Here is a 288358-nt window from a genome sequence, read left to right as displayed (position 1 = left end):
GTTAAAACTTTATTAAATGGGAAAATGAGCTATGTAACAATTGTAGATCTTGCTGAGATGATCAAACTTGGTATTCAGAGTTTTTTCATCTGAGGTCATGTAGTGTCTCATTTGAGCAAGTTTGACCAAGTCAAATTTGGTCAAATGAAAAAACAACACTTTGACTCTAGTATTATGAACTCTAAATGACTTCAAATTGAAACATTTTGAATACCAAGTTTGTTAAACGAATCAATATCTACAATTGTTGTTTTGGTCAACTTTCCATTTGAGAAAGTTTGGATGGTTCAAATTTGTGATTTTTAAATTTCAACGCCTACAAACTAGTTTTCGGAACCCTAGGTTATCTCAAATTGAAAAGTTTTGAATACCAATTTTGTTCGGTTCATCAAGATCTACAATACTTATATAGTGCATTTTTCATTTGAGAAAGTTTGAACAAAATGTAGTTCAAATTTCACAAGTGTGTGACATAGTTTCAGAAAGTCTATGAGATTCAAGAATTTGTGACTAGTGTTTGATAAAACTTTCTCAAATGCGAAAATGATCTATGTAACAATTGTAGATCTTGCTGAGATGATCAAACTTGGTATTCAGAGTTTTTTCATCTGAGGTCATGTAGTGTCTCATTTGAGCAAGTTTGACCAAGTCAAATTTGGTCAAATGAAAAAACAACACTTTGACTCTAGTATTATGAACTCTAAATGACTTCAAATTGAACAGTTTTGAATACCAAGTTTGTTAAACGAATCAATATCTACAATTGTTGTTTTGGTAAACTTTCCATTTGAGAAAGTTTGGACGGTTCAAATTTGTGATTTTTAAATTTCAACGCCTACAAACTAATTTTCGGAACCCTAGGTTATCTCAAATTGAAAAGTTTTGAATACCAATTTTGTTAAGCTCATCAAGATATACAATACTTATATAGTGCATTTTTTTATTTGAGAAAGTTTGAACAAAATATAGTTTAAATTTCACAAGTGTGTGACATAGTTTATGAAAGTCTATATGAGATTCAAGAATTTGTGACTAGTGTTTGATAAAACTTTCTCAAATACGAAAATGAGCTATGTAACAATTGTAGATCTTGCTGAGATGATCAAACTTGGTATTCAGAGTTTTTTCATCTGAGGTCATGTAGTGTCTCATTTGAGCAAGTTTGACCAAGTCAAATTTGGTCAAATGAAAAAACAACACTTTGACTCTAGTATTATGAACTCTAAATGACTTCAAATTGAAACATTTTGAATACCAAGTTTGTTAAACGAATCAATATCTACAATTTTTGTTTTGGTCAACTTTCCATTTGAGAAAGTTTGGACAGTTCAAATTTGTGATTTTTAAATTTCAACGCCTACAAACTAATTTTCGGAACCTTAGGTTATCTCAAATTGAAAAGTTTTGAATACCAATTTTATTCAGCTCATCAAGATCTACAATACTTATATAGTGCATTTTTTCATTTGAGAAAGTTTGAACAAAATGTAGTTTAAATTTCACAAGTGTGTGACATAGTTTATGAAAGTCTATATGAGATTCAAGAATTTGTGACTAGTGTTTGATAAAACTTTATCAAATGCGAAAATGATCTATGTAACAATTGTAGATCTTGCTGAGATGATCAAACTTGGTATTCAGAGTTTTTTCATCTGAGGTCATGTAGTGTCTCATTTGAGCAAGTTTGACCAAGTCAAATTTGTTCAAATGAAAAAACAACACTTTGACTCTAGTATTATGAACTCTAAATGACTTCAAATTGAAAAGTTTTGAATACCAAGTTTGTTAAACGAATCAATATCTACAATTGTTGTTTTGGTCAACTTTCCATTTGAGAAAGTTTGGATGGTTCAAATTTGTGATTTTTAAATTTCAACGCCTACAAACTAGTTTTCGGAACCCTAGGTTATCTCAAATTGAAAAGTTTTGAATACAAATTTTGTTCAGCTCATCAAGATCTACAATACTTATATAGTGCATTTTTTCATTTGAGAAATTTTGAACAAAATGTAGTTCAAATTTCACAAGTGTGTGACATAGTTTATGAAAGTCTATATGAGATTCAAGAATTTTTGACTAGTGTTTGTTAAAACTTTATTAAATGGGAAAATGAGCTATGTAACAATTGTAGATCTTGCTGAGATGATCAAACTTGGTATTCAGAGTTTTTTCATCTGAGGTCATGTAGTGTCTCATTTGAGCAAGTTTGACCAAGTCAAATTTGGTCAAATGAAAAAACAACACTTTGACTCTAGTATTATGAACTCTAAATGACTTCTGTATGTTGCAATAGAGTGGATGTTCAAATAGAGTCATCTAGATGTTGTAAAGGTTGTCTCACACACATGCATAAAATGTAGTCTCACACACATACAAAAATATGTAGTCTTACACACGTACATAAATATATAGTCTCACACGCATGCATAAATGAAGCCTTATAAACACACACTTACATAAACACTCCACGTTCAACAACTAGCTAGCCCGCTGTAACGACTTTCCCCTTGACACCTTTTCGTTCCCATGGCATTATATCTTTGGGGAGGTTCTTTTCCACAACACTGATCTTCTTAGGAAAGTCTGTGAATAGCGGCATCTCATCATAGTTATTGTAAGCTTCAATATCGTCCACGCCATCAACTCCAATAATATGTTGTTTCCCGGAGGCAACCACGTGCTTTGTCTTCTTCTTCAGGGGGAGGTTACTTTGTGGGTCAGACATATAGAAAACTTGTGCGACACGTGAAGCGAGCACCCAAGGGTCATCTTGGTAGCCGAGATTCTCGAGGTCCAGGACTCTCAATCCGATCTCGTTCAGTTGGTGTTGTTTGATCCAGCGGCATCGAAATAGGGCCACCATTATATCCCTTCCATAGTCAAGTTCCCATATCTCTTCAATGATGCCAAAGTATTGGATCTTTCGCCCTAATCCATCGAGAGCCTCTATTCGAACGCCGCTGTTTTGGTTCACATATTTACTATCCTTTGCGTGGGTATAGTACGTGTACCCATTGATGTCATAAGCATTCCAAGATGTCACTTGTCTCGATGGCCCCTCCGCCAACCTACTGATGGTAATAGAGTCTATGATTTCTTCAGGCGGTATGTTTTGGTCCTTCAACCATATAGTTAGTCGTTGCTTGTGCTGTTTCATGACCCAATCATCCGAACGGCCATTTCTCTCCGCCATAATGATAGCCAAGTGTTCATCAATATACGGTTGCATCAGTTGTGTACTCTGCAAGACACTGTAATGCGCCCGACTCACCTCTTTGTAATCATGGTCGATGAACACTTTTCTACCACTGGTGCCCTTCCCAGCCAGCCTACCCTTGTGACGAGAATCGGGTTTACCAATCCCTTTCTATACTTTTAGGTACTCTTGACAGCACTTGACGACTTCTTCAGTACTGTAACCCTCTATCATGGAGCCCTCTGGGTATGCTCGATTATGCACGTATCGACTTAAAACCGACATGAACCGCTCATAGGACCACATTTCATGCAAGTAGCAAGGGCCAAGCGCCTGTATCTGATGAACCATGTGAATCATGAGATGTGGCATTATATCAAAAAAGCAGGAGGTAAACACATCTCTAGTTGGTTTTGTGTCTCCACCACAAATTCATGTAGGTCACTCAGCTCTTCCTTGCCAATCGTCTTCTGTGAGATCTTCGAAAAGAAGTAGCACATGCGGGTGATTGCCATTTTCAAGAACTCTGGCTTTATAGCCCTGATTGCAATAGGTAGAAACACTGTCAGCATCACATGGCAATCGTGAGCCTTGCAGTGTGTTATTGACAAGTCCTTCGTCGACACTAGCTTGTTCACATTTGCTGAAAACCCAGTCGGGACTTTGATCCCCCTCAGGAAAGTGCATATAGCTCTCTTCTCGTCTAGTGTTAGGTTGAAGCACGCCGCGGGCAGAGTGTATTTTCCATTAGCCTCAGGTACCGGGTGAAGCTGTGGCATCATGTTTAGCTGCACCATGTCTTTCCGTGCTTTCAGACCATCCTTTGACTTGCCTGTGTCCATCAAGGTAGCAATGAGACTCTCAAAGACATTCTTCTGCACGTGCATAGCATCAATGGCATGGGGGACCTCCAAGTCTGGCCAATAAGGCAGATACTGAAAGAAGATCGATTGTTTCTTGAAAGGTACGCCTTCGATAGGAGGTGTGCTTCTAGCTCTATTCATCCCATCCGGATTCTTTTTTCCATAGATGACGCGTATGTTTTTCACCATTCTGTACACATGTTCTCCGTTATGACGTCTCTCCGGAGGGGGTTCAATCTCTGGGGCGTTGTCATAAAATCTAAAGAACAATTTGCTGCGGTACTTGTGACTTGTCTTTAAGAAACGTCGGTTCCTTAGGTAAACTATCTTCTTGGATGCATCCAGGTGTCGATGTTTTACCACCGGCAACCCGTCACGGGGTACCCGGGACGGTGATTTGTTCGGAGGGGTATCGGCGTTTGCAGGAACTCGATGGTAAACGCAGGGAGACAATGATTTATACTAGTTCGGCACGCCAGAAAGTCACGGTGCCCTACGTCTAGTCTGGTGTGGATAGTATATTGCGCCCTGCGCTATTTGTTGTGTTGCGAGGTATGTTGTGGTTGTGTCGGTGCCGATCTCCTCGGTCTAGGGACCCCTGCCCTCCTTTATATAGTCCAGGAGAGGCGGGAGTCCTAGTTGGTTACAAAGTAAAGATCCTAGTAGGATTACGTGTAACTAGTTCTAGTAGGATTACATGTAGGGAATCCTAGTTGGACTAGGTCTTCTTCTCTTTTCTCCATGGAAAACCCCATGGGTCCCGTATCGACAAGCCCCCGAGCATCTCATGGATGAGCTTCGGAAGCCTTCTTGTTCTTTTTGGTCTTCGTTGAGTTGTTGTAAATCCATTCCAGGTTCTTCTTGAAGTGAAACCTTGAGATGGTCTTCTTTGTCATTTCGTCGGTTGATGTGCACTTTTGGACAAAAGTGCACTCAGTGAGTGTAGCCCCCGAGCCTCTTGTTTGTTGGGACAAGAAGCCAGAGGGTCCCTTTAGTCTTCTTGGTTGCTCCGAGTTCTTTTTCGGTGGGTGCAATTTTTCGTAAAAATTGCACTCACTAAGTGTAGCCCCCGAGCCTCTTGCTTTTGCTTGCAAAAGTTGGAGGGTCCAGATTCTTGTCTTCAAATTTTTTTGGGGGGGTTATGTATCCCGCAGCCCCCGAGCCTTCTCCGAGTACTTTTCTTTAGAATAGAAATCGGATGAAGGGTCTTGATGTGTTGTCTTTGTTGTAGTCTTGAGTACTTGTATTCTTGGTCTTTCATCCTTGAATTCGAGCCCCCGGGCGTAGTTGAAGCGAATGCCGAGCCCCCGAGCTTAGTGTTTGACTAAGCCGTGACGCTCTTTCGAGTTGTTTTTATTCATCCAGGTCATTTCTAGACTTCTCTGGTTCTTGATGTACCTCTTCCAGGTTGTTTGCACTTCGTCCACGTTCTTTCTGAACTTGTATGTACCTTATCCGGGTTGTTTTCTAATTTGACTAAGCCGTGATGCTCTTCCGAGTTGTTTTTATTCATCTAGGTCATTTCTAGACTTCTCTGGTTCTTGATGTACCTCTTCCAGGTTGTTTGCACTTCGTCTAGGTTCTTTCTGAACTTGTATGTACCTTATCCGGGTTGTTTTCTAATTTGACTAAGCCGTGATGCTCTTCCGAGTTGTTTTTATTCATCTAGGTCATTTCTAGACTTCTCTGGTTCTTGATGTACCTCTTCTTGGTTGTTTGCACTTCGTCTAGGTTCTTTCTGAACTTGTCTTGGTACTTGCAACACTTCTTCGGGGTTCTTTTTTTATTAATCCGGGTTCTTTCAGAGCTTGTCTTGGTTCTTGCCGCACCTTGTCGGGGTTCTTTTTGATCAATCCGGGTTCTTTCTGAATCTGTCTTGGTACTTGCCGCACCTTGTCGAGGTTCTTTTTGATCAATTCGGGTTCTTTCTGAGCTTGTCTTGGTTCTTGCCGTACCTCATCGGCGTTCTTTTTTGATCAAACCAGGTTGTTTCTGGACTTGTCTGAGTAAAATAGCTCTCAAGAGCGTGTTTTTCCCGATCTCATGGTATAGATGTAGCTCTCCTGCATGTTAAACATAAAAATATATTGTAAATGACATTCCGGATATGAAGTCGGGAGGATGTCCCATATTTGAATAATCAATCAGGGGCGGGCCCCAGCATTATGAAATGTATATAAACTTTTTGCGTCTTGCTCTTGCTAGGCCATGCAAATTCCTCAGGTAGTGTCCTGTTACGTTTAAGCACTTGAATCTCTGGCGTATGGTTCAGAGGTTCATGATGTGACCATGTGAGCCTGGCACTCGGTTCGTGATCGTCCATGTGAGTAGACAAGCTTCACGGATTAAGGCGTGTTCTACCTGAGGAATTCGGCGACCGTTAAGAGAAGACCTAGAGCACTATGTTTGCTCGCATGATGATTTGACTTTAGAGCACTATGTTTGCTCGCATGGTGATTTTTTGTGTCTTCCCTTGCTAGGTCGGTTAATTTCCTGGGTAGTAGCCTGTTACGTTTAAGCACTTGAATCTCGCGTATGGTTTAGAGGTCCATTGATGTGACCACCCATATGGTTCAGAGGTTCTTTGACGTGACCATCCGTATGGTTCAGAGGTTCATTGACGTGACCATCCATTCGAGAAAACAAGCTTCATGAATTAAGGCTTACTATCCGAGAAAATTAACAGCCGTTAAGGGAAGATGATATGGCCACAGAGGCATACGAATAATATCCAGAATATATAAAAAATGAGACGTGACTTAGCTTGGTTCGTGGCCGCGTTGTCGATCACCACAGCCGAGTTGTCGGTCGGTGTGGCAAGTAATCAGTTTGCAGCCGAGTTGTTGGCATAGCATCCGAGCTGATGGAGGCGGGGTCGACAACTTGCTTGATGTAGTCGAACAACATGATGAAGTCATCGAACAACTCGTCCGAGTTGTTTGCTGATGAGTTTAACCAAACGAGTGACTGTCATGTCGAGTACTCGAAACAACTCGAAACGTGTTGCCGGGTTCCCAGAATTTGGTTGCTTGCTCGTGACTTGTCGGCTTGCTGTAGGTGGTCTTCTCTTTGTTGACCGTATTGCTTGTATTTCTTGACCTTCTCTCATATGAGTATGTCGTATGTATAAATCAATGCACAAACACCTTTGGCTTTGCTTGGTTGCTTCCTTTGTTAGCTTCTTGCATGTCCGTGATGTATTCGTATACGAAGTTGACTTGGAGACGGGGGTGTGTGCGTGTATGCACAGGTTGATCCATTGATTCCATATATCCTGACTGACTTGTATGTCGTTATCCTTTTCTGTCCAATCTCATAGCTTGTATATCTCTTGGATGTGTTGCTTCATAATTGGCCCGCACGTTGTTGGCTTCGTGTGGGAGCAGGACTCTTCTTGTGTCGGAGTTGGACTTGAATCCGCATATAGCTGAGTTGTGATGGAGTCTGAGTTGCAGTCCGACTTGTACTCGTATCAGGCATGTTTGATGCTGGTTGGCGTGTAGTAGGAACGTGATACAGTCGCGCTTCTACTGGGATCTCGCTGAGTTGACGAAGTTGGAGTAGATGTTGACGAAGAGGTCTCGTGCTCGCACGAATCGATGCCGATGCTGAACGTGAATATGGCGGGTTGTCGATGAGGCCGACGAGAGCCACAACAAGTTGTCGAAGAGAGCCGATGAGTGTCGCGGTGAGTTGTTCTTGAGGTGTGCCGTGGCGAGTTATTCTTGAGGTCTTCTAAGCCGTAGTGAGTTGTCGACGAGGGCCGACGAGTGCTGCGACGAATCTTGATTTTGAGGTCCACCGAGCTCTCGAATGCAAAGCGCTGAGAACCCCTACCTGGCGCGCCAGCTGTCGATGTTTTACCACTGGCAACCCGTCACGGGGTACCTAGGATGGTGATTTGTTCGGAGGGGTATCGGCGTTTGCAGGAACTCGATGGTAAACGCAGGGAGACAATGATTTATACTGGTTCGGCACGCCGGAAAGTCACGGCGCCCTACGTCCAGTCTGGTGTGGATAGTATATTGCGCCCTGCGCTATTTGTTGTGTTACGAGGTATGTTGTGGTTGTGTCGGTGCCGATCTCCTCGGTCTAGGGACCCCTGCCCTCCTTTATATAGTCCAGGAGAGGCAGGAGTCCTAGTTGGTTACAAAGTAGAGATCCTAGTAGGATTACGTGTAACTAGTTCTAGTAGGATTACATGTAGGGAATCCTAGTTGGACTAGGTCTTCTTCTCTTTTCTCCGTGGGAAACCCCATGGGTCCCGTATCGACAAGCCCCCGAGCATCTCATGGATGAGCTTCGGAAGCCTTCTTGTTCTTTTTGGTCTTCGTTGAGTTGTTGTAAATCCGTTCCAGGTTCTTCTTGAAGTGAAACCTTGAGATGGTCTTCTTTGTCATTTCTTCGGCTGATGTGCACTTTTGGACAAAAGTGCACTCAGTGAGTGTAGCCCCCGAGCCTCTTGCTTGTTGGGACAAGAAGCCAGAGGGTCCCTTTAGTCTTCTTGGTTGCTCCGAGTTCTTTTTCGGTGGGTGCAATTTTTCGTAAAAATTGCACTCACTGAGTGTAGCCCCCGAGCCTCTTGCTTTTGCTTGCAAAAGTTGGAGGGTCCAGATTCTTGTCTTCAAATTTTTTTTGGGGGTTATGTATCCCGCAGCCCCCGAGCCTTCTCCGAGTACTTTTCTTTAGAATAGAAATCGGATGAAGGGTCTTGATGTGTTGTCTTTGTTGTAGTCTTGAGTACTTGTATTCTTGGTCTTTCATCCTTGAATTCGAGCCCCCGGGCATAGTTGAAGCGAATGTCGAGCCCCCGAGCTTAGTGTTTGACTAAGCCGTGACACTCTTTCGAGTTGTTTTTATTCATCCAGGTCATTTCTAGACTTCTCTGGTTCTTGATGTACCTCTTCCAGGTTGTTTGCACTTCGTCCATGTTCTTTCTGAACTTGTATGTACCTTATCCGGGTTGTTTTCTAATTTGACTAAGCCATGATGCTCTTCCGAGTTGTTTTTATTCATCCAGGTCATTTCTAGACTTCTCTGGTTCTTGATGTACTTCTTCCAGGTTGTTTGCACTTCGTCTAGGTTCTTTCTGAACTTGTATGTACCTTATCCGGGTTGTTTTCTAATTTGACTAAGCCGTGATGCTCTTCCGAGTTGTTTTTATTCATCCAGGTCATTTCTAGACTTCTCTGGTTCTTGATGTACCTCTTCTTGGTTGTTTGCACTTTGTCCAGGTTCTTTTTGAACTTGTCTTGGTACTTGCAGCACTTCTTCGGGGTTCTTTTTTGATCAGTCCGGGTTCTTTCTGAGCTTGTCTTGGTTCTTGCCGCACCTTGTCGGGGTTCTTTTTGATCAATCCGGGTTCTTTCTGAATCTGTCTTGGTACTTGCCGCACCTTGTCGGGGTTCTTTTTGATCAATTCGGGTTCTTTCTGAGCTTGTCTTGGTTCTTGCCGTACCTCATCGGCGTTCTTTTTTTATCAAACCAGGTTGTTTCTGGACTTGTCTGAGTAAAATAGCTCTCAAGAGCGTGTTTTTCCCGATCTCATGGTATAGATGTAGCTCTCCTGCATGTTAAACATAAAAATATATTGTAAATGACATTCCGGATATGAAGTCAGGAGGATGTCCCATATTTGAATAATCAATCAGGGGCGGGCCCCGGCATTATGAAATGTATATAAACTTTTTGCGTCTTGCTCTTGCTAGGCCATGCAAATTCCTCAGGTAGTGTCCTGTTACGTTTAAGCACTTGAATCTCTGGCGTATGGTTCAGAGGTTCATGACATGACCATGTGAGCCTGGCACTCGGTTCGTGACCATCCATGTGAGTAGACAAGCTTCACGGATTAAGGCGTGTTCTACCTGAGGAATTCGGCGACCGTTAAGAGAAGACCTAGAGCACTATGTTTGCTCGCATGATGATTTGACTTTAGAGCACTATGTTTGCTCGTATGGTGATTTTTTGTGTCTTCCCTTGCTAGGTCGGTTAATTCCTGGGTAGTAGCCTGTTACGTTTAAGCACTTGAATCTCACGTATGGTTCAGAGGTCCATTGACGTGACCACCCGTATGGTTCAGAGGTTCTTTGACGTGACCATCCGTATGGTTCAGAGGTTCATTGACGTGACCATCCATTCGAGAAAACAAGCTTCACGAATTAAGGCTTACTATCCGAGAAAATTAACAGCCGTTAAGGGAAGATGATATGGCCACAGAGGCATACGAATAATATCCGGAATATATAAAAAATGAGACGTGACTTAGCTTGGTTCGTGGCCGCGTTGTCGATCACCGTAGCCGAGTTGTCGGTCGGTGTGGCAAGTAGTCAGTTTGTAGCTGAGTTGTTGGCATAGCATTCGAGCTGATGGAGGCGGGGTCGACAACTTGCTTGACGTAGTCGAATAGCATGATGAAGTCGTCGGACAGCTCGTCCGAGTTGTTTGCTGATGAGTTTAACCAAACGAGTGTCTGTCATGTTGAGTACTCGAAACAACTCAGAACGTGTTGCTGGGTTCCCAGAATTTGGTTGCTTGCTCGTGACTTGTCGGCTTGCTGTAGGTGGTCTTCTCTTTGTTGACCGTATTGCTTGTATTTCTTGACCTTCTCTCATATGAGTATGTCGTATGTATAAATCAATGCACAAACACCTTTGGCTTTCCTTGGTTGCTTCCTTTGTTAGCTTCTTGCATGTCCGTGATGTATTCATATACGAAGTTGACTTGGAGACGGGGGTGTGTGCGTGTATGCACGGGTTGATCCATTGATTCCGTATATCCTGACTGACTTGTATGTCGTTATCCTTTTCTGTCCAATCTCATAGCTTGTATATCTCTTGGATGTGTTGCTTCATAATTGGCCCGCATGTTGTTGGCTTCGTGTGGGAGCAGGACTCTTCTTGTGTCGGAGTTGGACTTGAATCCGCATATAGCTGAGTTGTGATGGAGTCTGAGTTGCAGTCTGACTTGTACTCGTATCAGGCATGTTTGATGCTGGTTGGCGTGTAGTAGGAACGTGATACAGCCACGCTTCTGCTGGGATCTCGCTGAGTTGACGAAGTCAGAGTAGATGTTGACGAAGAGGTCTCGTGCTCGCACGAATTGATGCCGATGCTGAACGTGAATATGGCGGGTTGTCGATGAGGCCGACGAGAGCCGCAACGAGTTGTCGAAGAGAGCCGATGAGTGCCGCGGTGAGTTGTTCTTGAGGTGTGCCGTGGTGAGTTATTCTTGAGGTCTTCTAAGCCGTAGTGAGTTGTCGACGAGGGCCGACGAGTGCTGCGACGAATCTTGATTTTGAGGTCCACCGAGCTCTCGAACGCAAAGCGCCGAGAACCCCTACCTGGCGCGCCAGCTGTTGATGTTTTACCACCGGCAACCCATCACGGGGTACCCAGGACGGTGATTTGTTCGGAGGGGTATCGGCGTTTGTAGGAACTCGATGGTAAACGCAGGGAGACATTGATTTATACTGGTTCGGCACGCCGGAAAGTCACGGCGCCCTACGTCCAGTCTGGTGTGGATAGTATATTGCGCCCTGCGCTATTTGTTGTGTTGCGAGGTATGTTGTGGTTGTGTGTCCTGTCGGTTATGTGTCGGTGCCGATCTCCTCGGTCTAGGGACCCCTGCCCTCCTTTATATAGTCCAGGAGAGGCGGGAGTCCTAGTTGGTTACAAAGTAGAGATCCTAGTAGGATTACGTGTAACTAGTTCTAGTAGGATTACATGTAGGGAATCCTAGTTGGACTAGGTCTTCTTCTCTTTTCTCCGTGGGAAACCCTATGGGTCCCGTATCGACACCAGGTAAACCCATGTAGTACCATCCAAGCAAACCTCCCGTATCGACACCAGGTAAACCCATGTAGTACCATCCAAGCAAACCAAGCATCCTGTCTTCCCTTTGATCTATCCAGACAAAGCAAACAGCGCGGGGTAATCATTGGTAGTAACAAATATTATTGCTCTACATATGAAGTCCTCCTTTCGGAACGCATCGTACATCTGCTCTCCATGCCTCCATAGTCTCTCCATTTCTTGCATCAAGGGCTCGAGGAACACATCTATATCAATGCCTGGTTGTTTAGGGCCAGAAATAAGAATAGCGAGGAGAAGGTACTTTCTCTTCTGACACAACCATGTTGGGATGTTGTACATGGTCAAGATCACTGGCCATGTGCTGTGGTTGCTCATCCTCTCATTGAAGGGATTCATTCCATCGGTGCTCAGGCCAAACCATACATTCCTTGGGTCATCGCTGAATTCTTTGTGCTTCTCATCAAACCTTTGCCACTGACTACAATCAGCCGGATGTGCAATCTTATCATCATCCACCTTGCACTCATCATCCCACCATGTCATGAGTGCGGCTTCTTTAGGGTTTTGGAACATACGTCTCAAGCGGTCGGTCACTGGCAGGTACCACATTACCAGGGCAGGAATTCTTCTCTGCTTTGCATGGTTGCCTAATGGAGTGTCCTCTGGGGGTTGAGATTCTTGTACCACCTTTTTTATACCCTTCTTATTCCTCTTTTTCCCTGTGGATGGTTCGTACCCACCGTAAAGGTCATTGTTCTTGTACCGGCTGGCCCCACACCGGGGACATTTATCCAATGACTTGAACGTTTCACCATGAAAAAGTATACAGTGGTTGGGGCATGCATGTATTTTTTCAACCCCCATTGTCAATGGACTTATGATCTTCTTCGCTTGGTATGTGTTGGCGGGAACTGAGTTTGGTTGTGGCAGCACCCATGACAGGAGATGCAATAGATCATTGAAACTACAGTCTGACCAGCCGTACTTAGCCTTCAGGATGAGCAGCTCAAGCACGAAACGTAGCAATGTCCAATGTGTCGGACAACCCTTTTCAATACCATACACAGTCTCCTTCGATGCTTTTGTCACTCTTTCTAAATTTTCTAGACCTTTCGGGCTATTTAGTAAAATCTCTGGTCCAAGGGTTCGAATCATGTCATCTAAATCATCTTCAACTCCGACACGTGTTCCACCATCATTATTGGCACCACCTTTGTCGTTACCATCCCAACCACCAGCATCACCACCTTATTCATTGTCAAACTCGAAATCCATTTGTGCATCAAGCTCGGCTGAATATTGGGACAGGGATTCTATGGTTTCATCGTCGTATTCCTCCTCATCCTCGTCGTTAACAATAACCGTTTCACCATGATGAATCCACACTGTGTAGTCCTCAACAAATCCTCGTATAATCAAATGTGATCTGATGATAGTCACATATGTCCATGCCATACGGTTCTTGCAATCTTTACATGGGCAAATAATTGTATCCTTATTCTCTTTCAATGTCGTTGCATGCTTCGTTGCGGCTTCAATAAATTTATCCACCTCTTCACGGAAACCTGCCTTGAACCTTAACGAACCATACATCCAAGAGTTCCTGTACTCCATCTTTTACAACAACAACAAAACAAACATTAAAGGACTACTTATTCAGATATATATAAAAATTAATCAAAGTAATAATTATTTGAGAATAATTGTATATACCTCAGATATATATGAATATAAATCTAATATAATTACATGAAGCATACAAACACACCATGGTAGAGGAAAATTAATTAATGGCCTATTTATCCATAAATAATTAAAATACATATTTATTGATTACAATAAACAATTTCAAAGACAACAATTAGCAATAATTATACTTTACCCAATATCTTTCGTACAAACCCTAGTCCAATTTTATCAAACATAAATTTACAAAAACAAAATTAATAAAAAAAAATCAAACCCTAGATCTAGATCACATGCACATGAAACATCCATAAAACTAACTAATGGTTCACTAAAATCAAGAAACATGGACCAAATAAGGGTATGGTCTTGTTCCCCTCCCTAATTTACCCTAGTACATTTAAAAGTTGGGTCTAATTTGCTCATAAATAGCTCAAGCACCATAGAAAAGAGAGAAAAACAAAACTCTAATTATTCACTAATCAACCATTAAAACTTCAAAAAAAAGTGTGTAATAGCATTTTCTTACCTTCTACAACCTCTCCACCAAAGGATTTGAGACCAAAACCTTCCCCCCTTAGTAGAGCAATTTTTGGAAGGTGCCCAAGGCCTCCCCACCTTTCTTTCACGGGTTGGAGTAAGTGACCCGAGGAGGAAGAAGGTGCTGCCTCAGTTTTATATGGGGGCCATTTGTAGGGGCGGCTGGTGATTGAGCCGCCCCTACAAATAGGAGCTATAAATACGGGGCCATTTTTAGGGACTGCTCAATCACCAGCCGCCCCTACAAATACCATTTCCAGGGGCGGTTGGTGATTGAGCCGCCCCTACAAATCAGACCCTATTTGTAGGGGCGGCTCGTAACACCGGCCGCCCCTGCTGTTCCATTTGTAGGGGCGGCTGGTGTCTGGGCACCCGAACACGCCACTGTAGGGGCGGCTCCATAACCAGCCGCCCCTACAAAAAAATCGATCCGTTGCTAAAAATCGTTTTCTACGTAGTGCCTCGGCGTCGTCGTCCTCGTCGGACCACAACAAGATGGCGGTCTGGTCGCCGTCGTCCTCGTCCTCCCCGCAGCCCGCCAAGAAGCGCCCCGCGGGGCGCACCAAGTTCCGCGAGACGCGGCACCCGGTGTTCCGCGGCGTGCGCCGCCGGGGCGCCGCGGGCCGGTGGGTCTGCGAGGTGCGCGTCCCGGGGAACCGCGGCGCGCGGCTGTGGCTCGGCACCTACGTCGCCGCCGAGTCCGCGGCGCGCGCGCACGACGCCGCGATGCTCGCCCTGGGCCGCGGCCGATCGGTGGCGGGCTGCCTCAACTTCCCGGACTCCGCGCGGCTGCTCGCCGTGCCGCCGCCGGCCGCGCTCTCGGGCCTGGATGACGCCCGCCGCGCCGCCCTCGAGGCCGTCGCGGACTTCCAGCGCCAATTCGAGGCCGCCGCCGTCGACGAGGTGACATCGCGCGTGTCGGCTCCGCCGCCATTGCCGGACATTGTTTCCGGCTCGGCGGCGACGTCGCTTGAGCAAGTACCTGTGAAGGCTGACGAGCCGGCGGCACTGGACGTCGAAGCGTTCGAGCCCGACTGGTTCGACGACATGGACTTGGACACGTACTACGCCAGCCTCGCGGAGGGGCTGCTCATGGAGCCGCCGGCGGCGGCAGCCGCCTGGAAACATGGCGACTTGGCGACGTCGCGCTCTGGAGCTACTAGCAACTTAACAATAAGCTTTGACGATCCCCAACTGATTGTACCCTGTTATGACTCTGTAACAAAATTCAAATTGATTCCTGGCTAATTAACTTCAACGGTTCAAAATTTTCGTGTCAAACTTTTCGATCTCTGCTCTTGTCTTTTGAGCATCGACACCTCGAGGTTCGTCCATGCAGTTTTTAGCCATAAACAGATTTTAAAGAGAGAGAGAGAGAACAGGAAAGCAACACATGCCTCAAAGAGTCCTTGCAAGAAAGGGCATCCGTTCATTTGCGAATTTTGCGACTGTAACTTTGTGAATTTGTGATGGTCCCATAGACAAGACACGAGCAAATAGTGGAGGCAGCTTTCACGTGCTGGTGATCCGGTCCCAGTGACTGATCCAGAAGATGTGGCCATTCCACTTCGGACCCAGTCCGGTCATTCAACCTGCTCTGCTGGCTGAAGCCACTCGTTGAATCTTCTTTCCTTCTTGCAGTCAAAATCCTTCCAGTGAGTTACGCGAGCTGTCGCTTCACTGGGCGGAAGGGAAGCAGCAGCGGCGCTCTTTTCCCACTACGCGGTGAGGTCTCTTGTCTCATCGCCCGTTTCGGCCTTTCCCGAATCCCTAGAGCCAAGACCCTAGAAGGCAAGAGACGCAAGCTGTGATGCGGGTTAAAGAATATAAACGAAGAAGGACAGTAGATTAAATACAGGAGACATGAGATTTTAAAGTAGAAAATTCTTTAAAAAAAGAAGGAAAAAAAACCATGAGCACCCGTCAATAAATCTTCACTATATCAGGTAACGTCGGGGATTTATAATTTTTCTTATCCCAAGACGACAGCTTACAGGAGGTATATATAGAGATGAAAAACCATAATAGCCTCTCGGCGATGGGCCTCGCTTCGCTCCGACAGAAGTTAGTCTTTATCTTATACATAACTGAATTTGGATCACAACTCAACAAATTACACCTTGAGACAAATTCCTTCTTATAGCATAAAACGAACCTTCACCCTGAAACAACAAAGAAATATTTCCGGTCCCAAATAGCCTCTTACCAACTAAGCTTGAGCAAAGCTCAAACTTAGCAACAGGAATTGGCTTTGTCAACATATCAGCAGGATTATCATGTGTGCTTATCTTGCATACTTTCATCTTACCTTATGCGACAACATCGCGAACATAATGGTATTTGACATCAATGTGCTTCGTTCTCTCATGGAACATCTGATCTTTAGTGAGACATATAGCACTTTGACTGTCACAAAATAAATTAATGCAAGAATTATCTCACAAAGCTCAGCAAATAAACCTTTCAACCAAACCAATTCTTTACATGCTTCAGCAACATCCATGTATTCTGCTTCAGTGGTAAACAGGGCAACAACGGGCTGCAATGTTGCCCTCCAACTCACAGCACAACCATCAATAGTGAACACATAACATGTGAGAGATATCCACTTATCCAAATCAGCAGCAAAATCTGAATCCACGTAGCCAGTGAGTCCTTATCAGTCTAGCCAAACTTTAAATAAGCATTTGTTGTGCCACGAATGTATCTGAAAATCCACTGAACAACCTTCCAATGTTCTTTACCAGGATTAGCCATGTATCTACTAACCAAACTCATAGCATATGATAAATCAGGACGAGAGCAAACTATGGCATACATCAAAGAGCCAACAACACTAGAATATGAAACTCTTGACATCTACTGAAAATCCTCATCCGTACTAGCACATTGTAAAGCTGATAATTTAAAATGAGGAGCAATAGGAGCACTAACAGACTTTGCATCATGCACGTTGAAACGATGAAGAACTTTCTTAATATAACTTTGCTGACTAAGAAATAACAAACCAGAATTTCTGTCTCTTGTAATCTCCATATCTAGAATCCACTTCTCACGGTCACCAGAAACAACAGCTTTAGTGTACGTAGCCGGCTCATGAATGTTCTCCACCTGTTCAGCACAACTAAAAGCATAATAAACCATATCACATTCCTCAATTAAATATGGACGAGGTCCACAATTCCTCTTTGTTCTGCAATCTGCAGTAGACTGATTTTTAGGCTGCAAAACAGAAGGTGAGTGCTGAACAATATCATGAACATTGTTATCAACAATTTCAGTTTCCTGATCATCTACGTGCTCCACCTGCACGCTAACATGTTGCTGCTCCTCATCAGAACCATCTGGAGAAACATCTGTAGACAACCTGTCTGTCGGTGTTTCGTACAAGCACCGGCAAGTAAATTTATAGTAATGCGCGTTAGGCTCGGATGGTGCGCTAAAGGACACAAGATTTATACTGGTTCGGGCCGAATGTCCCTACGTCCAGTTTGTTGCTGCTCGTGTTATTAGCACCGTGAACGGTCTATAGTAAGGGGTACAAACGATCGAGAGAGGGACTGGTCCCAAGTCTCTGATGGAAGGGTTAAAAGGAGGTCAAGAGCTTCGTAGCAGCTTGACTGTGTGTATGTGTGTGTTGTCTTGTTCGGTCCAAAGTCCGTCCCTTTGATGGGAGAAGCGCATCCCCTTTTATAGATGAAGGGGCTGGCTTTACAAAGATGAGGGCTTTACCTAATCTTGCGGCTCACGTCTACCCGGCCTGGTTCTTCATTCTGATGAGTGTGAAGGAAGATAAGTGCCTACAATACTGTCGATGTCTCTGTAGAATGTCAGGTTGATTACAGAATGTTGCCCTGCGCAGGGTATGGACTGTAGTACAGTGGTTTTGACTTATTAGCCTCTCCCAGCCTTGCTCCGCACGCCTTCTGGTTCCTATGAGTTTTCGTCGGAGGGACGAGGGGTCGGGGTCCGGAGTAACGCCATGGTCAAGGCCTTCTGACTTGGCGGACCTGAGGGGTCGGGATGCGGGCGCCGCTCCCTCGGGTCCATAGCGTGGTGACGGAATATCCGTCGTTCGTGGAGATAGCAAATCCTTTTCTGGAGCGTAGCGGTTGTCGTATATCTTCGTCGGGTTCCGTGTCCCAGGGCTGAAGGCGACGCCTACAACTCTACAGGGCGATGAGCATGCACCTGTACAACCTTTCGGGCTCTGCGGCGCCTGGAAGGGTCTAAAGCACCTGTCCCGTCATCCCCTGGCAGTACTTTTCCTGCCCGGGCGCAGGGTATGGTCCTTGGAGCCATGGTTGACCCGAATGTCTTGTCTTGCCCTGTACCTATCATCCTGAGGGAACGGGGAGAAGTTGTCAGGTAAGATGAGTCCAGTCTTTAGATATGGAGTAGGGTGAGGCTCATTCCTTGCCGTCAGGCGAAACAGAGACCAATCCCTATCTCTTGGGCGAGACCGACCCTGCCCCTCCGGGGTCGGGCGAGGCGGAATCTATCCCTCAGCCCTCGGGCGAGACCGAGCCCGCCCTAAAGGCGTCAGGTGAGACGGAGACTAGCCATGAGCCCTCGGGCGAGGCAGAGCCACCTCAAAGGCGTCGGGCGAGACGGAGTCTATCCCTCGGCCCTCGGGCGAGACCAAGCCCTCTCAAAAGGCGTCGGGCGAGGCAGAACCTAAAACCTGTCATTCGAACAAAGGATGAAACGGCGCTCTTATGCGTCCAGAAGTTTTTAACGTTCGGTGGTTATTGGTTCCCCCTTCTGGGGTACCCCTGTATTAGGTCCCCGATAGTAGCCCCCGCGCCTCTAGGTGATTCGAGTAGAACTGCCTGGAGGGTGCTCTTTGATTTCGTCGAAGTTACTTTGCCAAAGGGTGCGCGCGAGCGCACCCGATGGGTGTAGCCCCTGAGCTCCCGGGTGATTCGAGTAGAGTCGCCCGAGGGGTTGTATTAGTCCCTTCGTGGGTAAGGCTGAAGGACTTAGTTTTTCGTCAACTGGATGTTTTTCCGAGGGGATCGTGGCATCCCGTTTGCGGGGAACTCATTTAGGGCTGACCTAACTGGTGCTTGCGCGCTTGATTTCGGATCATTCGCGGATCCTTCCTCAGTTGGGCCGGCCGCCGAGCTTCTGGGCCCTAGGTGGGCCAAAGAGAAAAAAGGTCTTCGTGGCTTGCGTTTCTCAGGTGGGTAGAGAGTCCGGATTCGCCTGAGGAAGGCAAACCGTCCACCGTGATTTTTGGGGGTGAGAGGATAGGGACTGCGAGCGCGTGTCCCACGATGTGATGCGGTGGTGCGCGTGGCAGGCCCGGAGATCGAGGCAGACGGTTGCCCTTCTCGCGTCCGTCGCCCCTATAAAACCACGGGGTTCGCCCCCAAGGTTCCGTATTTCGCTCCCCTGCCTTTGCGTTCTGAAACATCCACCGCCAATCGCCCTAGCCTCCTGCGCCTGCATCGCCACCGTCGATCGGCCTGCGTTCGTGTTACGGCCGCCGTCAAGCTCGCGCCTGCCCTTCTCCCCAATTGCTTTAATGGAGTTGTGGGGCAGATCTAGCATCACCTCATGGCGTTTGGAGGGCCTCGTCTGCCATGGCCTTCTTCGCCCACTGTTTGCCGTCCAGGAGTGGCTGCTACCTGGCGACGAGGGTGAGCCGGTGCCACACGAAGGGTATGTCGTCTCTTTCGCCATCTTCCATGAGCGGGGATTCGCGGTACCCGCGCATAGATTCCTTCAGGGGCTGCTGGATTATTATGAGGTGGAGCTGCAGCATCTAACTCCCAATGGGGTTCGGCATATGGCGGCGTTTGTTGCCCTGTGCGAGGGTTTCCTAGGGATCGATCCCCACTTCGATCTGTGGCGGTATTTCTTTACCGTTAGTTTGTCGAAGAGGAAGGTTGGGGGCAAGGATGTGAGCATGCCGATGGGATGTGCCAGCGTTCATCTACGCCATAACCGGTCGAAGGGTTACCCGTCCATGTGTCTGGCGACCTCCAACAAGGGATGGCACTCGCAGTGGTTTTATGTCAGGGATGATGTGAGTGCCACCCTGCCGAGGTATACCGGGCGCCTTATTGAAAAGGCTCCGGAGTCGTGGGCTTGGGGCGTCCAGTACAAAGACAAGAAACACCTCTCTGACCTTCTTTCCGCCCTCCAAGCCCTGAAGGAACGGGGCATAAAGGGGACGGGGATTATCGGCGCCTATCATGCGAGGAGGGTGGCGTCGCTGATGGCGCGCGTGCTTCCCCTGCATCGGATGATGCCCGGGATGTCGTTTGAGGGGACGGTGCTCGTTGATGAGGCGCTCCCTTTCTCGGAAGTGGCGCAACGTATTAAGGAGGAGATGGAGCCGACGAAGGATTCCACAGGCAGCGTCCTCGACATTGTGTATCCGGTGCCCGGACATCCCCCAATGCGGCCGGAGCCTGGGTTCTTTGAATTCGTAAGCCTTCTTTTCTCGTGCTCTTTTCTTTTTTCTGAATCTCTATTTTTTTGATACTCGCCTTCGTGACATTGGAACCAGCCGAGGGGGCTAGTCTTCAAGGACAGTCCAGTTCCGCTGCCCAAGGACAAGGCCATGGCGGCGGTGAATCGACTCGCGGCCGAGCGGGACAAGAAAGCAAGAGAGCAGATGAAGAAGGCGAAACGACTGAAGCAGGAGGCATAGGATCAGGGAGAAGACGTGAGCAGTGATGATGACAAAGATGATGATGATGACGACGATGAGGTAGTCATCGACGTGGATTGGGGCATCCTAGAGGATGAGGACACGCTGACAAGTGCTCACCTGTCCGTGCAGGGACCCTTCCCGTTCCACACGGAGGGAAGTGAGTCGGTGGAGGCCGGAGAGTCCGCCGCTTCGCACGGCGTGCCGGCCAAGGATCGGTGGATGGGGGAAGGCGGGCCTGCTGCTGCTGACCCCATGGTGATGGTGGAGGGGGTGGCTCTGGTACTGCACCCCATGAGACGATGGAGGGGAGCGACTCTGGTGCCGCGCCCCACGAGGTGAGCCCCCTGCCTCGGAGCAGGGGGCAGGCTCGAAATGGTCCCGCCCAGACGAGTCGGGGCAGGGATCTGGGGATCCGTCCCCAAAATGCTTCCACCGGCCGAGGACGTCAACGTGAGCTGCTGATTCCCCTGTTTTCATCCTTTTCCATTTCTATTTTGATCTAATGGCTATTACCTTTATGTAGGTTCTTGCAAATGGGTTACCCCCTAGGGTTGGCGCCCAAGAAGAGTCTCGCCATTCAAGTGGGACAGATGGCGTCGCCTAGCGTCACCCCTGTTTCAGGCGGGAGTGGTGCCGATGTTGGATCTGCGTTGGCCAACCCGACGGCGTCTGTGGTGGCGCCCATGCCCGCGGAGTTTACTGAGCAGGCGGCTTCCTCCATGGCGGACGTGGTACAGCCGGCCGAGGGCCGCATACCACCGGTGGAGGTGGTCGTGACCGCGCCAAGCTAGGATCAACCGGGCGCGGCCGTGGTGGCGCTCGAGGGCGTAGTGCAATCCGCGCCACCGGGGGCCCAGGTGGATCCGCCCGTGGCGCTCGAAGCGGCCTAGATGGAGGAGGGTCTAGTCGGAGGGTCCTCGAGTGTGGCGGTGGTGCCGCATAGGGTCAGGAGGGAGCCGCCCCCGACCCCTTTGTTGGGAGGAAGCCGCTCCCCTGCGCGGGGGGAGCCGCCGCTTTAGTGGATGGCCGCTCAGGACCCGACGTCGGCTCTTTTCTCGCTCGATGATCATTCCGAGAGCATGGAGCGGGAGGGGCTTGACATCGGAATTTCGACCATGCTGGAGGCCCTAGACCAGGCCAGAGGAGCCCTGCATGAAATCATTGTTCCTACTACCCAGGTATTCGCTTGATTTTCTTCTTTCTTCGCATGTTTTTATGTTTTCGCATTTTTGATACCAATCTTCTTCCTCTTCAGGTTCTTGTTGCTCGTAGCCGGAATAAATCCTAATTCCTCCGTGAGCAGAAGGCGGAGTGGGATCGCCTCTCCGAGGAGGCCCGGCTGCGAGCAGACATGGCCGCACAGCTTGCTGCCGCCCAGGAGCGGGAGGCCCAGGCGCGTCAAGACGCGGAGGAGGCCCACGGGATGTTCGAGGATTTGTCGGCGAGGTCCAAGCTGGATGGGGAGGAGATCGCCAGGCTCCAAAAGGAGCGAGACGAGCTGCTGTAGAGGAATGCCACGGCTAATGAGAAGGCTGGCGAGGTCCTGAAGGAGCTGGAGATGGAGCGGGACCTCCGGCGGAAGGCCGAGAGTAGGGCCATGGCCCTTCAGCAGAAGGTGGACGAGGATGTCGAGGTGGTCCGCTCTCTCTGGGTGGATCTCGGTGACGCGGTGAGCCGAAGGTTGAGCGCCGAAAACGTCTCCGCTAAGCTGGAAAAAGAGGTTGCCCATGCACGAAGGGCCCTTCAGGTTGAGAGCGATGAGCACAATCTTCTACAAGCTGTGGTCGGGGTGGTCCTTGATGCCCTGAAGGTGGTGGAGCCGGTGGAGACCAGCCCGCTCGTGGCTCATGCCGCAGGTATCACGGCTCGGGTGGGCCAGCTTGAGGAGAGTGCTTTTCACACCGGGATCACCTAGGCCTTCACCGTTGCCCATGCCCATTACGAGAAGGAAATCAACCTGAAGGTGATGAGCGAAGGTTTCCCATCCACCTATGAGGATGATGAGCTGGAGGCAATGGAGAAGATGGTTGCTCCCCTTGCGAAAAACCTAGCGGATAATCTGAAAGAGATGGTTCACCCTCCGCGGGAGTAGTTAGTCGAATAATTTTGAGAACAACTTATATGTAATATGTGGACAAGTGTCGGTATTTTCGAGTCTGGACGCGGTTTTGTGATTTTGCGTCGTAATTTCGTTTTGTTTGATTTTTTGCGATCTTACCAATCTGTTCCCCCGAATCTTGCCGCTGGTCTTGATGCGAGGAGATTGTTCTGAAAGAAAGAAGGGAGGTAGCCGTACCTTAACCATCCCCCAAGTAAGGTCCGCCCCCTGCATTTGCTGGGGTCGAGGGTTACTGGAGATCGGAACCATGGTATTGGTGACAGGTTCGACGAAGTCCTTGGATGGTATTGCAATATTCCCCGCCCTGTCTTCCAACAGAAATCCCCAACTGGGGACTCTATGGGCTCAGTAAGGTAGGGCCTTCGAACCTGTGTCCCTGTATTGATTGGCTCGAGCCCCGGGGCCTTGTTAGGGTCTGATAGGGGTCGATCGTAATTTGCGTGTTACCCCGTCCTCGATTTTCGCAATCAGAGGGGATGAGTAAACGACACTTGCCACGATGGCTCGAGTATCACGCTCAAGGAGCTCACTAACGGGTACGTTCGTGTGGAATCCGGGTCCATCATTTGCTGATGGGGTCGACAGAGCCCTCTGGTGGCACTCCACAACTTCTTAACCCGCCTCCCGACAGATGCCCGAGCCATTCGATAGGCTCAGGCGGCCCGATGGGCTCTCCTCGATGGAGATTCTGTGGGTTTGGCTTGGGGTTAGAATCGAACGAGAAAAGATTGAGACGTCCCTGTCCGCTTCTGAGCAGGGTCGGGCAGGGCCGCGGGGGCTTGTCTCAGTTATTTCTCCCTGGCTCTGTTCGGCATGAGGCGGCCTCAAGCCCTTCGTGGGCCGACCTTCGAACCTTAGCCTATGGCCGCCTATATCGAATGAGGCGACGACCGTTTCGTGATGCGACACGAAGCGTTGGGATGTTTTGCATATGTATAATACAATCGAAATGAAGGCGGGGTCGGTAACGTTACCTTGGCAGTATGAGTGCCGAAAAGCTCCTACCAGATGTGTCCGTGCGGGGTTCGGACCCTGATGTTCGTGATGAGGTTGGAGTAACCTACATAAGAATCGCTATTCTTTGTTTTTCGTATCTCGGTGGCGGTCCGAGCCGTTTAATTAACTTGGGCAACCTGACAGCTTCTCCTTTGGGGGAGATTCTGTAGGCGGACCCCTCCGAACCCTTCTTGAGAAGGCAGACGTCGAAGCTGGAGACACGAGGGGCGTTGAGCATGATTTTTCTGGTGAACAGAAACACCGTAGCTACCGAGGCGTAGGGTCTGCTAGTTCGTCCAGTTTTACTCAAAGTTTTATGCCCGTATTTCGCGTCCTTAGTTTCAAGCGTATGGAGGGGGTCGGGTGAGGGGGATGTCTAGATTGGTAGACATCCTCGGCAGCCCCCGAGTGATGTTCGTGTCCCCACCATTTGACGGCGTCGGAAGCTCGAGAATGAATTTTAACGCGTAAAGTAAGAAGGCAAAGATGCTTATCTTTCTTTGGACGTTTGTTCGTCGTCTCTTCTGGGCCGAATGGCCGGCCCAGGAGATCCGAAAGGTCCTATCGTCGGATCGTCCCATGGTCCTGCATGGGGAGGCAAAGGGTTGTCTGCCTATGTGGGCGCCTTAATTGCCGCGTCCGGAGCGGGTCAGTGGCGGGCCATACCCAGGCAGTGTTCAGTTTGACCAAGGGGGGGGGGGACGCCTCGTCGACCGGGGCGCGTCCTGTCAGTTCCGGCGTGTCCCCTCAAGTATCAATCAGCATTGATTCCGTATTTAAAGAGGGGAAGGGAGAGGGTTTTTCGTCCAACCTTTCGCCTTTCCTTAGCTGTAGTGGCTCTTCTTTAAATAGGGAGGGGGAGGGGAGTTCTCATCCCACCTCTTCTTCTGCCTCTAAGCCGCTATCTCTCCTTCTTCTTCCTTTCCGCCGAATGCATCCGTGCGTCGCGGCGGTTCCTAAGTGAGGAAGAGTAATGCCAGAGAGAGAGAAAACTCACAAATCCACTCGTGAATCTGGAGCGTGATGTCGAGCCGGAGGTCATCCAACGTAGATGAGATGGTGCATGCCGCCCTTGCTGAGGAGTCGCTGCTGCCGAAGGAGAAGGGGCGCTGGTGGGCGTCGTGTGTCGTCGACTTCGCTGTCATTCGATGTGCTCCTCCTTTGGCGGGAGGGGTTCCCTGCCCTGACGCCGTTGTCAGGGTTGTGGCTGGCGATGATGGCATAGTCCCCGGACGCCCTGGCAGAGGCGTCGCTGTCAGGGTCGCGGCTGACAACGATGGCGTAGTCCCCGGACGCCCTGGTGGAGGAGTTGTAGATGACGGCGTCTTCGAGGATCTTGCGAAGCAGTGGGATGTCGCCGATGGAGAGCGTGGCGCGGTGGCCGCAGTAAACGAGCTGGCCCGTGTACACGCCCTGGGCGTCGCCGATGGAGAGCGTGGCACAGCGACCGCGGTAGACGAGCTAGCCCATGTACATGCCCCGGGCGTCGCCGATGGAGAGCGTTGCGCGGTGGCCGCAGTAGACGAGCTGGCCCGTGTAGATGCCCCGGGCGTCGCCGATGGAGAGCGTGGCGCGGCGACCGCAGCAGTACTTGTAGTAAAGCTAAGCAGAGACTGTAATTGAATAATTTTGTGGGGGAAGCCCCCGAGTAAACAGTCCTGAATTTACAAGTATATTAGTCCTTTTTGTAATGAAATCACTTTGTAAGTGGTGAATTTATGCAAAAAATGAACAAATCTTCATCTTTTGCCTATGGCAAGTAGTTTCATAACTTTCTCTCTTTTTGTAGAAACGGTTTTAGTGTCCTCCGACCCTTCTCACGGTCTAAGTCGTAAGAAACTAAGAACGTGGGTGAACCAATTCTGATTTGAGCTGGTGAGCAAAGAGGTTGCAGCCGCTGGGGCGTGGGTCTCCCGTAGTCCTACTAGTTGTATTCAGAATTGGTTCCCAAAATCTTAGCCCTTAGGACTTATTTATGAGAAGAATGGAAAACTTAGCGAATGTTTGCAAATATAACGCAGGAAGTTTTTTGCAAGTGTAAGCGTAATACATGTATTACTCATGTCATAGATCGGGGTTTTGTTATGACAAAAACTGATAAGGAAAAGTGTATGCTTATTTTAAGGATAAAAACAACGTAGCTGCTCAATGTTCCAGGCGTTGGTGAAGACCTCGCCGTTGATGGTTTTCAACCGGTAGGCGCCTGGGCGAAGCACTTCCACGATGACATAGGGCCCTTCCTAGGGTGGGGAGAGTTTGTGGCGGTCCTTGTTGCTCTGCACAAGATAGAGGACGAGGTCTCCGACGTTGAAGGCTCGACCCCACACCCGTCGGCTGTGGTACCGTCGCAACGCCTACTGGTACTTAGCCAAACGGAGGAGGGCGATGTCGCGGGCTTCATCTAGCTGGTCCATGGCGTCTTGGTGAGAAGCTTCGACCCCCTGTTCATCGTATGCTCTGATTCTTGGAGCTCCATAGTCGAGGTCCGTTGGGAGAACGGCCTCGGAACCGTAGACCATGAAGAAAGGTGTGTAGCCGGTGGCCCAGCTAGGAGTTGTCCTTAGGCTCCAGAGCACGGTCGGGAGCTCAGCGAGCCAGCGCGCGCTGAACTTGTTCAATCGGTTGAAAATTCTGGGTTTGAGGCTCGTAAGGAGTATGCCATTTGCGCGCTCGACCTGCCCGTTCGTCCGGGGGTGTGCGACGGCTGCCCAATCGATCCGGATGTGTTGTTCATCACAGAATCAAACGAATTTCCTACCGGTGAACTACGTGTCGTTGTCTGTGATGATGGCGTTCGGTACTCCAAAGCGATGGATGATGTCGAGGAAGAACAGCACAGCTTGCTCGGATTTGATCGTGGATATTGGTCGAGCTTCAATCCATTTTGTAAACTTGTCTATGGTGACAAGCAGGTGGGTGAAGCCCCCGGGTGCCTTTTTGAGTGGCCCAACCAGGTCGAGCCCCCAGACCGCGAAGGGCCACATGATGGGGATCATCTGGAGAGCCTGGGCCAGGAGGTGTGTTTGTCGAGCGTAGTACTGGCACCCTTCGCAGGTGCGTACAATTTTCTCGGCATCGGCTACTGCGGTGAGCCAGTAGAAACCTTGTTGGAATGCATTCCCAACCAAGGTTCTTGGTGCGGCATGATGACCGTAGACTCCACCGTGGATGTCGCCCAGCAAGAGTTTTCCCTGTTCGCCAGGGATACAGAGTTGCAGAATCCCGATGTGACTTCGTTTGTAGAGTTCGCCCTCTACAAGAACGAAGGACTTGGCACGTCGTGCGAGCCGTCGGGCTTCCGTCTTGTCTACCGGTAGTATGTCGTGGAGGAGGTAGTCGAGGTAAAGCGTTCTCCAGTCATCGGGAGGGTCGGACTCCACTGCTGGGTCCTCTTCAAGCTCCATGACCTCGGGGTCGGGTGGAGCAGTTGGCGGATCGGCCCCTGGGGTCGGACTAGATGGCCCATCGTCGGCTTGTTCCGACCCTACGTAGCGTACCGAGGGTTTGTGTTGATCATTGGCAAAGATGCCTATCAAGACTGGCTCTCGGCCGGACACTACTTTCACAAGTGTGTTAGCTGCTTCGTTGAGGCGCCTTGGGATGTGATTGAGTTCGAGGCCGTCGAATTTGTCCTCCAGTCGTCGGACTTCTTGACAGTACGTCTCCATCTTGGCGTCGTGGCAGCATGACTCTTTCATGACCTGGTTGACGACCAGCTAAGAGTCACCCCTAACGTCGAGGTGTCGGATGCCCAGCTCGATGGCGATTCGTAGGCCGTTGACGAGCGCTTCGTATTCTGCAGTATTGTTTGATGAGGGGAAATGGAGCCGAACCATGTACCTCATGTGGACCCCAAGGGGAGATACAAAAACTAGTCCTGCTCTGGCGCCCTTCTTCATCAGCGATCTGTCGAAGTACATTGTCCAGTACTCTTGATCAACGGCTGTTGGTGGCATCTGAACCTCGGTCCACTGCGCGATGAAGTCAGCCAGTACCTGAGATTTGATCGCTATTCGGGGGGTATAAGAAATGCCCTGATCCATCAGCTTGAGTGCCCACTTTGCGGTTCTTCTCATAGCGTCATGGCTATGGACGACCTCGCCGAGGGGGAACGACGTCACTACTGTCACGGGGTGTGACTCGAAGTAGTGGCGTAGCTTCCTTTTGGTGATGAGGATGGTGTAGAGGAGTTTCTGGATTTGGGAGTAGCAGGTTTTGGAGTCAGATAACACCTCGCTGATGAAATATACAGGGCGTTGCACCTTGAAGGCGTGCCCCTCTTCCTCTCGCTCTACTACTAAGGCGGAGCTAACCACTTGGGTGGTGGCCGATATATACAGTAGGAGGGATTCTCCATTGCATGGAGGCACTAGGACCGGAGGTTTAGTTAAAAATCGCTTAACCATGTCAAGCGCCTCCTGAGCCTCGGCTGTCCACTTGAAGCGGTCAGATTTCTTTAGGAGTCGATAAAGGGGGAGTCCTCGTTCGCCGAGGCGTGAAATGAATCGGTTGAGGGCGGCAAGGCACCCTGTGATCCGCTGAACCCCCTTTATGTTTTGGATCGGGCCCATCCTTGTGATGGCTGATATTTTCTTTGGGTTGGCTTTGATGCCACGCTCGGAGACGATGAAGCCGAGCAGCATGCCCCTCGGGACCCCGAAAACACATTTTTCAGGATTGAGTTTGATGCTGTTTGCCCGGAGTTTCGCAAAGGTTTGCTCAAGGTCGGCGACAAGGTGGTCAGCTCGTTTGGATTTGACTACGATGTCATCGACATAGGCCTCAATGGTTCGCCCGATGAGGTCTCCGAAGCAATTGAGCATACAGCACTGGTATGTTGCCCCAGCATTCTTCAGACCGAACGGCATTGAAATGTAGCAAAATGATCCGAAGGGGGTGATAAAAGATATCGTGAGCTGGTCGGACTCTTTCATCGTGATTTGATGGTAGCCAGAGTATGCGTCAAGGAAGCAGAGGGTTTCGCACCCTGAGGTGGAATCGACTATTTGGTCTATTCGTGGCAAAGGAAACGGATCCTTTGGACATGCTTTGTTGAGGCCGGTATAATCGACACACATTCTCCATTTCCTGCTCTTTTTTGCACAAGAACGGGATTTGCTAACCACTCTGGGTGGTATACTTCCTTAATGAATCCTACGGTCAGCAGTTTGGCTATCTCCTCACCGATGGCCCTGCGTTTCTCCTTGTCGAAGCGGCGCAGGCGTTGCTTCACCGGCTTGGAGCCTGGGAGGATCTGGAGAGTATGCTCGGCGACCTCCCTCGGGATGCCCGGCATATCCGAGGGTTTCCACGCAAAGATGTCTTTGTTGTCGCGGAGGAAGTCAACGAGCGCGCTTTCCTATTTGGAGGAGAGCGCGGTCCCGATACAGACTTTTTTGCCCTCGGAGCTGCTGGGGTCCAAGAGGACCTCCCTGGAGCCTTCTGCCAATTCGAACGACCCGGTTGATTTCTTCGCGTCAGGTGCCTCTTCGACGACCTTCTCCCTGAGGGTGGCGAGCTCTTCGAAGGCGATGACTGCGGATGCGTGTCCACATTATTTGACCTCGCACTTGTAAGCGCACTGGAAGGAGGTGCCGATGGTGATGACCCCACGGGGGCCCGGCATCTTCAGCTTAAGGTACGTATAATTGGGGATGGCCATGAACTTCGCGTAGCACGATCGTCCCAGAATGGCGTGGAAAGTCCTCGGGAACCCTACTACGTCGAAGGTGAGGATCTCAGTCCAGTAATTGGACCGATCCCCAAAAGTGACGGGCAGATCGATCTGCCCCAGTGGCACGGCTTGCCTACCAGGCATGACGCCATGGAAAGGCGCTCGGATGGGACGGAGGTTCGTTCGGCCGACGCCCATCTCATCGAGCATCTTGGCATACATGATGTTGAGGCCGCTCCCTCCGTCCATCAGTACTTTCGTGAGCCACTTTGGGCCGACGATCGGATCGACGACAAGCGGGTACCTTCCCGGGTGTGGGACGACATCCGGATGGTCGGTCTGGTCGAAGGTTATGGTGGATTCCGACCACCAGAGGAAGGCCAGCGTGATTGGTCCGGCTGTGTAGACCTCACGGCAGGCGACCTTCTGGCGGCGCTTGGAGTTGTAGGCCGTTGATCCTCCGAAGATCATGAGGGCGCCGGTCGGCGTTGGGAAGGCATCGTCCTTCTCCTCTGCGTCATCTGTAGCGGGAACAGGTTCCTTCCTCTACTCCCCTCTGTTAAGGCCCCCGGCCAAGTATTTGCGCATGAGGCCGCAATCCTTGTATAGATGCTTGGCCGGGAAGGTGTGGTTTGGGCATGGCCCCTCGAGCATTTTCTCGAAGTGGTTCGGAGTGCCCTTCGTGGGCTTCCGACCACCTTTGCGGTCGGCCGCGGCCACGAGCGAGTTGTCGCGTCGTTGCTTCTTGTTTTTCCTCTTGGCAGGACGGTTGGAGGCGCCTTCGTCGGCGTCCTCGTCCCGCCTCATCTTTCCGTCGGAGCGATCAAAGATGGCTCCGACCGCCTCTTCTCTAGAGGCGTGACTGGTGGCGATGTCTAGGAGTTCCTTGGTAGTCTATGGGCCCCTGCATCCTAGCTTGTGGACCAGGGATTCGCAGGTTGTCTCGGACAGAAAAGCTCCTATCACGTCGGCGTCGGCGACGTTAGGGAGCTCGTTGCACTGCCGAGAGAAGCGCCGGATGTACCCGCGAAGGGTTTCATCGGCCTTCTAGCGGCAGTTCTTGAGGTCCCATGGGTTTCTAGGGCGTTTGTACGTGCCCTAGAAGTTGCCCATAAAGTTCTCAGTCAGATCCGCCCAACTCTGGATGGCATTGGACGGTAGGTGTTCCAGCCATGCTCGCGCCGAATTGGCCAAGAACAACGGGAGATTGCGAATAATGAAATCGTCATCACTCGCACCACCGGCCTGACATGCAAGCCGATAGTCTTCGAGCCAAAGCCCGTGATTTGTTTCACCAGAATATTTAGGGATGTTGGTAGGCGGTCGATACCTTAGGGGGAACGCGGCGTTGAGGATGTGCCGACCGAAGGCCTGAGGACCTAGCAGACCGGGGCTCGGGCTTCGGTCCTCGTTGCTGTCGTAGTGTCTACCATGTTGGGGATGGTAGCCGTGGCGTGCTGCTTATCCATCATCGCCGTGGGCGCGTCTCTGAGCGTCGATGATGTTGCATACGTCGCGGCCATGGCCGAGGCGTTAATGCACTAGGACGGCAGAGGGCAGCCTGCCACCTGGCGGCGTTTGGTGGACAGATGTGTCCTTTGTGGAATGCACTAAGGGTGTGTGCTGGCTGGTGTTGGGTTCGCGTCGTTGGGACAATGAAATTTCTACCTGCTGCGCCGCCGCACGCTCGAGCAACATGTGAATTTCTTGGTGAGCGTGGCGATCCTCAGACGTCGCGGCCTCCGGAAGGCCATGCAGTAAGGCGGTTGCTACGGCGATGTTCTGGCTGGCTCGGGCAAAGTGAGGAATGGTCCCATCGTCGGTGAGGATCCTTTGATGTATGGTACGGGCCGTGGCGCGCGCGTGCCCCCCGTCTTTGCGTCGTTCAATCTCTCGATTGATGTCCGCGTACTCCCGGACGATCCCTTGCCCGACCTCATCGATCTCTTGCTGATGGGCCCTTAGCTGCTCCATCCTTAGGTGAGATGGGGCTGCCGTCTCCTCCCTGGATCTACCATCAGGGTTGTTTGTACGGGTGACCTCTTCCCTGGAGGCACTTTCGACGTGACCCTCGGGGGTCTGTGCCATGAAGCATTCCCGGGAAGGGTGGTGGCTCCCCCTACTGGAATATGAGCTGGAGAATGATCCTGGCTCCTCGTTAAGGAGCCCGTAGAGGGTCTCCGTATCATGCTCAATCGCCCCCATGAACTTGATGTCCATGGGTGACTGAACCACACGTAGTGCCAGAAGGTGGCCAGCGGTCGCCGCAGCGTTGCGGAGACCGAACGGAAACGTTGTCGGGGCGCTCCGTACGGGACCTTCCGGACATAGGGTGACGTTGTGCGAGGCCTCCCTTGATGACTGGGGTCCAAGGGAGTTGCCCGGCGGGCCCTCAAGCCTAAGACGGCTGAGGTCGATGGAAGGGAGAGACGGGGCGGCTGTGTGAGTCAGCGCCAGCTCTCCTTCTAGTGTGATGATGAAATCTAGGTCGCCGAAATGCACGTGTGCGCCCGAGGCCTAGATGATTGCGTGGGTGGCCATCTGAGGCCTGATTTGGAACGCGCAAGCTCCCCTACCTGGCGCGCCAACTGTCGGTGTTTCATACAAGCACCGGCAAGTAAATTTATAGTAATGTGCGTTAGGCTCGGATGGTGCGCTAAAGGACACAAGATTTATACTGGTTCGGGCCGAATATCCCTACGTTTAGTTTGTTGCTGGTCGTGTTATTAGCACCGTGAACGGTCTATAGTAAGGGGTACAAACGATCGAGAGAGGGACTGGTCCCAAGTCTCTGATGGAAGGGTTGAAAGGAGGTCAAGAGCTTCGTAGCAGCTTGACTGTGTGTATGTGTGTGTTGTCTTGTTTGGTCCAAAGTTCGTCCCTTTGATGGGAGAAGCGCATCCCCTTTTATAGATGAAGGGGCTGGCTTTACAAGGATGAGGGCTTTACCTAATCTTGTGGCTCACGTCTACCCAGCCTAGTTCTTCATTCTGATGAGTGCGAAGGAAGATAAGTGCCTACAATACTGTCGATGTCTCTATAGAATGTCAGGTTGATTACAGAATGCTGCCCTGCGCAAGGTATGGGTTGTAGTACAGTGGTTTTGACTTATTAGCCTCTCCCAGCCTTGCTCTGCATGCCTTCTGGTTCCTGTGAGTCTTCGTCGGAGGGACGAGGGGTCGGGGTCCGGAGTAACGCCATGGTCAAGGCCTTCTGACTTGGCGGACCTGAGGGGTTGTGAAGAGGGCGCCGCTCCCTCGGGTCCATAGCGTGGTGACGGAATATCCGTCATTCGTGGAGATAGCAAATCCTTTTCTGGAGCGTAGCGGTTGTCATATATCTTCGTCGGGTTCCGTGTCCCAAGGCTGAAGGCGGCGCCTACAACTCTACAGGGCGAGGAGCACGCACCTGTACAACCTTCCAGGCTCTGCGACGCCCGGAAGGGTCTAAAGCACCTGTCCCGTCATCCCCTGGCAGGTCCTGCCAGGGCGTAGGGTATGGTCCTTGGAGCCATGGTTGACCCGAACGTCTTGTCTTGCCCTATACCTATCATCTTGAGGGAACAGGGAGAAGTTGTCAGGTAAGATGAATCCAGTCTTTAGATATGGAGCAGGGTGAGGCTCGTTCCTTGCCGTCAGGCGAAACGGAGACCAATCCCTATCTCTTGGGCGAGACCGACCCTGCCCGTCCGGGGTCGGGCGAGGCGAAATCTATCCCTCAGCCCTCGGGCGAGACTGAGCCCGCCATAAAGGCGTCGGGCGAGACGGAGACTAGCCCTGAGCCCTCGGGCGAGGCAGAGCCACCTCAAAGGCGTCAGGCAAGACGGAGTCTATCCCTCGGCCCTCGGGCAAGACCGAGCCCTCTCAAAAGGCGTCGGGCGAGGCGGAACCTAACTCCTATCATTCGAACAGGGGATGAAACGGCGCTCTTATATGTCCAGAAGTTTTTAACGTTCGGTGGTTATTGGTTCCACCTTCTGGGGTACCCCGGTATTAGGTCCCCGACACTGTCATTAACCATAACAGATTCATTGAAAACAACGCTCCTACTCATGAAAGTCTTTTTAGTTTTAGGATTCCATAACTTATATCCTTTAACTCCAGAACCTTAACCAAGAAACAGACACTTAATGGCTCTAGGTTCTAGCTTTCCATTATCAACATGAGTATAAGCAGTGCAACCAAAAACTCTGAACTATGAATAATCAGCAGGCATAACAGACTATACCACAATGGGAGTTTTCTTATTAAGTGGGATAGAAGGTGACCGATTGATCAAGTAACAGGCGGTGTTAACAGCCTCAGCCCAAAAACGCCTGTCCATACGAGCATTGGACAACATGCAACGAGCCCTCAAGATGATGGTTCGGTTCATGCGCTCAGCCACACCATTTTGCTGAGGACTGTACGGGATGGTGTGGTGCCTGATAATGCCTTCTTCCCTGTAGTAATCATTAAAAACATCCGAACAGAATTCACCGCCATTGTCATTATGAAGCAATTTTACCTTCTTTTCAGTTTGCCTTTCTATCATAACTTTCCACTCTTTAAAAGCAGCAAAAGTATCATCTTTATTTTTAAGAAAGTAAGGCCACACTTTTCTAGAGTAATCATCAATAATGGTAAGCATGTTACGAGCACCACCATAAGAGGGCTTATGAGATAGCTTGGGCACGCATGCCGACTACGACGATAGCGCCACTGCCTCTGCTACTGCACACTGCTTTTCTCGAGCCAGATCTGTTGGTGTTGGAGCCGTGTGCGTGTACGGGGCCTCCCGCGTGGGTCGACGCAATGCTGGAGGAGCTCGCTGCCTCGCTAGTTGTGAGCTCCTCAGCACGAGCGCTAGCCCCTAGATGCTCGCCTGCTGCTGCGGCAGCCTCTCTAGTGGACGCATCGCTGGAGGACTCCCGCTCCCAAGCGAAGACTGCCCAGTGGACGACGGACTAGTCTCCATTGTCGCCTATGCAGGGCCCACCATAGGTCATGTTGCCATGGAGGGGACAGCCCAGCGTCATGGATGCCGAGGCGCGCCCTAACCTAGCGTTGGTTGGGGCAGCCACCCAAGGAGACCTGACGGATGGGGCTGCCACAGACGCCGTCAACCGCACTCCATCTCCTCAGACAACCTTTGCCAACAGAAGCCTCAAGCGCTTCACCGAGCGAGTCACAAAGGCGAGGCAGCCGCCACTCCTGGAGCTTCCTGGAGGCGATACGACCAACGCCGGACGTACACCGCCCATGCTTCCAAAGAGGAGCAGGCGGATAGCGGCGAAGAGCATATCACATATCCCAACGTCCAAGCAAGGTGAGCACCGTGTGCTCAAGTGTCTGGGGTTAACCAGTGGAATGCCATCGCTGTCAACGTCGGCCCGGAAGGCATACGATGAAATCTTCAACGTTGACCCCGGTAATATGCAGGCGCTACGTGAGTTGTTCCCACCGGTCGGCGACATGGGTGCACGAAAGCGGTGCCGCTGCCGCTCGGCTGCCAGGGCATAGACCTCATAGCCAATGTCGCTAGTCGGGTTGATCAGTGTCCAATGTAACAGCATAGCTTTCAGTACTCTAGGGAGGGTCCGAGCGTCCATGTAGTGCACTTATGACCACCTAGGGCGCCGCTAAGACGTGTTGTATTAAACTTTTTCTTTACCTTAATACAAAGACGTGCAAACCTTTTACATGATTGAGAAAAAAAACTACTCGTAATTATAATTTATCCAAATAGTTTCGTATATGTTTTTTTCCTATACTAATGTCAATGATTTAGGCTTTTAGGAAATAATATTAGCATTCATATATTTAACTTATGAGGACCTTGATGAAACTATTTTGATGTTTGTAGGTGTTAGTAATTTTTTTAGAAAAAAAGTTTACTTAGAGTTAGAGAAAATTTATTTATGACAAACTAAACTAACGTGTGCTTGCAACCGTAGTAGCAAGAAAGAGAGTTCATATGTCGCTCGCTCGGAGACAGGACACTGTGCTCATGCAATGCATCCGACGGGATGGGATGGGAATTGACCTCTCTCTTCTCCCTTTAGCAACAGTGCAGACGTGAGAAAGCTGCAGACAGACCTCTGTCTGCAGCTTTCTCACGTTCTGTCTGCAGCTTTCTCACGTCTGCACTGTTGCTAAAGGGAGAAGAGAGAGGTCCATTCCCATCCCATCCCATCCCGTCGGATGCATTGCAAGGTCTGTCTGCAGCTTTCTCACGTGTGCACTCAACGGCAAATTTGCAGGCACAAGTACATGTGCAAATGCAGGCACAAGTTGTTGGTTCAACGCGATTGGGTCGATCAATCCCAAGCGGCAAGGTGTCGGCGAGAGAGGCAAAGCGTATTCGTGCATGTAGACCAGTGGCATTGCAAATTTGCAAGACCCGGCCCCGGCCGTATACGATTACACGAACACGCACAGCGCGCAAGCCTCTCGTAACTTTCCTCCCACTGGATCACACAGGATCAGCTCAGCCAGACGGAACAGATACATGCATGTTCCGGTCGATAAACCCCTGCTACGGGATCCATACATCGGACCAAAAGATCAGTATGAATAATGTGCAGAGAGTACTCAACGGCTGCGACGCACGCTCTATCAGTGAGTGCAGCGTATGAAAAAGGATACAGGTCGTGTCACGCGGATGTCAGGATATGCCTGGGAGGCTGGGTCGCACGTCGCGGACAGGACTCGCTGTCACAGTGTCGCGTCTAGTGCTAGGTTATCTGCAGGGTAGAAAAGGCTATGCGTGTAGGCGATGCCTGTAGCTTCCGCCGCCCCATGCTCAGGCCGGGTTTAGTTTCAAAAAATTTCACCCCAAACTATCACATCGAATCTTACGACACATGTATGGAGTATTAAGTATAGACGAAAAAAAACTAATTACACAGTTTAGTTGGAAATCGCTAATGTTTTAAGACTAATTAGTCCATGATTAGCCATAAGTGCTACAGTAACTAACATGTGCCGTCAGCCGATTGTGGTTGTCATTCCTTGAGGATCTGGAACTGGCATGGAAGGAACGGAACGCGAGGATATTCAAGTGGATGGCCCGTCAGCCGATTGTGCTGGTGGAAAGCATCATGGAGGAAGGTGAGTTATGGAAGAGGGGGCTGGTCTGTTGTCGGTCGCGCTACAGTTTAGAACACGAGTAGTTTGCCTGTGTGTTTACCCATTGTCGTAGCTGTTCTTTTATTCTCGTTCTTTTAGTTTTGTGGTTCTGGTCGCCATTAATGGCCTGTAATACACAATCTGCGTGTGTCTGCCGTTATTTTTCAGGCTATGGGCATGTGGTCATTGTAACTTTTCTTCCCTTCTTCTTATGAAAAGCGTGCATTGCAAATTCTTTTAAAAAACCCCACAAATGTTGGATCTCCCCCAACGCGGCGAGCGATCGGCAGCTTACTGCCTGCTTAAAACGTCAATCCTGTGCATGCTTGTCTTCGAGCCCTTTTCCCATTTTGCTATCGCCTATCGGAGGGGTACTGGCAGGTAGATGAGGACATATTGGCTTCAAGGAATAAAAAGATGTAATTCTGGATTTGGATTGAGTTAAACTTTCTTAGGCTTGATTAAATTTATAAAAAAATATTATGTACTGTAACTGTACTAGTAGTACAGTGCCATTTGCAAAACAACGGCCAGGACTAACTCAAATTTAAGCTACTTGCGGTAGAGCTTAGATATGGCACAGTAGCACACTTGCAACGTACTGTCAGGTGGGAACATGATGAAAAACAGAGGTGGACAAGGCTGAACCGACCAGAGGCCTAGCCTAGCTAGCAGCCTGCGTCCGCCACTGCCAACTCCAGCAGCGGCGGTTTGTCACTTGTGCACGCCGGAAGCCCAGTAGTCCATCATCACAGTAGAGGCGTGGTCATGCAGTGACGCACTACCTAATGTACATTCTCCAGATGCCAGGAAAGACACAGAATGACCAAGCAAAAAAAAAAAAAAAAAAAGCACCCCCAATTACTAAATCCCAATAACATTCGTCAACTAAAGCCAACAGCCATCATGAAACCATACACAGTAACATTCTGAAGCAAATGCAACAAGAAGTCAAATTATGGCCGAGGCCAATGGTCATCCACTTCCCTCAGTAGAAAGCAGTAGCCACAAACCAATGGGCTCCAGAAGATGCGGTTGCATGGATCCTCAGCCTTACAAATCCATTAGATGAGATGAACTTCAGAATACATAAAAAAAAATGACCCTACATATGATCCTATACATAGCACACCCAGCAGCAAAAAATCACATCAAAATCCTGTCTCCCAACTCCATTTATCTGCTCCCTCGGTACGAACTGTTACACTTCTTATACCAGTCCCATACAGGATATAGCCTACAGACACAGAATGACAATTAGAAGCCAACAAAATAAACAGAAAAGAAAAGCAAAATGCAATAGCAGAAAGCATACGTACATTCCATTCATAGCAGATGATCGAATCAGATGAAACAAAGCCCGGCCCACAGCTAACTCAAGACAGTATGCACCAGCAAGCCCTAGTTCATCAAGCGATTGCATCAACTGTTTACGAGGACCATCCCCACGCCTGGCTAATGGCCTATGCTCGAATGAACACTCAGTACCACGTTGAGCTAAGTGCCTTGCATGCTCAAACAAGAATTCCAGCTGTTCTTGGTAATAATAGTTCTTAGATACTCCGAGTGCAATCCTGTCTTCTGGGGGGTCTTTGTACCCGAAAATTTTCAAAAGCATTGGGTTGTTTGTCTTCAGCAAATCTTTAGTCCATTCACTAGATTCAATCTCCACGTGCTCCTTGAATTGAGCGGTATCATCACCTGCATCATAAGCTCTGCAAGGAGAGTGGATACCGCACAACAAGTTCGCTCGGGCCATCGACACCTTCAAAAATGGATGGTGTTGTATCTATTCCTGCAAAGCCTCGACCATGGTTATGTTTGACCACCATGTAGCATACTGGTGAATGCCACTCAGCAGATTTGTAAAAGGTTTATAATAGGGCACATAAGTCTGGTGACTACTGAATCTCTTAAGAACAGCTGTAAGAATTTTAAGGAAATCCTTTTCCATGGCAACAATCATATCATCTGTGATTTGAGGTTGTATCTCAAACAACTTGGGATCTTTTGTGATAACCACCCTACCATCGTAGACATGCAATGAGGTCTTGGACCAGGGCACATTTCTCAGGTACTGGTATTGTAATCGGTTTCTCTTCATGACCAAAAACATCAACTTTTCTAAGCAAATCAGTGCTTAGACATTGCCTAAGTTCTTCATGCCTGCAAGTGTATATACAATATTCTCCAAATGAACATGAGGCATAGAGAGAGAGACAGAGACAGAGAGAGAAGGGGGGTTGAGATCATTACTGTTTGGGCATTTCCAGGAATTTTAGTTCCAGATGCTGCATTAACTTCCTGGCACTTTCTGTCACATTCAATCCCTCGACCTCTACAAGTTTCTGCATGTACACCCTCGCGGTTTCCGTTAACTTCACCCTCAACCTGTTTTACAAAAAATGCTGACCTCAGACCTTAAATGTCTTTTATTGCTGGCGTTTGTCTATATCAGAATTCATGCAAGGATAAAGTGTGGGATGAGCTGCTATGGTTGTTAGACGACTCATACTTGTAAGTACATCAGAATCATCTCGTCGTTTATAAATTCACATTAGTCTTTCGATATCGACCAGAATAATGTCTACTACTAAGATATTAAATCAAGAAATCTTAAAGAAAATATGGCGGATACTAACTTAATAGATAATAAAAGATAAGATTGAAGAGACAAGTGAGTCAAAATGGCACCTGTGATAGTTATTGCAGACTTCCATTGCGAGATCTTTTGAGTGACTCAACAGATGTGAGTAAGGAATATTCAGCTCCCGTGATTCAAAACCCTTCTCAATCATGGTCGTCAATAGAAAACGGTAATACGGCACCGTATCTCCAGAAATAATAAACCTAAGCAACCAGGAGATTATTGAATTTAGAACTTGAAAATCAGCAACACGAGAATGAAATCACACAAAGGAAATAAATGTACCCATCAATAAACACCCAGATCTTCTTTGCCACTCTGGCGTCTTTCTTAGCCAATTCTTCTTCCTTCCTCATATCCCGCTTCCTGTACCGCTGATGTTCCCACAACTCATCTTCATTTGGGGGCGGGGGAATTGAACCATAGATAGGAGCTCCTGTTTGGGCCAAAGTGTCGGTATTGGTGAGCTGAGATTCCTCACCCATGACATTGGCAGAAGACAGAAAATTATTGGGCGAACACTGCAAACAGTAAAGAGAACATTGACATTTATCGGAACAAAAGAAACATGTCTGTGGTATGGTAAACACATCCTATAGAAGTCTTAGTCTCTCACCATTTCATACACAAGTATGTAAGCCTCGCAGCCAAGAACTTCCTGAAGAGAAGCTTTTCTGATTTCACTATCACTAGCACAAAACCATGACTTTGACTAACCGCCCTGCTCCTGTTGGCCCTCCATCTTGGCAGCCCTCACGTATGCAATATAATGACCTCCTTGAAGGGTTCCTATGTGCTGAGTAACGCCAACTAGGCGGTAAATGTTGTTGTCTGTCGTATTTGATCTGTATATTACAAGAAATAGTGATGAACAGAACAATCAGTAGATGTTCAATCACAGAAGCAGCAGTCAAAATTTTAGTTGGCAAAAGGCAAAAAGCAATGGTAAAAATCGGTACCTTTGGTCCATGTACAGCTGCATATCAAGCATCTCCTTAAAATGCACATGCCCTTCCAACTTCTCAAATCCACCATTAGATATCGGTGCGTACCTATTCAAACTAACCACCAATATATCAGGATCCCTGGTTATGAGATTTCTCTTCTCTGCAACTCTATAAACTTTTTTGTCTTCATCCTTTTTTCCTTTGTTCTTCAGATATGTTGTTCTTGGCTGCATTCGTGCACTCCTCACAATGCCATGCAGGTAGAAGATCTGGCTTGGTATACAACGCGAAGCAGTCTTCTATAGACACAGGAGTACTGTCTTGAAGCTGTGGAAGAGTCAGTTGCTAAAGACAGAAGCCTTGAGATTTAGGGGACTCGTGCGGGCACTCTCTGCTGGACACAGTACTGCACTCCTGGCCCCTAAACATTGAATCAACTAATGTTGTGACCTTTCCATTGTTGGAATCATCCATTGAAATTTGCCATGAATCAGTTTCCTCATCGTGCAAACTACCAAGAAAACGGCCAAACAACTCAGCGTTGTCGTGAATGGTGCCACCACTGAATTCAGGAAAATTTTGGCAGATAATTGCAAAAAGGATCTCTGGGTTATGTGGGACTCCTGCATCATATGAAGTGCTAGTCTCCACAAAGAGCTGCTTCAAACACGCAACACGGGGCCCCATCCAAAGATCTGATCCTAATATCTTGCACCGCAGTGAATCAATTCCAAGCAGATTCTGGAGCATCACATTGAAGAAGCAAGAATTTCCAATATTTGGCAGCCCTTTAATGACGTTCATGCTGGTGGCAGCTGATCCGGGTATGGCAATATCCTGATTGTCTATAGGCCGAGAGAGCTGGTTTATTTCTGTCTTGTCTGAAGGAGGAGATGACACTTCACCGGTATCACTGGTTCCCTTGTCCTCCTCCCTGGCTATAGGCGGAGAGAGCTTCAGGTCCATCTCCGGGATTGCCATCTGATCTGATGCTGGTGGCTCGGCTGCCAGGGCATAGGCCTCATAGCCAATGTCGCTAGGCGGGTTGATCAGTGTCCAATGTAACAGCATAGCTTTCAGTACTTTAGGGAGGGTCCGAGCGTCCATGTAGTGCACTTATGACCACCTAGGGCGCCGCTAAGACGTGTTGTATTAAACTTTTTCTTTACCTTAATACAGAGACGTGCAAACCTTTTGCATGATTGAGAAAAAAAACTACTCGTAATTATAATTTATCCAAATAGTTTCGTATATGTTTTTTTCCTATACTAATGTCAATGATTTAGGCTTTTAGGAAATAATATTAGCATTCATATATTTAACTTATGAGGACCTTGATGAAACTATTTTGATGTTTGTAGGTGTTAGTAATTTTTTTAGAAAAAAAGTTTACTTAGAGTTAGAGAAAATTTATTTATGACAAACTAAACTAACGTGTGCTTGCAACCGTAGTAGCAAGAAAGAGAGTTCATATGTCGCTCGCTCGGAGACAGGACACTACGCTCATACAATGCATCTGATGGGATAGGATGGGAATGGACCTCTCTCTTCTCCCTTTAGCAACAGTGCAGACGTGAGAAAGCTGCAGACAAGGTCTGTCTGTAGCTTTCTCATGTCTGCACTGTTGCTAAAAGAAGAAGAGAGAGGTCCATTCCCATCCCATCCCTTCAGATGCATTGCAAGGTCTGTCTGCAGCTTTCTCACGTCTGCACTCAACGGCAAATTTGCAGGCACAAGTACATGTGCAAATGCAGGCACAAGTTGTTGGTTCAACGCGATTGGGTCGATCAATCCCAAGCTGCAAGGTGTCGGCGAGAGAGGCAAAGCGTATTCGTGCATGTAGACCAGTGGCATTGCAAATTTGCAAGATCCGGCCCCGGCCGTATACGATTACACGAACACGCATAGCGCGCAAGCCTCTCGTAACTTTCCTCCCACTGGATCACACAGGATCAGCTCAGCCAGACGGAACAGATACATGCATGTTCCGGTCGATAAACCCCTGCTACGGGATCCATACATCGGACCAAAAGATCAGTATGAATAATGTGCAGAGAGTACTCAACGGCTGGGACGCACGCTCTATCAGTGAGTGCAGCATATGAAAAAGGATACAGGTCGTGTCACGCGGATGTCAGGATATGCCTGGGAGGCTGGGTCGCACGTCGCGGACAGGACTCGCTGTCACAGTGTCGCGTCTAGTGCTAGGTTATCTGCAGGGTAGAAAAGGCTATGCGTGTAGGCGATGCCTGTAGCTTCCCTCGGCCCATGCTCAGGCCGGGTTTAGTTTCAAAAAATTTCACCCTAAACTATCACATCGAATCTTACGACATATGTATAGAGTATTAAATATAGACAAAAAAAACTAATTGCACAGTTTAGTTAGAAATCGTTAATGTTTCGGCCCATGCTCATCCAAATGAAATGGAGTAGTTGCTGCAATTGAGAGCCATGCTATCTGTTCGATTCTCCGGATTCTGAATCAATATGCTTACTCCCTCTATTCTAAAAAACAAGTGTGTTTTTAGTATTTAAAATTTATTTTTAAATACATTTTTAGTTTTGGATCCATTAGAGTTAATTGCAAGCACATTTAATTACTTATTTCTTCAAATTTTTCAAGGTACATGTCCCTTGGTGCCTTTCTTTTTTTTTCAAGTGCATGGACCTTGAATTGTTTGGTTTTATTTTCCTTTTTCAAGAAACGGTTCATTAAGGTTTATGTGAACATTAACAAAATTAATAATATAGATTATTTCTTATGACTACTATTGTGTTTTAAAAATTCTATAAGTCTTTGTTGCTGAGGCGCCATTGGCTACCATGCTGAGTTGCTGACACGCTCAGGCGATATATCCGATGAAATCTTTTGCTTGATTGAGTTTTTTTTTGGCAGACCGAGCGAGATAGAGTTCGATCCGTGGTAGTAAGGCCCCGTTTAGATGCCAAAATTTTTGGCATTTGGCTACTGTAGCACTTTCGTTTGTATTTGACAAAAATTGTTCAATTATGGACTATTTAGGCTTAAAAGATTCGTCTCGTCAATTACGGACAAACTGTGCAATTAGTTATTCTTTTTACCTACATTTAATACTCCATGAATATGCCGTAAGATTTGATGTGACAGAAAATCTTAAAAAAATTTGGATTTTATGTGGGATCTAAACAGGGCCTAAGATGGCAGATGCCTGGGTGGTAACTAAACAGGCCCAAGCTAACCAAAGGAAAACTTGGCTGTACCCGAGGAAGGCAACTGTGGCCAGCGCCAAGAAGACAGAAGAACTCCTCTGCTCCCATGGTGGTGCTGAGATCCATTGTCCATCTGCCTTCATGGATGTCATCCAAAGTCCATGCTTTTATGGTGAAAGGAGGACATTCGGTAAGAATACAGAGGAGCTTAATGATGCCAGTGTCAGTGACACAGACAGAGCGCAACGGGTCAGGTTCGTCCGCATCCTTGTACAGGCGCAAGAGACTTCAAAGCCTTGTTAGGCAGAGGGATGTAACGGAGCCATTGCTGATGATCTGGGTTGCTGTTGCTGTCAGTGAGGACATCAATGACCAGCATGCCCTGGTGGTTGTCGACCCAGCACAAGCATGTACCAATGGGCAAGACGGCGTCAGTCATCCACAAGTAGGTGTTTATCTTCGTGTCAGCAGGGATCTGCACCTTCTTAACATTCCATTCCATTGAAGATCCTGCAGGACGTGGATTGTGCAGCAGGCATAGCTCAATCTCATCGCGCTCGGAAAACATGAGTTCTGCAACGTGAACTGCCTTCGTCGCCATGGCAGAGGATACCCATATCTTCTGGCAACATGGTGCGCTGTCGCTGCTGCCGATGTGGTTTGCAGAACTTATCAAGCTGGGGGTTGATGTGACCACCGTCGAAGCAGGGGGGAAGCAGAGTCAGTGAAGGCGGCGACGAGGAGCGGCAGGAGTAGACGAAGTAGTCGATGGGGAAGGAGTAGCTGTCGTGCCACCACATAGGATCCTCGAAGGGGACAGTCAGGCGGAAGAGGATGGAATTGCGGTGGGCTGCGATGGCGGTGGGCCCCCGGAAGCTGATCCCCGGCCTGCCCATCAGGTGGAGGTAGAGACGGGAGACCGCGGGAGGTTCGGCGATCCTGAGGTAGAGACGGGAGGCCGTGGCGTCGTCTTCGACGACCCCGCAGCGCCTCCTGCTGCTGCGGTGGACGATGCGGTCGAGGATCAGCCACCTGGGGACGCGCGGCGGCGGAGGCGAGGCAGAGGGCTCCCCCTGCTCCGGGGCGGACGACCTCGTCGGAGAAGGGGATACCTTCCTCACGCCGTTGCCGGGGGCGCGCTTCCTGGTGCCGTTCTCCGCTTCTTCCATTCTTTCATTTCAGCTCCAATTGTTTGTGCAGAAAAAGTCAAAATCAAACCGAACCACGTTTAAAATTCAAATCAAAGTCGTTCTAGATTTATTTTCTCTCTGATATACATTAGTGGTAGCTGAGTAATCCCCGGCCTTCTCAGGTTGCCGTAGATTGTGGTCGATGAAACACTCCGCGACAAGAATGGCAGTTTAATTTCATGGTCAGAGCACATGAGACCAAAGTATGGCCAGCACGTCGTCGAGCGGCGCGTTGACATAAGTTAGTAGGTGGATCGCTGGCTTGAGCGCGTGTTCAGTTGCTACCCCAAAATTCCAAAAAGTGCTACAGTGCTCATCACATCAAATCTTGCGATACGTGTATGGAGTATTAAATGTAGACGGAAAAAAAACTAATTACACAGTTTTATTGGAAATTACGAGACGAACGTTTTAAGCCTAATTAGTCCATGGTTAAACACTAATTATCAAATAAAAACGAAAGTGCTACAGTAGCCCAAATCCAAAATTCACCCAACTAAACACCCTCTGAATGGCACAAGGACCTCCGCGAACCCACCAATGACGACAACGCCGGCGAGCATGTCCGCTGTAGCGGTACCGAGCGACAGCAGCTGTCTAGAAGGACACGTACTGCAGGCGAATCTGAAAGTCGTGCTAATGTACACGGTTAACATCCATCCATCACTCTGTATCTCAGAAGTCTGGGTCTTTGTATTTATCATCCATGCAGCGGTGATGTAGACAGCAAGGTCTAGGTGATGGGCCTGCCGATCAAGACAGGTAATCTAAACCAGCAGCCTGCTGACTGAAATTACTCACAAACTGTCCCGTGAACACATATCATGCATCTAATGGTGATGAAATGACAGTTGAAACATGGAATGCAAAGGAGATGAAAGTGCTCATGGTTGAGCTACAAGGGGCATTCCCCCTTCCCCCCACCCAAAAAAAGAGGTCTCCTTCGGGGAAGAGCACAACTGCATGTGTATGTGCGCGCACTGGATATCGGGATCGTCCACTCTCTTCTCTTTCAACGTGCTTAAACTAAATTGAACTGTCAATCGCACTTCTATGTTTCAGTGCAAGACGTTGCCTCTGATTGAGGTGAAGCAGGAAATTGATTTGTTAAATGTCAAAGCTACCGAGGTACGATATGAAAATAGTGAACAAACATGCTTGTAGCTAATAATATGATAAAAGTAGATACTACTTGGACCAAGTAGAGAATCAGAGGTATCATCATACATACATTGGTCTAACTAACGCTCCTCTACGAATGTAGCATAAAACCTGATTAAGTTACAATAGTCTGAATACGAATAGCATAAAACCTGATTAAGTCACAACATTCTGAATACGAATAGGTACGGTTAGATTTGTGTGCAAAACAACAGGCATGACATCAATCACAAAGAGAACACTAACGCTAGCATCAATCCATGGACAGAACCCATGCGCTCTTGTAACGAGTACCTTCGGATCCACCTGCAATGATAAAAAAGCAAAGCTTCAGACAGTGTCCATCTACAAACATAACGTCTTGATCTTCACAGGTGAAATGTAGACATTATTATAAGTAGCATCAAAAGATGGTACTGTCCATCAGCAAACCTAAACAGTGTCATATATATTCATATCTGAAACTAAAACATTATAAGCAGCAATCAAAAGATGACGCTTTTCACATAACAATAAAATCAGAAAGTTCCCAATAGTAACACATCCTGCAAGCATCAGACCTAACGCCTGCCGCATGCATAAACCATAAGACATTGCAACCCTAACATTGTTTATGTAAGATGTCATCTTGCAAGCCTATGCCATCTCTACATTCAACTCTTGGTTAAAAAAGGATGTATACTTTTACACAAGTTGGCAAACAAACCTGACTATTCTCAGAAAATGCCAAGTTCTCTAGGACAGGCTCCAGATTATTTATCATCAATCATAGCAAAAGAAAAATACGTGTAAACTAATAGCTGAAGAACATCCAACAATGAAACAAATTTGATATAACTTTCTGATGCTAAATCAAATATGACTAGCTATTGGACGTTTTGAAATTTGGTATAACATTCTGATGCTAAATCAAGTATGACTAGCTATAGAACGTTTTGGTGCTAAATCACGTATCACTAGCTTCTCTTCAATTCAGATTCAATTTCTACATACAAATTAGATAGGAGATAGCGTTCTCGATTTCTCTATGACTTGTTAATTAGCTATGAAACATTTCTATGCATTCCACACACGCACCTTACCGATCAGATCGCTGTCCACCAGAAGTTCATTATAGGTTGGCTGTGGAAAGCAATAGAATAGAATAGAGATATCATGCAGGGGTAACTGTATCTCCTAGCACTTGGATGTGAGAGCAAAGGCCACACAGGGGCATGATGCCACTGCACTTATTGGAACAGGGTCTAAGAGAGGGGCCGGACAAGACCAGAACTTACAGAACCTTGCATTGAGGTAGCCTACATCAGGAAAGGACCACAGATCTAAACAAAAGCAGGCCGTTGAACCAGACCTGGCTCAAGGTTCACACAAGAAACCAAATAGGCCACACTAGTAGTGCTTTAATATTAGATTATAAATCACAAAATATATAGACATGATTCAGTATAAACTGAAAAGAGCATAGAGAGTACCTAATGTTAAGAATCACATATGTTGCAGGCACACCGAATAGCTGCTGATAACCTGCAGGTAATAATAAGTTAAAATTTCTATATAAACCTGGCTAAAAGTTTTAAAGTTCAGATAAACATACTCTGCGCTGAGATCAATTTTCTCCTCGATTAGGTTTTTGATGATGTAAGGAAGAAACTCATTTAAATGTTTATTAGCAGGTATCATCAATTCAATGCCATCAGCTAACTCTGGTGCATTAGCATTTTCCTGAAAATAAAAAACAAGAACTCAGTTTGATATTGCACTTTAAACTTTAATAAACTATTTTTTCTTTTTCAATCAAGCCTAAACAAATTCTTTATAGGACTAGCATGAAGCTAACATGACATGACTTTATGACAGTTAACTCAAGTCACATGATGTCACAACTATTCTCGAACTAATTTTTTATGTTCTTTAATAAAGAAATAGATAAACAAAGGTAACCAAGCCGTACAGAGAAGTTGACCGTGCAAAAATAACTCAAACCATGCAAAAATAGCAAACTACTCTCGTACCTGCCTCTTTGTTTTAGAAAAAGATTATTATAGCTAAAACCTATCAGGAAGTTATCATACAGCACTAGTTTTATTGGGGTCAATAAATATATCACTATGCTGAAACAACAGTTCCTCTAACTAACGCCCTGTTCCCCAATATCACAGCGCGTTAAACACAACTGAGCAAATAAAAAAGATGCACTAAGTGAAGAGAATTAAAGCTCAACTTACACTACAATCTGCAGCATGCATAACCACATCTCTCAAAAGGGTAAAGGCGCCAGTTTTGTCTTTTGGATATGGTTTGCCCGCGCTGATTTTTTTCTGAATAAAATCATTGAACATTGCACTCGTGGAGAGATCTGCGCGCCATGTAGGTGGGCAAGGCGCAGCATTTATTGCACTTTTCCAAAGTGAAGCTTCATTTTTATCCGCACCTTCATACTTACGGAATAACTCAATAATCAGTCTTTCTCTGGCATAGCTTGTCATACAACATACAAGTGTGTCAAGAAGTAGCTTGTACTCATTTGGCAAGGGACCGGTTACAGCAGCTAAAGGTCCTGTTACACCAGGTGCCACAAGACCACTCAAAATCCTCAGACAAGCTTCTACGTATGGTGGATGATTTGAGACAACATTTTGCATGTCACTGAATAGAAGGATGCTTTCCACTTCCTTAACAAACTTAGTGATATCAGCTGCCAGTGAACCAGGTTTTTTAGTGTGTCTTGATGGTTTCGTTTTTGAGCGGACGTGGCCTTGAGTAAATATAAAGTCTACTAACTCAAACTCACCATTCCAACTTCTGCTTGCAATAAATGCTGTTGTAAAGCAGTTTATCCATGACGAAAGGAACTGACATCCTAGTCTGGTCATCTGTATTGAAGCACGACCATCAGGGAGAGGAACCACTTGTACAAATTTGTGTTTGTTGTTGTTTATATAGTCTTCTAGGTTTGGATCATTCCTGAAATGTATGCAATTTAACTATTAGTGAAATAAAGATATAAGTGTAGCAAGATATAAAGTGGTTTGGTAAATCTTAGATATTGGTTATACATGTTTTTTCTTTAAGTAAGAAAGTTTAAGTTTCTAATCCAGTAAGAAAACAAATAATCTAGCATAAAAGGAACACACTAAATATTAATTGACGATTCATTTCTATAACTGTTGTTAAATGCTTTTGCCATGCAAGTTTAAAGTCTATTTCTCTTTGTTAAGCGAGGGCAATTTTATTTTTTAGTTTACTGTGCAGAAAACAGAAGAAATATCAAATTTAATTCGACGTGCATACTAATTATATATACTCAAGTGTTAATGAAAGAAGACATGAACTTGAGTATATAAAGGAAATAAATCAGGATTATATTGAACTTACGCTCCTCCAAGAAGCCGGGTACATACATGTACCGTAGTGTCCCTCTTTAAGCCATATGACAACCAACTATGATGAGGCTCAAGTCTTTTCCTCTCATACACAAAATACTGACTGTCCAGTTTTGTCTTTGTCTTCTGTGCATACAGTTGCATCAAGTCATTGATAGACTGATCCATCCTGATAGTGAAGGTCAACTCCCCAGAACCATGCCTCACGAAAATAGGCATCATCATGCTATCATTACCATCAGAATCACTATCCTGGCTAGGGATCAGAGTCTCCAGCCCGTCTGCATCTTCACTTGGTGCAATCTGAAAGGAAAGAAGATGAGATGATTAAGCTACATTCCGTTCAACAAGGAAACAGTGATCTTTATATATTAAAAAAAGGAAAAAAGTGATGCATTAGTTTAGTGAGACATGCCCATTTTTTTTAAAAATTGCAAAAGAAAAGACTCATTTTCCTATTATATATAACATTCAAATCAAAACAAACATGTAGTGAACTAACTTTTTTTCTCGAATGCGCAAAAGATTTGCGTATTATGGTATTAAGAAGAAGAGTTTGAACATACATGTAGAACTAACTTAGACTCCTTTTTATTAGCCTATTCTTATTCTGAACCCTTTAAACAAATTTCCTTATCCTTATGTCAAAGCAGTAAGCAGACACTTACGGCAGCGCGGCGATGGGTCTCCGTTGGGTCGGACATCCCGTGGGAACGATGAATCAGGGTATGCTCTACCATGGTCTTCCCTATCCCTGCTACTGCTGACGAGGAACGCAGTGCACTTGTGCTGAAACCAGTCATGAGAGTCTCCGACCCTCTTGTTTCTTGGCTCGTTGAAGTCTGAAGAAGGAACAAACAAACAAAAGATCTGATGATTATTCTATTCTAATTCTACACCCTTTAAATGAATTTTCTGAACTTTAAAAAGTAGGAGAGGATATACGAAATCAACTAAAAAATTCCAATAAAAAAACCAGGATATATATACACATCTGGAAGGAGTAAGCACTAAACAGGCACTTACGATAGCACGGTAATAGATCTGGCATCCTCCATCAACGAGTGCCGCACCGCTGCGCTGGGCATGAGGACGACGACTCTCAGAACCAACATTGGAGCAGAGAGGTCCCTCAACCTGAACCTGAAGAAGAAAGTCCTCCTCCGCTGGCCCAGGACAGCGTCTCCGGACCGATTGCTGCTTCACTTGTTGCAGCCCGACTACTTCTCCACTCGTTGTGGTCTAGAAAAAAAGAAAGAAAGATGTGAGGATTAAACTACTTTCCCTTCAATAGGAAACAGTGAGCGTCAGTCTAGTGCGAGATGCATATTATTTTTGTCTGAACAGTAAACTAAGCACAGAGTTGAAATTGCAAAAAAAAAAAGGTTCTTTTTTCTGTTAATATATGCTGTAGCAGTCAACTCAATACTTACTGAACTAATTTTTCTACACCCTTTAAATAAAAAATATAAACTTTAAAAAGCACAGGTTGATCTACGAAATCAACTTAAAATTTTTCATGAAAAAAACGGTATACATACAGATCACATAGAAAGGAGTAAGCACTAAGTGAGCAGGCACTTACGGCAGCGCGGCGATGAGTTCGCCGTTCTCCATCGATGAGTGCCCCACCAATGAGCTGGGCATGAGGACGGATCTCAGAAGGGGCATTGGAGCAGAGGAGTCCCTCGACCTTCACTGGGTCGTGCATCCCGCAGGAATGGTGAATCGGGCTCGCATCTAACATGTTGCCGAGCTTGCACGGGGACTCCATCATGAATTTCCCCGCTACTGTTGGCGAGGTATGCAGAGGATTTGTGGGGCGACCCATCATCAGTGTCTCCAATCCTCTTTTTTCTTCACTTGCAACAGTCTGAAAAAAGAAGCAAACAAAAAAAAAGACCCCACGGTTAAAACAACTTGTCTTCCCTTCAACCACAGTAGAACACATATATGGAAGCAAGAAGCAAGCGCACACTTACGGCAGCAAGGTGGCTATGTGTTTGCCGTTCTCCGTCGACGAGCACACCGAGTTGGGCACGACTTGGACGCCTCACCGCCGCCACCATGTCCGCGCCAAGAAGACGATGGCGACGCTCCCTGAGCGCGGCGTCCTTCAGCTGTCCGAAGCCCATGCTCGGCTCTCAGCTAGCTGATGAAGCTCCAAAGATCACAATGGGGGAGAGAAAGCTTCGAAGCTCACAATGGGAGAGAGAGGGGAGGAGGGGAAAGGGAACGAGAGGGGCAATGCAGAAGCAAGCGAAGGCAGCTGGGTTTGTGCGGTTTCCTCTCGTCTCTCCCTAAAGAATGGGCAATGGCCATCAACGTGCCTCCTGTGTGCGATACAGCAGAGCGGGCAGCGGCGGATGGAGTAAAGCAAGCGAAGGCAGCGGCCGATGAGGTAAGGAGAGAGAGGAGAGAATAAAAAAAAAGCTGCTATAAACTGTATATAAACAATAAATACGTCTGGTGCCAAACGGGACCGCAATACAGTAGAACGGGCAATAATGGCCAATGGAGTAAAGGAAGGGAGAGAGGGGGAGTGGAGAGAAGAGGACAAAGGTCTGTCTGCAGCTTTTCTAGTGTGAGCTCTCTCTCTCCGCACTGTTGCTAAAAGAGAGAAGAGAGGTCCCATTTCCATCCCACCCGGTGGGATGCATGGATTGCATGAGCGAAGTGTCGTGTCCCCGAGCGAGCCATATAAACTTTCTTTCTTGCTACCACGGTTCAAAACTCAAATGCAAACGTTAATTTAGTTTGTCATAAATACATTTTCTCTAACTCTAACTAAATACCTTTTTAAAAAAATTATTAACACCTACAAACATCAAAATAGTTTCACGGAGGTCATCATAAATTAAATACAACGGCATATATGAAACTATTTGGATCAATTATAATTAGTTATTAGTCCACTGGTTACTATAACTAATTGTTAGGCGAGTAAAGTTTAACCTACTATTAGTATGTTTTAGCACTCTCCTACCGATTAATGAACAAGTTGCTTGCTAGGTTGTGCGGACTAAACATTAAATCAATCCATCCATTAATTCACCTATATATTTGAGTGCCGTAAAATTAAACTTTAAATGAACAACAATTAGTACCGTTGTCCAAACGGCCCTAATGTTTCAGAAATATCTAACTATTGGAAAATAGAATCGGAAACGCAAGGAACACACGTCACTTGGATATCAAAAGCATCTTTCCCATTAATCCAGAAATTTTTTGATCTTTTTGTGGGCTAATAACAACCTAAATGGAAACCACTTTAATTTGTTGCACTAAAAAAAGGATAAGTACAAAAGAAATCGACTGCTAGTGCATGTGAGAGAGGAGAAACGTTTCGCTCGTGCAGGCTAAAATGTCGGAATTGGTAGAAATGTTTCGAGGCAGATGCGTTTGGCGCCGATTCTTCCGATCCAGACGAGAAACCGAAATGTTTAGGTCGTCCAAACGGCCCCTAATGGTCAGCGTCACTGGCAGACCAGATAATAAATTAAACTTTAATGCCCACTGTATATGGAAAATCAAATAAGGCCGCGTTTAGACGATGATTTTTTTGTTTTGGCTGACGTTCGTTTGTATTTGGCAATTAGTGTGTAATTATGGACTAATTAGGTTCGAAAGTTTCGTCTCGCGATTTCTCACCCAACTGTGCAATTAGTTTTTTTCCGTCTACATTTAGTACTCTATGTTTGTGCCGCAAGATTCGATGTGACACTTTGGGGTGAAAAAATTTAGGAAGTAAACCGGCCCTAACTTTGTTATTCCTAAATATATATCATTCAAAAGTAGTAGGATGATGCATCCTAGTATGAAGTTTGGCTGGTATCAAGTTTAGCACGTTCGGTTTTTTTTTTTGTTGTTGTTAGAACAGTATTCAGTCGATTTTCAGAGAAGCGAACGGGGCCGTACTGCAGTGCGTCTCTGCTGCATTGAAAGTCTAGTACTGTAGCGTGCTTCTTTTTCTGTCGTTGATTGGTCCTCATTTATCGCTGCTGCGCGCGGTGCTGCCCCGGTCCCGTCCCGTCGTCCCTTGTTGTGGTCGCCTGGTAGTCCAGGATTGGACAGCGAGCAGTGCCGCTCTCCCTCTGGCTCAGCGCAGATCTCGATAAAAGCTAGTGTTGTGGGAGGGCAGCGCTACGCCTACGCTGGTGCTGTGGCCAGCAGTAGCCATGCCACGACCTGCCCTGCCCCCTGCCCACCAGGCCACCACAAGGGACGACGGGACGGGCACGGGGGCAGCACCGAGCGCAGCAGCAATTAATGAGAACCAAACAGCGACAGGAAAACACACACAGTGATGATGCATGATTCTACTGCTTTTGAACGAGATATATATTTAGGGCTTGTTTAGATACCATCCAAATTCTAAGTTTTTTCACTCTCTTCATCACATCAATTTTTAGCCGCTTGTATGTAGTATTAAATGTAGGTAAAAAAATAACTAATTACATAGTTTAGTTGGAAATCACGAGATGAATCTTTTGAGTCTAGTTGGTCCACGATTGGACAATATTTACCAAATAAGACAAAAGTGATACTATTCATCGAGTTCAAAAAAAAAAAAATTGCAAAGTGAACAAGACCTTAGGCATAACAAAGTTCTTTGATTTTTCCATATAGGCATCAAAGTTTAATGAATTATCTGCTCTGCAAGTGATGTTGACCATTAGGGGCCGTTTGGACGACCGAAACATTTCTGTTTGGATCAAAAGAATCGGCGCGCAAACGCATCTACCTCGAAACGTTTTTACCTCGGAACGTTTCTACCGATTCCGACTTTTTAGCCTGCGCGAGCAAAACATCCCAGGTCTGGTTTTGCCGATTTCTGTTTCTCCTCTCACATGCACTAGCAATCGATTCCTTTTTTACTTATCACTTTTTAAGTGCAACATATTAAAATGGTTTGCATTTAGGTTGTTATTAGCCCACAAAAAGATAAAAAAACTTTTGAAGCATATTTTTTTACAAAAAAAGATTTTGTGTGTGGGGATCGACTGCTTCAAAAATTTATTAGGGATAAGTTATTGGTGATCTGCATAAGTTATTGGCAGTATCCACGTAATCCCTAATAAAAATAGAATCTTTTAGCTAACAAGTGGACCTATTTTTATTAGGTATAAGTTATTGGTGCATCTTTTCCATTAATCCAGAAAATGGTATTGGGTCATCCCCATTACCATCTTACGAGGGAAGTTGTATTTTGGAGCTTGTGGAGATGCCATAAGGTGTAGCAACACAACCAGAAAAAAAAAGGCAGCTGCCCAGGGCTCAAAAAATAAAAAAGTGACGTGTGTTCCTCGTGTTAGCGATTCTATTTTGCAATAGTTAGATATTTATAAAACATTAGGGCCGTTTGGACACCAGTACTAATTGTTGGTCATTTAAAAGATTGATTTTAGGGCACTCAAATATATAGGTGAATTAATGGATCAATTTAATTTTTAGTCCACACACAACCTAGCAAGCAACTAGTTCATTAATCGGTAGGAGAGTGCTAAAAGAGACTAATAGCTATTAGTCTATCTATCAAACAATGTAGGTTAAACTTTACTCGCCTAACAATTAGTTATAGTAACAAGTGGACTAATAACTAATTATAATTGATCCAAATAGTTTCATATATGTGGTTTTGTCCTAATACTAATGCCAATATTTTAGGCTTTTAGAAAATAATATTAGCATTCACATATTTAATTTATGACGACCTTGAAGAACCTATTTTTATGTTTGTAGGAGTTTGTAATTTTTTTTTAAAAAAATAGTTAGAGTTAGAGAAAATATATTTACCACAAACTAAAGTAAGGTGTGCTTTCGAGTTTCAAGCGTGGTAGCAAGAACGGTCGGATCAGAGTACGAAATAGACCCTTGTTATATGTACCTAGTATCCTTTTTCTTTATTTGTTTAGAAAAAAAAAATCTGAATAAATGCCTTTGTACTTTTGCTTCTCTGTGGACAACAGCGGTATGCAGAGGGAAAGACCATACATGAAAAGCTGTAGAGAGAGACTTTTTGTCCTCTCCTCTCCCCTCCACTCTCTCCCTTCCTTTGCTCCATTGCCCGTTGGCAAAGGAAGCAGGGGCGATCAGAACGAGAGGGAGAAAGGAGAGGCACACACGACAAACAAGAAACATCAGAAACAAGTTGCTGCATATTATGAGCTTTGGGGCGTCATCAGCGGCTGGGAGCATGGCCCTCAGGCAGGTGAATGATGCCGCAGTTAGGCGCACTATTCGCTTAACTTATAAGCAGTACTTTTTTAGCCAACAAATAGTATTTTTCTCTCACGATAAATTAGTCAACAGTACTTTTAGTCATGATTTATCAGCCAAGCGAACAGGGCAAGAGAGCATTGCCGTCGTCTTCTTCGCTATATCTGGATTAGTGCAGTATTGCTTATCCACATGCTTGGAAAGTAGCATATGTGCTTACCTAGAATGATTAGTTGATGAACTAATTATGACTGCTAGTAAAAGTTGAATATAAGGATGTATATTTAGTAATGCTTCCTGCTGATGCAATAAACCCACAAGCCAGAAAGCTTTGCATATCCTTGGAGTCTTTTCTTTCCTCCTGACGGGTAAGTCTTGCGGAATATAATTGATTACTCAGGATTTATTCTATCCTGCTGCAGGTGATAGGTACAGTTGAGCTATACTTGTATGTGAAAACCTCCTGGTGGGCTCAGCGAAGATTTCCGGACGTTACCGACGTAGATGTTTATTTAAAAATTTTCTTTAAAATGTTTTGCAAAGGAGAAATTCATAATCTGTTACCTTTCCTCGCATGTAAAGGTTCTTCATGTAGCTCTTAACTTTGTAGTATATGAATGTTATTTCCGTTGAAACTCTGATCACATGTTAAATTCTGCTATTGTATTATACAATGTAAGAAAGGTCTAAAAGATGTTGTAAGCTTTATATTCTCAATTATGATCCTAATAGAAAAATGTAGAGTATTCGAGTTCTCCCTCAGGGTGTGCTCGTCAGAGCTGCATAGTTTAGTGCTCTCTCTTAGGTGCTTAGTGTCTAATGGAAGACAAGTATCCTTGGGAGGGCATTAGATTAGTCGGTTCTGCCACACGAGGGGCCCAGATCTAGCGCGCCCCCGCCCCCTCCACCGTTGGGACCTGCCCCCGCAGCCAACGTGGCCTCCCACGGGGCCTCAACGCTGCTGGCCGGCGCAGGGGGTGCTGCCTCCACCACCGATGACCACTCCACGCCGTCTGAGGCCAAGATTGGGCCTTCTGGGTCCATGGGTGTCGATGGCCCAAGTCAGGACGCCGCGGTGCCTCCAGGCACCACTAGCTCACCCACCCTCTCAACGGATGTAGCTCTGTATTACACTAGTGGCACTGCAGGAGGGCGCATGGAGTCCGACGACGACCACCCCGCCACCTACCTGGATGCCGTTCGTTGTCCGACGTAGCTAGTCGTTATGTCCCCGCTGTGCACCCAGGCTCATTCATTTGTGATTTTGGGCTATGGGAAAGCGGAGGCGAGCCAGCAGGGTTTCGGGCAAAGGCGGAGGAAGCATAGCCGGTCGTGGCCACATCTAGTGTGTGGCCTACCTGCTCGGCTAGTAGATGGCCGTATTCCTGCCCGCCAGCACCTTGGCCGCCGTGGATAGGTCTCCGCCCCTAACATCAATGGGTGCGGGGAGATGCTCCCCTGACAGGAGGTACGACCTGCGGCCGCCTCGGCTGAGCCTCGCTAAGGCGCAAAACAGCCTCTGTAGACCCAGAAGGTCCCCGCGGAGCTTCACAACAAATGCTTCAACTGTCTTTCCTACTCGCATCGAGTAGCGACCTGCCGGTTGCCACGGTGTTGCCAGCACTGCAACGGTTTCCGCCACCTTGCCAGGGACGGCAAGCCACATCAGCATCGGCGGTGAAGGGTGGTGATCGAGCGGCACCCCGCTCGCAACGTCAATCCACCGGCATCCCAGCACAGGCCCTGCGGCGGTTCACCGAGCTCAGACGGGGCCGTGCTGGGTGCCGCGGTGGGTGCCAGCGGAACCCAATGATGGTGGTTGCGACGCCGGAGTAACCCGGCGAGGGACGACAGCTTGGGCGCGCATGCCGACTACGACGGCAGCGCCACAGCCTCTGTTGTTGCACAATGCTTTCCCAAACCAGATCCGCTGGCGTTGGAGCTGTGTGCGTGTACAGGGCCTCCTGCGTGGGTCGACCCAATGCTGGTGGAGCTCGCCGCCTCGCTCGTCGTGAGCTCCTCAGCACGAGCGCTAGCGCCTGGATGCTTGCCTGCTGCTGCGGCGGCCTCTCAGGTCGACGCATCGTTGGAGGACTCTCGCTCCTAGGTGAAGACTGACCATGGACGACGAACTTGTGTTCGTTGTCGCCTATGCAGGGCCCACCATAGGTCACTTCGCCATGGAGGGGACAGCCCAGCGTCGTAGATGCCGAGGCGTGGCCTGACCCAGCGTTGGTCGGGGCAGCCACCCAAGGAGACCTGACGGATGGGGCTGCCACAGACGCCGTCAACCGCACTCTGTCTCCTCAGACAACCTTTGCCAACAGAAGCCTCAAGCGCTTCACCGAGCGAGTCACAAAGGCGAGGCAGCCGCCACTCCTGGAGCTGCCTGGAGGCGATACGACCCACGCCGGACATACACCGCCCGTGCTTCCAAAGAGGAGCAGGCGGATAGCGGCGTAGAGAATATCACATATCCCGGCATCCAAGCAAGGTGAGCACCTTGTGCTCAAGCAGCTGGGGCTAACCAGTGGTATGCCATCGCCGTCGACGTCGGCCCTGAAGGCATGAGATGAAATCTTCAGCAGTGACCCCGGTAATATGCAGACGCTACGTGAGTTGTTCCCACCGGACGGCGGCGTGGGTGCATGTAAGCGGCGCCGCCGCCGCTTGGCTGCCAGGGCATAGCCCTCATAGCTAGTGGTGCTAGTCGGGTTGATCAGTGTCCAATGTAACAGCATAGCTTTCAGTACTCTAGGGAGGGTCCGGACGTCCATGTACTACACTTATGACCACCTAGGGCGCCGCTAAGACGTGTTGTATTAAATTTTTTCTTTACCTTAATACAAAGATGCGCAAACCTTTTGCATGATTGAGAAAAAAACTACTCATAATTATAATTTATCTAAATAGTTCCGTATATGTTTTTTTGTCCTATACTAATGTCAATGATTTAGGCTTTTAGGAAATAATATTAGCATTCATATATTTAACTTATGACGACTTTGATGAAACTATTTTGATGTTTGTAGTTGTTAATAATTTTTTTAGAAAAAAAGGTTTACTTAGAGTTAGAGAAAATTTATTTATGACAAACTAAACTAACGTGTGCTTGCAACTGTAGTAGCAAGAAAGAGAGTTCACATGTCGCTCGCTCGGAGACAGGACACTGGGTGGGATGGGAATAGACCTCTCTCTTCTTCCTTTAGCAACAGTGCAGACGTGAAAAACTGCAGACAGACCTTCAGCTTGTTCGTTTCGGCTGGATTGCTTATATCTGACTTATAATCCATGACTTGAACAATATTTTTCTCTCACACCAAATCAGTCAGCAGTACTTTCAGCCATGGCTTATAAGCCAATTCAGCCGAAAGGAAGAATAAATGACTTTGTACTTTTGCTACTCTGTGGACAACAGCGGTACGCAGAGAGAAAGACTAGACATAAAAAGCTACAGAGAGACTTTTTGTCCTCACCTCTCTCCTCCACTCTCCCTTCCTTTACTCCATTGCCCGTTGGCAAAGGAAGCAGGGGACGAGAGGGAGAAAGGAGAGGCACACACAAGAAACAGCAGAAACAAAGTTGTTGCGTATTGTGGGCTTCGGTGCGTCGTCAGCGGCTGGGAGCATGGCCCTCGGACAGGTGAATGATGCCGCAATTAAGGAGCATCGCCGTCGTCTTCTCGGCTATATCTGGATTAGTACAGTATTTCCTGGCTAGCTAGCTAGCTGCTCAAACTAGAACCGTTGAATAATCCGTAGAGAACGAGAGCCAGATTTTTGTTCTATCTGGAATTCTGGATTAGGCCTTGTTTAGTCGTAGAAAGTTGGAATTTGGGGGTTACTGTAGCACTTTCGTTTTTATTTGGTAATTAGTGTTCAATCATGGACTAATTAGACTCAAAACGTTCGTCTCGCAATTTCACACCAAACTGTGCAATTAGTTTTTTTTCCGTCTACATTTAATGCTCCATGCACGGACCGTAAACATTCGATGTGACAGGTACTGTAGCACTTTTTGAAAATTTAAGGTGAAACTAAACAAGGCCTAATCACCTCGGAATCGAGTGTCCGTCCACATCTTTAATTTCCAGTCCGTCAGAGGTGCCAAGAACAAGTTTGGATCACCACGTGGAGGCCCTGTTCCCCGAACAAGTTTGGATCACCACGTGGAGGTGCCAAGAACAAGTTTGGATCACCACGTGGAGGCCCTGTTCACCGGCACTACTTCATTAGAACTTTTCGACAAACGAACGATATTTTTCTCTCACAATAAATCAGCATAAGTCAAATTCCAATGAAACGAACATGGCCCACCAACATGGCTACCGCGGGCTTGCTGGCGAAGCGAGAGAAGCATACTCATGTGAGGACTGAGGAGTGGACTGCACGGATAGATGCACGCGCCGTGACTGCGGCACGGCACAATGCATTGCATGGCATGGCGAAACCCTGCGTGTGTGTCCATGCCGGCATGCACGTTGCCAAGAGCGGACATCCAATTAGCCTGTTCGTCTGGTCGTAAACGATCATAAATTATAAGTTAAAATAATATTTTTTTCTCACACCAAACCGATCAACGCTAATAATTCACGATCATATAGCATTGTGCACCAGCCGAACAGAGCCGGCGAGTAACTGCCGTGTCGTCAGTCCGCCCACTGCTGGCCTGAGCCGCTCTCAACTCAGGTGTCAGCAGGTCTCTCAGCTGCAGGCGCGACGCTAGCCAATGAATGCTATGCTGGCCAGCCGAGCATTTCTTGGTTGGTTTGGCACCAGATTTCATTTGTTCCGGCAAATCATAGACTACTGTATAGACCTCGCCAACAGATTTTTCTGTAATTATGTAAAGCCACATCATCAAAATTAGCACGTTGTTATCTAGTAGTCTGTACAACAGGAACATTTGGGCGCGGCACGTCCCTGGAGATTAAGCCAAAGTGGTCCACCGAATCTTTGATGATTTGGTGGGTAGGGACCTGGGTGTATACATGGCCAACCGGGCCACACGGCACGGCACTGGCACGAGCACGGTCAGACACGGCACTATGCGGCACGGTGGCTTAACTATGTCGTGTCTAACAGTGCTGCCGTGTCGAGACCTTGGCCCAGGCACGGCCCTATCGGTGGTGAACTATGCCGTGCCGTGTTGTCGAGCACGGCAGCCTGGCGTGCCTGCGCCGCCGCCTGTGCTTGCCCGCCGGCATGGGGCCGCATCGCCGCCAGCGCTCGCCCTTGCAGGGCCACGCCACCGCCTGTGCTCGCTCGCCGGCGTGGGGCCGCGCCGCCGCCTGAGCTCGCCCTCGTTGGGGCCGTGCCGCCCCCTGCGCTCGCCCTCGCGGGGGCCACACTCGATGCCACAGAGAAGGCCGGATCCTGGAGGAGGGGGCCGGATCTGGGCCATGGCCGCCGGATCCGCCCGGCGCCGCCATGGATCTAAGCACCGGTGAGGGAGAGGGTGCGCCACTTCATGCCATGGATCCGGGCGCCACGAGGGAGAGAGGACGCTTCGCCACGCCGTGCCAGTGAAGCCGCTCCACCGCGCCGGGCCTGCTCCGGCGCGCTGCGCCCGCGAAGCCGTACCGCCGCGCCGCACCCAGCTCGCGAGGCCGTGCCACCCAACTCGTGAGGGAGAGAAGAGAGTGAGAGAGGTGGGGGAGAGGAGAGATGCATGAGAGAGGGGAGGGAGGGAGTCGCGACACGAGGGAGGGAGGGGGCTGCGGCCTCGTGCCGTTTGCGGTGCCCAGAGAAGTGGGCGGGTGAGAGAAGAGAGAGTGAGGAGCTAGGGTTTGCAATTCCACGATTATATATGACTTGATGTGAATCTAACGGCTCTGGTTTAGTTAGAAGATCCAACGACTGATATTTATCGAGCCAGCATAGTACCGGCCCATGTAGCGTGCCATGCCCGTGCCGGCACTACGGGCCAAAATGGCGGCCCAGGCACGGCACTAAGGCCGGGCCATGCTAGGCACTGGCATGAAGGCCGTCGGGCCAGGCCGTTCCTGGGCCGTGCTATTTAGTGTCGTGCTTGGGGCGGCCCATAGTGCCCGGGCCAAATGGCCAGCTATACCTGGATGGTTCGAGTCCTCGACTCTGCGTTGCCTAGGTACCGTACGGACTCGGACGTCATGTCTGTTCTGTCCCAGCTTGTCGCTAATCTAAGGGGCATTGTCGAATCAAATAAAGGAAATGCCAGATTTACGCAATAAATGGATTAATGATAAGGGTGTGTTTAGTTCGCGAAATGAAAATTTTTGGATGTCACATCGGACGTTTCGGGGATGTTCGAAGGGGTTTTCGGATACTAATAAAAAAACTAATTACATAGCTTGTCTGGAAACTACGAGACGAATTTATTAAGCCTAATTAATCCATCATTAGCGCATGTTAGTTACTGTAGCACTTATGGCTAATCATGGACTAATTAGTCTTAAAACATTCGTCTCACGATTTCCAACCAAACTGTGCAATTAGTTTTTTTCGTCTATATTTAATACTCCATGCATGTGCCGCAAGATTCGATGTGATAGTTTGGGGTGAAAATTTTTAGGAACTAAACCAGGCCTGATAGAAGTGTATGGCCTCACTTTTGTAAAGATGTATGGGCCGGCGCTAACTATGTGATGTAAAAACATCAGGCTGGCTAGCTGCAGAGTTTTTCATGCATGTTACTCCACTTTTGTAAAGATGTACAGAAGTACGTGCGGTAGTGGATGAAGCCACACGAACACTGGTGACAATGCCAATATCGAATTGGAACTGGACAGCGAGCAGAGGGACAGCCAGCCGGCGAGTCACTGTGGCGCACGCTCTGCTGAGCCTCTCTAGCTCAGTCACTGGGGAGGGCAGCGCGACGCCTACGCTAGGAGATTTAGGTCTGAACATTCAAAGGAAGGGAAATTTTGTTTTAGAAGTCGAATACAACAGCTGCATCTGAACTGCCTCCAAGCAAAGACTAGTGTTGAGACTTGCGATCTCAGACAGTGTGGAGGAGGTAGAGGCCTCCGTCCGTCAAGTGCTGCCCTCAGGTGGAGGCTCGGGAAACAGGCACGACAAGTGGGCGTGTAGGGAAATGGCACGTAAAACTAGAGTTTCATTAATTCCTTTTCCAATCTCCCGTACTGTTACAAGTGTTCCCTATTTATAGGGCTCAACTACCACTTTTACAGAGTTTACAATAGTACCCTTCAACTGCTACAGTACATTCTCGGAATATTCCACTACTCGCCTTTCCTCTCGGGGGTAATCTTGTCATGCCGCCCTCAGATACTGGGCCTGCGTGATCAGCCGGCCCATCAGGCCTCAGGATTCGGCGATGGGCCTTTGGACCTCCGTCGTCGGTCTTCGCCCCATCAGGCCTCAGGATTCGACGACGGGCCTTTGGACCTCCGCCGTCGGTCTCCGCCCCATCGGGCTCAGGATTCGGCGAAGGGCCTCTAGGCCTCCGCCATCGGTCTCCGCCCCTGGGACGCCGAGGCCGCAGACCCCCGACGCCCAGTATTGTCGTCCTCCTGCTTGAGTCTCTGCCCCTACGAGCGGAGGCCGCACCGGCGCGCCCGCGCCGTCCACGAGCGCCTTCCTCTGGTTACCTGCACACACACGTAGGTAACGTTGGCACTTGATTAGCCTTGCAGCGGGGCGGCCTCCGCCCCCTCCGCCCGGAGATGCCTACGAGCTAACCGGGCGGAGGCTACGCCAGGGTCACCGACAGCGTTCTGCGAACAGTCTGAGAAACCGTCATCTTTCTGGGTCTGGAGGCGTGGTAGCTGGGCCTTTGCTTAGGTAGTTGGTCAGAGATGTCTTTGCGAACTGCTGGCCGCGTAGGTCTCCTCCACTCTCGGAGGCCGTGTTACAACAATTCCCCCCTTTTGAGACCATGGTCCGCCCGAGCGTGTCGTGAGCTCAAAACGCCCTAAGCAAGGACATCCGCGGGGGCGGAGACTACGCGTAGTAATGTTCCGACCGATCCCCGCAGGTTCCCCCTGGCCCGCTCTGGCGTGGGCGCTGGTCTTGTCATAGTAGCCGTTAGGCTGCAAAATTAGCCGTTGTCCTACGCTGTGGCCGTTTACGCCGTATTGCTTTCCGTTGTATACCTTGTAACTTCTCCGGAGATGACCGTTGGGCGGCAGGCGAATTCTCCGGAGATGACCGTTGTACGGCGGGAGACGAACCGCCCACCCGCGGCCTATATAAGGGCGGGGTTGGTGGCGGGGTCCCCCCCCCCGCACTGCTCATTCGCTTTCCTTGTCTCTGAGAAATCGCTCTCTGCTCTCTTCGCTTTCGCCTGAGCTGCCTTCGCGCGTTCCGTCTTTCTGCTTGCGTCTTCCGCCTAGGCTGCCGCCGCGGTGGCTTTCTTTTTCGCCTCCGCCCATACTCGCCGGCCCGCCTTCTTCGGACCCTATCGCCACCTTCTCGGTGTTAGGGCCGCCGACTGGAGTGCACGCTTTGAGGAGTGCATGCTTGCCTCCGCCTCCGCATTGGAATTTGAAAAGCTAGTGGAGGAGGATTTGGGGAATGTCTCCACGTCCGTCAAAGACCTGATCGCTGCGGATTCCAGAGACATGGCGATAAAGTCATGGGAATTCGGCCCCTCCTCCATTACTGAAGAGGCGGTCGCGGAGATGTTGAAGGAATCGTATTTTCCTTCTTCGAGGGTAAAAATCCCTCCACCTAGCCAGACCGTTCCGGAGCCGGAGGAGGGATATGCAGTGGTGTTTCGGGACTTCTTCACCTGTGGCCTCTGACTTCCTAACACCCCCTTCCTCCGCTGGGTGTTGGAGACCTTCAATGTTCAGCTCCATCATCTGACTCCTACTGTCTTCCTCACGCTCAGCAAATTCTGCTGGGCGTGTGTTTCTTATGGCGCCGAGCCAGATGTGGACACCTTCTGCGCTTACTACGAGCTGTAGAAGCAGCCGAAGAAGAAGAAGGAGATGCAGGAGGGCAAGGAGGTGGAGGTGATCTACCAGTATGGTAGTTGCACCTTCATGTCAAAGAGGAACCAAGGCGTAGACCGCCTGGAGATTTCTTTTTGCCAGAAAGGCAAATGGGACCATGGCTGGCTTGAGCAGTGGTTCTACGTGAAGACCTACAGGGTCCGCGGCACTACCGAGGATGGTGCAGAGGTCGTGGAGTATCCATTGACTTCAAGAATGGAGGTGATGGCGCCGCATACGCGCGTGGATCCGCCGGAGGAGATGTCTCTGGCGAGGAAGGCTTGCGACCGGGCTTTTGCGGCAGCGTGCCGCTACTCCGGGGGCCACGACCTAGTGAAGGAGATTATGGCCTCTAACTACTGGCCCCTGGGCAGAGACAACCCAGCCTTTCGGTTGGAAAAGGTGAAGGTTCCCGTTTTTGGGCCGGAGGCCGGGATTCCTTTCCCTCGCTTTGGCCGGTCTTTGGGGGAGGGGGTGACGGAGGACAGCTTCGTTGCCAACGTTGAGGAGGCCACCGTCGGGTTGGTTGGCAAAATTTCTGAGCATGAGTACATGTCTCGGAGAGCCATGGCAGGCACCATGCCGCAGCTCAATCGAGTTTTTGAGGAGCTCGGGATCGTCTACCGGGAGCACGAGGTTCCCGCTGAGGTCCTGGCTTCGATTGACAAGAAGAAGAAGAAGGCATCCGCGAAGAATGTTATGGCGGAGGCCGAGTCCAAGAATAGGAAGGGCGTCGTTGTTGCTCAGGCGCCTATGAAAAAGAAGAAGAAGACCGGTGCTCTGGTGATTGTGCCGGCCGCGTCCTCGGCCGGTAGTGCGGGCGTTGCCTCCACTGGCAGTGAAGACATTCAGAGCTCCTCTGTCCCGTCAGTGGACATGCGGGTCGTGAGCGGTGGGGTTTGCGGCTCTCCTATAGCTCCATTGCGCCCAGTGCGTGGCGCTTTGAGCGGTGCGGAGCTTCCGGAGGCCAGCGCTGCTCCGGCGCGCTCCTTGCACGGTGCTGCGAGTGTCGCCGAACAGCCGGAGGCTAGCACCGCCGATCCTATGCCCAACATTTTTGGCGGGCTGTATTCAAGTTCTGAAGAGGGCGTGGAGGTCGTCTTGGAGCGCGCTCCTTCGTCTCCCACCGTTGTTGCGCCGTCTCCCGCCATTGTTGCACCTTCCCTCGCGCCGGAGGCCGTGCTAGCTGAGCAGGCCCCGGCGGCTCAGTCTTCTTCGAGCCCTCCGCCCACCAGGCCACTGGCTGAGGAGAGCCGGCCCTTTGGGCCTTCACCGCATGATGGGGCGAAGACTTCTACCCAGGGGGCTCGGTAGGCGGCCCAGCCTTGGCTTTTTATGAGTGAGTTTGTTTGGCGCACATTTTTGTGTTTACTGTCTTCGCCCGGTTTATTTGTTTATGCATTCTATCAAGTGCTAATACTGTGTACTTGTTGCTTTGTAGGTGATGTCATGGCTGGACTCCTCACCTCGAAGGAGCGAGCGGCCGCTGCCAGCGTCGGGTTTGGTCCGGGGCAGCCAGGGCCGATGGCGCCGGGTCCGAGTGAGTATAGAGTGTTTTTATCTTACTCGTCTTTTGGCCTGTTGTTATTGCCTATTTTTGATCGGCCCTCTGACCTGAGTTGTTGTTGTTGTTGTTTTTTTGCTACGCAGGCTCCTCCGACACTTCTATCTCAGGTTGGGAAGAGTGCTATCTTGGGGTTCTTGGAGACGTCGGAGGTGGTCTCTAGCAGTTGGTGTATTTATTGTGAGATTTGCTTTTCTCACCTTATGGTTTTGTGTTTGTTTGTTCTTCTTTGAACAGATCGCTTCAAACAGCGTCTGAGGGACATGGATTTCTTCCAACTTCTCCGTGTTCATCTAGAACACCAGAGCTTGGTGCGTCTTTGGCGGTTTGCCTTTTTTGGTGTATGTTCACCTTTAGACTTGTTTTTGTTTTTATTGCTGATTGCCTTGGTCTTCTTCTTTCTGATCGTAGGGGTATCACACAGCCGTTGTTATGGAAGAGCGCTGCACTCGCGAGGTCTCCGACCAAGATACTACGATTGAAGCGCTCAAGGCGGAGAACGAGCGCTTGGAAGGTGAAAAAGGGGGTTTGGCCAACTCCCTTGCAGCTCTCCGCCTTTCTCTGGTGGAGAAGGAACAAGAAAATGAGGCTTTGAGGGCCGATCTCGCCAAGGCCCGGGATGTAGAAGTTTTGTCCGCCGAGCAGGCCCGCAGGGCGAACGAGTTGGCCGAGGGTCTCCGGCGAGAGCTGGCCTCTGAGAAGGAATCTGCAGCTGCGGTGGGGGAGCAGCTGTTTTTGATGACGAGGCATTTGGACTCGGTCAAGGGGGTCCTTGCTTCAACCGTTGGCCATTACCGGGCCATCGTCGCCGAGTTTGGAGGTGAAACCTCCGCTCCTCCAGAGGAAGACAGCGTCTACGCCCTCGCCTCCTGGCTAAAGCGTCACCTTGCGAAGCTCCCCAGTCTGATCAATGGCTGCTCGGACTACGGGGCGCTGGCGGGAGTAGCGAATTACGCCAAGCTTTTGGTGCACGGCGGGTGTACGCAAACCGAAAGTATTTCGGAGGGAGCGCTGCAGGGTCCAGAGGAGCTTGGTGAGGCTTCTCTTGGTTTGCGAAAAAACTTGAGAAATTTCATTGGTTACTTTTGGGCTCCATTTGGGAGACCTGCCGCCCGGAAATTGGCGGAGGAAAAGAGGGCGAAGGTATTTCTAGTCTTTGTAGCCGCTATTTTTCTCTCCTTGCTTTTTTGCAAAGCTGCGAAGGCTTTCATTGCCTGTGCCACTGATATTTTAGCCTGTGCTACAGGATGCACAGAAGAGTCTTGCGGGCAGGCCTCCGCCAGTTCCGCGCTCAGCGATCGTGGGCGGTGCCTCCGCCACCGATGGCGCTCCGATGGGCGCTACGATCGGCGGTGGTGATGGTCGGAGGCCGCATGCGCCGTCCCTGCCCACAGTTGATGCGGGCTCCGTTCTAGGGACTTCTGCTGCGGCCGAGGCGCCGGAGGTCTAGGCTCTTTGTAGGACTTAGCTGTTTTGACTTGTATATTGTAGTCCAGTTGGGCTCTTGTAAATAAAGTTTCTTTTGTTCTGAATGATTTTGTGGAAAATTTTAACCTTGCGCAGGTTCTGAATCGGGAGCCTGCGTAAGATGTCGCGCCTTTGGCTCTCTACAACGACGGTATTTATTTTTGCGGAGAGCTTTGGGAGTATTGGCGTTCGGCCTTTCCCCGCAGCGTTGCGCGCGACATGTTTGAGTCAGTTAAGTTTGACATAGACGACGAGCGCGCTGGGTTTACTCGCGCGCTTGCTTGGCGCAGACCTCCGCCACAATAGTTTGGATTTTATTGTAAGTTTGTGTCCTATAAGAATGCTACTTGACGTTTTATGGAATACAAAACAGGTTCACTTTCTTGATTGTTTGTGCGGGGGCTTATGTCTGTTGTGATAGTTTACATATCTTGTCTAGTCCCGAGCTTGCACACCGTGGGCCTTTGCTTGGGCGAACGTGAGCGATACAGAGGTGGTGGCCAGGACCTCCACCCCATGTTTTCTCTTTCTCTGTGCTTGCTTGATGGCCGGGGTAGAAGTGTTGGCAGTTTTTTGGCCGGCGGAGGCGTACTTGAAGTCCGCCTAGCGAGGCTTGCTGAATCGGTGTGTGATCCGATAGGAGGTTTGGCGCGGCTTGTGCAGACGGCGGAGACTTTTGATATTTCTTTAGCTGGGTGTTTTAGCTGTATGGTGGTATGGGCCTCCGACGCTGCACACCCGTGGGACATGTTTCATTTGTGGAGATGGCAGGTTAGGTCTCCGGCGTCGGGGGGATGTTACGAGATTTCATGCGATATCCCCCTTCTTCCGTAGGCCTACGCTGTTCATCACCGTGCCGTAGTTCCTGTCTCTTTTCCCACTGTCTCCGACCGTCTACTGGTGCCTTCGATTTTACGAGTTTTCGTACAATATCTACGACCGACTTAGATATCTAAGGAGACACCTGCCTCCATGGCCATTGCTGTGGCTTGTGCTTGTGCTCTGCCTTCTTCCCCCCTTGCGCCTTATGCTGACTGAGGTTTTAAGGGCGTGGGGGGAACCCGTTTTATAGCGGGGTGGTGACTTTTGGTTGTTAAATTTTTGGTACGTTGTTTGTTGGAACGTATCTTGGCTTTAATGGCCTATATCTTGCTTTAATTATTCGTGCCTTTTGAGATCTTTTGAAGTAAATAGGCCTAGTGCCTAAGTGACAGGGTTTTGTCAGACCTTTTCCTCGTTTTGCTGTTTTCGTTGGCGGAGACCTTCTTCCTGGTTCTAGCGCCGTAATGGTGTTGCCCCTGATGCTTGGGGTGGTTTTTTGTTAAGGTCGGAGGCCTGTTTGGCCGAGGTTGTTTTTGCCTTGATGCCTGAATTTGTTTAGGTCTTCGTCAAGGTCGGAGGCCTGTTTGGCCAAGGTTGTTTTTGCCTTGATGCCTGAATCTGGTCAGGTCTTCGTCAAGGGTCGGAGGCCTGGTTGGCCAAGGTTGTTTTTGCCTTGATGCCTGAATCTGGTCAGGTCTTTGTCAAGGGTCGGAGGCCTATTTGGCCAAGGTGGTTTCTGCCTTGATGCGTGAATTTGGACAGGTCTTTGTCAAGGTCGATGGCCTGTTTGGCCAAGGTGATTTTGCCTTGATGCCTAAATCTGGTCAGGTCTTCATCAAGGGTCGGAGGCATGTTTGGCCAAGGTTGTTTTTGCCTTGATTCCTGAATCTAGTCAGGTCTTCATCAAGGGTCGGAGGCCTGTTTGGCCAAGGTGGTTTCTGCCTTGATGCCTGAATTTGGACAGGTCTTTGTCAAGGTCGATGGCCTGTTTGGCCAAGGTGATTTCTGCCTTGATGCCTGACTCTGGACAGGTCTTTGTCAAGGTTGAAGGCCTGTTTGGCCATAGAGGTTGTTTCAAATTGCCAATGCCTATGGCCGGCGCTTTGAAAGGACCTGTGCTTATTTTTGTTCACCGAATATTGCGGCGCCAGAGCTGGCCGCTTTCGGTTTTGGACTTTTCAAGCGTTCTTTTGGGGAATTACCTCTTTATACTTCTAGAGAATTTTTACATTGAGCCCGCCTCGTTAAAAACCTCACCTCCGCTTGGAGTTCCCCTGTGAGGAAAAGAGTACAGGCTCTTTTATATTTTTTGGGTTGAAGAAAAAAGAGCTAAAAGGTAAATGAACGGAGGGGCCTCCGCTTATTATTTGCGGAGGTTGCCCTTTGGTACATTGCCTAGATGTAGTATCTGCGGAGGCTGTCAATATTCCAGGTGTGGGTTGTTGTGATACCTTCGTTGTCTGTCAAGTGGAAAGAGCCAGGGTGGCCTGCTGCCGTTGCTGTGTATGGGCCTTCCCATTTCGGTTGCAGTTTGCCAACAAGTTGTGCGTTCGGTTTTCTTCTGAGTACGAGGTTTCCGTGTTTTATGTCTTTCCTTACCACCTGAGAGTCTCTCCACTTCTTTGTTTGGGACTGATATTTTGCAATGTTTTCGACTACTTCCAGTCTTATGGCTTCTATTGTTTCTTTTGCATTTTCTTCTTCTTGCAACATTAGCTGTCTCGTTGTGCGGAGGCTTTCGTGCTTGATTTCTTCTGGCATCATGTCCTCTTCTCCATAAAGCAGTTTGAATGGTGTGAATCCTGTTGTTCTTGAGATAGATGTATTGTGTGACCAAATCACTCTGGGTAATTTATCTACCCATTTTCCTTTGTGTAGGCCTAGCAATGTTTTTGATATTGCTAAAAATACTATTCTGTTTGCTCTTTCCACAGCACCATTGGACTCTGGGTGGTATACTGAGGCGAAGGCAAGTTTTGTCCCAATGCTTTTGTAGAATTCTTTGAAGTTCTCTGAATCGAATTGTTTTCCATTGTCTACTGTCAAAATCCTCGGTACACCGAATCTGCAAATGATGTTTTGCCAGAAGAATTTTCTGACAGTTTCTGAGGTTATCTTCGCCAGCGGCTTTGCTTCTATCCATCTTGTAAAATATTCTACTGCCACTACTGTGAATCTGTTTCCTCCTTGGGATGGTGGTAATGGGCCGACTAGGTCCATACCCCATCTTTGTAGCGGCCATGTCGGGGGTATAAGCTTGGTCTCGGCGACGGTTTTGACTACCCGAGAGAGAATGTTTGGCATGCTTTGCATGTTCTGACTGTCTGCTCTGTGTCTTGTATGTGTGTTGGCCAATAAAAGTCTTGCCTTATTGCCTTTGCTGATAATGCTCTAGAGCCAATGTGCGACCCATAAATTCCTGAGTGTATTTCTTAAAGCAACTCTATGCCTTCGCTCTACGATATGCATTTGAGGAGAGGCTGGACTACTCCTTTCTTGTACAGTACACCATCTATGATTGTGTAATTTCTTGCCCTGGCCTGTATTCTTGCTGCTTTTGCTTCATCTTCTTCGGTGGTTTTGCCTTTTAAGAATTCTGTTATCGCCTTTCTCCAATCTTCATTTTGCAGTTGTAGTATGGGCTTAGGTGTCTTAGATGTCTCCGCAGTTGCCGGAGACTTTAGGATCTGGTAAAAAGTGTTTGGTGGCAGTGGCAGGTTGTTTGCCGCAGCTTTTGCGAGTTCATCTGCCTCTGCATTTTCTGATCTTGGGATGTGCTTCAGGGTGAAGCCCTCGAATCTCCGCTCCAAATTTCTAACAACGGATAGGTATTTGATGAATTCTGGCTCTCTTGCTGTGTATTCTTTCTCTACTTGGCCAGTAACCACTTGAGAATCTATTTTGACTGTCAATGTTTTTGCCCCTAGGGCCTTTGCTTTACTGAGCGCTAGGATCAGGTCTTCATATTCTGCTATGTTGTTTGTTGATTTGAACTCTAGCCTTATTGCGTATTTTAGTCTGACGCCGGAGGGTCCCGTTAGGACGGCGGAGGCTCCTGCTCTGGCTTGGCCCTAGGCTCCATCCGTGAATGCTATCCAGCTTTGAGTGGTTGGTTGTACCTTGGGCTCTGTCGGAGGTGTCCAATCTGCTACAAAATTGGCTAGTGCTTGTGATTTGATTGCTGTTCTGGGGACATACGGGATACCAAACTGTGATAGCTTTGTAGCCCATTTGCCTATTCTGCCGGAGGCTTCTTTATTTCTGAGCAAGTCTTGCAGTGGCAGTGATGTTGGAACTGAGATTTCGTGGGCTTGGAAATAATGCTTTAGTTTTCTTGATGCCATCAGCACTGCGTAGGCAACTTTTTCTACCTCAGTGTAGTTTAGCTTGGCTCCGGATAGTGCTTCTGAGATAAAATAAACTGGCTTTTAAGTTTTGCCTGATTCTTTTTCCAGCTCGTGAACTAAGACTACGCTGACTGCATGGTCGGAGGCCGCCACATATAGCAATAGGTGGCTATCCGATTCTAGGACGGAGACCACCAGTGAGTTTGCTAGATACTCTTTCAAGATATGAAATGCCTCCGACTGCTTGGACCCCCACTCAAAGTTGTCTCTGCCCCTCAGGGCTTGGAAGAAGGGGAGGCTATGTTCTGCTGATTTTGAGATGAATCTGTTGAGCACTGTTATTCTTCCCGTCAGCTTTTGCACTTCTTTCTTGTTTTTGGGTTCTGCCATTGTCATTATTGCTCTGGTTTTGTCTGGGTTCGCTTTGATGCCTTCGCTGCTTATGATGTATCCGAGCATCTTCCCTTTTGTAACTCCAAATATACATTTTTCTAGGTTGAGGTGGAGGCCAGCTGTCCTGAGGTTGGCGAAGGTCTCCTGTAAGTCGGAGACATGATCATGCTTGTTCTTGTTCATGACCACTATGTCATCGACGTAGGCTATGATGTTTCTATCTAGTTGTGAGCCCAAAACTTCCTTTGTCATTCTGGCAAAGGTTGCTCTGGCATTTTTGAGGCCCTCCGGCATTTTGGTGTAGCAATATGTCCCGAATGGAGTGGTGAAACTTGTCTTGTCTTCGTCTTCTTTTTTCATCCAGATTTGGTGATACCCAGAGAAACAGTCGAGGAGAGAAAACATCTGGCATCTAGCTGCCTTGTCGACGGAGGCATCTATTCTTGGCAATGGGAAAGGGTCTTTTTTGCAAGCTTTGTTCAGATCTGTGAAATCTGTGCACATTCTCATTTTGCCATTCTTCTTTGGTACCAGTACTACGTTTGCAAGCCATTCTGAATACTTGACTTCCCTGATGACTTTTGCATCTAGCAATCTTTGCACCTCCGCCTTTGCTGCCAGGATTCTGTCCTCCGACATTTTTCTCTGTTTCTGCTTTCTTGGCCTCATGTTTTCATTGATGTCCAGTTCATGTTGTATGATGTCCCTGCTGACTCCCTGTAGGTCGGAGGCTGACCAGGCGAAGATGTCTTTGTTTTTTACTAGAGTTTCCATGAGCTCTTCCTCCTCTGCTTTGCTCAATTCTGAGCTGATTGTTACTTTTCTGTCTGGTAACTCCTTTTCTAGAGGGGTCACCTTTGTCTCTTCTTGACCTGCCATATCTGTTTTTCCTCTGGGCATATCTGGAGGCTCTACTTCTTTGTCTGCCGACTCGACTGCATTGATGTTTCTTTGGGCTCTATAGATTGCTTTTTCTATGTTTCTTGCTTCTTTCTGGCTACCTCGGACTGTGATAATACCATGGAGTGCTAGTATTTTCATGCACAGGTAGGCCATATGCAGGGCTGCGTTGAATTTGGTTGTGAATCCTCTGCCCAAGATGGTATTGTTTGGGTAATACAAATCGACGACGTCGAAGGTTATGTACTCGGTTCTAGCATTTGCTTGGGTTCCAAACGACACTGGGAGTGAGATTTTTTCTAATGCTTGTATCTGCTTGCCTTCGAATCCTATCAAAGGGGATTCAGAGGGCTTTAGTTGATTTCTGCCGAGCTTTATTTGGTCGAAGGTATTTGAGAAGATGATATCTGCTGAACTGCTAGTGTCAATCAGTACTCTGCTTATCTCCCATGCTGCTATGTTGGTCTTGATTACCATTGCGTCTGTGTGAGGGTAGCTTTCTAGGTGGAGATCTTCTTCTGTGAAGGTGATTGGGGACTCTAGACCAATCTGTGTATTTTGCTGAGCCTTGGACTACTACGTTGTTTACCAGGAGGAGGTGATCATTTTTCTGCTTTTTTGTTTGAAACTCCATTGATGATCCTCCAGCGATTGGTAGTATCATGCCTATTGTGGGTAGCAGTCCATGGGGGTTGACTTGATTTTCTGGGTTTGGCTCATTTTTTGGTGTTGGTGGTTGGTTGTGGGGTGGCGGCGGAGGCAGTTGCTGCATGTGCTGCTGTTGCGGCGGAGGCTCAAACCTGCTTTGGTTTTGTGACGGTGGGTTTGTTTTGAGGTAGGTTATGTGGGGAGGTTTTGGGTTTATGTAGGTCAGGCTTGCCTCTGACCTGTAGTTACTCGCCGGAGGCTGCTGCGAAGGCGCTGACCGCCATGCTGGTAGAAAGTTTGGGTAGTAGGCAGAGGCCAGTGTGGAGGGATGTATTTGGTTTGCGTTTAGCGCTGGGTACATTGGGAAGTACTGCTGGTGGCCATTTGTGTAGGTGGTGTTGACCTCTCTTGCGCTCTGCTGTGTCGGAGGTTGGGCAGTCTGTTTGTTCTTCATCCTTTCCTGTGTCTCTTTTGTCTCCGGACAATCTTTGGTGCTGTGCCCTACGCTTTCGCCGTGAAAAACGTAATATGACCTGCGTTGTTTCTGGTTGTGGTTTTTGTTCCAGTTTTTGCCTTGGTAACCTTGTCGACCTTGGTTCCTGGTCTAGGTCTTCGGCCCTACTGGCGCTGCCAGTTGCCCTTGTTCGGGGTAAGGTTGACCCTCGATGCTGAGCACTTGCCCCTAGCCTAATTTCTGATTTGATGTATTCTGGTTCGTATAGCTTTTCTGGGAGTTTTTGCTGCTGTTTTGCTGTCTGTTTTGACCCTGCTCCTCCAGCCTTTTTCGGAGGTCATTGTCTGATCTGCAGTATTTCTCAAACTCGTCATACAACTGATGTATGGAAGTTGGTTTCTTTCTTGCTAGGTGTGCTGTGAACGGCCTGATTCGGAGGCCTTTGATCGCTGCTTCAATGGCGATCTCGTCTGGGACGTCTGGTGTCTTCGCCTTTAGTTGCACGAATTTCCGGAAGTAGTCGTGTAGTGTCTCTCCCTGCATTTGCTTGCACTAAAACAGATCTGTGGAAGTCAGCAACTGTGCTGTTAGCGCCTTGAAATTTGCCAATATCTTGTCCCGGAGGTTCTCCCAAGAATAGACTGTGCTTGGTTTGAGCATAGAATACCAAGCCAACGCGTCGCCTTGGGCTGCAATGACAAATGACTTTGCCAAGACGGCGTCGTCTCCGCCGGCGAAGGCTACTGCTGTCTCGTAACTCATAATAAACTGATGTGGGTCTGTCTTTCCGTTGAACTTTGGTAGTGTGATTGGCTTGTACGCCGTTGGCCATGGCGACTGTTGTATGCCTTCAGAGAGTGGGGACTTGGGATCGATAGGCCTACGCATCACCTGAGATGGCATCGTGGACGGGCTGATCACTGGCAGAGGCCCTTGTGGTATGGTTGCAGTTGGTGTTGCTACGGAGGCTGGAATTGCGGAGGTTGACGCTGGTACTGCATGCTGCATACTTAGCATCTCAGCATGTAGGACTGCCAACTGCTACCTTATTTCTGCTGCTTGTGCTGACGCTTGAATAGCTTGCTGATTAGCTGTGAATGCTACTGCCATTTTGTCCCTCTCTTGTTGTGCTCTTTGCAACTGTGCTTGCAGCTGTTGCAGTTCTTGCTCGAGTGTTGTGGCTGAGTTTGGTTGGGCCTCCGGATCTTGAATCTCTGGATCTTGGGGTTCCGGTGGTTGACCCTGGTCATCTACTCTGTTGCGTAGGTGCTACGAGTGATGCGCCTAGGCCTTCCTCTCTGACCCGTGGTCGTTGCTGCTCTGGTGGTGGTTTTTCTTTTCCCTACCATCGTTGGTTTGCCTTGGCCAAACCATGGTGGGCGCCAATGTTGAGACCTGCGGTCTTAGACAATGTGGAGGAGGTAGAGGCCTCCGCCCACCAAGCGCTGCCCTCAGGCGGAGGGTCAGGAAACAGGCACGACAAGTGGGCGTGTAGGGAAATGGCACGTAAAACTAGGGTTTCATTAATTCCTTTTCCAACCTCCCGTACTGTTACAAGTGTTCCCTATTTATAGGGCTCAACTACCACTTTTACAGAGTTTACAATAGTACCCTTCAACTGCTACAGTATATTCTTGGAATATTCCACTACTCGCCTTTCCTCTCGGGGGTAATCTTGTCATGCCGCCCTCAGGTACTGGGCCTGCGCGATCAGCCGGCCCATCAGGCCTCAGGATTCGGCGATGGGCCTTTGGACCTCCGCCCCATCAGGCCTCAGGATTCAGTGACGGGCCTTTGGACCTCCGCCGTCGGTCTCCACCCCTTCGGGCCTCAGGATTCGGCGAAGGGCCTTTAGGCCTCCGCCATCGGTCTCCGCCCCTGGGACGCCGAGGCCGCAGACCCCCGACGCCCAGTATTGCCGTCCTCCTGCTTGGGTCTCTGCCCCGACGAGCGAAGGCCGAACCGGTGTGCCCACGCCGTCCATGAGCGTCTTCCTCTGGTTACCTGCACACACACGTAGGTAGCGTTGGCACTTGATTAGCCTTGCAGCGGGGCAGCCTCCGCCCGGAGGCGCCTACGAGCTAACCGGGCGGAGGCTGCGCTAGGGTCACCGGCAGCGTCCTGCGAGCAGTCTGAGAAACCGTCATCTTTCTAGGTCTGAAGGCGTGGTAGCTGGGCCTTTGCTTAGGTAGTTGATCGGAGACGTCTTTGCGAACTGTTGGCCGCGTAGATCTCCGTCACTCTCGGAGGCCGTGTTACAACAACTAGTGAATATGCACGTGCTGCCACACACGTGTCTACAAAACAAAACATTTGTTCATCACTGTTGACAGAGCTATTGCTCTCCCCTCTCTCCTCTCGCAGAGCTACTGAGAGCAGGTGTGAGAGCCAGTGGGACTCCCGCTAGCTTGACGAGGGGAGAAGAGATGAGAGAATAAAAAAAGCTACTATAAACAGTATATAAATAATAAAGGGGGTGATTGATTCATTATTAAATATAGATTAATTATAAAACCAATTACGTAGATGGAGGTTAATTCACGAAAAAAATCTATTAAGCCCAATTAATCCATCATTAGCACATATTCACTGTAGCATCATATTGCCAAATCGTAGACTAATTAGGCTTAATAGATTCGTCTCATAAATTAACCTGCATCTATGTAATTGATTTTATAATTAATCTATATTTAATGCTTCTTATTAGTATCTGGAGTGACACCAAGGAGGGCCTAAATACGTGAAGCTGGTGCCGACCAAACGGGACCGCTCTCTCTCCCTCTCATCTCGGTGCATCCTGTGCTGTGCGATACAGTAGAACGGGCAATAATGGCCAATGGAGTAAAGGAAGTGAGAGAGGGAGTCCAAACTCCAAAGGTCTGTCTGCAGCTTTTCACGTGTGAGCTCTCTCTCTCGCCCTCCGCACTGTTGCTAAAAGAGAACATGGAAGAGAGGTCCCATTCCCATCCCACCCCGTGGGATGCATGCATTGCATGAGCGCAGTGTCGTGTCCCCGAGCGAGCCATATAAACTTTCTTTCTTGCTACCACGGTTCAAAACTCAAAATGCAAACATTAATTTAGTTTGTCATAAATAAATTTTCTCTAACTCCAACTAAACTCCTTTTAAAAAAAATTATTAACACCTACAAACATCAAAATAGTTTCATGAAGGTCATCATAAATTAAATACAACGGCATATGTGAAACTATTTGGATCAATTATAATTAGTTATTAGTCCACTGGTTACTATAACTAATTGTTAGGCGAGTAAAGTTCAACCTACTATTAGTCTCTTTTAGCACTCTCCTATGGATTAATGAACTAGTTGCCTGCTAGGTTGTGCGGACTAAAAATTAAATCAGTCCATTAATTCACCTATATATTTGAGTGCCGCAAAATTAAACTTTAAATGAACCACAATTAGTACCGTTGTCCAAACGACCCTAATGTTTCAGAAATATCTAACTATTGGAAAATAGAATCGGAAACGCAAGGAACACAAGTCACTTTCCAGAAATTTTTTGATCTTCTTGTGGGCAAATAACAACCTAAATGGAAACCATTTTAATTTGTAACACTAAAAAAAAGATAAGTACAAAAGAAATCGACTGCTAGTGCACGTGAGAGAGGAGAAACGTTTTGCTCGTGTAGGCAAAAGGGCCTGTTCGGCTGGTATTAAAGGCGGTTGATAAGCCGGCCTTGGCTGATTTATTGTGAGAAAAAAATATTGTAGATTCTAGCTGATAGACCGGCTGATAAGTTGAAGCGAACAAACGTTTCGAGGTAAATATGTTTCGAGGCAGATGCGTTTGGCGCCGATTCTTCCGATCCAGACGAGAAACCGAAATGTTTAGGTCGTCCAAACGGCCCCTAATGGTCAACGTCACTGGCAGACCAGATAATAAATTAAACTTTAATGCCCACTGTATATGAAAAATCAAAGAACTTTGTTATTCCTAAGGCCTTGTTTAGTTGGCGAATTTTTTTAGAAAATGGTACTGTAGCATTTTCGTTGTTATTTGATAATTAGTGTCCAATCATAGTCTAATTAGGTTTAAAAGATTCGTCTCGTGAATTTCGTCTAAACTGTGTAATTAGTTTTATTTTTTATTTATATTTAATGCTTCATGTATGCGTCTAAATATTCTCTCTGCTCGCTCTCTCTCCAGTTTGGTTGGAAATTCTAGTTTGGTTGGAAATTCCCTCTGCTCGCTCTCCGGTTCCAATTCGATGCGCCACGTATGGAGCGGCGACCAATGCCGGCATGGTCGTTTGCTTCAGGGAATGAAGATGAAGCGATTTCGTTGGGCTGGCAGTTTTTTTTTAAAGTGCGTCACTACTGTAGCCAGTGGGGATGCATTACTTCGAAGTAGTACTCCGTAGTACTTCGTTGCAAATTAAAGCCCCTCCCCTCCTTTCTCTACCGTACCGCCACGCCACGCCACGCCACGCACGCATATTGGTACTGTAGCTAGTGGGGATGCATGGTGCCGTGCCGCAGTCACGGCGCGTGCATCTATCCGCGCAGTCCACAACTCAGTGCTCACACGAGTATGCTTCTCTCGCTTCGCCAGCAAGCCCGCGGTAGCGGCGTCCAGCTTGGTAGGCCCCGTTCGTTTCGCTGAAATTTGATTTATGCTGATGCTTATGCTGATTTGTTGTGAGAAGAAAATATCGTTCGTTAACGTGGTTTATGTCAGCCTAAGTATTACTGCTCATTAATGTGGCTTGGCTGGAGTGATGAATGAATGGCACTAACAGTTGCATGCTCCTCCTGTGTCTCTTGCTTCGTCAGATGCACTGGTCAGTCGGAGCAACGCTCTGCTGGCGGCTCGTTCGTCCCAGCTCCATGGCACCTCTTCCCGCGAGGTGAATCTCCCCCAGGAATGGACGTATTGAAACGCCGAATCCCGCCACCGCTGCAAGATGATCCCTTCCCCAGATTAACGTGTCATATTCAAGAAAAAAAAATACTATTGCTAATGCTAGCAATAGGTAGGTGTTAGGCTAGAAGTAGGAGGCAGCGGTGGCAGCATGCATCATCAGCGTTAGGTGTGCTTTTGTGCGGGTGATATATTGGTTATTTTGGGGTGATGGTTCGTGATGGATGGGAGCCGATGAACTAGAGCGAAAATCCATGGCTTTCGCAGGTCGTTGGGGGAGGAACGATAAGTGGGTGCTTTTGGAGAACTACTGTGATGTTGTTGATGATGATGATTCCCACGAAAAATCATCAGCAGTCTGTTTGTGAAAGAGATGTGTCAGTGTAAGCAAGAAATAATAAGAGCTCCATATTTCCTTTTTTTTTTCTGTTTTGGTGTTGATGTGCAGAAACGGATCAGGCTTTCTTTCTTGCTCCTATTGTTTTCCCGTTGCTTCAAGGGTAAGGAATCGCCGTCTTCAGGAAAGAAAAACTCGTACTACCACTTTATTAGTTTGGCTGCGGCTTCATTTTTTTTTCTTATGATTGTTGGAGTGATCGGTTCAGTGTGGTTGGATGATTCTCAGTTTAAGTGCAGGAAGGAAGAAGAGGGGTGAACATAACAGGTGGGTGGTTGCAGTGTACTGTCCTTGTTGAGCTCTCTCTGGCTCTCGCTATCCCCACCCCCCTGAACAAGTCTAGTTTATGACGTCTAGTTGCTTAAACTTGGCGGCGTGTGATTCCTTTATTCTGGCTACTTGTTGCCATCGAAGCTAACGGCCCCCGGGATCTTACATTGCATCTCCGGGGCCGCGCATGTCGCTACTGTTCATTTCGCTGAAATTTGATTTATGCTGATGCTTATGCTGATGTTAAGATCTGGGGTAGTGAAAGCTTGACATATCCAAAGCTTTTGATTCAGTCTCTTGGGATTTTTTTTATTGGAAATTCTAGTGCACTTGGGATTTGGACAGGTTTGGTGTAACCTGGTTTTAAATCTGCTCTCTACATCTTCAACTCGGGTGCTGCTCAATGGAGAGCCCGGAGATGTAATCAGGCACCAACGAGGCTCCGACAGGGAGATCCCCTCTCGCCCATGCTTTTTATATTGGTGATGGATGTCCTAAACAGCTTATTTACAAAGGCCGGAGAGCTGGAACTTTTACAACCTCTATCTCGGCGTAATCCTGGGCAGCGCATCTCACTCTACGCTGATGATGTTGCCTTGTTCATCCGGCCGGTCGAGGAGGAGATGGGCCTGACAATGGAAATTCTTCGTAAATTTGGTGAAGTAACCTGCAAAAAAGTTGTGTCATTCCTATCAGATGTGAACCATCGCACATGGAGATGGTGTCATCAACTCTGCCCTGTACGCCTGCTACTTTTCCTTGCACTTATTTGGGATTGCCGGTCTCCAACAAACAATTCAGTAAGGCTGAGTTACTATTGTGGATAGAAAGAATTGGTGATAAACTGCCAGCATGGAAGGCGTCCCTCATGAATATGGCTGGTAGAGTTACATGGGTACGTTTTGTGCTATCTGCTATTCCCATCTATGTGTTGACCGCTATCAAGGTTCCCAAGTGGTTTATTCGGTCTATTGATAAAATACGAAGAGCTTTCATGCGGAAGGGGCAGAAACAAGTAAATGGAGGTTCTTGCCTGGCCGGTTGGGATAAGGTGCAGCGACCCCTTGATTATGGTGGCCTTGGTATTCTTAACTTGGAGTTCATGGGTTGGGCCCTCCAAATCCGGTGGCTGTGGCTCAAAACGACAGATCCCAACAGAGCTTGGGCTGGTCTGGACATACTGGTGCACCCAAATGCCACAGCCATGTTTAACATTGGGATGGAGACTCGGGTCGGACATGGGAGTAGCTCACTTTTCTGGTCAGATCGATGGCTTATGGGCTGCTCACTTCAAGAAATCGCACCGGCTGTGGTGGCCGCTGTTCCGCAGAATACCCGCACACGTCGCACTGTTGCAGAAGCCTTACAAGCTCATGACTGGCCAGCAGATATCAAAGGAGGACTCTCATTGATTGGTTTGTTTGAATTTTTTCATTTGTGGGATATTCTCCAGGAGACAATACTAACCCAGGATGCAGATGTCCACCTTTGGAGGCTAGAAGCATCAGGTCGTTTTTCATCCAAGTATTCTTATCGGGCCTTTTTTAATGGTTCAATTACTTTCGAGCCTTGGCGACGAGTTTGGAGATCATGGGCTCCAGCGAAATGCAAACTTTTCCTTTGGTTGGCAATAAGGAATAGGTGTTGGACAGCTGACAGACTCGCGAGGAGAGGACTTCCACATCCCAGTCACTGTCCATTTTGTGACCAGGAGGAGAACATACAACATCTCCTGACCACCTGTGTGTTGGCACGAGATTTTTGGTACCGGATTCTATCCGCGTTGGGACTACAAGATCGAGTACCCAGCTCTCTTGAAATTTCCTTCGCTGATTGGTGGCGCAAAGCTACTAAGAAACTGCAGAAGGAAAAGAAGAATGGGCTAAACACGGTCATTATCCTGGGGGCTTATGTCGGCTTTCAAAGATGAGAAGAAGCTGTGGTGTCTCGCGGGTGCACGAGGCCTACGGACCCTTCTAGTTTATGAGGGTTTTTTGTCGGGCCTCATCCTTCGGTTATTTTTATTAGTGCACCCTATTTTGTTTCATTCAACGCCTCATGACTCAGGCCCGGAGTGAGGTGGTGGTGTTCATGTAAGGGGCCGATCCTTTTTTTTCTCCCTATAATACAAAGATGTGCAGCTCTCCTGCGCATTCGAGAAAGAAAATGGAACGTGTTTTTAACTATGAGGTGAAAAGTAATGCGGGGAAGTTTATAGTTTCGTGCTAGTCAGATCACGTGCATCAGAATTTCAGAGACTAGAAAAGGAATTTGTTAGTTCCAAAAAAAAAGAAAAAAAAAGAAAAGGAGTTTGTTACAGTCTGTGAGATTGAGTAAAGGGACAGAGGGAGGCATTGGGGTTGGGGCCAGGCGAGGGATGGACGGGCATGATGGCACGGTGGGCTTCCGCAAACTGATGTGGCGGCCTACAAAGCTAACACAAGGATTGGGCTCCGGAGTGCGGTGCAGTCAAGGGCCGGATCCTTAGGGCGCGTTTGCGACCCTGGCCCGGAGGCCCGGCTGCGCCCGTGGGCTGCAAGTTGCCATGTTTGTCGTCGATGGCCCGCAAGGGAGCCTGGCTTCGCAGAGCAACACTCGACCTCTCCGCCTGGCTCTCTGGAAACGACCGAAACCCTCGTTTCTTCCGAGCCACGCTCGTCTGCGACGCACGCGGGCGATTTTGGGCGGCGGCGGGGTGGCTCGCGCGGGCTCTGGCGGGAAGGGGAAACGTCTTCGCGCGCGTCCCCGCTCTCCGCTCCCGCTCTGGCCGCCGCGCGCGAAGCGAAATGACGGCGATTTCGCCGGCCTTTATATACGGGTTCCCACTCTCCACTCTCTCCTTCTTCCACTCGGTGCTTGCTCTTCCACCTCCCTCGTGAGAGACCGGCGGTGAGTTGTGGTGCGTGGCGGCGGCGGCGACGACCTCCGGCTGGTTGTGGGTTAGGTCACCGGCGCCGAGTTTCTTCGCCGCTTCCCCGCTCCGGCTGCTGCTGGGACTCCGTGGCAGCGGTGTTCCTCTTCTTCTCCGTCCGCATCTGCTTCGTCTTTTTCCTGATCTGCATCCTCTACTTCCAGATCTACCTCCTCTCCGTTGTTTGGACCCCGAGCCAAGGTGAAATCGACCCCTAATCTTCTTTTTTGTGGTGCTTCTCGAACCTATTAGGGTTTCTTGTTCGTTGCTGTTCATGATCTGTTAGGGTTTCATACTTGTTATAACTGCTTCATGCTCCTATTAGGGTTACTTGTACCTTGCTGTTCTTGATCTGTTGGGCTCATGATCTGTTAGGGTTGTTGATCTGTTTCAGATTTGTATTGTACCTTGCTGTTCATAACTGTTTGATGCAGTTGTTAGTGTTACTTGTACCTTGCTGTTCTTGATCTGAGTTTTTTGTTCCATCATTGGTCGATGATGTTGTCCACATAGTACTGGGAGGCATCACATAAAGATGCAGCCGTGCTTTTGTTGGCATGCATTCATTTCACAGTCATGTTGATGCCTAGCAGGGCTCATTAACTGAAATCATGTTACATTTTTACATGATTGTAGATGGATCTGTCTTTGAGCCGTGACATGCTGTGTAGGAAGGTAGCTGCCTTGACTGTTGTTATGGTTACCTTTGTATCCACTAGGCTGAAAAGGAAAACTCCTGAACCTGAAACCCCACTGCCTGATCCTATAGCACTGGCCCTGATTAGGGATGAAAATGAACAGCATAGACAGAGAACACTGAGAATGATATACAATTCCACTGATTCAGAGTGTATTTCTATGATTAGGATGAAGAGAGTTGCTTTTTTTAAGTTAGTGAGAACTTTTAGAGAGAGGAGTCTTGTCACTGATAGGGAGGGGGTGTCAGTAGAAGAGCAGGTTGCCATGTTTTTATATGTTGTAGGGCACAACCAAAGATTTAGGGTTGTCCACCAGTCCTTTAGGAGGTCCATCCAAACTGTCCACAAGCACTTCCATCAGGTGTTGTATGCTGTGGGTGAGCTTAGGAATGAAATGATAAAGCCAGCTAGCACTACCACTCACCCAAAGATTCTTGGAAGCCATACATGGAATCCATATTTTAAGGTAATTGTATACCTTGGGTTCATTAGTTACATTAGACCTATTGCAATGACTGACCCATGCTTTTTAGGATATCATTGGCTTTATAGATGGCACTCATTTCCTAGCAAGGGTTCCTAGGCGCATGCAACAAGCTTTTAGGGGTAGGAAAAAGGATCCCACCCAAAATGTGATGGTAGTTGTGAATTGTGATCTGAAATTCACTTATGTCCTGGCTGGCTGGGAGGGCTCTGCCCATGATGCAACTGTTTTGGCAGATGCTATAGCCAGGGAAGATGGCTTGAGTTTGCTAGAAGGTAATTGCACACCAACACTAATTACATATTCCATGGCCTATTAACACACACTCTCACAGTAGATGTCTTGTGTAGGTAAAATGTTCTTGGTAGATGCTCTGTATGCATGCAAAAATGGTTTCCTACCTCCCTACAGGGGGGTTAGGTACCATTTGTCTGAGTATGGCCCAAGGAACAGGCCCACCAATGCAAGGGAGCTCTACAACCTTAGGCACTCATCACTTAGAGTGACTGTGGAGAGGGCTATAGGTGCACTGAAGGGCAGGTTTAGGATCTTGGACAACAAACCCTTCCACAAGTATAGGACACAAGTGAAGCTTGTAGTTGCCTGTGCCATTTTGCATAACTGGATCCAAGGTTTTGGCATTGATGAAGTAGTTCCTGATGAGGAAGGTTTCACTACTTCTGCTGATCCAACCAACCTGCCCCCAGCCCATCTGGACCAAGACTCTGTTGACATGGCTGAAATAAGGGATGCCATTTGCAATGCTATGTGGGAAGGGAGGGGAACAAACACTAGTTGATGTAATATGTTCTTGATTTTAGTTTCTGTACCCTACTATGGAACTCATGTGTGTCATGCTGATGTAATAATTTGGTGGACAAAGCTGAGACCAATTTTATGCCTCATTCATTCTGTTCTTGAAACATTCTGTTCTTCATGATCTGTTAGTCTGTGGTTAGTTCGTACAACTGTTAATATTGTTGTCAGCCTGTTCTTGACTAATTCTGTTGTTGATTTCATTACATGCCAGTCCTAGGATGGATTCAGGTGCATTTGAGGGTGGGTTTGTTGCTGGTACTTCAGTGATAGAGCAGCTCATCAATGGTGGTTCTGCCCCCCCTCACCCACTCTCTCTTGTTTTGACAACAGGACCTTTTGTGCAGTCTGCTTGTTCTTTTGACACTTGACCTTGATGGTGTAGTTTGCCTAGGAGGGTGGCTAACAATAGGCAAGGATTTGGGAACATTTGAGCCCTTGGCTGTTGGGTTGAACTTGGTATTGTAAGAAACTTATTTGTAGCCTCTGTTGGCTACTTTTTATTTGATAACTAGTTGCCTTTTTTGTTGTTTATGCCTCTGGTGGTAACTATGGGATTTAAAGGCCTATGATGCATAAAACAAACTTGAGGTGGCTACCTTATTCTTGTTTTGATGGTTTACAGTGTTGTGCTTTCTTCTTTATTTGCTCAGTTGTACTCCACAGCAACAACATCCTCTTGTGATGGCTGATGGCAGTGAGTGCAACTGTTGTTTATTTGCCTCTTTATTTGGTTCTTACAATTCTTGGTAGCCACCAATGACTAAACAAGGAAAATAACAGCTGAGGCTAATTTTTTTATCAAGTTGCCGATGATGTTCACCATCATTCAAACTAAATGGTCGACTGAGGCATGTCATTCAGACCACTTACATGTTCTACATTTGGTTGGTTTCAGAGAATGCCTCCTTACTATGTGGTCTTTGAAGGGAAGAAACCTGGGATTTATTTTACATGGTATGAGTGTGCTAAGCAAGTGCTTAGGGAAGAAGGGGCTATCTATCAGAAGTACAACAACTATGATGATGCTCTTAGAGATTTTAATGCAAGGGTACCTCAAGAACCCTTGCTGTTACCAATTCATGCCCCTCATGGGGATGCATCAGCATCCCATGAACTGGTGACAGGTCAAGGTTCTGAAATCTATCCTCATTCACCTGGGCTGCAAGGCTGTTGCAAAAATGCTGTCATCTTGATCTTGTTTATGGTTGTAGTTGGTCTGTCACTCAAGTTGTTCATGTGCCACAACTGTTGTTTTAATTAGGCCGATGATGACACAATAGGATGACTGCATTAGCTGGCTACATGCTTTCTGTTAACTTGTTGCCCTTCTCGGCTTACCAAGGCTGATGGTTGTTGTATTTTGGCCAATGATGACACAATGGATCGATGCATTAGTTGGCAACATATCATTTTGCTGTCTCTTATCTGTTTCTGTGAACTTTTTCGTTTGTTGCCTTCAAAACTTGACTGACCCATGCTTCTGTTCTTCTTTACTGACTTTGATTATCCCATGTAGCCAGTAATGCCATGAATTGTTAAATTAGCATGTCTGAGGCAAACTATTTCATGCTGAAACTTTGATTTGTTGTTGTAACGGTTATGGAAGAGCAACCTCATTCTCCTTTCATTCATGTCTATTTTTGTTTGTCGTTATGGGCCTGGCCGACCACAGCCAAATGACAAACACTATCTCGGTGTGGTAGTTGGTGGCGGTTAGCCTCTCAGCCCGGCTGCCTCTTCGATGACAAACACAGCCTCGCCTGAGCCGGGCTCACTGGGTACATAGGCGCAAACACGTGCTGTAGTACCACTTGGGGCAGGCCTGCCCAGGCCTGGGCCAGTTGGGCTGGCCAGGCCGGCCAGGTACAGGGTCGCAAACACGCCCTTAGTGGCTCAGCTGACCTCGTGAGATGCGAACAAGTGTGGACGCCTCTTTTAATATTGATTAATAGAATATAAACAGTTATTATACCAAATAAATATTATTAGAATAATGAAAGAATATATTTTTACAACAGACCTATAATTTAGAAGCATAAATGTTGATATCGTTTTTAATAAACTTTAAGAAAGTTTGAGTTGTCTCAAACATAGAAATACGTAGCTCCATGGATGTCCCAGGTGAATTTTTTTTATTTTTAACACTTTTTAAGCTATTTTTAAATCTAACAAACTAACATTTTTTGTCACGCCTAGTGGCATGGCACCGCAGTGCCGCGCCCTCTCGCCTGGCGCAGCAAGGGCTGGTACAGATCTGCTCGCTGGCTCCCTTCCTCCTCCCTCCCTCTGGCCCCCTTACCTCTCTCCCTCAGTCCCTTTCTTCCTCCACCAGATCTCGCCCACCTCCCTTCCGGATCGCCCTCCACCGCCCCCTCCCTCCCACCTGACCAGATCGGCCTTCGGAGATGCCAAGGCGTGGTAAAATCTTCCAAACCAAGGTAAACCCTACGATTGATTTGTAAAGTTTATTGTTCTTATTTCCTAGAACGAAATGGAAACCATAGGATTGATTTGTTCAAAATTTGGAATAGGACGTTGGTGGAAACTGCATTCACCCGTTTGCCACTTCCTAGTGGTGTTCCAGTGCCAATGTGCTACTACGGTGATCCTTGCAAGGTAGCGATTTTTGATGAGGAGGAAACATACAAGCAGAGGTACTAGATGTGTGACAATTATGCGTTTGACCCTACACCTCGTCAGATCCACATTGTGTTGATGGTGAGAAATTGATATTGTGCAATATTTTTTTATGTGTCACATGAAATCTTGTATGGTTTATTAGGTTGCATGTGTAACAGTTGGATGTTTTGCAGACCCCTCCACCGCTTTGTGATTTTGAGCAGTGGATCAACATCGAGATCAAGGAGAAAGATAAGTCGTATCTGGGGAAATTTAAGGAGTGGGAGGCGGAGCGGAGGTGGTGGAGAAAAGACGCCAAGAGGATGCAGCAGAAAAGAAGCTCACAGTTAAAGATCAAATTTATTTATTATTATAAAGTTATGGTTACTTGCTCTTTCACAACGGAGCTACTATTTATTTGTCAACTTTGTTTTTATTTGTCCCAAGTGAAGTCAATTTATCTACGAATCTATATTTTGCATTACCCTTCAGGCCGGCCCCAGCGAGGAGTTTCATGACTATGTTTCCAAAACTGTAATGTCATATAGAATGAAATAAAACATAGATGAAACACTCACTCTTGGTTTCATAGGCATTTAATTTCACTACTCATAGAGAGTTGGTAATCGTGCCAAGAGAGTGTCATCCACACGAGACTTATTTCTTCTCTCTTATAAAAATATTGTCATGTCATCGAAAATACCTACGTAACAACTTAGTGTAGCATCTTAATTGCCGGCCACGGTGTTGAGAAAAGGAAAAAATGTTGAGAAAAGTGCTCCTACACGTATCTCTACACGGCGCCACGCGTTGAGAAAAGGGCACGTATGTTGTTTGCCTGTTCCAACCAAAGGTGGAAACCAACGGTGTGATTTGAGCTATTCTCTGTTGAACTGTCGGTGCTTGGGATGTTGACCAATTAAACAAGTTATTTTGAGCATGTTCGCTGGTTTGTTTCTAGGCTGATAAGCCTGGCTGGTGCTGATTTATTATGAGAGGAAAACAGTGTTGACTGACTGATAAGCCACTACTACACAAACTTTAATGGAGGCGGGCGTTTTTTATTTTCCGCGGCGGGCAAAGCCGTCCGCCGCAGCCTAGAGGCCACGGTAAATCGTGGCTTAACCGCGGCGGGCGGCTTTGCCCGCCGCGGTTAACCGATTTACCGCGGCGGGCGGTGTAACGTGCCCGCCGCGGTAAATATACTTTCCCGCAGCGGTAAACCAATTTCCCGCAGCGGGCGCCCCGGTGGCCGGCCTCGCTGGCCGGCCACCGGTTAACCGTGGCGGGCAAAAAAGGTGCCCGCCACGGAGCGTATTTTGGCCACGCTGCGCAAATTGATTCCTGTAGTAGTGAGCCCTAGCTGAAACCAACCAACAAACAGACTGTTTGTATGAGTTTGATGCAGTAGTCTGTAAAGGAGGTCAATTTATCTTCTCTAGAACATTTCTCAAAAGTTTGCTTTTTTATGTGTCGAGTTTTTTTAATAATTTTGGACATTTTCATAGATATGTTAGCTCCAGCTCTAGCCTTTGATTTGCATGCCTTGCATACTAGTTCCTGCATGCGTGTGTAACTTGCTTTTGTCTTTTGGCGCGAAGCCCAGCAGGAGGTTGCGGTAACAGGAGCGGGCACCGGTGGGTTGTGCATGCAGATTTTGCGTGTTCACCCGGCAGCTCCCTGTTACCTTCGTTGCTACTGAAAAATGACTAAGAAAATGGAAGACGTTGAAAAGTCCAGCCAAACAAATGTCGCTTTCTCTTACACACACTGTAATGTCATTTCCGTAACCATTGCCTCACCTAAGACAAACAAACAACACCTTGTTCAATGATACCATATGCGCAAAGTGTGACATATATATAGGACTAGTATGGTGGCGCGTGCATTCGCGCGCCCGTGGCCTCTTTTTTTTTTTGGGGGGGCCGGAAACTTTTTTTTTGGGTTTGTTATATCACTGTTTCAGCACATCTGTTGACTCGTACTGTGTGTTATCTGGGCCTAAGACGTATCAATCAGGGTGCCGTGGCTTGGATAATCGAGGCTCCATGATATGTGAGAGCACAATCCTTTTTCTTTTTTTCTTGGCTTTGTTCGGTGTGCCAAAGGGGGGGGGGGGGGCGCCAAAGGGTGTCAGCAGGAAGTGGTTAGGAGGCTATGGATTTTGCTGTATATTTGTGGGAACCGCTTTTTAGTGTTGGTACCTGCTGTCTTAGGGGGTTTATTTTGTAACATAGATCTCTTTTTTTGTATATTTGCGAGGTTTGTGTATACCTAATTTTCGTTGGCTGGATATCACCTGGTGGTACATAGATTCTCTGTGGAGCATGGTAATGCTAAGAAAACGGAGTTGTGACAGTAGTCTGACGATATTTTAGTAGGATTTATCTAGGATTTACAGAAGGCAAATATAGTTTCATATACAACTGGAACGACACGATTTCATAGCGACAGTTCGAACTGATACATCCATAGTATGTGGTAGTCTTAGCGGAGTTTATAGCAGGGAAAGTTGTTAGCAGGATGTATCTAGGTTCCATACACATCGGATATGTTCCCATAGCTATGTCTAGATCACAGACATGACAAATAGTACATAGAAGTTGATGCATCATAGCCTGATGCATGTACCACAGAAGTCGATGCATTGTACTCTGATAATTTACATATAGGTTTTATTTCTTCGAACGACAGTTCTTCGTAGGACGCAAAAGCTTGTTACATGTCGGCAATAGTGCGGCAGCACCTATATGGAACAATAAAGGAAGAATGTTTAGTATTTGAAACTAACTGGTGTGAGACAATGTATTGTGTATGTCTCTGTCCAGAACTAAGTCAGTTATGTGATAAGAGTTGGCAAGGAAGACCTTATCTTTTTGGTTGTTTATTGGTACATATTAGTCACATGCTGTTTGGAGAATGTTATCTCTTGCGTACCAGAGATGCTGCTTCACTTCTGTGAGTGGCTACCTGCATCATCTTCCTGGTTTATTTTTTTCTGCCTGGGAAAAAACCAGTCAGCACTATACTCGGTTTCTATGTTTAGAGGTTGTATGTCAACATGTTTGGACATAAAAAGATAGAAGGATGAATGTTATCCGCATAAATTTCAATTGAATCATGCATTTGTATGGGCATCTACATCTGTAGAAAAGTAAGTTCGAGAAGGTTACCAAGGGAAAACAACCTCAACTGATGATTCTGCTTTTAGCTAGTAGTCCCAGTCTGGGAGCCAACAAAGAAGCCTTCTTATATAATTGAACATAACCTTCGTTTTAATTTGTAGCATACAAAAAGGCTGAACCTTGCTTATATAATTCTACATAGCCTACATTTAATTTGAAGGATGCAATAGGCAACATGCCATCTAATTAATGTAGGAAACTGATTGATAACTTTCTAAGAGCAAATTTTATGGCAGTGCAAATTCACTTCATTGAAATCTAAGGTGAAGGCATTCATACTCCATGTTGTAAGCAGAGGTGTTGATGTGATCACTTCATTGCATTGACACAAGCAATCTTATTGTAGAACCTCAACACTGACAGAATCTACTGAACAATACGAAAAATGGACTGCAGTAGGTCCATGCCTTAAATTGAATCTAAGTATAAATATTTCAACGGAGAAGCAATAGGGTCTGGTTACAAAATATTTCTAATTTCTATTTCGCGTGCATCATATAACCTCAAATTTCATGGCATGATGCATATGATAGAAGAATCCAGAGGCGACCTCATCCGAGCGGTATGTAAATTTAATTTCTATTGACAGCTCTGAGCCTCTGATCCTACACTCGCTGTGCTGTAATATCTAAAGTAGGGAAAATAATTCAATTTCGATTGCTAATGTAGGAAACTGTATATGAACTTTAGTTGGAAGTTGGAATTTGTCCTTGCTATCCCATTGGAACTTGTTTGTTGCTGAAACGGTCCCCTTGTAAACAGAAGCCGTAGAAGTGGCTTCATTGGTAAGAACTAAGATTAGGAAAAACAAATAGACAGGATAGCAGTAGCTATATTTCTGTAGATGTAATCACGAGCATGTATGACACGAGTGGTTTCATTTGAAGTGCAGTTGAACAGCATGTTTGTATCAAGTAATTAATTCTGTGAACTGCAGAGGCAAACTCTTGACCTCATAAATAACGATGGGTCAGGCAACCAACATGGTGTGTATTGCTTTGCATACCTGAATATGGAGATGCTCTTGGAGATGCACTTAGTATGCAACTTCTCCAAGCCATGATGTGGTCATTGGTGCCATATTCATATTGCAGGTAAACTGAACACACATATAATTCTATTCGAACCGCTCCACCGGAAACTACTCTAGCAAAAAAGAGCATCCAGACACATAAAAATGAGCTGTTGGGTCAATTTTATACTGATCAATATTTGTCCTTTTCCTAGAGGCCTAAGCTCTAGTATAAAATGCAACACTATATTGTTAACTTAGTTTATCTGCAAACACACTTCAAAGTAAAATATAGACGAGACAACTGCACTTAACTACAAGAATAGAGATATGTATATCAGGTAGGGTGATCACAAGATCAGGCACAAACCTTGAAACATTATGAAAAATTCAGTTTTCAATTTTTGAGATCCAATAGCTATTCAGAGCAAATTGAGCAAGGAAGACATTTCATCATGAGGGACGGTAGTATGAGCCCATCGTTCTCTGCAGTTAGCAATAATTTGGGACATCTTAGATTGGAACCCATGACTATGGAAAATCAGGAAAGGGTTAATTCAAAATTTTGAACAAAGCCTATATATCTATTGCAAAAGATGAGGAGGGCCTCAAAATCATTAACAGATGCTGCTGCTTGTATACCTTTACTTACGCATAATCTGTCGCTGCTGTAAGTAGGTATTCCTGCTCCTTCTTTGCAGCCTTTGTTTTGACCAACGCAGGACCAAGATTTGTGCCCGATGGGGTTCCCAGCTGCTGTTACGAAATTCATCAATTACTCTCAGCAATTTCGCATCCACTTGTAATCATGCTTGTTCCAACCTGAATGGAAAAATGGCAGGTCCATTGTAATTAATAGATATCCTCATGGCCAACCAATCAGGCTAGAAACACATGCTATAGGTTTTCATTCTTCATACGAAATTGTTCGCTGCTATAGAGTACACTGGAAAATTTGGTGGCAGACAAATTGTTTACCGACTTCTTTTGGAAGCTGTCCAAATTAAACAGGAACTTAATACTTGGAGCTATGTGAACCGTGGTGTGCATTTTATCAAACACGCAAGCAACTATTGTCCCATTCTTACGCTACAAACAACAAAATATGCAGAACCATGATCTCAAAGAACCAGCCCATAGCATAGTGCTTCATTGAATCATCAAAAACATAAATGGCTCACATCTATACTGCAGATGAACTCTGAATATTTGTGAAAAAAGAGCTCGAATTGGTTAGTACCTGGAGAGATAAGGCCATTGAAGAGTCGCTGAGCATGTATGACGCAATTTCTGCGCTAAGCTGCCTTATCAAAAAATTAGAGAAGTTCAAGGTTTGGGTGCTCGGTTTCGCGCAGCAGGAAGGGAAGCGAAGGGGCCGGCGTACCTGGATACTCGTCGGCGGCGAAGGGCGCGATGAAGAACAGGACGCCGAGGAGGTTGCGCGGCGCCTGAACGCCGTCTGGCCGTACAGACAAACCCTAGGGTTTTGTCGGGCACAGGAGAGCACACGGAACCCATCTGAGGAGTCATTGAGGAGTCCTCGCGGAGGATGGGGGGGAGGAAGGGAGCCGCCGGGCTCCAACCGCGCCAGCACGCCGCCTGCAGGCAAGCGCCGGCGTCACGCGCCCGCCACCGTCTCGGGAGGGAAGGGGAGAGGGGAGGAGGAGACGGATGAGGAGGAGGAGGAGGAGGGAGGGAGGGAGGAGCCATCGTCGTCGCCCCTGTGGGCGTCGGAGAATGAGGGAGAAGAGAGGGAGGAGCTGTTTTTTTCCCTTTTTTTACGGATGGACCGGCAGGGGCAAAGAAGTATTTGGACATTGGAAGAGAAGGGAAGCTGAGTATATATTCGTTTGCCCAGATTCTGACAAGAAGCAAGAGTAGGTTGATTCTTGCGGAAGAGAGAGCGGATAGAAGCTGCACAGTAAAAAGCAGAAGCTGATTCGGTAGAATCTCGCGGGAGCAACCTAAGCCATCGGATTGCAAGATTCAACGATGGAAAAAATTACGGCGACGTGGACGGCGCTCCCGGCGGAGGAGCAGGCGGCCTTGTTCGGTACAGGTATGGGCAACCACCAATTCTCTCTCTTTAAAAACCTGAACTTTGCTCATAACTCTATCTTGTTCAGGGACTCGAGAGATCAAGAGGCAATTACAAGGGTGGAAGAAAAATCTAGCCTTAACATTCCAGGTGACAACTTAACCGTACCCCTCTAATGGATAGCAGCAGTGGCAGCCAGGACAAGAAATCCAAAGAAAATGATCGCCGTGAAGCAAAAGGTTCACCATTTTCTTTCTTTGCTTTGTTTTGCTTTACCTTTGTTCACTGCAAGATAATAGCTTATATGATTTCGTTATTTTAAGAGATCTTGCACCAACATATTCTAAACCTTCATGCTTTATTTCCATGTACATGAAAACTAAAATAGATGGTGCACAGTGCCCATTTAGGATACCATATAACTGAGAAAAACTGAGAGGACAAACAGGACGCCAAATTATTTACCATCGACCAACTTAATGAGATGCAGTATCCAGATTTAGCCCCTTCCGGATCCAGCATACAAAAAACAGAGGAAAAATATTCCTAAGAAAACTGCAAATTCCATCAGCGAACCTAGGATTGGCGACAATAATATGGTTTGCTACTATTGTTTTTTCTTACTCTTATTATCGACTATATCATTTCACACTTATTGCAGAAGCTAATAGCACTGCACAGCATTTTGTTGACTTGCACAAGATGTAACCTGCACACGGAAAGTTCAATTTCAATCGTTCTGTCTTATGCAATGACTAAGAAGGACATGGTTACACACCTGTAATAATTGGAAGAAGATTATAGACTACTTTTATAGTGTATGGTTTACAAAGGTCATGAAAATTCGGTTGTTTATGTGAAAAAACAACCGAAGTAATGAAAATTCGGTTGTTTATGTGAAAAAACAACCAAATATGTCTCTTTCAAATACAAATGTTATGTAGGCTATAACAATAAATTATGTCATTGCCATTCGGAGGCATAAACACAAACCATCGAAAAAATAGGCTCAAGGCTAACCTTTTTCATGCTGCTAGAATGTAGCAGGTAGCTTCCAATTTCTTTATTATCTTGGTGATCCTATGACCTAAGAAACCAAATCTGAAAAGTTGTCACCAAATTAGGAAACAGAACATTCTACATGCATATATATTTGAATAACTATGATTTATCGAAGGGGACAATGCTCCTTTCCAATGCTTTATTTATTCCATCTTTGCAAAATATAAGTATTCATATTCAAGTAGGATCTGAAATAGCTGAACTCACCATCCAAACAAGAATTTTATTCCATTTTTGCAAAATATAAGTATTCATATTCAGGAACAATAAATAGGATCTGAAATAGTGAACTCACCATTTTGAAATAACAATCCACCACATGACCCTGCATTGTAATGATTTCAGATAGGTTAATTTTGAGAGACAGACAGAGCTTAAATCGCTGTAGTACAGAAAAAGGCACCAAATAGACAGGTACCAGCAAAATACGTAGGCATTCCAATTGTCCTTCTGGTTGCTGCAGTGATAGAGCAGGCGGTAGACGATATCCATGAGAACAAAATCGATGTACAGATGCATAAATTCAACAGGAAAATTAATTCTAAACAAGGTGTGTGAATGGCGACGCAACTGGAGTGAACAGGTAGATGATCACTCTGCTGGTATTCTAAATCGACCCATCGACCATGGGACTTAACCCTAGGACACGTGAAATCAGAAGAGACGTAGGCCTACCAGACGAGAATGAATGAGCGAGAGCTGACCTGAGTGGAACCAACAGCTAGGGTTCCCTGTAGCAAAGGCAGGTAGGGTTCCTGTAGCACGTGTAGCATATGAGCACACACGGAGCAGACAGAGGAGGCAGCGGCGGGGGTAGGTAGTCCGACGGCCACTGGTGGGGCTCGCCTCGCCGCGCCATGGCCGGGGACAGGCACAGGCCGCCGCTGGGGCCGACGCCGGCGCTGCCCGGGGGCGCCGTCGCCCAGCCACCTCGACGCCGGGAGAGAGAGAGAGGGAGGCAGAGGGAGAGAGGAAGGGAAGGCAGGGGCCGACGCGGTGGAGGCGGCGTTTCGCGGGAGGAGAAGCGTCGGGCTCGGAAGGGAGGTCGCGTGCGGGAGAGGAGAAGTCTCGGAAAGGAGAAGCAGAAGCTGTGTATATATTTGACTTGCGCTGATTCTGAAGAGGAGCCGTTGTAGACAAAGGAACATGAGGAGGAGCCACAAGAAGCTACGAAGAAGAAGGAAAATCCGATTCAGTAAAATCTGACAAAACCAATTTCAGCCATCGGATGGGGAGATCGAACGGAGGAGAGTTTCGGGACGACGTGGACGGTGGTTCTGTCGGAGGAGCATGTCCGGCTTGTGTAGGTAAATTGCATTACAAATAAAAGAGGAGATCGACTGAGCAAGGATGGTTGCTGAAACCGGGCTAATATATAGCGCTTGAGTTGGTGCTATCCTCTGTTTGATATCAAGCAACGAGTATGAACTAGCTATGAACAAGACGCGAAGAGGAAATTTGGTGCTGCCAACATGCACTACTACAAAAACGATTTGTAGCAACGCCTTTCTTTGTTTGTAGGGGCGGCTCTATATTGAGCCGCCCCTATAAATGGTTGCCAACTGAGCCGTCCTTACAAATAGATTTGTAGGGGCGGCCGGTGTTATCAGCCGCCCCTACAAATGGTCTGATTTGTAGGGGCGGCTCTATATCCAGCTGCCCCTACAAATCGGATTTGTAGGGGCGGCTCAATATTGAAGTGTCTCTACAAATAGACGTCGAGTATTAAAAATTAAGCACTAAAATTCAAATTTTATAAATGACCTCGGATAGAGAAACAAACAAAATAAAAGTTGTAGATCTCGAAAAGTTATGAAACTTGGTAGTGGACAACTTTTTGATTTGAAATCATCTTGTCAAGGAAAACTACGTTTGAATTTCCAAAAAATTGAAATTTAAATTTTTTAAATGACATCGGATGGACAAACAATAAAAATGAAAGTTGTAGATCTTGAAAAGTTATGAAACTTTGTAGTTGACAACTTTCTCATTTGAAATCATCTTGTCATGGAAAATTACGTTCGAATTTCTTAAATTTGAAATTCAAAATTTATAAGTGACCTCGGATGGAGAAACTACCAAAATGAAAGTTGTAGATCTCGAAAAGTTTTAAAACTTTGTAGTTGACAGCTTTTTCATTTGAATTAGTTTAGGGCCTCAAATAATCAATTTATGCTCAGTTTTGTATAATATGTGGGGCACCAAAATGGAATATAGACGCAACTGATCGTGAGGTGCAGTGGTAGAGGAGTTTACGCGCGAGCGAGAGGTCGCGGGTTCGAAACTCGGCCGACGCAAAGTGTGCAAAAATCATGAAAAAATGCTTCAACGGTAGAGTTGAGGGTGTGTGTGGCTGCCGGTGGGGACCTCCTCGCATTAAAAAAAAATTGCTAAATTTTTTTTTTGCCCCTTTTTTCGTGATTTCTGGAAATTGATTTGTAGGGACGACTCAATATCCAGCCGCCCCGACAAATCGATTTGTAGGGGCGGCTGATAACACCAGCCGCTCTAACCGCCCCTACAAATCAGCGATTTGTAGCCACCCCTTCGTAGTGGTTGCTGGTAAAACCGCCCCTACATAGGTTACCGGCCGCCCCTAAAAAAACGTTTTCTACGTAGTGGTGCCGCATCATTTTGTGGGTTTTCATTGGTATAAATATTAGTTTAAGAGACGAGAATACGAGATGCAGGTGACAGCAGGGGATAGATACATGCATGGGCAAATGAAACCTAGCCATGACGACGTGAACGTAGCACGCCGATACGATACGGGGTATGTATTTCATTTGGTTCATTCGTTAAGCTCTAGTTCTGCTCGCGTCGACGACGGTGGCTTCTGGCGCAGGGCTGCGATGGCACAACCCAGAACGGCACGCACCGCCACTGTAGTAAAGAACACCGCGGCAATGGCAGCCCAGTTATCCGCGGTGGCCACGGCGAAGCTACATGCTACCAAGACGGAGATGCCCGTCAGCATTAGTGTTGCAAAGGTCATGGCGTCCTTGGCAGACGGTGGATCCCGCATATATTGGAGCAGGAGCACCAGGACTATCGCTGTCGCAAACGTGCCTACGTTGCAGAACAAGAATACAACTGCTTTAGCGATCTCACTGACTTGAGGGTGGTTCTCCAGCATGAAGCCCGCTCGATACCACGCTGCCAGCCAGTCCGGTGGCTGCAGCACCGCCGTGAAGGCCATGTTGACGAAGAGAGTGGCCACCGTCATCAACCACCCGCGCATCTTGTCTAGGAACTCCTGGTTAGGGTCATGCTCACCTGCTGCCTCCGGCAGAGGCGGTAGCAGCAATGTCGGCGGCGGTGGTGTATGTGCGACACGAGGAGGAGAAACCTGTTCCATGTGTCTGCACTATGCTCAGATGTTGCGATTCCCCTTACGCTGTTAGTAGGGTAGGGTATTTTGCAGTCGTCTCATGGGCATAAATGCCAGCTGCTGTATATATAGAGAGAGCAGTCTGCTCTGGACGTACCTCGCCGGTCAGTCAAGAACACTTTTCTCTATATTTTCTTTTCTAAATATGGCAGGAAAGAATATCCTTTTTTTTCTTTTCGTTTTTAACAGAAAGCAAGGACATTCTGAAATCTCACATCGTAACATATCGTATGTCCTAGTCTAAATATGTCAAAATCGTCCATCTGCGGTTTAGGATGCGAATTGAATGTGACCACGAGCACCATTTCCACTGAAATCTTTGTACAATATCGAAAATTGTACAAATACTGAAATTTTTGTAATACGTCGAACATAATGTTCGTGGTCACGTTCATTTCGCACATCCTAAACCGCAGATGGATGATTTTGAAACATTTAGATTGAAACATAATACTATACGTTACAATGTGAGATTTGAGAAATGTCCTTGCTTTCTGTTTAAAATGAAAAGAAAAAAATATATCATTTCGTGCATTAGATGAGAGTTTGTGTGACAAGATGACGATACAGAGAGAAGAAAGGAATTTCTCAGTGCCGCATCATATATTACATCAGTGCTTAATCCCACTTGGATGTCGCGCTAGTGGAGCATACACTCATTGGACTTGGCATGCTTGGTTTAATTTTACAAGTTCATGGACATATGTAGATGTTAGTTTGTGACTCTCTCTCTGTGTTCTAAATTGTAAGTCAGTCTGCCTTTTATAGGAATATAGGTTTTGCTACGAACCTAAATATACATTATGCCTAGATATATACAGGAGAAACGACTATGTATCTAGAAAAACTAGAGCACCTCAAATTTGAAATGGAGCTGAGGGAGTAGTTTGCTTGTTGTCTCTGTGGAATGCACCGTAACATGAAAGTTAGTTTGTGCACGTCTTGAATGCCGTTCACACTAGTTCGTTCTAGAGAAATTAGAGCATCTTCACAAACAACTAGCTCCCTATTTTTATATTTTAGAAAAAAGAAAAAAATGTCCTCTAACAGTCTGGTAAAAGAGCTCCGATCCTTAAAAATAAAAGTTACCAAATATCATCTCATCTCGTAAGTTTCCGCAATCGAAAGGAACTTCGTATCCACTCCCCACCATGTGTTTTTCTCAGGGGATCGGAATAAATTGGACATCTGCGTAAATTAAGAAAATAACGGATTCCAGATGAGGAAATAGTAAGAGACAAAAGGTATTAAAAAAAGATTTGGTCGGTTAGAAATAGTTTGGTTCCTAATGCAAATAGTTTAGGAAGCTATTATAGGAGACCGTTCGTGAAAGACAAAATTTAAGATTACTATTTCTTCTCTTAACTTGCTACGTCTATTTAGTTTAGCAAGTAAATCACACCAAACCCGTAAGGATTCTCTTAGAGCAGGGTATTAGTGGGGGCAGAATTAGGCTATAAGTACAGCGACGACATCTCTCACTATCACTGATCGAGAGCAGTCAATCGAAACTCGCGTGGTCGGTGGTGCTACCACCAGCCAAAAGAAGTCTCGGCTTGTCCTTGTCCGGACAAGCATAAGCCACAAGCCAATACAATATACAGTCCCAAGAAAGACAAGGTACTAGCATTCATGCGCCACTCCGTCCTGTACTCTACTCACCGTATGTACGTACGTCCAGAGCCCGTCCGCCCGTGTGGGACGGGGTCATCGGTCGATCAAGGAGCCATGCAGGCCGTTGCAGCTGCATGCTGCTGTCTCTGGACTTGGTCCTGACCCACCAGCAGAGTTCCGGCCGTCAAATGCATTGACCACGCAAGTCACTATCTTCTTCCCAGCAACAGGGCAGCTGTTCGCTTAGTCGTGTTTAACTTATAAAGCATGACTAAAAGTATTGTTGACTAATTTAATATGAGAGAAAAATACTATTTATTGACTGAAAACAAGTTAGAACCTGCCAAATAAGCTCGAATGAACGTGGCGCCGGGTCTGGACGCCGCGTGCCTTCGTTTAGCTGCACGCTGCGACCGACCTGCTCAAGGCATGCACCTGGGGTACGCTGCCAGTCACACCACGCACTATATCGTGACACATGGTAATAGTCATTGAACATTCCACGCGACCATGTACTTACCCACACCATTCCCTTTTCACTATTATTAAATAACGCGTTTGAATATACAACCGGGCAATCTATCTATCACCCGATAGAACCGGCTGCCGTTCTCCGAGGGTGTTTGTTTGTTTAGTTGTTTTTATAAAATTCATGTCACATCGAATATTTAAATACTAATAAAAAGTATTAAATATATATTAATTATAAAACTAATTATATAGGCGGAGGCTAATTTACGAGACGATTTTTAAGCCTAATTAATCTATCATTAGCACATGTTTACTGTAGCACCACGCTGTCAAATCATTGATAAATTAGGCTTAAAAGATTCATCTCGCAAATTAGTCGCAAGTTAGGTAATTAGTTTCGTAATTAGTCTATATTTAATACTCCAAGTATATATCTAAATATTTAATGTGACAAAAAATTTTAGGAGCACGCATAGAAACCAAACGAGACCGGATCTCGGATGTAAGCATGGCCGGCTGGTTGGGATACCCAGAGGTATCGCAGCACACGCACACCTGGATCCATCGTCCGTCTGCAATCCTAGAGCTGCCGCCCAAACACCAGTAAATGCTGGATAGGGCCCACTACTCAGGAAAGGGAGTCTTCGACACTATTCAAACATTCGGACGCGTGCCTGTTCATTTCTTCTCATCCTCCTCTCTCTAGGTTTTCTGGCGATTCAGAGCACCAGCGAATCCATTCCAATCCAAGGTGGAAAGGCGGATGGCAGCACATGAAGGTGAGCAATCCGACGAGAGATTCGATGATTTTTTGCCCCAGGGCGCTCCATGCTCGGTTTTAATGGCGATTTTCGTCGGATGTTTTCGATTTGCAGAGTGAAGAGGAGCTGATTAGGCGTCTAGGGGGCGAGCAGGAAGGTGAGCCTCAGTTCCTCACCCAGGTCGCGCCGGATCCGCCTCCCAGCACCGCTCACGGCCGCGCGGCGACGCGCCACCTCCACTCCCGCCGCGTACACAGCCGGTGCCGCCTCCACTCCTGCAGTGCGCACGCAGCCCGCCCCGCAGCGACGCGCGCCACTCCGCCTGGCGCATCCTGCTCCTCCTTTCTCCGTGCCACCACCACTCTGCCGCGCCGCCATCACTCCCTCCGCGTTATCTCCCCACCAAGTGCCCCACCTGGTCCTGGTGCACGGGCGATCCGAGCAAGTGGAAGCCTTATCTCCCCGTCGACAAGCAGTTCCTCATCTCCCGTAGTGGTATGCTCGCTTGATCGTTTACGTGGCTTATAAGCCGGCTGATGCTGTTTTGTTGCGAGAGAAAAACACTGTATCATGGCTGCATGTCTGATACGATCAAGCGAACAGGGTGTCAGTTTTTACTGTTTGTTAGTCCGAGTTGAGTTTTTAATTTGTGAATCCTGCATTATTGGTGGGAGTAGGTAGGATTAGTTGGAAAATCTGTAGGTTTCTTTTCCCCAAACCTGATGTGGTGGATGGGATCAAACATGCTAGCTAGCCTAGGCAAAATCTTCGAGTAATTTGAAGCATAAACACTGAGAAACAGACATTAATGTAACATGGCTTTGTAGAAAATTAGTTTTGATATAACCACCTTAGCTCTTTCTTTAGATACAGTTGTTTTTTATTTTTAGCACACCACACCTTGGCTCTGCTTGAACACATTACCAGAGCCCAAGCGGCAGAGACTGTGTCAAGGAAGAAAGGGAGATGTGTCCATGAGTTTTCGAAAAAAAATACTGAAGGTTTAGGGACAGAGGTGGAGCGTGAGTGTTTTCAGGAGTTTGTTTATAGAAGTTGCACTTGCAGGTGAAGCGCGAGTGTTTTCAGGAGTTTATTTATCATCCTTACTAGATAAGAAACATGGTAGTCTGTCGTTGTATGACGAAAACACTGCTGCTACCACAGAAAATAAATGGCACAGTAGCTAACAGCTAATCTCTGGTAACAGCTGAAAACACTGGAAATTCACATCATTCTGTCCATGATTGCTCCCATATATTTTATGCATAGGACTAGTTGAATTATGATTTTTTTGTGGGACAGGTATTTTGAATTAAATAGTTTTGACATGGATAGTTGCCTAGTTGTTTCCTTCAATAAATTGTTTTATTGGCTTCCTCGAAGAAGTACTACAATCTCAGATTCAGTTTTGACTTGGAAGTTGGGCAAAAGCACATAATCTGATAATGTCATGTCAGACAACTAACTGATATGGCTGCCTATTGTGCATGCTGTTTTTAATACTCCTTGCAATGTGCTATCCAGTATGCTAGGTTTTCACATAATCCTGTCGTGACCCTTGGATGATTATATCCTCCCAGTTTAGTTTCAGAACTAGAGCATACTCCATTCAGACTTTCCTCACCTGTTCCCATTCAATGTGCTGTACAGTTGGATAGGTGTGTTTATAAACCTGTACTTATCCTTGGACCTTTATGGCCGCTCAGTTTAGCTGTATATCTGGATCATACATTTGACATGTAATCAGCGTGGTCTGATTTTCTTTTCCAGTGGGGCTATGTATGTGATTTACTACTCTGAATGGTGTTTTGGATCATGAGAAAGCAGTCAGGCAGAACGTGGATGGGCAGGTCCTTGATTATTTCCATTGATTGACAAGGCGCACCGTTCTCTAGTCCTGAATGAGGCAACAGGCTGTGCCCATCTGGTATTATTACACTGTTGTTATTACTGAATTCTGTTTTGCATTTTGGGAGCTGTTTTGCTTTTCGTTCATGGCCATGCAAGAAATGAAATAACATGTTAAAAGTACGGCTCACAACACTAGGAAAATTGTTAAACAGAAACACTAAGTTTCTTTTGAACTGATTTCTAGTAAATCTGTTCTGCATCACATTATTCAGAGATACAAGGGTGTTGCTAAATTGATATTCTATGATCCTGCTACGAAGCATAGCTCAGTTCTTGTCAAGTTGTCATGATAGCTTTTCTGAGACCTTTCCTGCAGGGAGGGTCAAGAGCACACATTGGTAGTTTGGTCAGTGTCTGAGTTGTGTTTCAGATCTTATCTACAGCACTGTTTGTAGCCTCTTTTGTTTAAGAAAACAATGTTGATGGGTCGGTTTGATGAATGGCTAATGGTGAGCTACTGAGCTTGTGTTAACTGATAAGTGATGAGTATATTAGGCATGTTCAGATTTGGTTAATTTGTGACTGACAATTTTTCAATCCTGTGATAATTGATAACCTGCCTTACTTAGCTTACTGTGTTTTTTGTTCTTGAGTTTTCGCACAAATTGATAACCTGTCTTAATTAGCTTACTTATCACAGTTCAGTTTTTATTCAGCGTGTTTTTGTTAATGAAAATACGGAGCAAGCTGCATTATCCCATATTAAATTATGGCATGCTATTCCATATAGGTTTCATGTTTTTCACAATAAATGAAATTCACTGCACGCTTAACTGGATGCTCTATGTGGTCAGCTCAAATCAACACGACATTTAGCTGCACAGGAATCACTATATTCCAGATGGATGATATTCAAAGATTTGTATCATCGAATACACCCAAGTCATGTCAAATGAGGTTAGTACACCCAACTTAATATGTTATGTTTAAGCAACAATATAGCACTGCATAGGCTATAATAAGGGTTCAAACCGGCAATAACATAACATTGGATAGGCAACAATACATCATTTAGGCAGCACTATCAGCTTTTTTTCTTTTAGCTGCCCCCCCCCCCCCCCCCCCCCCCCCCCCCCCCCCCCCCCCAAATGTCACCATAAATGGCAGTAATATTTTTTGATTCCCTTTTTTGTGCTGCAGAGAAAAAGAAAGTTGTCCTCTGCTGTCAGTCAAGTTTATGTTAGGTTCACTTCAGGTTTGAGCAGCGGCTTGCCATGTTCTCCTAGCTTCTTTGTAGCTGCTTGGTGTTTGCATTGATTTATTTATCCTTTGCTTGACCTACTAGTTCTTTTTGAGTGCTTGGTAATTTTGTAGCAGCAGCAGTAGCATTTCTGCAGAAACATCAGCTGTCCAACAACAGTTCAGGACTTGTTTCTCGGTGCAGTTTTTAGTTTACAGATGATCTCATCCGTCCAAGCAAGCAGTTAGGATTAGAGATTAGATTAGCAGTTAACTTTCCCGAATAGACATGTCCGTACGACGTCCGTACATCGTGACCCTTCATTTGTATATATATCTAAAAGATACAAATACAAATCACTTTATATATCAATCAAATCCAAATATGAACTAACCTAGACTCCATTTTATTAGCCTATTCTTATTCTACACACTTTAAACAAATTTCCTTAATATTAAAAAGTAGTAGTGGATGATATGTGAAATTAACTAAAAATCCCTATGAAACAAACCAGGATATATACATATGTCAAAAAGCAGTAAGCAGGCACTTATGACAGGTCGACATCGCGGCGATGGGTCTGTCATCCTCCATAAACGAGCGCCGCACTGGTGAGCTGGGCCTGAGGATGACTCTCAGAAAGAATATTGGAGCATAAAGGTCCATCGACCTGAAGGAGAAAGCTCGCATCCTTCTGCTCCGCTGGGTAGCGCATCCCGTGGAAACAGAGAATCAGGGTTTGCTCCACCATGAACTTCTCCGCTACTGCTGATGAGGAACGCACTGCATTTGTGTGGAGACCAGTCATCAGAGTCTCCGGCCCTCTTTTTTCTTCACTTGTTGCATTCCAAAAAAGGAACAAACAAAAGAAGATCTGACGATTAGTTTATTCTTATTCTACACCCTTTAAATGAATCTCCTTAACTTGAAAAAGCGGAGGAGAATCTACGAAATCAGGTAAAAAATCCCTATGAAAAAACAAGGATATAATGATATATACATATCTCAAAGCAGCAAGCACTAACCAGACACTTACGGTAGCGTGGCGATGGTTTCGTCGTTCTCCATCGATGAGCGCTGCACCAGTGAGCTGGACATGGGGGCGGCTCTCAGAAGGGGCACTGGACATGAGCTGGACATGGGTTCGCCGTCCCTCGACGTGAAGAAAAATGCTCGCATCCTGCTGCCCCGCTGCGTCTGATTGTAAAGATGTCGGTAACGTCAGGAAATCTTCGCTGAGCCCACCAGGAGGTTTTCACATAAAGTATAGCTCAACTGTACCTGTCACCTGCAACAGGGTAGAATAAATCCTGAGTACTCAATTATACTCCGCAAGACTTACCCGTCAGGAGGAAAGAAAAGACTCCAAGGATATGCAAAGCTTTCTGGCGTGTGGCCCATACATCTTTACAAAAGTGAGGCCATACACTTCTATCCCACTTATCATTAATCCATTTATTGCGTAAATCTGACATTTCCTTTATTTGATTCGACAATGCCCCTTAGATTAGCGACAAGCGGGGACAGAACAGACATGACGTCCGAGTCCATACGGTACCTAGGCAACGCAGAGTCACGGACACGAACCACCCAGGGTCCCTACCCACCAAATCATCAAAGATTCGGTGGACCACTTTGGCTTAATCTCCAGGGACGTGCCGGGCCCAAATGTTCCTGTTGTCCAGACTACTAGATAACAACGTGCTAATTTTGATGACGTGGCTTTACATAATTACAGAGAAATCTGTTGGCGAGGTCTATACAGTAGACTATGATTCGCCGGAACAAATGAAATCTGGTGCCAAGCCAACCAAGAAATGCTCGGCTGGCCAGCATAGCATTCATTGGCTAGCGTCGCGCCTGCAGCTGAGAGACCTGCTGACACCTGAGTTGAGAGCGGCTCAGGCCAGCAGTCAGCAGCGCAGCGTGCGCGGACTGACGACAAGGCATGCTCGCCGGCTCTCCCTCTGCTCGCCGTTCACCCCAATTGATTTGATTCGATGCCCGCTCTTGGCAACGTGCATGCCGGCATGGCCACACACACGCAGGGTTTCGCCATGCCATGCGATGAATGGTGCCGTGCTGCAGTCACGGCGCGTGCATCTATCCGCGCAGTCCACTCCTCAGTCCTCACACGAGTATGCTTCTCTCGCTTCGCCAGCAAGCCCGCGGTAGCTACGTCCAGCTTGGTAGGCTCCGTTCGTTTCGCTGAAATTTTATTTATGCTGATTTGTCGTGAGAGAAAATATGCCGTTCATATGTTGAAAAATACTGCTGAAGTAGTGCTGACGAACAGAGCTCCGCGTGGTGGTCCAAACTTGTTCTTGGCACCTCTGACGGACTGCAAATTAAAGATGTGGACGGACACTTGATTCCGAGGTAACACTTTACTAATCCAGATATAGCCAAGAAGACGACGGCAATGCTCCCTAACTGCGGCATCATTCACCTGTCCGAGGGCCATGCTCCCAGCTGCTGATGACGCTCCGAAGCTCACAATACGCAGCAGCTTTGTTTCTGCCGTTTCTTGTGTGTGCCTCTCCTTTCTTCCTCTCGTTCTGATCGCCCCCTGCTTCCTTTGCCAACGGGCAATGGAGTAAAGGAAGGGAGAGAGCGGAGGGGAGAGGAGAGGACAAAAAGTCTCTCTGCAGCTTTTCATGTCTGGTCTGTCTCTCTGCGTACCGCTGTTGTCCACGGAGTAGCAAAAGTACAAAGGTATTTATTCAGATCTTTTTTTTTCCTAAACAAATAAAGCAAGGGTCTATTTTATACTCTGATCCGACCGTTACAAGTCTCGTAACTCAAAATGCAAGCATCCTTACAACCTTTTAGGCTATTCGGAAGGACTTATCGTGGCTACGGCTGATTTGTTAGGAGAGAAAAATACTATTTCATAGCTGAAAAGTATGATTGGTTCTAGTTGATAAGGTCAAGCGAATGGATCATTTATTTACAAGTCTCGTTAATTACTGAAAGTCGTCTTCAATATGCAATGTTCCACCGGCGCCACGCCGTCTCCTGTGCACATTGCTGTCGAGGAGGAGTACGTTTTTTTTGAACGAAAATGTACAGGACTACTACTCCTATGTAGTTGAGTGACGGGTGGCGCAGTGGCGCAGACCACGAGTTTGAGTCCCGTCCCGTTGGTCTCATGTGCTGTGGCCACTTTTTTACGTGTCCGGCCTCTTTTCCTCTTGGACAAAGCAAGCACACACAATGCAGTGCAGCGCCCCCGGCCTTCTCGTTCGTCATCCGTGCTTGTGCGCTGTGCCTGCGTCGCGTGCATGCATCCGTCTTGGTGCTGGTGCATGCAGCTACAGACCTGCATTGCAGCCTTTGAATTTGAAACAGCTCAACCAAGCGGGTTGGCCCGGCCTGGCCGCGACATGCATGCACTAAATCTACGCGTACGACAGGAGTTTGGACCGAGCAGTGTGGTGTGCCCGTGGTATCCATGTCCGTACGTGTTCCACCCGCCGGACATGCACGGACGAGGCGGCAGCAGCGCACGGGGCACAAACTGTAGGTTCAAAGTGACGCTTGTATTATACGTATTACTTAAAATGTGGATTTAGATACCAGCTTGGGGTTACGAGACTCCAAGCGTCACAGGTTCAAAGGACGCTTGTATTGATACTTACTTGTGCATTTGGATACCAGCTGGTCGTAATGCATTATTTAAAATGTTTTTTGTTTAATTAATAAAATGGTTCGTAGCTTGGGGTTGAATCGGAGCTCAAATGCTGTGCCAGTGGGACCCCATGAAATAAAGCAAACGAACGATTTGAATACCACGGAGGGGGGCAACATCTACAAACATGCCCGGCTGGCGTGTGTTGCTGCTCCTCGTTTGCCAACAGAGCGAGACAAGGCCTGGGCCTCGGATCGGGACCGCGGACCGGCAGGGGACAGACAGGTTCACAGTTGGTCAGGTCCCATCCCAACTGCTAGTGAGAGAAACAACCCTGTTCATTTTGAACTACTTTTCAGCTAACGAACAGTATTTTTCTCTCACAACAAATCAGCATAAACCAAATTTCAACATAAACGAACAGGGTGATACCTAGTAGGATTTTTTTTGTCTTTTTTGCTAATAGATAGAAAATCTCTACCCCTCGTGTTAAAATTATTCCATGCGTAGTCCTAGCTTTATTAATATGACTTATTAATAGAACAAAGTGGACCAGCACCATAAACGTCTAAAATTTGCTTTGTTATATTTTTACTCCTTGGAATAAACGCCGTAGAAATTCTTGATCAGCTTTGGGTAGGCTCTAGTACATCAATTCTCGGGATTTCTCAAGCTAAGCTGGGGTCCTGGCTTTGGGCGGCGGTGGTCAGTTGGTGGGTTTAAAACTTTATATTTGCATCCTTCCCCGTTTTGGGAAAACGATACGTACTATAGACAGTCCACCAATAAAATGACTGAAAGTTTGAGGATGGTGGTTTGGATTAGTAGTATGAATCAAATCATCAAAGTTTAAACCAGCAGATAAAATACATAGCGTGCAGCAGCAATTACTGTTCGCCCTATCACTCTTGTTTGACTCGGCCTGCTCCAGTAGCAAACGACAACTAGGCCCCACAACAATTAGGTGACCCAACACGCCGACAGCAATTAGCATGTGGTGGGCAGCCCGTGTGCTCGAACCAACGGTTGTTTTTCTATTATATAGAATCTTATATACAAAAATCACATGTATATATGTCATTCTTAATTAGGACCACCCACCATAATGGCTGATATCGTTAATTAGGTCATGGCCTTGTTTAGATCACCTCTAAATTCTAAGTTTTTTCACTCTCTCACCATCACATCAATTTTTGGACACATGCATGGAGCATTAAATGTAGATAAAAAAAATAACTAATTGCACAGTTTGGTTGTAAATCACGAGACGAATCTTTTGAGCCTAGTTAGTCCATGATCAGACAAAGTTTGTCAAATACAAACGAAACGTGCTACAGTGTTCAGATTGCAAAAATTTGCAATCTAAACAAGGCCCATGTAGATATCGGTGTCGCAATCAAGGAGGCGGTTCAAACTGTCAGGATGAATGAGAGAGAATACAAGACAATTGAGAGAAACTGCTAGGATGAATGAGAGAGAATACGAGACAATTGAGAGAGTGGCAGACCGGGTGTCACTACTGGAATCGCGGGATTTGCCTAGTGCCGCAGGCACTAGGCAAAGGCTTAGAAACACTAGACAAACAGTTTGCCTAGTGTCACACTAGGCAAACAAGGGTCGGCAGAGACGGACTAGACAAAGAGCACTTTGCCGAGTGTCAAACCTCGAACACTCGGCAAAGTGTTTGCCTAGTGTCAAGGACACCACTCGGCAAAAATATTCCACTGACGGTGAAAATAGTAACGGACGTTTTGCCTAGTGTCGGAGGTCTGACACTCGGCAAAGTATGCAAGGTTTGCCTAGTGCCAGGCGTCCGACACTAGGCAAATATGTCAAGCTTTGCCTAGTGTCAGGCCGCCTACACTAGGCAAATATGCCAAGCTTTGCCTAGTGTCAGGCCTCCGACACTAGGCAAACTGCCTACTTTGCCTAGTGTTAGTTTCCTGACACTAGGCAAAGCATGTTCCCAGGTGTGCCACATGTGGCCCCTTTGCCTAGTGTCAGACCCCTGACACTAGGCAAAGTAACCAGAAGCTAAATTTTTTTTATTATTCTATTTGCGACACAAATATAAATCATATTCAAACACCGCAAATATATCACATGAATCATAAATAAGAACCACATGTTCACATATATCACATGTTCATACCAAAAGTCCAAATGTGCCACAAGTTCACAAGTTCATAAGTGCACAACCAAATTTCTTAACAAAGTTCACAACAAGCTGATCACGACGATTGTCAAGGGTGAAGAGGCCCGTGGTTTGATGCTCCAGGCGACCCTTCCACTTGATTCGGCTCAAGCTGTGGTGCCGGCGACGCTCCAATCTGTGAAGCCGGCGACCCTTCCACTTGATTCAGCTCAAGCTGTGGTGCCGGCGACGCTCCAATCTGTGAAGCCGGCGACCCTCCAATTTGATTCGATGCCACGCCCGATTGATGCTGAAAAAAATGAAAAGGATACCGTCAATAAAAAATTTCGACAGAACCTCCCCTGCACGGAGAGGTTTCCAAACCCTGCAAGAAGACAAATGGCACGATGACCGTCAAGAACATACATATCAATACACCGCCACCAACACCACCACCACCCGAACACCACAACTGCCACCACCACACCACAACAACAACCGCCGTCACCACCAACACCATATTGTATGTGTTGAGATTGCATATTTTTTCTAGTGTGCCCTATGTCAGGTTAGAACATAATAAGTAATATATTGGTACTCACAGGAGTAGCTGCTTGAGGAAGTGGCAAGACTAGGCTAGCTGGCATGGTCCGCCCCATAGCGGCGCCAAGAGTGGACACGAACCCCACCAGCTCCTCTATCCTCTGTCGTTGGGCCTCCCGCTCTTCCACCGCCCTCGCTTCCATCTCCTCGCGAAGCCTCCTTTCTTCTAGCAGTTGGGCCTACAACATTTGACCCCCAATGTTAAACACTATAAGACATATGTGGTTTTTTGACATTCTATTTATGTCAAAATATATGGAATTAATGTCACAACTTAAGATTTATGACATCCAGTTGACGAAAATTCGAACATCAAAAAACCAGCGTCACAAATTGTGCAGCAATAAACATCAACCTCCAGGGCACTAACATATGGGAAAACAACGTAAAGGATACACCATTTGTAGTTTCATATCACATAAAATAATGGACAAGATCTATTACATTCTAGGGTAATAATGTGGCCATCATATTAAAGAAACAAATCCAGACTCAAATATTTTTCAGAACTAATATATGGTAAAGAAAATTTAGATTATCTCAGAAACATTCACGGCTGATAGTGCAACCATATGCAGAGTTAGTAAACAAAATCGATTAACCAAAACTGTCTTTAATCAGAAAACTTGTGAACTAAGAGGGCTGCTACATCTCACACAGTATGAATGAACATTCAAAAAACTTGTGAACTGCATTCAAGACGGCTGCTACATCTCACACAGGAATGAATGAACAATTTTAATTAGCATAGACTTATGAATGATTGCTAAAGTTTTTTTTAAATAATAGCACACAGAAAAGTTAGCTATTCGGTAACACAGTTATTCTATTAGAGAAGCTAGCTATTCACATGCCAATCAAAGTTGCATTCAGGCTTATGCCCCGGTGCCAAATAAATAACTTCAGCAAACATAATATTTTATAGCTGTACTGTTGTATACGGCAAGATGGACTTATAGCACATACTGCAATTTAGTACCATATTATTTAAGAAAGCAAGATGACCAATCAACATTACAAAAGGATATTCCAACAAAAATGTGCCATGCCGTCACGGAGATTGGGGAAATCAGGAGCACCTGCTTACTTGGCTGCTTCTCCCGTTTGGCAGCTTGAAAGAGCAGCGTCAGGCACAGGAACAGCACGCTGCCACGGCCCACGGCTCAGCCTTGAGGCGTTTTCACCGGTCTGGACCCCAATCCAAGAGGCAGCGGTAGCCGAAGCCTGCAGCATCTGGTGTTAACACAAAAAATAGACAGGCAGACGGATCGACGGACAACAGGAAGCGAGGCGGCGGACCTTCAGTGAGATGGCGCACTAGACGGCGAGTCAGGGGAGGAGCATGGTTGCTTGCATGCTTCCGTGAACTCCATCCCCTTTTCCCCCTCTCAGATCTGAGCACGAGCTTCGCCACTGTGGATTTCCACAGGTCACGCCAGGCTGCGCATGGGACCACGCGAGAACGGCTACACCAAGCCTTCACTGGTAGAGAACCGAGCTTTACTCCCGGTGGAGAACCCCCTCTAGTCCCGGTTCCCCACCCGGGAGCAAGCATCCGGGACTAAAGGGGGGTCCTTTAGTCCCGAGTCAGGAACCAGGACTAAAGGAGGACCTTTAGTCCCGGTGGGTAACACCAACCGGGACTAAAGGTGCCTCCTGACATGCCACGATGGCCGGCACCTTTAGTCCCGGTTGGTAATACGAACCGGGACTAAAGGTTTTTTTCTTTTTTCTTTTCTTTTCATTTTTTTGTTTTCTTTTCAAAATAGGTTTTCGAAGTCGTATTGTACGTTGCTAATTATACATTTATACGCGCATATAGTATGTTTCAGTTCAAGCACAATGAACGTATTAAATCACACAATTCAAGCATAGAAATATATATATATATATATATATATATATATATATATATATATATATATATATATATATATATATATATATATATGCGCATGCATGCATCATATATATATTTACATGCATGCATGCATATGTGTATTTTACATTATATTATTTCATGTGCATATATTACAAAAGATTGCATTATAGTTGTTGTGACATAACAAGTTTCCTCTCATCCTCTAGCTTGGCTTCAATGGCAGTGTTGGGTCGAAGTAGAACTCGCCCTTGGAATCGATGACATGCTCATTAAAAAATCTGGCTATAGACTCTTGAATTGCTTTGATTTGGTCTTACCGTATGACCTTTTCCTCCAACCATCGAGTCTACAGGTTTGAATTAAAGGAAAATAAATTAATATATGTACATATATATATATAAAGACATAGTAACACAATCAATAATAATAATTAAATGAATATATAGTGTATTTTTAACGTACTTTGAGTCTCTCTGTAGGAGTTCTTTGGGAGAGCACCTTGATAAACTTGCAAACATAGTAACCACAGTAGTTGTTCCCCTGTTCCTGCCTCAGACACCACTTTACGAGAAAAAGATTTGTCATCCAATCTGGTGATCCGGTGAAAGCTATATGTTTAATTAATAAAGATGATGCGATTCAGGGGACTTACTTTCAAAGGGATTACATTCAGTGGCGCTTTGCATTTTTCCATGTGTTGCTTCTCAATAAAGGTTTTCCAAACACTGCCCAATAAAAAATTTGCCACGTCATCAGATATAGTTAATCATCATGTTTGTGTGTATATATAGTTGCTAGAGATCCCGAAATTACCTCTGGATAATATCTATCATATCTTGGTAGTCTTGTTGTGGTTTTCTCATCGAGTCATAGATTATCAAGTGACTTTTCACCAGATCGATGTCCATCAATATCCAGTGATTGCTGCATGTGTTTATAGGATATAACGCATAACACTCATTAATTAACTAGAATCAACATATGAGCCATTAAGGCTATGATCGACATGATTAACACTCACTTGAAGTTATAGGGAAAGAGTATATCCTTCTTGTGGCGTTGGTTCACTAAGAAGTTTATGAGGTTACTCTCTGACTCAGACTTCCAATTAGTCTTTGGAGTAATTGGGTCTTTGAATACTATATGGGGATCAACAAAACCAATTTCATTGCAGCCTTCCTTTCTGAGCTCTGTCATTGTAAATCTGCATATATATAGTACTTGTTAGGATAATTTATATGCATATACACACATATGATGAGTTTAATAATAGATCGAAAGAATTATTACTTACAGGCAATAGCAGCTAATGATAACTTTGTCCAGAGAGGTCAGGTGGCATAGTTGATGAAATTATGCAAAGTCAACATACATAACATCATCGCCACGGAACCAATGTTCGTCTCTAATTCTGACACCAACGCAGAAGTCTCCACTGGTAGACGCCTGCATGTACCACTTGTTTAGCAGGTACATTTGCGTCCCCAGATCAGATAAGGCTTGAGGGTTGTATAGACTCTGGCCTAGTACAAATTTTTTCTTCCAAATATCAACCTCCACCGCACTCTCAATGTTTCCATCACCAAACATCTGGTAAAGGTCGAGACCAGTCTCATCAAGAAATTCACCAAGGTGATCCAAATCGACATCCGGAGGTATGTTTGCCTGATGCATTAATCCTAAATTCGAACCATATTCATTACCAACAACTAGCGGGGGGATTGATTGGTGCGCATGTTGTCCGAGTTGGGCAACTCCTTTCCCTGCCCGCTTCTTTTTCTGTGCCGCCTCAATTGACTTGGTGAGAGTGCGGTCATAGTCTGATAACGTTGATTTGGACGGCTTACGAGATTCCCGCTATTATTGCTGGTAAGAAGTCACCTTTTTTCTTAGAATATTCGGAGCTACGAAGAAGTACGGTTTCTCCGGGTTTCTCCTTGCTTCTTGATTCATTTTAAGTTTGTCATAGAATCTAGACATGTCTTTTTTATATGCATCAGTTCCTTCTTCCTTCTCTTCAGATATTATTTTGGGAATAGCCCTTGGTTTCACGGTGGCTTTCTTTGCAGGCGGGGACTGGTTCTTCGTTTGAGGGGCTGGCCTCTTGCTAGGCTTCTTGGTAGGCGGGGGCGGGGGAGGCGTTGGAGACCTCCTTGGAGGTGTTGGCAGCGGCGTTGGAGACCTCCTTGGAGGTGGCGGCTGCGGCGTTGGAGACCTCCTTGGAGATGGTGTGGATGCAGCCTCGTCTTCCAACACAATGTCATCGTACAGAGCACTATGATGATCTGGCGATTGAACAATTGGATTTAGATTGGGGGAGGATCTGCTACAAAAAAAGGAATGACATATTATTATGAGCAGATTGTTAATTATTTAAGCCAATACAAATTAATGATGTAGTGTTTTCATCCGCACGTACCTATGGTGAGGTAGTTCAGGAGGAGGTGGAGCCGACATCCCTGGAATGATGATGTAGCGCTTGCGCCATAGAATGAATGTCTTCTCCGCTTCTCCTAGAGTCTTCTCGCCATCACCTTCAGGAATGTCAAGAGGCAAATCACTAAAACCTTTTTCAGCTTTATCTACCGAGATGGTAGCATATCCTTCTTGGATTATATTCCCATGAATCCTTGGTGTCTTGGTTCGGTCGATAGGATTAACAAGACCGATAGCCACCTTGATTGTGTAATTCTCCTTCGGAATGTGTAGCTCACACGTTGTACAAGGTTCAGTGACGTCATCCACAGGGAAGCGCAGTCCTGTGTCCTCTTGATTTGGTATCTCCGTGGAAGCGCAGCTGCTTTTCAACTGAACAGATTGGCTAATGTTGATTCCTGGCTCTGATGCCTGCTTGCTTGCACTCACTGCTATTTGCACTTGCCTTTTGATTTCCTCCTGCATTCTCGCTTCAAGGTTTTTTTCCCGCTCCTGTGCTTCACGCACCGCTTCCTCCAACCTCTGGAGCCGCTGTGCCTCTTCTTCCTTCTTTCTCTGGCGACTTCTGTAGGAAGGTCTGTCCTGAGGGAATCCATGCTCCCACGAGACACTTCCTTTGCCTCTAGTTCGGCCACCATGTTCAATAGTCCCGATGGCGTATGTCAGCTCATCCTTCTCTCTGTTGGGCCTGAATGCACCACTAGCAGTAGCTCTCTGAGCATAAAACAATCTTTCTGCTGCTTCTTGCAGTCTTGCGCCATAAACGCACTTCCCTGTCTCCTGGTCTAGTGTTCCCCCATGACCGAAAAACCAATTCTTTGCACGTTCTCCCCACTCGAGTGATTCTGGTCTGATACCCTTGGCAAGAAGGTCTGCTTCCATTTTGTTCCACTTCTTAATGGCAGTCGGGTAGCCACCTGATCCCAAGGTATGGTGGTATGTCTTCTGTTGGGTATTACGTTGGTTCTTTATCACCCGACTCACACCCTCTTCTGAAGTCTTGTACTGTACAAACTCATCCCAATAGGGCCTCTGCTTTGAGATCGGGCCTAGGACAGTAAAATCTGGTGCTATGTTCTTCTTGACATACGTCGTGTATAGGTGTTTCTTCTAAGTCTGAAACTGGGTGGCCATCTTCTTCATTGCCCAATCCCTAACTCGCTCCTTCAATTCATCACCATCTATTATATCATCATAACCATCTGTTTGGAGCGTGAAATGTGCCAAGACATCATTCCAAATTAACGCCTTGTCACGATCGGAGACAAAACTGATATGAGGAGCATTAGTCTTCTTCTTCCATTCACGGGTACTAATCGGGAGCCGGTCCCGTACAAGGTAACCACAGTGGTGCATAAATTTCATTTTATTCGGCCCCCCCCGGTTCTCCTGTATCCACATTGAACTCCGAGATGATGAAGCGACCCTCCAATGGCTTTTTGGGACCTCAAACATTTTTACTCTTCGTTGTATTTGTTGATGTCGATCTAGAGGGCTACAAAACATAAACATTATTTTTAATGTCATGAGCACACATAAGACATATGATAATATATATAGCTAATAATACAAAATATATACTTGGCCAATATGTTGTTGCTCATTTTGTTCAAGAGCTAAGTACTGACTCCCGTCATCTGCATCCTCTTGCACGTTATTTTTAGCACCATCATCGCCGGCAACTTGAGTGCCAGTGTTGATCAAATTCATCATCAACTCCTCCTCATCCATATTTCTCGGGTCAGCCATCTAGCTTCAAAAAACAAAACCAATATATAGTACGTCAAATCTTTGCTTATTACATGCGTAAAATCTACAAACAATATGCATTATTAAATCTTGCCCCTCGGTCACGGACGCAATTCGCCACACTAGGACGAACTACGTCGGTACTAGGGTGAATTAGGGCACGAGAAAGGGCGGTGTGACAAGAGTGGCGGTGCTCCACTCCGCCGTATATATGTCTGTACACATGGGTGAACGAGGGCGGCGGTGCTCCGCCGTATACATAGAAACGCATGGACGAAATGCATATGAATACAAATGACGTATATATACGTGTCGGCGCGGTGGCCGATGTGCTGACGACGATGACGTGAGGCGGGCCGGCGTGCTGACGACGACGACGACGTGAGGCGGGCCGGGGCGGTGTCGGTGCGTGATGTTGTGATCCTATGTACCATGTGAACCATGTAGTCATTCATCATATGAGAAAATTCTATGTTAATAATGTAAGTATAAGTCATTATGAAATGTAAGTATATGTGTCTTATTGCTCATATAACCATTACTATTTCCGAAATGATAAGAATTTATTTTCTTCTTCTACAGGCGATCTCTGATGCTATGATATAAAGTTTGAAGATAGTCTTCCCGGAAAAAAATATGTAATGCTCATATTACTTTAGCAACATTAATATATTATATCTGTATATTCAAAGTTCACAAATGAAGAAACATTGAAGTTTTCCTTCATTTGTCTGTAGCCATGCATGCAAGTCCAACCAAAACTGCTATCATCACATGTGATATTTTTGATAAACTAAAAAACGCTTAGTTTACAAACTAGGTATCAAAATTGAGTTCCTATTTGACCATTATATATCCTACAACAAATCCTTCAAAAAAAAAGACCCTACATGAATATATTTGGATAAAATTTCGTTAACAAACATTGATCTATGAAGATAGAAAAAATTCTTCTATTGAAACTGCATCTTGGAATAATGGCATATCATATAGTGATGAATATATGGCGGTTGATGGGCTGGATCATTTTCAGCTTTAGTGACAACGACAATGGTTGCCATCCTGAGGAGTTTGTAACGAAAGTTCATTAGCGGATGGTTCGTAGCATTGTTTCCAAATAATATATAGCGTGTTTATTATACAAGCCATGGATTTACATCGATCTAATTAATTTCTAAAGTAATTTCATTGGTGGTCCTTAATTATACTTGTCATGAGTTCAGGTCCCAGTGATCTTAAAATGTATTTTTGTACCATAAAATGCAGTTTTTGACACTCTAATTAAACTTGCTAATTTATCCATATAATATCCAAATATTCAAAACTTGCCTTAAGATATGTTTTTATTTAAAATCATTTAGAGTTCCAAATATTCATTTTTAGTTCCTAGATTTTGTGATTCAAAATTTGGAATTTTCAATCGACCTCGAGCGTTGACATGGCTTACACCAAAGTTGTAGTTTTCGACGTGATCTATAACTCGGCAGTGGAGGGCTCGGATGAATGTACAAAGAGATCGACGAATATATCACCTCGATCAAGCTCGACAGTGTGGGCCTCGGGCGTGGTGGGGCAACGCGCGGTGGAGGGCCTCGGGCGCGGAGGAGCGCGCGGTGGAGGGCCACAGGCGCGCGCGGAGGAGGGGCACGGGCGCGCGCGGTGGAGGCCGCACGAGGAAGAAGACGGTGGCACCGGTGTCACGGAAGGCGAACGGACGCGGCGCGAGGAAGAAGAGGGCGGCAGTGTTCGACGAGGAAGAAGACGAGCGGATCGATCTGCGCCAGGCGCTGGAGGTTATATATCAGAGAGAATTACTCCCGGTGCCAGCCACCAACCGGGAGTAAAAACCCTTTACTCCCGGTGCGTATTACCAACCGGGAGTAAAGGTATACCTTTACTCCCGGTTGGTAACACGCACCGGGAGTAAAGGGTTTTTTTTGGCGGGCCACGAAACTGCAGGCCACCTTTACTCCCGGGTGGGCTTCCCACCCGGGAGTAAAGGTGGCATGCAGTTTCGTTTCCCGCCTGTTTTAAGCAATAGTCTTGTTAAATACAATAGAAATGCAATAGTTTTTGTTAAATACATAGTAAATTAAATAAAAGGCATAAAATTATTTTGTTAAAAATATGAATTTTCTTTTTGTTTATTGCACATAGGAAAAATCGATAACCTAACTTTTTTTATTTTTTGTTAGAATTATAAAACATAATGTAACTAATATTTATTATTTCGTTAATGCAAAAATGTAGTGTTTAATTAAAATTATTAAAACTATTGGTTTTGGACAGGAAATTTGTTTTCACATCATTTTAACGTTAATATTTTAATTTTTCATCACTCAGTATCCTAATTTACCTTTTTGAGAGAGAAATCCCACCAAATCAAACATTGATTTAATTTGAAACATGACATAATAAACATCTGAATTCACAATTATTACATAATATCTCAAACACACACTATATTAAATCACTATATCATAAAGTGGGCACAGCAGTGAACTTCTTCTTTACGTATGTCCCTTGGTTATGATCGCTTCGTAACCATGGAGTGTCCTCATCATTTACCAAGATGCTAGGGTCTTTGTTCACTTTGAAGGGCGGAATTTGGTCATCCTTTTCATATTCTTCTGACATGTCCGACTTGTCCTCAATTCCCACGATGACTCTTTTCCCTGAAAGAACTATGTGGCGCTTTGGCTCTTTGGTTGAGTCATTATCGTTTTCCCCTCTTTTTGGTTTGGTAGACATATCATTGACATAGAACACCTGATTCACATCCTTGGCAAGGACGAATGGTTCGTCTTTGTACCCAATATTACTAAGGTCTACTGTTGTCATTCCATACTCATTGTCTACTGTTACCCCGCCTCCGGTCACCTTGACCCATTGGCACTTGAACAATGGGATCTTCAAAGTAGGTGCATATTCTAGTTCCCATATTTCATCTATGCGTCCATAATATGTCTGCTTATTCCCATTCGGGTCTGTGGCATCTATGCGGACACCACTGTTTTGGTTGGTACTCCTTTTATCTTGGGCTACTGTGTAGAATATGTTCCCATTTATCTCGTACCCTTTGTATGTGACGATATGCCATGATGGTTGCATAGCCAATAAATACAGTTGCTCATGGATGCTCTCATCACCTTGACATTTTTTTCGCAACCAACCGCCGAAAGTTTCCATGTGCTTATGCGTAATCCAAGCTTCAGTCTTCCCTGAAAACTCAGATCGTAAGAGATCCTTGTGTGTCTCAATATACGGATCTACCAAAGAGGAGTTCTGTAGAACTGTGTAGTGCGCTTTATTGAAATAATCATCATCCGTACCAATATATGTTTTCCTCCCAAGTGTCCCCTTTCCGCTTAGTCTCCCCTCATGTCTCGATTCAGGAACACCAATCGAGTCAAGGTCGGGAATAAAGTCAACACAGAACTCAATGACCTCTTCTGTTCCATAGCCCTTGGCGATGCTTCCTTCTGGGCGAGCACGGTTGTGAACATATTTCTTCAGGACTCCCATGAATCTCTCTAAGGGGAACATGTTGTGTAGGAACACAGGACCGAGAGTGAAAATCTCCTTGACTAGGTGAACTAGGAGGTGTGTCATAATATCAAAGAAGGAAGGAGGGAACACTAACTCAAAGCTGACGAGACATTGAACCACATCATTCTGTAGTTTAGCTAGATCAGTTGGATCAATTGCCTTCTGAGAAATTGCATTGAGGAATGCACATAGCTTCACGGTGGCTAGACGTACATTTGGAGGTAGAATTCCTCTTAATGCAACTGGAAGTAATTGCATCATGAGAACGTGACAGTCATGGGACTTTAAGTTACAGAATTTCTTCTCTGGCACATTTATAATACCCTTTATATTCGAGGAGAATCCAGATGGTACCTTGATGTTGTTTAAGCATTCAAACATAATTTCCTTCTCCTCTTTGCTTAGAGTGTAGCTAGCAGGACGTAAGTAATGGCGTCCATCATCTGTCTTCTCTGGATGCAGGTTGTCTCTTTCTCTCAAACAACGCAGGTCCTGTCGTGCTTCAAATGTGTCCTTAGGCTTTCCATACACACCCATAAAGCCTAGCAGGTTCACACAAAGATTCTTCGTTAGGTGCATCACGTCGATCGAGCTACGGACCTCCAGGACTTGCCAATAGGGTAGGTCCCAAAATATGGACTTTTTCTTCCACATGGGTGCGTGACCGTTAGCGTCTTTCGGAATAGGTTGGCTTCCATGTCCTTTTCCAAAGACAACTTTCACATCGTTGACCATATCGAGTACATCCTCACCGGTTCGGTTGCGAGGCTTGGTCAGGTGGTCTGCCTTCCCTTTAAAATGCTTGCCTTTCTTTCTTACGGGGTGATTTGTAGGAAGAAATCGACGATGGCCAAGGTACACGACCTTTCGACATTTTTTCAAGAATACACCTCTAATATCACCGAAGCAGTGTGTGCATGCATTATATCCCTTGTTTGACTGTCCTAAAAGATTACTTAGAGCAGGCCAATCATTGATTGTTACGAACAACAATGCTCGCAGATCAAAGTGTTCCTGTTTGTACTCATCCCACACACGTACACCTTCTTTATTCCACAAAATGAGAAGTTCATCAATAAGTGGTCTCAGGTACACATCGATATCATTGCCAGGTTGCTTCGGGCCTTGGATGAGCACAGGCATCAAAATGAACTTCCGCTTCATGCATAACCAAGGAGGAATGTTGTAGATACTTAGAGTAACAGGCCAAGTGCTATGACTACTGTTCTGCTCTCCAAAAGGATTGATACCATCTGTACTTAAAGCAAACCTTAAGTTTCTTGCGTCATTTGCAAACTCCGGGAATTCTCTGTCGATTGCTCTCCACTGGGACCCATCAGCAGGGTGTCTCAACATATTGTCTACCTTACGGTCTTCTTTGTGCCATCGTAACAATTTTGCATGTTCTTTGTTTCTGAACAGACGTTTCAAGCGTGGTATTATAGGAGCATACCACATAACCTTGGCAGGGATTTTCTTACGCGGACGTTCGCCCTCAACATCACCAGGGTCATCTCGCCTGATCTTATACCGCGACGCATGGCATACCGGGCATGCATCCAATTTCTCGTACTCTTTGCCACGGTATAGGATGCAGTCATTAGGACATGCATGTATCTTCTCTATTTCTAGCCCCATAGGACAGACAACTTGTTTTGCTTCGTAGATAGTGGCGGGCAATTCATTGTACTTCGGAAGCATCTTCTTTTGGATTTTTAGTAACTCTCCAAATCCCTTGTCAGATACACCATTCTTTGCCTTCCATTGCAGCAATTCTAGTGTGGTTCCCAACTTTTTCTGCCCTGCATCACAAGTTGGGTACAACAATTTCTTGTGATCTTCTAGCATCCGCTCGAACTTGATCTTCTCCTTTTCACTTTCACATTCTCTTTGTGCATCACGAATGACCTGACAAAGATCATCAGCCGGCTCATCTTCTGCGGCTACCTCTTCTTCAGCTTCTCCCATTGCAGTATCATTAAAGCACGCACCATCAGGAATAATATCATTGTCGTCCCATTGTTCTTCTTCACCTTCTTCCATTACAACACCGGTTTCTCCGTGCTTTGTCCAACAAATATAGTTTGGCATGAAACCCGACTTGAACAAGTGTGAATGAAGAGTCCTTGAGCCAGGACATTCCACCGTATTCTTACATATGGCACATGGGCAGCACATGAAACCGTCGCGTTTGTTTGCCTCGGCCGCACGTAACAAAGAATGCACGCCGTCAATGAACTCTTGGGAGCGGCGATCAGCATTATACATCCAATAACGGCTCATCTGCATTACATGACATAAATATCATATTAAAACCTAGATCATAATTAATTATTTATACAACATGCGTGCCACCATAAAAGATACAAATTTATGAAAGCATCGCTACAATGTAGACAATCCCAACTACCACTAAAAGAACTAAAGCTAAAATACATTTCAGGAGCACAAGGATTTCGCGACCAATCTCAACTAAAACAGATAGATCCCCCGATTGTGCAACATCTTTGGGCTTCTTTGGCTGGATCACTGCCTCATTAGCCGCCGTATCTGTCTGTTGTGCAAGATATTTTTGCACGAGTTCAACATACTCTTCCTCCCAGTAGAAGCCTGAACATCGTCCACTGCCATCCCACTGAAATTAAAACAAAAAATTAGAACTTTAATCACAACCATCATGAAAATAGGTATAAACTAACCATAATCATTAAATACGATAAAATAACTCACATTGCGATCCGGACACTTGTAGAAGATACGATCCTTGTTGGGACCCTCCTTCTTCACTCGGTACTCCATCACAATCTTCGTCTCATCACGACACTTGCCGCATGGAATGAGAGGAAGGCCCGGCCTAAGTCGCTTTGGAAACCCATGAGAGGCCGAGGACCCGGAAGCAGTTGCCATCTACTCTCTATACTTATTTTTTAATACACTATAAATTTCTCCTTTTATAAACAAATAAAATTAACAAACTATAAAATTATCTAGATCTCTAAACAATGATATTTTTAATTGTCATTGTGTTCTCGTCTTTTACTGCGGCAGGTAAGTAATTCATATGATATTTCCGCAAATTAACAGAAGAATGGGAATGTACACACATAACAGACTACTACGTTTAGGTACGGTGATTGACAGACTACTGTGACGATATCGGGACATGTGAATAAATAACCATCCGTACTAGTTGACCTTGCTTACGTGATCAGCTCGGCGAGCATGTCTCCACCGGACGGCACCGTACTTGGTCAAGGAAGAGCTCCGATTCTACGAGGAAGGGAACACGGTCTTCCACGACCGTTGTCGCTCTCCCTCGTAGAATCAAAGCTCCTCCTTGACGTCCGTTACCGCTCGGCAGAGAACATCCTCACCAACCTGAACACGGTCCGCAAGTTCAACTAGTAAGGATTTGCTAGAATTTTCTAACTATTTTCTAACTTTATATTTATATATACTATGTTTAGGTACGGTGATTGACAGACTACTGCGACGATATCGGGACATGTGAATAAATAACCATCCGTACTAGTTGACCTTGCTTACGTGATCAGCTCGGCGAGCATTTCTCCACCGGACGGCACCGTACTTGGTCAAGGAAAAGCTCCGATTCTACGAGGAAGGGAACACGGTCTTCCACGACCGTTGTCGCTCTCCCTCGTAGAATCAAAGCTCCTCCTTGACGTCCGTTACCGCTCGGCAGAGAACATCCTCGCCGACCTGAACACGGTCCGCAAGTTCAACTAGTAAGGATTTGCTATAATTTTCTAACTATTTTCTAACTTTATATTTATATATACTTTAACCTTCTTTCATGTAAATATGCAAGCTTGAAGTGATTTTGAGCTCAAATTGCTTACAAATGAAAAAAACCACAATAAAGAACCATAAATATATATAGCGAACAAAATGGCATAAGAAAATGGTAAAAAATGAGAGTATGAGATTGGTAACCTTTACAACTGAAGAATCGACGGAGGAATCGAAGAAATCGACGGAGGAATCGAAGAATGGATGGAGGAACAATGGAGGGAGGGAGGAAGTAAGAACACTACTGCAGTGAGCTTCAAAATGTGCTGAGCTCGGGCTCGGGGAGGAAGGAGGAGACGGCCGATTTATAAAGGGAGAACATTTAGTCCCGGTTGATGGATCCAACCGGGACTAAAGGTAACTTTCCAACCCCGGGCGCAGCCACGGCCCGGGAGTAGACCTTTACTCCCGGTTAGAGCCACCAACCGGGAGTAAAAGTATACCTTTAGTCCCGGTTGGTGGCTCCAACCGGGACTAAAGGTCCCTGCCACCTCTGTCTGGCGCAGTAGCCGTTGGGCAGGGACCTTTAGTCCCGGTTGGAGCCACCAACCGGGACTAAAGGTATCTCTAGTCCCGGGCGCAAAAAATTCCGGGACTAGAGCCCATTTTGGTCGAGGATCAAAGGTCTGTTCTCTACTAGTGCTTGCGACGGACTGCCGGGTAAGAACAGGACGGGCCTGGCGCGTACCACGGTGGTGATCTCACGTACTCCTCTGAGGATGGTGGCCGCAACACCGCGCTGCCCTGAGCTTGACGAGGAGCGGAGAGGAGGCTGGCCCCGGCAACGGGACTTGGCCGGAGACGACCGAAGGCCGGCCATGGTGCCTTGCAGTCTCCCCAAGCCGGAGGCGATTGGAGAAGGCCCGATCTACGACCTCCATGGCCGGATCTATGTCGGCGCAATGCAGATCGCCGGCGGCGGCGGCATGCTACGGCGGCTGCTCGAGACACTGGGAGACTGGTGAGTGGTGGTTAGGGTTGGGTTCTCAGACTCCTGAAATGTGGGGTGGAGGAGGAGCGTCTGAGGAAGTACGGCGGCTGTGGGGAATAGAGAAATGAGAGGGAACGGTTAGGGTTCTCGACTTTTATTCCTATCCTAATGCATCTTGACCATCGGTTTTCATTCAATGGCATAGGAGCGCGAGTGACATCGGGCTAAGTGAGAAAGGCCCACTTACAGCATGATTTGCTGGAACAAAAAGGCCCAAGAGCCGCAGCAGTACACCTATGAATTTTTTTTAAATAAAAAAACACTCAAACAATATAAACTGAAAATTAACTTTGCCGAGTGTCGATAACCCAACACTAGGCAAACACTATAAAAAATAAGTTTGCCTAGTGTCTTCCATGAGACACTAGGCAAAGAGGCCAGTTTGCCTAGTGTCTAGCTGGCACACTAGGCAAACTTATTTATTTTTTTTCAATTTTGGTCTTCAAACTTTTTAGCGAGCCTCCCTACATAAAATGAGACTACATGTTGAAAGTTGGCACAATTTTATGAAATTTTTCTATATTTCTTTAGTTTATTTAATTTCTTTGAATTTTTTCGACAAATGCAAATTTGAACTACAAGTGTGTCGAATTATGGCAATTCATGAATGCAAAAATGATATTAATGTTAGTAAGTGTTAGTTGAGGCCGTATCCAGAAACAGACCAAAAATTTCACACATCTTCACGTCGAGACATGACCACGAACTTGCGAGCAAATAGTTTTTAAATTCTATTAAATGAAAACGGAGTCTGAAATTCATGAAACTTGTCGACAAGTCAAGATATCGCATGCGGGTGCCATGATAAAAATTTAAAAAGATTTCGAGCGCATCGTCACGTATGATGCTTAGAAACCCTAACATCTCCACATACGTGACGATGTGATCATGTGGAGATGTTAGGGTTTCTAAGCATCATACGTGACGATGTGCTCGAAATCTTTTTAAATTTTTATCATGGCACCCGCATGCGATATCTTGACTTGTCGACAAGTTTCATGAATTTCAGACTCTGTTTTCATTTAATAGAATTTAAAAACTATTTGCTCGCAAGTTCGTGGTCATGTCTCGATGTGAAGATGTGTGAAATTTTTGGTCTGTTTCTGGATACGGCCTCAACTAACACTTACTAACATGAATATCATTTTTGCATTCATGAATTGCCATTATTCGACACACTTGCAGTTCAAATTTGCATTTGTCGAAAAAATTCAAAGAAATTAAATAAACTAAAGAAATATAGCAAAATTTCATAAAATTGTGCCAACTTTCAACATGTTGGTCAAGGAATAGTAGGAAAGCTACAGAAAAAAATTGAAAGATAAAATCAAAAAAAGAAAAAATATTTTGCCTAGTGTCTCTGTAAGACACTAGACAAACTGGCCAGTTTGCTTAGTGTCGTCCGGAGACACTAGGCAAAGTTCTAATTTTGCCGAGTGTTAACGGAAGACACTCGGCAAAATGGTAACGGCGGTTGCCCTTCGGCAGCCTTTGCCGAGTGTGATGGTATGCCTAGTATTGACACTGGGCAAAATGGTCATTTACCGAGTGGATTACTCTGCCTAGTGTCGACACTCGGTAAATCGTTATTTTTCCTAGTGCCTTTATTTTGCCGAGTGCTCCGGGGTCTAACACTCGGCAAACAAGCTCTTTGCCTAGTGTCCGACGATTGGCACTAGGCAAACCATTAAATAATAGGCAAATCTCGGTTTTCCAGTAGTGTGTGTGGTTTGGTCCACACACGCTCACTGAGATCGTAGAACCAATGCTGCATCAGCCTATCGTTGCAAGGACCCTTGATGATGTCTTTGGATAGCTTAACAAAGCTTCCATGGCTGAAACTTCTAGGGGGTTGAGGGGGCTTTGATGGGTTTGGCAATAGTAAAGGAGGGGAGGGGATGCGGGGGCTCGCCACACACTGCTAGATCCGCCCATGGTATACGTTGTAGTTGTTTTGTTCACACAACCGACGTCTGCATCATACGTAGTCCTCCTATCATCATCACCGGTTGCTCGGCACCAGAGGTAAGCACTGACAGGTTGGGTCAAGTCTTCTCGAGAGCACCGTGGGTCGGGTTTGAGCACCGTGGTGGGCCAAGATCTACGGCGCCGAGCTTGGCGCCAGGGTGACTGGCACTGAGCTTCCTGTCATGTCACGCCACGTTGGCTTCACTACGGGGTACAGGCGTTTCGCCGAGTGCCAGGGGCACTCGGCAATGGCCCAAAAACACTCGGCAACTGCTTTGCCGAGTGTAACACTTTGGCATACAACACACGTCATCTTTTTGTCGGCAAACAGCTATTTGCCGAGTGCTTTTTGTCGGGCACTCGCAAAGCCTTTGCCGAGTGCCAAAAAAGCACTTGGCAAAATGAAAATGCAAAAAAAACCTAAAAATAATAGCAAAATTTTTCAAAAAAAAAAAATCGGGGGAGGCCGCCTCCAGGCAGCGCCCGCCCGTCTTCATCGAAGTCGGTGCATTTTCTACGCTAAAATTCGCGGCTAACGCGGCCGGCGGGATTCGGAACTCACGACCTATCCCTCGTGTGTCTGCTGCTCTACCACTACACTAAACTGTCACTTGTGTCTAGATTCCGTTATCTATCCTCATAAATTATACTAAACCGAGAGTAAATTGCTTGTTTGAGGCCCTAAACGAATTCAAATCAAAAAGTGGTCAACTACAAAGTTTCATAACTTTTCGAGATCTACAATTTTCATTTAGGAAGTTTTTCCATTCGAGGTCATTTGAAAAATTCAAATTTCAAATTTGAGAGATTTAAACGTAGTTTTGCATGATAAGATGATTTCAAATCAAAAAGTGGTCAACTACAAAGTTTCATAACTTTTCGAGATCTACAATTTTCATTTAGGAAGTTTTTCCATCTAAGGTCGTTTGGAAAATTCAAATTTCAAATTTGAGAGATTCAAACGTAGTTTTGCATGATAAGATGATTTCAAATCAAAAAGTTGTCAACTACATAGTTTCATAACTTTTGAAGATCTACAATTTTCATTTAGGAAGTTTTTCCATCCGAGGTCTTTTGAAAAATTCAAATTTTAAAATTTTCAAATTCAAACGTCGTTTTTGCATGACAAGATGATTTCAAATCAAAATGTTGCACACTACAAAATTTCATAACTTCTCAAGATCTACAAAGTTTATTTTGGTCATTTGTTCATCCGACATAGTGGCAGTAATATTGTTCACAAATCTTATATATCTCTCTTCTACTTTCATGAAACTAATATGAGAGATATGAGAGATGGAGATTTTATGAACAACGTTATTGTCGCTTTGTCAAATGAAGAAATGACCAAAATAAACTTGGTAGATCTTGAGAAGTTATACAACTTTGTAGTTGAAAAGTTTTTCATTTGAATTCATTTAGGGCCTCAAAAATTGCTTTGAAAAACTGATTTGCCGAGGGCCAAAAAGAATGCACACGGCAAAATGCCTCTTTAACGAGTGCCAAAACAAAGGCACTCGGCAAAATACATCTTTGCCGTGTGCCAGAAAAAAAGCACCCGGCAAAGACGTATTTTGCCGTGTGCCGAAAAATAGCACTCGGCAAAATATATCTTTGCCGAGTGCCAGAAAAAAGGCACTCGGCAAAGACGCATTTTGTCGAGTGTTTTTTTTTTTGCCGAGTGTATTTTATTTGACACTCGGCAAAGACCGTCTTTGCCGAGTGCCCGATAAAATACACTCGGCAAAGCCTCCGGCACTCGGCAAAGTGCCGGTTTCCGGTAGTGCTTCGAGCCCAAGAGCTCGGCGCCAGAGACGCTGGCGTCTATACGTGTTAGCTCGGCGCCAGCAGCGATGACGCCGAGCTAAGGGTCTAGATTCTGAAATTTTTTCTTCGGAAGCATATTTGTGAAATTTTTTCAAAAAAAAGCTAAAAAATAAAAAATTCGGACGCGCTCCCTGTGACTGCGGCCAACAACTCATGTTGGCTAATCGATCCTGACTGGCTGACTGGACAGCTCCCAGCGAGCGACAAACATAACCGTCGTCATATATGTTATCGGCTACTTGAGCTAATCTAAGCCACATTAGATGGTCATAAAATCCTTCTTAAAAAAAAAGATGATCATGAAATCAAACAGATTTGGCAGAATCGTAGCTAGCCATGGAAGACGCAGGGGGCAGCCCATCTATCATTACGTGAAATAGACGACGTACAAAAGAATTCACTCCTGCTTTTTTTATACCAGATTATTATTATATTATGTATAGATTATGATAGGTTAACTATTGCACATTACGATTATTAATCAATTATTATTATATAACGGATCGAGCTACTACTTTTTTTTTTGCAGTCATGAAGGCCCCCGTTCACCTCAGCTTGCGGCCACCGTTCTGCTTACCATACGATCCTCAATACTGCACGCCATTTCATTGCGGCAAAGTTTGCCAAGAGTACAACTTCCCTGCTAAGAACGGCGGTTACTGCGATAAACATGTTCACCCGTGGCAGTGCTGCTGCCCATATTGAAACGGCCTGAAACAAATGTATCCATGCAGCTACCTAGCTTGCATTGATATGCCAATCACCAATATATATACTGAATAAATAAAAAAGTACTCCATTAATTTGTTGTGCTTTCGTGTGTACCGTTTCCTTTCCCAATTCGTGTGCTTTTTAGGTCCTCCTGTAACGTGAGACAACGTGACAACGCTGCCCTGGTGAGACAACAGTTTTTCATCTCACGGTTTTGAACAACAGTTGTAACATTATGAATTGACATATCGAGAATTCAATTAATATTCCCATTGCATTTGAAATAGTTTTCATAAGCACATGCTTATCGCACGGACATATTTACTAGTTGACGTTAAAAGTAGAAATCTTTTTTATTTTATGTCCCTATTGGCTTAAAGAATTATTTTCTTTACCAAAGGATGTTTGGATGTCCATGTCCAAGAGGTGTGGAACTATGGATAAATGAGCGGGCCCATATTCCAGTCACCTTGTCAGTTGCGTGGTCAACGCGGAACGACGACCGAACTGTAGAGAGGCTCAATTGCCGGTCAACGTTGGGTGGGCATGGACATGGACGGTTGCTCTCGTGTCTCTTTCACCATTACACATCTGGTTCTGGTACTATTCAACCCTTTGATTGTGATCTTGTACTAGCTAGCTTTCCTCCATGCTACATTGTACTTTCTGCACGCAGCAGCTCGAGTGAGTTGCCGACTTGCTTGCGTCTTCTCATGTTCACGGCTCCACTGAAACAGTTTTTTCTTACACCAGTCAACAATGGCTGCCGCCGCAATTTGTTCTCTGCATCAGCAACTCTCTTTCCAATTCGGCCTCTCCATATATACACCTTACTCCAACCGGTTTTCCACACCACCACACACTTTCCTTTTCAGGACGGACGGAGCGAGAAGAAAACTCAGCTGCATGCATGCAATGGCGTCAGCAGTAGTCGTAGCCGCGGCGCTTCTCCCCGTCGCGATCATCAGCCTCCTCGCCAGCCCGGCCACCGCGCAGGGAAAGACAGGGCAGGTGACGGTGTTTTGGGGCCGGCACAAGGACGATGGCTCCCTGCTAGAAGCCTGCGACTCCGGCCTGTTACAGCATGGTCATCATGTCCTTCCTCGACGTCTACGGCGGCAGCTACCACCGGGACCTCTCCGGCCACTCGACCGCTGGCATGGGCTCCACCATCAAGCGGTGCCAGTTCCTGGGCGTGCCGGTCTCCATCTCCATCGGCGGCTTCGGCGGCACCTACTCCATCCCCACCAACGCGTCGGCGCCGGCGCTCTTTGACCACCTCTGGAACACCTACTTCGGCGGCAGCCTCAACGACACCCGCCCCGCCGGCCCTTCGGCGACGCCTGGCTGGACGGCGTCGACATGTTCCTGGAGCACGGCACCCCCGCGGAGCACTACAGCACGCTGGCGCTGGAGCTCGCCAAGCACAACATCCGCGCCGGCGACGGCAAGCTGCTGCACCTGACGGCGACGCCGCGGTGCGGGTTCCCCGACGCCCACGTCAAGGAGGCGCTCAACACGGGCATCTTCGAGCGCATCCACGTCAGGTTCTACGACGACGACGCGGACTGCGCCGCTGGGTTCAGCGCCGTGGAGTGGGCAAAGTGGACGGCGGCATACCCGTTCACCAATCACCACGTTCTACGTCGGCCTGCCGGTGTCGCCACTGGCGGCCAGGAGCGGGTTCACGGACCCTGGGGCGCTCCGGAAGGCGGTGCTCCCCGTCGCGGAGAAGGCGGCCAACTACGGCGGCGTCATGCTCTGGGACATGCCTCCTCTGGTAGCGAGGAAGGGAGTGGCGAGTAGCTGATGAAGACGACCCCGGAAGTGGTTTCGAGATTGGATCTGTAGTCGTAGGTGCGGGGGTGGTCGGCGCAGAACGGATCTGTACCGGCTCGAGGAGCTCTCCGATTCCGTCAGCGTCGATGACCCACGTGATGGATCCGACCGTGAAGATCTGGCCGGGCTGCGGGAGGGACGAAGAGCCTGCGAAAAAAGCCATCTTGTTCGACAAGGAAACAACACGCACACCCCTACCTGGCGCGCCAACTATCGACAGAATATCGTCGGCAGTCCTCCGAGGGGTATCCCACGAAGGTAGATTGATCGGCAGAGGAGCGTGTAATCAAGAATAAGAAGGCAACAGAGACACACGAGTTATACATGTTCATGCCGTCAGTATGACGTAATACCTTACTCCTGTGGACTGTTGGTTTGTATTAGGTATCGTATGATATGCCGTGATTTTGAAGGGGGTCCCTGCCCGCCTTATATAGTCCGGGGGGCAGGGTTACAAGTTGGTTGGATCTGAGAGATAACCGAAAAGTAATAACAGATTACAAGAATCATGGGATCGTACGTATCCTAACAGATCTCGTGACATCTTGAGGATATCTTCCTTATTCCTTGCGGGAGGCGCCGAGCAGAATCGTGCCCCGCAAGGCTTCATCTTGTGGGCTGGACCGCCCCTGAGGTGCAGCCCATGTGGTCTGCCGTGGGTATCCGGGGTCGTACCTCCACACTTGTCATAGTACTTGTCGCCACCTTGTCATGGCATGCATGGATCTAAGGCAGATGATATACATGCATGATGCCAGGGTCCATCGATGCAAAACACGCGAGCACATACAGCTTAGATAAAGTTATGGACTGCGTCTCAACAGCACTGAAATGGCAAAATCGAGGCAAATCGAGGCCCAAACTAGTTCTTTGTGGTACTAATGACAGCTTTCGATCGCCAATGAACGAAACAGAGCAAAGCATGTGATGTGAGAATCAAGCTGGCTGGACTGGGTCCGAGCGCCAGTTGACTGAGCAAAATAAGCTAAACCAAGAAAAGGACGATGGGGCACAATTCAGAAGTAGCTTGTCATTACTTCGAAGTTCAAAAAGAAAAGATCGATTTGCTTTACTGTTCACAAATATATGGTTTTGACTAAGTTCAAAGAAAAGAGAGATATGGTTCTAACCGTACCTTACGAAAAAAAGTTAGGAAAAAAAGCTAACCACTGGACTCCACAGTTCACACAGATAATATTCCTACAGTACCTACAAAACAAACTCAGCAGCATTATTCAGCATCTCGGACAAATCCAGCACACACACACGTACCCACAACACCAGGGGAGCGGCCCATCTGCGTTCGCACAAAGGGGAGCCCAGCCCCAAATTATGATTTTCCTTTTATTTCTTGTGCATGCATCCGAGGGGAGTCCAAGCGCAGCCGAGGCCAATCTGGAAAGGAAAAAGTCCACTTTGCCTCCCTAACTATCACAAAAGTCAGATTTTCCTCCCTCAACTCTAAAAGGCGCCAACGGTTCAGCTGAGGCGGGAAGTCGCGGTGTGCAGGCTAAGCCCGGTGGAGAAGCAAGTAACGGGCCCAAAGAAACCGTCATGCCCAAGAGAGCATCGAAGCCCAACTCCAAGTACGTGGGACCTGATTGGCAGAAGCCGTAGGAAGGAAGGGGAATCACGTTAAGGAGGAGAAGCAGAGCTTCGTGGGGATCACGAAAAAGTAGAACAGAGAAGAGGCCGTGTCAGACCCCTCATTTCGAGAGTCCAAAAGTGCATCTGTACTTGCGCCAGGATCACCCACAAGTACGCACCCGATCACAGAAATGGCACACAAATTTATACAAAACACCGAGCTTTATTGATATCTAGAAATAGGGTGTTACATAATTGTCTTGAAAGGCATAGCCATAGGCCTTTACAAGTCTAACGGGTTTGATTTGCCATGAGGCGATATTTTATTGCAGCGGGGTGGTAACTACTGAGCGGTATTTATTTGTATGGCGACACTCTACTCCACAGGCATGCTTGAGCGCAGTCGAAACCCTAGATCCTAAGACTCCTTTCAACAGTTCGCAACTCCTCGCGTGGTTCCTAATCCTCGTGGTTCGCATCTTCGTCGATGTTGAAGTCTTCCTCGAGGTCAATATCTAGAAAGTCAACAACGGGTGAGTACATACGTACTCAGCAAGCCCTAACCATAGGGTATGTGGATGATATATGCTTGTTGGTGGAGGTGGATGATGGAGGCGTTTGGTGGAGGTGGTCGATGGAGGTGTTTGGTGGAGGTGGTTGATGGGCAAAGTGGACGGCGGCATACCCGTTCACCAATCACCACGTTCTACGTCGGCCTGCCGGCGTCGCCACTGGCGGCCAGGAGCGGGTTCACGGACCCTGGGGCGCTCCGGAAGGCGGTGCTCCCCGTCGCGGAGAAGGCGGCCAACTACGGCGGCGTCATGCTCTGGGACAGGTACTTTGATAAGCGCAGCAACTACAGCGGCAGCATCAAGAGCTGGGTTTGAGACCTTGCGCTATTGGAATTTGTTTTGTGCTCTGCATATTTTTATATCGAATAAATATGCAATAATAAAAGAATAAGATCTATGTCGACAATCTCGTGATCCAGCACTTTTTTTTTTTTCCGTTGATCGACACACTACAGTAGTCATGATTAATTCTTGACATGTGCAACATCTTATCTGGTTCTCTAGAAACAGAGGACTCCCTAGCTGTTGTGTTGACCGAAAGACTGCTAACCAGAAATAGTGTTGACTTGTTGTGCCACATCTTATCCTGTCAGATTCCTGTTCACACTTGAGAGTTGTCATATGCTTTTTCCGTGGATTGAAAAAAAAAGATATCCAGATTCTTGTTCACACTTCATCACTGTGCTTCTGCGAGTTGGACGACCTCATGTACACCAGCAGCAGCAGCAGCCTCGTCGTCCTCCTCCTCCGCCATCGCTGAACAACCACTGGTCCCTGCCGCCGAGGCCCCGTCGTCCGGCTGCTGCAGCGCCTCCAGCTCCACCACAACCTCCGCCATCGTGGGGCGGGCATGAACATCCTCGCGCTGCGCGCATCGCAGCGCGAGTTCCACCAGCTTCCGCGCAGAGTCGAGGTCACAGTGGCCTCGTATGCTGTGGTCGATGACGCTCGAGATATCTCCATGATGCCTTCCTGATCGGTCTTGAGAAAGCACCTCGCGCACCCAGTCAGCAATGTTGACATGCTTGTTGCCGACGACCACAGAAGTTGGCCGGGCAGTGATGAGCACTAGGAGAACGATGCCGAAGCTGTACACGTCGGTTTTGCCTCTCAGCTCACCGGCCTTCAGGTACCTGCCGTGTGCTCAAAAAAAGAAGAAGTATGTAATAATAGCAGGTACTAGGCAGCTGCTATAGAAAGAGTTTATTTTGGGCATACTCAGGATCCACGTATCCAGGAGTACCACTCAGCGTGCCGGTGATGGTGTGTGTTTTTCCTTCACTGCTGATTGCCCTTGCGAGCCCCAAGTCAGAGATCTTGGCTTCAAGTTTTTCGGTTAGTAGGATGTTCCCGGCCTTCACATCTCTATGGATCAGTGGCGTTCTTAAGGCAGAGTGCAAGTAGTGCAGTCCTGCACTAATATAATGGATCCATTATATAGCTACAGTGGTTTTATGAGTGGAGAAACTAAATTAGCTGGCAGCTGGCACGTTGAGTTATCTACTAGAGTATCTATCTCACAAAAGAAAACCTCATTATTTTTCAATCCGGCCTCCACATGCAAGCTAAGCTATCCACATGTCATCCCTACTGAGTACCACACCATCTCCCACTAAGTGTCACAGTATCTTCCAACAAGTGTACAAATTACAATTTTCAATCTATACAAGGTGTATCCACATCATACTATTTAATTTCTTCGGCCATCACATCCTCCTATAATTCCATCTTACATTATTTGCTTTTTATTAGATTCTTTCACTAGCTTGCTCAGCTTTGACAGGCTTATCTCATACATGCAATGATGTGACAACTTTATATTTCTAAAAACATCCCACCCAACGCACAGAATATTCATCTAGCACTACTGGAAACGTGAAATTCCCTGACGGTTTTGAATTTGTTTTACGGTTATTGCATAAACCGTCAGGGTAATACTAATTATCTTGACGGTTTATGAAAACACACCGGGAAATTATATAACCGTCAGGGAAATTCGGAATTAAGAAATTGTGTTCGCATTACGTAAGTATGTACCACGGGCAGAATCCAGTGCGATCTTGAGGCGTTGCGACCAAGTGAGAGGGGCTTCCTGCCCTGTGGTTCCTCCTACATTACCCACAAAGAATTATTTTGCACTCATCATGCAATATTGGGTCTGATGGGTATACGTACGTGTGTGTATGCGGTTACTGGTCAAAATCACCAACCTCTCAGCCGTTGTTCCACGTTTCCCCCAGCCATGTACTCATAAACAAGGCCCAAATGCTCCCCATCCTTGCAATAACCCAATAAGGGCACCAAATTCTCGTGACAAAGCATGGCTAAATGTTTAACCTGTAACTCCAACAGAATCAATCAATTTTGAAAAATGACAATAGTGCCACTCAATTGAAGGGACCAAATCGTTCAAAATTTGCCACCAAATATAAGACCCTGTTTGGATCAAAGGATCCTCAAAAAAGAATTTTGAGGGAATAAATTCTAAAGGAAAAGAATCACATCATATTGTTTAGAATGAAGGAAAATTATTTGGAAAGGAAACCATAGTAATGCAAAACGTACAAAATAAAACCTCCACTCTAACCCAAGTGAAAGAATCTTTGCTCTCTCTTGCTATGCTTGTTCATGTTTCTATGCTTTTTCCCTCTATTCCAAATAGCTCAAAGTATACATTCCTATGTTTTGAAATTCTATATCTTTTCACTATGTTTTGAAATTCTATATCTTTTCACTATTTACTCTACCTTATTCCTACGTTTTTTTTCCATTCCTCTGTTTTGTATTCTTTGTTCCAAATAGTCCCTAAGAGATTTATTGAGGGTAAATTTATGTTCCTTACCACGTTATTCTTCCCCACCTCTATGCCGATCAAAGATTATACATTTGTGCTTTAATGAGAGATATAAGTATGAACTTTCCTATACTCCCTTAAGCCTTAACATATCGTTCTAGAATTTATGTATTCCCATATTGCATAAATTTAAGGATCAACAGAGCTAGTGTGTGTATATGTGTGTCGTTAGAGATAATTGGAGATGGAAACAAACTCTAGAGGTATAGATTGAATCCTAGAGATAGAATATAGGATTAGGCCTAGTATAACTTGGCTTGTACTCCAAATTTCTCCCCTATATATACCTATAAAAAACCCTAAGGGGCTAATACAATCAACATCAGAAGAACAATGAGACCAATAACAAATTATTAGGGTTCCACCATGCACAATATGTTTCAATTTTCATAATACATGTACTTCTCAGCTAGCGTACGTACCTCTGCCCAAAATTCTTTATCCCCCTGTGACGAGTCCTGTGACCTCATCTTCACAGCAACAGGAGTTCCGTTGTCCAGTATCCCAGCGTAGACCGGGCCAAAACCTCCCTCAGCGATTTTGTTTTGAAAGCTCCCCGTTATGTTCCCCAGTTCTTTATACCTGAAGTTCCAAAAATGTAGGCCAGTAGGCATGTCGGCATCAGTTGCATGGTTCTCCCGTAACAACGGTTGTGGGTCCTGGTTGATCCCTGTAGGTCGTGGGCCCTGATCATCGGCCCCCATAGACTGTAGGCCCTGCTCAGCCCACATAGTTTGTGGGCCTTGATCTCCACTCACAAGTTGTGGGCCTTGCACTGAGTATTTAACCAGAGTATCATTTGGCTTATCAATATTTTTAAGAAAAAGCACTCATGAATTTTCAGCCAGCTTAATCAGTTACCTTTTGTACCCTTTCTTTTGTACCAAATGGTAAATGCAACAAATAGAGCCAGAAGGGCTATTCCAATGGTAACTGTAGCAGTGACAATCTTAACTATACTCTTCTTTTTGTTCGGAACTAGGTCACACGAAGCAGTTCGGATTGTTGTCAATCCTAGCAAACACCAAATTGAGTTGTCAAAGATTGTGATTTGTGACATACATATATAGGAGGAGTGTACACACACATATATAGAAATCACCTTTTGGAGGACTCTTGGGAAAACCCCAATTTGAGAGAGGGATTTTGAATTTCCTATTCAAGATTTGATCTTTTTGACTTGATCTCTTGGTGATAGCTTCTAAATTGCTTAGTCAAGGTGTGTGCTAAGTTTCAAAATTTTTGGAGTTCGTTTATTGATTTCAAATTTTTCTTGGAGGGGATTCTGCTAAAAACTGCAGCTCAAGCCAATTTCAAAACTAGCGTAATTGATTTTGAATTTTTCTTGGAGGGGATTCTACTGAAAACTGCAAAAACCAACTTAACCGTTTCAAAACTAGCATAGGCCGGTTTTTGAAGTTTCTCCGATTGAGCTGATTTTTGGTGGAGATGTTCCCTGTTATGCTATAATCTCCTCAAGAAATTTTCAAGACTTTTGGAGTTTGTTTGATTTCTCCTCCGAAGGCTAAAATTTGGAGATTAGCTCATGCTGGTTTTGAAACTAGGCCAGGCCGGTTTCCATCTTTCTCACAGTGTTATAAACCCCTCCTAAATTTCATGCTGTTTGGAGGTCATTTGACTAGGTTTCTGACTTTTCCCTAAAAGCCTCTTTCTCGCTCGTTTTGAGCTCCGATTGCTTTCACATCTTTCTTGCCTAGTTTCTTAGGTCTGTCATGCCACTGTGACTATGTGATCTTGGCTAGCGTTACTCGAGGTGTTCGTGGATTGTTTTTGGGACATAGGTCAAGTTCTTGCAAAGAATTTCAATTGGCTCTCATTCACCACCTTTGGTCACCGTTTTAGTCCTTCAGTTTATATGGGTTCTTATACCCTTATTCTCTTCTCAAATATAATACGTAGCTCTCTCCTTGTTCAAGAATAAAAAAAGGAAGCGAACCTTAGTGTTAGCCATCCATTCTGGGATTTTTGTAGCAGACTTGTCGGAATTCGTCCACTTAGGTTGTTGCTTGACAAATCTCTATGGAGATCAGAAGAATAAACATAAAGATTCTCTGAGTTTGAGCCATACAGATAATAGTTTGAGCCATAAAGATTCTCTATGGGGCTTACAGGAATACAAGTGATGGAAGTTGACCGAAAAAATTAGGTATGGATCCTGATAGATTGTTGTGTGATAGGTCCCTGTAAATAGCAAGAAAATTGAAGCACTAAATGTTATCAATAGCTTAAACTTTTGCAGTCAAGGAAATTGTTAACATAAAGCTTTGCTGCAGTACAAGCAGCACAAAAGTTAAGACTTGCACTCCGATTTTGACTGAAAAGGGCAAACTTTTCAGCAAGCTTCCAGCCTCCCAAGTTTTGAATTGTACTCCCTCCTCTTGAATATATGATGTTTAAGAAAAGATATCAACTATAACTTTTGCCTTCAACTTATTTTGTTCTAATAATTTCATATAAAAATACGGAAGGAGTAGCTATACTCTCATAAGTAGTGCTCGGTAACACATAAAGCGCAACTTCACATAGCTCAACAACACCTCAAGCCCTCAATAGCCAGGCGAGCATCCGGAGAATTGGCTATAACTCACTCCCGAAACATCATATGTTTGAAATTAAAAGAAGGAAGCAGCTGCTTTCTCCTTCTCCATAAAAAAGACAGAATCGCCAGATCAAAAAGAAGAATAAGCACTAACTATTCAGTAAATATGCACTAATGTTATCACGTGACAAATTCTGAAACTATACTGCGCACAACGTACAAGTGCTGGAGGAGAGTCAGCTTCCCAAATGAAGGATCAATTTCACCATTCAATTTACTGGATGACAGATATCTGCAGGAAATCCACAGCATAACACCACATTACATAAACTTAATGCTACACTTATATAATCTATTTTACTTGCAGCATTTACATGCATTGAGAATTTGAGAGATCTTGTTCGTTCAGAACTTACAAGGCGATGATTCTCGATAGACCACCACTAGTAGTGTTGTAAGTGCAGTTGAGGCCATCCCATGCATAAGCTACGGGCAAACATGGATCTCCTGCCCAGAATCTATCAACAGAATACTTTGTCTTGATAGTCATCATTGCACTGGCTGAGAAGATTAAATAAAAAATAAAGATTAAGGAAAAGCATAAGCTTAGTCCAACAATTGTATAAGTGCACAAAACCCCCAAAATCCACAAATCCTAAAACCTGTTCAGTTCAGAATTTATATCAACTACGTGATAAAGGAAAATGTTCATATATATTTGTTTATTAATGTGTGGATGTAATGAAATTGGACTTCTACAAGTTTTTGCACTATATAATGAAAAATTGGAATGTTTACACTAATAGAGAACTCGCAGCCAACTGCATCAAATAAAACAATAATATAGTTGTCTTGCATTTTTAAATGGTCCTTGCCAGTGTTACAATCAAATCTCTCACAAAGTGGACCTACTTGACACATTTTAACAAGTTTGTGGTCGACCATTGTCTACACAGTTTCAAAATTCATAGACTTTGATTGAGTTCCATGAGAAGTTTGACTAGTGCCTATGCATTTCACTCAAAATTGATTCTAGATAAAATTCAGAACGTAGTTCAACTCTCCACAAAGTGATAAATTGAGAATTTGCCTACAGGTGGCTGTCATGTCATTTATGGGGACTTGTTTAAGCTATTATATAAATGAGAATCTTTTAATTATTTAATTAATTTATAAATTCTAAAAATCAACCGATGTGACTTGTTTAAGCTATTATATTATATTACCTCCTTATGTGCCAATGGAAATACCGTAGGAAGGCCCGTCATTTATTCCCTATAATCTATTTTGGTTTACTAATTGACTGACTGACATCATATATATAAGCAATAATTTGTTGGGTTGAAGTGAAAGTAATAGTTGTGCTAGCTACCAAAAAAGACTGGGTGAATTTTAGAATCACGAGCCTAAGAAGGTACTAACAATGGACCAAACTTCTGTACAATATCGGAGTAAAATTTTAGAGCTAAATACGAAATAGCAAATATTTAATTCTAGACTAAGTTCGGAGTTATGCCAAACAGGTATCCGATTCAGTAACATTAGCTGGTTCACTTCTTCGTGATATACTTCATTACAACAAGTATACGTACAGGACACCTAAAGTGTGAAAGTCCCTCCATTCCAAATATTAAGTCGTCCTGCTTTTCATAGATACATAACTTTCACTATGCACCTAGACATAGCGTAAGTTTAGATGCATAACAAAATCAATATCTAGAAAAGCCAAAACGACTAATAATTTGGAACGGAAGTAGTAGTATTTACCGTCTCCTGAGTCAGTGGCAGATCCATCCACTGGTCGTATCCAGTATATCTCCATTGCACTAATCAAAGGTGGCTTGGAGTTTGATGTTGGCTCAAGGTAGACAGAATGAATATTTACACCATTTTCCGTAGGGCCCGACGGTCCCATGGTGCCCGCCACAACAGTAGTTAACATTTGCTCTGGCCTGAATGCACTAACTAACGGGAGATCATCAAGGAGGATATTGAATTCTCGAAATTCATCCTCTTGCAGTATCTCCACCTCAGTAAAATATAGCACATATAGCACAGCGAGGGACTCCATTCCCTCAATACTGGGATAGGATAACCTCCCTACACTCATACCTTCTGAATCGTTTACTGGAGTGGATACGCTACGCATCACTGCAGATGGTGCACCATAGGTGTCGTTGGGATAATTCTTTACCGTCCCATTAATAATATCGGGGACTGTTGTCAAGAAAGGATCATCTTCATACCTCTGCCATATTCGGTCATAGCGGTCATCTGGATACCTTACAAACATAATATGAACACGAGATGTTAAAACTTTTGTACTTAGATTAAGGAAAATTTCTATAGCCAACCCAGATTTACCTAATGTCGTCGCGATAGTAAGTACCAAAGTGATACCGACTGAGCTCTAAGCCAGCTAATAATCCGAAAGAGCCGAACAAAACTAGAGATTGCGTTGCATTGGAATCTGGATAAAAATTTGCCTGGAATTGTCTCAAGTCAAGCCCTGAGATGAAAGGAGTTCCTGACCCTGTGTTGATCAAACAAACTTGCAAGTAGTTGGCAGGGGACTCAACGATTATCTCAAATGTAAAGGCAGCACCTCGACGGCCGAGAATGTCCACCGTCGTCCAGTAGTTGACCCCAAGATAGAGATCAAATGTAACCAGCCCGTCTCGCATATCATAGTTGTCATACCCAAAGACAGCCCTCACCAGGTACTTTCCACCTGGTGTTAGAGACCGCAATGTGTAGCAGTTGCGCGTTCCATTGGGGAAGAAGCGAAGGGCTTGGTACCTCCGGGTCCATTGGGGAAAAAGGTCCGGCTCCATGTTACTCATGTTGACTGTGTGGATCAGGCCAGAGTAGTCGGTAAAACCCTCATCAGATACATATGTTATGCCTGTCTCGGAATCTGTGTAATTCGGGCTTTTGGTATACCCACAGTCGATGCTTATAAAACCTGACAAAAGAAACATGAAGAAAGGCTGCAGTTCGTGGTCAACTGCTATTACGTTATCCCCAAAAGGCTGAGCGTGCTAGTGTCACAAATGTAATAAATAAGCACCAAAATACAGATAAAAGAATTTGCAGCCGTCACATGAAGTTTATGTTAGCGTTTTTTTTTTCTAAGAAGTGGATATCAGGTGTAGTAATTAGTGGGAAATGTATACTTCTGAGAAAAATGAATTAAAAATCTCATAATTCTTCACTTGGAGAATATCATTATATATTTCTACTGAAGAAGCACAACTAGTATAGTAGCATTGTAGCAAGCTAGGTTTTGAGCTTACCAAGGCTATCTAGCTGACCATGAATGCCAAAGAAGCTCAAACTCAACCAGGCAACCAACAATAAGAAGTTCACCTTGGCCGTCCATTTGTTCACAGCAAGATGGTTTCTTGACAACATTTATTTCCTCCGGCGGTGTATCGATCGTCCCTCATCACAGTCAGTGTGCCTTGCATATATATATGTTGGAATTCGCGTCATGGTACTCCTCAACACCGAACAAATAAATCCAAATCCAGAGGGTGCATATGCACGATATGCCTGCAGTAGACCAATAGCACTGCAAGAGGAAGATGGTAGGGTACGATGCCATTTTTATTCTATGTGGACCTGGGCAAATGAAGCCACCGTTTGTAGGAATCCAGCCTTGCTTGTCATAGTACTTGTCGCCACCTTGTCATGGCATGCATGGATCTAAGGCAGATGATATACATGCATGATGCCAGCAGGCCGGGTTCATCGATGCAAAACACGCGAGCACGTACAGCTTAGATAAAGTTATGGACTGCGTCTCAACAGCAATGAAATGGCAAAATCGAGGCAAATCGAGGCCCAAACTAGTTCTTTGTGGTACTAATGACAGCTTTCGATCGCCAATGAACGAAACAGAGCAAAGCATGTGATGTGAGAATCAAGCTGGCTGGACTGGGTCCGAGCGCCAGTTGACTGAGGGCAAAATAAGCTAAACCAAGAAAAGGACGATGGGGCACAATTCAGAAGTAGCTTGTCATTACTTCGAAGTTCAAAAAGAAAAGATCGATTTGCTTTACTGTTCACAAAGATACGGTTTTGACTAAGTTCAAAGAAAAGAGAGATATGGTTCTAACCGTACCACTAGTAGAAAACATACCTTTTGTCTCGGCACCATTTTCGGAGTTACTCCCGGCATTTTTCATCCAAGTCTTCTTATCGGGCCTTTTTTAATGGTTCAATTACTTTCGAGCCTTGGCGACGAGTTTGGAGATCATGGGCTCCAGTGAAATGCAAACTTTTCCTTTGGTTGGCAATAAGGAATAGGTGTTTGACAGCTGACAGACTCGCGAGGAGAGGACTTCCACATCCCAGTCACTGTCGATTTTGTGACTAGGAGGAGGAGAACATCCAACATCTCCTGACCACTTGTGTGTTGGCACGGGATTTTTGGTACCGGATTCTATCCGCGTTGGGACTACAAGATCGAGCACCCAGCTCTCTTGAAATTTCCTTCGCTGATTGGTGGCGCAAAGCTACTAAGAAACTGCCGAAGGAAAAGAAGAAGGGGCTAAACACAGTCATTATCCTGGGGACATGGATCCTTTGGAAACATCGCAATGCTTGTGTCTTTGATGGAGCTCCACCAAGGATTTCTAGTCTTATGCAGGCTTTCAAAGATGAGAAGGAGCTGTGGTGTCCCGTGGGTGCACGAGGCCTATGGACTCTCGGTCTAGGTCACGGCTTGGGTTAGTTATTTCTAGTTTGTGAGGGTTTTTGGTCGGGCCTCATCCTTCAGGTTATTTTTATTAGTGCAACCTATTTTGTTTCATTCAACCCCTCATGGCTTGGCCCGGAGTGAGGTGGTGGTGTTCATGTAAGGAGCCGATCTTTTTTTGCCTTCCTATAATACAAAGATGCGCAGCTCTCCAGCACATTTGAGAGAAAAAATGGAACGTTTTTTTTCTAACTATCAGGTGAAAAGTAATGCGGGGAAGTTTATAGTTTCGTGCTAGTCAGATCTCGTGCATCAGAATTTCAGAGACTAGAAAAGGAGTTTGTTAGTTCCAAAAAAAAGAAAAAGAAAAGGAGTTTGTTACAGTCTGTGAGATTGAGTAAAGGGACAGAGGGAGGCATTGGGGTTGGGGCCAGGCGAGGGATGGACGGGCATGATGGCACGGTGGGCTTCCGCAAACTGATGTGGCGGCCTACAAAGCTAGCACAAGGATTGGGCTCCGGAGTGCGGTGCAGTCAAGGGCCGGATCCTTAGCGGGCTCAGTTGACCTCGTGAGATGCGAACAAGTGTGGTCGCCTCTTTTAATATTGATTAATAGAATATAAACAGTTATTATACCAAATAAATATTATTAGAATAATGAAAGAATATATTTTTACAACAGACCTATAATTTAGAAGCATAAATGTTGATATCGTTTTTAATAAAGTTTAAGTTTGAGTTGTCTCAAACATAGAAATACGTAGCTCCATGGATGTCCCCGGTGATTTTTTTTATTATTTTTAACACTTTTTTAAACTATTTTTAAATCTAACAAACTAACATTTTTGGTCGCGCCTAGTGGCATGGCGCGGTAAAATCACTCTGCCGCGCCTAGCGGCGCGACGAGGCTGGTCAGCGGAGCGCTGATGTGGCAGGCCCTGCCGCGCCACCCAGCATGGCGCGGCAGTGCCGCGCCCTCCCGCCTGGCGCAACAAGGGATGGTACAGATCCGCGCGCTGGCTCCCATCCTCCTTCCTCCCTCAGTCCCTCTGACCTCTCTCCCTCAGTCCCTTTCTTCCTCCACCAGATCTCGCCCACCTCCCCTCCAGATCTCCCTCCACTGCCCCCTCCCTCCCACCTGACCAGATCGGCCTTCGGAGATGCCAAGGCGTGGTAAATCTTCCAAACTAAGGAAAACCCTACTATTGATTTGTAAAGTTTATTGTTCTCGGTTCCTAGAACGAAATGGAAACCCTAGGATCGATTTGTTCAAAATTTGGAATAGGACATTGGTGGGAACTACATTCACTCGTTTGCCACTTCCTAGTGGTGTTCCAGTGCCGATGTGCTACTGCGGTGATCCTTGCAAGGTAGCGATTTATGATGAGGAGGAAACATACAAGCAGATGTACTGGATGTGTGACAATTACGCGTTTGACCCTACACCTCGTCAGATCCGCATTGTGTTGATGGTGAGAAATTGATATTGTGCAATATTTTTTATGTGCCATATGAAATCTTGTATGGTTTATTGGATTGTATGTATAACAGTTGAATGTTTTGCAGACCCCTCCACCGCTTTGTGATTTTGAGCTGTGGATCAACACCGAGATCAAGGAGAAAGATAAGTTGTATCTGGGGAAATTGAAGGAGTGGGAGGCGGAGTGGAGGGAGTTGGTGGAGAAGAGACGCCAAGATGAGGCAGCAGAAAAGAAGCGCGTAGAAGAGGCTGAAATGAGGCATGCTGCTCAGCGCAGGGAGGAGAAGGAGAAGAAGCTTGAGCGTGTTCGTCGTGCGAAAACAGCAATGGAGGAGAATCCCAATGATTTAAGTAATGGAAAGTGGTCCCGTTGCACTCAGTAGTCTGTTAGATTGGGTAGTTTCATGTTTAGTAATGAACAATGTTGTCATGTAGTGGACTTTTTAGTGTGTTGTCATTTATTGCATCTTTCAAACTGATCAAGTGTGTTGTTCCATGTACTGCACTGTTTCGAGGTGTTGTAATGAAATTCCGTTGAATGAATCAGTCCGGGCCATATGGTAGTATAGACTGGAATCTACGGAAGCCTTCTGCTGCCCATTACGTGGGCTATATATGCTGGGCCAAAAGTATTATGCTGGGCCAACACTATTAATTGAATGGAAACTATATATGTCTAAATGGGAAAAGTAAATTGTCCTTAGTTTAAAGTTCCAACTTTTTATTTTTTACCACAAAGCCCCTCTATCTACGCGACTTCTCAAGGAAATTAATAAGATAGTCCAATGTACATAAAAGTGGAACGTCTAAAAAAAAACAGTAGTACTCCGCACCCAACTCGATCGCAAACTTTTGTACTCTCCAGTATGCGTTTGTGGTGGTCGTGGTGAGAGATTAGAAATGCTTGAAGATATGGATTATTATCATTGATTAGCTACAAATTAAAATAAACGTGTAGGAGCACGTAAATGCTATAATCTGAAGGAAAAAGGAAACTAATGATAGAGATGGAGGACAGATATAAATAAAGCATATGAACTGGATATCTAAAGATTAATTAGAGTGTTAAGGTCGGGAATAAAGTCAACACAAAACTCAATGACCTCCTCTGTTCCATAGCCCTTGGCAATGCTTTCTTCTGACCGAGCACGGTTGTGAACATATTTCTTTAGGATTCCCATGAACCTCTCAAAGGGGAACATGTTGTGCAGGAACACAGGACCGAGAATGCTAATCTTCTTGACCAGGTGAACTAGGAGGTGTGTCATGATATTAAAGAAGGAAGGAGGGAACACCAACTCAAAGCTGACAAGACATTGAACCACATCATTCTATAGTTTAGCTAGATCCATTAGATCGATTGCCTTCTGAGAAATTGCATTGAGGAATGCACATAGCTTCACGGCGGCTAGACGTACATTTGGAGGTAGAATTCCTCTTAATGCAACTGGAAGCAATTGCATCATGAGCACGTGGCAGTCATAGGACTTTAAGTTTAGGAATTTCTTCTCTGGCACATTTATTATACGTTTTATATTCGAGGAGAATCTAGATAGTATTTTGATGCTTGCTAGGCATTCAAACATGCTTTCCTTCTCTTCTTTGCTAAGAGTGTAGCTGGCAGGACTTAAGTAATGGCGTCCATCATCTGTTTTCTCTGGATGCAGGTTGTCTCGTTCTTTCAAACACCATAGGTCCTGTCGTGCTTCAAGTGTATCCTTAGGCTTCCCATACACACCCATGAAGCCTAGCAGGTTCACACAAAGATTCTTCGTCAGGTGCATCACGTCGATCGCGCTATGGACCTCTAGGACTTGCCAATAGGGTAGCTCCCAAAATATGGACTTCTTCTTCCACATGGGTGTGTGACCGTCGGCGTCGTTCGGAACAGGTTCGCTGCCATGTGCCTTTCCAAATACTACTTTCACATCCTTGACCATATTGAGTACATCCTCACCAGTTCAGTTGCCCGGCTTGGTCTGGTGGTCTGCCTTACCTTTAAAATGCTCGCCTTTCTTTCTTAGGGGGTGATTCGCAGGAAGAAATCGACGATGGCCAAGGTACACGACCTTTTGACATTTTTTTAAGAATATACCTTTAATGTCATCGAAACAGTGCGTGCATGCATTATATCCCTTGTTTGATTATTCTGAAAGATTACTTAGAGCAGGCCAATCATTGATTATTATAAACAACAATGCTCGTAGGTCAAAGTGCTCCTATTTGTGCTCATCCCACACACGTACACCTGGTCTGGTTCACAAAAGTAGAAGTTCTTCAACTAGTGGCCTCAGGTACACATCGATGTCGTTGCCAGGTTGCCTTGGGCCTTGGATGAGCACTGGCATCCTAATAAACTTACGTTTCATGCATAACCAGGGAGGAAGGTTGTAGATACATAGAGTAACAGGCCAAGTGCTATGACTACTACTCTGCTCCCCGAAAGGATTCATACCATCCGTACTTAATGCAAACCTTAAGTTTCTTGCGTCATTTGTAAACTCCGGGAATTCTCTATCGATTGCTCTCCACTGGGACCCATCAGCTGGGTGTCTCAACATATTGTCTACCTTACGGTCTTCTTTGTGCCATCGCAACAACTTTGCATGGTCTTTGTTTCTAAACAGACGTTTCAAGCGTGGTATTATAGGAGCATACCACATAATCTTCTGGATTTCTAATCCCAAAGGGCAGACTACCTGTTTTGCTTCATACATAGTGGCGGGCAATTCATTATCCTTCGGAAGCATCTTCTTTTGGATTTTCAGTAACTCCCTAAATCTCTTGTCAGATACACCATTATTTGCCTTCCATTGTAGCAATTCTAGTGTGGTACCTAACTTTTTCTGCCCTGCATCACAAGTTGGGTAGAGCAATTTCTTGTGATCCTCTAGTATGCGCTCGAACTTGATCTTCTTCTTTTCACTTTCGCATTCTCTTTGTGCGTCACGAATGGCCTGACCAAGATCATCAGCGGGCTCATCTTCTGCCCCTACCTCTTCTTCAGTTTCCCCAATTGCAGTATCATTGAAGGCACCATATTCAGCAATAATGTCATCATTGTTCCATTGTTCTTCTTCACCTTCTTCCATTACAATCCTGGTTTCTCCGTGCTTCGTCTAACAAATATAGTTTGGCATGAAATCCGACTTCAACAAGTATGAATGAAGACTCCTTGAGCTAGCATATTCCTTCAAATTCTTACATATGGCACATGGGCAGCACATGAAACCATCGCGTTTGTTTGCCTTGGCCACACGTAAGAAAGAATGCATACCCTCAATGAACTCTTGGGAGCGGCCATCAGCATTGTACATTCAATACCGGCTCATCTGCATTACATGATATACATACCATATTAAAACCTAGAACATAATTAGTTAATTATACGACATGCATGCCACCATACAAGGTATTAATTTATGAAAGTCTCGCTACAATATAGACAATCCCAATTACCACTAAAAAAACTAAAGCTAAAATGCACTTCAGTAGCATAAGGATTTCGCGACTAATCCTAACTAAAACAGACAAATCATGCGTTTGTTCAACATCTATGGACTTCTTCCATAGGATCACTGCCTCATCAGCTGTCATAGCCGCCTGTGCAAGAGAGTTTTGCACGTGTTCAACATACTCTTCTTCCTAGTACCGGCCTAAACATCCAGTGCGATCCCACTGAAATTAAAACAAAAAATTAGAACTTTAATCACAATCATCATGAAAATAAGTATAAATGAACCATAATCATCAAATGCGATAAAATAACTCACATTGCGATCCGGACACTTGTAGAAGATACGGCCCTTGTTGGGACACTCCTTCCTCACCCGGTACTCCATCACAATCTTCTCCTCACACTTGTCGCATGCAATGAGAGGGAGGTCCGGCCTCAGTCGCTTTGGAACCCGATGAGAGGCCAAGGACCCGGAAGCAGTTGCCATCTACTCTCTATACTCATTTTTAATATAATATAAATTTTTCATTTTATAAACAAATAAAATTAAAAAAACTCTAAAATTCTTCATATCTCTAAACCATGAAGTGTGCTATGCATGCTAGAAATGAAAGCAGAATACTAGTTTTGATTAACTACTTTAATCTTCCTTCATCCAAATATGCAAACTTTAAAGTGATTTTGAGCTTAAATGGCTTACAAATAAAAAAATATTTACCATAAAAAACCACATATATCTAGTCCACAAAATGAGATATGCTACTGATAAAACATGAGAGTATAAAGTTGGTAACCTTTAGAACCGAAAACCCGATGGAGGAATCAAAGAAATCTTGTGATTACCGACGATGAGGAAGAAGAGAGGCCGGCGATGAAGCAAGAACACTGAGCTCGAAGTGGCTCAGGCTCGTGGAGGAAAAATGGGTATATAGGAGGGGATCTTTAGTCCCGGTTGGAGACAGCAACCGAGACTAAAGGTCCATTTCTAGTCCCAGACGGAGCCTTCAGCCGAGAGTAGACTTTTACTCCCGGTTGGAGGGACCAATCGGGAGTAAAAGTTAACCTTTAGTCCCGGTTGATAGCTCCAACCGGGACTAAAGGTCCCCTGCAGCAAAAGCCTGCCGCAGTAGCCGTTGGGCAAGGACCTTTAGTCCCGGTTGAAGCTACCAACCGGGACTAAAGGTTTCTCTAGTCTCGGACGCGAAAAATACCGGGACTAAAGCCAAATTTCGAAGTGGATCAAAAGTCGTTTCTCTACTAGTGTTGGATAATTCAAATTATAACTGCTAGTCATTCGAATAATGAAAAAATGAATGAGAAAATGATATTCATGTTATTTAGTATAATGTGAGGCTGTATACAGGAACAGACCACCAATTTCGAACATTTTGTTCACGAAACATGACCACGAACTTGCGGTCGAGTTGTTTTTAAATTTTATAAAAAGCAAACGAAGACCGAAAATCTTGAAACTTATCGAGATGTCATGATATCATATGTGGAGGCTGTGATAAAAAATTGAGGAGGTTTCATGCAAGTTTGTCATGTACGATGCTTACCACCTTGTCGGCCTCTTCACGAAATCATTAAACTTCTTCGGAGATTCTTCGGTTTGCAAGCATCGTACGTGACAACTTGCGCGAAACCTTCTCAATTTTTTATCACAGCCTCCACATATGATATCATGACATCTTGACAAGTTTCATGATTTTCGGACTTCGTTTGCTTTTTATAGAATTTAAAAACAACTCGACCGCAAATTTGTGGTCATGTTTCGTGAACAAGATGCTCAAAATTGGTGGTCTGTTCCTGGATACGGCCTCATATTATACTAAATAACATGAATATCATTTTTCCATTCATTTTTTTTATTATTCGAATGACTAGCCGTTATAATTTGAATCATCCAAGAAAATTCAATTAAATAAAATAAATTAAAGAAATATAGAAAAAAGTCCGAGAAATATGCCACATTGGAACATGGAGTACCAGGTATTGTATGAGAACTGTAGAAAAAGTTTGGATGTCAAATATGAAAAAAATATGGTTTGCCAGTGTCAAAAATGACACTCGACAAATCACAGCTTTGCCGAGTGTCAGGAGAAGACACTCGGCAAAGGGTTAACAGCGGCTGCCGGCTGTTAACAGCGGCGGCCCTTTGCCGAGTGTTCTGGTGTGTCGAGTGCCCGACACTCGACAAACCTGGTCTTTGCCGAGTGTTATTGTTTGCCGAATGCTCGGCACTCGGCAAACCACCCCTTTACTGAGTGTCAGTTGTTTGCCGAGTGCTTTTTCTCTGGCACTCGATAAATAACCCCTTTATCGAGCGCCTAATAAAAAACACTCGACAAAGTGTGAGACACTCGTCAAAGAAATCGTCTCCGGTAGTGCATGGCCCGTGGACGGTTCGTTGCTCTCATGTCTCTTTCATTCATCGCAACACATCTGGTGATCTGGATATGGTAGTGGTAGTACTATTCAACTCTTTGATTGTGGACTAGTGTACTGGCTAGCTGTCCTCCATGCTACACTGTACTATTCAGCACGCAGCAGCTGGAGTGAGCTGCCGACCCATCCAAGGAATTCAACGCACGTGCATGCATGCCTTGCTTGCATCTTGTCATGTTCACTGCTCCACTGAAACAGATTTTTCTTACAGCAGTCAACAATGGATGCCGCAATTTGTTCTCTGCATCAGCAATTCTCTTTCCGATTCGGTCTCTCCGTGTATTATATATACACCTTACTCCAACCGGTTTTCCACACCACCACACACTTTCCAGTTCAGGACGGCCGGAGCGAGAAGGAAACTCAGCTGCATGCAATGGCGTCCGATCGAAGTAGTCGTAGCCGCGGCGGCGCATCTTCCCGTCGCGATCATCAGCCTCCTGGCCACCCTAGCCACCGCGCAGGGAAAGACCGGGCAGCACTACGTCAGATTCTCACACTAGGAATGAGGACATTTTTACTGTAGGGGCGGCTAGGGTTGGGGGCGCCCCTACAGTGGGCGTCCTCGGGCCCCAGCAGCCCAGCCGCCCCTACAGATGGCACTGTAGGGGCGGCTGGTAACCTGAGCCGCCCCTACAGTTGGAGCTGATCTGTAGAGGCGGCTCAATCACCAGCCGTCCCTGCAGTGCCCATTTGTAGGGGCGGCTGCCACCAGGCGCCCCTGCTGTTCGACTGTAGGGGCGGTTGAATCACCGGCCACCCCTACTGATGGCGCACGAATAAATAGCAGCCACCCCATTCTTCCACCTCGGATACACTCTTCTACACAAAAAAGGTTGGGAGGCCTTAAGCTCCTCCTAAAAATTGCTCTACTAAGGGGGAGGTTTTGATCTCAAATCCTTTGATGGAGAGGCTCTAAAAGGTAAGGAAATGCTTCTCCAACTATTTATTTGAAGTTTAATTCGTTGGTTAGTGAGTAATTTAATTTTTGATTTTCTTTCTCTTTCATGGAGCTTGAGCTAGTTATGAGTAAAATTAGACCCTAATTTTCACTATACTAGGGTAAATTAGTTAGGGAAGTAAGATTGCACCCTTTGTTAGTACATCTTTGTTGATTTTAGTGTAGTATTAGTGAAGTTTGGTGCATGTGTCATGAAACACTATATCTAGATCTAGATCTAGGATTTTATTTTTTTTTCAAATTTTTCTTTATGTGACTAGGGTTTGCATGTAGGTGAATGTGTAAGATTTTAATTGTTGCTAATGTGTAAAATATCCTCTACCATGGCTACTAATTATCATTTAATATTTATTTTGATTCATTTCTATAATGTGTGTTTTTAATTAGTTATGGATAAATAGGCCATTAATTAATTATCCTCTACCATGAAATTGGAATGGAGTTTGCATGAAAGGTAGTGGATGAAATATTAAATGTTGCTAATTGTTTTCTTTGAAATTGTTTATTTGAACCAATTAATTTATATTTTAAAATATTTATGCATTAATAGTCAATTAATTAACTATCCTCTACTACCATGGTGCATGTCTCAGGTATAAACAATTATTCTCGAGTAATATTCTTTCTTTGGTTGTTTTGTTTTTATAAGATGGACTACAGGAACTCTTGGATGTATGGTTCGTTAAGACACGACGCTCTTTTCCGTGATGAGGTGGACAAATTCATCAAAGCCGCAGAGAAGCATGCAGCGACGTTGAAAGAGAATAGTGACATGATTATTTGTCCCTATAAAGATTGCAAGAACCTTATTGTATTTTGAGATGTGAGTACCATCAAAGAACATCTGATTAGGAGAGGATTTGTTCCGGACTACACAGTGTGGATTCATCATGGTGAAACAGTGGTTGTTGATGACAGTGATGATGATCTAGCTGATGAAGCTGAAACCCAAGCATACTTGTCCCGATTCACAGACGATCTTGAGCAACAAATGGATCATGACTATGGTAATGAACAAGGTGGTGGCTTTGGCAATGAACAAGGTGGTGATGATGCTGGTGGTGCCAGCAATGATGGCGAAGCACGTGAGGGGGATGCAGATGACGGTGACAACTTGGACGAAATGCTTGGGGCCTTTGGACCAGAAATATTAGAAAAGAGCAAGAGAGGTCTAGAAAATCTTGAGAGGGTGACAAAAGCATCGAAGATGACTGTGTATGATGCTGAGAAGGGCTGTCCGACATACTTCACACTGCTACGTTTTGTGCTTGAGCTACTCATCCTGAAGGCTAAGTACGGCTGGTCGGACTACAGTTTCGATGATGTGTTGTGCCTCATGTCACGGTTGCTCCCACAGCCGAACACAGTTCCCGTCAACACATACCAAGCGAAGAAGGTTATAAGTCCACTCATATTGGGGGTTGAAAAAATCCATGCATGCCCCAACCACTGTATCCTTTTTCGGCGTGGCACATCGTTCGAGACTTTAGATACATGTCCTAGGTGTGGGGCTAGTCGGTACAAGAACAATGACCTTCAAAGTGGGGTGGAAGCCTCCACAGGAAAGAGGAAGAAGGGTGGGAAGAAGGTGGTGCAAGAATCTCAGCCCCCATAGGAAACTCCATTAGGCAACGATGCAAATAAGAGAAGAATTCCTGCCCTGGTTATGTGGTACTTGCCAGTGACCGACCGCTTGAGGCGTATGTTCCTAAACCCTAAGGAAGCCGCACTAATGACATGGTGGGATGATGAGCGCAAGGTGGATGATGATACAATCGCACACCCGGCCGATTGTAGCCAGTGGCAAGCGTTCAATGCCAAGTACAAAGCAGAATTTAGTGATGACCCACGGAATGTACGGTTCGGCTTGAGCACCGATGGAATGAATCCCTTCAATGAGAGGATGACCGACCACAACACATGGCCAGTCATCTTGACCATGTACAACCTCCCAATGTATTTGTGTCAGAAGAGGAAGTACCTTCTCCTCACCATCCTTATCTCCGACCCCAAACAACCAGGCATTGATATAGATGTGTTCTTGGAGCCTCTGATGCAAGAAATGGAGAGGCTATGGAGGTATGGGGAGCCGATGTACGATGCGTTCCGGCGGGAGGACTTCATATGCAAAGCAATAATATTTGTTACTACCAATGATTACCCCGCGCTGTTTGCCCTGTCTAGATAGTTCAAAGGCAAGATTGGATGCTTAGTCTATTTGGATGGTACTAAATGGGTGTTCCTAGATGGATCCTAGAAGATAGTTTACATAAGGAACCGACGCTTCTTAAAGATAGGTCACAAGTACCATGGCAAATTGTACCTAAGATACTATGGCAACATCCTGGAGGATGAACCCCCTCCAGAGAGACGTCGTAATGGAGAACATGTGTTCAGAATGGTCTAAAACATACACGTCGTCTATGGAAAGAAGAATCCGAATGAAACGATCAGAGATAGAAGCACACCTCCCATCGAAGGCATACCATTCAAGAAGCAATTGATCTTCTTTCAGTACCTGCCTTATTGGCCAGTCTTGGAGGTCCCCCATGCCATTGATGCGATGCATGTGCAGAAGAATGTCTTTGAGAGTCTCATGGCTACCTTGATGGACATGGGCAAGTCAAAGGATGGTCTCAGATCATGGAAAGACATGGTGCAGCTGAACGTGATGCGGGAGCTTTGGTTGGTATAGTAGGATAATGGCAAGTACAGTCTTCCCGTGGCTAGCTTCAACCTAACCCTAGAGGAGAGGAGAGCTATATGCAATTTCCTTAGGGGCGTCAGAGTGCCGACTGGGTTTTTGGCGAACTCGAAGAAGCTAGTGTCGATGAAGGACCTATCATTAACATACTGCAAGGCTCACAATTGTCATGTGACGCTGACAGTGTTCCTACCAATTGCAATCAGGGCTATAAAGCCAGAGTTCCTAAAGATGGCCATCACCCGCATGTGCTACTTCTTTTCGAAGATCTTCGCAGGCAAGAGCTGAGTGACCTACATGAATTCATGGTGGAGACCCAGAACCAGCTAGAGATGTGTTTACCTCCCGCTTTTTTTGATATAATGGTACATCTCATGATTCACCTGGTTCATCAGATCGAGGTGCTGGGCCCTAGCTTCTTGCATGAAATGTGGTCCTACGAGTGGTTCATGTCGGTTCTAAGCCGATACGTGCATAACCGAACACACCTAGAGGGCTCTATGATAGAGGGTTACAATTCTGAAGAAGTCGTCGAGTGACGCCAAGAGTGGCTAAAAGTGCAGAGAGGGATTGGTAATCCCGATTCTTGTCACAAGGGAAGGCTAGCTGGGACGGGCACAAGTGGTAGGAAAGTGTTCCTCGACCATGATTACAGAGAGGTGAGTCGGGCGCATTATAGTGTCTTGCAGAGTATGGCAGTGATGCAACCATACATTGATGAACACATGGCTATCATTATGGCCGAGAGGAATGACTGTTCAGATGATTGGGTCATGAAACAGCATAACCAATGCCTGACATCATGGTTGATGGACCAGAACATATAGCCTGGAGAAACCATAGATTCTATTACCATCAGTCGGTTGACGGCCGGGCCATCGAAATAGGTGACGTCTTGGAATGCTTATGACATCAATGGGTACACATACTATACCGACACAAAGGACAGGAAATCTGTGAATCAGAACAGCGGCGTCCGAATAGAGGCTCTCGACGGAGTGGGGCGAAAGGTCCTGTACTTTGGCATAATTGAAGATATATGGGAACTTGACTATGGAAGGGATATAAAGGTGGCCATGTTTTGATGCCGCTGGATCAAGCAACATCAATTCAATGAGATCGGACAGAGAGTCGTCGACCTCCAGAATGTAGGCTACCAGGATGACCCTTGGGTGCTCGCTGAACGTGTCGCACAAGTCTTCTATATGTAAATATATCTATAAAAAAATAATTATAAAATTTTGTACTGTATTATTTATTATTTACATGTGAATAATTCATTTTGATTTAGAATTTTGAAAAAAAAAATTCAACTGTAGGGGTGGCTTATAACCTCAGCCGCCCCTATAGTGGCTCTGAGGTATATTACAGTGACCGTCGCTGTGGGCACTAAGTGTTGGGCGAAATCAGGCTGTGGACGCCGTCAGACTGCCCAATTTCACCGTCGGCGCCGCCTGCAACGCCGCACCTGCACCACCATCGCCTGCCCCTCCCTGACCCCTCCACCACCTCCTCCACTGTCTCCCTGACCCCAACCACCGCCCCCGCCCCATCCACCACTGTTCCCCAGGCCGCGACGGCGGCTAGGGTTTGGGAGTGCTCGCCCGTGGCTGGCTGCCCTGTCTCGGACCTCGACCTCCGTCCTTGCCGGGCCGGCTAGGGTTTGGGAGCGCTCCTCGGTGCGGCCCGTCCATCTGCTCCCACGACGTGCGGCTAGGGTTCATTGTGCGGCTGCCCCTGCCCCATCTTCACCATCCTCTCTGACCTCGACGCCCCATGGCGCGTGGCTAGGGTTCGCCGTGTAGCTGCCGGTGCCTCGTCCTTGCCGTCCTCTCTGACCTCGACCTCCTCGAGGACTCCCTCTCTGAACCCCCTTGGTATGCCCCAAACCATCGCCCCTTGGTCCAAATTTGGTGCAGTTACAAAATGATGTTCTTTTTTCCAACTAATTAATACAGGTACAAGGTAAGATTACTATGACTCTTACCAATGTTTCAGCATAAGCGCTATTTCTTGTCGCTTTCTGTGTTAGCCATTAGATTATACATGAGGGCCGAAATTAACCTTTTGTTCTGCAGATCTCTATTGTAAGCTGCTACCTAGCGAGCACCAAATTAAAAGTAGCTAAAGGACATCGACATATAGATGTTTCTATTTATTATTCATGACAATAGCATTTCACATTTTACTTATCAAATTATGTTTCTGGTTTTAGTCAATGCCTGGAGTAGAACAGACTAATAAAGGGCAAGATGTTAGCATTTTCTCCTTAGAAGAATGTTTTAGGGATTAGTGTTCATGGATACCTATAAGAAATTCTAACTGTTGTTTCGGTTGCTGTGACACCCAAAATTCAAAAGGTTTGGACGGTACCACTTGGGTTCTAGAATGCTCATTGTGCAAGGCGTGCTCTGCACTGCCTCTACTCATGTATCTTGTTCCCTTGCATAGGGTGATAACAAAGTTACATTTCACCTTGCTATCCCTCTCTATTTGAACACTTCTTAAATCAGTTCTGCATCATATGATATATCTATGTATATATTTGGGTATCACTTTTACCTAATCTCCACACCATGAACCAAACTTTTGTCTGTATATACTTGGCTACAACTTTTATCCAATTTCCAGTCTATGAACTAAACAATAATTTCCTAAGGCTCTGTATATTTTGTTTATGCATAGTTTTTGGGCATGTTATTGTATCATATAATATGGTATTATGATACAAGCTTTAGTAATACATTATGAAGCTTCTGTTATTATGATGTGGCATGTCACCTTCATATTGCTGTTTGAAAGATGGATTTAACTTGAGATACTCAAATACATTATGATGCTTCTGTTATTATGATGTGGCATGTCGTCACTTCTATTTTCTAAAATAGTGGGATGCTTCTGTTATTATGGCATGTCATCACTTCTAAATGGCATGTCAACACTCTACTATATAGTGCAGGGGTCTTGCAAACACATGGCAGCAGTCTGTTCAGCATATGATGAAATTCTCCTATACATGACATGGATTATGAGCTGATGATCAACACTTGTGAGGAACTTGGCATCATCCCCTCAGCTCTTCGTGATGAAATTCTCCTCTCCTCTGTTATGATGCCATAGAAGCTCCAAGTGTATGATCAAAGTACCTAAACATAGGACTGTTGTGTGTCTAAAAAAGTAGTTTAAATTAGTTATGATGTATCTTCTATTATAGATAAGTGGAATTTAAAGGGCTGTGGGTGTCATGTTCTACATTTTCATCTCTAGCAAAAATGATGAACTGTACCATCTTGTAGTAGGCATATATTTGTCTATGTCCATCCTTGTAGTCCATCTTGTTTGAGTCATATAGCATATGCAGTGGTTGGCCTAACTGTGAATTTTTTGCTTATCTTTTCTTCTGTCCATCTTGTTTGAGTCATACAGCGTATGCAGTGGGCTAGTCCTGCTTTCTCTTTGTTTGACTACTACTGGAGTGACCCGTCGAGGATGGGGAGGTATACTCACCGGCCCATGACCATGACCATGACCACCACACGCTAGAGACTTCTCCACCTCGTACCGAGCAAGGGCATAATGACATGCCACATCCTTCTCCACCTCGTACCGAGCATGGGCATGATGACAAGCCACATCCTTCTCCAGCTCGTACCGAGCAAAGGCATGATGAGATGCAACATCCTTCTCAACAAGCGCAGCCGATACATGAACAACAAGTGTCTCATGAACAACAATTGCCTCGTGAATAGCCGATACGTGAAGAACAAGTGGCCCCTGGAGCAGGTGATGCACAAGTTGACAAGGATGTGCCCGAATGGGAAGCTCGAAACAAAATCCCAATCAAGATAAGGCCATCGTATGTGGGCATTAATGACGTCTCGTCGGTGCACAAGTGGATGGTCCATGACCAGTTCAAGCCTAAGAACCAAGTAAAAGAATTCAGAGCACCAGCTTCTGAGGAGGGAACCACTAGCAAACTGCACAAAAGGTTTAACAAGTATCTAGCTGTTGATAACCTCAAATGGTCAAATGATTGCCCGGATAAATATGAAAAAGGCAAGAACTTCCTACCAAACCGAGTTATACAGTGCTTGCCACGTGGAATGAGAAAGTTCCACGATTGGTACTTGCATGCTCAGATAACAAAACTAGAAATCTTACAAGCATGGATCCCTACCGGCACATTTGGAGCCCCAGGTGGGCAAATTGCCGTTGAGTTTAAGGATATCCAGGCATGCTTCCACCTCGGACGAATGGAAACGAATCTAATTCGCATGTGGTGCCTGCAAGTCCTTGCCCTCTCGATATGATATGAATGTAATCTTTTGATTTTATTGTAACTAACCCGCGCCGTGATTTGTAGAATGCAAGCAGACTTTGTGAGAAAGAGGCCAGCTCTGAAACACGGGTATATAGACCCTTCACCTATAGCATCAATAAATTTTAATTACCCTAAAGAGTGGAAACTAGATTGCAAAGAACTAGGAGCTGTAAAGACACTTAAGGAGAAAGAGGACATCAGGAACAAGAAAATATTGGAAGAGTTCCTCAAGGTTGCGGCATACATTGCCCTATATTTTAAAAATCTCCAACAACATGATACTATATGGATAGCATACCACTTCAAGTATGTTCGACTATATACTTAGCTTTGTTCAATATACTTTGTTCGATGCAAAAGAGCTTATGTGTTCCTTCTATGACTAAATTTATGCAGCGATCACTGGATTTGTATAGGCGTCTGGCTCTCACATAGCATGGTATGGGTCTTTGATTCAGCGGATTTCCCAGTCGAGACATACAAAGACTTCATAGCGATTGTCAAGACGTATACATATCGACAATCCTCATTTTAGTTACTATTTTTATATACATACTTGTAAGGTTCAATGTGGGATACTAATAAGTTGCATTTGCTAAAACCATTGGAACAGGGCATTCAGACACTATGTCCAGGAACATAAGGGGAGGCATCATCCAAATAGGAAGGAAAAGTTGTATGTCAAAACTCTATGTGCGGTAAGTGTCATTTACTTTGATACTCCATATATTACGTGTCTGTCAATAGCATTACTTAACATCTCCATACGCAAAACACACAGTGCCCCAAGCAGAAGCCTGAGAGTCTACATTGTAGAGACTACACATGTATTATGATGAGTACCATCGGTGGCTACAACAGAAACCCCAATCTGGTAAGTTTGAACCTCTTCGCTCGTAGTATGAAAAGTTCGCATATGTTGTGATATAGTAAACCTAAACTTGTTCTCTTATAGTTGGAGAAAGATAAAGACACGAGAAGGAACCCATACAAGGATGACGAGCTTTTAGAGATGGTCGGCGACCTTTGCAACTTCATAATGGACCAGATTGTGTACCATAAAGGCACTTACCATCATCTTCTTTCCGACTTAGGTAGTAATTCTCTATACCAACACCTTCGTGAGACTGATAGGCTAGCCCTAGGCTGTTGATGACAATGTAGACTTGTGGTATGGTTTGGATCAGACTTTAGAACGGTTTGGACTTTGTTTTGCATGTTGACTTGTGGATTTCTTAATGGACTATGTTATAATGATGGACTTCATAATGGACTATGTTGTAATGATGAACTTTTGTGAATTACGACTTGTGATGATGTTCTAAATAATGGTCTTGTGTTTGTGGATGTATATATGTATATTTGTGGCGGTCAGATTCGAATTTGAATTATATATATATGTGGTCAGATTTGAATTTGAATTATTTATTTTTTTCCTGGAAAATCCACTATAGGGGCGGTTCTTGATTGAACCGCCCTTACAAATACACATAGCAGGGGCGGCTAGTGATACAGCCGCCCTTACAGAAGTCCACTACATGGGCGGTTGATATTACCAGCCACCCCTACAAATGGCACTATAGGGGCGGCTGAAAACACTAGCCGCCCCTACAGAGGGCACTGCAAGGGCAGTCAGGAAACTGCCCCTACAGAGGCACCCTCTGTAGGAACACCCTGGGAAGGGCGGCTGGCACAGACACCCCTACAGAGACTCTAGAGCCGCCCCTACAGTTAACTTCTGTAGTAGTGCAGGTGACGGTGTTCTAGGGCCGGCACAAGGACGAGGGCTCCCTACGACTCCGGCATGTATAACATGGTGATCATGTCCTTCCTCGACGTCTACGGCAACAACGGCGACATCTACCACGTGGACCTATCGGGCCACTCGACCGCCGGCATGGGCGCGGCCATCAAGCGGTGCCAGTTCCTGGGCGTGCCGGTCTCCATCTCCATCGGCGGCTTCGGCAACGCGTACTCCCTCCCCACCAACCAATCAGCGCTGGCCCTCTTCGACCACCTCTGGAACACCTACTTCGGCGGCAGTCTGAACGACACCCGCCGGCCGTTCGGCGACGCGTGGCTGGACGACGTCAACATGTTCCTGGAGCATGGCACCCCCGCGGAGCACTACAGCACGCTGGCTCGCCAAGCACAACATCCACTATGTAGAAAAAGTTTTTTAGGGGCGGCTGGTAACCCTCTATAGGGGCGGTTTTGCCAGCCGCCCCTATGAAAGGGTGGCTAAAAATCACTGATTTGTAGGGGCGGTTCCCAGGCCGCTCCTACAAATCAATTTGTAGGGGCGGCTGGTGTTATCAGCCGTCCCTACAAATTGATTTATAGGAGCGGTTGGTGTTATCAGCCGCCTCTACAAATCTAATTTGTAGGGGCGGCTGAATATTGAGCCGCCCCTACAAATCAATTTCCAGAAACCACGAAAAAAGGGGAAAATAGCAAAAATTTTTTAACCGAGGAGGTCTCCACCGGCAGCCACACACACCCTCACTCTATGGTTGCAGCATTTTTTTATGATTTTTGCACACTTTGCGTCGGTCGGGATTCGAACCGGCGACCTCTCTCTCGCGCGCCATATCCTGTACCACTACACCTCACATTCACTTGTGTCCACAATCTATTTTGATTCCCCATGTATTATACAAAACTGAGCATAAATTGATTGTTTGAGGCCCTAAACTAATTCAAATGAAAAAGTTGTCAACTACAAAGTTTTATAACTTTTCGAGATCTACAACTTTCATTTTGGTAGTTTCTCCATCCGAGGTCACTTATAAAATTTGAATTTCAAATAATAGAAATTCGAACGTAGTTCTCCATGACAAGATGGCTTCAAATGAGAAAGTTATCAAGTACAAAGTTTCATAACTTTTCAAGATCTATAACTTTCATTTTTACTGTTTGTCCATCCGAGGTCGTTTAAAAAATTCAAATTTCAAATTTTTGGAAATTCAAACGTAGTTTTTCTTGACAAAATGATTTCAAATCAAAAAGTTGTCAACTAGAAAGTTTCATAACTTATCGAGATCTATAACTTTTATTTTGGTTGTTTCTCCATCCGAGGTCGTTTATAAAATTTAAATTTCAAATTTTAGAAATTCAAACGTAATTTTCCTGACAAAATGGTTTCAAATTAAAAAGTTGTCAACTATATAGTTTCATAACTTTCCGAGATCTACAACTTCTATTTTGATCATTTATTCATCCGACATAGTGGTAGTAATATTGTTCACAAATGTTACATATCCCTCTTATTGTTTATGAAATTATAAGAGAGATGTAAATTTTGTGAACAATGTTATTACCACTTTATCGGATGAAGAAATGACCAAAATAAAACTTGTAGATCTTGATAAGTTCTGCAACTTCTATGTTCATGATTTTTTCATCTGAAATCAATTAGTGTTCCAAAATAACGTTTGGCCTTCTCTATGTGCTCCTCTAGATATTGTTCCTCTTTTGCCCCTCTCTTTTTTTTTATTTTTTTGGGTTGTCGTTGTTTTTTTGGGGAATTTTGACTTTTTCTTTTTATTTTTTTTGATATTTTTCCTTCACTTAGGAGCACAAAATAAGTAACCACAGAAAATATGAGCTCAAACAGGTGAAAGACGTGGCCTGTGGAAATTTCAGAAGATGTGCTCAAAATCAACAAAAAGCTTGTGACCACGAAAAGATGATCTTGTGACCAGTTTTTGACCAATTTAAAATTCTCCGACCCCGTTAAAGCCAGGGATGGACGGATCCGAAATTTTTTTCTGATCAATTTTGATATATGGAATGTCAATCGGAGTTCGTATGCGAAAACTAGACCAGTTTTAAGAATTGACTCCGAATTAGAAGACAAAACGGGAACAATAATTTCAAACAATATTTTTAAGTAGTAAATGATCTCAACTGAAAAGGTTGTCAACTACAAAGTTTCATAACTTTTCGAGATCTACAACTTTTATTTTTATTGTTTCTTCATCCGAGGTAGTTTACAAAATTTGAATTTTAGTGCTTACTTTTTAATATTCGACGTCCATTTGTAGAGGCACTTCATTGTTGAGCCGCCCCTACAAATCAATTTGTAGGGGCGGATGGATATTGAGCCGATCCAGCCGCCCCTACAAATCGGGCCATTTGTAGGGGCGGCTGATAACACCGGCCGCCCCTACAAATTTATTTGTAAGGGCGGCTCATTTGGCAACCATTTGTAGGGGCGGCTCTATCACCAGCCGCCCCTAAAAAAAATCGTCCCGTTGCTAAAAAAAACATTTTTTACGTAGTGATCCACGACGGCGATGGCAAGCTGCTGCACCTCACGGGGACGCCGCGGTGCGGGTTCCCCGACGCCCGCGTCAAGGAGACGCTCAACACGTCCTTGTGCCGAGTGTCCGTGTTTGCCGAGAGTTTTCTTGTATTTTGCCGAGTGCTTTATATTAGGCACTCGGCAAAGTTGGTTTTTGTCGAGTGCTATATGTTTGTCGAGTGTTTCGTTAAATACACTCGGTAACTTGATGTTTGCCCAGTGTCCGGTAGAATGCACTCGGTAATTATACTGTTTCCGGTAGTGAATGGCTTCCGATCGAAGTAGTCGTAGCCGCGGCGGCGCTTCTTCCCGTTGCGATCATCAGCCTCCTGGCCGCCCCAGCCACCGCTCAGGGAAAGACCGGGCAGGTGACGGTGTTCTGGGGCCGGCACAAGGACGAGGGCTCCCTGCGACTCCGGCATGTACAGCATGGTGATCATGTCCTTCCTCGACGTCTACGGCAACAGCGGCGGCGTCTACCACGTGGACCTGTCGGGCCACTCGACCGCCGACATGGGCGCGGCCATCAAGCGGTGCCAGTTCCTGGGCGTGCCGGTCTCCATCTCCATCGGCGGCTTCGGCAACGCGTACTCCCTCCCCACCAACCAATCAGCGCTGGCCCTCTTCGACCACCTCTGGAACACCTACTTCGGCGGCAGTCTGAACGACACCCGCCGGCCGTTCGGCGACGCGTGGCTGGACGGCGTCGACATGTTCCTGGAGCACGGCACCCCCGCGGAGCACTACAGCACGCTGGCTCGCCAAGCACAACATCCGCGACGGCGATGGCAAGCTGCTGCACCTCACGGCGACGCCGCGGTGCGGGTTCCACGACGCCCGCGTCAAGGAGGCGCTCAACACGGGCATCTTCGAACGCATCCATGTCCGGTTCTACGACGACGACACGGACTGCGGCGCCGGGTTCAGCGCCGCGGAGTGGCGCAAGTGGACGGCGGCGTACCCGTTCACCAAGTTCTTCGTCGGCTTGCCGGCGTCGCCGCTGGCGGCCAGGAGCGGGTTCACGGACCCTGGGGCGCTCCGGAAGATGGTGCTCCCCGTGGCGCAGAAGGCGGCCAACTACGGCGGCGTCATGCTCTGGGATAGGTACTTCGACGAGCGAAGCAACTACAGCGGCAGCATCAAGAGCTGGGTTTGAGACGTGCTGCGTTACTGGAATTTGTTTTCTGTTCTACTTCTGCATGTTTTTACTTTTTACTTGGAATAAATAATATAATAAAAATGCCATAACTTATAAAAAAATGAGGTCTACCGTCTACGTCGACATTTTCATGATCCATCATTATTTTTTCTGTTGACCGACGCAGTACAGTTTCATGATTCATGACATGAGCTGAGTGTTGACCAAAAGACGGCTAACTAGAAATAGTGTCAAATTCCTGTTCACACTGCTGCAGAGGTGTCATATGCTTTTTCCGTGGACACAAAAAGATATCCAAATTCATGTCCACCCTTCATCACTGTGCTTCTGCGAGTGGAACCTCGTCGTCCTCGGCCATCGCTGACGAACCACTGGTCCCTGTCGCCGAGGAGGCCCCGTCGTCCCGCTGCCGCTGCTGCTGCTGCAGTGCCTCCAGCTCCGCCACGACCTCCGTCATCGTGGGGCGGGCATGAACATCCTCGCGCTCCGCGCATCGCAGCGCGAGTTCGGCCACCTTCCGCACAGAGACGAGGTCGCAGTGGCCTCTAATGCTGTGGTCGATGACGCTCGAGATATCTCCATGGACCTCTTTAGAAAGCGTCTCGCGCACCCAGTCGGCAATGTTGATACGTCTGTTATCGCCGACGACGGCAGAAGTTGGCCGGGCAGTGATGAGTTGCAGGAGAACGATGCCGAAGCTGTACACGTCGGTTTTGCCTCTCAGCTCACCGGCCTTCAGGTACCTGCATTGCATGCATGCTCACAACTGTGGGTATATGCATCGACGATAGTATTATTCATAAACACTAAAGTATACGGCAGCAGGGGGCATGCATTCAGGGCGTACTCAGGGTCCACGTAACCAGGAGTACCACTCAGCGTGTCGGTGATCGTGTGTGTTTTTGCTTCACTGCTGATAGCCCTCGCTAGCCCAAAGTCAGAGATCTTGGCAACAAGCTTTTCCGTTAGGAGGATGTTTGCAGCCTTCACATCTCTATGTATCCGCGGCGTGTTAAAGGCAGAGTGCAAGTAGTGCAGTCCTGCACGCATGCATTGTTCAGAAATTAAATTAAACAAGATAGATCACAAAGCTAAGCCACTCTGCATTAGTACTTGTTACTTCCTTCGATTCAAAATGTAGCTCATTTTTAGGATTCTATCCGATCGATTCTTTTTTTTAAGGGAAACTACCGAGGAGAGAGATTCCCTGTCTTGTAATTTTATTGATTTTTAAAGGGGTCGAGTACAACACACTCTATCCAGATACATGTTGATAATAGGAGCGCAAGAAGATGCACCATTGACGCAAGCCACAAACCATGGAGGATGAGGCGCACCTCCCATCCCAAACAGCTAGATCATCACATACATTGTTTCTAAAGATTGTACCATTTCTGGAATCCCACAGCCGCCACAGCACAGTAAGCAGAACAGATGGCCATATATGCCATCAATATATGAAAATTTGCTTAGAGTAGATCACACTAGCTAGCTAGTCCATGGAGCCGTACATGCTGCCGCATTGGGCAGTAATTTTGTCATAGATAAGTATTAGAAAAGTTTCTCTCATTTGTTTATTGATATCTTCATATTACTAACTGAAGGCTTTCAACAGAGCCTCCACCTTAATTGTCATGACAACTACTAGAAAAAATATAATTCCTAAAAATTCTCACAAAATCATAAAAAGATATAGCCTTTCATTTGGTAGGCTCTAATCATCATCGCTTGTAATAGAAATTGGATTTATTATGTTTTCTAAATAAATTATCCACATATAACGTTATAAAAGATACATAAAGTAAACCCACCCCCATAAATTCAATTCTAAATGACCCACCTCTTCCAAGACGGTTTAAAATAACCACTAAATTTGCATCTAAATTACACCTATGCAATTACAATAGATGATCCAATGTAACCGCTAAATTTGACTTTTAAACTACCCACACCGCCACTCACCTAAGCCCCTTTGCATCTGCCTCCCTCTTGTGCGCTTGTCACCTGTGCCCAGCCCCTCTACCTCAGATGTGGTTCTCACCCGAGCTATCCATCTCCCTCCACCTCCTCCATGGACGGCAGCAACTCATGGCCGGTATCCCTTACCGGCTATACCATGAGTTTCTCTTGTGTGGGTGGCGGTGGATCCAGCTAATGCTGAGATCAATGATGGTTCGAGCCGGTGGTGGTGGTTGTGGATCCGGCTCATGTGAGCCACCATGACAGTAGTGGCCCTTGGTGGCTCAGTGAAGGGTCGGTCATGGTGGATTAGGTGGATACTAAGAGGGGTGGTGTGGGAGAAGGCATCGCATGGTGGATAGTTTGGTCGTGCATGGCAGCGGCGAGCTACCTTTGTTCCAGTTTGGTACACGTCTAAACTCCAAATCTCGACTTCGCCCTTCATTGTCTTCATTCACTTCTTCTTCCTCTCCCTGTGCAGGGTGGCAAGATCCACTGGAGGCTCCACAACGCCAGCATGACGGTCTCGGTGGCAAGCTTGCGGCTATTTTTAATGCTTTTACCGAGGCAGGTGTTATGATGGCCTCCACAAAGTATGTTCAAAAGAGAACAACATCCAGATGCAGGTGCGCCACCCGCCTTTGGAAAAGCCAATTATGACCATCTCTAAAAAGCCATTATGTTGTAGTGAGGGATTACTTTAGTTTAGTTTACACAATGGTAGTGATGCCTAATTTAAATTGAGATTTAAGGTTTATTTTTTTACCATGACATATGTGGATAATTTCTTAGAATACTGAACAGATATGATAGCTATTATTGTCAATGATTATTGGAACGACCTACCTAATAGATGGTCCAATCTTTTTTATTCTTTGTGAGAATTTTTAGGATTTATCTCTTTTTTTCTAGCGTGTTTCATAAAGATCAATGGAGAGGCTTGTTGAGATGGTTGGTATTTAATCATAATAGATATTGTTAACTATTCAAAATAGAATATTTTTTATCACAAGAAAAATGCTATGTACTTAACAAAAATGTAAAGTCAAATTGTCACGTTAAAGACCATGTTGATGCCCTAAAGTGCCTACATTGGAATTAATGGTAGTAATACTAAAAGGTTACTCTCGCAAGAGAGATCAGAAAATAAAATTAGGGAAGAAACTGAAAGGTTGTGACATATATGTACGTAGGTACCACTGGCAGAATGCAGCGCGATCTTTAGGCGTTGTGACCATGTCAGAGGAACTTCCTCGCCTAAGGCTCCTGTCAGCAATAGTTATTTCGAACTCATTATGGCTTGATGAAATATGGGGACACAAGGTTGCTGGGCAAAATTTTACAAACCTTTTTTCAGCTGGTCTTCTAGGTTTCCTCCCTTCATGTATTCATAGACCAGGCCTAAATGCTCTTCATCCTCACAATAGCCCAACAATGACACCACATTCCTGTGGCGACTACCGCCTAAGTGCTCAACCTGTACGTAATTCCAAAAACCCTATAAACTTTGAGGAACAATCATGCATAATACAGTGCTTACTCTTTTTTTCACCCATGCCAAGTCGTCCCTACCCCCAGGTGGGCAGGTTCTACCACAAGGAAACCAACTGAGCTATGGTTAGTTCCTATGATATAGTGCCTTACTTACTGGAATAAGTATATTTGTGAGGAATTATGTGAGTTTTGCAACAATCAATATCGTTTAGTGGAGAATTTTGGAGAACAGAAAATTAGCCCGAGCATATATATTTATGCAAGCTCACCTCTGCTGAAAATTGATTATCCCCATGCGACGACGACGACGACGCCCACGCCCCTGGTGGTCTCATTCTCATCTTCACAGCAACAGGTGTTCCATCTGACAACTTCCCAAAGAAGACGGCGCCGAACCCTCCCTCACCAATTCTTTTCTTGAAGTCATCCGTGATTCGCTTTAAATCCTCGTAACTGAAACGCTGAGGAACAGTAGGCAAGTGAGTTGCATGGTCATCCTCCACGGGTTCTGGGCCATGACGGCTGCTGTCCCCTAGAGGATCTTGTTGTTGACCATCAGGCATATCTGCATGGTCTTCCCATACAGTTTGTGGCGGGTCCTGATCGTTCTCCATAGCTTGTGCGGCCTGACCGCCTCCGACAGCCTCCTGTGGTGCCTCACCACTAGGACCAAACTGGGGAATTGGCGCTGGGTTTCAAATAGATCCAACAATATATGATTAAACTCTGTTGTCGATAAGTAGAGTATTAAAAACTGCTGTAAATGTAGTGTACAATGATTTTATTGCAATTCGAATGATTGTGCATCTTGCTGAAAAGCATGATTACATCAAATAAGAGAACTACTCTGCTGGTAATCGTTTAGTAGTACAGTTTGTATATGTATGTAGTGCTATGAAAAGGACGAAACAACTTGTTTGTCATGCCACACAGTCTATGGCTCTAGGTGGTCCGTTAGGCGGTGTGAAGGGGGGCATATGTCAAGCAAGCATGAAAATAAAGTTAAATTTTGCACATGTATATGGTCCTACAAGTTAAAAATTTGCATTTAGCGCCTACATCTCTATCGTCCCCTTTGCAATCTCACAGTCCGAGAATTATTTGATTTGATGAAACAAATTGACACGAATTTCAGCCAGCATATTTCGTTACCTTTTGAATCTGTTCTTTTGATGAGGAACCAAACGGCAACTGCTGCTACAAGTATGACCACAGGTACTCCAAGTCCAAGTCCAAGTCCAAGTGCTAGTTTGGTCTTCTTGCGGTTTGGACTAGAGTTACAAGTATCATTTACACAAAGGTACGGATTGTTGTCGACCCTAGCCAACATAAAATTGCCAGCACATTTCAGTATATGCATGTGCTCACCAGCTGATCCAATATGAGAGACGTGCCTCTCTTCCAAAATAACTTTACATATTTAATGTTCAGTTATGTTAAAAAACAATAGAACTTAAGTAAATACATGCAATAGATGTGGTTCTGTGTGCAAGACAACCAATTATATGAACGTAGTTCCTAGAGCCAGACATAACTAGTACGTCTGTAATGATCACTACTACAGAATCTATAGAGGCGGTTGGGATGCCTTTGTAGAGGTGGCTGTCCTAGCCCCCGCTAGTTTTCCGCCTTTACAAATCAGCCATATGTAGAGGCTATTCTCCAGCAGCCTCTACAAATCAAGGCGGTTGTATCTCGAGCCGTATCTACAAATTGTTATCTAGAAATCACGAATTCGGGCAAAAAAATTATCAAAACTTTTTTTTAATCCAGGAAGACCCCACCAGGCAGCCACACGCAAATGCCTTCACAAGTCATAGGCTACCCAATTTTGCGCGCTTTGCGGCCGCTCAAACCTGCGACCTCTGGCCTCGCGCGTATCTCCCCTAACCACTCCACCTCAGTTGACAACATTTCATTTGAAGCAATACAGAGGGAGTATTATGTTTTAATGAGCTATCGTTTGACTCCAAACATGAAATTAGAAGTGGGACCATATATATGGGAACCTTAGGGTCAGCAATCCTTCCTGAGATTTTTGTAGCAAACTGTTAGGAATTGATCCACTGAGGTTGTTGCTTGACAAATCTCTAAAAAGAAGTTAAAAAATATAAAACATTAAAGGTGGTTCTGAACTTTATACTTTTATATAATATGTAGGTCCAGGAAGGCTTACAGCAATATAAGGGATGGCACTCGACCCAGGAAGTCGGGTATTGGCCCCGAGAGATTATTGTGGGATAGATTCCTGGAAACAGCAAGCAAAATTGAAGCAATTATAGATCAGTGATATGGTTAATTCTTAGAAGCTCACCTGCAGCCCAAGGACGACAAAACTCAAGAATAGCATTTCCAAGTTATTATTGGACAGGACAAAGCTTACATCATACGTTGTATAATTTTGTTGTGTGTAAAAGTAATTGATGGCTTAAAACACAACACAAGTAGGCACGACGACTCAAAGCTTTCCATAGCCTTCGGGGTATTAATCTGTTATCTTTCACTTTAGCTATTGGAAAATATATAAAAACAAAAGATTTGAGTAATACGTTGGCATATATATATGTTGAAGGCTTGAAGCCAACGCAATTATTGGCCTTCTATTTATTATTTAGTCAGTAAGTACCAATGCAGTGATTTTTTTTTCCGAAGACAATGCAATGAAATATTAATTAATTGTTAAAATGTGAAAATTTCTGAAACTATATTGTGAAGAACGTACAAGTTTTGGAGCAATGTTAGCTGACCAAAAGAAGGATCAATCTCACCAATCAATCCGCTGGATGGCAAATATCTGCAGGAAGGTGAAAACTGGCTATTAATCATCATCACATAAACTTTAACCCCACACTTATTTTCATTCTTCTATTTAATTACATTGCAGTGCTACTCTACAAAAATTTGGACGGAATATGTACATGAGTGAGTTCATTTGAAACTCACAAGGCAATTATTCTCTGGGGACCAGGGGGACTGTAACTGCAGTTGAGGCCATCCCATGCAAATGCTGCGGGGGAACACGGATCTCCTTCCCAGTTTTTCTTCACAGAATACTTTTTCTGCACGCTCATCACTGCAGTGGCTGAGAAAAACACACGTTTAATCAAACACACTCCTCGATCAAAATGTACGAATACTCCATGCATGATACAACAGTTGAGTTGAACTCTGGTCATGCAATCGTAGATATGGCACTAGTACATAACAGACGATAGAAATGGAATGTAAAAGATTAAATCATCATGCATGAGAAATAGCTGTACCAGAAGTTGTGTTCCCATGAATTGGTCCAGTTTTTTGGGTAGCTATGTTATACATGTCAAATAAGGAACGCCCCATGTGTGTATATATGATAGTACAACGTATTGCTTTCGTGTACACTACATACCGTCGGCAGAGCTGGTGGCAGATTCATTCCGTGGCCGCACCAAGTATATCTCCATGGCGCTGATCACAGGCGGAAGCTTGGAGCTGGATGTTGGCACAAGCGAGATGCTATGAGGGCCCGGTCCTCGCGCACTGCCCGTGACAACCGTGGTGAGCAAGTATGATGGGCTGAACGCCGCAGCTAGCGTGACATTACTGTCCAGAAGGACGTCGAACTGCCGTGACGCATTGGCCACGACCTCGGCGAAGTAGAGAAGAAGAAGGAGGTTGGTGTCGGCGTCCACGTCCATAGACAAGTCCGAGCTCCACACAATCTCCATTGTCGCTGAGGCATTCAGCGGAGTGGATGCGCTCAGCATCACAGCGGATGGGACATCGTAGGTGTCGTAGGGAGGGTTCTTGACTACTACTCCACTGGCTGATCCGGGAACTGTCCAGGTGGAGACATTTTGGTACCTCTGCCAAATCCGGTCGTAAGGATCATCCGGGTACCTTGTAAAAAACAAAATTGGAAATGGACTCGATCAGTTCCAAACAAGTTTTAATTTGCTCTCTCTATATATACTTATATAGTATAATAATTAGTATACCTGAAGTGTTGATACTCTATTCCAAAATGGTAGCGATTGAAGCCAAAACCGACGGTATCGTCACGGAAAAAGCTGAGCACAACCAGAGACTGCGCCTCACTGGAGTCTGGGTAGAGCTCGGGGTGGAGCGGTCTCAGGTCAAGCCCTGAGATGAAAGGGTTTCCTGACCCTTTGTTCACCAGGCAAACTTGCAAGTAGTCGGCGCCAGAGGACGACGACAACACAGCGATGGTATCAAACACGTACGCCCTACTGCCATTGACGATGCGCACCGTTGTCCAGTAGTTGGCCCCGACGTAGAGATCGAAGGTAGGAGGGCTATTCAGCCTGTCATAGTTGCCGTAGCCAAAGACGGCCCTCACGTAGTACTTGCCGCCGGGCTTCAATGACCGCAGCGTGTAGCAGTTCCGGGCCCCGTTGCCGTTGGGGAAGTAGCGGACATTGGTGTAGCGCAGCGCCAGATCCGGCTGCAGGTTGCCCATGTTCACTGGGTGGATGAGCCCCGCGTCCGTGAAGCCCTCGTCGGCCACGTACCATAGGCCTGTCTTGCTATCTTGGTAAGTCGGGCTGTCCGTGTATCCACAGTCGATGCTGATGAAGCCTCCTCGTGACAAATTTAATCAATTTTCGTAATTAGTACGCACTTTTTTAATTTGTCCAATAATTAATATATTTTCACAAATAAAACATGTGTTCTCCCCGGCCAGATGTTTCTGATTATTATGAGAATTTCTACTATTTATCTTTTTTCCTAGCATGTCTGGTGGGAAATAACGTGTTGCCTTCGTTGGAGCCTCTAATTAGTAATAGTAAGATACTAAGACAATTTTAAAACCGAAATAACATCGGTTGACCGAAATAATGTAAACTTTGCTTACATCGCGGGTTCACTTTATATTTTGGCATTCATCAGTTTTCAGATTTTTAGCGCACGCTTAGCGATAATGCTTCAATTCTTTTGCACAACATCATTTATTTCTACTGAAGAAGCGCAAGAACTAGTATCTGTAGTAGCAAGGTAGGTTATGAGCTTACCAAGACTATCGAGCTGACCATGAATGCCCAAGAAGCTCAAACTCAACGACGCAACCAACAATAACATGTTCACCTTGGCCGTCCATTTGTTCACAGCAAGATGGTTTCTCGACAACATTTATTTCCTCCAGCGTATTGATCGTCCCCCATCATAGTAAGTGTACCTATATATATAGGAATTCGCGTCATGGTACTCCTGCCACCGAACAAATAAATCCAAATCAATGCATGGTATGCTTGCATAGACCAATAGCACTGCAAGAGGGTAGGGTTATCGATGCCAGCCTTGTCATAGTACTTGTAGGAATCTGCCTTGGGCGCGTTTGGTTCGGCAAAGTTTACACCTGCAAACTTTGTATAGTGCACGATTCTCCACTGTAGTATTTCGTTTATATTTGTGAATTATTGTTCAAACTAATTAGGCTCAAAAGATTCGTCTCGCAAAGTTAAAGCAAACTGTGCAATTACTTTTTGATTTCGTCTACATTTAGTACTCCATGCATGTACTACAAATTTGATGTGACGAAGAATCTTCTTTTTGCACAGTGCACCTTTGGAGAACTAAACAAAGGCTTATCATAGTACTTGTCGCCACCTTGTCATAGTACTTGTCGCAATCCGCCTTGTCATAGTACTTGTCGCCACCTTGTCATGGCACGGACGGATCTTGTGTGTGTGTGTATGCTTAGACAAAGTTCTGGACTGCGTCTCGCATATTCTGAAATGGCAAAATCGAGGCAAATCGAGGCGCAAAGTACTTGTTCTTTGCGGTACTAATAACAGCTTTCGATCGCCAATGAACGAAACAGAGCTAAGTATGTGATGTGAATCAAGCTGGCTGGACTGGGTCCGAGCGCCAGTTGAGAGCAAAATAATCAAAACCAAGAAAAGGACGATGGGGCAAAATTCAGAAGTAGCTTGTCATTACTTCGAAGTTCAAAAAGAAAAGATCGATATGGTTTACTGTTCACAAAGGATATGGTTTTGACTAAGTTCAAACAAAAAAGAGATATGGCTCTAACCGTACCTTACAACAACAAAAAAAGTTAAGAAAAAAAGTTGACCCTTCACTGGACTCCACAGTTCACACAGATAATATTCCTACGAAACAGTCCATAGCGTCTTTTCAGATTTCGTTTTCTTCTTTTGAAAGCGTACTTTGTTTCGGTTAGATCTAAAATACGTTTTCACCTATTTACAATTTTGCCACTAATCTTGTTTTAGCCATAAAATTTCCGTTTTAACTCCGATCTCATTCGTTCAAGTTGCGTTAGGTTCATAATTCCATAATCTACATGTTTATACTACTATTAAGTAGGTTTTAAACTTTTAAAATTTGAGGTTAGATTTAATCTATTATTTTACTAAAGTAAATATTGTTTAATCCATAACTTTTTTGTTTTAGCTCTGATTTTTGTGATCTTCGCGTCTGTGTGTTAGTAGCGAGACGTAGATTTGTTTTTCAAACTTTTCATCTTGATTTTATGTTGTTCGTGTATTGTTCTAATCTATAGCTTTTGTTTGCTATGCATTATTGCTTCTAGATGCTTGTTGCTGTGATTATTGAGTATAGACGGTGAGCAATTCGTGGGAGACAAAGAGTATTACTTTGACGAGTCGGATCAGTAGGAGTACTTTGCTCAAGACAAGTATAACATGGGATCATCCTTGTTTCCTATTTACTTTAATACATTAAATTCATGTTGCATGTATCGTCTTGATAGGGATTCCCTAGAATTGAACTTATACCCTGTCACCTACGGGATATGCACTGGGTAGTTTTGCTAGTGCTCAATTAAACTATGATCTTGTAACTTGACTAATGGTATATGCAATAAACATTAAAATATGATTTTTTAGCAACTTGGAAACAGAGGGCTGGAGTATTTAGCTACTTTCTAAATGCTTCTGATTCCTCTCCCTAAGGACTTATCTGTAAGTGATGATCCGGGACTTACAGTACAACTATGAGGGCTATATGGCTCTAGCTTTACCTCAGTATGAGGACCTTTTCTAGCTTGTTAGTGGTTATCTTTATTGGCGTAAGAATGACTTGCTGAATCAGGTATAGTGCGGCTTCTGTCCCCATGTGTATAGGCCGCGTGTCAATGAGCCATCGGGAAGGGAGGCTCTACATCTGTTTGCCGAGTGAATCTAATGACCCTAACTTGTTAGACAAACCTTTAAAAGGCTTCATAGTGACCCCTGCTTGCTCACCTTGGAAGTGTTTTGGGAGTTGCAAACCTGGGCATATGGGTATCACGACTCACAGTGAAAGTGTACAACCTCTACAGAGTATAAAATTGGCATATCAGCCGTGCTCATGCTCACGAGCGGCCTTGGAATATTTACGGAATAGAGGAACACTAAGAATTATCTGTTTATGCTATTCATTACTCATGTTTACATTGATCATGTGTTTTGCATTGGGAATTGAAACAACTTGTTGCTATTCTTAAACTAAAATTGTGACAACTAAAAGCTAAATGTTGTTAAACCTGTGTCAAGCCTTTTGAGCCTCATGAACCCCATGTTACACTTGTTGAGTATGGCATGTACTTACGCTTGTTTATTTTCATTATTTGGATAAAAATTCCGGATGGGTAACAGATGGCTATGGTAATAATGATTTCCCTTAGGATTACTAGACTTATGGTTAACCAGTTGACGTCCCTGTGATATGGAGCTTCCGCGAGAGATCTTTTCTTTATATTTTCGCTACATTTATGTGAAGACTCTGTCTTATTTATGATGTAATAAACACTTGTGATGATACTATTCATATTTTATCGGCTTATGTGTGTGACTGATCTCTGGGCGCACATAAGATATTTCATCCCATTTTATCCTTAAAATCGGGTGTGACAGATTGGTATTAGAGCTGTGTTGACTGTAGGACGTAGCTGTGGAGTACGTCTGCAACGAGCACACGCACCCTCTAGAAGACACCTATTGGAAGACCAGGGTGTGCATCTCCATCAAGGACAAACAGAAGGGTGCATACCAGTTGGACTCGAACTATGCGCATCATGCTTACTGTGCCACCATGGAGGATAGCATAGAAGATGCAGCCGCTACAGCGTGCATGGGTCTCTGTGGTTGTCGATTCGAGGATATGAAGGATGACCAATATCGATTCCATTCTCACCAACACTTGTACCTACGCCTAAGCCAGTCCAGGAGGAACCCAAAGAAGTCGAGGTCGTCTTACTATCCGATGATGATGAGGAAGACGACATTGAAGAGGATAAGCCAATCTCTCCCCTAGGATGGATGACAAATGTATGGTATAAGCTGGGGTGTGAATCCTCTGTTTTGCACCACCGACTTATGAGGATTCTTCAGACCTACTACAGAGATTGGGACGCTTGCTTTACTTTTTAAATCTTTGGAAAAATCCCGGATGGATACCAGATTGCTAGAGTTTGGAGGAATTAGACTTGGAGGAATTAGAAGTGGAGTCTTCACCCGAAGATCGGAGTTGTCTTTTCGTTGTTTGCTATCTAAGGTTATATTCTCTATACTAAGTATGTTATATATTAAGCATTGTCTATTGATATTACCTTTATTTGTAGCTATATGTGAGATTTGACTTTCTGGGCTCACATATGGTGTGTATCAGGTTTTGTTCTTAAAACCGGGTGCTACATTTATTTAAAAGTACAAAGGGTCCCGGTTTCCAAAAGTACCACGTTGCGCTGTGTGGTACTCCTTCCGTTCTAAATTATAAGTCACTTTGATTTTTTTGGTTTATCCATTTAGCTATGTATCTAGACATTTAGGAGTAGTAGTGTGATGACGTAGAGTACTCCCTACGTTCCAAACTATAAGACTTTTTGGCTTTTTTAGATTCATAACTTTTGCTATGCATCTAGATATAAATTATGTCTAGATACATAATAAAAGTCATATATCTAAAAATGTCAAAACGTCTTATAATTTGAAACGGAGGGAGTAGTTATTAATTTCTAGAAAAAACGGACGAGCCAAAAAAGAGGAGAAGGATGTGGGGTGTAATTAGAAACAGAATATGGTTCCAGACTTACGGTTCATAAATAACTAAATAAAAAATTAGAGAAGGTCTGAATGGATTTGAAAATAGTTTAGGATTACTAATACAAAATTGTTTATTAGCTTTTTATTATTTTCTATAAAGATAATCAAATCAACTTAAACTTATAAAATGCACAATAATATATCACACAAGTATGAGTTAAATAAAGTAAAACCAATTTTGATAGGTTTTGATAAAGTAGATATACAAAATATAGGTGATAAAGATCAAGAATCAAACGAGAATTCAAAAAATTGAAACCAATTTTTTTTAGGTTTCTATAAATTAGATCTATAGGACATATGAGATAAAGATCATGAACCAGGCTTTATATTTTCTATAAAATTATATTTTTGGATTTTCTCAATATATTCGTCTAAGCCACAACTCACATGCGTCACCGTAGACGTGGGCAAAAACTCGTGACCTCCGTGCAACGCACGGGGATATATCTAGTTATTATAAAATATGGCCCTTCGTTACTTCACTATACAGTTTGTGAATGGGTAAAATATCAAGGAAAGAAGAAAATGAGATTAAATATCCATATTACCCAAACCCCCAACAAAGTAAGTCAATCTCTGTTGCAAGTATGCTCTGCAAGTTTAGAAGTTTGCGTTTAATGCCCACATCTCTGGTACTCCTATTTTGCAATCTCACAGCCACAAGATTATATTTGACAATGAAACAAACTGACACATATAAATTCAGCCAACATATTTAGTTACCTTTTAAATATTTTATGAACAAATGGCCCCGTTCGCTGGTATGAAACTTGGCTGAAACTGGCTGAAAAACACTGTTCCGGCTGAATTGTTGTGAGAGAAAAACACTATTCCGGCTAAAAAAAAGAAGTCGAACAAGCCGAATATGGGCACTAATGCAGGCACTCCAATTCCAAGTCGTCGTAGTTCAATCTTCTTGCCGTTTGGAGGAAGGACTACTCACTACGGGATACGGGAGCTTTGCCGAGTGCCAGGGGCAACCTCTTTGCCGAGTGTTGCACTCGACAACTGACACCTAGCAAAGATTTTAACGGCAAACGTTCTTTGCCGTGTGCCCAAAAAATACTCGGCAAATATTTTTTGAAAAAAATAAAAAACAAGCACCACCGGCCGCTGCCCACCACCGAGCTGCCTCCTGCCGCCACCATCGAGCTGCCGCCCGCCGCCACGCCACCACCGAGCTGCCTCCCACCGCCACCACCGAGCTGCCTCCTGCCGCCACGCCACCACCGAGCTGCCTCCCACCGCCACCACTCCTGAGCTGCCTCCCGCTGCCACCAAGCCCGCCACACCACCACGCTTGAGCTGCTGGTGCCGAAGCTAGGGCCCGCCTCGACAACGACCACCTCGCGGCTGGCCATCACGCCCACCACCAGATCCGGGGAGGAGGGGCGGTGCGGCGGCCGGATCCGGCCGGATCCGAGGAAGAGGGGTGGGGCGGCGGCCGTAGAAAGGGAGAGGAGGGGTGGGGCGGCGGCTGGAGAGAGGGAGAGGAGGGGCTGGGGCGGCAGCTGGAGAGGGAGGCGGGGCGGTGTGGGAAAGGAGGAGGGGCCGGGTGCGCGGATTTGGAGAGAGGGAGGCGGGGCGGTGCGGGAAAGGAGGACGGCCGGGGAGTTATAGCAAAATTTTTTTGCCGAGTGTTCTGGATCTGAGCACTCGGCAAAGTTTTTTTTTTCATTGTAGATTGAAGTGGATTGACATGTAGCCGAACAAGTCCTTGTTTGGTCTTCCGGTGCTAGTGTCATCTATTATTGCAATTGACCGACTGTGTTTGTGTTCCACAACCAAACTGCTACGGTCGACTACTATAGCATAGCTGAGCTTAAATAAACAATCCTAAAGTTTAGTAATCTCATATGCACCTCAATATTACTACCGAAGAAGCACAACTAGTAGCAGTTGTTTTCCTTTAATTGTGATGTGTATTCATCTCAAAATTTTGAGTTTCACGATGAGTAGGTTCTTGCTTCACTTGATCGATGAGAGCTAGTTTTGTGTAAACGAACAAAGAATCCAACGTTTATTAGTTAGTTATTATGGGAAGAGATATAATAAATATATATATGATCCAATAACATATACTAGTCTAGAAAGAGAAATTAAAGTTTATAAAGCTTACCAAGACTATCTGGTTGGCCATGAATGCCAACGAAGCTCAAACTCATGGCAACCAGCAATATAACAAGGTAACCTCCCCAGAACATGTTCTTCTTTTTTCCTACGTCTTGTCCGATCCTCCACATATGGCCCGGCCTATACGAACACTGTCCTGATATCAGATCGCGGGGTCCATTCTGTGTCATTGTATTCCTCGCCAGATATATACGTCACGCCGCATTCGTCGATTAGTGCAATGCAAACCACGATCACACACCTAGGTTGCGTCATTGAGAGCACCGAAATAGCAAGAGAGCACGCCGCCGTAGAGAGCGAGGCTACAAAACAACAAAACAATGCATATGAAATCAGGCCTAGAGTATATCGATCTAAGCTCGCTCCATATGAAACCTGCCACACCCCCCACGGCATGTTTAGTTGGGGGTAATTTAAAATAGGAAATGGGAGTTGGAGATAGGGGTATATAGACTTTAGGAATCTTTTGTTTATTTCGTGGGAGTTAAAGTTTTGATGAGAAGAGGAATGGTAGTTTAGAGGGTCAACTCTTACTAATCAATTTTTTAGGAGGGTGGGAATCGGATAAAAATTGTGTTTTTAACGAAAAATAAATACATGGCTACTATTTATTATGGCTTGTCATGTAATTTTTCACTTTAAAAACCCCACACCAAAAGCGGTAGTGAAACCAAATAGCATCACCGGCAATTCTAGCCACAAAATGGTGATATAGAAAAAAGAAAAAGAAAAAGAAAAAGAAAAAGAAAAAGAAAAATGTGTTTGCAGGATTTGAATCCACAACTTCAACATTCTCTCGAGCTTCATATTATCTCAGCTACATAACACTGGTCAATATATATTTTATGGATGATATTCTTTTAACTTTAAATTTAAGAATCTTGTATTATATATTTGACACCCTAAACGTTTCAAATAAAAAAGTTGTTGACTGTAGTTGTAGATTTTGTCGAGTGCTGAAACTTTGATGTTGATTTTGTCTCTTTTCAATATCTGGCTTGTTATGAGTAAGTGGTGGCATGTTAAGACCTTTGGCTAATGTTCACCATGGGAAGTTAGAGCTGCCTATCGCTATTGTGGATTGGTGATAAGCTTAGCAACAATAGCATGCGGTGGGCTTTGTTGTTTGTGTGTGTGTAGGTGGGTTGTTTAGGGTTAGTCGTTTGGGTTGTGATCACATGTGGAGATGTCTGGCTTTTTGGCATCCGACATCACAACTTGCTCGAAACCTTCACAATTTTTTACCACAGCCTCCACATGCGATAACACGACGCCTCGACAAGTTTCGTGATTTTCGGACTTCGTTTGCATTTTATATAATTTAAAATCACATTTCCGGCAAGTACCTCAACATGTTACGTCAACGAGATGCTCGAGATTTCATGTGAGTTCCTGGATACGGCCTAAACATACCCCAAATATCATGAGTATCAATTTTTGGATGACCAAAGTCCATTATTCCATGTACCTGCAGTTCAAATTTGAAATATCCCAAAAAATTTGACAAAACGAAATAAACTAATGAAATATATCAAAAAAGTCAAAATTGCCCCAAATTTTAAAATAGAGTTTGAAATACTGTCACAAGGCCACAGAAAAAAATTTGGGCCCAAAATCAAAAAAAAATTTGCCGAGTGCCATGGGGGGCACTCGGCAAAGTGGGCTTTGCTGAGTGCCGGCCCAGGGGGCACTCGGCAAAGTTGATTTTCAAAAATAAAAAAAAATTGCCGAGTGCCGGGCGCTGGCACTTGGCAAAATAAGTTTTAAAAAATTAAAAAAAATTGCCGAGTGCCCAAGGCTTACACTCGGCAAAATATGTTTTTTTAAAAAAAATTTGCCGAGTGCCCCTTTCTGGAGCACTCGGCAAAGTCCCAATAGAAAATGGGCCGCCGCCCAAAAATCCCCACCCCACCACCCCAGAACCCTATCCGCCCGCCCGCTCTGCTCGATCTCGGCGCGCGCATCCCCAGCCCGCCAGCGCCGCCACCCACCCGCTCCGCGCACCGGCGCGCCCACGCCGGCGAGCCCCCACCCCTGCATCGTCCCGCCCCCCGAGCACCCCCAGCCCGGCCGCGCCGCCTGCCCGCTCTGCTTGGTCCCGGCACGCGCATCCCCGGCCCCGCCAGCGCCGCCACCCCCGCTCCGCCGCGCCGGGCGCGCCCCCCGCCACCGCGTCGCCCCCCGCCCCTGCATCGCCCGCCCCCGAGCCCCCCCCAGCCCGGCCGCGCCGCCCGCCCCGCTCTGCTCGGTCCCGAACGTGCGCATCCCCGGCCCGCCAGTGCCGCCCCCCGCCCCTGCATCGCCGCCCCCGAGCACCCCCCATCCCGGCCGTTGCTGCCACGCCTCGTGGCTCCTAGGCGCATGCCGCCGCCGTCCGCGCGTGCTGCCACCCTCCCCTGCACGCGCCGGCCCCGCGCGCCCCCGTGCTCCCCTAGTCTTGCCGTCGGCTTGGAAGAAGGAGGAGGAAGCAGCAGTAAGAAGAAGAAGGGAGGAGAAGAAGGAAGAAAAAAGAGGAGAAAGAAAGAGAAGGAAAAGGAAGAAGAAGGAGAAGGAAAAAAGAGAAGAAAAAGGAAGGAGGAGGAGGAGGAGAGGAAGGAGGAGGAGAAGGGGAGAGGGGGAGAAGGGGAGGAAGCCGAGGTGGAGGGGAGGAGGAGGTGCCTCGGCCGTCTTCTCCACGTGCCCGTCCCGCCGACGCCCCTACCGTCACCGAACCGCCTACGAGCGTGGGCAAGGTATATCCACCCTTTCTCCGCTCGGCCTTCGTGCCGCTGTGCTTATCGGCCTTCGTGCTGTTTGTGATTGTCGGCCTTTGTGCCGTTGTGATGTCTGCCTTCGTGCCGCTATGCTTATTGGCCTTCGTGCCGTTTGTGATTGTCGGCCTTCGTGCCGTTGTTTTTTGCGGGTTTTGGAAACCTCCCCATGCAGGGGAGGTGCTACCAAATTTTGAACTTATAGTGTCGTGTTTCTTCTTTTGCAGAGCAGGACCTGTCGGAGGTCCCCGATCGTCTTCGTTGGCGTCGTGGGTCTGCCTGCACTGTGTTGCCTCACCACTGCTTCGACTCGCCACTGCCTCGCTAGCCTAACTTCACCGACACCCTAGGTATAAATCACCTCTTTTTCCTCTTGTCTATCGTCGTAGATCGGTGTAGCCTAGTTAGGCGTCTCCCGTCCGAAAGAGATATCTTTGGAGGTATGCAGATCTTTGCATATCTGTGAGCATTTCTGTTTCGGATTGTCCATGTTTTTTGGACAGCCCGCGGATGCGTAGATGGGTTAGTTTCCATGGTCCGCTCTGGTCCGAGATGGTGTTTCGGCATCACCCCCCTGTTATTCTCCGGATACACACTCTCCCTTGCAGGACGTGTATCGGGAGAACAGCAGGGAGGTGCTGCCGAAATTCTATCTCGGATAGGAGCGGAGCATGGAAACTAACCTCATCTATGGATCCACGGGTGGGATTAGGACCTATCCTCATCTATTAGAGAGTAGGGACACCACATAGATGCAATTGATGGTGACTCATATGTGCTGATACGTCTGTTAAAGGATGGAGGACCGTGAGTGGATGTACACGCTCTGGAGAGACAAGCATGATTACGATTTGCTATTTATAGTCAAGGTCAAAGAATTCTTACAGCATGCATTTGGCGAGAGTGCTGGAGGCCATTCTCTAGTGGTTTGTCCGTGCATCGGTTGTGACAACAGAAGAAGGAAAGATAGGTTAACCATGGGTAAACATATTGTGAAGTTTGGATTTACTCTGGGCTACCACCGGTGGATCCACCATGGTGAAGCCGATCGTATCAGGGAGGAGGTAGTGAGACCACGGCTCGAGGCTTTCGATGATGATGCCGGGGTAGCAGACATGCTGGATGACACGCACCAAGCTCAGTTCGCTGAAGGACGTGACAAGGAGGAGATGGAGGCTGCCGCAGATGCCTTCTACCTGATGTTGGACTCGGCACAGAGACCCCTTCACGATCATACTAATGTTTCTCAGCTAGATGCCATTGGTCGCGTAATGGGGTTGAAGGCCGAGTTAAACCTAAGTCGAGAAGGCTTCGACAAGATGGTGGCCGTGTGGAGCGATATGCTACCAAAGACACACATTATGCCGAAGAACTTGTATGAGTCAGAGAAGCTCCTTCTTGCACTTAAGATGCCGTATGACAAGATACATGTGTGTCCAAAGGGGTGCGTCCTATTTAGGAAAGAACACGCAGATGCAAAGTACTGCCCGAAGTGTAAATCCTTTAGGTACGTGGAGGTAGACTCAGGCGATGGCCAGAAGAGGCAGCTTAAGATCCCCATGAGAGTCCTACGACACCTTTCGTTCCTACCGAGGCTCCAACGGCTATTCATGACCGAGGAATCCGCGAAACAGATGACATGGCACAAAAACGGCACACGATACAATCCTGAGAAGATGGTACATCCATCCGATGCTGATGCATGGAAGTACTTTAATTCGCGGCATCCTCTCAAAGCAGAGGAGGCTTGTAATGTACGTGTCGCGCTGGCAACAGATGGGTTCAATCCATATGGCATGATGGCTGCACCATACAGATGTTGGCCCATGTTCGTCATCCCCCTAAATCTCCCCCCCCCCCCCGACGTCTCCTTTCAACGGCATACCGTGTTCCTATCGTTGATAATCCCTGGACACCCGGGGAGTAATATGGGTGTCTTCATGGAGCCTATGATAGATGAGTTGATTGATGTTTGGGTCAAAGGGGTGTGGACATACGACCGAGCTATGAAGACTAGCTTCAAAATGCACGTCTGGTACCACTACTCACTGCACGACTTCCTAGCGTACGGGTTAATGTGCGCCTGGTGTGTTCAGGGGAAGTTCTCGTGCCCAATATGCAAGGAAGCTGTGAGGTTCATATGGTTGAAGAAGGGTGGCAAGTATTTGTCGTTCGACAAACATCATCAATTCCTCCCTCTTGACCATCCATTCAGAGAAGACGTCAAGAGCTTTATGAAAGGTGTTAAAGTGACAGACCCTAGACCGCACTTGAGGACTGGGGCGGAGGTTTCGTGCTCAGATAGATGCTCTCATGCCCAACGAAGATGGTGGTTTTGTGGGATATGGTGAGCAACATATGTGGACTCATAAGTCTGGCTTGACAAGGCTCCCCTATTTCGATGACCTCCTACTACCCCATAACATTGATGTCATGCACACTGAAAAGAATATCACTGAGGCACTTTGGGCAACGCCCATAGACACTGACAAGTCTAAGGACAACCCTAAGGCTAGAGTAGACCTGGTGACGTTGTGCGATAGGCCAAACCTAGAGATGCGGCCTCCTGCAACAGGAAAGCAGTGGAGAAGGCCTAGGGCCCCCTATATCTTGAAAATCGATCAAAGGAGGGAAGTACTTCGATGGATCAAGAATTTAATGTACCCTGATGGGTATGCAACGAATCTGAGCAGGGGAGTGAACTTAGAGACTCTACGAGTCAACGGGATGAAGAGTCATGACTACCACATATGGATTGAGCGCATACTTCCGTCGATGGTTCGAGGCTATGTCCCTGAGCATGTCTGGCTAGTGCTGGTAAAGTTGAGCTACTTCTTTCGCCAGCTTTGTGCCAAGGAGCTATCTTCGACCGTCATTACAGAATTGGAAACTATGGCACCTGAGTTGGTCTGTGAGCTTGAGAAGATCTTTCCACCTGGCTTCTTCTTGCTGATGCAGCATCTGATTGTGCACCTCCCGACCGAGGCATAGTTGGGGGGGGCTTGTGCAGGCCCGTTGGTACTATCCAATCGAGCGATGTCTAAAGACTCTTCGCAAGAAATGTACAAATAAAGCTAGAATTGAGGCTTCCATTGCAGAGGCAAGCATTCGGGAGGAGGTTGCAAACTTCACGACATCCTACTACAAGCTGAACCTTCCTAGCAAGCATAATCCACCCTCTCATTACAATGTTGGCGAAGTTGAATCGACCCTCAGCCTTTTTAAATGCCAACTAGGCAGCGCAAGTGGATCGACCCCCAAGAGATTGGATCCAAAAGAGTGGCGCAGAATCACGCTATATGTGTTCACCAACCTTGTCGAGGTTGCGCCATTCATTAAGTAAGTTCTCAACGAACTTGTTTCAATACGACGTCACTATTCTGTATCGAACCCCATTGATTCTCTTTGGTATAGGGAATTTGTTTGTCAAGAGTGGCATCAATCAAGGGATCCTACCCCGCACGAACATGATACCCTTCTTTCAGAGGGTGCGGGAGCTAGGAGGACTGATTTCATTTCTTGGTTCAAACAAAAGGTCGTATGTTCGTCGATATTCCTTAGTAGCTCGTACGTTCCAATAGTATAACGATGTATCATGCTTGAGCTTGCAGGTGCAAACCAATGCGTCCATGAGTGATGAGTTGAGACAGGTTGCAAACGGCTTCAAGTTAAGGGTGAAGTCATATACCGGTTATGACGTGAACGGATATCGCTTCCACACATCAAGACACGAGCAGACTTGGCCCGGTCAGAAAACCACCAACAGCCAAGTTTTTACGCCGGGCACTAATGGCGTTGAATACTACGGAATAATTGAGGAGATCTATGAACTTGAATATGAGGGCCGGGTACCTCTTACTCCTGTCATATTCAAGTGCCACTGGTTTGATCCTGCACGAACAAGACGGACCCCTCATCTTGGGCTAGTCGAGATTAGGCATGATTCCGACTATAAAGGAAAAGATGTCCATATTGTGGCTCAACAGGCCGTGCAGGTGTATCATACGCCATACGCGTGCCAAGACAAAGACCATCTTAAGGGTTGGTCTATTGTGCACTAGGTATCTTCACACGGTAAACTACCTGTTCCAAACGATGAAGATTACACCTTCGATACAAACACATATGATGGAGAGTTCTATCAAGCAGATGGGCTACAAGGGAGCTTTGAGATAGTCTTACCTGGTGTGATGACCACCATGGAAGTAGACAATGAAATGGTTGATGACGAGGACCCTCGAGATGTAGTGCTAAATCCGAAGGACATTCAAATGCTTGAGCGATTCCATTTAGGCAAAGACAATGAAGAAGACACAGAACCTTCGAATAGTGTTGCCCATTTGGACAATTTTGACAGTGATGATGAGACCTATGACCCCAATCATGAAGATTATTCCTAAACCATGTAATACTATGTTTTTTATTAAATTTTGTTATGTTTATTCATTTTGAACTATTTGACATGTATGTACTAACGCTTGTTGTTCATTCTTTGTACATTGCAGGTGACAGAACAAAGATGGTGGACAACCATTCACCGAGGCAGGTGCTCTTGGTGTACCAAAGGCTACACCCTCCTGATGGAGGCGAGGGGACGTCTTCGCCCCCAGTGGCGAGAGCATGCCTGGGTCACCCCCGCATGGGGAGGGGGAGGGGCCGGGGTCACCCCAGGAGGGACCCGCCTCCTCCCTTGGCTCTCGACCAGCCGGAGGACCCGTCTCCTACCCCGGAGGACCACGTGGCGGCCACAGGCACGACCACAGACACTCTGTTGGGGGACGAGGGGACTCAGCAGACGGAGGACAGTTCTGCTCAGTTGTCTCCCTACCTGCGAGGTCCCACAAGCCTTCCTCCGGTTTCGCTTCCTGATCGACGCCCACTGGTTCGTCCTGTGGGAAGAAGGTAAGTAACTATAGATGTTATCACTAGTACTTCATATGATACGTTGAAAATCAAAAGAGAAACTGATAATTTTTCGTAATCGCTTATGCAGGGGCTGGCTAGTTCTAGCGGGTGCTCTTGACCCCCCACGCACCCCCGCTACCGTCCTGGGATGTCTGTGCAGGAAACACTTCCCCGGCCTTGTGGACTTGAAAGAGGGGAGGTGGGAGCCAGCCTGGTCGTGGGATAGGTACAAGCTCGGCTCGGATGACGAGCAGGACAACAAGCAGGAGCGGGTTTTGGTGGACTTTTGGGTAAGTGTCTCACAACATAGCTCAATACATCTCCTCCATTGCTTAAGTCTTTTATTGAAATAATGAACGGATACATCGTGTTTGTATGCAGAGGTACTTCAAGGCTGAAGAAGGTAGAGAGACCCTAGCGGATCAGATGGCACACAGAGCCTGTAAGAAGTACGTTGGCGACATGATTCACGAGGAGCGACTCTAGGCCCACGTCGACTACTACATGTCCATCAAGAAAGAGCTCCTCAACAAAACCGACGCAAGAAAGGTGGCGCTGACCAAGGAGCAGTACCTTCAGGTAGGTGAATAATATTGATTCGTTTTGAGATTTAGTAGGTCCAGAATTGATCTTCTTATATGTCAAACACTTGATGATGTGTAGGTGCCGGCCTCGTGGTGCATGTCGCATAGATCGGCATGGTCGAGGATCATGGATAGGTACCTTGACCCGGCGTACATCGTAAAGCACGAGCAAGGCAAGCGGAAGCGGGCACTGAGGACCGCTCCAACTCACCACCAAGGCAGCCGCAACCTCCCTGCATTCAAGCGGGCACTTGTACGAGATGTCATTTATCTATTCTAACGCTCAATTTTGCCTGATTTCTAATCATCTTGCCATCTTTCTCGTAGGAGGTGGCACACCCAGACGTGCCGGTGTCGGAGTTTGAGGCATGGGCTGTGTCCCACATGGGCCCGATGAAACCCGGTGTCGTCTTCAACCCGGATGCCCCTGCCCAGGCTTACTCTGACCCGAGCGTCCACGCTAAGGTCAGAGACTACACGGAGGCGGTTAGGGCGCTCTGTGGCTCAGATCACAATCTGAGCACTGAGCCCCTTGAGACAGAGGTGATTGTGAGGCTGGGGCAAGGCAGGAAGCATGGGCGGTTGTGGATTGCAGACGTCGCTGACTCCTCAAGCTCTACACCCTCTCTCTCCGACGTGAGGGCACGAAGCACGGCCAGAAGCCTTCCCATACGTGCACGGCCTACTCCAACACTGTCGCAGGTCGATGAACTTCAGGTAATTCCGATTTCACTCGTCGTACATTGAACGTTACACACATTGATCAGATTTGCAATACTGAAACATGTGATTGAAACACTGCAGGCCGAGCTGGCAGAGACAAGGGAGACGCAAGCGCACCTGACCGTAGAGCTAGAGGCCACGAAGAAGCAGATGGCGGACATGTATCAGATCATGCAAACCATCGGGCAAGCATCGGGTGTCCAAGTGCAGCTGCCAGCTCCAGCTCTAGTTCGACACTTCACTCCTGTGAGTATGAAAGTTTAATGCATTCGTGCCGTTGGGATTGTCGGCCTTCGTGCCGTTGTGATTGTCGGCCTTCGTGCCGTTGTGATTGTCGGCCTTCGTGCCGTTGTGATTATCGGCCCCCATTGTTTTTTGCAGGTTGGAAACCTCCCCGTGCAGGGGAGGTGCTGCCGAAATTTTCAATTTTGAGTCTAACACATGCAATCTCTTCTCTTTTGTGCAGCCTCCATCGGCGTGTTCAAACAATCCCGCTAGCGTGTCACCGGCGGCTGATCACGTCAACCATTCGCCGCAGTCCGGTCCTTCACCGCTGTCCAGGGGGCCACACCAGCAGTCTCCGTCGCCGCAGTAGGGATGTTGAACTTTGTGATGTTGAACTTGTAATAATAAACTTGTGATGTTGAACTTTGGTGCATTTGTGACGGATTTTCGATGGATTTATTAAATATGCGTGTGCTTGTGATATATAATGCATGTTGGTGATATAGATGTGATGATTGATGTATATATATATATATATATATATATATATATATATATATATATATATATATATATATTGTTTGTTACAATGGAATGTAAAAAAATTGCAATTCTCGGGGTCTTTGCCGAGTGCCATGGGCAAGGCACTCGGCAAAGTTTTTTCAAAAAAAAAATCTTTGCCGAGTGCCTCGCCGCGGCACTCGGCAAAGTATTTTTTTTAAAAAAATCCAGAAATTATTTGCCGAGTGCCTAAACAGGGACACTCTGCAAAGACATTATTTAAAAAAAAAACTTTGCCGAGTGCCTGGCAGGGGCACTCGGCAAAGTACTTTTAAAAAAAAAAAAAAAAACTTTGCCGAGTGCCTGGGCTGGGGCACTCGGCAAAGTAATTTTAAAAAAAATATAAAAAAAATTGCTGAGTGCTCGGTCAGGCACTCGGCAAAATAACCGTTAACAGCCGACGCGCAACGGCCGAAAATATTTTGCTAAGTGCCGCCCCAAGCACTCGGTAAAATTATTTTTTTATTTTGCCGAGTGCCCCGATAAAAAGCACTCGGCAAAAACCCTTTGCCGAGAAAAATTTTACCGAGTGGACTTTGCCGAGTGCTACACTCGGCAAAGCCTTTGCCGAGTGCAAATGGCTCTTTGCCGAGTGTAAAAACAATCGGCAAAGCCACGGCCTCCAGTAGTGAAACCACGATCACACACCTAGAGGTTGCGTCATTGAGAGCACCGAAATAGCAAGAGAGCACGCCGCCGTACAGAGCGAGGCTACAAAACAACAAAACAATGCATATGAAATCAGGCCTAGAGTATATCTAAGCTCGCTCCATATGAAACCTGCCACACCCCCCACGGCATGTTTAGTTGGGGGTAATTTAAAATAGGAAATGGGAGTTGGAGATAGGGGTATATAGACTTTAGGAATATTTTGTTTATTTCGTGGGAGTTAAAGTTTTGATGAGAAGATGAATGGTAGTTGAGAGGGTCAACTCTCACTAATCAATTTTTTAGGAGGGTGAGAATCGGATAAAAATTGTGCTTTTAACGAAAAATAAATACATGGCTACTGTTTATTATGACTTGTCATGTAATTTTTCACTTAAAAAACCCGACACCAAAAGCGGTAGTGAAACCAAATAGCATCACCAGCAATTCTAGCCACAACTTCAACATTCTCTCAAGCTTCATATTATCTCAGCTACATAACACTGGTCACTATATATATAATGGATGATATTCTTTTAACTTTAAATTTAAGAATTTTGTATTATATATTTGACACCCTAAACGTCTCAAATAAAAAAGTTGTTGACTGTAGTTGTAGATCTCGTCGAGTGCTGAAACTTTGACGTTGATTTTGTCTCTTTTCAATATCTCACTGAGGCTTGTTATGAGTAGGTGGTGGCATGTTAAGACCTTTGGCTAATGTTCACCATGGGATGTTAGAGCTACCTATTGCTATTGTGGACTGGTGATAAGCTTAGCAACAATAGCATGCGGTGGGCTTTGTTGTTTGTGTGTTACCTTTATGTGTAGGTGGGTTGTTTAGGGTTAGTCGTTTGGGTTGTGCATAGCTTTCTCAATGGTAAGTTTGTAAAACTTTGTAAGTTTCTAAAAAAAGGAAAGTTATGGAAATATTTTTTTATGGAAAGTTGCGGGAGCTGTATTATCGTTCGCCCGATTTAAATCGAGTAATCGTTCGTTGTTTAGTGGAGTCCGATCGTACCACATGTCCCGTGTTTAAAAAGTAGAAATGAAAGCCACTGCACATTTGTAGTTGTAGAAAGGTGGTTACATTATAATGAAAGAATTACCATTTTCACATACTTTTGCTTTAGATGTGGCCCATCTACATTCGCCCACTGGGGAGCCCAGCCCAACTTCATGGATTTTCACTTTTATTTTGTATGTCTGAGTGGAGTCCAATTGTTCACGGAAACTAGATTTGTAGGCCCAAACATTCCAAAGCCCAAAGCCCTTATCAAAAAAAAAAAAAAAAATCCAAAGCCGGATTGCACTGCAGTGCTGATTTGTTGGACCAAGTCCCAAATTAGTTTTTTACATCATAATTTATTCGAACTGGTACTACGTCACTTCCTCTAAAAGGCACATTATTTAAGCATTAAAAGACGCAAAAAAAATCTATATATACATAATTGTTTTTTGCACAAAGTTCAATTATTTTTACTTTATTCCAGGAAATAAAATAAATCTTACCTAATCAACAAACTTAGTTCCACATAATTATATAATAGCATTAAGTACGGTTTTTTAGGATATACAAGGTGCATGCGCGCCACCAAAAATAATAGCCTAAAACCTCTAAATTCTAGCATATATATAATTATAATCGTGAGAATCAGGCATCACAACGTACCAAGATTACTTAGATGAGTATGATTAAAAGGCAAGCAGAAGCTCAACGCAACCAACAGTAAGAAGATAACCTTGGCCGTCCACAAGCCAACAAATCTGTAGATAACGTTTCTTCCTAGCTGACTAAAGTACTGCGATCATATTGTGAAGCGCCGGAAAGCATCAGGACGCCAAATTAAGCCATTTGACGTCCTGACGGGTGGGCCGTCCGGACGCCGTGCCTGCAATCCGCTTCGCGCACCATTTCGCACGCCCACACCGCCAGGAGGCACCGTTTGACAGCTGCCTCAAGCTGCCGCTAACCACTACTGGAGGGGCGTGGTCTGCCTGCCGCTACCAACTGCCGTGGAGGCGAGAAACACAGATGAAAATCTGATTCACACCTGAATTCATCCGATCTACTTTTAAAACATCGAGATGCAACACTTGCAACATACAAAAAAAGACAGATAAAACACTTGAAACATGCTTCTAAAACACTTACAAAAACACTTGAAAACAATTACAAACATACGTAATATCCAGATAAAACACTTCAACATATGTGTGAAACGTATGCAATATTCAGATAAACACACTTGCAACAATACGTCCGAAAACATAGATGAAACATTAGGAACAGACTTTTGCAACATACGTGTACAACCATTATAACATATGCAACATACTAAAAAAGGGCAGCCGCTGCCGCCGAGGGACGCAGACGGCTGGGGCCGCCGAGCGCCAGGGTATGGTCACCCAAGGCGCTGCCGCCGGGGGGCACGGCCAGCTGGGGCCATCGATGCCAGAGGGCGCGGCCCGTTGGGGCCACCAACGCCGTAGGGCACATCTGGCAACAGGGCGCCGGAGACACGGTCGCGTGGGGCGTCGGAATCGGGAAGAAAGCTAAGGGGAAGAAGATAGGAAAAGTAGAGAAGGAAAAAGAAGGCTAAGGGTATTATGGTAAATTTTTTATTTTTTCCTAACTCGTGAATGTTTTGAGAAACGGGGTCATAAAAATAGCTCAACTTCACCAATAAAGTTGTTCATGAAACTGAAATGCAAAAAAACGACTTCACTAGTAAAGCCGCTATGCCAAATGGAGCCTTACTATTTAATGGTACAAATATTGGTATTCTTTTATAAACTCGGTAAAATTAACATAATTTGACTTTGGATAACACTATAACGTTAAGTTTTGGCAATGGTGATAGAGCTAGTATTAAATAGAAATTTTGATGTTATATTTTGTATTTTATTAAGACAGACGAAATTAATCTTACCTCATCATCAAACTTAATTCCATATCACAAATTCTCATTAATTACATAGCAATTCTGAGTATTCAGTTTACAGTACCTTTTTTACATCCAACCTACAATTATCATGACGTAAACAGGTCCAAAAACAAGATACCGCTAACCTACATTTATTCCTGAGAACCGAGCATCACACAGCTTACCAAGATTATCTAGCTGATCATGAGTAGTGCCAAGCAAGCTCAAGCTCGACACAACGAACACCAAGACACAAGATGATGCGTCGATAACATCTATTTCTAACTGTCTGCAGCACTGAAAAGGTGAGCAGGGCAAAGCCATTTGTAGGAATCAGTAGTGTGTTACTCCTTGCCATCAGAGAGAGAGATCCAAATCCAGCAGCAGCTATGTATACAATGTGCAGGTCAGCGGAATCATCGATGCAAAATGGCAACATTCGTCACACGCGACGTACAAACCGAGGTAACAAGCTCTGTTCCTTGCAGCATCTATCACCTTTCGGTCGCCAATGAAACAGAGCAATGTGAATCATCAAGCTGGCAGCATCTGAGAGCCAACTGAAAGTGAACAAGCCATAACAGGAATAGGGTGATCGATCACCTAGCCTATCACGAACCTCAAGGCTTAAGAAAATGTTTCATGTCAGGGTCTATCTGGTAGGTAATGGCTGACTCTTGAGCCTGCACCGGACTCCACTGTTCACAAAGACATCGTTCTGACCGTACCTACAAAACAAACTAAGAGAATTCATGTCAAAACTGAGGCCACAAGCCGAACACCATCATGAACTGTTGCCTCGTTGATGGCCCAGCATGTACGTCAACAATGGATAGGGTGCATGAACTGACCTCCACTAAGCCCCATGACAGGACAAGTGTCATCATGAGCTCATCGTGTGCTAACCTCACAGGCCGCAGCAGGCCAAAGTAACCTTAGTTTTCTATCCATCAGCTGCCCAGTGGACGCTGCTTTTGATAGCTCACCTTTTATTTGGCTCCCTGGGGCTCCTCTCCACCTAGTGTTAGTGTGTGGTGAGACCAAATCAAGCAAGATTGGGTGGTGATGTCGCTCATCTGCATTGCCATTGGCGTGTGCTGCCGGGACCAGGATCACCTGTGAAATTCAGTGCTCCTTATCACCATATGCTTTTGGGAGAATCGGTTGGTTCGTCGGCCTGCAGGCATCCACATCATGGCTGAGGTTAGAGCACACTAATAGAGAGTCTAGGGTTCACGCTAGCGGTAAGAAGCACTGATTTTTCTACCATCTTATCGAGAAATTAAAAATTCAGACGTAAAGGATCTGAAGACTTACGGTACTCGTCAACCTATTTGCTGGAGAAAACTGGCTGGTTCATCAGCTTGTGCTGGTCTCCATCACCATACGATGAAAATTATCCTCAGACTGTTGATGGTTAAGGTGATTGACAGCTGGTGATTCTGCACATAAGCATAAAACAAATCCTTTCAGTAAAAAAAATACAGTTTTTGGAAGATTTATTTTCACCATAATTTCAAATTTCAGACATGTCAGAAACCAATAGTGCCATACTTGCACGTGAAAATATGAAATCAAGCATAAATATTATATAGATTTATTGGACTTCTATGTTCATTACGTACGACTTCTATGCTCATTAAGTACTAACTACTACATGATGGAGAGTCAGAAAGAATTCCAAATTCGCGTATCTGAGAAAAGGACCTGACTTAGGTCATACACTTCGTGGGACATGGAAACAGAATAAAAGGTTTCATCATGGTGATGATGACTGATGAGTCCTAAAGTCAGTAGTACATCCTGCCACAGCCAGGGAAGTGAGGAAGATGAGCTCTTGGTACTGGTCAGAGACTACAGCAACCAACATATAGACAGATGAAAGAAGTGCAAAAGACAAACAAACAAACAGAGCAATGGTAGCAGGACTATTCGGCTCTCCATTAGTGGAATATAGAGCAGTGTTCAGTATACAGGGAGCCTTCCAAAAGCAGGATAGATGCCAAGATAACAAGTTGGATAGACCGTCCCCACCACAAAGTGGACTGCAGCACAGGTTGGTGGCATCCACATCAGAGCTCCTTCCATGCCTTTTCTACCCTCCATCCGGGTCAGCCTCATGACCCACAAACATGAAATGGTATTTAACTTTGTGCTAAGGGAACCTTTCAAGATCAAAACAACTAATTCTATGGCAATGGAGAAGTTAGGTCTTGAAGATAAAAAATTTCTCAGGGCCCCACTGTCTAGAAACCTGTCATTTCATATCCATGCACCCATAAATGATATACAAAGGACAGTAATGAGTGATACAATGATAGCCAGGAGCTTAGAAAGATCCATCATTCATCTCACTCACTTATCAATCAACAAGGACGTCAGAAATATAACAAAGATGACAGATGCCATGTGAAAAATCATGCCAATTTCTGATGATGCTGAACCAAGAAAAGGAAGCACAATTTAAGAAGTAAATGATCAAAACTACTTGGCGTCTGCTATATCGGCCAGCATACCTAAACCATATTCTGCCAGTAATATCAGTGTTAGCTTCTACGGAGTACCTTCAATTAAAAAAAATCCGTTAAAAACCATAACATTTTTTATACATCTGAAACACTGCAGATATGCTATCAACAGTATCATCACTAAATCAGGAAAGCTCTGCGTAATGGCACAAGTCATTCTAGTATTCAATACAGGCACACAAAGGGTTACTTTTACGTGGTTCAACTCAACTAATGTCAAAAGAACATTTTTTTACGAGGCACCCTCAGTGGAAGAATATGCATTTTGTGAATTTAAGTGCTGTTTCTATTGAAGGTGTGTTTGTGACTGAGATTTTTTTGCTATGCTTAGGATAATGGCTGACATGAGAAAACGGCTGGAGTTCTCTGTGCCAATGACAACAGCTGACATAAAAGCAAATGCTTTTCACTTCCAGGGGAAAAGAAATAGGCGACAGTTCCTAAAAAGTTTGCTACACTCCATACATGGTTTGTGACTGGATGCACAGTATGTAGCAAGCAAATTAGTGGATTAGCATTAAGAATCTCTAAATGATCAATCAACTGTCATAACTCACTGTGAAAAGGTTCAGATGAAGAGTAGGGGTACAATTTTTTTTCAATTTGTGTAAAACACCTGCAATGATCCATTTATAATACCCATGAAGCATCTAGAAAAGGAAAATAAAAATGATTGGACATTGTTGACATACATGAAGTGCAGGTATAAATCATGTCCTCGTTATGGGTTACCTAAAGCAAGCACCAGTATCCACTTCAGACTTCAGAGTCAGACGTCTATTCGTCTTATCAAAGAATAAGATGCTAAAGGTAATAATGCTAAGAGCATACCAAATCATCATAACAAATATAGCCACAGAAGTTTCTCCCTTTTTTGTATAAAACATAACAAAACATATTGTTACACATATTTCTTCCGTTTAAATGAAGTAACAAAGAAGAGAAACATTTCTATTGTTTTAGGCCAAAATGATTGGAGTCAACCCACAAAGCTAACAGATAAGGGATAAGCATTACACGTATTCTGAATCCATTATAAACGACTTGACCATTCCCTGCTACAATACGTTACTCAAAGCAATAACCAAGGGAAGAAATATTTCTTAGCTAAGTCTGAGCACAACACCAGTGATGATAGGATCTATAAGATCCACTAAATTCTAAAATCACATGCACTACGTCATGTGACCACACAACTGCTTCCTCTTTTTTTATTATTGAGAGTGAAGAGCTTCTCCTGTTGCCTATAAATGAGTGGTAAAGACAGCAATTCAGTACGAAGCATAAGACATAGTGGCTTCTTCTCCCTAATAGCTACCTTCTTCCTATCAGGCTGGAGTTCATCAAGGATCTAAACCTGAAACTGGAGCCCACAAGCACACAGAGGAAGAAGAACACCAAGACTGGTTCCCAGCCTATCCAAGGCAGAAGCGAGCAACGTTAGTGTGGTAGTAGCATGGTGACCGTGAGAGAGGAGATGCGTAAGGGGCCATGGACAGAGCAGGAGGACATGCAACTGGTATGCACGGTCCGCCTGTTTGGTGACCGTCGTTGGGACTTCATTGCCCAAGTCTCAGGTTTGAGGGGTTGGCGAACTGCAACTTAGGTAGCTATTTTGTTATCCTTAGCGCAAAGTCGCAAACATAAATGTCTTCCTGTCTAACCAGCCCTCTTCATACTATACGCTCTCTATGTTCATGCAGGCCTCAACAGGACAGGAAAGAGCTGCCGCCTGCGGTGGGTGAACTACCTTCACCCTGGCCTCAAGCATGGCCGCATGTCACCACAAGAAGAACGCCTTATTATTGAGCTCCATGCTCGGTGGGGGAACAGGTTTGATTAGAGAGTAACTTTTCTTAGTTACTAAATTTAGGTGAAGACAGAACTCAGTCAAATTCTCCATATGTAGGTGGTCTAGGATAGCACGGAGGCTGCCAGGGCGCACAGACAACGAGATCAAGAACTACTGGAGAACACATATGAGGAAGAAAGCACAGGAGAGGAAGATGAGCCTGTCATCACCTTCATCCTCATCCTCCTCACTGACATACCAAGCCTGCCTTCTTGACACCGTTCGAGTCATTGGGATGGGCAGTGGTGACACTCACAATGGTAGCTGCGTCACCAGCGCCCTCGAGAACACACAGAGTGCCATGGATGGATATCCCATGGATCAGATATGGAAGGAGATTGAGGCACCGCAGGCACCTGCCTTGCTGGGTATTGCTGAAGGAAAAGAGAAGACATGCAGCAGTATCCCCTGTCATCTACCATCACCTGCTATGTGGGATTACAAATATCCTGAGGTATTCTGGAAGATGGAAGATCAAGAAATCATGATGTGATAGAAGATGAAGAAACCATGATGTTCGCTCCACTATTTGGTTATGGTAAATAAGGCCTCGCTATTGAAGGCTGAAGGAATACATCTATATAGATCAGGTCACTCAGCTATCTGCCTAGCAGATTTGCAGTACTTGTACTTCCTAGCTATGCTTGCATTAGTATGGGTTTCAGTATTTTAAAATCTACTGTAACACTGGAGGTATGCTTATGGTGTATGTATCTATGTAGTGTGCAAAATAGTTTGTATCAGTTTGTGGAATAGAGTGCAATACAAGGACGCTCCATATGCATGATATATTTATTTATCTCTGTTATTATTGTGCTGAACAAATAACAGCATAATCTGGTTTGCAGTTATTATTCAATAGAATAAGATACAAATTGAATGTTAAATTTAAAGTTATATAATTTCTTAGGATAAGATAAAGGCAGATTTTAACCATGATGAAATATTTCTATTAGACACACAATTTGCTGATTTCTCCAAACTTGAGTTCAGTTCTAAATAAAGCTCGAATCATTTCTTACGTCCTTCATGGACAAGGGATAGCCAGCGCCCCCCCCCCCCCCCCCCCCCCCCTCCCCTCTCCTCCTGCCCAAAAGAACTTTAGTCCTAAATAAAACTTGATAAAACTGTATCCGGATTCAGGAAAAATAGAAAGGAGACTGAGAATAAAAAATATTCGTCCAATAAAATAGAGCCCAAGATAGACAAGAACTTAGTTTACAACATGTCAAACTGAAACTGTAAGCGAGGAATATTGCGTGGGATTAGATTGATGATTGGCAAGTACAGGATACATGTGCCAGAGCTATAGGCAGCAGCAACCCTAAGTGCATGGGCCTAAGCCCAACCACTGCTGAAACCTAGCTAGGCCACTAATAGCCTGTCTAACAGGAACAAATCCACAAGTTATTTGTAATAAAGAGCAGGAATGACAGCATGTTTATTCTTAAGTTCAGTTCCAATAGAGATCTTGGTACACATATGCAGCTTGTCCATAGGTAAGTTCTGAAACAGGCCAGAAACACCAGTGACAAGATAAACCCACTGATTTCTTGCATTGGATGCACTACCATTAGCTTTTTCAGGCCAATATTGGTGAGGACTTTTGGACTACTGTAGATGTGTCAGTACAACTGAACAGAACAGAACTGCCAGGTTCAGTGCAAGAGTTAGTGAGCTATCATTTCATCTCTTGATAATTATAAAGCTGATTAGCATTAGTATTTAATAATAAAGTTAAATCACACTAACCAATAAGACGAGGAAGAAGTTTCAGGTAATGCACGCAACAAATAAGAAATTTAATGTGTGTGATAAGGTAAATAAAAAGTGTTGATAAGTGCTCTGCACTTGAGACCTCTTTAGCCAGCTACTTGTTGAAACTGCTCCTGCAAATAATTAAGCTAAGATTTTTGTTCTAATTGAGCAATAAGGTAGTGCATGGACCACAAAGACCCAGCCATCACTGCTCTCTTTTACTCCACAGCATACAACTTGGAGAAAAGCTTTGATATGGATAAGAATTAAAAATTTCTTTCCTTTTTCTTCTGTTAAATTAAATAATGCAAGTTGTAAAAAGGAAAAGGACACATGTTGGGGCTACCTACATCTACATATATAGTGAATTCACAAATGGAAAACAATTCAGCAAAAGGCAGCACGTCAGGTGGGCCTAATAGCAAAGCAGAGTAGCAGATTATGGCCATGGTGTTTTACTTATCTAACAATAACCATTATAAACAAGAAAACTTCCACTGTGTCATGCAACTATGATTCTTTTAGATCAGGGAGGAAATCGAAGTACCAGAAGATCACAAGACTATGATACAAAAAAATGTGTATTGTATCTATATGCCCATTTGGAAACTAAGAATTTATGAGGCAGCATGTTATATTTTGAAAAGCACTATTAACTTGCCATTCATTCAGGCGTATTAACAGAATTTAAAAAAAAAACAATGAGGAAACTAAGACGAGGCAAACTATTATCCATAAATGATCCAAAATCAGATACATTGTGCATGGCAATGATCCTAAATCAAACACAGGAAGCATCCATGAATATCAAGGGTACAGCAACCAGAAGGCACCTCACTATTGAAATTGTCCAAAGGAACTTCAGTCCTGCCACAGTATAGGGCTGAACATGTCAAATAGATGCTATAGAGTAGAGCAGTAGATACACCAGATACTTCAACAGCCCAATGTCAGCACACACTATCTGAAACAAAAATCAAATGGAGCATAACAGAACTGTAGTTGATTAATCTTGTAATCAATCTCTGAACCTTTGAGTCATCAAGAAAAAGTTATCATGTTCCCTAATACCTAAAATAGTTCGGTAAGCATTTGCAGATACTAATAGCTTAATGATCCAAAGGAAGTACTGTGACGTCAAAAAAAAAAATATCTGGAAGGCGAAGGAGTGGGTAATGCGAAACTTATATGATCAAGAATGCGCTCGCTTTCTCTCTACACACCATTTATTAAAAAATAGGAAAATCACACGTGCCCTCCGAAATAAATTCACTAGATTTCTAAAGTTAACCCACTGCGCACTAAATAGATTCGCCGTTTTCTGTAATTGTTCAGAAAGAAAGCCAAAAGTCAATGGATAATTCGCCATGGTACCACATGTTTGGCGCTCTATACCTAATCACCTCTCCACTTGTAAGCACCTTGGGAGGGAATTCATACTACATTAGGTATGACCAGTGTTTGAAAGGCGTCGCCTAGACGTCCAGGCGTACCCAGCTCGCCTTGGGAAACAGTGGCGCCTTTGTCCCCTAGGCGCCGCCTAAGGCGTCCAGGCGTACCAAGCACTCGCCTGGACGCCTAACCACCTTTAAAACTATGGGTATGACCAAACAGCCTAACATCCAGCAAAAAATATTGGCAAGGCATTTGAATACTAGTCACTACTCCCGTAGCAGAACCTAAACAGAAACACCATCGCCCATTTGGTTTGTTAGGTAAACCTCCTACCACCCTCCACTTCATATCACACCCTCACATTGTCTGCCGCTGAAAATTAGTCTACCTCATAGCCCTAGTGCAGTGCAGGGCAAAGAAACGCACCAGATTCTAGATCTGCAGCAGGACTGGGGATTAATGACCGCGATTGCAAAGGAGAATCCAATCAAGCACTAAAGCGCGAGAAAAGAAATGTATCCCGGGATGCAAAGGGAGGTCGGGTACCATTGCAACGAACCTTAGCTTCTCACATTGTCGGTGCCCTGCATTGCCGGCGGAGGCAGCGGCGGCGCGAGGACGACTGGTAAGCAGGACTGGGCTTTTTTTCTCGAGAAAAGGGGTGACTTTATTCAATGTCGCAACGAGATAATCTGGAAACCTGGTAGAGTAATCGACACCCTAGGCTTCTCCGCTTGCCCGCGCCGTGCTGGTCGAAGGCGTGGAGAAGGCGCCGACGAAATCGACGCCGGAAGCCGGCCGAATCGCCGTTCGGTCGCCCTGTTCTACTGTAGCGAACGGGAAAGAAGAGTCGACATGATGGGTCGGGGCACTGGGCTAGGGGAACGAGAGGGCGACAAATCGGCCCAAGTAACAAAATATGTGACTAATAAGAGGAAGCCCAAGGCCCATTTTAGGTAGGACGAGTGCATTTTTCTTTTGAAAAAATCAATCTCTAGACTATTGAATGAGTCCAATCTACCTCTCAACAGTTGAAATCATCTGATTTAACTTATTATTAAGCGGGTTTTCGCTGACATGGCTACATTATTCATTTTATGTGGCGCCACACCAGTCACCAGGAAAGTAAATCGTACTTTCACGATATCTCAAGAGGTCAATTAGGCTTTAAAAGATATAGAGATAATTTTTCAAAAAATATATCCATTTGTTTTATATAATGTATATGAGTTTAAAATATAAATTTTATTTAACAGTAAACTCTTGGAAAAAGCTCCGGTAGAGAGAGAGAGGGAAATGTAAATACAAGTTAAAATACCAAAATGGAAAAATAAAATAAATAAATGAACTAAATAAATTAGAAATAAATTATATGTCATCAGCCGAAGTAGGATGTCCCTAATCTAATGGCCTTCGGCCTGCTTAACTATGGGCCGTCTGGCCCACTCGGCATCGAAACCCCTAAAATTCGCACAGGTGATATGTAGTCTCACGGCCCATGGCCCATAGGCCCGGAGAGTTTGAGGCCTGCCAATGTGAACATGTTTTCTACTGCTGCATCCCCTTATTTCTCTTGCTGTTCCTCCCAAACGTGTACAAAAAATGCATCATATCCAAAAAAAATTTCCAAAAAAGCCTTCATATCCTGTCCCAGTAAATCGTTTCTCTTGGCATGAATTAAACTTCACTTGCTAATTCACTGCTAAGGCCCAATTAAAGTTGTAGTTCTCAATACAATCTACAATTTTGTAGTTGAAAAGTTTTTGATTTGAAATCATTTAGAGTCCAAAAATACTTTCTTAGTTCATAGATTTTAGAATTCAAACACAAGAGTTAGCAAAGGAAGAGACAGAATATGTTGTATATACTTGTATACGTCTTCAGGATTTATGTCTCTTCGTTAACGGCGCATGATGAAATCCCACACCGATAGCGTTGCATTGACCGGTCAAACATTCGTCGATGATTTGGCTTAACCAAGTTCAGCCACCCATGAACCGATGAACGCAGTTTTCATCTCTTGCACTGCACCAACAGTTTATTTATGCGTGGGCACACCAAAGCCCTTTTGTATGTGCCGGGCAATTCGTCAGGTCTGGGCGTTATTTCTTGCGGCCTTGCAGCGCCGTCCGGATATGATGGAATTGACGAATCCGGTTGGGCCTGCAGGCCCTAAATAATTTGAATCGTGAAATGTATATGCAATTACTAGGGATGAAAATGGATCGGATACGGACGGATATCACCGATATTACATTTGTTTTCATATTTCTGGGATGAAAACGGATCGGATACGGACGGATATCACCGATATTACATTTGTTTTCATATTTCTGTCCGGATTCGGATTCAAATACGGATAATGTCAACTATGTCGGATAGGATACGATTGGATATCGACATCATAAATATGCGATTTGAGTATTCGGATACGGATACGGTATCGGATGTTGGATATCCGGACTCGGATACGGACAGATCTCCAGTCTGTTCGTTTGGCTGTGGCTTGTCGTAAACGATCGTAAATTTTCAGCCGGAACAGTATTTTTCTCTCACATAAATCAGCCAGCAGTACTTCTTCATGAACTAGCCAACCGAACAGGCTGCTCAACCCCTCTAAACGGATTCGGTTTCGAATACGGTCGGAAAATATCCATACCGTTACAATCCCTTCAATGGGCTTCAGGGCTTTGAAGGTGGTGCTTCGTGGGCCAGTAATGGTATTAAATGGGCTGCTGCGTTCAGCCATTTCCATGCATGCACGTACATACACTACTACATAAACGTTTTCTGCGGTGGGCGAATTTGCTTTTGCGCAGCGGGCAAACGCGTCCGCCAGCGTGAAAAGGTCACGGTAAATCGTGGCCTTCCCGCGGCGGGCCGCTTTGGCCGCTGCTGTTAATCGATTTCCCGCGGCGGGCACGTTAGGATGCCCGCCGCGGTTAAACGTTTCAAAAAAAACAAAAAAAAAACCTAGGAACCCGTCGGCGAGCCCATTCTCGAGCCCATCGACAAGCCCATTCACAACCCAATACTGGATCTGCCGCCGGGGAGATCATCCTCGTAGGATCTGCGCCATTGCGCGCGACCTTGCTCGATGCTGCGCTGCGGAGACCCCGGTGGAGCCCGCTGCCGCTGAATCCACCCGCGTCGGGGCCGAATCCGCCGTGCCGGAGCTCGCCGCCGCCGGAGCTCGTCGCCACAGACCCGCTCCGAACGGAACCACCAATAACATCGCGATTTTGCCAGATCTGGAAACCGAAGCAAAACAACGCGTCAGATCAGCAACAACACCGCAGATCAGCGCACGTGATGCTCGACCACCAACACAACAACAAGAATCTTGCGGTCAAGGACTAACCGGTGCCGGATCCAAGGCTTCATGCACGCGGGTTTGTTGTATCCCCCGTGCTCAGATCCACGTGCTCCCAGCTCGATTCAAGCCGTAAGACGCCGAATCCAGCAATCAGATCTGAGCCTGCGCAACATTAAGCAAACGGGATTTTCTGGTAAATCGAAACAAACGTAGCTCACCGAGGGCGCGCGAGGTAACGAGTCAGGGAGCACGGCGATCCTGGATATGGACGAGAGGAGAGGTTGAGTGCAGGAGAGGTTGCATGCCGGAGCTCCGCCCGGGCCGCCGCGTCGCCTCCTCGAGGGCAAGAGAGCGGGGAGCTCCGCCCGGGCCTGCGCCACCGATGTGGATCTGTGCCGCTGCGTGGGTGGGGGCTGTCCCAGCCATGAGAGAGGGGAGGCGAGTGGAGAGAGGGGAGGCGCGGACGATTGAGTGAGGGAGCTGAGTGTTGTGAGGCTCAAACCCTAACTCCTCTCCTTTTATATAAACCCGGTAATGGGCTTCGAGCTGGGCCAGGCCTTTTTCCGTGGCGGGCTTTTAACGTTGCCCGCTGCGGAAAATCGATTTACCATGGCGGGCAAAAGTGCCCGCCACGGTAAATAAAAAATGTCCGCCGCGGTAAATCGTGGGATTTACCGCGGCGGATACAAATAGGAGCCCGCCACGGAGTGCAAAAGTGCAATGCTGCGCAAAATCGTTTCTGTAGTAGTGATAAATTCACCTTTTCGCCTGTCCATTTATTGCACGAACATATCACTCTATGCAACGAGAGAAACATGGTGTATGTTTGCGACCATCACACACACACATAACAGAACCCTAAATATTTTTTTCGTGAACGGGTATATACCCGTATTTTATTAAGCCGAAAGGAATTATTTTACAACATCGATGAATTCCGGCTGTTCTATGCCCACTGGCAAGACGCTAGTGTGCATGATCAGCTAGGATTTGTCGATCAGGTAGAGCAGAAGCCTAGCAGCTACAACAGAAGCAAAGGACTATACGGCTGTGGATACAGAAGGCAAAAACGTTAGGACCGCTTAGCCTACTCGACGTCCATCACCGGATCACGATGCCGGCCACTCCCCGGAACGAGGACCTTCACGGCTTCCCGCCTTCTAGAGGGCAGCGGCGTGGTATTAACATGGACAGCTTGTCGTTTCAAACAAATTTAATACCCACTTTTGTTATGAGCACTCGTGTTGCAAACTTGTTTAACTTCGGCGGAAGAACGAACTAGTTAGCCGTCGACCCAACGAAAGTAGAGACACCAGAGCTAGCCAAAAGGAAAAGAGAAGCCAATCGACGTCCCTGAGTATAGCGGGCCTGATTTACAAGCCACTGGGCGGACGGCTCTTGAGATATAGAGCCCATACAGTAATGGAGGAGTTGGGCCATGCAATGCGGAAGGTCTATTTCCCGCTTGAGCGCGCTGACATGTGCATCAGTGGCCTGAGGGGTGTACGTGTAAGGTCTTGGGCACCTGAGGGGTGTTTGCATCCAAAGTTCGGGTGTTGATGCTAATTAGAAAGACTAAATATGAACTAATTATAAAATTAATTATAGAAGCCGTGATGAATTCGTGAGACGAAATTATTAAGTCTAACTAATCAATCATTCGAAAAAACATGACCTCAATTAGCACTCATTGAATTTCCCATATGCTGAACATGCACATGCAAATCAAAGCTTGTTCATGTATGTTATAAACTTTTGAGTCAATTTATACTATTATAAAAAAATGATTTTAAGAGAAAGTGACTTTTGTTTTTAGAGGACACACTTTTATCTTATCGCTTCTATAAATAATTTTGGAGCTCGAGAGCTCAAAGACAACAATAGTATCAGAGAATAGATTTTTAGAGATGGGCTACTTAGAGCATCTGTATCAGTCTCCGGTACATCTCTCCTAATAAAGTCCTAAATATAATGGGTCTGTCCCAAATATCATTTATAGGAGTATTGGATAGATGTGTCGGTGTTATGGACATAGATACTTCACCGCCTGGAGAAGACCCCAATACAGACGGGGTGGACCGAAGCTTTCAAAGGGAGAGTCCAACCCGGACGGGTAATATTGCAGACTTCGAAAGTAAGTTACTGTTCAAAGAAGACATGGAAGCCAAGGTGTGCATGTTAACTCGATAGGATCTGATAAATTTCCTTATAACCTATTAGGAAAACCCTGTGTAAACGGATCGGAATTCTATCTATAACCCTGCCTCCTAGACTATCTAAGTCGTGACAGGGAGTCCTCGGTAACTTATTAGTGTAAGAAAAATGGACCCTTGGCTCATTTAGTTTGGATTTTGGTGTTTGATGATCAACATGACTAAGTTAGACTAATATGGTTCCAAATGTTTTTGTTGTAGTTCAATAGGATGCACGTGCGGACTTGGATCGGTTTGGGACGAAAACAAGTTGATCAACACCGAAAAGAAGACCTCAAAAGATGTGTTGGCAACCAAAAAAGAAGAGAAGAATCCAAGACGCAAGAAAGAAGAAGCCCGCACTATCAACTGATGAAGAAATGAAGAAAGGGCGGTTGCATTAGCAGCACAGGTCATGACCCGTGTTGCACCGGTTGCCTCATTGGACTCGGTGTCCAAAGTGGCTGTAGCGCCATTACCACAGATCTTAACATCACTGTCGGCTCAAAAACCTCCATCACTGTCGGATTTTGAACCGATAGTGATATACCGACAGTGATGAGGGTTGACATCACAGCCAGTTCTTATAAACTGATACTGATGTGAAACTGACAGTGACGTAGAAAGCCAAAAAATACACTGAAAAAATAGGATTTTTTTAATACCAAGAGAGATCCCACCGGGCAGTCACAAGTTACGTGTTTTTTCGCGCTTCTTGGCCACTGGTGCTCAAACTCCTGACCTCCTGCTTCGCGTCTTCAGCCCCTAACCACTCCACCTACATGCTGTTTGTGTCCAAATGAGATTTTCGTCTTAGCCATTTTATGTTTATCTGATTTTAAAAGGAGTATTTGGGACCATAAACGAATTCAAATGAAAACGTTGTCAACTACAAAGTTTTATAACTTTTTGAGATCTACAACTTTTATTTTGGTAGTTTCTCCATTCGAGGTCGTTTACAAAATTTGAATTTCAAATTTGAGAAATTCAAACGTAGTTTTCTATGACAAGATGATTTCAAATGAAGAAGTTGTCAACTACAAAGTTTCATAACTTTTCGAGATCTACAACTTTTGTTTTTGCTATTTGTCCACCCGAGGTCGTTTAAAAAAATTCAAATTTCAAATTTTTAGAAATTCAAACATAGTTTTTCTTGACAAAATGATTTCAATTCAAAAAGTTGTCAACTACAATGTTTCATAACTTTTTAGGATCTACAACTTTTATTTTGGTAGTTTCTCCATCCGAGGCCATTTGCAAAATTTGAATTTCAAATTTTAGAAATTCAAACGTAGTTTTCCTTAACAAGATGGTTTCAAATCAAAAAGTTGTCAACTATAAAGTTGCATAACTTTTTGAGATTTACAAATTTTGTTTTGGGCGTTTCTCCATCCGAGGTCGTTTGAAAAATTCAAATTTTAAATTTTAGAAATCAAACGTAATTTTCGTTAGATAAATGATTTTAAATAAAAATATTTGGACATCCAAACGATCTCAAATTCAAAAAGTTTGAACTACAAAGTTGTAGATCGCATCGAGTACTGCAACTTTTATATAAAGTTCTTCTTCATCGGACATCATATAAGAAACTTATGAAGTTTTCTTGCAGCATATCATTGTCGGTTCTAAGCCACAAACCCACAGTGATAGTATCAGTGTCGATTTTTGACTAAAACCAGCAGTGATAACCCAATATCACTGCCGGTTCTTGGCTAAATCCGACAGTGAAGACCCGAATATCAGTATCGGTTGGGCTATTAGTGTCCTATAACTGTCGGTTTTAGCCAAAAACCGACAGTGATAGACTATCACTATCGGTTTGTCAAAATCCGGCAGTGATAAGATCGGCAGTGATGTCCAATTCTGTAGTAGTGCGCGAAGAAACAGCAACCAGTGGCACCGGTCTTACCAGTGTGCACCGGTTATGGTGCCCCGGTCACGAGATCTAGAGAGGGTCGCCGCAGTTGGAGAAGGCTCAAAGGGCACTGGTCATCACCGGTGCTACACCGGTCATGTGCACCGGTTATGGGTTCCAGAGAGGGTTGCAACGAGTTGGAGAAGGCTCAAAAGGCACCGGTCATCACCGGTGTAGCACCGGTCATGTGCACTGGTTGTACAGTGCTCAACGGTCAGTTCTGACAGTAGCCAACCAAACAAAAAAAAACTAGAGAGTGAGATGATGATGGACCATATCATTCCACCAACCAAACAACCTATAAGTGATCAAGCTCTACAAACAGTTGCATGCCTTCGAAGGGATATCTGTAATTAATGGCCATCAACCATTTGGATCATCTGGCAAATTTTCAGACCGTGGAGGCCATGGTGGACAAGGACGTACGTGTTGTTCATGATTGCCGTAGAGATAGCGATAATCACGACAATAGCGCCACCACCAACAGCCAGCGGCGCCAGAGCAGAAACATAATGGTCGGGGCATGTCAACAGCAACAATCATTAGTGCCCTAGTGGAAATATTAATCTAAACAATGATGTACATGTTTGTCAAGCAAAAAAAGAAGTCCCATTATAGTCCAATGCCTCGCTATTGATACTAATGTTTTTTTATAGAGTTTCACCTTGACTTATTTGTTATAGAGGATGACACAAGGAGAACACTTCCTAGAGGAAAATATGTCAAAATGGATTGTACCCTCTCTCTTCTACATGCCACCTACAAAGCAAAGCTTCAGGGCAACGATAAACTTCAGGGCAAGACTGACGAGGAAATTGTGAGTAATAAATCGAAGATGCAAACAAGACATGGACCTTGAAGTGGCCACCTACATAGGAAACAGATTTCTTGAATTTCAAGACAGGGAATGCGTTGTGGCCTCATACAACTTCCAGTATGTTGACCCTTGACTCCCTAGATTACCCGAACAACACGTATAAAAATTTCTTGACACTTATACAACAATAAGTAAAGATATGCGTGCAGAGTTTTCAACATTTCTATATTATCGGGGAGAGTTTGAAAATGACTTGGTAACTTTAAACAAGCTCCGCAGGGGATACAACTGGTATACGTTCATGGGTGGAAAATATGATATAAAGCGAAAATCAAAACTGATGTCCGATGGATCAACTATCCGGTAAATTTTAAATAAATATCATACATGTTTAGTATATATGTATATGCACCAACTAAATAACCACTTGCCAATTGTTATATAGTGCCACAAGCAACCATTTGGAACGGTTCTCTGTGGGTACTACGTGTGCGAGTTTCTCAGACAAAACAGGCGATACACCACGAACCCTAGCAATGTAAGTAGTAGTCATATGAAGTTTTATCATTAGTTTTACAAATGCATTGGTCACTTGTAAATATATGATGACTATAAACTTTCTTTGCAGGTATATCATTGCAATCCAACAGATAGACACCCCAAAGATAAAGACATCATGAACATATGCGAGGACGTGTGCTAGTTCATCATGAAAGTAATAATTCACTTCCAATGGAAATATCATAATGATACCTCTGAGTTAGTACAACCAAAGTATCGAGATCTTATAGATTTTGATAGGCTAGAACTAAACAGAGATGATTATTAGATAATTCATGGAACTTATGAGTTGAAAACTTTGATGTATATACTTGAGTTGATGACTATGGTAGAATAAAGTAAATATTGTTTTTGTCATGCATGGAAATATGGTTGCATGTGATGTACATTTGGGTTCATTTGAAATTTTAAATATAATTACCTCCGGCAGGAAATTTTAAAAACACTTCACTGGTGGTTTATGCTACTAATCCACCTATGGAAATCCATTTTCAGAAGCGGTTGTTTTACGTAAACTGCCTATGGAAATGTATTTACATAGGCAGTTGCTTAAGCTAACTGCCGCTGTAAATGCATTTACACTGGCAGTTTACTTAAGTGAACCGTCAGTGTAAATCTATTTTACACTGGCAGTTGGCTTAAGTGAACCGCCAATGTAAATAGATTTACACTGGCGAATCTCAAGAAGATGACTATGAAATTCGTGGTTTTCAGTGGTCTTTCACACTAGCAGTTGCTAGAAATGCCAGTAAAAATAGGTCTGGAACTGCCAGTAGTAATGTTCTGTGTACTAGTGACATCTGAAAGAGACAACCCAAAAGTCGCTTCAAGTTAGCCAAGACCTCATCAAGGGTAAGTGTTGTCATTGTTTGACACTATACCACAGTGTCACACCCAATTTTAAGGATAAAATGGGATGCAAAATCTTATGTGCGCCCAGAGATCAGTCACACACATAAGCTGACAAATTATAAATAGTATCATCACAAGTGTTTATTACATCATGAATAAGACAGAGTTATCACATAAATGTAGCGAAAGTATAACGAAAAGATCTCTCGCAGAAGTTCCATTTCACAGGGACGTCGACTGGTTGACCACAAGTCTAGTAGTCCTAAGAAAAATCATCATACCCATAGCCATCTGTTACCCATCCGGGATTTTTATCCAAATAATAAAAATAAACAAGCGTAAGTACATGTCGTACTCAACAAGTGTAACATGGGGTTCATGAGGCTCAAAAGGCTCGACACAGGTTTAATAGCATTCAGCTTTTAGTTGTCAAAATTTTAGCTTAAGAGTAGCAACAAATTGTTTCAATTCCCAATGCAAAGCACATGATCAATATAAACATGAATAATAAATAGCATAAACAGATAATTCTTAGTGTTCATCTATTCCGTAAATGTTCCAAGGCCGCTCGTGCCCGTGAGCATGGCTGATATACCAATTTTACAATCTGCAGAGGTTGTACACTTTCACTGTGAGTCGTGATACCCATATGCTCGGGTTAATTACTCCTAAAACACTTCTAAGGTGAGCAGACAGGGGTAACTATGAAGCCTTTCAAAGGTTTGTCTAACAAGTTAGGGCCATTAGATTCACTCGGCAAACAGATGTAGAGCCCCCCTTCCCGATGGCACATTGACACACAACCTATACACATGGGGACAGAGGCCGCACTATACCCGATTCGGCAAGCCATTCTTACGCCAATAAAGGTAACCACTAACAAGCTAGAAAAGGTCCTCATACTAAGCTAAAGCCAGAGCCATGTAGCCCTCATAGCTGTACTGTAAGTCCCGGATGATCACTTACAGATAAGTCCTTAGGGAGAGGAATCTGAAGCATTTAGAAAGTAGCTAAATACTCCAGCCCCCTGTTTCTAAGTTGCTAAAAAGTCATATTTTAATGTTTATTGCATATACCATTAGTCAAGTTACAAGATCATGGTTTAATTGAGCACTAGCAAAGCTACCCAATGCATAACCCGTAGGTACAAGGTAAAAGCTCAATTCTAGGGAATCCCTATCAAGGTGACACATGCAACATGAATTTAATGAATTAAAGTGAATAGGAAACAAGGATGATCCCATGCTATACTTGCCTTGAGCAAAGTACTCCTGCTGGTCCTACATGTCAAAGTAGTACCCTTGATCTCCCACGAATTGCTCACCGTCTATACTCAATAACACAGCAACATACAAGCATCCAGGAGCAATCATGCAAAGCAAACAAAGCTATAGATTAGAACAGTACACCAATAGCATAAAATCAAGATGAAAAGTTTGGAAAACAAATCTACGTCTCGCTACGAACACACAGATGCGAAGATCACAAAAATCGGAGCTAAAACGAAGAAGTTATGAATTAAACAAGATTGCCTATAGTAAAATAGTAGATTAAATCTAACCATGAATTTTAAAAGTTGAAAACCTACATAACAGTAGTATAAACATGTAGATTACGAAATTACGAACCTAACGCAACTTGAACGAATCAAATCGGAGTTAAAACAGAGATTTTATGGCTAAAACAAGTTGAGTGGCAAAACTATAAATAGCTGAAAACGTATTTTCAATCTAACCGAACCAAAGTACGCTTTTAGAAATAGAAAACGGAATCTGAAAAGGCGCTAGGGACGGCGGGTTAATACTGAAGTAATTATAAGGGCTCTTATGCAAAATTCTAGAACGAAAGGGTATCCTTCATCCTGGGCCGACGGATTAGAGATGGACGACCGAGATTGGATCTGGAGGAAAAAAAATGTTAACGGCGGCGGCGCCATCGAAGGGCTCGCCGGAGCTTTCGGTTTTCGGTCTACGGTGCTCAGTTCGATGAAAGAAAAGGCCCGAGAGATAGAGGGAGCGACGGCGGACTCACCTAGAGTTACCTAGGCAGCGGAGAGGGAACAGGGCGGCCACGGTACTCCACGAGGAGGACGGCGGATCTCCTTCGGCGATTGCGGCTCTGATGCAGGACAAAAGCTGGCTCTGAGGTGGTATAGGGGGGAGGCATGGGTTTGGCCGGCTATTTATGAGGCAGGGGATTACTTGAGAGGCATGGCACGGAGCTCGTGGCGGAGGCGGAGTCGAACGACATCGGCAGAGATAGTGTCTGAGGTGGACACGGCGCGACGGAGGAATCCGGCCTAGGTACGGCGCGAGGAAGGGGATACACCCGACAGGCGGGCCCGGCGCATCAGCGGCCAGAGGAAAGAGGAGCGCGGGGCGATGTGCAACATGACTTGGGCTAGCGCTCGGCTGGGCCATGCGAAAGAGTGGCGCAGGAGAAAGAGGCCGAGCTGGGCCGCTGCGGGAAGGAAGGCGCGGGCGCAGCGATTTGACCCGAGCAGGAAGGAGAGGAATGGCCAGCGGGAGCTAAGCCGATGCTGGAAAGAATGGGCCAGCGCACTGAAGCTGGCCTACGGGCCAAAAGGAAGGGGAGGAAGAAAGAAATCCCTTTTCTATTTTTCAAAGCAATTTTGAAGGCAAAATTCAAATCAAGTAGAAATTTGATTTCAAATCAAACCATTCAAAAATCATTATGCAGCAGCATGAATGCACACACATGATTTTGAACCTACATTTGATTTTAATTTAATAAAATTTATTATTTTTCCCTAACTCAAATTCCCACAAAATGCATAATTACTCATTTTCTCCTATTTCAAAAATATGCAAATTTTGGGGTGTTACAATTCTACCCCCCTTAAAATGAATCTCGTCCCCAAGATTCGGATGATGCTTACTCGAATAACTGCGGGTATGTTTTCCTCAAATCCTCTTCTCTTTCCCAAGTAGTCTCATCTTCTGTATACCAATTTCACTGAACCTTACATATCTTTATAACTCGGCTCCTTGTAACTCTTTCTGCCGTCTCCAAAATCCTTACCGAAAACTCCTCATAAGTGAGATCTTTCTTAACTGTAAGCTCTTCTAACAGTATCTGCTCCTCTGGTACACACAAACACTTCTTTAGTTGAGACACATGGAACACATTGTGCACACCTGACAAACTCTCAGGCAATTCCAACTGATAAGCTACTTCACCACGTCTCTCTAAAATCTTGAAAGGTCCAATATACCTTGGTGCTAACTTTCCTTTCATGTTAAATCTTTTCACACTTCTCATGGGTGACACTTTCAGGTATACATAATCACCTACTTCGTAAACCAATTCTCTTCTAGTGTCGGCATAGCTCTTTTGTCGAGACTGAGCCACTCTCAAGTTATCTTTGATCATTCGTACTTGCTCTTCTACGTCTCTCAAAACATCTGGCCCAAACACTTGAGTTTCTCCTGTTTGATTCCAAAACAATGGGGTTCTACACTTTCGTCCATACAAAGCTTTGAAAGGTGCCATATTGAGACTTCTCTGATAACTATTGTTATATGAGAACTCTGCATAAGGCAAACTCTTGTCCCAACTTGTACCGTACCACAACGCACAAGCTCTCAACATATCCTCTAATATCTAATTAATTCTCTCAGTTTGCCCATCTATCTGAGGATGATATGATGTACTAAAATTCAACTTTGTTCCTAACAATCTATGTACTTGCTACCAAAAATGAGATGTAAATTGAGTACCTCGATCAGACACAATTTTCTTAGGAACTCCATGTAGACACACTATTCTTTCCATACATAATGCAGCCAATTGATGACTAGTATAGGTAGTCTTGACCGGTAAGAAGTGAGCAACTTTAGTTAACTGATCCACTATTACCTAGATCGAATCATAACCCCTCTGAGTGCGTGGTAACCCAACTATAAAATCCATACCAACTTCTTCCCACTTCCACTCAGGTATCTTCATTGGTTGTAGTAATCCTACAGGTCTTTGATGTTCAGCTTTGACTCTCTGACATGTATCACATAAGGCTACAAACTCAACAACATCTCTTTTGAGTCCATGCCACCAATACTTCTCCTTCATATCCAAATACATCTTAGTACTCCCAGGATGAATAGAGTAAGCAGACTCATGTGCTTCATGAAGAATTGCCCCTCGTATAGCCTTATCCTCAGGCACACATAGTCTTTTGCCAAACCAAAGAGTTCTATTGTCATCCATACGGAATCCTAGGGCCTTGCCAATCACTATGTTCTCAGCTATCTCTTTCAACTTCGCATCCTGTAACTGTCCCTTACGTATTTCTTGCTCCAATTTAGGCTCCAACACCAACTCCACTGCATTAGTGACAAAGCCCATATTTAGTTGCTCAAACTCAGCACACAACTCACTTGACATCGGCGCTACTTACACCTCATTAACGTAACTCTTCCTGCTAAGAGCATTGGCAACAACATTCACCTTTCTAGGATGATAGTGTATCTCCAGATCATAATCTTTGATCAACTCTAACCATTGATGCTGTCTCATATTTAGATCTGTCTGAGTAAAAATGTACTTTAGACTCTTGTGATCAGTATAAATGTCACTCTTATGTCTGATAAGATAGTGCCTCAATATCTTCAGAGCATGAACCACTGCTGCTAACTCCAAGTCATGAGTAGGATAATTTAACTCATGCTTTCTCAACTGTCGGGAAGCTTAGGCCACTACTCTTCCTTCTTTCATAAGAACACATCCAAAACCTTGACGAGATGCATCACAATAGATCGAAAAGCTCTTGTTCAAATCTGGCAAAACCAATACTGGAGTTGTAGTTAATCTCTTCTTCAATTCTTCAAAGTTAGCCTAGCACTTCTCGAACCACACAAACGTGGCATTTTTCTCCAACAAAGCGGTCATAGGCTTAGCAAGTTTAGAGAAACCTTCTATGAACCTTTTGTAGTATCCAGCTAATCCCAAGAAACTATGAATCTCTCCCACATCTATTGGTGGCTTCCAATTCAATACATCTTTCACCTTGCTTGGATCTACTGCAATTCCACCATTAGATACAACATGGCCTAGGAAAGAAACTTCCTTTAACCAGAATTCATACTTGCTTCACTTTGCATACAACTTGTGTTCCTTGAGCTTCTGCAAGACCAACCTTAGATGTTCAGCATGCTCTTCTTTTGTTTTGGAGAATACCAGGATATCATCGATGAATACCACCACAAACTTTTCCAGAAACTTCATGAACACCTTATTCATCAAGTACATAAAGTAGGCAGGTGCATTGGTCAAACCAAAGGACATAATAGTGTACTTGTACAAATCATACCTCGTAGTAAAAGCTGTCTTGGGTATGTCAGTTGCACGAATCTTCAACTGATGATAGCTAGAATGAAGATCAATCTTAGAGAAAACACAAGCACCTCTCAATTGATCAAACAAGTCATCAATTCTAGGCAACTGATACTTGTTCTTGATAGTAACCTCATTGAGTGACCAGTAATCAACACACATCCTCTGAGTACCATCCTTCTTGTCAACAAATATAACCGACGCTCCCCAAGGTGACGAACTAGGATGAATAAAACCTTTCTCCTGTAACTCCTTTATTTATTTCTTAAGTTCTTCTAATTCATTAACCCCCATTCTATATGGACGCTTAGCTATAGGTGCAGTTTTAGGTAATAATTCAATAATAAACTCAATGTCACGGTCAGGTGGCATACTTGGCAAATCATCGGGGAACACATCTAGAAACTCATCAACCACTAGGTCCTCCTTGTTGCCGCCATCATCAAGCTGGTTCACTGTGGCTGTCTGTTGTGCTTGTATTACAACATCAACACTGATTCTTTCCCCATTCAGTGCGGTCACAACAACTACCTTCTCCTTACACTAAATCACTGCTTGTTGTTGCTTCATCCAGTCCATACCCAGAATCACATCTATACCAGATGCTCTCAACACAATGGGGCTCACTTTGAACTCTACCCCCGTTAAGAATAGACTAGTCAGAAGACAACGATATGAAGCTTGCATACCCCCCCGGTGAGTTTACTAAAGTGGGATTTTGCATGGCACATAATGGTATGCTATGATTTCTAACAAATGCTTGTGATATGAATGATTGCGAAGCTCTAGAATAAAAAAGAACAGTGGTAGGGGTTGAGTTAACATCGAACGTACCGAGCATGACTTCTGGTTCTGCAAGCGCCATCTCGATAGACACGTGGTTCACCTTTCCTGTGTTGGGTGCTGGCTTCTGATAACTATTCTACCTTTGGGGGGTTTGCTGGTTGGACTTCTCAGGGCAATTATAAGACATGTGACCTTCTTTACCACAATGGAAGCACTTGTTGGGAGTGCTAGGGGCACTAGTCTTCATGGGAGTGTTGTTAGGCGCTCCCTGTCGTGGTGTCTACTGACCACTCTGCTTCTGAGGACGTTGATTGTCATTCTGCTGCTGGTTCTGGTTGTGCTAGGGGTACTGGCCATGATTCCACTGATTGGGTGGTCCCTAAAACCTTTGCTAGAAGCCTTGCTGAGGATTGGTGCGCGGACGAGTATTACTCCCAGAGGCCTGTCCCTGAGGCCTCCTCTTCTTGGCCTCCATTTCTTTTCGCTTATTGTCGATAACAATAGCGTGGTTCACCAGCGTCTGAAAATTGGGGTATGTATTAGACATAAGCTGGAGCTGCAGACCATCATACAGACCCTTGGAAAAGTGACATTGCTTATCAGCATCATCAACCACTTCATTCGGAGCATAACGTGACAACTGAGCAAACTTGTCATGGTACTCAGCGACGGACATGGATTCCTGCTTCAGAGCTCTGAACTCCTCCTGCTTGAGCTCTATTAGTCCTTCAGGTATGTGATAAGATCTGAAATTCTCTCTAAATTCGTGCCAGGTGATAGGAGGAGCATTAGCGGGACATCCATACTGAAATGACTCCCACCAGTCTTGAGCTTCTCCTTGGAGCTGCCCTGAAGCGTATAACACCTTCTACTGATCATTGCATTGCGCTATGTTGAGTTGCTTCTTCACTGCACAAAGCCAATCATCTGCTTCTAGTGGATCAGTGGCATGAGAGAACACTAGGGGGACAGCCCTTCAAAAATTCACCACGCTTGTCACGCGGTGCTCCACCAACCTGTTGGTTCTGCTGATTCTGCACCAACGCTTGCATGAGCTGTGTCTGTACTGCCAAGAGTTGCTCAATAGTCGGTGGCGGTGGTGGTGGTGAATGTGGGGGAACACCTCCACGACCTCAGCCTCTTCCTCTTCCAGACATCTGCCATCCAACACAAATATTCAAGATTTAGAGATTTCCAAGTTAGAATACATCCTAAAAATTTTCTGGACGAGTCTCAACATCAGCAGCTCGGTAAAACAGTCATATCTCGAGTTACAGATATCCGACAGAGGCTTACTTTATATGGTTGGAAAGCTTAAGAAATTATCTACAACTTTTATTTAGACCAGATTCCCAGATTCTATCGTTATGTTACTCAAAACATGATACAACCGAAACTGTTCCTAGATTCCAGACTGCACAGAAACTTTATCTTGAAATAGCGATATCTCACAAACCAGATCAGATATGAGGGTGATTCTAGAGGCATTGAAAGATAATTAAGTCTAGTTATTCTGATAAAAATTTCATAATTTTTGGTCAAGTAGATTTTAATTGGCATGAAGATAAAGGCAGACTGCTCTGAAAGACAGATTCCTATACCAACCCAACTATTTATTTATTGACCCAATCTTTAATATTCTTAACTATGGAACTTGCAAATAGGCCCACAAAGTTCCAGCACTCATTACAAAAATCCAACTCACACATAAACATAATAACAAATCAACTAGGCACACCAATGTTCACACTGCACTAATAGACTCGACTAGACTCAACTTGACTCGTTCTACTATCGTTTTATTACATAGAAGGGACTCCAACATCTATGGGCGAGACTTATGGGGAAGCTCCTCGTACATCTTTGGCAAGTTGAGGCATATCCTTTGTTCATCTATCACCTGTCGGTGTCTCTTGATGGTTTTCTGCTGTGCCTTCAACTGATCCTCCAGTCGGCGAATCTTTGCTACGGACTCATAGCCAAAGTGTACCATCACTTGGATTGTTGGATCCAGTGCCCTATGGGTCCATCATTGCCCATCCCAGTTCCGGGTGTTGGTGAGGGAGGAATCGATATTGGTCATTCTTCATATCCTCGAATCGACAACCACGGAGACCTATGCAAGCTTCAGCGGCTGCATCTTCTATGCTATCCTCCATGGTAGCATAGTGAGCATGATGTGCATAGTTTGAATCTAGCTGATATGCGTCTTTCTATTCGTCCTTGATGGAGATGCACACCCTGGTCTTCCAATAGGTGTCATCAAGAGGGTGTGTATGTTCTTCGCAGACGTACTTCACAGCTGCATCCCAGTCGGCGTAGTAGGTCTGAAGCATGTTCATGAGTCAGGTGACGTGAAACAGAGGATTCATATCCTGGTTATACCAAACTTTTGTCAGTCCATCCTAGGGGTGGGATTGGCTCATCCTCTTCAACGATGTCTTCCTCATCATCATCGTCGGACAGGTGGACGACCTCAACTTCTTCGGGTTCCTCCTAGACTGGCTCAAGCTTAGGTACAGGTGTTGGCAAATCAAATTCTTGTTATTGGGGTTCCTCCTCCTCAGGCTCCATGGACAAACCATGAGGCAGGTAGTACCCTCTAGTGCTGATGCGGGTAGTCTTGCTGGCACGAGGCATCTACAGAATTAGATTTAGTTAGATTAGATTAGAAGCAATATTTTTCATAATAGAGTAAGGCAAAAGAAGCATAAAACTTTAGCAAATAACAAGGGTGAGATGGAAAGCATGAAATGAGTGAAGCAAAAGAAGCTAAAATGACCATTGCTAACTAGGCATGCATCATACAGTCAACACAGCTCTGATACCAATCTGTCACACCCAATTTTAAGGATAAAATAGGATGCAAAATCTTATGTGCGCCCAGAGATCAGTCACACACATAAGCTGACAAATTATAAATAGTATCATCACAAGTGTTTATTACATCACGAATAAGACAGAGTTATCACATAAATGTAGCGAAAGTATAACGAAAAGATCTCTCACGGAAGTTCCATTTCACAGGGACGTTGACTGGTTGACCACAAGTCTAGTAGTCCTAAGGAAAATCATCATACCCATAGCCATATGTTACCCATCCGAGATTTTTATCCAAATAATGAAAATAAACAAGCGTAAGTACATGTCGTACTCAACAAGTGTAACATGGGGTTCATGAGGCTCAAAAGGCTCGACACAGGTTTAACAACATTCAGCTTTTAGTTGTCAAAATTTTAGCTTAAGAGTAGCAACAAATTGTTTCAATTCCCAATGCAAAGCACATGATCAATGTAAACATGAATAATGAATAGCATAAACAGATAATTCTTAGTGTTCATCTATTCCGTAAATGTTCCAAGGCCGCTCGTGCCCGTGAGCATGGCTAATATACCAGTTTTATAATCTGCAGAGGTTGTACACTTTCACTGTGAGTCGTGATACCCATATGCTCGGGTTAATTACTCCCAAAACACTTCTAAGGTGAGCAGGCAGGGGTCACTATGAAGCCTTTCAAAGGTTCGTCTAACAAGTTAGGGTCATTAGATTCACTCGGCAAACAGATGTAGAGCCCTCCTTCCTGATGGCATATTGACACACAGCCTATACACATGGGGACAGAGGCCACACTATACCCGATTCGGCAAGCCATTCTTATGCCAATAAAGGTAACCACTAACAAGCTAGAAAAGGTCCTCATACTACTGTAAGTCCCGGATGATCATTTACAGATAAGTCCTTAGGGAGAGGAATCTGAAGCATTTAGAAAGTAGCTAAATACTCCAGCCCCTATTTCTAAGTTGCTAAAGTCATATTTTAATGTTTATTGCATATACCATTAGTCAAGTTACAAGATCATGGTTTAATTGAGCACTAGCAAAGCTACCCAATGCATAACCCGTAGGTACAAGGTAAAAGCTCAATTCTAGGGAATCCCTATCAAGGTGACACATGCAACATGAATTTAATGAATTAAAGTGAATAGGAAACAAGGATGATCCCATGCTATACTTGCCTTGAGCAAAGTACTCCTGCTGGTCCTGCATGTCAAAGTAGTACCCTTGATCTACCACGAATTGCTAACCGTCTATACTCAATAACACAACAACATACAAGCATCTAGGAGCAATCATGCAAAGCAAACAAAGCTATAGATTAGAACAGTACACCAACAACATAAAATCGAGATGGAAAGTTTGGAAAACAAATCTAAGTCTCGCTACGAACACACAGACGCAAAGATCACAAAAATCGGAGCTAAAACGAAGAAGTTATGAATTAAACAAGATTGCCTATAGTAAAATAGTAGATTAAATCTAACCATGAATTTTAAAAGTTGAAAACCTACATAACAGTAGTATAAACATGTAGATTGTGAAATTACAAATCTAACGCAACTTGAACGGATCAAATCGGAGTTAAAACGGAGATTTTATGGCTAAAACAAGTTGAGTGGCAAAACTATAAATAGTTGAAAATGTATTTTCAATCTAACCGAACCAAAGTACGCTTTTAGAAATAGAAAACAGAATCTGAAAAGGTGCTAGGGACGGCAGGTTAATACTGAAGTAATTATAAGGGCTCTTATGCAAAATTCTAGAACGAAGGGGTATCCTTCATCCTGGGCCTGCCGGATTAGAGATGGACGGACCGAGATTGGATTTGGAGGAAAAAAAATGTTGCCGGCTGGAACAGGACCGGTGGCGGGTTAACGATGGCGGCGCCATGGAAGGGCTCGCCGGAGCTTTCGGTTTTCGGTCTACGGTGCTCGGTTCGATGAAAGAAAAGGCCCGGGAGATAGAGGGAGCGACGACGGACTCACCTAGAGTTACCTAGGCAGCAGAGAGGGAACAGGACGGTCGCGGTACTCCACGAGGAGGATGGCAGATCTCCTTCGGCGACTGCGGCTCGGATGCAGGGCAAAAGGTGGCTCTGAGGCGGTATAGGGGCGAGGCGTGGGTTCGGCCGGCTATTTATGAGGCTGGGGATTACTTGAGAGGCACGGCACGGAGCTTGTGGCGGAGGCGGAGTCGAACTGGCATCGGCAAAGATAGTGTTCGAGGTGGACACGGCATGACAGAGGAATCCGGCCTGGGTACGGCGCGGGGAAGGTGATACACCCGACAGGCGGGCCTGGCGCGTCAGCGGTCGGAGGAAAGAGGAGTGCGGGGCGACGTGCAGCGTGACTTGGGCCAGCGCTCGGCTGGGCCGTGCGAAAGAGTGGCGCGGGAGAAAGAGGCTGAGCTGGGCCAGTGCGGGAAGGAAGGCACGGGCGCAGCGATTCAGCCCGAGCAGGAAGGAGAGGAATGGCCCACGGGAGCTAAGCTGGCGCTGGAAAGAATGGGCCGGCGCGCTGAAGCAGGCCTACGGGCCAAAAGGAAGGGGAGGAAGAAAGAAATCCCTTTTCTATTTTTAAACCAATTTTGAGGGCAAAATTCAAATCAAGTAGAAATTTGATTTCAAATCAAACCATTCAAAAATCATTATGCAGCAGCATGAATGCACACACATGATTGTGAACCTACATTTGATTTTAATTTAATAAAATTTATTATTTTTCCCTAACTCAAATTCTCACAAAATGCATAATTACTCATTTTCTCCTATTTCAAAAATATGCAAATTTTAGGGTGTTACACACAGCCAATCTGTAGCGACTCTAAATCGGTCGCTATAACTATATAGCGACCGATGTATAAGTCGCTGTAAGTGGCGTCGCTATAAGTCTATAGCGACCGACAGGATTTATAGCGACCGATAGTTTGACACAAATATTTATACCGACCGATGATCTATCACAAGTTTTAGCGACCAATGGTTCGAGGATATCAAACTTTTTAGAAACCAATAATCAGTAGCTATGAACTAGGCACAATTATATATAATATTAGTTTCGTATTATCTAGATTTCAAACCTATTAAACATCCATAACATATCACATTATTCATCAACCACATACATATGTAATCCATAGCTGCCCACAACACTAACCACATTATATTAGATAAAGGTATATCTCAAGTCTTCATTGAAGCCAACGTTTAGCAATACATCAAGTTCTATCATCTTGATCCATGATAGGTCATCATTACAAAAGGAAAAGCACACATACAACCTAGCTAGGTCAAATGGCAGGCACAAGACATATGTTTGCTTGCACAATCCAACTAGATTCACTATAAAATGCCTCATCTCCATCTTATCAAAAGCAAAATGTCATATGTTGGCTTCCTAGTAACATTATCCGGCATCATGTACACCTCCAAGGCCTCCCTCCACCTGAACACAACAACACAGTACACACATGAAGTTAATGATGAGACCTACATAGGTAAAAATACAAATAAAGATGACCTCATAGTTTATATTCATATTCAAAGATGACTAGCTTGCATGCACAGATCAGAAAAACTAAGCACTTTGTCCTAACCGAACACTGAAGGGAATGGAAAACGATACCCCAGCCAACCAAACAAAGTGTTTTTCATTACATTGTAGCCAACCAAACAAAGATGTCAAATCTACAAACGTGCTGCATAGTCACCTGCTAGATATGTTCATGGCCTCTAGCAATCCACCCAGTACTAGCAATGTCAGGCCTCAACAACAAGTGTTGAAGAACAATGTGGCATTCATGATTCTTTAGCCCAAATATTTTTTTCTCATTAACTTGGATGTTGTGTCGTATATTAGATGCATAACCATCAGGAAACTTGACCCCTTTTAGTATTTGACAAAATAATTTCTTCTCATCAGGGACTCATTGTGCATGGTGCAGGTGGTAATTAAAATTGGTCATCAACTTCAACAGGGTGAAGATCACTTCTAATACCTAGAGCTTGAAGGTCCAGATGAGAATTCAAATTGTCCTTGGACTTTTCAGTGGTGGCCAGGAATGTGTTAATTAAGCTTTCACTCACATTTTTTCCTATGTGCATGATATCAAAATTATGTCACAACATCAAATCTTTCCAATATGGAAGTTTGAACCAAATAGATCTCCTTTTGAAAATGACTAAGGGCTCCCCTTCCTTCCAGTCTTTTTCTTGCTGGTTGCTTCCCAGATGGATCCTTGCCAAAACTTGTACTAAGATCCTTAGTGCAGTCCAAAATTTGCTCCCCAGAAAGTGGTGTAGGTGCTGGCCTAAACTCAGTTTTACCACCAAATTTATCAGCATCAAACCTAAATGGGTGGTTTTCATCCAAGAATCTACGATGATCCATATAGCAAGTCTTCATACCATTATGAAGTCTAAGTGAACATGTAAATTGGTGGCAATCAGGACATCCTCCTTCACCAGATGTTGTAGACCCAGACACATAACCTAAACCTGAGAAATTTGAAATAGTCCACAACACCGCCGCCCTCAACTTGAAGAACTCACCCCTTGAAGCATCATAGGTTCTAACTCCATTTTCAAACATATCTAACAAATCGTAAATAAGTGGCTGTAAAAAGACATCCATATCACTACCCAGGGCCACGTTTACCGGGAATGAGCAAAGAAAGGATGAAATTTGACTGCTTCATGCACATGGAAGGTGGGAAATTGAGTGGAATACAAATACCAGCCCAAACACTATAGCTAACATTGTTCATTCTAAATGGATTAAACCCATCCATGGAAAATGCTAGACGGATATTTCAACTATCTGCAGAAAATTCTGGATGCTTCTCATTAAAGTCCTGCCATAGAGGTGAATCTACAGGATGCCTTAGCAGACCATCCTTTTTTTAGTCTTCATCATGCCATCTTGTTAGACTTGCTGTTTTAGAGGACAAAAATAACCTTTGGAGTGTTTTCTTTATAGGAAAGTAGCGGAGAACCTTCTTAGGAACCTTATACACATGTCTCTCATCTGGACTCTTCTGATCTGATTTCCATGGAGAAACCTCACATTTTGGACACTCATTTAAATCCACATTCTCTTTCCAGTAGAGAACACAACCGTTTGGACAAGCATGGATACTGTTGTAACCAACTCCAATGGATTTCACCAATTTCTTAGCTTCATGAAAGTTTCTAGGTAGATTTGAACCCTGAGGGAGTGCATCATTAAGTAGATCTAGTAGTAGGTTCATAGATCTATCAGACCTTCCACCAAGGAGTTTAATGTGGAGCAATCTAATTAGGAACCTTAGCAGTGTATATTTCTTGCAATTTGGGTATAGCTCTTTGCTATTTTTTGCTACTAACTTTTGAAGGGCAACTAGTTCAGGACAAGTCTCCAAAGTTGAACTATTGTCTTCAAAATCTCCTCTATCATCTAGACCGGCAGCTAAGTCTCTAAGCAAATCAGATATTTCATCATCCTCACTAGAATCCTCTATGACCTCAGCAGCATCACAATTCCCATAATTCAAAGAAGAGCTAGCTTCTCCATGTAAGTTCCATGTTCCATACCCTTTTAGAAACCCATCACATATCAAGTGCTCATGGAGTTCACTTGCCTCTTTCCAAAATGAGTTTACACACTTTCTACAAGGGCATAATATCTTGCTGCCTACTGCAGAATTACTAAAAGCAAAAGCTAAGAAACCATTCACTCCTTGCAAATATGTCTTGGTATGCCTATGTGAAAGTTTTAGGTTAAATACCATTTGACATGTATATATAACTTTCAATATTTGTAAAGTAATTGGTTTTTACCTAGCATTATCATCGATCCATGTTTTATCCATGTTCAACCTTCACGCAAGACATCAACCAGATTTCAATATGAAATAAAAAACATATCATAAGCACTGAAATAGTCGCATACTTCCACAACATGAAAAAAAGATATCAACAGCTGGGGAAACAGAAACCTACCGATACAAACAAGTAGAGCTGCTGCCAAGAGCACGTTCAAATGCGTGCAAGGTGTCCAACTACATGTGGAGCAGCTGCAATTACAATATGGTGAGGTCAGACTTGGCTAGGTATATACCAACAAGTTCAGAGAAAATTGGTACACTGACATAGTACATAAGTCTCTAGACTGCAGTCTCTCTGAGTCTCCCAGCTTCAATTTATAAGTCACTCTTTATCAATTAGAGGCTAGATGAATCATTTAGTTCCTGGTTGCCTGAGCTCAGTTTATTACTTCAAACAAGTCTGTATCTCTTCCAACTAAGAATTGCATAAATGGCTGGTGGCTATGCTGCAGTGAATGGGTTTATGCTAATAGTTCTATCCACACACCTATAAGCATTTGCAACTAGAAGCTTTCATCTGCATAAAACATGGGACCCGAGTCTGAATTTGAGTAGGTAGAATCATTCTTTGCCAATACTTATTGTTTCAGGGTGCACCGTCATCATCTCTTGGAATGGTAGCTCATATTGATGTGTGGGTGAGAGGAACAGATTAATGTTTGGTTGCTTGGCCTCAGTTTCCTTTAAACAAGCTTGTGCTATAACAGTATTACAATTTTTATTATTTTTGGTTTAGCTGGTATGATTAATTGATAAGAAACAAAATCCAAAATTGTTTATTTCTGTAAGGACAAGCATCATGTTTTCTTCATCAAGCAAATAGGTGAAAATTAAACACGTTCTAATTAGCAAGATACTAGCCTTGATGCATTCGAAATAATAAGTAGACCATGCCTGGGGATAAATTGCATACTTCCATTCAAGCCACACAAAAATCACTGACCATGCTATTTTTTACATAGTATATATGTGCAATCAAATGCAGGCGACATTGTTCACACAGGGTTCCATCTAGTCTAAAAAACAAGTAACGCCTCCATGCTAACCTGCTGTGCGTGCATCCAAGGAAGCCTGGGAAAGGGACCAATGCCGAGAGGGGATAGGAGGGGAAGGTAGCAGCGGACAGGATGGAAGGGAACCAGTACGGTGGCTGCGACGACTGGGCCGGGTGGGGACGACGGCTGCGGCGGCTCAGGTGAGTACGGCGATACCGGCGAGCGCGCAGCGGGGATGGCGACCTGGACGACGGTCTTGATGGCTTGATGGCGGCTGTGACGGCGGGGACGGCGAGCTCGTGGGCAGCGCTGGTGAAGAGGTGAGATGCGGGTGGCACGGACGGAGCTCGCGGGGCCGGCGGGGACGGCAGCGGCGGCGGCAGCCCGGACTGAAATACACGCTGCTATGCAAGACGATGTGTGCGGCTGGCGGCTGCTGGGTGAGATGCGACTGCTGGGTGGGTAATAGTGCTGGAGATAGGGTTTTGGGTGGCACTGACTGGTGGGCTGCGCTAATTTTAGTGCGCGCGAGTGGGCTGGGCTGAGCGTACCAAAAAATGAAAAGTGGGCTATAGCCACCAATCGTTTGACTCTAGCATTTGTTTTTAGCGACCGATTGTTTGACGTAACAGGCTAAATATATTTAGCCACCGTTGTTCCGTCGATACATGTAAAAATAGCGACCAATGATTTATTACAAATTTATAGCGACCGATGGTTGTATGTTAATATTACGTTTTAGCTACCGTTGTCAGACGCTACAGATTGGTTGTGGTATAGTGTGATTATTTGTTTGGTTTGGTTGATGTAGTTGGCCTAGGTTGCCTTTGCAGGCTTTGCCGACCATGTCCTCAGCCTCTAGGAGGACCAGACACTACTGGAAATACTAACTTTGCCGTGTGCCACAGGCACTCGGCAAAGACCAAAAAACACTCGGCAAAGGCTTTTGCCGAGTGTAACACTCAGCAAACAGCGCACGACATCTACAGTGTCGGCAAATAGCTATTTACCGAGTGTTTTTTATTGCGCACTCGACAAATGGTTTGCCGAGTGTCAAATTTGACACTTGGCAAAAAAAAGTGGTTTGCCGAGTGTTTTTCCAAAATACACTCGGCAAAGGATTATTGTTTGCCGAGTGTTTTTGGAATTACACTCGGCAAACCTATTTTCCAAAGAAAAAAATATAATTTTTTTCTCAGCACACCCCGCCGCCCTGCCACCACCACCACGCCGCCGCTCCTGCTCGATACAGTCACGAACACACTAACAGAGAAGAAGCAAGAACGAAGAGAAGAAAAAGGAGCGACCAAAAATCTGATTTAAAACAAGCTAAGACTCCATAAAACGCTCCTAAATTTTGCACAGATGCAATTCAACCTAGCACGAACCTATTCCCCAAAAATCATTGCCTGGGATTGACCCAAACTCCAGGAAATTGAGATCGAACTCAAGAACGAAAAAAGGGGAAAAATTGGAAACATAGTGAACGAACTTCAGTAGCTTCGATTTAGGAATCCCAAAGGACAACTGGAGGATTCGGGCCTCCATTCCGAATCCAAAATCACAGGTGAAACAAGCAGAGGCAAATCGAGCAATAGCAGGCGAAGCAGCTCCGGGCAGGGGCGAACACCGCTTGGCTGAGCGGGATGGACGAGATGCTCGACGCTTGAGGCCTGCTGCTGAACGCTCGGCCACTGGTGAGTGCTCCCTGCCTACTGGTGGTGACTGGAGACAATTCCGGTGGCCTGAATCAAGACCCGGTGCACCATGATGTCAAGCACAGGGCAGAACAGGAGGGAGAGAGGCTAGCTGCCAGCCACGAGCACCCACAGCAAGAACCGCTCAAGTGAGCTCGCTTGGTGCCTGAGCACTTAGCGCTGGTAGTGCTGCTGCTGGGCGGCTGGACAGCTGCTCCTGCTCGATACAGTCACGAACACACTAACAGAGAAGAAGCAAGAACGAACAGAAGAAAAAGGAGCGACCAAAATCTGACGAAAACCAAACTAAAACTCCATGAAACGCTCCCAAATTTTGTACAGATGCAATTCAACCTAGCACGAACCTATTCCCCAAAAATCATTGTATGGGATTGACCCAAACTCTAGGAAATTGAGATCAAACTCAAGAACGAAAAAGGAGAAAAAATGGAAACACAGTGAACTGAAAGTCACAGCTTCGATTTAGGAATCCCGGAGGACAACTTGGAGTCGAAGACTCGGATGGAGTGGTGGGGCTAGCTGGTGTGGTGGTGGCCGGTGGGGGACTTGGAATGGACTAGAGGAGGGTGGAGTGGAGAGGCGGGCAGCAGAGACGTAACAGCGGAGACCTCCTGGGGTGCGTGAGTTATAGTGCTGGAGCTTTGCCGAGTGTCTAGATCTGACACTCGATAAAGCAGTCTTTGCCGAGTGTCATAGATCTGGACACTCGGCAAAGTTTTTTTTTCATTTTTTTCCTTTTCTTTTTTTCTAGAAAAAGTATTTTTTTCTTTGCCGAGTGTCCTAGATCTAGGCACTCGGCAAAGTTTTTTTTCCATTTTTTTTCTTCTCCTCCTTTCCTAGAAATAATATTTTTTCCTTTGCCTGAGTGTCCTAGATCGGGACACTCGGCAAAGTTTTTTTTTCATTTTTTTTCTTCTTCTTTCCCAGAAAAAATATTTTACTTCTTTGTCGAGTGTCAAAAAAAAAAAAAAACACTCGGCAAACCCCATCTTTGCCGAGTGTTTTTTTTGACACTCGACAAACCTCCTCTTTATCGAGTGTTTTTTTTTGCCGAGTGTTTTTAGCGTAGCACTCGGCAAAAACCTTATTTAGCCGAGTGCCCGAGAGAATATACTCGGCAAACATAAAAACACTCAGCAAATTTGATGTTTCCGGTAGTGAGAAGATGGCCCATTGAGAAATCGATGGCCTGAAGGAGAGGAACACAACAATGGAGGGGAGTGGCAGCGACATGAGTCAGACCGGCATGCAAAGGAGCAACTCCATACTTCGGTGTACTGAGACCTCGAGTCTCGTTACCAAATTACAGAAGGGTCTTGCGAAAGGATATGTGGTCCAGTACTAGGGCTATCCAGTGGGACACCTATCCACCATGGTTCAAACCCTGGTGTCGTAATTTTTTCTGTTTTTTTTTCAAAAAAAAAGTAGGGTACACACGTGGACGTTCGGTGGTAGTGCACGTTTCCCGCGTACTGAAGGTTAGAGCCTCCTAATCTCTTTTTTTGCGTGTGTACAGGACCCTCTCAAAAGAATTACAGATGGGTCTTGAGTCGGCGAAGAGCAGGTTATTTATCTTGGGCGTTGTGTCCAGAACCTTGGGCTAAACCATGATAAATTTAATTTATCAATCAAGGTGAGAGAAAAAAATTCGTGTTCAAACAAGAAGTAGAGGGGACATGTTATACATGCACCTATTACATTGAAAAGAAACTTGCTTTCTTAATCTTATGCGCGGTGATGGCTGACGGTGTATATCTTCTGTCAAATTATTGATCTAATCAATAAGTGCAAACCTACCTGATAATAGTAAGGTCTTGTGGGAGCTGACGCTGCAGTCCAGCTTGATATCCCTTGGGCCTACATCTGGCTGGTGTCCCAATAACATCCCATGGAATATCATCCAACACCATGTTGTCGAGTACCGGGACACCCTCCAGTACCTTCAGCTTCTGGCAACCATCAATGTTGACCGTCCGCAACATGGAGAAGCCGCTGATCGTCTTGAGCATGGGGCATTCGTGCACATCGAGTTTCACAACCGAAGGGAAGTTCTCCAAATATTCTAGCAGTGTGAGATCTTTTAGGCATATGCTTCTCAGACTATACCTATAGTCACAGGCAAGTCCAGGGGGAAGATGGGTCAGCTTGCAGTCTGTGAGTTGTAGATGTTCCAGAGCTGCCATGGATATGGCTTCGCTGTGCTTCTCCCAGTTCCACTCCTTCCATACGGACAGCCCGAGCAATTCCAATTTTACTAGCTCAGGGAACGGTTTAGAAACAATTCCTCCATCTCCGCTTGCTACGCTCTGAAAGTCAGGCCCAACATGCTCGATGGCTGGAGCATTGCTGATAAGCAGTTCTTCCAATCCGGGGATTCTGCACAAACCATCTGGTAATCGAGAGCAATAGGTTAAGTTCTGTATGACAATGGACCTCAAGCATCGAAAGGTTGTTTGTGCTGGCGAGTGCATCCAGTTTGGCAGCCGACGGCCAAAATAATTTGAAATTATTAGGGTGTCCAATGTAGGTGGAGGACAGAGCTCATCAAATACATCCTCAATTCTCTGTTGTTGATCTGGACCAATTTGTTGCTCTTCTTTTCCTACACCATCCTCAGTATGACCATCGTCCTCCTCTTTCTCCTGATCAATATTCTCAACTTCTGTTTGTTCATCCTCCTCTTTCTCCTCATCGTCCTCATGTTCCTCCTCCTCCTCCTTCTCATCATCTTCCTTCTCCACCTCCTGCTGCTCCTCAACCTCATCATCTTGGTTGTCATCACGATCATCGCCATCCTCTTCCTCCTCCTCCTCCTCCTTCTCATCATCATCATCATCATCATCATCATCAACGTACCAATTTAACTCCAAATACTCCAGATGCTTCTTGCTTCTAATTCCAGCCTTTGTAGCAATTGAGCTATCAAGCACATTTTCCAGACTGTTGACTTGAAGACTTCTAAGATGTGAAAGAGCTTCTAACTCTTCTAAAGTGCACCAGTCACCATCCATCTTTACTGGAAACCCATAAAGTGCTCTCAAATTTGTTAAACCGCCGAACCCTCTTGGTATTGTATCAACATTGGACCCAGTTAAGGAAAGATTTCTTAAACCGACTAATTTTGTGATGCTATCTGGAAGCTTCTAGGACAGGAAAGAGCTGCCGCCTGCGGTGGGTGAACTACCTTCACCCTGGCCTCAAGCATGGCCGCATGTCACCACAAGAAGAACGCCTTATTATTGAGCTCCATGCTCGGTGGGGGAACAGGTTTTGATTAGAGAGTAACTTTTCTTAGTTACTAAATTTAGGTGAAGACAGAACTCAGTCAAATTCTCCATATGTAGGTGGTCTAGGATAGCACGGAGGCTGCCAGGGCGCACAGACAACGAGATCAAGACTACTGGAGAACACATATGAGGAAGAAAGCACAGGAGAGGAAGATGAGCCTGTCATCACCTTCATCCTCATCCTCCTCACTGACATACCAAGCCTGCCTTCTTGACACCGTTCGAGTCATTGGGATGGGCAGTGGTGACACTCACAATGGTAGCTGCGTCACCAGCGCCCTCGAGAACACACAGAGTGCCATGGATGGATATCCCATGGATCAGATATGGAAGGAGATTGAGGCACCGCAGGCACCTGCCTTGCTGGGTATTGCTGAAGGAAAAGAGAAGACATGCAGCAGTATCCCCTGTCATCTACCATCACCTGCTATGTGGGATTACAAATATCCTGAGGTATTCTGGAAGATGGAAGATCAAGAAATCATGATGTGATAGAAGATGAAGAAACCATGATGTTCGCTCCACTATTTGGTTATGGTAAATAAGGCCTCGCTATTGAAGGCTGAAGGAATACATCTATATAGATCAGGTCACTCAGCTATCTGCCTAGCAGATTTGCAGTACTTGTACTTCCTAGCTATGCTTGCATTAGTATGGGTTTCAGTATTTTAAAATCTACTGTAACACTGGAGGTATGCTTATGGTGTATGTATCTATGTAGTGTGCAAAATAGTTTGTATCAGTTTGTGGAATAGAGTGCAATACAAGGACGCTCCATATGCATGATATATTTATTTATCTCTGTTATTATTGTGCTGAACAAATAACAGCATAATCTGGTTTGCAGTTATTATTCAATAGAATAAGATACAAATTGAATGTTAATTTAAAGTTAATAATTTCTTAGGATAAGATAAAGGCAGATTTTAACCATGATGAAATATTTCTATTAGACACACAATTTTGTTGAGTTCAGTTCTAAATAAGCTCGAATCATTTCTTACGTCCTTCATGGACAAGGGATAGCCAGCCCCCCCCCCCACCCACCACCCCCCCCACAACCCAACACCCCACCAAACCCCCCCCCACCCACCACACCCCCCCCCCCCCCCCCCCCCCCCCCCCCCCCCCCAACCACCCAACCCAACCCTCTCCTCCTGCCCAAAAAGAACTTTAGTCCTAAATAAAACTTGATAAAAACTGTATCCGGATTCAGGAAAATAGAAAGGAGACTGAGAATAAAAAATATTCGTCCAATAAAATAGAGCCCAAGATAGACAAGAACTTAGTTTACAACATGTCAAACTGAAACTGTAAACGAGGAATATTGCGTGGGATTAGATTGATGATTGCCAAGTACAGGATACATGTGCCAGAGCTATAGGCAGCAGCAACCCTAAGTGCATGGGCCTAAGCCCAACCACTGCTGAAACCTAGCTAGGCCACTAATAGCCTGTCTAACAGAAACAAATCCACAAGTTATTTGTAATAAAGAGCAGGAATGACAGCATGTTTATTCTTAAGTTCAGTTCCAATAGAGATCTTGGTTACACATATGCAGCTTGTCCATAGGTAAGTTCTGAAACAGGCCAGAAACACCAGTGACAAGATAAACCCACTGATTTCTTGCATGGGATGCACTACCATTAGCTTTTTCAGGCCAATATTGGTGAGGACTTTTGGACTACTGTAGATGTGTCAGTACAACTGAACAGAACAGAACTGCCAGGTTCAGTGCAAGAGTGAGTGAGCTATCATTTTGTCTCTTGATAATTATAAAGCTGATTAGCATTAGTATTTAATAATAAAGTTAAATCACACTAACCAATAAGACGTGGAAGAAGTTTCAAGTAATGCACGCAACAAATAAGAAATTTAATGTGTGTGATAAGGTAAATAAAAAGTGTTGATAAGTGCTCTGCACTTGAGACCTCTTTAGCCAGCTACTTGTTGAAACTGCTCCTGCAAATAATTAAGCTAAGATTTTGTTCTAATTGAGCAATAAGGTAGTGCATGGACCACAAAGACCCAGCCATCACTGCTCTCTTTTACTCCACGGCATACAACTTGGAGAAAAGCTTTGATACGGATAAGAATTAAAAATTTCTTTCCTTTTTCTTCTGTTAAATTAAATAATGCAAGTTGTAAAAAGGAAAAGGACACATGTTGGGGCTACCTACATCTACATATATAGTGAATTCACAAATGGAAAACAATTCAGCAAAAGACAGCACGTCAGGTGGGCCTAATAGCAAAGCAGAGTAGCAGATTATGGCCATGGTGTTTTACTTATCTAACAATAACCATTATAAACAAGAAAACTTCCACTGTGTCATGCAATTATGATTCTTTTAGATCAGGGAGGAAATCGAAGTACCAGAAGATCACAAGACTATGATACAAAAAAGGAAAAAGTCTACTCCACCCCCTCAACTATGGAAGGTGGTCTACATAACCCCCTCAACTATGAAACCGTCTGTTTTACCCCCTGAACTTTCCAAAACCGTCTAATTTACCCCCTGGGCGGTTTTTCAGGGCGGTTTTGATACAGTAACAGCGGGTCTGCTACAGTACCAGTGTTTTGAATTTACCCTTTTTTTTGTTTATTTTCGTTGAATTTTTGAAAAATCATAGAAAAATCGTAAAATGAAAAATCTAATTTTATTGGACTCCACATGAGTAGATCTACACAGTGAATATATAATACGGTATGTTTTAGTACAAATTTTTTTGTAGCTTTAGATTAATTGGAAAATCCAATTTTGTCTGTAATTAATTAGAATTTATCTATAACTAAGTTATACATAGTCCAATGAGTACGAAATTTTTACTATAGTTCAAGCATACAATAATTAGCGTACCATAAAATTTCACCACAATTGGACCATAGAAGTTGCAGCTATGAATTATTCCAATTAATTACAGACAAAATTAGATTTTCCAATTAATCTAAAGCTACAAAAAAAATTTGTACTAAAACATACCGTATTATATATTCACTGTGTAGATCTACTCATGTGGAGTCTAATAAAATTAGATTTTTCTATGATTTTTCAAAAATTCAACGAAAGTAAACAAAAAGGAAATTCAAAAACAGGTACTGTAGCAAACCCGATGTTACTGTAGCAGACCCGCTGTTACTGTAGCAAAGCCGCCCTGAAAAACCGCCCAGGGGGTAAATTAGACGGTTTTGGAAAGTTCAGGGGGGGTAAAACAGACGGTTTCATAGTTGAGGGGGTTATGTAGACCACCTTCCATAGTTGAGGGGGTGGAGTAGACTTTTTCCATACAAAAAATGTGTATTGTATCTATATGCCCATTTGGAAACTAAGAATTTATGAGGCAGCATGTTATATTTTGAAAAGCACTATTAACTTGCCATTCATTCAGGTGTATTAACAGAATAAAAAAAACAATGAGAAAACTAAGATGAGGCAAACTATTATCCATAAATGATCCAAAATCAGATACATTGTGCATGGCAATGATCCAAAATCAAACACAGGAAGCATCCATGAATATCAAGGGTACAACAACCAGAAGGCACCTCACTATTGAAATTGTCCAAAGGAACTTCAGTCCTGCCACAGTATAGGGCTGAACATGTCAAATAGATGATATAGAGTAGAGCAGTAGATACACCAGATACTTCAACAGCCCAATGTCAGCACACACTATCTGAAACAAAAATCAAATGGAGCATACCAGAACTGTAGTTGATTAATCTTGTAATCAATCTCTGAACCTTTGAGTCAGCAAGAAAAAGTTGTTATCATGTTCCCTAATACCTAAAATAGTTCAGTAAGCATTTGCAGATACTAATAGCTTAATGATCCAAAGGAAGTACTGTGACGTCAAGAAAAAAATATCTGGAAGGCGAAGGAGTGGGTTATGCGAAACTTATATAATCAAGAATGCACTCGCTTTCTATCTGCACACCATTTATTAAAAAATAGGAAAATCACACGTGCCCTCCGAAATACATTCACTAGATTTCTAAAGTTAACCCACTGCGCACTAAATAGATTCGCCGTTTTCTGTAATTGTTCAGAAAGAAAGCCAAAAGTCAATGGATAATTCGCCATGGTACCACATGTTTGGCGCCCTATACCTAATCACCTCTCCACTTGTAAGCACCTTGGGAGGGAATTCATACTACATTAGGTATGACCAAACAGCCTAACATCCAGCAAAAAATATTGGCAAGGCATTTGAATACTAGTCACTACTCCCGTAGCAGAACCTAAACAGAAACACCATCGCCCATTTGGTTTGTTAGGTAAACCTCCTACCTCCCTCCACTTCATATCACACCCTCACATTGTCTGCCGCTGAAAATTAGTCTACCTCCTAGCCCTAGTGCAGTGCAGGGCAAAGAAACGCACCGGATTCTAGATCTGCAGCGGGACTGGGGATTAATGACCGCGATTGCAAAGGAGAATCCAATCAAGCACTAACGCGCGAGAAAAGAAATGTATCCCGGGATGCAAAGGGAGGTCGGGTACCATTGCAACGAACCTTAGCTTCTCACATTGTCGGTGCCCTGCATTGCCGGCGGCGGCGCGAGGACGACTGGTAAGCAGGACTGGGCTTTTTTTCTCGAGAAAGGGGTGACTTTATTCAATGTCGCAACGAGAAAATCTGGAAACCTGGTAGAGGAATCGACACCCTAGGCTTCTCCGCTTGCCCGCGCCGTGCTGGTCGAAGGCGTGGTGAAGGCGCCGACGAAATCGACGCCGGAAGCCGGCCAAATCGCCGTTCGGTCGCCCGGTTCTACTGTAGCGAAAGGGAAAGAAGAGTCGCCATGATGGGTCTGGGGCACTGGGCTAGGGGAACGAGAGGGCGACGAATCGGCCCAAGTAACGAAATATGTGCCTAATAAGAGGCAGCCCAAGGCCCATTTTAGGTAGGACGAGTGCATTTTTCTTTTGAAAAAATCAATCTCTAGACTATTGAATGAGTCCGATCATCTACCTCTCAACACTTGAAATCATCTGATTTAATTTAATTTATTATTAAGCGGTTTTTCGCTGACATGGCCTACATTATTCATTTTATGTGGCGCCACACCAGTCACCAGGAAAGTAAATCGTACTTTCACGATAGTTCAAGAGGTCAATTAGGCTTTAAAAGATATAGAGATAATTTTCAAAAAATATATCCAAATATTTTTTATATAATGTATATGAGTTTAAAATATAAATTTAATTTAACAGTAAACTCTTGGAAAAGCTCCGGTAGAGAGAGAGGGGGGGGGGGGGTGCGGAATGTAAATACAAGTTAAAATACCAAAATAGAAAAATAAAATAAATAAATAAATGAACTAAATAAATTAGAAATAAATTATATCTCATCAGCCGAAGTAGGATGTCTCTAATCTAATGGCCTTCGGCCTGCTTAACTATGGGCCGTCTGCCCTACTCGACAACGAAACCCCTAAAATTCGCACAGGTGATATGTAGTATTCACGGCCCATGGCCCATAGGCCCGGAGTGTTTGAGGCCTGCCAATGTGAACCTGTTTTCTACTGCTGCATCCCCTTATTTCTCTTGCTGTTCCTCCCAAACGTGTACAAAAAATGCATCATATCCAAAAAAAAATTCCAAAAAAGCCTTCATATCCTGTCCCAGTAAATCGTTTCTCTTGGCATGAATTAAACTTCACTTGCTAAGGCCCAATTAAAGTTGTAGTTCTCAATACAATCTACAATTTTGTAGTTGAAAAGTTTTTTGATTTGAAATCATTTAGAGTCCAAAAATACTTTCTTAGTTCATAGATTTTAGAATTCAAACACAAGAGTTAGCAAAGGAAGAGACAGAATATGTTGTATATACTTGTATACGTCTTCAGGATTTATGTGTCTTCCTTAACGCATGATGAATCCCACACTGATAGCGTTGCATTGACCGGTCAAACATTGGTCGATGATTTGGCTTAACCAAGTTCAGCCACCCATGAACCGATGAACGCAGTTTTCATCTCTTGCACTTCACCAACAGTTTATTTATGGGTGGGCACACCAAAGCCCTTTTGTATGTGCCGGGCAATTCGTCAGGTCTGGGCGTTGTTTCTTGCGGCCTTGCAGCGCCGTCCGGATATGATGGAATTGACGAATCCGGTTGGGCCTGCCGGCCCTAAATAATTTGAATCGTGAAACGTATATACAATTACAATCCCTTCAATGGGCTTCAGGGCTTTGAAGGTGGTGCTTCGTGGGCCAGTAATGGGATTAAATGGGCTGCTGCGTTCAGCCATTTCCATGCATGCACGTACATAAATTCACCTTTTTGCCTGTCCATTTACTGCACGAACATATCACTCTATGCAACGAGAGAAACATGGTGTATGTTTGCGACCATCACACACACACATAGCAGAACCCTAAATATTTTTTTCGTGAACAGGTACATACCCGTATTTTATTAAGATGAAAGGAATTATTTTACAACATCGATGAATTCCGGTGCCCACTGGTAAGACGCTAGTGTGCATGATCAGCTAGGATTTGTCGATCAGCTGATCAGAAGCCTAACAGCTACAACAGAAGCAAAGAACTATACAGCTGTGGATACAGCAAGGCAAAAACGTTAGGACCGCTTAGCCTACTCGATGTCCCTCACCGGATCACGACGCCGGCCACTCCCCGGAACGAGGACCTTCATGGCTTCCCGCCTTCTAGAGGGCAGCGGCGTGGTATTAACATGGACAGCTTGTCGTTTCAAACAAATTTAATACCCACGTGTGTTATGAGCACTCGTGTTGCAAACTTGTTTAACTTCGGCGGAAGAACGAACTAGTTAGCCGTCGACCCAACGAAAGTAGAGACAACATGCGGTACAGCGCGGTAGCCTGTGACAAGCTAGGCTGATGAGACACCAGAGCTAGCCAAAAGGAAAAGAGAAGCCAATCGACGTCCCTGAGTATAGCGGGCCTGATTAACAAGCCACTGGGCGGACGGCTCGAGATATGGAGCCCATACAGTAATGGAGGAGTTGGGCCATGCAATGCGGAAAGTCTATTTCCCACTTGAGCGCGCTGACATGTGCATCAGCGGCGGTGTTTGCATCCAAAGTACAGGCGGTACCACATCGGGTGTTCGGATGTTAGTTAGAAGAATTAAATATGAGTTAATTATAAAACTAATTATAGAAGCCATGACGAATTCGCGAGACGAATTTATTAAGTCTAACTAATCAATCTCTAGGACATGTTACTGTAGCACCATATTATCAAATCATGGACTAATTAGGTTTAATAGATTCGTCTTGCAAATTAGTCTAAATCTATGCAATTAGTTTTGTAATGAATCTATGTCTAATATTCCAAATTAGTGTCAAACATATGTCTAATATTCTAAATGAGTGTCCAACGTCCGATGTGACGAGGTCTATGAGAGGGAACCAAACACCGCTGAAATAGGATTGAATCGTGTCGGAGCCGAGTTGAAACGGATCACCGCCATGTCCTAGAGAGGAGGGCAGAGTTGAATAAAAAAAAGAGAGGACAGAGCGTTCGCAGTCGTGTCACCCTCCTCTGAGGGTGAGGATATGCGCTGACCAGAGTGGCAGGCAGTTGTGAACTCTGCATAGGTAAGTAGGAAACTATGCATGTCACATGACATTTTCAACCGTACGTTTGCAGCTGAGGAATTTTACAGGAACATCATACGTATCATAAAAACCAGCTTAATTTCACAGAAGAAATTGTAGGAATATAACAAAAAAAGATTTCTGCATTCTAAACATGGCCTCAATTAATTCGAAAAAACATGACCTCAATTAGCACTCATTGAATTTCCCATATGCTGAACATGCACATGCAAATCAAAGCTTGTTCATGTATGTTATAAACTCTTGAGTTAATTTATACTATTATAAAAAACGATTTTAAGAGAAAATGACTTTTGTTTTTAGAGGACACACTTTTATCTTATCGCTTCTATAAATAATTTTGGAGCTCGAGAGCTCAAAGACAACAATAGTATCAGAGAATAGATTTTTAGAGATGGGCTACTTAGAGCATCTGTACCAGTCTCCGGTACATCTCTCCTAATAAAGTCCTAAATATAATGGGTCTGTCCCAAATATCATTTATAGGAGTATTGGATAGATGTGTCGGTGTTATGGACATAGATACTTCACCGCCTGGAGAAGACCCCAATACAGACGGGGTGGACCGAAGCTTTCAAAGGGAGAGTCCAACCCGGACGGGTAATATTGCAGACTTCGAAAGTAAGTTACTGTTCAAAGAAGACATGGAAGCCAAGATGTGCATGTTAACTCGATAGGATCTGATAAATTTCCTTATAACCTATTAGGAAAACCCTGTGTAAACGGATCGGAATTCTATCTATAACCCTGCCTCCTAGACTATCTAAGTCGTGACAGGGAGTCCTCGGTAACTTATTAGTGTAAGAAAAATGGGCCCTTGGCCCATTTAGTTTGGATTTTGGTGTTTGATGATCAACATGACTAAGTTAGACTAATATGGTTCCAAGTGTTTTTGTTGTAGTTCAATAGGATGCACGTGCGGACTTGGATCGGTTTGGGACGAAAACAAGTTGATCAACACCGAAAAGAAGACCTCAAAAGATGTGTTGGCAACCAAAAAAGAAGAGAAGAATCCAAGACGCAAGAAAGAAGAAGCCCGCACTATCAACTGATGAAGAAATGAAGAAAGGGCGGTTGCATTAGCAGCACAGGTCATGACCGGTGTTGCACCGGTTGCCTCATTGGACACGGTGTCCAAAGTGGCTGTAGCGCTATTACCACAGATCTTAACATCACTGTCGGCTCAAAAACCTCCATCACTGTCGGATTTTGAACCGATAGTGATATACCGACAGTGATGAGGGTTGACATCACAGCCAGTTCTTATAAATTGATACTGATGTGAAACTGACAGTGACGTAGAAAGCCAAAAAATACACTGAAAAATAGGATTTTTTTTAATACCAAGAGAGATCCCACCGGGCAGTCACAAGTTACGTGTTTTTTCGCACTTCGTGGCCACTGGTGCTCAAACTCCTGACCTCCTGCTTTGCGTCTTCAGCCCCTAACCACTCCACCTACATGTTGTTTGTGTCCAAATGAGATTTTCGTCTTAGCCATTTTATGTTTATCTGATTTTAAAAGGAGTATTTGGGACCATAAACGAATTCAAATGAAAGCGTTGTTAACTACAAAGTTTTATAACTTTTTGAGATCTACAACTTTTATTTTGGTAGTTTCTCCATTCGAGGTCGTTTACAAAATTTGAATTTCAAATTTGAGAAATTCAAACGTAGTTTTCTATGACAAGATGATTTCAAATGAAGAAGTTGTCAACTACAAAGTTTCATAACTTTTCAAGATCTACAACTTTTGTTTTTGCTATTTGTCCACCCGAGGTCGTTTAAAAAAATTCAAATTTCAAATTTTTAGAAATTCAAACATAGTTTTTCTTGACAAAATGATTTCAAATCAAAAAGTTGTCAACTACAATGTTTCATAACTTTTTGGGATCTACAACTTTTATTTTGGTAGTTTCTCCATCCGAGGCCATTTGCAAAATTTGAATTTCAAATTTTAGAAATTCAAACGTAGTTTTCCTTAACAAGATGGTTTCAAATCAAAAAGTTGTCAACTATAAAGTTGCATAACATTTTGAGATTTACAAAATTTGTTTTGGGCGTTTCTCCATCCGAGGTCGTTTGAAAAATTCAAATTTTAAATTTTAGAAATCAAACGTAATTTTCATTAGATAAATGATTTTAAATAAAAATATTTGGACATCCAAACGATCTCAAATTCAAAAAGTTTGAACTACAAAGTTGTAGATCGCGTCGAGTACTGCAACTTTTATATAAAGTTCTTCTTCATCGGACATCATATAAGAAACTTATGAAGTTTTCTTGCAGCATATCATTGTCGGTTCTAAGCCACAAACCCACAGTGATAGTATCAGTGTCGGTTTTTGACTAAAACCAGCAGTGATAACCCAATATCACTGCCGGTTCTTGGTTAAAACCGATAGTGAAGACCCGAATATCAGTGTCGGTTGGGCTATCAGTGTCCTATAACTGTCGGTTTTAGCCAAAAACCGACAGTGATAGACTATCACTGTCGGTTTGTTAAAATCCGGCAGTGATAAGATCGGCAGTGATGTCCAATTCTGTAGTAGTGCGCGAAGAAACAGCAACCAGCGGCACCGGTCTTACCAGTGTGCACCGGTTATGGTGCCCCAGTCACGAGATCTAGAGAGGGTCGCCGCAGTTGGAGAAGGCTCAAAGGGCACTGGTCATCACCGGTGCTACACCGGTCATGTGCACCGGTTATGGGTTCCACAGAGGGTTGCAACGAGTTGGAGAAGGCTCAAAAGGCACCGGTCATCACCGGTGTAGCACCGGTCATGTGCACTGGTTGTACAGTGCTCAACGGTCAGTTCTGACAGTAGCCAACCAAACAAAAAAAAACTAGAGAGTGAGATGATGATGGACCATATCATTCCACCAACCAAACAACCTATAAGTGATCAAGCTCTACAAACAGTTGCATGCCTTCGAAGGGATATCTGTAATTAATGGCCATCAACCATTTGGATCATCTGGCAAATTTTCAGACCGTGGAGGCCATGGTGGACAAGGACGTACGTGTTGTTCATGATTGCCGTAGAGATAGCGATAATCACGACAATAGCGCCACCACCAACAGCCAGCGGCGCCAGAGCAGAAACATAATGGTCGGGGCATGTCAACAGCAACAATCATTAGTGCCCTAGTGGAAATATTAATCTAAACAATGATGTACATGTTTGTCAAGCAAAAAAAGAAGTCCCATTATAGTCCAATGCCTCGCTATTGATACTAATGTTTTTTTTATAGAGTTTCACCTTGACTTATTTGTTATAGAGGATGACACAAGGAGAACACTTCCTAGAGGAAAATATGTCAAAATGGATTGTACCCCCTCTCTTCTACATGCCACCTACAAAGCAAAGCTTCAGGGCAACGATAAACTTCAGGGCAAGACTGACGAGGAAATTGTGAGTAATAAATCGAAGATGCAAACAAGACATGGACCTTGAAGTGGACACCTACATAGGAAACAGATTTCTTGAATTTCAAGACAGGGAATGCGTTGTGGCCTCATACAACTTCCAGTATGTTGACCCTTGACTCCCTAGATTACCCGAACAACACGTATAAAAATTTCTTGACACTTATACAACAATAAGTAAAGATATGCGTGCAGAGTTTTCAACATTTCTATATTATCGGGGAGAGTTTGAAAATGACTTGGTAACTTTAAACAAGCTCCGCAGGGGATACAACTGGTATACGTTCATGGGTGGAAAATATGATATAAAGCGAAAATCAAAACTGATGTCCGATGGATCAACTATCCGGTAAATTTTAAATAAATATCATACATGTTTAGTATATAGGGTAAAGTTCACTTTAGGACCTCCAACTATCACAGAAGTATGGATTTCAACCTTCAACTTCAAAACCGGATAACATTGGCCCTCCAACTCTCGAAAAAGTTCACTTTAGGACCCTGGCCGGTTTCCCTGGCGGTTTTGCATGGCACTGTAGCAGTGCTGACGTCAGCGATGACGTCAGCACTTCTTTTTAATTTACAAAATTGATATCTTTTTATTCGGAGCTTCAAATATAACAAATAATATATCAATTTTGATCGTCTCGACGAGCTCTTTGCAATGGTGTACTCCGTTTTGTTGTTTGAGATAATTTTATTTCATGAAAAAAATAAATATTTCTACAAAACAAGTTAGAATAACAGAACTCGTGGAATTTGTTAGATAAATAATATTTTTATTATTATGTAACACGAAATGTTGTCATTTTAGGTTCATTTGACCATAGAATATATAAGTTTGACCATTTTTGAAATGCAATAATTCAAAACTTGTTTTGTAGAAATATTTCTGCTTCGTGTCCGCCCGGTCCGCAAATATTTCTGCAATAATTCAAAATATTTCTGCAATAATTCAACAAGGGCGCTGTGTCCGTCCGGTTCTGGCTGCACGACACGAGCTTCTGCTTCGTGTGCTGCCACCTCGCGTCGGGCGGGCGCGTGGGCGACGAGGCGCACCACAACGCCGACGCCACGGAGATCCTCGCCCGGACGACCTTCCCGCGGGGGCACGCGCTCAACTTACCGATGCCGCACAAGATTCTAGACCACGAGTAAGCCACTCACTATTGCTGCTACCTGCTCCCTCAATTCAATCTAGCTATCCACTGCCACTTCATGTGGTCATACTCATGCCATGCCAGCCAGGAAACATATACGTACAGGTCGGCCGAATGGTCGTCCATTTCCTGTGTGCTGCAATAGTAGCCATAGGAAAGGAAAAAAGACAGGTGTACACGAATCGTATACTGTATCGGATTTGGGTACAAGATAAATATAATACTACTACTACCACTAGCTACTTAATTTCACCACAAAAACAGAAAAAAACTACACTAGGAGCAGTAAACATATCGTTTGATCGTGTCATATGTTGACAGTTAGTTAACCGCAGCTAGGGAAGGTTAATTCAAAAATATCTAAGCGATCGTGGCAGGTCTGATTGACCGTCCAACTCCCTGTTTTATATACTGACTACGTTGGTGTTGTACATATACAAATATACAAAGTATATAAAATACTTGCATACGTCAGCTTAATTGCATAAGTTGTTTTGTAGAAATATTTATTTTTTCATGAAATAAAATTATCGGAAACAACAAAACGGAGTACACCATTGCAAAGAGCTCGTCGAGACGATCAAAATTGATATATTATTTGCTATATTTGGAGCTCCGAATAAAAAGATATCAATTTTGCAAATTAAAAAGGAGTGCTGACGTCATCGCTGACGTCAGCACTGCTACAGTGACATACAAAACCGACTGGAAAACCGGCCAGGGTCCTAAAGTGAACTTTTTCGAGAGTTGGAGGGCCAATGTTATCCGGTTTTGAAGTTGGAGGTTAAAATCCATACTTCTACGATAGTTGGAGGTCCTAAAGTGAGCTTGCCAATTGTTATATAGTGCCACAAGCAACCATTTGGAACGGTTCTCTGTGGGTACTACGTGTGCGAGTTTCTCAGACAAAACAGGCGATACACCACGAACCCTAGCAATGTAAGTAGTAGTCATATGAAGTTTTATCATTAGTTTTACAAATGCATTGGTCACTTGTAAATATATGATGACTATAAACTTTCTTTGCAGGTATATCATTGCAATCCAACAGATAGACACCCCAAAGATAAAGACATCATGAACATATGCGAGGACGTGTGCTAGTTCATCATGAAAGTAATAATTCACTTCCAATGGAAATATCATAATGATACCTCTGAGTTAGTACAACCAAAGTATCGAGATCTTATAGATTTTGATAGGCTAGAACTAAACAGAGATGATTATTAGATAATTCATGGAACTTATGAGTTGAAAACTTTGATGTATATACTTGAGTTGATGACTATGGTAGAATAAAGTAAATATTGTTTTTGTCATGCATGGAAATATGATTGCATGTGATGTACATTTGGGTTCATTTGAAATTTTAAATATAATTACCTCCGGCAGGAAATTTTAAAAACACTTCACTGGTGGTTTATGCTACTAATCCACCTATGGAAATCCATTTTCAGAAGCGGTTGTTTTATGTAAACCGCCTATGGAAATGTATTTACATAGGCAGTTGCTTAAGCTAACTGCCGCTGTAAATGCATTTACACTGGCAGTTTACTTAAGTGAACCGTCAGTGTAAATCTATTTTACACTGGCAGTTGGCTTAAGCGAACCGCCAATGTAAATAGATTTACACTGGCGAATCTCAAGAAGATGACTATGAAATTCGTGGTTTTCAGTGGTCTTTCACACTGGCAGTTGCTAGAAATGCCAGTAAAAATAGGTCTGGAACTACCAGTAGTAATGTTCTGTGTACTAGTGACATCTGAAAGAGACAACCCAAAAGTCGCTTCAAGTTAGCCAAGACCTAAGGGTAAGTGTTGTCATTGTTTGACACTATACCACAGTGTCACACCCAATTTTAAGGATAAAATGGGATGCAAAATCTTATGTGCGCCCAGAGATCAGTCACACACATAAGCTGACAAATTATAAATAGTATCATCACAAGTGTTTATTACATCATGAATAAGACAGAGTTATCACATAAATGTAGCGAAAGTATAACGAAAAGATCTCTCGCAGAAGTTCTATTTCACAGGGACATCGACTGGTTGACCACAAGTCTAGTAGTCCTAAGGAAAATCATCATACCCATAGCCATCTGTTACCCATCCAGGATTTTTATCCAAATAATGAAAATAAACAAGCGTAAGTACATGTCGTACTCAACAAGTGTAACATGGGGTTCATGAGGCTCAAAAGGCTCGACACAGGTTTAATAGCATTCAGCTTTTAGTTGTCAAAATTTTAGCTTAAGAGTAGCAACAAATTGTTTCAATTCCCAATGCAAAGCACATGATCAATGTAAACATGAATAATAAATAGCATAAACAGATAATTCTTAGTGTTCATCTATTCCGTAAATGTTCCAAGGCCACTCGTGCCCGTGAGCATGGCTGATATACCAGTTTTACAATCTGCAGAGGTTGTACACTTTCACTGTGAGTCGTGATACCCATATGCTCGGGTTAATTACTCCTAAAACACTTCTAAGGTGAGCAGACAGGGGTCACTATGAAGCCTTTCAAAGGTTTGTCTAATAAGTTAGGGCCATTAGATTCACTCAGCAAACAGATGTAGAGCCCCCCTTCCCGATGGCACATTGACACACAACCTATACACATGGGGACAGAGGCCGCACTATACCCGATTCGGCAAGCCATTCCTACGCCAATAAAGGTAACCACTAACAAGCTAGAAAAGGTCCTCATACTAAGCTAAAGCCAGAGCCATGTAGCCCTCATAGCTGTACTGTAAGTCCCGGATGATCACTTACAGATAAGTCCTTAGGGAGAGGAATCTGAAGCATTTAGAAAGTAGCTAAATACTCCAGCCCCCTGTTTCCAAGTTGCTAAAAAGTCATATTTTAATGTTTATTGCATATACCATTAGTCAAGTTACAAGATCATGGTTTAATTGAGCACTAGCAAAGCTACCCAATGCATAACCTGTAGGTACAAGGTAAAAGCTCAATTCTAAGGAATCCCTATCAAGGTGACACATGCAACATGAATTTAATGAATTAAAGTGAATAGGAAACAAGGATGATCCCATGCTATACTTGCCTTGAGCAAAGTACTTCTGCTGGTCCTGCATGTCAAAGTAGTACCCTTGATCTCCCACGAATTGCGCACCGTCTATACTCAATAACACAGCAACATACAAGCATCCAGGAGCAATCATGCAAAGCAGACAAAGCTATAGATTAGAACAGTACACCAATAGCATAAAATCAAGATGAAAAGTTTGGAAAACAAATCTACGTCTCGCTACGAACACACAGATGCGAAGATCACAAAAATCGGAGCTAAAACGAAGAAGTTATGAATTAAACAAGATTGCCTATAGTAAAATAGTAGATTAAATCTAACCATGAATTTTAAAAGTTGAAAACCTACATAACAGTAGTATAAACATGTAGATTACGAAATTACGAACCTAACGCAACTTGAATGAATCAAATCGGAGTTAAAACAGAGATTTTATGGCTAAAACAAGTTGAGTGGAAAAACTATAAATAGCTGAAAACGTATTTTCAATCTAACCGAACCAAAGTACGCTTTAGAAATAGAAAATGGAATTTGAAAAGGCGCTAGGGACGGCGGGTTAATACTGAAGTAATTATAAGGGCTCTTATGCAAAATTCTAGAACAAAAGGGTATCCTTCATCCTGGGCCGACGGATTAGAGATGGACGACCGAGATTGGATCTAGAGGAAAAAAATGTTAACGGCGGCGGCGCCATCGAAGGGCTCGCCGGAGCTTTCGGTTTTCGGTCTACGGTGCTCAGTTCGACGAAAGAAAAGGCCTGAGAGATAGAGGGAGCGACGGCGGACTCACCTAGAGTTACCTAGGCAGCGGAGAGGGAACAGGGCGGCCACGGTACTCCACGAGGAGGACGGCGGATCTCCTTCGGCGATTGCGGCTCTGATGCAGGACAAAAGCTGGCTCTGAGGTGGTATAGGGGGGAGGCGTGGGTTCGGCCGGCTATTTATGAGGCGGGGATTACTTGAGAGGCACGGCGCGGAGCTCGTGGCGGAGGCGGAGTCGAACGGCATCGGCAGAGATAGTGTCCGAGGTGGACACGGCGCGACGGAGGAATCCGGCCTAGGTACGGCGCGAGGAAGGGGATACACCTGACAGGCGGGCCCGGCGCGTCAGCGGCCAGAGGAAAGAGGAGCGCGGGGCTACGTGCAGCATGACTTGGGCTAGCGCTCGGCTGGGCCATGCGAAAGAGTGGCGCGGGAGAAAGAGGCCGAGCTGGGCCGCTGCCGGAAGGAAGGCGCGGGCGCAGCGATTTGACCCGAGCAGGAAGGAGAGGAATGGCCAGCGGGAGCTAAGCCGATGCTGGAAAGAATGGGCCAGCACGGGCCAAAAGGAAGGGGAGGAAGAAAGAAATCCCTTTTCTATTTTTCAAAGCAATTTTGAAGGCAAAATTCAAATCAAGTAGAAATTTGATTTCAAATCAAACCATTCAAAAATCATTATGCAGCAGCATGAATGCACACACATGATTTTGAACCTACATTTGATTTTAATTTAATAAAATTTATTATTTTTCCCTAACTCAAATTCCCACAAAATGCATAATTACTCATTTTCTCCTATTTCAAAAATATGCAAATTTTGGGGTGTTACAATTCTACCCCCCTTAAAATGAATCTCGTCCCCGAGATTCGGATGATGCTTACTCGAATAACTGCGGGTATGTTTTCCTCAAATCATCTTCTCTTTCCCAAGTAGTCTCATCTTCTGTATACCAATTTCACTGAACCTTACATATCTTTATAACTCGGCTCCTTGTAACTCTTTCTGCCGTCTCCAAAATCCTTACCGAAAACTCCTCATAAGTGAGATCTTTCTTAACTGTAAGCTCTTCTAACAGTATCTGCTCCTCTGGTACACACAAACACTTCTTTAGTTGAGACACATGGAACACATTGTGCACACCTGACAAACTCTCAGGCAATTCCAACTGATAAGCTACTTCACCACGTCTCTCTAAAATCTTGAAAGGTCCAATATACCTTGGTGCTAACTTTCCTTTCATGTTAAACCTTTTCACACTTCTCATGGGTGACACTTTCAGGTATACATAATCACCTACTTCGTAAACCAATTCTCTTCTAGTGTCGGCATAGCTCTTTTGTCGAGACTGAGCCACTCTCAAGTTATCTTTGATCATTCGTACTTGCTCTTCTACGTCTCTCAAAACATCTGGCCCAAACACTTGAATTTCTCCTGTTTGATTCCAAAACAATGGGGTTCTACACTTTCGTCCATACAAAGCTTTGAAAGGTGCCATATTGAGACTTCTCTAATAACTATTGTTATATGAGAACTCTGCATAAGGCAAACTCTTGTCCCAACTTGTACCGTACCGCAATGCACAAGCTCTCAACATATCCTCTAATATCTAATTAATTCTCTCAGTTTGCCCATCTATCTGAGGATGATATGATGTACTAAAATTCAACTTTGTTCCTAACAATCTATGTACTTGCTGCCAAAAATGAGATGTAAATTGAGTACCTCGATCAGACATAATTTTCTTAGGAACTCCATGTAGACACACTATTCTTTCCATACATAATGCAGCCAATTGATGACCAGTATAGGTAGTCTTGACCGGTAAGAAGTGAACAACTTTAGTTAACTGATCCACTATTACCTAGATCGAATCATAACCCCTCTGAGTGCGTGGTAACCCAACTATAAAATCCATACCAACTTGTTCCCACTTCCACTCAGGTATCTTCATTGGTTGTAGTAATCCTACAGGTCTTTGATGTTCAGCTTTGACTCTCTGACATGTATCACATAAGGCTACAAACTCAACAACATATCTTTTGAGTCCATGCCACCAATACTTCTCCTTCATATCCAAATACATCTTAGTACTCCCAGGATGAATAGAGTAAGCAGACTCATGTGCTTCACGAAGAATTGCCCCTCGTATAGCCTTATCCTCAGGCACACATAGTCTTTTGCCAAACCAAAGAGTTCCATTGTCATCCATACGGAATCCTAGGGCCTTGCTAATCACTATGTTCTCAGCTATCTCTTTCAACTTCGCATCCTGTAACTGTCCCTTACGTATTTCTTGCTCCAATTTAGGCTCCAACACCAACTCCACTGCATTAGTGACAAAGCCCATATTTAGTCGCTCAAACTCAGCACACAACTCACTTGACATCGGCGCTACTTACACCTCATTAACGTAACTCTTCCTTCTAAGAGCATTGGCAACAACATTCACCTTTCTAGGATGATAGTGTATCTCTAGATCATAATCTTTGATCAACTCTAACCATCGATGCTGTCTCATATTTAGATCTGTCTGAGTAAAAATGTACTTTAGACTCTTGTGATCAGTATAAATGTCACTCTTATGTCCGATAAGATAGTGCCTCAATATCTTCAGAGCATGAACCACTGCTGCTAACTCCAAGTCATGAGTAGGATAATTTAACTCATGCTTTCTCAACTATCGGGAAGCATAGGCCACTACTCTTCCTTCTTGCATAAGAACACATCCAAAACCTTGACGAGATGCATCACAATAGATCGAAAAGCTCTTGTTCAAATCTGGCAAAACCAATACTGGAGTTGTAGTTAATCTCTTCTTCAATTCTTCAAAGTTAGCCTAGCACTTCTCGAACCACACAAACGTGGCATTTTTCTCCAACAAAGCGGTCATAGGCTTAGCAAGTTTAGAGAAACCTTCTATGAACCTTTTGTAGTATCCAGCTAATCCCAAGAAACTACGAATCTCTCCCACATCTGTTGGTGGCTTCCAATTCAATACATCTTTCACCTTGCTTGGATCTACTGCAATTCCACCATTAGATACAACATGGCCTAGGAAAGAAACTTCCTTTAACCAGAATTCATACTTGCTTCACTTAGCATACAACTTGTGTTCCTTGAGCTTCTACAAGACCAACCTTAGATGTTTAGCATGCTCTTCTTTTGTTTTGGAGAATACCAGGATATCATCGATGAATACCACCACAAACTTTTCCAGAAACTTCATGAACACCTTATTCATCAAGTACATAAAGTAGGCAGGTGCATTGGTCAAACCAAAGGACATAATAGTGTACTTGTACAAACCATACCTCGAAGTAAAAGTTGTCTTGGGTATGTCAGTTGCACGAATCTTCAACTGATGATAGCCAGAATGAAGATCAATCTTAGAGAAAACACAAGCACCTCTCAATTGATCAAACAAGTCATCAATTCTAGGCAACTGATACTTGTTCTTGATAGTAACCTCATTGAGTGACCAGTAATCAACACACATCCTCTGAGTACCATCCTTCTTGTCAACAAATATAACCGGCGCTCCCCAAGGTGACGAACTAGGATGAATAAAACCTTTCTCCTGTAACTCCTTTATTTATTTCTTAAGTTCTTCTAATTCATTAACCCCCATTCTATATGGACGCTTAGCTATAGGTGCAGTTTTAGGTAATAATTCAATAATAAACTCAATGTCACGGTCAGGTGGCATACTTGGCAAATCATCGGGGAACACATATGGAAACTCATCAACCACTAGGTCCTCCTTGTTGCCGCCATCATCAAGCTGGTTCACTATGGCTGTCTGTTGTGCTTGTATTACAACATCAACACTGATTCTTTCCCCATTCAGTGCGGTCACAACAACTACCTTCTCCTTACACTAAATCACTGCTTGTTGTTGCTTCATCCAGTCCATACCCAGAATCACATCTATACCAGATGCTCTCAACACAATGGGGCTCACTTTGAACTCTACCCCCGTTAAGAATAGATTAGTCAGAAGACAACAATATGAAGCTTGCATACCCCCCCCGGTGAGTTTACTAAAGTGGGATTTTGCATGGCACATAATGGTATGCTATGATTTCTAACAAATGCTTGTGATATGAATGATTGTGAAGCTCCAGAATCAAAAAGAACAGTGGCAGGGGTTGAGTTAACATCGAACGTACCGAGCATGACTTCTGGTTCTGCAAGCGCCATCTCGATAGACACGTGGTTCACCTTTCCTGTGTTGGGTGCTGGCTTCTGATAACTATTCTACCTTTGGGAGGTTTGCTGGCTGGACTTCTCAGGGCAATTATAAGACATGTGACCTTCTTTACCACAATGGAAGCACTTGTTGGGAGTGCTAGGGGCACTAGTCTTCATGGGAGTGTTATTAGGCGCTCCCTGTCGTGGTGTCTACTGACCACTCTGCTTCTGAGGACGTTGATTGTCATTCTGCTGCTGGTTCTGGTTGTGCTAGGGGTACTGGCCATGATTCCACTGATTGGGTGGTCCCTAAAACCTTTGCTGGAAGCCTTGCTGAGGATTGGTGCGCAGACGAGTATTACTCCCAGAGGCCTGTCCCTGAGGCCTCCTCTTCTTAGCCTCCATTTCTTTTCGCTTATTGTCGATAACAATAGCGTGGTTCACCAGCGTCTGAAAATTGGGGTATGTATTGGACATAAGCTGGAGCTGCAGACCATCATACAGACCCTTGGGAAAGTGACATTGCTTATCAGCATCATCAGCCACTTCATTCGGAGCATAACGTGACAACTGAGCAAACTTGTCATGGTACTCAGCGACGGACATGGATTCCTGCTTCAGAGCTCTGAACTCCTCCTGCTTAAGCTCTATTAGTCCTTCAGGTATGTGATAAGATCTGAAATTCTCTCTAAATTCGTGCCAGGTGACAGGAGGAGCATTAGCGGGACATCCATACTGAAATGACTCCCACCAGTCTTGAGCTTCTCCTTGGAGCTGCCCTGAAGCGTATAACACCTTCTACTGATCATCGCATTGCGCTATGTTGAGTTGCTTCTTCACTGCACAAAGCCAATCATCTGCTTCTAGTGGATCAGTGGCATGAGAGAACACTGGGGGACAGCCCTTCAAAAATTCACCACGCTTGTCACGCGGTGCTCCACCAACCTGTTGGTTCTGCTGATTCTGCACCAACGCTTGCATGAGCTGTGTCTGTACTGCCAAGAGTTGCTCAATAGTCGGTGGCGGTGGTGGTGGTGAATGTGGGGGAACACCTCCACGACCTCGGCCTCTTCCTCTTCCAAACATCTGCCATCCAACACAAATATTCAAGATTTAGAGATTTCCAAGTTAGAATACATCCTAAAAATTTTCTGGACGAGTCTCAACATTAGCAGCTCGGTAAAACAGTCATATCTCGAGTTACAGATATCCGAAAGAGGCTTACTTTATATGGTTGGAAAGCTTAAGAAATTATCTACAACTTTTATTCAGACCAGATTCCCAGATTCTGTCGTTATGTTACTCAAAACATGATACAACCGAAACTGTTCCTAGATTCCAGACTGCGCAGAAACTTTATCTTGAAACAGCGATATCTCACAAACCAGATCAGATATGAGGGTGATTCCAGAGGCATTGAAAGATAATTAAGTCTAGTTATTCTGATAAAAATTTCATAATTTTTGGTCAAGTAGATTTTAATTGGCATGAAGATAAAGGCAGACTGCTCCGAAAGACAGATTCCTATACCAACCCAACTATTTATTTATTGACCCAATCTTTAATATTCTTAACTATGGAACTTGCAGATAGGCCCACAAAGTTCCAGCACTCATTACAAAAATCCAACTCACACATAAACATAATAACAAATCAACTAGGCACACCAATGTTCACACTGCACTAATAGACTCGACTAGACTCAACTTGACTCGTTCTACTATCGTTTTATTACATAGAAGGGACTCCAACATCTATGGGCGAGACTTATGGGGAAGCTCCTCGTACATCTTTGGCAAGTTGAGGCATATCCTTTGTTCATCTATCACCTGTCGGTGTCTCTTGATGGTTTTCTGCTGTGCCTTCAACTGATCCTCCAGTCGGCGAATCTTTGCTACGGACTCATAGCCAAAGTGTACCATCACTTGGATTGTTGGATCCATGCCCTATGGGTCCATCATTGCCCATCCCAGTTCTGGGTGTTGGTGAGGGAGGAATCGATATTGGTCATTCTTCATATCCTCGAATCGACGACCACGGAGACCTATGCAAGCTTCAGCGGCTGCATCTTCTATGCTATCCTCCATGGTAGCATAGTGAGCATGATGTGCATAGTTTGAATCTAGCTGATATGCGTCTTTCTATTCGTCCTTGATGGAGATGCACACCCTGGTCTTCCAATAGGTGTCATCAAGAGGGTGTGTATGTTCTTCGCAGACGTACTTCACAGCTGCATCCCAGTCGGCGTAGTAGGTCTGAAGCATGCTCATGAGTCGGTGACGTGAAACAGAGGATTCATATCCTGGTTATACCAAACTTTTGTCGTCCATCCTAGGGGTGGGATTGGCTCATCCTCTTCAACGACGTCTTCCTCATCATCATCGTCGGACAGGTGGACGACCTCAACTTCTTCGGGTTCCTCCTAGACTGGCTCAAGCTTAGGTACAGGTGTTGGCAAATCAAATTCTTGTTATTGGGGTTCCTCCTCCTCAGGCTCCATGGACAAACCATGAGGCAGGTAGTACCCTCCAGTGCTGATGCGGGCAGTCTTGCTGGCACGAGGCATCTACAGAATTAGATTTAGTTAGATTAGATTAGAAGCAATATTTTTTCATAATAGAGTAAGGCAAAAGAAGCATAAAACTTTAGCAAATAACAAGGGTGAGATGGAAGCATGAAATGAGTGAAGCAAAAGAAGCTAAAACGACCATTGCTAACTAGGCATGCATCATACAGTCAACACAGCTCTGATACCAATCTGTCACACCCAATTTTAAGGATAAAATAGGATGTCAAAATCTTATAGTGCGCCCAGAGATCAGTCACACACATAAGCTGACAAATTATAAATAGTATCATCACAAGTGTTTATTACATCACGAATAAGACAGAGTTATCACATAAATGTAGCGAAAGTATAACGAAAAGATCTCTCACGGAAGTTCCATTTCACATGGACGTCGACTGGTTGACCACAAGTCTAGTAGTCCTAAGGAAAATCATCATACCCATAGCCATCTGTTACCCATCCAGGATTTTTATCCAAATAATGAAAATAAACAAGCGTAAGTACATGTCGTACTCAACAAGTGTAACATGGGGTTCATGAGGCTCAAAAGGCTCGACACAGGTTTAACAGCATTCAGCTTTTAGTTGTCAAAATTTTAGCTTAAGAGTAGCAACAAATTGTTTCAATTCCCAATGCAAAGCACATGATCAATGTAAACATGAATAATGAATAGCATAAACAGATAATTCTTAGTGTTCATCAATTCCGTAAATGTTCCAAGGCCGCTCGTGCCCGTGAGCATGGCTAATATACCAGTTTTATAATCTGCAGAGGTTGTACACTTTCACTGTGAGTCGTGATACCCATATGCTCGGGTTAATTACTCCCAAAACACTTCTAAGGTGAGCAGGCAGGGGTCACTATGAAGCCTTTCAAAGGTTCGTCTAACAAGTTAGGGCTATTAGATTCACTCGGCAAACAGATGTAGAGCCCCCCTTCCCGATGGCACATTGACACACAGCCTATACACATGGGGACAGAGGCCACACTATACCCGATTCGGCAAGCCATTCTTACGCCAATAAAGGTAACCACTAACAAGCTAGAAAAGGTCCTCATACTAAGCTAAAGCCAGAGCCATGTAGCCCTCATAGCTGTACTGTAAGTCTCGGATGATCACTTACAGATAAGTCCTTAGGGAGAGGAATCTGAAGCATTTAGAAAGTAGCTAAATACTCCAGCCCCCTATTTCCATGTTGCTAAAGTCATATTTTAATGTTTATTGCATATACCATTAGTCAAGTTACAAGATCATGGTTTAATTGAGCACTAGCAAAGCTACCCAATGCATAACCCGTAGGTACAAGGTAAAAGCTCAATTCTAGGGAATCCCTATCAAGGTGACACATGCAACATGAATTTAATGAATTAAAGTGAATAGGAAACAAGGATGATCCCATGCTATACTTGCCTTGAGCAAAGTACTCCTGCTGGTCCTGCATGTCAAAGTAGTACCCTTGATCTACCACGAATTGCTCACCGTCTATACTCAATAACACAACAACATACAAGCATCCAGGAGCAATCATGCAAAGCAAACAAAGCTATAGATTAGAACAGTACACCAATAGCATAAAATCAAGATGAAAAGTTTGGAAAACGAATCTAAGTCTCGCTACGAACACACAGACGCAAAGATCACAAAAATCGGAGCTAAAACGAAGAAGTTATGAATTAAACAAGATTGCCTATAGTAAAATAGTAGATTAAATCTAACCATGAATTTTAAAAGTTGAAAACCTACATAACAGTAGTATAAACATGTAGATTGTGAAATTACAAATCTAACGCGACTTGAACGGATCAAATCGGAGTTAAAACGAAGATTTTATGGCTAAAACAAGTTGAGTGGCAAAACTGTAAATAGTTGAAAATGTATTTTCAATCTAACCGAACCAAAGTACGCTTTTAGAAATAGAAAACAGAATCTGAAAAGGTGCTAGGGACGGCAGGTTAATACTGAAGTAATTATAAGGGCTCTTATGCAAAATTCTAGAACGAAGGGGTATCCTTCATCCTGGGCCGCCGGATTAGAGATGGACGACCGAGATTAGATCTGGAGGAAAAAAAATGTTGCCGGCTGGAACAGGACCGGCGGCGGGTTAACGATGGCGGCGCCATGGAAGGGCTCGCCGGAGCTTTCGGTTTTTGGTCTATGGTGCTCGGTTCGATGAAAGAAAAGGCCCGGGAGATAGAGGGAGCGACGACGGACTCACCTAGAGTTACCTAGGCAGCAGAGAGGGAACAGGACGGTCGTGGTACTCCACGAGGAGGATGGCGGATCTCCTTCGGTGACTGCGGCTCGGATGCAGGGCAAAAGGTGGCTCTGAGGCGGTATAGGGGGGAGGCGTGGGTTCGGCCGGCTATTTATGAGGTGGGGATTACTTGAGAGGCACGGCACAGAGCTTGTGGCGGAGGCGGAGTCGAATGGCATCGGCAAAGATAGTGTTCGAGGTGGACACGGTGTGACAGAGGAATCCGGCCCGGGTACGGCGTGGGGAAGGTGATACACCCGACAGGCTAGCCTGGCGCGTCAGCGGTCGGAGGAAAGAGGAGTGCGGGGCGACGTGCAGCGCGACTTGGGCCGTGCGAAAGAGTGGCGCGGGAGAAAGAGGCCGAGCTGGGCCGTGCGGGAAGGAAGGCGCGGGCGCAGCGATTCAGCCCGAGCAGGAAGGAGAGGAATGGCCCACGGGAGCTAAGCTGGCGCTGGAAAGAATGGGCCGGCGCGCTGAAGCAGGCCTACGGGCCAAAAGGAAGGGGAGGAAGAAAGAAATCCCTTTTCTATTTTTAAACCAATTTTGAGGGCAAAATTCAAATCAAGTAGAAATTTGATTTCAAATCAAACCATTCAAAAATCATTATGCAGCAGCATGAATGCACACACATGATTGTGAACCTACATTTGATTTTAATTTAATAAAATTTATTATTTTTCCCTAACTCAAATTCTCACAAAATGCATAATTACTCATTTTCTCCTATTTCAAAAATATGCAAATTTTAGGGTGTTACACACAGGCAATCTGTAGCGATTCTAAATCGGTCGCTATAAGCCGTATAGCGACCGATCATCGGTCGTTATAACTTTATAGCGACCGATGTATAAGTCGCTGTAAGTGGCGTCGCTATAAGTCTATAGCGACCGACAGGATTTATAGCGACCGATAGTTTGACACAAATATTTATACCGACCGATGATCTGTCACAAGTTTTAGCGACCAATGGTTCGAGGATATCAAACTTTTTAGAAACCAATAATCAGTAGCTATGAACTAGGACAATTATATATAATATTAGTTTCGTATTATCTAGATTTCAAACCTATTAAACATCCATAACATATCACATTATTCATCAACCACATACATATGTAATCCATAGCTGCCCACAACACTAACCACATTATATTAGATAAAGGTATATCTCAAGTCTTCATTGAAGCCAACGTTTAGCAATACATCAAGTTCTATCATCTTGATCCATGACAGGTCATCATTACAAAAGGAAAAGCACACATACAACCTAGCTAGGTCAAATGGCAGGCACAAGTCATATGTTTGCTTGCACAATCTAACTAGATTCACTATAAAATGCCTCATCTCCATCTTATCAAAAGCAAAATGTCATATGTTGGCTTCCTAGTGACATTATCCGGCATCATGTACACCTCCAAGGCCTCCCTCCACCTGAACACAACAACACAGTACACACATGAAGTTAATGATGAGACCTACATAGGTAAAAAATACAAATAAAGATGACCTCACAGTTTATATTCATATTCAAAGATGACTAGCTTGCATGCACAGATCAGAAAAACTAAGCATTTTGTCCTAACCGAACACTGAAGGGAATGGAAAACGATACCCCAGCCAACCAAACAAAGTGTTTTTCATTACATTGTAGCCAACCAAACAAAGATGTCAAATCTACAAACGTGCTGCATAGTCACCTGCTAGATATGTTCATGGCCTCTAGCAATCCACCCAGTACTAGCAATGTCAGGCCTCAACAACAAGTGTTGAAGAACAATGTGGCATTCATGATTCTTTAGCCCAAATATTTTTTTCTCATTAACTTGGATGTTGTGTCGTATATCAGATGCATAACCATCAGGAAACTTGACCCCTTTTAGTATTTGACAAAATAATTTCTTCTCATCAGGACTCATTGTGCATGGTGCAGGTGGTAATTAAAATTGGTCATCAACTTCAACAGGGTGAAGATCACTTCTAATACCTAGAGCTTGAAGGTCCAGATGAGAATTCAAATTGTCCTTGGACTTTTCAGTGGTGGCCAGGAATGTGTTAATTAAGCTTTCACTCACATTTTTTCCTATGTGCATGATATCAAAATTATGTCACAACATCAAATCTTTCCAATATGGAAGTTTGAACCAAATAGATCTCCTTTTGAAAATGACTAAGGGCTCCCCTTCCTTCCATCTTTTTCTTGCTGGTTGCTTCCCAAATGGATCCTTGCCAAAACTTGTACTAAGATCCTTAGTGCAGTCCAAAATTTGCTCCCCAGAAAGTGGTGTAGGTGCTGGCCTAAACTCAGTTTTACCACCAAATTTATCAGCATCAAACCTAAATGGGTGGTTTTCATCCAAGAATCTACGATGATCCATATAGCAAGTCTTCATACCATTACGAAGTCTAAGTGAACATGTAAATTGGTGGCAATCAGGACATCCTCCTTCACCAGATGTTGTAGACCCAGACACATAACCTAAACCTGAGAAATCTGAAATAGTCCACAACACCGCCGCCCTCAACTTGAAGAACTCACCCCTTGAAGCATCATAGGTTCTAACTCCATTTTCAAACATATCTAACAAATCATAAATAAGTGGCTGTAAAAAGACATCCATATCACTACCCAGGCCACGTTTACCGGGAATGAGCAAAGAAAGGATGAAATTTGACTGCTTCATGCACATGGAAGGTGGGAAATTGAGTGGAATACAAATACCAGCCCAAACACTATAGCTAACATTGTTCATTCTAAATGGATTAAACCCATCCATGGCAAATGCTAGACGGATATTTCAACTATCTGCAGAAAATTCTGGATGCTTCTCATCAAAGTCCTGCCATAGAGGTGAATCTACAGGATGCCTTAGCAGACCATCCTTTTTTTAGTCTTCATCATGCCATCTTGTTAGACTTGCTGTTTTAGAGGACAAAAATAACCTTTGGAGTGTTTTCTTTATAGGAAAGTAGCGGAGAACCTTCTTAGGAACCTTATACACATGTCTCTCATCTGGACTCTTCTGATCTGATTTCCATGGAGAAACCTCACATTTTGGACACTCATTTAAATCCACATTCTCTTTCCAGTAGAGAACACAACCGTTTGGACAAGCATGGATACTGTTGTAACCAACTCCAATGGATTTCACCAATTTCTTAGCTTCATGAAAGTTTCTAGGTAGATTTGAACCCTCAGGGAGTGCATCATTAAGTAGATCTAGTAGTAGGTTCATAGATCTATCAGACCTTCCACCAAGGAGTTTAATGTGGAGCAATCTAATTAGGAACCTTAGCAGTGTATATTTCTTGCAATTTGGGTATAGCTCTTTGCTATTTTTTGCTACTAACTTTTGAAGGGCAACTAGTTCAGGACAAGTCTCCAAAGTTGAACTATTGTCTTCAAAATCTCCTCTATCATCTAGACCGGCAGCTAAGTCTCTAAGCAAATCAGATATTTCATCATCCTCACTAGAATCCTCTATGACCTCAGCAGCATCACAATTCCCATAATTCAAAGAAGAGCTAGCTTCTCCATGTAAGTTCCATGTTCCATACCCTTTTAGAAACCCATCACATATCAAGTGCTCACGGAGTTCACTTGCCTCTTTCCAAAATGAGTTTACACACTTTCTACAAGGGCATAATATCTTGCTGCCTACTGCAGAATTACTAAAAGCAAAAGCTAAGAAACCATTCACTCCTTGCAAATATGTCTTGGTATGCCTATGTGAAAGTTTTAGGTTAAATACCATTTGACATGTATATATAACTTTCAATATTTGTAAAGTAATTGGTTTTTACCTAGCATTATCATCGATCCATGTTTTATCCATGTTCAACCTTCACGCAAGACATCAACCAGATTTCAATATGAAATAAAAAACATATCATAAGCACTGAAATAGTCACATACTTCCACAACATGAAAAAAAGATATCAACAGCTGGGGAAACAGAAACCTACCGATACAAACAAGTAGAGCTGCTGCCAAGAGCACGTTCAAATGCGTGCAAGGTGTCCAACTACATGTGGAGCAGCTGCAATTACAATATGGTGAGGTCAGACTTGGCTAGTATATACCAACAAGTTCAGAGAAAATTGGTACATGACATAGTACATAAGTCTCTAGACTGCAGTCTCTCTGAGTCTCCCAGCTTCAATTTATAAGTCACTCTTTATCAATTAGAGGCTAGATGAATCATTTAGTTCCTGGTTGCCTGAGCTCAGTTTATTACTTCAAACAAGTCTGTATCTCTTCCAACTAAGAATTGCATAAATGGCTGGTGGCTATGCTGCAGTGAATGGGTTTATGCTAATAGTTCTATCCACACACCTATAAGCATTTGCAACTAGAAGCTTTCATCTGCATAAAACATGGGACCCGAGTCTGAATTTGAGTAGGTAGAATCATTCTTTGCCAATACTTATTGTTTCAGGGTGCACCGTCATCATCTCTTGGAATGGTAGCTCATATTGATGTGTGGGTGAGAGGAACAGATTAATGTTTGGTTGCTTGGCCTCAGTTTCCTTTAAACAAGCTTGTCTATAACAGTATTACAATTTTTATTATTTTTGGTTTAGCTGGTATGATTAATTGATAAGAAACAAAATCCAAAATTGTTTATTTCTGTAAGGACAAGCATCATGTTTTCTTCATCAAGCAAATAGGTGAAAATTAAACACGTTCTAATTAGCAAGATACTAGCCTTGATGCATTCGAAATAATAAGTAGACCATGCCTGGGGATAAATTGCATACTTCCATTCAAGCCACACAAAAATCACTGACCATGCTATTTTTTACATAGTATATATGTGCAATCAAATGCAGGCGACATTGTTCACACAGGGTTCCATCTAGTCTAAAAAACAAGTAACGCCTCCATGCTAACCTGCTGTGCGTGCATCCAAGGAAGCCTGGGAAAGGGACCAATGCCGAGAGGGGATAGGAGGGGAAGGTAGCAGCGGACAGGATGGAAGGGAACCAGTACGGCGGCTGCGACGACTGGGCCGGGTGGGGACGACGGCTGCGGCGGCTCAGGTGAGTACGGCGATACCGGCGAGCGCGCAGCGGGGATGGCGACCTGGACGACGGTCTTGATGGCTTGATGGCGGCTGTGACGGCGGGGACGGCGAGCTCGTGGGCAGCGCTGGTGAAGAGGTGAGATGCGGGTGGCACGGACGGAGCTCGCGGGGGCCGGCGGGGACGGCAGCGGCGGCGGCAGCCCGGACTGAAATACACGCTGCTATGCAAGACGATGTGTGCGGCTGGCGGCTGCTGGGTGAGATGCGACTGCTGGGTGGGTAATAGTGCTGGAGATAGGGTTTTGGGTGGCACTGACTGGTGGGCTGCGCTAATTTTAGTGTGCGCGAGTGGGCTGGGCTGAGCGTACCAAAAAATGAAAATGGGCTATAGCCACCAATCGTTTGACTCTAGCATTTGTTTTTAGCGACCGATTGTTTGACATAACAGGCTAAATATATTTAGCCACCGTTGTTCCGTCGATACATGTAAAAATAGCGACCAATGATTTATTACAAATTTATAGCGACCGATGGTTGTATGTTAATATTACGTTTTAGCTACCGTTGTCTGACGCTACAGATTGGTTGTGGTATAGTGTGATTATTTGTTTGGTTTGGTTGATGTAGTTGGCCTAGGTTGCCTTTGCAGGCTTTGCCGACCATGTCCTCAGCCTCTAGGAGGACCAGACACTACTGGAAATACTAACTTTGCCGTGTGCCACAGGCACTCGGCAAAGACCAAAAAACACTCGGCAAAGGCTTTGCCGAGTGTAACACTCAACAAACAACGCACGACATCTACAATGTTGGCAAATAGCTATTTACCGAGTGTTTTTTATCGCGCACTCGACAAATGGTTTGCCGAGTGTCAAATTTGACATTTGGCAAAAAAAAGTGGTTTGCCGAGTGTTTTTCCAAAATACACTCGGCAAAGAATTATTGTTTGCCGAGTGTTTTTGGAATTACACTCGGCAAACCTATTTTCCAAAGAAAAAAATATAATTTTTTTCTCAGCACACCACGCCGCCCGCCACCACCACCACGCCGCCGCTCCTGCTCGATACAGTCACGAACACACTAACAGAGAAGAAGCAAGAACGAAGAGAAGAAAAAGGAGCGACCAAAAATCTGATTTAAAACAAGCTAAGACTCCATAAAACGCTCCCAAATTTTGCACAGATGCAATTCAACCTAGCACGAACCTATTCCCCAAAAATCATTGCCTGGGATTGACCCAAACTCCGGGAAATTGAGATCGAACTCAAGAACGAAAAAAGGGGAAAAATTGGAAACATAGTGAACGAACTTCGTAGCTTCGATTTAGGAATCCCAAAGGACAACTGGAGGATTCGGGCCTCCATTCCGAATCCAAAATCACAGGTGAAACAAGCAGAGGCAAATCGAGCAATAGCAGGCAAGCAGCTCCGGGCAGGGGCGAACACCGCTTGGCTGAGCGGGATGGACGAGATGCTCGACGCTTGAGGCCTGCTGCTGAACGCTCGGCCACTGGTGAGTGCTCCCTGCCTACTGGTGGTGACTGGAGACAATTCCGGTGGCCTGAATCAAGACCCGGTGCACCATGATGTCAAGCACAGGGCAGAACAGGAGGGAGAGAGGCTAGCTGCCAGCCACGAGCACCCACAGCAAGAACCGCTCAAGTGAGCTCGCTTGGTGCCTGAGCACTTAGCGCTGGTAGTGCTGCTGCTTGGCGGCTGGACAGCTGCTCCTGCTCGATACAGTCACGAACACACTAACAGAGAAGAAGCAAGAACGAACAGAAGAAAAAGGAGCGACCAAAATCTGACGAAAACCAAACTAAAACTCCATGAAACGCTCCCAAATTTTGTACAGATGCAATTCAACCTAGCACGAACCTATTCCCCAAAAATCATTGTATGGGATTGACCCAAACTCTAGGAAATTGAGATCAAACTCAAGAACGAAAAAGGAGAAAAAATGGAAACACAGTGAACTGAAAGTCACAGCTTCGATTTAGGAATCCCGGAGGACAACTTGGAGTCGAAGACTCGGATGGAGTGGTGGGGCTAGCTGGTGTGGTGGTGGCCGGTGGGGGACTTGGAATGGACTAGAGGAGGGTGGAGTGGAGAGGCGGGCAGCAGAGACGTAACAGCGGAGACCTCCTGGGGTGCGTGAGTTATAGTGCTGGAGCTTTGCCGAGTGTCTAGATCTGACACTCGATAAAGCAGTCTTTGCCGAGTGTCATAGATCTGGACACTCGGCAAAGTTTTTTTTTCATTTTTTCTTTTCTTTTTTTCTAGAAAAAGTATTTTTTTCTTTGCCGAGTGTCCTAGATCTAGGCACTCGGCAAAGTTTTTTTTCCATTTTTTTTCTTCTCCTCCTTTCCTAGAAATAATATTTTTTCCTTTGCCTGAGTGTCCTAGATCGGGACACTCGGCAAAGTTTTTTTTTCATTTTTTTTCTTCTTCTTTCCCAGAAAAAATATTTTACTTCTTTGCCGAGTGTCAAAAAAAAAAAAACACTCGGCAAACCCCATCTTTGCCGAGTGTTTTTTTTGACACTCGACAAACCTCCTCTTTACCGAGTGTTTTTTTTTGCCGAGTGTTTTTAGCGTAGCACTCGGCAAAAACCTTGTTTACCGAGTGCCCGAGAGAATATACTCGGCAAACATAAAAACACTCAGCAAATTTGACGTTTCCGGTAGTGAGAAGATGGCCCATTGAGAAATCGATGGCCTGAAGGAGAGGAACACAACAATGGAGGGGAGTGGCAGCGACATGAGTCAGACCGGCATGCAAAGGAGCAACTCCATACTTCGGTGTACTGAGACCTCGAGTCTCGTTACCAAATTACAGAAGGGTCTTGCGAAAGGATATGTGGTCCAGTACTAGGGCTATCCAGTGGGACACCATCCACCATGGTTCAAACCCTGGTGTCGTAATTTTTTCTGTTTTTTTTTCAAAAAAAAAGTAGGGTACACACGTGGACGTTCGGTGGTAGTGCACGTTCCCGCGTACTGAAGGTTAGAGCCTCCTAATCTCTTTTTTTGCGTGTGTACAGGACCCTCTCAAAAGAATTACAGATGGGTCTTGAGTCGGCGAAGAGCAGGTTATTTATCTTGGGCGTTGTGTCCAGAACCTTGGGCTAAACCATGATAAATTTAATTTATCAATCAAGGTGAGAGAAAAAAATTCGTGTTCAAACAAGAAGTAGAGGGGACATGTTATACATGCACCTATTACATTGAAAAGAAACTTGCTTTCTTAATCTTATGCGCGGTGATGGCTGACGGTGTATATCTTCTGTCAAATTATTGATCTAATCAATAAGTGCAAACCTACCTGATAATAGTAAGGTCTTGTGGGAGCTGACGCTGCAGTCCAGCTTGATATCCCTTGGGCCTACATCTGGCTGGTGTCCCAATAACATCCCATGGAATATCATCCAACACCATGTTGTCGAGTACCGGGACACCCTCCAGTACCTTCAGCTTCTGGCAACCATCAATGTTGACCGTCCGCAACATGGAGAAGCCGCTGATCGTCTTGAGCATGGGGCATTCGTGCACATCGAGTTTCACAACCGAAGGGAAGTTCTCCAAATATTCTAGCAGTGTGAGATCTTTTAGGCATATGCTTCTCAGACTATACCTATAGTCACAGGCAAGTCCAGGGGGAAGATGGGTCAGCTTGCAGTCTGTGAGTTGTAGATGTTCCAGAGCTGCCATGGATATGGCTTCGCTGTGCTTCTCCCAGTTCCACTCCTTCCATACGGACAGCCCGAGCAATTCCAATTTTACTAGCTCAGGGAACGGTTTAGAAACAATTCCTCCATCTCCGCTTGCTACGCTCTGAAAGTCAGGCCCAACATGCTCGATGGCTGGAGCATTGCTGATAAGCAGTTCTTCCAATCCGGGGATTCTGCACAAACCATCTGGTAATCGAGAGCAATAGGTTAAGTTCTGTATGACAATGGACCTCAAGCATCGAAAGGTTGTTTGTGCTGGCGAGTGCATCCAGTTTGGCAGCCGACGGCCAAAATAATTTGAAATTATTAGGGTGTCCAATGTAGGTGGAGGACAGAGCTCATCAAATACATCCTCAATTCTCTGTTGTTGATCTGGACCAATTTGTTGCTCTTCTTTTCCTACACCATCCTCAGTATGACCATCGTCCTCCTCTTTCTCCTGATCAATATTCTCAACTTCTGTTTGTTCATCCTCCTCTTTCTCCTCATCGTCCTCATGTTCCTCCTCCTCCTCCTTCTCATCATCTTCCTTCTCCACCTCCTGCTGCTCCTCAACCTCATCATCTTGGTTGTCATCACGATCATCGCCATCCTCTTCCTCCTCCTCCTCCTCCTTCTCATCATCATCATCATCATCATCATCATCAACGTACCAATTTAACTCCAAATACTCCAGATGCTTCTTGCTTCTAATTCCAGCCTTTGTAGCAATTGAGCTATCAAGCACATTTTCCAGACTGTTGACTTGAAGACTTCTAAGATGTGAAAGAGCTTCTAACTCTTCTAAAGTGCACCAGTCACCATCCATCTTTACTGGAAACCCATAAAGTGCTCTCAAATTTGTTAAACCGCCGAACCCTCTTGGTATTGTATCAACATTGGACCCAGTTAAGGAAAGATTTCTTAAACCGACTAATTTTGTGATGCTATCTGGAAGCTTCTCCAACTTTGTACAGTTGTCAAGCTGAATGTGTCGAAGGAACCACATCTTATGGATGTCATGTGGAAGCCTAGATATGTCTGTATATGACAATGACAAGTATCTTAGGTGTCTGAGTTGACACAGAGAGTCCACTAACCAGTCAGACTGCACGGAGCTTATTTCCAGTACCCGCAGACTAGCAAAATTTTGTAATGAACCTATAGGTTTAATGTCACAGCTTATCAATAATAATGTTCTCAATGTTTCTTGCTGCTCTAGGATGGACCACTCCAGTTCTGAATCAACAATATCAATAGAGAGACGGCGGAATCTTTTGTTTTCTGGTAGAAGACTTCTAATGTCGGCTTGATCCTCGTGAACCACAAAAGCTTCTTCTCTTGACATAAATTGAGCAAATGAGCGGACAATGTCATGCATGGTGTAGTCCCATATATTGTCAGTTGAATCATCGGGCTCCAAAAGGTTCCTAGCAACCAACTCCCGATGATACTCAGCCCCTATATCCTCAAGATCGAGTTGGCCTGACTCTGACCTCCCATCATGCTGAACAAACCCTTCACTAATCCACATACTAATAACTCTTTCCTCTATAAAGCCTGAACCCTTTGGGAAAAGTGAGTAGTAGAGAAAGCATTGCTTCAATTGTGGAGATAAATCTTCATAGCTCAAACGAACTGAATAGTTGAGTTCGTCTTCCTCCTGCGCCTCATCTTTTTTCCACTCAATATTCTTGTTCAAAACAATCTCCCATTCACGTTCTTTTGGACGCCTTGTGCTTAAGAGTCCACCCATAACCTTAATAGCAAGAGGTAATCCATCACATTTTTTAATAATCTTCATCCCGATATCTTTCAGCTCCTCATAGTCACCCGCAATACCCACCTAGCGTCATCCATAAAGAAAAACTTAGTAACTCTATCCACAATCCGTTGCATTACATATCAAAATACGCCATGAAATCTACTTGCATAAAGAATTTTAAAGGATAAAAAGAATTTTAGAAATGTGTAGTGCCTACAGGTGTACAAAGATATACAAAACCATTTATAAACGAAGGAATGTAGTTTGAAAAAAACAAAACTGTACACCTGCAAGGAAATTTGGTTGCCTCCAATGCGATAAAACAGCATAAGTAAATTGCAATCATGTAAAGGTGAGCTATAAATTCAAGACATGACCGAATAATTTAAGTTGTAAATATAGTATTCAAATGCAATTTTTAACAACTTGTGGCAATTTAACTTCAAACGTTACTTATCCAATGGTAAAAAAATATGGAAATCAAACGTGGTGTCGAATTATCCACATGTGTATTTAGAAGAGAACTGAAAACAATTTATATAGATATGAGAAGGTAATAGAATAACCTAGAACTGAAATTTCCATGTTCTACAAAACCAAGTTGAATAAAAAAGCATAACAAGCTGGTTGGGTTACTTGTGGTGGAACCTGTTCGCCCGGTTCAAGTCCTCAACTAGACACTGGTGCTCGCATTTTTCTGGATTTATTTAGAATTTAACGACATTATTCTCTAAGTGGTAGGCGACGTACCAGTTGATAGCGAGACGCACGTGGTGACTTTGTCAATTTAGAGATCGTTGACTCGAGTCTAAATCCTTCTGAGGTGCTCATAAGGGTAGGAGTCGGGTGTGTGCATACATTCATAGGTGGTGACTACGTCAATCTTGAGTTGACTTTGTTCTTTGAGTGGTAGGCGATGTATCCATCGACGGCGAGATGCCTATGTTGACTTCATCAATCTCAAGATTGTTGGCTTAAGTCTTAGTCTTTTAGAGGTGCCCATAGGGGGTAGGGGGCACGTGCGTTTGTGCGTTCATAGGTGGTGACTTCGTCAATCTCGAGATCGCCGGCTCAAGTCTTAGTTCAGAGATGCTCATAGGCGTAGGGATCGGGTGTATGCATGCGTTCATAGAGATGACTGTGTGCACATGTGTAAGTGTCTCTACTGTGATTCGAAAAAAAGCCTAGGCCCGTTTGACATAATCACTATTCAGATAGCTTAGGCCATGTGGACAAGAAAAGCATTATGTTGTTGCATGCCGGCCTTTACATCGGGAACTCTATGGATACTTGATTATTTGTTTTGGCTCTCAGTAAGAGGCACTATAGATCCCTCTCTATGATTATCCTTGCAGGTTCTTATTGAGAGCCCACACACAGGTATATATGGCTTATTACTGCTTCCTTTTTATTGAGAATCGGCATAGATACATATTAGAGGAGTGCGCCGGTAGACCACTTTCTAAAAGATGCACGAATCCCAAGGCAGCCTTTAATTAGTTTACTAATAAATTATTATTAGTTGTTTGGTCAGCCCTATGCCCACCATTCCCAACCCAGCCCGCCCTATGTCTACGGATCCAATTTACTCCCCCTGTCTCTAAATATCTGTCGTTCTCGTTTCTCGAGAAGTAACTTTGACTAAATTTATATAAAAGAATATTAATATTTATGATATATAATTGATATCATTAGATAGATCTTTTAATCTAGTTTTTAATAAATTTATTTGCAAATATAAATATTGCACGCATTTTATACAAATCTAGTTAAACTTGTAGCACGAAAACCGGAGACGACAAATAAATAGGGACAGGGAGTAAGTGTGCTGGTTGAGCAGTTCTCGTTTCGCATGCTGCCAGCGGTCATCTGGATATGGCGATTAGCGATTGCAACAGAGCGAGGGAGCGCATTGCTGGATTTTCCCAACTCTGTCCCATGCATGCCCTCGCCAATTTCACCCTCGTCTACTTGCACTCTGCTGTTGGCCCTCGTCGTAATCGTCAATGTCAGGCTCACGAACAGAAGCAGTACTACCAAACTAGCTAACCCAGAGTTGGTACATAGCAATTCGAAAGCTCGAAGATTATCTGCATCTATACGTCAGGTGCATAGTACAATTCTGTGAATTCGATTGATAACTGCTTTATTACTCATGCCCAAAAAGAGTTACTTGCGCTGGCGGGCCGGGCGGGCTCACTGCGGTGAGGAGAGGTTAGATGTGAAGGCATATGGGCATCACAAACGACTGATGGAGATCATTGGGATGGTGAGGACTCCGGATCCGGCGAACTCTCCAAGGAGCTGCAGCGCGGCACCAAGGTCCGCCAGGCACCAGGTTTAGGGAAAGCGGCATGATTGGTGTGGTAGGACGATAGAGTGAATAAGCCACGACAGGCATAACAGAGTCACCGGCGGCATCCGAAGCCTGAAAGGTGTCGTGCCGTGCGCATGGCACACAATAGAGATTCAGCAACCATGGCGAGCCGTGGCTTCTCCGGTCGTCAAAATAATGATTGATCTGGGATGGCCTGAGCACCGCAGGGCTGGCCTGGGCTGATTAAAAACAGTAGTTACTTAATTATTTAATTAAGTATGCTTTGGGATTAGTGCAGTTTTTAGAAAGAGATACGGGCTATTAAATAGAGCCAGGACTAATTTCCTCCCTTTCTAATTCGTCAGTTTCAGCTTTGTCTTCTGACATTCACGACTTGTGTATAAGAACTTGGACGGAGTTAAACCTTACTATATCAAAATTATTGGTTTTCAGGTCAACTAGAAGTTTCTAAATGACTTTTTATTTGTAGTCATTTAAATGCCAAAATGATGATCAAAGATTTAGACAGCAAGGTTCGAAGGAATATATAATCCATATTGCGAGCAGAAATAATGAGTAGGTAAGATGCGAAGAGGGATGGAGCGAGAGAACACATATACGTGTGAAAAATAGATGACCTGTATCTTTTCTACAGTGATGGTTAGTTTGGGGTGGGGCATGGATCCCTATCATGGTAAGGATTTGTAGAGGCAGTCAAAGTCTATTTCTAGCGGCGGGTCGTTGTACACTCACCTTTGTTTGTGTCATCGATTTCCACATGCGTTATCCAACTGTCCTTAGAAATTGTTTTGTAGAGGCAGATCGAAACTAATCCATGTATAGAAATCGTTTTCAGGTTTTGTGAATAGGCTAAAAAAGGCAAAAGATTTTTTAACGGCATTGAGAAGTCTAGACCTCATGCCTTTCCTAATGAAATTGCAGACACATGGTCGATATGTACCCATGTGGTCTCAGTGTGATAAGTGATTGTCTACGTGATTCGCGTCTTGGGTTGACTTTGTGAACTAACCATGGTGTGAGTTGGTGTTGTGTAACATGTCTCTTGGCTTGTGGTGCGCAGGTGTGGAGCTCAGAGGCGGTGGTCGATGGCGAGGTGAAAGGTCAAGTAGAGATGGGCCATGCCGATGGACTGGGAGCGGTGAAGGGCGGACGTGAGGCTTGGACTGAGGGACCGGAGCGCCGGAGGACCAGCCGCGGTGGCTGATAACTGGGGACATCGACAAGTGCAAGTGTACATGGTGGAGTGACCGTGTTAACGGAGTCAAGATAGCAGACGTGCAAGTCAAGTGGAGGCTCTGGAAGACTTGGCGTCCGAGCGGTCGAGGACGGTGGTGACACGTGTCGAGGAGCGGGGGACGCGTATTGTTTACGCTACTCACGAGCGGGTTTGGTAGTTTGGGCCACAAAACCACCGGTGGACGGTTTTCGGGTTTGGGCCTCAAAACCCGGACGGAGGTTCTGAGGAGGAACGGGGTGGCATGTGGCGGAATCACAGAGGTTGCGTCGAGGCGAAGCAAGTCTGTGCAGGAAGTGTGGCCGTCCGATCGACAGAAGGCTGAGTTGGACCATAATGCCTTAGGGTAAGGTGGTTCGCCCTAATTATCCAGGGTAGTTTGGGACTTGTGTAATAGCCCTGTTAAATAAGGATGAGGGTGCCCCAATCACCCTCACCGCTTGCCATTTGCATTTCTCCTCTCTAGGTCTTCTCTCTCCCTCTAGTGTGCTTCAAGAGGTCCTCATAGGATCTAGCAAGTTCATCTGTGTAATCGAACCGAAGATTTGTGCCGAAATGGAGGCCCTAACCTCCTCGTGCACTCTGGGATTCAAGGTTTGAGATTTTTGTGCGATTCCCGTTCGTGTTCTTCACGCTTCTTGTTTTTCCCTCTCCACCCCTTCTCACGTTCTTGCTTAAATCTTGAGTTGTGGGTCGTTTTGAGTCAAACCAATTGATTTGGGATGAATTAGGACCTGAGTTGATCCTTTCCACTAAAGGAATTTGTCCGAATCCTCACGAGTTCATAGGTCGGGGCGATTCAATTTTCGGAGTTGAAAAACTGGTGTTCTTCGCGTGATCAGAATTTTTCATTGATTGGCTAAACTTTGAGCGATGATCTGTTAGGAGTAGCTCACCTACTGCCTTGTGATCCCTTGGTTCAATTTTGGTGGCAGTTGGTTTTGATTTGGTCACAAATCCGGCGAATTTGTGTTCTTGGCTGATTTTCGGGCGCACTGTTCCACAACCCGGAGACAGTCCGGGGTGTACCAGGGGATAGTCTGCCTGTCGGGGTCGAGCCCTAGGCAAGTTCTTCAGTATGTACTGTTTTGCTTCAGCACAGGCGCGGACAGTCCGTCACTCAGACACGGACAGTACGCCGCTGCTGCGAAATTTGGGGCAGAACTGTTTCACGTTGTCTGTTTTCGGAGTTCTGGCCGGCGGACAGTCCGGCGCAGACCGCGGACAGTCCGCACTTGGCCCGTGGACATTCTGGCCCTGTGCAGTCTTCGGTTTCAAGGCGTTCCATCGAGGGCTTGGCTTGGTTGTTTCTAGAGGGTCCCGCTGTGTCTCTTAGGTCATCGCCATAGACATCCAGCCACCTAGTTGTCTCGTGGACTACTCATCTTTCGTGTGTTTGTCTTTGGGGTTTGATTTTGGGACAGTGGCCAAATATTTCGAAAGAAATTTGAGGCTCCCATTCACCCCCTTTGGTCGCCGTTTCGGTCCTTCAGAAATACGTACTGCACATGCAGTTCATGGAATGAAACTCGAGACTGCAAACCTCGTGCATAAGTACCATACCACTAAGACTCAGATTAACTTGTGACCAATTGTAGTATGCTATCCTTTTACATTAAACTTCGTGAATCTCATATTGAATATTTCATCTGCTAAATGATCTGAAAAGGAAAATATCTGAACCGAAAGGTTTTAGCTCTTGTCGAGCACAACAACTTTGATTTAGGGCATCTCTGCATCTAAAGTTGTTTGAAGAATTGAAAACAAATCAATTTCATACTAAGAACATAAAACATAATTTTGGAGTCTAAATAATTTCAAATGGAGAAGTCATCGGCTACAAAGATGTGGATGTCTTTACTCAACTCTATTTGGAAAAGTTATATTTTTTTTGCTGCATGAATTTTTTGAGGCAGGCTATATTACCAATCATCTCTATAAATTGATTTATAGTGGCGGGTGCTGTTTTGAGCTGCCTCTAGAAATGCCACTATTTTAGAGGTTGTTGAAAATTATAGTTGTCACTAGAAATGTGAGTTTTAGATGTGGTTTCGAACCACCTCCAAAAATGAAGGATATTTTGGAGATAATGTCAGGATACCAATTAGTTTAACTACTGGATTTTAAATACTCCAAAAGAAATAAAAAGCTATAATATTTACTTCTAAAAAATCTTATGGATGGAGACATGGAGTTAGAGAGAGATGGGTCACCGGTCAGCTCCCCGAGGTAATAAGCCAAGTACTTCAGGTAAGAGGAGCACGTTGAAAGGTTCCAATCTATATTCCTGAACGTCTTGGGACATCTTCAAATCCTTTATCCGGAATCATTGGAAAATCTGGAGAACTTCGGTAAAAAATTTAACAGACCTACGGCCAAGGATGGAGAGCCTTGCATATGATTAGTGAGTAGTGACTGATGTTAATTTATTTTTAATGACCCACTACATTTTCCATTAATAGTTGCTTCCCCGTCGGTTGCAAGTTGCAAATTATAAGTTGTTCTAACTTTTCTAGTTTTATAGCTTTATCTATGCACCTAGATATATATTGTGTTTAGATACATAGTAAAAACTCTATATTTTATAAAGTTAGAACGATCTATAATTTAGAATGGATGTAGTATATAATCTTCCATTCCACAAATATATGTGTATAAGGAAGGACTGTGCCATGTATAAAGAGTAAAGAATAATAGTGGAAATACATACGGTAATAATATGATTATAGAAAAAAAAATCTAATTAGGAAACTTATATGGTAGGATATTCATGAGGAAAGGTGGGTGCCCTTTGGACGCATGAGTTTTCACCCAGTTCATCCTGTCCGGTCTAGGTGCGGGATAATATTCTTCATGTCCGGTGACAATATTAGAGGTAAAGCTCAGGATCAATAGGGTTTCTTTAATTTTCCCCGGAGGAGCAACAGCGATGACGATAATAAAATTAGGGCTAGGGTTCATCGGTCTTTAGGATTAAGGCCCTGGGGACTGGGGTTTACCATGCGCCTGGCCATTGGTGGTGGTCTAGCCGGGGTCCGGTCAACCTCAGACAGTGGTGTTGGGATCTGAGCTGATGGCAAGGTGCTGCTCGCTGGCCATCCTGGTGGAGGACAGACAATGGGGATATCCAACCGCCCCAGGCGCCAAGAAAATGTGATTTTTCATAACAACTGCTGGAGCATACATGTTTTTGGAATATCCTACTTAATAAATATGTAAATAGCTACTGCACGATAATGTTTGACTAAATTCATGTCCTAATTAATTCATCTCTGTAATATTTTTTTTGAAAACAATCAAATGGATCGGTTTGTACGCGGACTGGACTGGATTACTGACCTGCCGCTGGCGGGGCAGCTGTTTCTTGAGCAGGGACCAAGCATCTTCATCGTCCAGTTTGCTGACATGGAGTTGGTCACTGTGCGAGTGATAGTGTCCCATCTTGAGTGTGACGTCTTCATTTCTTGTGGTGAGCAGGACGCGGCTGCCCGGTTGCTTACGGGCAGCGCTAACCACAGGGACGTGGAGCACTTCCTTCCACGCTCCGTCCGTCCACAAGTCGTCCAAGACGAGCAGAAACTTGTTCGCCGACAGGGCATCCGTGAGGGTCTCCTCGAGAAAGGACTCGTCCTTCCCTTTGGCCGGTTCCTTCTTGGCCTGGGTGATGGCGTTCCTCAGCAGCTCCACTTTCTCGTACTTCTGAGTGACGCTCAGCCATATCTTGGTTTTGAACTCCTCCTTGATGGCCTCGTTTGCCAAGATCTTCCTGGCAAGAGTGCTCTTGCCCATGCCACCGGGGCCTACGATTGACACCACCTTGATGGTAGTACTGGCACTGCTGTCGTGGCGATTATTGGACATTATTAGCTTCTGCACCAGGTTCTCTGTATCCCTCTGGATCTTTTCACCAACGATAGCCGACTCATCGAACCCCGATGTCGTCTTGCGTCTTGCTTGTGCTGTACTATCTGTTGGCGTCCTCTTTTCCTCGTAGGATCCGAGTTTGAGGAAATTGAACTGAGCAGCGCCCTTGCGGATGCTGTCAAGCTCCTGGTTCAGCTTCTTTATCCGGCTACCCGTCTCATGGGCGAACAAAGGGTTCTGCAGGCAGAACACCAATGGCTGGATGACATCCTGCAGATTTCCACACATGGTCATGAGTCCTTCAAGAGAACAGAAACAACTTGAAGCGTCCCCGCTGCTGGAAGACTTTTCCTTCCGCTCCATGGCCTCGAGCTGGCAAAGCTCAAGGATGTCTGCGGCCTTGTACATGGCGTCTTTGAGCTTCTTCACCCACGACTGCACGCTAACATCGGTGACGCGCCTCCTCTCAGCATCAGCCAGATAGTCCTGGAGGTATACCAGGTTATCCTTCAGCTTGTTGATTTCACCGGGAACACCCAGCAGCATGCGCACCTCCTCTTTTGCCATGTCCGTGATTATCTTCTTCACATAGGGTGCCAAAGCATCGAGAACAACCGCCATGGCTTCTAACTATATCTGTCTGCTGCGTACACAGCCAATAATGCATACATTAGGTGCCATTCATGCATGCTGCTAGATATAGCTTAGAAGGAAATAATAATAAAATGACGAGAAATATGCAAAGACACGATGTTTATATTAGTCGCTTGTCACCTTGGCTAGCATGCAGCGTGAGGAATGCGATGCTGCTTCTTTCAACAAGAGTATAGATTGTGAAAGGCGAGAAGAGCAGGCCACCAGCAGCCGTATATATAGTACCAACGATGAGGTTTTTTTTCTCACTAACGCTCTATTCCAAATTATAAGACATTCTGGCTTTTCTGCGTACATAGATTTGTATTATGTATTTAGACGTAATGTATAGCTCGGTGCACAACAAAAGTTATGTATATAGAAAGCTAGAACGTCTTACAATTTAGAACGGACCATATGTTATGTTAATCGATTACTGAATCTTTCTAAAGATGATGATGGTACCTGTCACATCTCCCATCGCAACACCCACACCAAAAATAACGCAGCAACTTAGATTTTCCAAACATGCAACCAAGTAAGTAATCTAAAACAACAAGGTGGCCTACGCAAATAACATAGATATATCTAGTAGTTTTTCATTTTGTTACATGAAAACAATGTTTGAATGTACTTTTGTTTATTTGTTCGACTTCTAATTGTCTAATCCCCTCTTGATGATCCCCTACCGCATACATCTGCATGAACTCCATATAGCTATTGCTGACCAGTTTCCTCGCTTAAAAACCTGTCTTATTAATTTTTATTCTACTCGTATGCTTATTGTTGTGCTATTTCTACCGAGACCGTATACATATTTTATGAGCTCAGTAAACTAATCGTTCATGTCTCACAAAATTTCTAATTTCAGCCCTCTTGTAAATTTGAACTTTGGACTACATCATTAGACTACTATACAAAATATTTTAGGAGATATAATAGGCGGATATTTTTGGGCACAGCCACTGAAAATTGCGAGACGGGCTCTATAGCAAAAGCCCACCTTTTACAGGGATTGAGTCAATTCCCTCAATACCACTGAAATTTATATAGCTTCCCTCAAAGCCATCCAAATTTTACATCTACCTTCACTGCCACATCAAATGAAAAATTTCGTCGATTCCCAGTTAAAGTTGTTTCACTGTGTGTTCCAGTTGCTATCCCCCTCCGCTTGTTTCTTTTCTTCAGTGCAACAACAGATCAAACTGAAACAAGTAAACGAAATTGAATGTTTGACCGATCCGAAAAAAAGACTAAGGACAAATGTTTATAGTTCAACAACAAAGACTTGAACCTAATTAATATTTTTTTCGATCAATAACCTAATTAATAAAATTTGTTCAGCTAAGAAAGATGTTCCTGTTTCAGCTCAAAGTAGAAAGTTAACATACTTAGGAGTTAGGAGTGTTCTCCAAAAGAAAAAGCTTCAACTCACCAAGGTGGCCGTGGGAGGAGCTGGAGATGAGTTGCATCGATGGTTGGCTAAGACATGGAGCACGACCAGCTTGTTATGCTGCATTATGGCCAGGGATAAGAGCGGCTGAGATAATAAAGACTTGAACCTAAAATTTGTTCGAAGCTAAGTAAGACGTTTCTGTTTCTACTCAAAATGGTAAGTATTTTTTTCCAAATGATGAGAAATGCATCTACTCACCACGGTTTAGAGCCCACCAAGCAGGCTGCGGCCAGCGATCCAGACCTGAGGACTTGCGTCGATGTGTGCCTGAGACCAAGAGCGCACGCGCCGGCTGAAAACACAAAGAGCATGCACTCCCTGGTTCCTATGCAAGCATCCTCTCTTATAGGCATCCACTTCCCGTCCATGTAATTGATGCAGAGGCAGCACATGTGCCATCCCAGTGACTGCACATGTACTACAGCGACGACTTGACTCAGCTGCCGAAAGGGACGTCAACATGCGCCCACACATCATTGCACCTTTTTTAAAACCTTGTGCTGCTTTCCATGACAACCAGCACCACGCAAGTCTTCACCTAACCCAAGAGGGTGATCTTATTGATTTATTATGCTAGCACCACCTAACGTTCCTCTATGGCTGTATATATAACAACAAATAGGGACCTAAAGACTTGTTACTAGCACACTGAGGCTGCAGCGTGCCGCTCCGTTGACGTCTACTCCACGGCGTATATATGAATTTGAATATGGAATTTGCATAATATAAAAACTCAACTCCAATACCACCTCTCTGTAGTAGTGTGTACTGAATGTACGTACGTGCAGCTAAGTCTGCTTGTACCTATATATATATATATATATATATATATATATATATATATATATATATATATATATATATATATATATATATATATATATATATATAGAACTACTATCCTGTAGCTGGCTACAAAATAATTTATTCTGGAGAGTGATAGTAACATCCTTACAAAGTAGTTTACTACAACGTTATGGTAAATATCCCCATATATTATGTTTGCTAGATTGCCTAGCTGTAGTAATGTGTAGAGTATGCACGTACGTTTCGTTTACCTATATTACGTGGTAGTTGTCATCTACCTGTATTATGATTCCAGATAAGAGGATGCTGAACTGCTCGGTAGTCATCTACCTATATTAGAGGATATATACGGAACTGCTGTAGTCTTCGGTTCATTATGTTTGCTAGATTAGAGGGAAAAAAATTAGATGCATACTGTATCCACCATGTTCCAGTGCATACCGCCCCTGATCTGCTGCCACGTGTCCAATCCAACTAATCAAATGCTCTTCATTTCCCCGTCCACCGATCGATCCATGATTGTCTTGCCTCATGTAGGCCCACGAAAGGCAGGCTGATGAGTGTCGGAGCCGACGTGGCCGTCGAGCTCCTGCTGCTGCTGGAACGCCGGTGATCGCCTGAGCACGGTCACCAGACACACTCACAACTCGCACGATGAACTGGAACTGAACACAAGTATTTCGCTGCACAACCGACTGCAGCCTTTTCGAGCGTTTTTCCATTGCTTATGTACAATGCAGATACATGGGCCAGAGCCCGTCCCCAGCCACCACACGATCGCTGCTCGATCCGGCTTTTGCGCCACGCCGAGCGACATGCACGACGACCATGCAGTGGCGGTGACCACGCACCCGACTTGCAGCGGCCACGCCCCGGACTGGGCACATCTCCGTCCAGGCTCGTGGTTCTACTGCGCTAACTAAACCAAATATGCAGTGCTTACAACTGGATTACATGAATGAAAATAGAAAGTGAAATGTAAACATGCTAATTCTAACAATGAGTGCTGTTAACCATCTCAAATCCAATATGATAACTTATAAACAATCTCAAATTAAAAACTTGTTGACTACAAAAAAAAATTTGATCTGGTTGAGCTCGTCAATTTTGATATGAAAACCTACCTTGATCAGACCTCATATGAACTTATGTTTCTTTATTGTCCAAAACAGCCTATTACTACAAGTTCAAGCCACGCATCGGTACTGTACGTGTCTACCACTGGCAGTGATATGCACTATCACTGGCGGAGAATGATAGTGTCTCCTATGCCAGTGTTGCATTTTGTAATCGATAACACAAGCGTGTATAACATAGAAACATTTATGGAGACAATGAGACGTCGACCCAGAATGACCCTGGCATGGTTTGTGGCAGACGCTGGGCTCCACCCGTATTCCCACGCGTCTGCGCACTGAGGCCACCCTTTGTCACAAGCTTCAAAATATATACAACTACATCAATGCCTTGAGCTTGGCCCTGACTCCATTCCAATGCTGGATCTACTACGTAGTGAGTACCTGGGGACAAAACTTAAAAAGGAGTACTCAGTTAAACTCTGTCACATAATAGACCAGAAGAGCATAATAATTACATCATCTCTATGAGAGCTCCAATTTCTTGTGCGTCCAGAATAAACTGAGGCGGATGCTAATGGTACTTCCTCATTGGGCATAACACAGAAAGTGAAACTGAGGCGGATGCGCCAATTTTATTCATGTATGTTCAATTTAACATTATATATATTTGGAGTTGGCTTGAGTAAATATCCGAATAGAAATCCGAATCCGAGACATCCGTTTTGTATTCGTATTTGAAAATATCCGAATCCGTATTCGTATTCGAATTAAAATGTGGTAAAAGGTGATACCCGGAACCGATTCCATGCGAATCCGATGTGTTTCCATGTCTATCCATACTCACGGCGCTCTCAAGATTAGTCAATGACTCTACTACTAATCTGCTTGGAGGGGATGCAGGTGATCCCTCTACCTTGTATTTTCTTTTCTTCAGTGCAGTAGAGATCAAACTGAAACAAAGGAAATTTTCAAATTCGAGCGAGCTGTAAAGAAAGATTTAAAGCCATATGTTTATAGTTCAACAACAGTGACTTGAAACTATTTTTTTTTTGAAAATCAAAGTTAATTGTTTCTGTTTCAGCTCAAAGAAAAATCTAGGTCAGTATTTTCCAACTGAAAATGCTTCAACTCACCAAGGTTGCCGTGGCAGGAGCTGCAGAGGAGTTGCATCGACGGTGTGCTAAGACACAGAGCGCGACCAGCGTGTTAGGCAGTGAGGCAGAGACTACCGTGATAAGGCGACTAGTAGCGCGCTGATGACGTGGCTAATAAGTTTGTAGAAGATGCGTCCACACTATTGCTCCTTTTAAAACCTTGTGCTGCTTTCCAAGACAACCAGCACCACGCAAGTCTTCACCTAACCCAAGAGGGCGATCTTATTATTGTAACCCCTCGTAAAGTTCCTGTATATATAACAGCAACTTGACGTATGATTGCTGCTTTTGAAAACCTTGTGATGGTTCCGCGAACACCGGCTGCTCGCAAGTCTCCTGATAGGGACCTAAAGATTTGTTAAAGCACGCTGATCCTGCAGCACGCCGCTCCGTGTATACGAACATGAATATGGAACTTGCATAGTATAAAAACGCAACTCTAGTACGACCTCGCTGTAGTAGTGTGTACTGTACGTACGTAGGTGCAGCTAAGGCTGCTTGTACCTATATTTTGTTTGCTAGATTAAAGGATGCTGAACTGCTGCAGTGTTTGGTTGCTTCATTGGCAGAGTAGCTTTTTTTAGCTTGGGTTGGTAGAGTGGAGTTTTGAAGATCATTTGGTAAAACAGCGTCTCGTGGTTGACAAAAATGGTAAAATGTCTACAATATCCTTATATTTTTTTTATTTTTTCTTTGACCTCCCTTTATTTGTTTATTTTCTTCCCTTATTTCTCCTCATCCTCTTCATCCGACTACCATGAATTTCTCGCATTTGTCTCTGCCGCAACACCCACATCTCTTTGATTCCGCCCCTCCTTGTCTGGAGGGACTTCTTCAACTCCTCTTCTTCCGACCCTACCTCGGCGTCCCTCCGTCCGCTCGTGCCTCCGCTCTCATCCATTCATCTCCAACATCGGTCCATATGTTTCTCCTCACCGCTCGTTTTGCCACCCCACCGCCGAGTATCCAACTCGCCCTGACAGTCCTGTCCCTCGCGACCCGTCGGAGCTCCACCTCGACAAGACTTCGCCCCGCCCACTACTCTGTGCATCACTCTGCCCTAGAGACTCTACCCTATTGTTGACGGTTGTTAACCTCAACTATAAACCATCATTTAGACTAAGGATGGCAACGGGTCGGGTTCGGATCGGGTGGAGTCTCCGTGCACCCAAAACCAAAACTCGAAATCGAAACCCAAATCCGCCCCTAAAACCGATTCGGGTGGAAATCCATCACCAAAACCAAACCCTCGGATACCCGAAACCCGAACGGATACCCAAAACCCGAATAGATACCCGAAACCCGCGGATATATATACACATATTCACATGTATAAACAAGAGGCAACAAATAATAAATATTTTCATGAGTCAACTTTAAATAAATTTAATAATCTAAGTAAACAAATTATTATTAGTATATTATAAAACATGAGTTTTAATTCCAAATGATTTATTTCGGATATCCATTGGATATCCACGGGTGGAAAACCAAACCCGAAACCGAACCCGATTGGTTTCGGGGCCCCGAACCCGAAAACCGTGGGTGAAAAACCATCCCCAAACTCGAACCCGCAGAACCCGAAACCCGCGGATATCCGCACCAAACCCGATCCGTTGCCATCCTTAATTTAGACCTGCAATTATCCTTAAAATCAATCACCAACATAGAAGTAGCGGTTTAAACTAGGTATTTCCACAAGTCTTGGTGAATATTTGTCTGCAGGAGGATTTATCTAGAAAATAGATTAAGTGGGCTATGCTATCTTAGCAAATCAAGTTTATCCACAACGAAACTGACTCCACTGGGCTCGAATGCACCGTCCAAGAGTTACCGCCAAATATCAATAGAGAAGGAGCCTAGGGGGGCCAAACAACCTATAGGTGGGGTCGACCGACCCCTATTCCCACCTTTCAACCTCCCGCGAGACGTGGACGTTCCACTGCCTCTAAGCATCAATCTTCACTATGCATTCAAGTCAGGTTCGGGATGGAGAGTCGAGATGAAGTCCGTGCCATGGATTCATAGGCCCACAGGATGCCGGGTGCACCCTATAAAACGACCCCAGACCCCTCTAGAAAGGCATTGGGTTCATTCCATTCCATTCAGAAGAGAATGAGCTCTCAGAGAACTAGAGTTTTAGCATAGCTTAGCTAAGATAGATTAAGTAGAGTCGGGCTTCTGCTCGTATTCTGGATCTAGTCACCGGAGACTTGGTATAGCCCTTGTATCTTTTATATTCATCCTATGATGACACTGATCTTCACTTATATTATGTTCTTAGTTATCAAGTTCATAGTTTGCTTTGATGATATGCTTAGGATAGTCGAAGTTATCATTATATCTATACATAAGATCACATAGCGCTTGACTCAGTGTTCGAACGGGTCGAGTAGCCAGACTTTGTGTAAGCGTGGTGCTTATGCATTGTTTTGCCTGTGGATGCACCCTCCATTCCGGGAAGTGTGGTAGATTGCATGGGTGACAGCCATTGTTGATTCTCTGTAGTCCACCCCCGTCTGTTAGGACTAGCAGGACCAGTGTCACGACTTAGTAAGTTATATTCTGCTATGCTACTCCTTAGAGATTTCTCTTATGTATTAGTATAGAGTTAATCTTTAGCTATTGCTGAGTATATAATATATCAATGATATGCTTTGACTTTGTAACTAGAATGATTTAGGAATCTATCTTCCTTGTATTTACTTAGACTAGCTATTGCTATCTTTTGGAGTCTCTCTTAGTGTTATGTTTATTATATATATCTATCTTTTGGTTTACCCCTATTTAGAAGAAGTGTTTAGTTTCTTGATACATCATAAGTATATGTTTATCAATCTCTTTCTTGTCCACCGCTCCTCCCTGTGGTAAAATATAAATAATGATACCTGGTATACTCCCGGTGATGTGCTACAAGTGGTATTCTAGTGCGCTTGCAGAATTCAGTATCTTGTAACTCATATTAAGAAATACCAACACCTGTCCGCCGCATTTTACGTACCTGGATGAAGGGTAGTTCGGGGAGAGCCCATGCACCCATTCGGAGGAGCGGGGTGAAGCCACTTTTTTGGGTTCCCTCACAATTTTGGCTGTAGATAGTGCGATTCACTGGAAGGAGCACATCCAGACCGAACGCTCCATTCCTCATTTGGTAGGCGAAGCCAGTGAAACCACCGTCAGAGTGGCTCTGAGAGCAGCTACCAAATAGGGGCTTAATGTTTGTCGCTTTTTCCTCAAGCTTGCATATTTTGCCTTATGACCCAACACTACGCCAGATTTGGATATTACTACCGGGTCTGAACCAAATATATGTGATTTAGGATTCTAACTCAAGACCTCGACATTCACGTTCTTTCAAGCATCCAAAGCAGCCGAACAATATGACACTTGTGATAATACAACAGCTACTATTCTTTTACGATTATTAAGTCCATTTTCGGCTCCTCAACACTTGACTTAGTCTAATTTTAACCCCAACTACAAAACCGCTGTTGTAGCATGGCTTCTGGCGGGTGGCGGAGGCCCCAGGGCAGCGGGGTGTCGCCAAGGCGTCTTCGAACGGGCGGAGACCGGGCGCTGACCAGGAGGTTTCTCGACCATGCTCGAGGGGTCATCACGGACTCCGCCGAGGCTAGGCACGCGCCCCGCCGACCACTCAGGCGGGCGTCTCCGGTATTACGGGCGGAGGCAGCCTTATCTCTAAACTAACCAAACAAACTGATTTTGCCCAAGTGTGCGCAGGTACTCAAGCGCGGGCGCTCGCGGAGGGCGCAAGCGCGCCAGCATGGCTCCCGCGCGGCCGGGCGGGGACCTACAGATGGGCTTCCTCGACTTCGGAGACGAAACTCTCCTCCGTCACCCCTCCCCCAAAGACTGGCCAAAGCGGGGGAATGGAATCCCGGCCTCCGGCCCGAAGACGGGGACCTTGACCTGTTCCAGCTGAAAAGCTGGGTTGTTTTTGCCCAAGGGCCAGTAGTTGGAGGCCATGATCTCCTCCACCAGATCGCGACCACCAGAGTAGCGGCATGCGGCCGCAAAAGCCCGATCACAGGCCTCCCGCGTCGGAGATCTAAACTAACCAAACAAACGATTTTGCCCAAGTGTGCGCAGGTACTCAAGCGCGGGCGCTCGCGGAGGGCGCAAGCACGCCAGCATGGCTCCCTGCGCGGCCGGGCGGGGACCTACAGATGATGTCTCCGCTTGGACCTGGCAACACCCCGCTGCCCGAGGCCTCCGCCACCCGCCAGAAGCCATGCTACAACAGTTCCCCCCTTTTGAGACCATGGTTCGCCAGAGCGTGCCGTGAGCTCAAAACGCCTTAGCCGAAGGCGTCCGCGGGGGCGGAGGCCACCTTCGGCGTCTTCGAACGAGACCCCGCTACTTCCCCCCTGGCCCTGCTCTGGCGTAGCCGTTGGTCTCGTCGAGAATAGCCATTGGGCGGCAAATGTCCGAGGCAACAGCGCGCCCCTGAACACGAAGGCCAGCGGCGAGAACCACGGCCCCCGCGCGGCTGGGCAGATACCCGCAGGGAACGTCTCCGACCGTCCGGCGGAGGCCCGCCAGGGGAGCGGCGCGCCGTGAGGGATGAAGGCCGGCACTGGGGAGCCAAGCCTTTGGGCCGAAGACCAGCTACAGTGGGCCGACCGCTCATGGAGGCCCATTGCTCAGAAACGGTGTGGCAGGACTGCCCCGCGAATAAAAGGCTAGTGGCAGAATATTCCAGGAATGTACTGTAGTAGTTGAGGGGCATTGTAATAAATTCTGTTATGTGGTAGTTGAGTCCTATAATTAGGGGACACATGTAACCATGGAGGGGGGTTGGTGGTGAATTAATGAAACCTTAACTTCTCGTACCATTCCCTTACTCTCCACTATTCCCCCTGTCCCTCGTACCCCAAGCCTCCGCCCGAGGCCGGCCGTCCGTCGGGTGGAGGCCTTGGTCTTCGCCACGCAGTTTGAAACCCCCAGTTTCAACAACCGCCTAGTTTTGTAACCTCAACTATCAAAACTGTTTAATTTTGACCCTAGGGTCATATCAAAACCACTCAGAGCCGCCTCTAGGGTTAAAATTGAATGATTTCAATAGTTGAAGTGCTAAAGTTAGACAAAGGCAAGAGTTAAGGGGTAAAAATGGACTAAATCAAGTAATTTAATTTTTTGATAGTTATAAAAACTTTTATATGTTAAATTTACTTATTGATAAATACTTATACGCACTAAAATATTTATCTATACTTTGATTTGTAACTAGAATGATTTAGGAATCTATCTTCCTTGTATTTACTTAGACTAGCTATTGCTATCTTTTGGAGTCTCTCTTAATGTTATGTTTATTATATATATCTATCTTTTGGTTTACCCCTATTTAGAATAAGTGTTTAGTTTCTTGATCCATCATAAGTATATGTTTATCAATCTCTTTCTTGCCACCACTCCTCCCTGTGGTAAAATATAAATAATGATACCTGGTATACTCCCGGTGAGGTGCTTCAGTGGTATTCTGTGCTGCTTGCAGAATTCATATCTTGTAACTCACAATAAGAAATACCAACACCTATCCTGCCGCATTTTACGTACCTGGATGAAGGGTAGTTCTGGGAGAGCCCATGCACCCATTCGGAGGAGCGGGGTGAAGCCACTTTTTTGGGTTCCCTCACAATTTTGGCTGTAGAGAGTGCGATTCACGTAAGGAGCACATCAGGCCCGAACGCTCCATTCCTCATTTGGTAGGCGAAGCCGTGAAACCACTGCAGAGTGGCTCTGAGAGCACTACCAAATAGGGGCTTAATGTTTGTCGCTTTTTCCTCAAGCTTGAATATTTTGCCTAATGACCCAACACTATGCCAGATTTGGATATTACTACCGGGTCTGAACCAAATATATGTGATTTAGGATTATAACTCAAGACCTTGACATTAACGTTCTTTCAAGCGTCCAAAGCAGCCGAACAATATGACACTTGTGATAATACAAGCAGATGCTATTCTTTTACGATTATTAAGTCCATTTTCGGCCCCTCAACACTTGACTTAGTCTAATTTTAACCCCAACTACAAAACCGCCTAGTTTTGTAACCTCAACTATCAAAATTGTTTAATTTTGACCCTAGGGTCATATCAAAACCACTCAGAGCCGCCTCTAGGGTTAAAATTGAATGATTTCAATAGTTGAAGTGCATAAAGTTAGACAAAGGCAAGAGTTAAGGGGTAAAAATGGACTAAATCAAGTAATTTAGTTTTTTGATAGTTATAAAAACTTTTATATGTTAAATTTACTTATTGATAAATACTTATACACACTAAAATATTTATCTATACTTTTTTGGATTTTTGTATATTAGATTCTTTTTTCTGAATATGAATCTGGATTTATTTAAAATATAATCTATATGTTTAAAGTTATCATATTTTGAATCTGAAATATTCATTGTTTGAACAACCTCAGATGAAGAAATGATCAAAGCTAAAGTTGTAGATCTTAATGAGGTATACAACTTTGTAGTTGATTACTATTTCAGTTGAAAATAAATTACGATCCCAAAATTCTGCTTGAGATTTTCATATTTTAGAATTCAATTTTTTTAATTGTTCGAACGAACTCATGATACAGAAATGACCAACACCAAACAAGTAGATCTTAATGAGATATACAACTTTACAGATGATGACTTTTCATTTGAAATCATTTGTGGTCTCAAAATTCTATTTGAAGTTTTCATATTTTGAAATTTAAAATTTTGATTTTTTAGAATGAACTTTGATGAGATTTACAACTTCGCAGTTGATGACTCTTTCTTTTGAAATCCTTTATGGTCCTAAAATTTTGTTTCAAGTCTTTATATTTTGAAATTCCAATTTTTTGAATTATTCGGACGAACTTAGATGGAAAAATTAAATATCCTATTGGTAATTTCTTAGCGTAAGCGAAAGAATCCGCAAGCGCACGGAATTACCGTTGTAGCACTTCACCCGGTGGTATTCAGGGTATCGTATTTCCACAAGGAACTGAAGTGTAAAAGGTCTCGTAGCTAGTTCTCCCAAGAAAACAAGGAAGAAGATATCTTGGGTAGTGAGGTTTTTCTAAGGATAGAGATCCTAACACAAGATATCTTTGATAACTATAACCTTGCTTTGGGCACCGGATCGCACCTGGTCTTCCAAGTGATGCCGGCCTGTAGCTCTACGCCAACCCGAATGTGGCAGATTACGGAGGACGGATAGGGCTGTCACCACCTACCGCCGACCCCTCAATCATGGGAAACGAGACAAACGAAGGTAACGGCTTGCTTAGACACCACGTCTACGCTATTGATTACTACTCTAGCGTTGGCCAGGACTTCCGTTTCTAAGGGGACAACTCCGGAACTCCTCTTACTCTTCCTCACTCACTCCCTATACAAATTCTAGCTTCATGAGCTAAGGTAGGAGTGTGGCTCTTCTTCTTCTTGCTTCTTGTGTTGTGTGTTGATGGGGAAGCACCTCTCTCCTTTATACAGCTGTGGATAGGTGGTTTGGTGGGGGATATTCGGGGGAATCTTCCCCAAACCGCCTTTATCTGCATTAATGATACCGTTAGAGAAGATTGGGCCTGAGCCATGCCAGTAGGCACCCTGGATGGGCTGCCTTGGCATGCCTTTCTTTGGTGGGCTATGTGTTGGGCCTTGAGTCTTCCCTCGCGGGTTTGAGGCCCAGGATCTTTAGGTAAGTGGGCCTTTCTCCTCTTCTTCTTTGTTTGCTTGGGCCAAAATGAAGAAATGATTCTTTTTTGTTTTTTTGAGCCCATCTTATTGTATTTCCATCCTTATCTCCTGAAAATGAGTAATTCACCAAAACCTATGGAATTTGTTAGATTTCAAGTTCTATCTTCTAGTTTTGGTGTTTCATTTGGATGGATTTTATACACATGTTGGCGGTAAAAATGTGAGTTAAGGACCGCCAACAAGCTCCCCACACTTAGTCCTTTGCTCATCCCTGAGTAAAGTTTGGGACTAAGATGGTTTAACTCCTTGATATGAAATATGCATACAAGGTTATTCTAAGCTTCACTAGAACCTATGAGCATTCTGAGTGTCTACCAAAATTTTCATGAGTAATTGAATAATGGAATAGTATGGATTCAAATCATCTTACTCTACTCATCTTAGGAAACTTGGGTTTTTTGCTTTTGAAAATGTAAAGATAGCTTTTGCTCCTCAAATGATTCTCTCAGATCACTCAGTTTTGTATTTGGTTCCTCACCAAGGCATATATGGAGCTTTGGTATGGATGATAAGATGTGGCACACATACCTTGCATATGTTGTAAGGTCAAATCCTAGATCCAAGGAGAGAAGCGTCATACTCTTAGATCAAAATTGTGCAAGTGTGTGGAACATGGTAGAACTATACTCCTTCGTTTGATATGATCTTTGTCTCTAGCTTTTTATTTTGAGACATGGCTATCATTCATTTTTTTTCAATACTTTGGGACCTTCATGTGCCCCATTTTTTTCAATACTTTTGCATAGCCTTTATGTCTCTTGATAAAATATGTTTAGAGAGATCATATACTAGAGCATGGAGTATTTATTTTGTGGTGATGAGTGACATGTTTTTGAGTACTTCTAGTGTAGAAGCAGCAATTGTATATGGCGTGTACATGATTTTGATCTTGAGAGCATGAAGAATCTCTCAACATGGGCCACAAAACTTAACAAAACTCAACACAAAGTAAGTGGCTTATGTAGAAAGCTTAAGTCATGTGTGATTATATATGGCCTTGGTAGGAATTTTCATCACTGAGGAGCATGCTATTTGAGTTTTGGTTTTGTAAAATAAATCCCAAGTACTTTTGCATGAGAGAGCAAGTTTCATGTCATCCTACTATCTCTCATATTCCAATTACTTAGAAAGAATGGGGTCCCTATGATAAGTTGTTCACAAGTCAGTGGAATTTTAGCTAGGAATAAAGTGTATGCAAATTTTAATCGAAGGGTAGCATAGAGATGGAGCATATATTTGTTTTGTATTAGCAATTTTTTATATTCAATTTTATTTGAGTATAGGGTGCGAGGATGCTCAAACCAAATTTGAAAAATGTGAACCTTTTCGTGCATCTTTTGGAGAGGCGAGTGTTTGAATGTCGTCTCCCCCACACTTGTTCCTGTCTTATGTTTATTTGGAGACAAAGAAAATACAAAAACAAGTGGAGACAACAAATGTACTAATATACTCTTTATTGAATCATAAAAAAATTGATAAAGGCGCATAGCATGATTACATTCATAATGATAGGAATTTAAACATGTGCCTACTTTTATTCTAGCGGGGAAGGCCTATTCATAATAAGGATCGACTGCATCTGCCTTCCCCACCGCCTTTGCCAGGCGGTTGAACTTCATGCCCATGCCTCTACGAATGTCATTAATGTCATCCTCAAGGTTTTTAATCTTGAGGTTACTTTCTAACATATGATTGTTGAGCTTCCTATTTTTTAAGCGCAAAGATTTGACTTGGGCGCTTAGGTAGGCGATGGTAGGCTCTTTGGGTGGCTGCTCCTCCTCCTCCTCACTCTCAAATCATGCCGGAGGTCACCTAATGGTAAGAGGCTTTTTAACCCTCTTAATCCTAAGGGGTTGCTAGGACGACTCGGCTTGCTCCTTTCCCTTACGAGACGGCTTGGGTTTGAATGCCTTCCCGTACCCTGCTTCGGGTTTGCGCACACCGACTATGGTGTAACGGGAAGGGATAGGACCAGCAGAGGGTAAGGATGGGCTAGAGCGGGAGTCTATATTGCCCGAAGGCGTTACATGAGCGCTTTTGTTAATCGGTCCACCATCTTCGGGAGCTTTCCTCTTGAGGCCGTAGGCACCAATCGATGTCCGCTTGGTTGGCGGGGCGTGCTTGACCTTGGCGCTGCCAAGGGGCTCCATGGTTCAGCCCGTAGACTCCATTCTTGGGCCACCGCTTCATGGTGGTGGCATAATTGCCAAAGGCACCATGGTGAACGCCTTCACCTCCTCTCTCACAAAGTCGCTCTCGGGCACTTGGTTGACCGGTGAAGGCACTCCGTCAAGGTTGTAGGTAGACTTCGAAGCTGTGTAGAGAGCGAGAGCATGGCTGCCCATGACTTTGGAGAGCTTAGGAGTGGAGGAGAGGAGAGCTAGTGGTGCTTGTGTGAGAGGAAGAGAGGCCAAGAGGTGTTTATATATTTCTTAGAGCCTCTACTGTGATGGAAACCAGATCAACGCACCGCCATACCTCAAGATTCTGGTGATATACAACATAAAGAGTGAATGCCTAAAAGAGGGGGAGTAGCAGGGCCAGGGGTGGTGCGGCCGCACCATGGCACCATGGGTGCGCCCGCACCCCAGGTGCAGCCCCCCAAGACGTGCTTTTGCCCACTCTCTTGTGCATGCT

General features: G+C 44.8%; 10 protein-coding genes, 4 long non-coding RNA genes and 6 pseudogenes across 23 annotated transcripts; 9 read left to right on the top strand and 11 right to left on the bottom strand.

Moving 5' to 3' along the window:
- Positions 1–14543: 14543 nt before the first annotated feature.
- Positions 14544–15354, top strand: LOC136482790 (dehydration-responsive element-binding protein 1H-like; annotated as a pseudogene).
- Positions 15355–37837: 22483 nt separating this feature from the next.
- Positions 37838–41362, bottom strand: LOC136480738 (uncharacterized; annotated as a pseudogene).
- A 2043-nt stretch (positions 41363–43405) lies between these two features.
- On the bottom strand, positions 43406–44613 carry LOC136480737 (uncharacterized; annotated as a pseudogene).
- Positions 44614–45797: 1184 nt separating this feature from the next.
- On the bottom strand, positions 45798–51537 carry LOC136482789 (uncharacterized). The gene is made up of 9 exons (XM_066479989.1): positions 51161–51537; positions 50764–51051; positions 50205–50420; positions 49847–50020; positions 49171–49481; positions 48021–48759; positions 47390–47517; positions 47268–47319; positions 45798–46101 (listed from the first exon to the last, which is right to left on the bottom strand). Exons 1-8 carry the CDS (start codon positions 51311–51313, stop codon positions 47274–47276), a joined length of 2055 nt encoding a protein of 684 aa, XP_066336086.1. The 5' UTR covers positions 51314–51537; the 3' UTR covers positions 45798–46101; positions 47268–47273.
- A 40456-nt stretch (positions 51538–91993) lies between these two features.
- On the bottom strand, positions 91994–92665 carry LOC136484382 (uncharacterized). The gene is made up of 3 exons (XR_010765929.1): positions 92596–92665; positions 92452–92511; positions 91994–92033 (listed from the first exon to the last, which is right to left on the bottom strand). It is a non-coding gene; the product is annotated as an uncharacterized lncRNA (long non-coding RNA).
- Positions 92666–100440: 7775 nt separating this feature from the next.
- Positions 100441–104381, top strand: LOC136482788 (uncharacterized). Of its 2 annotated transcripts, none has more exons than XR_010765202.1 (5): positions 100441–100566; positions 100663–101043; positions 102319–102475; positions 103254–103356; positions 104199–104381. It is a non-coding gene; the product is annotated as an uncharacterized lncRNA (long non-coding RNA). The 2 variants fall into 2 exon arrangements; XR_010765201.1 differs by lacking the exon at positions 104199–104381 and adding an exon at positions 103600–104005.
- Positions 104382–109381: 5000 nt separating this feature from the next.
- LOC136482787 (uncharacterized) lies at positions 109382–110206 on the bottom strand. The gene is made up of 2 exons (XR_010765200.1): positions 110007–110206; positions 109382–109714 (listed from the first exon to the last, which is right to left on the bottom strand). It is a non-coding gene; the product is annotated as an uncharacterized lncRNA (long non-coding RNA).
- A 19430-nt stretch (positions 110207–129636) lies between these two features.
- On the top strand, positions 129637–133250 carry LOC136482786 (xylanase inhibitor protein 1-like; annotated as a pseudogene).
- A 354-nt stretch (positions 133251–133604) lies between these two features.
- LOC136480736 (receptor-like protein kinase At3g21340) lies at positions 133605–136486 on the bottom strand. The gene is made up of 5 exons (XM_066478202.1): positions 136205–136486; positions 135139–135265; positions 134966–135034; positions 134147–134339; positions 133605–134061 (listed from the first exon to the last, which is right to left on the bottom strand). The coding sequence occupies exons 1-5, from the start codon at positions 136484–136486 to the stop codon at positions 133605–133607; spliced, it is 1128 nt and encodes a 375-aa protein (XP_066334299.1).
- A 279-nt stretch (positions 136487–136765) lies between these two features.
- On the bottom strand, positions 136766–141756 carry LOC136480735 (putative leucine-rich repeat receptor-like serine/threonine-protein kinase At2g19230). Its single transcript, XM_066478201.1, has 8 exons — positions 141639–141756; positions 140707–141307; positions 140110–140624; positions 138759–138903; positions 138563–138634; positions 137913–137984; positions 137740–137820; positions 136766–136796 (listed from the first exon to the last, which is right to left on the bottom strand). The coding sequence occupies exons 1-8, from the start codon at positions 141754–141756 to the stop codon at positions 136766–136768; spliced, it is 1635 nt and encodes a 544-aa protein (XP_066334298.1).
- A 2448-nt stretch (positions 141757–144204) lies between these two features.
- On the top strand, positions 144205–144907 carry LOC136482785 (uncharacterized). The gene is made up of 3 exons (XM_066479987.1): positions 144205–144236; positions 144321–144516; positions 144611–144907. Exons 1-3 carry the CDS (start codon positions 144205–144207, stop codon positions 144905–144907), a joined length of 525 nt encoding a protein of 174 aa, XP_066336084.1.
- Positions 144908–150800: 5893 nt separating this feature from the next.
- LOC136480734 (xylanase inhibitor protein 1-like) lies at positions 150801–163929 on the top strand (annotated as a pseudogene).
- Positions 163930–164196: 267 nt separating this feature from the next.
- Positions 164197–178608, bottom strand: LOC136480733 (probable LRR receptor-like serine/threonine-protein kinase At1g05700). The gene is made up of 13 exons (XM_066478200.1): positions 178524–178608; positions 171311–171911; positions 170722–171212; positions 170277–170415; positions 170056–170127; positions 169510–169581; positions 169343–169423; positions 168486–168652; positions 167603–168021; positions 167187–167316; positions 167037–167105; positions 164728–164920; positions 164197–164623 (listed from the first exon to the last, which is right to left on the bottom strand). The coding sequence occupies exons 1-13, from the start codon at positions 178606–178608 to the stop codon at positions 164197–164199; spliced, it is 2946 nt and encodes a 981-aa protein (XP_066334297.1).
- A 1810-nt stretch (positions 178609–180418) lies between these two features.
- LOC136480732 (extensin-like) lies at positions 180419–181615 on the top strand. The gene is made up of 2 exons (XM_066478199.1): positions 180419–181010; positions 181515–181615. Exons 1-2 carry the CDS (start codon positions 180419–180421, stop codon positions 181613–181615), a joined length of 693 nt encoding a protein of 230 aa, XP_066334296.1.
- Positions 181616–182084: 469 nt separating this feature from the next.
- On the top strand, positions 182085–186678 carry LOC136480731 (uncharacterized). The gene is made up of 5 exons (XM_066478197.1): positions 182085–183575; positions 184899–184977; positions 185793–186189; positions 186353–186482; positions 186574–186678. The coding sequence occupies exons 1-5, from the start codon at positions 182085–182087 to the stop codon at positions 186676–186678; spliced, it is 2202 nt and encodes a 733-aa protein (XP_066334294.1).
- A 5190-nt stretch (positions 186679–191868) lies between these two features.
- On the bottom strand, positions 191869–234702 carry LOC136484184 (uncharacterized). Of its 5 annotated transcripts, none has more exons than XR_010765788.1 (5): positions 234402–234702; positions 193178–193302; positions 192712–193037; positions 192480–192600; positions 191869–192399 (listed from the first exon to the last, which is right to left on the bottom strand). It is a non-coding gene; the product is annotated as an uncharacterized lncRNA (long non-coding RNA). The 5 variants fall into 5 exon arrangements; XR_010765785.1 differs by having other exon boundaries at positions 191869–192358; XR_010765784.1 differs by having other exon boundaries at positions 191869–192600.
- On the top strand, positions 195373–197039 carry LOC136484182 (myb-related protein MYBAS1-like). 2 transcript variants are annotated; one of them, XM_066481405.1, is made up of 4 exons: positions 195373–195645; positions 195721–195965; positions 196092–196221; positions 196298–197039. In XM_066481405.1, the coding sequence occupies exons 2-4, from the start codon at positions 195845–195847 to the stop codon at positions 196731–196733; spliced, it is 687 nt and encodes a 228-aa protein (XP_066337502.1). In that variant the 5' UTR covers positions 195373–195645; positions 195721–195844; the 3' UTR covers positions 196734–197039. The 2 variants fall into 2 exon arrangements, with proteins under 2 accessions (XP_066337502.1, XP_066337501.1); XM_066481404.1 differs by lacking the exon at positions 195373–195645 and having other exon boundaries at positions 195659–195965.
- On the bottom strand, positions 221173–229726 carry LOC136482783 (putative disease resistance RPP13-like protein 1). Of its 3 annotated transcripts, none has more exons than XM_066479984.1 (3): positions 228394–229726; positions 223999–224072; positions 221173–221464 (listed from the first exon to the last, which is right to left on the bottom strand). In XM_066479984.1, the coding sequence occupies exons 1-3, from the start codon at positions 229605–229607 to the stop codon at positions 221436–221438; spliced, it is 1317 nt and encodes a 438-aa protein (XP_066336081.1). In that variant the 5' UTR covers positions 229608–229726; the 3' UTR covers positions 221173–221435. The 3 variants fall into 3 exon arrangements, with proteins under 3 accessions (XP_066336081.1, XP_066336082.1, XP_066336083.1); XM_066479986.1 differs by lacking the exon at positions 221173–221464 and adding an exon at positions 223837–223875; XM_066479985.1 differs by lacking the exon at positions 223999–224072.
- LOC136482782 (myb-related protein MYBAS1-like) lies at positions 229745–230681 on the top strand (annotated as a pseudogene).
- Positions 234703–256072: 21370 nt separating the features above from the next.
- On the bottom strand, positions 256073–275279 carry LOC136484181 (putative disease resistance RPP13-like protein 1). 2 transcript variants are annotated; one of them, XM_066481403.1, is made up of 8 exons: positions 275121–275279; positions 274902–274979; positions 273608–274671; positions 272309–273476; positions 263248–265478; positions 258867–258940; positions 258705–258743; positions 256073–256334 (listed from the first exon to the last, which is right to left on the bottom strand). In XM_066481403.1, exons 4-7 carry the CDS (start codon positions 273452–273454, stop codon positions 258739–258741), a joined length of 3456 nt encoding a protein of 1151 aa, XP_066337500.1. In that variant the 5' UTR covers positions 273455–273476; positions 273608–274671; positions 274902–274979; positions 275121–275279; the 3' UTR covers positions 256073–256334; positions 258705–258738. The 2 variants fall into 2 exon arrangements, with proteins under 2 accessions (XP_066337500.1, XP_066337499.1); XM_066481402.1 differs by lacking the exon at positions 258705–258743.
- Between the last annotated feature and the right edge of the window lie 13079 nt (positions 275280–288358).

The sequence above is a fragment of the Miscanthus floridulus genome, chromosome 9 (assembly GCF_019320115.1).
Source record: "Miscanthus floridulus cultivar M001 chromosome 9, ASM1932011v1, whole genome shotgun sequence".
Classification (NCBI taxonomy): domain Eukaryota; kingdom Viridiplantae; phylum Streptophyta; class Magnoliopsida; order Poales; family Poaceae; genus Miscanthus; species Miscanthus floridulus.
Note: the sequence above shows the minus strand (reverse complement) of the source record. Positions and strands in the feature narration are given on the sequence as shown.

Excerpts from the sequence above, each read along its gene's own strand:
- LOC136482785 (XM_066479987.1), top strand. The coding sequence starts at position 144,205 with ATGCCAAGGCGTGGTAAATCTTCCAAACTAAG. Across the intron at positions 144,237-144,320 it reads GGTAAATCTTCCAAACTAAG|TTGGAATAGGACATTGGTGG; the intron begins GAAAACCCTACT and ends TTTGTTCAAAAT. Across the intron at positions 144,517-144,610 it reads AGATCCGCATTGTGTTGATG|ACCCCTCCACCGCTTTGTGA; the intron begins GTGAGAAATTGA and ends AATGTTTTGCAG.
- LOC136480732 (XM_066478199.1), top strand. The coding sequence starts at position 180,419 with ATGGGCCGCCGCCCAAAAATCCCCACCCCACCACCCCAGAACCCTATC. Across the intron at positions 181,011-181,514 it reads AGAAGGAGGAGGAAGCAGCA|AGCAGGACCTGTCGGAGGTC; the intron begins GTAAGAAGAAGA and ends CTTCTTTTGCAG.
- LOC136480736 (XM_066478202.1), bottom strand. The coding sequence starts at position 136,486 with ATGGGGGCCGATGATCAGGGCCCACGACCTACAGGGATCAACCAGGAC. Across the intron at positions 135,266-136,204 it reads ATAAAGAATTTTGGGCAGAG|GTTAAACATTTAGCCATGCT; the intron begins GTACGTACGCTA and ends TTGGAGTTACAG. Across the intron at positions 135,035-135,138 it reads CGTGGAACAACGGCTGAGAG|GAACCACAGGGCAGGAAGCC; the intron begins GTTGGTGATTTT and ends GTAATGTAGGAG.
- LOC136480731 (XM_066478197.1), top strand. The coding sequence starts at position 182,085 with ATGGAGGACCGTGAGTGGATGTACACGCTCTGGAGAGACAAGCATGAT. Across the intron at positions 184,978-185,792 it reads AAGGGTGAAGTCATATACCG|GTGACAGAACAAAGATGGTG; the intron begins GTTATGACGTGA and ends TGTACATTGCAG. Across the intron at positions 186,483-186,573 it reads GGGTTTTGGTGGACTTTTGG|AGGTACTTCAAGGCTGAAGA; the intron begins GTAAGTGTCTCA and ends GTTTGTATGCAG.
- LOC136484181 (XM_066481402.1), bottom strand. The coding sequence starts at position 273,454 with ATGGCGGTTGTTCTCGATGCTTTGGCACCCTATGTGAAGAAGATAATC. Across the intron at positions 265,479-272,308 it reads AGCTGCCCCGCCAGCGGCAG|GTGGGTATTGCGGGTGACTA; the intron begins GTCAGTAATCCA and ends GGATGACGCTAG. Across the intron at positions 256,335-258,866 it reads AGCTCTACTTGTTTGTATCG|GTGGAGGGAGGCCTTGGAGG; the intron begins GTAGGTTTCTGT and ends TGTTGTGTTCAG.
- LOC136482789 (XM_066479989.1), bottom strand. The coding sequence starts at position 51,313 with ATGGGCTTCGGACAGCTGAAGGACGCCGCGCTCAGGGAGCGTCGCCAT. Across the intron at positions 51,052-51,160 it reads CACATAGCCACCTTGCTGCC|ACTGTTGCAAGTGAAGAAAA; the intron begins GTAAGTGTGCGC and ends TTCTTTTTTCAG. Across the intron at positions 50,021-50,204 it reads AGATCTATTACCGTGCTATC|ACTTCAACGAGCCAAGAAAC; the intron begins GTAAGTGCCTGT and ends TTCCTTCTTCAG.
- LOC136482783 (XM_066479984.1), bottom strand. The coding sequence starts at position 229,607 with ATGGATGGTGACTGGTGCACTTTAGAAGAGTTAGAAGCTCTTTCACAT. Across the intron at positions 224,073-228,393 it reads CAAGACCTTACTATTATCAG|CTGCTCCACATGTAGTTGGA; the intron begins GTAGGTTTGCAC and ends TTGTAATTGCAG. Across the intron at positions 221,465-223,998 it reads AGCTCTACTTGTTTGTATCG|GTGGAGGGAGGCCTTGGAGG; the intron begins GTAGGTTTCTGT and ends TGTTGTGTTCAG.
- LOC136484182 (XM_066481405.1), top strand. The coding sequence starts at position 195,845 with ATGGTGACCGTGAGAGAGGAGATGCGTAAGGGGCCATGGACAGAGCAG. Across the intron at positions 195,966-196,091 it reads CTTCATTGCCCAAGTCTCAG|GCCTCAACAGGACAGGAAAG; the intron begins GTTTGAGGGGTT and ends ATGTTCATGCAG. Across the intron at positions 196,222-196,297 it reads CATGCTCGGTGGGGGAACAG|GTGGTCTAGGATAGCACGGA; the intron begins GTTTGATTAGAG and ends CTCCATATGTAG.
- LOC136480735 (XM_066478201.1), bottom strand. The coding sequence starts at position 141,756 with ATGTTGTCAAGAAACCATCTTGCTGTGAACAAATGGACGGCCAAGGTG. Across the intron at positions 140,625-140,706 it reads TACTATCGCGACGACATTAG|GTATCCAGATGACCGCTATG; the intron begins GTAAATCTGGGT and ends TATGTTTGTAAG. Across the intron at positions 137,985-138,562 it reads CTGACTCTCCTCCAGCACTT|GGACCTATCACACAACAATC; the intron begins GTACGTTGTGCG and ends TGCTATTTACAG.
- LOC136480733 (XM_066478200.1), bottom strand. The coding sequence starts at position 178,608 with ATGTTCTGGGGAGGTTACCTTGTTATATTGCTGGTTGCCATGAGTTTG. Across the intron at positions 171,213-171,310 it reads ATAGAGTATCAACACTTCAG|GTACCCGGATGATCCTTACG; the intron begins GTATACTAATTA and ends GTTTTTTACAAG. Across the intron at positions 164,921-167,036 it reads CGCGCTGCATTCTGCCAGTG|GACTGCACTACTTGCACTCT; the intron begins GTACCTACGTAC and ends GCATGCGTGCAG.